Genomic DNA, 260986 nt, shown 5'->3' with positions numbered 1-260986 from the left:
AGCACCGCCAAAACCCTCCCCAGACCCCCAAAACCACCCCCAGACCCCCTAAAGACCCCCAGAGAACTTACCCCCCCAAGACTCCTTAAAACCCCCTCTCAAAATACCCCACAACCCCCAATACCCCCCAAGCCCCTCCCAGATCCCCTAAAAGAACCCCTAGACTCAAACACACACACCCCCAGACCCAAAAAACCCCCTCAGACTCCCCACGGCCTCCTGTAAACCCCTTAAAGCCGCCCCCGCAGGCCACCAAATCCCCCCCCCCGACCCAAAACCCGCCCCAGACCCCCTAAAGCCCCCATCAGACCACTCGAAACCCCCCCGAACCCCAAAAAACCCACCCCGGACCCCCTAAACCTCCCATCAGAGCACTCTAAATCCCCCCAGATGCCCAATAAAAGTCCCACAGACCCCCTAAAGCCCCCAGCAGACCACGCTAAACCCCCACAGACCCCCAAAATCAGCCCACAAACCCCCTAAAGCCCCCATCGCACAGCTCTAAATCCCCCCAGACTCCCAAAATCGCCCCCCAGACCCCCAAAAGCCCCCAGCAGACAGCTCTAAACCCCCCCACACTCCCAAAATCGTCCCCCAGGCCCTCGGAAGCCCACATCAGACCAAGCTAAACCCCACCAGACCCCCAAAATCATCCCCCAGACCCACTAAAGCCCCCAGCAGACCACTCTAAAACCCCCCAGCCCCCCCCCCCCAAAAAATCCGCAGACCCCGAAAGTCATCCCCCAGATCCCCTAAGGCTGCCATCAGACCACCCTAAACCCACCCAGACCCCTAAAAAAGCCCCCCCAGACCCCCTAAAGCCCCCATCACACCACTCTAAAGCCCCCCCGATGACCAATAAAAGTCCCCCCGACCCACTAAAGCCCGCAACAGACCACTCTAAACCCCCTCAGACCCCCAAAATCGTCCACCAGACCCCCTAAAGCTCACATCAGACCGCTCTAAACACCACCTGACGCCCAAAATTATCGCCCAGACCCCCTAAAGCCCCCATCAGACTGCCCTAAACCCCACCAGATGCCAAAAAAACCTCCCCCAGAACCATGAAAGCCCCCATCAAAACGCTCTAAACCCCCACAGACTCACAAAACCGCCCCCCGGACCCCCTAAAGCCCCCCTCAGATAGCTCTAAACCCTACAGACGCCCCAAAAAGACAGCCCCAGACCCCCTAAAACCCCCATAAGACCACTGCAAACCCGCCCAGACCCCCAAAATCATACCCCAGACCCACTAAAGCCCCCATCACACAGCTCTAAATCCCCCCAGACCCCCTAAAGCTCCCATCAGACCACTCTAAATCCCCCCAGATGCCCAATAAAAGTCCCACAGACCCCCTAAAGACCCCAGCAGACCACGCTAAACCCCCACAGACCCCCAAAATCATCCCACAGACCCCTGAAAGCCCCCATCAGACAGCTCTAAACACCCCCAGACTCCCAAAATCGTCCTCCAGACCCACTAAAGCCCCCCTCAGACAGCTCTAAACCCTACAGACACCCCAAAAAGCCCACCCCAGACCCCCTAAAACTCCCATAAGACCACTGCAAACCCCCCCAGACTCCCAAAATCGTCCCCCAGACGCCCTAAACCCCCCATCACACAGCTCTAAATCCCCCCAGACTCCCTAAAGCTCCCATCAAGCCACTCTAAATCCCCCCAGATGCCCAATAAAAGTCCCCCAGACCCACTAAAGCCCCCATCACACAGCTCTAAATCCCCCCAGACCCCCTAAAGCACCCATCAGAACACTCTAAATCCCCCCAGATGCCCAATAAAAGTCCCACACACCCCCGAAAGCCCCCATCAGACCACTCTAAACCCCCCCAGAGCCCCAAAATCATCCCCCAGACCCACTAAAGCCCCCCTCAGACAGCTCTAAACCCTCCAGACACCCCAAAAAGCCCACCCCAGACTCCCTAAAACTCCCATAAGACCACTGCAAACCCCACCAGACTCCCAAAATCGTCCCCCAGACGCCCTAAACCCCCCATCACACAGCTCTAAATCCCCCCAGACTCCCTAAAGCTCCCATCAAGCCACTCTAAATCCCCCAGATGCCCAATAAAAGTCCCCCAGACCCACTAAAGCCCCCATCACACAGCTCTAAATCCCCCCAGACCCCCTAAAGCACCCATCAGAACACTCTAAATCCCCCCAGATGCCCAATAAAAGTCCCACACACCCCCGAAAGCCCACATCAGACCACTCTAAACCCCCCCAGACCCCCAAAATCATCCCCCAGACCCACTAAAGCCCCCCTCAGACAGCTCTAAACCCTCCAGACACCCCAAAAAGCCCACTCCAGACCCCCTAAAACTCCCATAAGACCACTGCAAACTCCCCCAGACTCCCAAAATCGTCCCCCAGACGCCCTAAACCCCCCATCACACAGCTCTAAATCCCCCCAGACTCCCTAAAGCTCCCATCAAGCCACTCTAAATCCCCCCAGATGCCCAATAAAAGTCCCCCAGACCCACTAAAGCCCCCATCACACAGCTCTAAATCCCCCCAGACCCCCTAAAGCACCCATCAAGCCACTCTAAATCCCCCCAGATGCCCAATAAAAGTCCCACAGACCCCCTAAAGCCCCCATAAGACCACTGCAAACCCCCCCAGACACCCAAAATCATCCCCCGCAACTCCTAAAGCCCCCATCAGACACCTCTAAATCCCCCCAGACTCCCAAAATCTTCCCCCACACCCCCGAAAGCCCACATCAGACCACTCGAAAGCCCACCAGACCCCCAAAATCTTCCCCCAGACCCACTAAAGCCCCCCTCAGACAGCTCTAAACCCTCCAGACGCCCCAAAAAGCCCAGCCCAGACCCCCTAAAGCTCCCATAAGATCACTCCAAACCCCCCCCGATCCGTAAAAGCCCCCATCAGTCCACTCTAGATCCCCCCAGACCCCCGGAAGCCCCCAGCACACCGCTCCAAACACCAAACTCTAAACCTGGCCGCCGCTTTTCCGTGCTCTCCTACGGCCAAATCGCGGCGCGGCGCGGCTCGGCACGGCACGGCACGGCACGGCACGTGGGAGAGCGGCGATGAGGCGCCGGCAGCAGATCGGTGCTGCCACCATGTGGCGAAAAATCGGTACTGCACGTGGTACAGAGAGGGGCTGCGCATGTGGCGGATAGCCAATCAGAGCGGGGGGGGGTGGACCAGGAGTGATTGACAGGCTCCTCCGCCAATGGCAGCTGCGAAGGCTCCAGCCAATCAGAGCGGAGGGTGGGGGCGGGCCAAGAGTGATTGACAGGCGTCTCCGCCAATGGCAGCTGCAGAGGCTCCGGCCAATCAGAGCGGCGGGGGGGCCGGGCCAAGAGTGATTGACAGGCGTCTCCGCCAATGGCAGCTTCGGGGGGCTCCTGCCAATCAGAGCGGCGGGGGGAGGGCCACGAGTGATTGACAGGCGCCTCCGCCAATGGCGAGCATGATGGGCTATGCACCCACACCGCCCCCCCCCCACTTCGCACCGTGCTATTCACGTAACACTCGCTGGGACCCGGGTTCGAGTCCGGCGGGGGGCAAATTCCGGACACACTCCAACACACCCCTCCCAAATCCCCCCCCAAACGGTTCCCAAGAGTTTGGGAACCCCCCAGACCCTCCCCCCCAAATAAATAACACCAGGAGGCGGCTGCAGTGATGGGGTTTATTCCATTTGGGGTGTCACAACCCCAAAACAGCCCAAAACACCCAAAATCAGCCCTAAATACCCCAAAACACAGAAAAAAAGGAGCCCTAAATACCCCAAAACACCCCAAAAGCACCGCCAAAACCCTCCCCAGACCCCCAAAACCACCCCCAGACCCCCTAAAGACCCCCAGAGAACTTACCCCCCCCAAGACTCCTTAAAACCCCCTCTCAAAATACCCCACAACCCCCAATACCCCCCAAGCCCCTCCCAGATCCCCTAAAAGAACCCCTAGACTCAAACACACACACCCCCAGACCCAAAAAACCCCCTCAGACTCCCCACGGCCTCCTGTAAACCCCTTAAAGCCGCCCCCGCAGGCCACCAAATCCCCCCCCCCCGACCCAAAACCCGCCCCAGACCCCCTAAAGCCCCCATCAGACCACTCGAAACCCCCCCGAACCCCAAAAAACCCACCCCGGACCCCCTAAACCTCCCATCAGAGCACTCTAAATCCCCCCAGATGCCCAATAAAAGTCCCACAGACCCCCTAAAGCCCCCAGCAGACCACGCTAAACCCCCACAGACCCCCAAAATCAGCCCACAAACCCCCTAAAGCCCCCATCGCACAGCTCTAAATCCCCCCACACTCCCAAAATCGCCCCCCAGACCCCCAAAAGCCCCCAGCAGACAGCTCTAAACCCCCCCACACTCCCAAAATCGTCCCCCAGGCCCTCGGAAGCCCACATCAGACCAAGCTAAACCCCACCAGACCCCCAAAATCATCCCCCAGACCCACTAAAGCCCCCAGCAGACCACTCTAAAACCCCCCAGCCCCCCCCCCCCAAAAAATCCGCAGACCCCGAAAGTCATCCCCCAGATCCCCTAAGGCTGCCATCAGACCACCCTAAACCCACCCAGACCCCTAAAAAAGCCCCCCCAGACCCCCTAAAGCCCCCATCACACCACTCTAAAGCCCCCCCGATGACCAATAAAAGTCCCCCCGACCCACTAAAGCCCGCAACAGACCACTCTAAACCCCCTCAGACCCCCAAAATCGTCCACCAGACCCCCTAAAGCTCACATCAGACCGCTCTAAACACCACCTGACGCCCAAAATTATCGCCCAGACCCCCTAAAGCCCCCATCAGACTGCCCTAAACCCCACCAGATGCCAAAAAAACCTCCCCCAGAACCATGAAAGCCCCCATCAAAACGCTCTAAACCCCCACAGACTCACAAAACCGCCCCCCGGACCCCCTAAAGCCCCCCTCAGATAGCTCTAAACCCTACAGACGCCCCAAAAAGACAGCCCCAGACCCCCTAAAACCCCCATAAGACCACTGCAAACCCGCCCAGACCCCCAAAATCATACCCCAGACCCACTAAAGCCCCCATCACACAGCTCTAAATCCCCCCAGACCCCCTAAAGCTCCCATCAGACCACTCTAAATCCCCCCAGATGCCCAATAAAAGTCCCACAGACCCCCTAAAGACCCCAGCAGACCACGCTAAACCCCCACAGACCCCCAAAATCATCCCACAGACCCCTGAAAGCCCCCATCAGACAGCTCTAAACACCCCCAGACTCCCAAAATCGTCCTCCAGACCCACTAAAGCCCCCCTCAGACAGCTCTAAACCCTACAGACACCCCAAAAAGCCCACCCCAGACCCCCTAAAACTCCCATAAGACCACTGCAAACCCCCCCAGACTCCCAAAATCGTCCCCCAGACGCCCTAAACCCCCCATCACACAGCTCTAAATCCCCCCAGACTCCCTAAAGCTCCCATCAAGCCACTCTAAATCCCCCCAGATGCCCAATAAAAGTCCCCCAGACCCACTAAAGCCCCCATCACACAGCTCTAAATCCCCCCAGACCCCCTAAAGCACCCATCAGAACACTCTAAATCCCCCCAGATGCCCAATAAAAGTCCCACACACCCCCGAAAGCCCACATCAGACCACTCTAAACCCCCCCAGAGCCCCAAAATCATCCCCCAGACCCACTAAAGCCCCCCTCAGACAGCTCTAAACCCTACAGACATCCCAAAAAGCCCACCCCAGACTCCCTAAAACTCCCATAAGACCACTGCAAACCCCCCCAGACTCCCAAAATCGTCCCCCAGACGCCCTAAACCCCCCATCACACAGCTCTAAATCCCCCCAGACTCCCTAAAGCTCCCATCAAGCCACTCTAAATCCCCCAGATGCCCAATAAAAGTCCCACAGACCCACTAAAGCCCCCATCACACAGCTCTAAATCCCCCCAGACCCCCTAAAGCACCCATCAGAACACTCTAAATCCCCCCAGATGCCCAATAAAAGTCCCACACACCCCCGAAAGCCCACATCAGACCACTCTAAACCCCCCCAGACCCCCAAAATCATCCCCCAGACCCACTAAAGCCCCCCTCAGACAGCTCTAAACCCTACAGACACCCCAAAAAGCCCACCCCAGACCCCCTAAAACTCCCATAAGACCACTGCAAACCCCCCCAGACTCCCAAAATCGTCCCCCAGATGCCCTAAACCCCCCATCACACAGCTCTAAATCCCCCCAGACTCCCTAAAGCTCCCATCAAGCCACTCTAAATCCCCCCAGATGCCCAATAAAAGTCCCCCAGACCCACTAAAGCCCCCATCACACAGCTCTAAATCCCCCCAGACCCCCTAAAGCACCCATCAGAACACTCTAAATCCCCCCAGATGCCCAATAAAAGTCCCACAGACCCCCTAAAGCCCCCATAAGACCACTGCAAACCCCCCCAGACACCCAAAATCATCCCCCGCAACTCCTAAAGCCCCCATCAGACACCTCTAAATCCCCCCAGACTCCCAAAATCTTCCCCCAGACCCCCGAAAGCCCACATCAGACCACTCGAAAGCCCACCAGACCCCCAAAATCTTCCCCCAGACCCACTAAAGCCCCCCTCAGACAGCTCTAAATCCTCCAGACGCCCCAAAAAGCCCAGCCCAGACCCCCTAAAGCTCCCATAAGATCACTCCAAACCCCCCCAGAGCCCTAAAAGCCCCCATCAGTCCACTCTAGATCCCCCCAGACCCCCGGAAGCCCCCAGCACACCGCTCCAAACACCAAACTCTAAACCTGGCCGCCGCTTTTCCGTGCTCTCCTACGGCCAAATCGCGGCGCGGCGCGGCTCGGCACGGCACGGCACGGCACGGCACGGCACGTGGGAGAGCGGCGATGAGGCGCCGGCAGCAGATCGGTGCTGCCACCATGTGGCGAAAAATCGGTACTGCACGTGGTACAGAGAGGGGCTGCGCATGTGGCGGATAGCCAATGAGAGCGGTGGGGGGGGTGGGGGTGGGGTGGGGGCGGGCCAAGAGTGATTGACAGGCGTCTCCGCCAATGGCAGCTGCAGAGGCTCCGGCCAATCAGAGCGGCGGGGGGGCCGGGCCAAGAGTGATTGACAGGCGTCTCCGCCAATGGCAGCTTCGGGGGGCTCCTGCCAATCAGAGCGGCGGGGGGAGGGCCACGAGTGATTGACAGGCGCCTCCGCCAATGGCGAGCATGATGGGCTATGCACCCACACCGCCCCCCCCCCACTTCGCACCGTGCTATTCACGTAACACTCGCTGGGACCCGGGTTCGAGTCCGGCGGGGGGCAAATTCCGGACACACTCCAACACACCCCTCCCAAATCCCCCCCCAAACGGTTCCTGTGAGAAACTATGCACTAGGATATTGTTTATTAAGATTTATGTTAAGCTCAATGTAAAGGTTAGGCAACAAAGATGTGAAATTGCTTAGGCAGACAGAAACTCGGACACTGCTTGAGTAAGATAAGATAACCACAATCGCGAGATAACTGCCAGACTTCCAGGAACCGACAGAAACAGGACAAACAACCCCAGATAAGGACATGTGAATGAGGGGTCAGCTATGGGATAAAGGAGAAAGACTTCTTACTTCGGCCTCAACGACCACCAGGAGGTAGAAAACGACCCCCTAACAACAACTGAAGCATGCGCAGAGTACCTCCACTACTTCATGAACACGGAAGTAAAGATGTATAAAAAGGGACTGTTTGAACTGCTCAGCACGGCAGTGGCGGAGCGCAGACTCCCCTGTCGTCCAGCGCTGGTTTTGCTCATATTCTACTTGCTATAATTAATAAAATTTTAATTGGATTATGATCCGTTGTGGTCACAATTTATGACAATTTCTGGTGCCGTGACTCGGATAAGGAACGGTGGGCTTTGGTCCTCCGGGGAGGCGCCCCGCGACATTTCGCGGCCCCGCGACCAACAGCTCACTCCAACCTTACCGACGAACCTAAATTCTAGGATATTGAGCAAAAAAGGACCGGTAAAATCCCATAAAATTCTGTGCACGGAAGTCCGGACGAAGACGCAGGACGCGTAAGTATACTGCGAAGTTGTTCGCGGGTTCGCCGTTCGGGCGGGATTGGGTATCCTGGATTATAACGAACGAGAGGTTCGATATACTGAACCAAGCGAGTGTGGACCCTTTAGTACTGCGTTTCCCACCTCCCGCGAGGGACTGGGCCAGGAATAAGGGGAGCGAGTGAGTGTGTGTTTGTGGATAATCCAGAAGATGGGGGCGAAGGGCAGCAAGCCTTCGACTCCCATGGGGAGGGTACACACTGTACCTAAAAATACCCCTCTGGCATATATCTTAGACAATTGGAGATATTCCCCTGGAACCCTAGGGAAAGATAAGCAAAAAATGATAGAATATTGTACTAAGATATGGGGAGGGAAGAAGATTTCTAAAAATGTCTTTTGGCCAGTCTATGGGTCAGAAGAAGATTGGGTAAGACAGCAATTAAACCTCTGGGTTAATAATAAAAATCCCCTTAACCCGGAGGAGAGTCAATATGCGGAAGTGTGGCTAGAAAGACCGAGAGCTAGACTTTATCCGCTGAATGAAATAAAAACTAAACAAAAGAAAAAGAAGGAAGAGTTAGACGAAACCCTTCTAACCCCCCCTCCTTACATTCCTCCTCCTGCTCCCGCAGAAGTCCCCAGAGCGCCCACTCCCCCACCGGAGTCGGAACAAGGGTCTCCCCCTCTTCCTAGACGCGTAACTAGAAGTCAAAAAGGGGCAGCTCAGATGTACCCCCTAAGGGAAATACCCATGGGGGGACCTCAACCTGTGATCGGATATATTTCCGTACCCCTAAACTCGGCTGACCTACGAGATTTTAAAAGAACCGAAATGGGAAACTTAATTGAGGACCCACTGGGAGTGGCAGAAAGATTAAATCAATTTTTGGGACCAAACCTTTATACTTGGGATGAGATGCAATCTATCCTTGGTCAATTATTTACTACCGAGGAAAGAGATATGATTAGACGAGCAGGAATGAGACTGTGGGATGCTCAACATGCCCAGGGACCCCAAGCAGATATTAAATGGCCACTTCAAAGACCTAATTGGGATAATCAGGATCCGATGCATAGAACTCATATGCAGGACCTGAGAACTATAGTAATTCAGGGAATTAGAGAAGCAGTACCCCGTGGCCAGAATATCAATAAAGCATTTAATGAAATGCAAAAGAAAGATGAAAGCCCTACTGAGTGGCTGGAACGACTGAGGAAAGCCCTTCAGCTGTACTCTGGGGTAAATCCAGACGACCCTTTAGGGCAAGCGCTCCTCAAAACTCAGTTTGTGGCAAAATCATGGGAAGACATTAGAAAGAAGATTGAAAAGTTAGAAGACTGGCAGAATAGAGGGTTGGATGAATTATTGAGGGAAGCTCAGAAAGTCTACGTAAGGCGGGAAGAAGAGAGCAGCAAGCGACAAGTAAAAATGATGATAGCAGCGGTCAGAGAGGATCGCAAAGGATGAACTGGTGAACACAGATCTGCTGGAATGAAACAAGGGAACGTAATAGTAAAGAAGGAGCAGAGATGTTGTTTTTACTGTGGAAAGAAGGGACATATAAAGAAGAATTGCAGAGAAAGGATCAGGGATGAGGGAATATTGAAAACGGAATAGGAGAGTCAGGGGCTCTATATCTTAGGGGACCGGAGTCATCATGAGCCCTTGATAAAATTAAAAATAGGTCCCCATAAACAAGAGTTCACCTTTTTAGTAGACACTGGGGCTGAGAAATCAACTATTAAGCAAATACCTGAGGGATGTAAAGTTTCCCCTGAAAAGGTACAAGTAATTGGGGCAAAAGGAGAACCCTTTAAAGTAAGCAAAATCAAAAATGTGGTATTCGAAACTGAAAATAAATTTGGAATGGGTGAACTCTTGCTCGTCCCTGAAGCAGAATTTAATCTGTTAGGACGAGATTTAATTGTTGAATTGCAATTAGAAATTAAAGTGAAAAATCAGGAGCTAACAGTGTCTGCTTATCCTTTAACCGTGGATGATCAAAAACAAATTAACCCCGATGTCTGGTACTCTCCGGACACAATTAGTAGACTGAAAATCCCACCGATTAAAATCCAACTTTCCGAACCCCACATACCTGTGAGGGTAAGGCAATATCCCATATCCCTAGAAGGACGGAGGGGATTAAAACCAGAAATTGATCGATTGTTAGCACAAGGAATCTTAGAGCCTTGTATGTCACCCTTTAACACCCCCATTCTGCCTGTAAAGAAACCAAATGGGAAATATCGACTCGTACATGATTTAAGGGAAATAAACAAAAGAACTATCACCCGATTCCCTGTAGTAGCAAATCCATACACACTGCTAAGCAAGCTAGGACCCCATAACTCCTGGTATAGTGTGGCTGACTTAAAGGATGCCTTTTGGGCCTGTCCACTGGCAGAAGAATGCCGTGATTATTTTGCCTTTGAATGGGAAGACATAGAGACAGGCCGTAGACAGCAATTGAGATGGACTGTGCTTCCCCAAGGGTTCACTGAGTCCCCTAATCTGTTTGGACAGGCCCTGGAAGAGCTCTTAAAAGAATACCAGGTACAAACGGGAAACGTGCTGTTACAGTATGTAGATGATCTGCTCATAGCAGGGAATAATAAGGAGGATGTAAGGAAAGAAAGCATTCGACTCCTAAACTTTCTTGCACAAAAGGGACTACGAGTATCACAAGAAAAGTTACAATTTGTGGAGGAAAAAGTGAAATATTTGGGGCATTATTTGTTTAACGGCAAGAAGATATTGGATCCAGAGCGCATTAAAGGAATTCTGGAATTACCTATGCCTGTCACTAAGAGGCAAATTCGGCAGGCATTAGGGCTATTTGGGTATTGTAGGCAATGGATAGAAAACTACAGCTTTAAAGTTAAATTTTTATATGAACAACTGTCTAAAGACAAAATACCCAAGTGGACCCCTCAGGATCAAGAGCAGTTTGTCAGTCTCAAAAGGGAGCTAAGTCAAGCACCGGTTTTAAGCCTACCAGATTTAAAGCGGCCATTCCATTTATTTGTTAACATACATGAAGGAACGGCATTCGGAGTATTAACTCAGGAATGGGCCGGACAAAAGAAACCGGTGGCATACCTATCAAAGCTGTTGGATCCTGTGAGCAGGGGTTGGCCGAGTTGTTTACAAATCATTGTTGCTACTGCCTTATTACTTGAGGAAACGAATCGCATTACCTTTAATGGAGAAGTTGTCTTATATGCGCCTCATAACATCAGGGGAGTGTTACAACAAAAAGCAGAAAAATGGCTTACAGATAGCCGATTATTAAAGTATGAGGGAATACTTATAGAATCCCCTAAACTATCTTTGAAAACTATTGGAGCAGTTAACCCCGCTGAATTTTTGTACCCAGGAGAAGGTAATGAACTATTGCACAATTGTTTTCAAACAATTGAACAGCAGACACGCATTAGGCCGGACTTAGAAGAAGAAGAACTACAATGTGGAGAAGTATTATTTATAGATGGGTCATCACGAATAGTGGAAGGTAAACGGTTGTCCGGATATGCCATCGTTAAGTCGGAAAAAGGAGAATTTAAGACAGTAGAATCAGGCCCCCTGAGTGCCAGCTGGTCGGCTCAAGCCTGTGAGCTGTATGCATTGTGGAAAGCATTAGTGTCACTGAAGGGAAAGGATGGAACTATATATACAGACTCACGCTATGCGTTCGGAGTAGTACACACTTTTGGAAAAATATGGGAGGAAAGAGGATTTGTTAACTCACAGGGAAAAGAACTGATACACCCGGAATTAATTCGGCGAGTTCTGGGGGCATTGAAAATGCCGAATAAAATAGCAGTTGTACATATAAAGGGACACCAGCGAGGTACAAGTTATCAAATTAGGGGAAATAATGCAGCTGATATAGAAGCAAAACGAGTGGCAGGCAATTATGGTATGATTTTGACTATGCAACAAGTACCTGTTAGTAAAAATTTAAGTTTTGAGTCTGCAGAAAAGGAAAAACTAGAACAAATGGGAGCTAAGGAACAAGATGGTAAGTACATATTGCCAGATGGGAGGGAAGTCTTGCCGAAGGGCATAGCACTCGAGATATTTTCAAAAATACACAATAGAACACACTGGGGAACCCAGGCGTTAGTTGATCATTTCAATCAACAGTTTGCCAGTATAGGCGTATATAACATAGCAAAGACAGTCACGGCAGCCTGCGAGACCTGTCAAAAGGTTAATCGAAGCAACATGAGACAAAAACCTCTTGGAGGACGTTCCCCAGCATACAGACCTTTCTCACACATACAAGTGGATTTTACTGAACTACCCAGGGTAGGGCGTTACAAACATTTATTAGTAATGGTGGATCATTTAACACATTATGTTGAGGCTTTTCCTACCTCCAAGGCAACTGCTAACCAGGTTACTAAAGTGTTACTTGAACACATTATACCTCGATATGGAGTACCTGAAGTAATCGACTCGGACAGAGGAACACACTTTGTGTCAAAAATTGTTAAAGATCTAGCTGAAAGTTTGGGGATTAAGTGGGAATACCATACACCATGGCATCCACAAAGTTCGGGAAAAGTTGAAAGGATAAATGGAGAAATAAAAACTATTTTGACTAAATTAATGATAGAAACCAAATTATCATGGATTAAGTGCCTACCCATGGCACTATTAATTCTCAGAACCAGACCCCGAGCAGATGTAGGAATATCAGCGTTTGAAATGGTGTATGGAATGTCTTATAGAATTGAAAGTCCACAAACAAATGTTTTAATTCGAGACCGTGTGATTAATGAATATGTTTCACAATTAGCAGAACATCGTAACAAGCTTTGGGAACATGGACTGATTGTACAACGACCCCCGTTGGACTTAAAAATTCATAATGTTAAACCTGGGGATTGGATATTGATTAAAGTGTGGAAGGAAGAAACCCTAAAACCCAATTGGGAGGGACCTTATCTTGTTTTGCTTACAACAGAAACAGCTGTCCGAACTGCGGAGCGTGGATGGACTCATGCCAGTCGCATTAAAGGCCCAGTGACGAGACCCCACTGGAAAGTAATCAGTACTCCAGGTGACACCAAGATAACCCTGAAAAGATAACGTAATGATAAAGACTTTATTGGATTATTTTGCCGCATTACCTTTCGGTATAAAGTGTGTATTGCTGTTTATATTTGCTATAATTATTTCTCTTTTTTTCTATTATATATGGAAGCGTACAAAGTGTGTTGAAGGAAATTGCTAAACTTATGCAACCTCACAATATTAAATATAGAAGATAGGTTGATGTAAATAATATATGCACTCTAGATATACGAATTAGGTGTAATGATTTGAACTGCAATTGTTATCCATTTGCTTGTTTTAGGTGTAAGGTATGCCAGGATAAATGGTAGACACATTGTGAATGTGGATACCCTCTAATAGGAGTTTGCACACAGTGTTGGAAAATCCAAAGAACTCTCACTGAGTGGAAATTAAAACAATTAGAGTCTAAACAAAAAAAAAACAAAAAAAAAACAAAAAAAAAAAAAAATTATTCGGGAATCCCATGAGTGGTGGGAAATTTTTGCCAAAGGAATAAACCCTCGATATTATTGCTACCACTCCAACGAACCAGTCCCCTTTATAGCTGAAATTTTGGTTATAAAATGCAGAAGGGAAGTACTGACCGTGTCTTACTTTGCCCCATTAGTTAAAGCTGCAAAGTGGGAAGCCTATATAAACAGGCAGAAAGCCCGAAACAGCTGTTCTCCTGAAGAATTCCCTTGCTGCCGAGAAGATGGTACACCCCGTGGCTCGAAGCAACCGAGTCGACGGGCGAGGCAGAGGAGGAACAAACTGTGGAGAAAAGAACCAAAATGATGGGACACAAAAGCAGCAATGGCCGAACTTCCCCAGGACTGGTAAAAATATACTTAAATTGGCAAAATTAACAGACACCCTTTTTTCTGGTATACCGTTAGTTTTGTTATTGATAATAACCCAAGCAAATGGAAACCCTCATAAACCTATGAACTGGACAATAACAAACATAAAATATCCAAATAATCCAATCCAAACACGAACTACACCGGGCACAGTTAGTTTCAATGTGAGTTTGCATGATCTAATTACTGAAGAAGATCGTAAAGATGAAGCAGATATATGTCTACCAATTTATATATGTCCAACATCAAACCCTGGTAAAGGATACTGTAATTGGCCAGGTCATTATTACTGTGCATATTGGGGGTGCGAAACATGGGCTTCTGAGTGGTCCACACCTGGAGACCAATATCTAGAAATAAAGTGGTCACCAGAAGGATGCCAGAGACCTAAATTACACGGAGACCGGTGGGGTCATTGCTTAAGTAAACCGATTCCTTGTGTGGGCATCAATATAACTATAAAAAATCCTGCTCAGGACTTTTGGCTGGCAGGGAAATATTGGGGAATTAGATATTGGGAAGCAGGTGCAGACAGAGGAGGAATTTTTCAAATAATGAAAAGACCGATGCCCCACGATCCCTTACCAGTAGGACCAAACCTGGTCCTGAATCTACTCACTTTCTCTGAAGAAAAGGTTGCCCCCGCAAACGTCGCAACCACTTCTCCAAACTCCCTTGTGACTAAATTCTCCTCATCCAGGGATCGAGAGTTGTCAGGATCCAAAGACCCCTTATGGAATCTAATGCAAGCCTCTTATCGTGCCCTTAATGAAAGCAAACCAAATTTAACTAAAGAATGTTGGTTATGTTATAATGTTAGACCACCATATTTTGAGGCAATTGGAAAACCAGGTAGGATTCAATGGTCTAATGGTTCAAACCCACGAGAATGCCCATAGGATGACCAGAGGAACCATACGCAAGGAATTACTATTCAATTAGTAACAGGTCAAGGAAAATGTATAGGTACAGTGCCCGAAAAATATCAGCCTTTGTGCAATAAAACAGTCACTAACACCAATATAGAGAAACACAAGAATCAAAATGACAAATGGGCTATCCCGACACCAGGAGCTAAATGGGTTTGTTCAGACATCGGAGTAACGCCTTGCCTATCCCTAAATGTGTTTGATCAATCTCAGTTTTGCGTACAGGTGATTATTGTTCCTCGTCTAATCTATCACACCTCTGAGGAGGTGTTACGCCACTTTGAAGGAGACCTGAATAGGCAAAAACGAGAGCCAATTACAGTAGTAACCCTAGCTACCCTGCTGATAGCGAGCGGAGTTGGAGCAGGTACAGGCATAGCCTCCCTAGTGAAAGGTCAGGAGTTACAAAGTTTGCAGATGGCTGTAGATGAAGATTTAGCAAAAATAGAACAATCTATCCAAAATTTAGCCACTTCAGTAAAGTCTTTATCAGAAGTAGTACTGCAAAATAGAAGAGGATTAGATCTATTGTTTTTAAAGGAAGGAGGGTTATGTGTAGCTCTCAATGAAGAATGTTGCTCTTTTGCTGACCATACTGGAGTAGTCCAGGACACCATGTCTAAACTCCGGAAAAGGTTAGATCAACGTAAGAAAGATCGTGAGGCGGGCAAGTCATGGTACGAAAACTGGTTTAATGTTTCACCTTGGCTAACCACTTTGTTGTCCGCCTTAGCAGGACCGCTTATCATGTTGATTTTGGGACTCATATTTGGGCCTTGTATATTACGCTATATTTTACACTTTATTAAAGAACGGTTTGACATAGCTAAACTGCTTATTTTAACTACGAGGTCTGGGGCAAAATATAAGAGTGTATCTATTAATGAAGATGAAGATTGTTGTGAATGCATTATGCCACGTGAGAACTATGCCTTTTGTAATTGTGAGGTATTACCTTGTGAGTGTTATGATAAATGTTGGGATTGTGGAAAAAGGTTTGTTCGCAGTGCCGAAAATGAAAGTAACGTCTAATAAACAATAATAGGATAAAAAGAAAAAGGGGGGATTGTGAGAAACTATGGACTAGGATATTGTTTATTAAGATTTATGTTAAGCTCAATGTAAAGGTTAGGCAACAAAGATGTGAAATTGCTTATGCAGACAGAAACTCGGACACTGCTTGAGTAAGATAAGATAACCACAATCGCGAGATAACTGCCAGACTTCCAGGAACCGACAGAAACAGGACAAACAACCCCAGATAAGGACATGTGAATGAGGGGTCAGCTATGGGATAAAGGAGAAAGACTTCTTACTTCGGCCTCAACGACCACCAGGAGGTAGAAAACGACCCCCTAACAACAACTGAAGCATGCGCAGAGTACCTCCACTACTTCATGAACACGGAAGTAAAGATGTATAAAAAGGGACTGTTTGAACTGCTCAGCACGGCAGTGGCGGAGCGCAGACTCCCCTGTCGTCCAGCGCTGTTTTTGCTCATATTCTACTTGCTATAATTAATAAAATTTTAATTGGATTATGATCCGTTGTGGTCACAATTTATGACAGTTCCCAAGAGTTTGGGAACCCCCCAGACCCTCCCCCCCAAATAAATAACACCAGGAGGCGGCTGCAGTGATGGGGTTTATTCCATTTGGGGTGTCACAACCCCAAAACAGCCCAAAACACCCAAAATCAGCCCTAAATACCCCAAAACACAGAAAAAAAGGAGCCCTAAATACCCCAAAACACCCCAAAAGCACCGCCAAAACCCTCCCCAGACCCCCAAAACCACCCCCAGACCCCCTAAAGACCCCCAGAGAACTTACCCCCCCCCAAGACTCCTTAAAACCCCCTCTCAAAATACCCCACAACCCCCAATACCCCCCAAGCCCCTCCCAGATCCCCTAAAAGAACCCCTAGACTCAAACACACACACCCCCAGACCCAAAAAACCCCCTCAGACTCCCCACGGCCTCCTGTAAACCCCTTAAAGCCGCCCCCGCAGGCCACCAAATCCCCCCCCCCGACCCAAAACCCGCCCCAGACCCCCTAAAGCCCCCATCAGACCACTCGAAACCCCCCCGAACCCCAAAAAACCCACCCCGGACCCCCTAAACCTCCCATCAGAGCACTCTAAATCCCCCCAGATGCCCAATAAAAGTCCCACAGACCCCCTAAAGCCCCCAGCAGACCACGCTAAACCCCCACAGACCCCCAAAATCAGCCCACAAACCCCCTAAAGCCCCCATCGCACAGCTCTAAATCCCCCCAGACTCCCAAAATCGCCCCCCAGACCCCCAAAAGCCCCCAGCAGACAGCTCTAAACCCCCCCACACTCCCAAAATCGTCCCCCAGGCCCTCGGAAGCCCACATCAGACCAAGCTAAACCCCACCAGACCCCCAAAATCATCCCCCAGACCCACTAAAGCCCCCAGCAGACCACTCTAAAACCCCCCAGCCCCCCCCCCCAAAAAATCCGCAGACCCCGAAAGTCATCCCCCAGATCCCCTAAGGCTGCCATCAGACCACCCTAAACCCACCCAGACCCCTAAAAAAGCCCCCCCAGACCCCCTAAAGCCCCCATCACACCACTCTAAAGCCCCCCCGATGACCAATAAAAGTCCCCCCGACCCACTAAAGCCCGCAACAGACCACTCTAAACCCCCTCAGACCCCCAAAATCGTCCACCAGACCCCCTAAAGCCCACATCAGACCGCTCTAAACACCACCTGACGCCCAAAATTATCGCCCAGACCCCCTAAAGCCCCCATCAGACTGCCCTAAACCCCACCAGATGCCAAAAAAACCTCCCCCAGAACCACGAAAGCCCCCATCAAAACGCTCTAAACCCCCACAGACTCACAAAACCGCCCCCCGGACCCCCTAAAGCCCCCCTCAGATAGCTCTAAACCCTACAGACGCCCCAAAAAGACAGCCCCAGACCCCCTAAAACCCCCATAAGACCACTGCAAACCCGCCCAGACCCCCAAAATCATACCCCAGACCCACTAAAGCCCCCATCACACAGCTCTAAATCCCCCCAGACCCCCTAAAGCTCCCATCAGACCACTCTAAATCCCCCCAGATGCCCAATAAAAGTCCCACAGACCCCCTAAAGACCCCAGCAGACCACGCTAAACCCCCACAGACCCCCAAAATCATCCCACAGACCCCCGAAAGCCCCCATCAGACAGCTCTAAACACCCCCAGACTCCCAAAATCGTCCCCCAGACCCACTAAAGCCCCCCTCAGACAGCTCTAAACCCTACAGACACCCCAAAAAGCCCACCCCAGACTCCCTAAAACTCCCATAAGACCACTGCAAACCCCCCCAGACTCCCAAAATCGTCCCCCAGACGCCCTAAACCCCCCATCACACAGCTCTAAATCCCCCCAGACTCCCTAAAGCTCCCATCAAGCCACTCTAAATCCCCCAGATGCCCAATAAAAGTCCCACAGACCCACTAAAGCCCCCATCACACAGCTCTAAATCCCCCCAGACCCCCTAAAGCACCCATCAGAACACTCTAAATCCCCCAGATGCCCAATAAAAGTCCCACACACCCCCGAAAGCCCACATCAGACCACTCTAAACCCCCCCAGACCCCCAAAATCATCCCCCAGACCCACTAAAGCCCCCCTCAGACAGCTCTAAACCCTCCAGACACCCCAAAAAGCCCACTCCAGACCCCCTAAAACTCCCATAAGACCACTGCAAACTCCCCCAGACTCCCAAAATCGTCCCCCAGACGCCCTAAACCCCCCATCACACAGCTCTAAATCCCCCCAGACTCCCTAAAGCTCCCATCAAGCCACTCTAAATCCCCCCAGATGCCCAATAAAAGTCCCACAGACCCACTAAAGCCCCCATCACACAGCTCTAAATCCCCCCAGACCCCCTAAAGCACCCATCAGAACACTCTAAATCCCCCCAGATGCCCAATAAAAGTCCCACACACCCCCGAAAGCCCACATCAGACCACTCTAAACCCCCCCAGACCCCCAAAATCATTCCCCAGACCCACTAAAGCCCCCCTCAGACAGCTCTAAACCCTACAGACACCCCAAAAAGCCCACCCCAGACCCCCTAAAACTCCCATAAGACCACTGCAAACTCCCCCAGACTCCCAAAATCGTCCCCCAGACGCCCTAAACCCCCCATCACACAGCTCTAAATCCCCCCAGACTCCCTAAAGCTCCCATCAAGCCACTCTAAATCCCCCCAGATGCCCAATAAAAGTCCCACAGACCCACTAAAGCCCCCATCACACAGCTCTAAATCCCCCCAGACCCCCTAAAGCACCCATCAAGCCACTCTAAATCCCCCCAGATGCCCAATAAAAGTCCCACAGACCCCCTAAAGCCCCCATAAGACCACTGCAAACCCCCCCAGACACCCAAAATCATCCCCCGCAACTCCTAAAGCCCCCATCAGACACCTCTAAATCCCCCCAGACTCCTAAAATCTTCCCCCAGACCCCCGAAAGCCCACATCAGACCACTCGAAAGCCCACCAGACCCCCAAAATCTTCCCCCAGACCCACTAAAGCCCCCCTCAGACAGCTCTAAACCCTCCAGACGCCCCAAAAAGCCCAGCCCAGACCCCCTAAAGCTCCCATAAGATCACTCCAAACCCCCCCAGAGCCCTAAAAGCCCCCATCAGTCCACTCTAGATCCCCCCAGACCCCCGGAAGCCCCCAGCACACCGCTCCAAACACCAAACTCTAAACCTGGCCGCCGCTTTTCCGTGCTCTCCTACGGCCAAATCGCGGCGCGGCGCGGCTCGGCACGGCACGGCACGGCACGGCACGGCACGGCACGTGGGAGAGCGGCGATGAGGCGCCGGCAGCAGATCGGTGCTGCCACCATGTGGCGAAAAATCGGTACTGCACGTGGTACAGAGAGGGGCTGCGCATGTGGCGGATAGCCAATCAGAGCGGTGGGGGGGCGGACCAGGAGTGATTGACAGGCGCCTCCGCCAATGGCAGCTGCGGAGGCTCCGGCCATTCAGAGCGGCGCGGAGCCGGTCGAAGAGTGACTGACAGGTGTCTCCGCCAATGGCGAGCATGATGGGCTATACTCCCTCACCGCCCCCTACCCCCCTCCCCTTAGCACCGTGCTATTCACGTAACACTCGCTGGGACCCCGGTTCGAGTCCGGCGGGGGGCAAATTCCGGACACACCCCCCCACCCCAACGCACCCCTCCCAAATCCCTCCCCAAACGGTTCCCAAGAGTTTGGGAACCCGCCAGACCCTCCCCCCCAAATAAATAACACCAGGAGGCGGCTGCAGTGATGGGGTTTATTCCATTTGGGGTGTCACAACCCCAAAACAGCCCAAAACACCCAAAATCAGCCCTAAATACCCCAAAACACAGAAAAAAAGGAGCCCTAAATACCCCAAAACACCCCAAAAGCACCGCCAAAACCCTCCCCAGACCCCCAAAACCACCCCTAGACCCCCTAAAGACCCCCAGAGAACTTACCCCCTCAAGACCCCTTAAAACCCCCTCTCAAAATACCTCACAACCCCCAATACCCCCCAAGCCCCTCCCAGATCCCCTAAAAGAACCCCTAGACTCAAACACACCCCCCCCCGACCCAAAAAACCCCCTCAGACTCCCCACAGCCTCCTGTAAACCCCTTAAAGCCGCCCCCGCAGGCCACCAAATCCCCCCCCCACCCCAAAACCCGCCCCAGACCCCCTAAACCTCCCATCAGAGCACTCTAAATCCCCCCAGATGCCCAATAAAAGTCCCACAGACCCCCTAAAGCCCCCAGCAGACCACGCTAAACCCCCACAGACGCCCAAAATCAGCCCACAAACCCCCTAAAGCCCCCATCACACAGCTCTAAATCCCCCAGACCCCCAAAATCGTTCCCCAGACCCACTAAAGCCGTCAGCAGACCACCCTAAACGCGTCTAGACGCCCGTAAAAACCCGCCCCAGACCCCCTAAAACCCCCATAAGACCACTGCATACCCCCCATGATTGCAGCAGCGAGCGTCGCTCGGCACCACTCCTCGCCCCTCCCATCTCCCCCACCTGTAGTACCGAGTTTTGCCCACATGATGGCAGCAGCGAGCGTCGCCCGGCACCACTCCTCGCCCTTCACACCTCCACCACCTGCAGTACCGAGTTTTTCCCACATGATGGCAGCAGCGAGCGTCGAGCGACACCACTCCTCGCCCCTCCCCTCTCCGCCACCTGCAATACTGAGTTTTTCCCACATGATGGCAGCACCTGCTCACCTTTTCGGTACCGCGGAGGCAACGGGCTGAGCAACGGCCGCTCACCCGCCCGGTTTACATCCTCCGGGGACACCAACTGCTGACTGGGGACAGGGCTGACTCTTCTCTGTCCCCGGCGCCTCCGTACCAAAAACCATTCCACGCCTTTGCTGCTGACGACGGGACAAGGCTGGGGCTGTTCCTCCCACGCTCCACAACAGGGGAAAGCCGAGAGGTGCGTTCACGGACAAGACGCTGCCCAGCGGACGACCGGGGAGCTCCGGGGGTTCCGCCTGTGCTGCGCACGGCAGCGGAGCTCGGCACCCCCCGCCGGTGGGTGGGGAAGAGAACCAGAAGGTAAGAGCGGCAGAACTGGTGGCTTGAGGTAAAACGCTTTAACCACCGCCATCACCACCCAGGTCCCAAACGGGATGTTTTTCTCTCCAAAACTTGGTGTGGGTATCCCCCACCGCCCGTGCAGACCCAGAATCAGAGGAGCGGGAGTACTCTTGGACTCCACAAGCACAGCCTGTCACAGAAGGTCCCTGTTTGGAGGAATCGGATCCAAATCAAGCTGTTACCCCCTTTTTTCAGGGGATCCAACCCATCCTCACCTGCTCCTCTGCCAAATCATCGCCCCCTCGCCCAGTGACACTGGGGTGTCCCAAATAACACCATCCACCCCCCAGATTCCCCCACATCCCCCTTCTTATTTCCCCCCCTCCATAAAACACCTGCAAGAAAATGAGGAAAGCTGCCCCAAGCAGCAGCTTTTCACTTTAATAACTGCCATTTACACAGGTACACGCACCCCTAAGAAAGGCTAGAAAGACGAGGGGGACAGCACCCGCAGCCCCTGTCCTGCAGGCTGCAGAGGATGGTGCCACGGCTCTTGCTCAGGCTCTGCTCTGCGACGTTCACTCTCCATTCCCGTGCTGCGATGGGTGTCCCACGGCACCATGGTCCTGGCCCCCATTGGCCAGGGGGGACCTATCGAGCACCATGAGACATGTGCAGTTACAGCCCCTGAAGGTACTTTTCTCCCCCCCCCCCGTGGAGTTATGGACAGTGCTACCAAGACCCTCAAATTCAAGCCCATTTGCCTACTGGAGGCCTGTTTACAGGTAATGTAAAAATAAGTCTGAAAGTATCTATTCCATCTTTTTGTGTTCTGGTCCTGCTCCATGGCATACAGATGACAGTAAGAAAATACACCAAAACCAAACTCCTTACTTAAAATATGTTTCGAGAGAGCAGTGCACAGAGTATGTAAACGCAGAGTGCTGACGGGCTGGAAGCAAGCCTAAGGCTCTGCAATAAGGTGCGCAGAAGAGGGGAACAGTTCTGATGGGGTCAAACTACGCCAGGCTTCCAGGCACGCACCCCAGAACCGTTCTTCCTGGTGCTGCGCTGGCTGACCCCAACAGGGAGATGTGCACCCTGCCCGGTCAATGTCTGAAATACCTGCCACTTCCCATCTGGTTCCTCATGTTAAGAAACCTGAACACAAAATTCTTTCTGCCACGGTCCTCACCGGGCTAGACAACAAATATGGTATTTACGGACGGAGGTAATGAGTGAGAGACTTGCCAGCAAAGGCCTGAAGAGAGGTGAACTGCGGTTAATAGCTTCAATCAATCGAAAACCCTCTTCGGTAAAAAAACACAGTGTACCGACTACCGATGTTATTCTGTTGCACTGCTATGTTTACAAAGATAGATACATTAAAAGGAAATGTATATCATAAATATATATATTTGTTGTTACAAATTACATACTGCACTGTTCTGTGTTACCCGTTTAATAGATAAATGCATAAGAAATTATGTATATGCACACGCACTTAAATGAAACATACGAACTCTTGGCCAAAGTTGGTTAGAAAGAAGTAAAGAAAGACACGTTTGTTCACACTGGAATACGCGGCTGCAGCCGCTCAATGAAGTTGTACTAAAAAGAACCCAAAACCCCAAGGAGGAAGGATATTCAACTTTCTATTGATTTCCTGTTACTCGCTTTCCAAACAAAACCTGATCAACCGTGTCAATACCACAGTAATTTGCTGTTACTGTGCTGCTACAAAAAAGCTGTGACTGCCCAGTTCTGGAGAGGAAGCGCTCCTGGACTTGACGTTGGATTAAGAGTAATGACTGAGAGAGCTGGAACCCTCCTGGAATAGGCAGCAACAGGATTTACGGATGCACGTTCAACAGTGCAAGGAGAGCGTGCCTGTGCAAGACAAGTGGACCGTCTGTTTCAAAGACTGCTTTTCGTTAGGCAAGATCTTTACTATCGGATGTAAGAACCATAACAGCAGATACACCAGAATAGTAAACGTTATACAACTTCTTTGTCTCTATAAAATAATGAAGGGGATATAGCTCATTATCAGAAAGAACCACGTTCCTCATAACGAAGGAATGCTTTCACATTTTACACAGACACCCACAGCCTCCATCACACCCTCACCCGAGTCCACGCACCTTGTCCCTCATTGGCCCACCCCGAGGCCTCGCCCCCTGGTACCACCCACCCCTCAGCCTAGACCACACCCACCCCCCCGCATTAGCCCCTCCCACAGCACAGACCACGCCCCCCGGCCTTTATTAACCCCGCCTTGGCCTCACACGCAGCCCAGACCCATCAGAATGTGACCATTACGTGGTCACTGTGGGGTCTCTATTGGTCGCTGTGCATCTCTGTGGGATGTGTAGAGGGGCTGTGGGGCTCTACGAGTTTCTCTGGGTCGCTATGGGGCATCTAAAACCAATAAAAAGTTACTAAAAGAGACTAAAAAGCAAATAAATCTGAAGAAAAATATTAATAAAAAAGCAAATAAAGCTGAATAAAACTGCATAAAGACAATAAAAAGCAAAAGTGAATAATGTGATTACAAATTATTACAAAGCAAATAAAAAGGAATAAAAGGGAACAAGCCTGAATGCATCTCGAATAAAAGTGAATGCAAGTTCATAAAAATGAATGAAAGTCAATAAAAAAATCGATTGGTCCTGGGATACTTATGGGGCGCGACGGGGTAACGGGGGCCCTATGCGGCACCGTGGTGGTTGATGCTGCTGCTGCTGTCATCGCAGTCCTGGTGATGTCACGACACCGTAAGTCAATAAAAGCCGCGGGGTGTGTGTTGTGCGTCTACAGGGAACTATGGGGCAGTGTGAGGGGGGTGTCTATGGGGTGCTATGTGGCAGTGGAGGGTGTCTATGGGGCTCTATGAGTTGTCATGGGGCCATGTGTGGGTGTATAGGGTATCTAGGCATTGCTTTGGGTCTCTATCGGTGTCCATGGGTCTCTATGGGTCACTATAGGGTATCTATGGAGTATCTGTAGGCTGCAGTGGGTCATTATGGGGATCTATGTGTCTCCATGTGGTGCCCATGAGTCACTACAGCGTATCTACCAGTCACTGTGGGTCTCTGTGGGATGTCTACAGGATGTCCATGGTGTGCTGTGGATGGCTGTGGACTGTCTGTGGGTTGCTCTGGTCGCTCTGAGGTGTCTATGGGTCACTACGTGATGTTTATGGGTGTCTGTAGGTAACTATGGTGCATCCATGGGTCACTAAGAGTTGCTCTGGGGTGTCTATGGGTCGCTCTGGGACCCTATGGGATGTCTACAGGGAGGCTATGACGCTGAGCGGGTCTATAGGGGATCTACTGTGGTCTATGAGGCTCTATGAGGTGTCCATGGGTTGCTCTGGGTCGCTATGGGATACCTAAAAAAAAAAAAAATCAAGTTAATATAAGTGACTAAATCAAACCTGAAGAAAACCGGAAAAAAAAGCAAATAAAAAGCGCATTAAAGTGAATAAAGTGGTTAAACAGTGAATAAAACTGAATAAAAGTGAACAAGCCTGAATAAAACTGAAGTAAAAGTGAATCAAAGTTAATAAAAATGAATGAAAGTCAATTAAAAAAATTGATTGGTGTTGGAGTACTTATGGGGTGCGGGGGGGTAGTGGGAGCCCCATGGGGCACTTGTGGACCCCCCATGGGGCTCTTGGGGGTCCCTATAGGGCACCATGCCATTGATGATGCTGATGATGTCATCACAGTCCTGGTGATGTCACGACACCATAAGTCAATAAAAGCCGTGGGGTGTGTGTTGTGCATCTATAGGGAACTATGGCGCAGTGGAGAGGGGCTCTATGGGGTGCTATGTGGCAGTGCAAGGTGCGTATAGAGCTCTATGGGTTGTCATGGGGCCATGTGTGGGTCTATAGGGTATCTAGCTGTTGCTGTGGGTCTCTATGGGGTGTCTATGGGTGGCCGTGGCACACTACAGGGTGTCTATGGGGTACCTATAGGTCGCAATGGGTCATTATGGGGATCTATGGGTCTCTATGGGGCATGTATGAGTCACTTTGGAGTATCCATGGGTTGCTGTGGGGTGTCTATCGGTCACTGCGGGTCTCTACGGGATGTCTACAGGGTGTCCATGCGCTGCTGTCGATGGCTATGGGCTGTCTATGGGTTTCTGTAGATCACTATGGCGTGCCCATGTTTCATCAAGAGTTCCTTGTGGGGTGTCTATGGGTCGCTATGGGACCCTATGGATGTCTATAGTGAGTCTATGAGGCTGGGGGGGCCTATAGGGGACCTACTGGGCTCTACGGGGCTCTATAAGGTTTCCATGGGTTGCTCTGGGTCACTATGGGGTATCTAAAACAAAAATGTTATTAAAAGTGGCTAACTCAAATACGAACAAAACTGAATAAAAAGTGAGCAAAAAGTGAGCAAAAAGTGAGCAAGCCTGATTAAACTCAAATAAAACTGAATGAAAGTTTAAAAAAAAGACGAATGACAGTCAATAAAAAATCGACTGGTGTTGGGGTACTTAGGGGTTGCGAGGGGGGATGGGGGCCCTATGGGGCACTGTGTCATTGATGATGGTGATGATGTCATCGCGATCCTGGTGACATCATGATGCCAGGAGTCAATAAAAGCTGGGGGACACGTGCTGTGGCGATGAGGGGGGCATCTGTGGGTCGCTGTGGGGTATCTATGGGGTGTCACTGGGTCACCATGGGGCAGTGTGGGGCTGGCTGTGGGTCTCACCTTTGCAGGGGGCTCAGGTCCATCCTGGGGCGTGGGCCGGGCCCAGTGCAGTTGCTCCAGCTCCATTAAACTGGATTGCAGTTAAATAAAACAGGCATAAAGCTGAAAAGGGAAGAAACACCAATGAAAGTGAATAAACCTTAATAAAACTCAAGTGAACTAAATGTGAATGAAAAAAAAGAAAGGGGAAGAAATCTGAATAAATCTCCAAGAAAAGTGAATAAAACTGAAGATCACTCAAAGGAACTAAAAAGCAATTACATCTGAATAAAACAGCATAAAAGTGAAGTAAAAGTGAATCCAAAGCAAGTACATGGGAGTTCAAGAGTGACAAAAACGTGCATAAAGCTTGTGGAGAACAGCTGTGGCCTTGCCAGGAATACACAAATACGCTGCAGACAACAGGGACAAAGTGCAGAATCTTACAAAAGCCCTGTGGTTCTATGAAAAAGAAACAGCATCAATAATGTGAGAACTTGTTAAACCTTGCAGATCTTGCTTAGCCTTGCGAAATTCGCCCATCTCTTGGGAACTGCCGCTTATGCACAGTAAAATGGCTCAGAGGATCTGAGGCAAAGGAGAAAGGAGGAGGCACTTTGCAGGCAGGGAAAGTATCAAATAGGTGGATACTGACTGCAAATGGAGAACCCTGAACCACGTGTGTCTGGTGGAGATCTCCCTTTATTCGAATAAAGCTTTAAACCTCCCTCTGCCTCCTGAGCTCTTATTGAAACCAGGTGTTCCCAACACAGCTGAATAAAAAGTGATTAAAAGTGAATTCAGGCAAATAAAAAATCGAGTAAAAGCAAGTAAAAGCGAGTATTTATGCCTCAATAAAAAGTGAATAAATGCAAACAGAAGTCATTAGAAATTGGGGAAAAAAACCCGAAAACCTGAAAAAAGTGACTAAAAAGCGAATAGAAAGTGAATAAAAAGAGAAAAAAGTTAATAAAGTGACTAAAAGTCAGTATTAAGTGAATAAAAGTCAATAAAAAACTGCATAAGGGAATAAAACTGAACAAAAGTGATAAAATCTCGACTAAAACTCAAATAATGTTATATAGTCATAAATATACGTAAATAAAATTTAATTAAATGCGCTGATGAACCGTGAGCCGCCAGCCCCTGCCGCCCCGCGCCCCCCCGCCGCCGCTCCTGCAGCCGGCGCCGCCCCTGTCCTTGCCGCTCTCGCTCCCGCCGCTCTGGCCGCCGCCGCCGCCCCCCCTGCCGCTCCCGCCGCCGCTCCACGCTCAGGTGTCGGCGGGCGCGCGGGGCGCTCGTGGCCGCAGCCCGGTGTCCGGGCACCGGTTCTGGTCCCTCCGGCGCGCCGCCGGCGAGTGTCGCGTGCGCAGCGCGCCGGAGCAGCGCGGCGGCGCGCAGGGCCCGGGTCCCGGCACCGGCGGCAGCAGGTGAGATCCGAGCCCACCGGGGGTCCGGGGCCATCGGGGAGGCGAGCGAGCCCGCACCTCCCTCCTTCCCTCCCTCCCTTCGGCGGGCGCAGAGGCGCGTCTCCTGCCCGCTGGCCGCCCGGCGCGGGAAGCTTCACAGCGGCCGGTGCGGCAGGGTTGTGGTCTGCCGGAGACGAGCTGGGTCAGGAGCGTCCAGTGCGCTGGATTCTCCCTTAATCTCCCTTGATTAATCTTAGGCGCCTCGGATGCTTCTGCCCCGGCATCCTGCGCCCTGCCCCTGTGCTTGTCTCTCCCTTTGCCCTCGTTTCAGCTGTAACAGAGTTAATTCTCTTCCTAGGATCTGGTGCGGTGCTGTGTTTCGGCTTTACTCTGAGAATAACGCTGGTAAGGCGCCGATGTTTTAGTTGTTGCTCAGTCGCGCTTACTCCGATCAAGGACTTTCTCAGTCTCATGCTCTGCCAGTGAGGAGGGGCACAAGAAGCCGGGAGGAAGCAGAGACAGGACACCTGACCCAAACTAGCCAAAGGGGTATTCCATACATACCACAGCACGTCATGCCCAGTACAGAAACTGGGGGGAGTTACCCAGGAGGTCCTTAATTCACGCTGCATCTTCATTCATAGCCTCTTAATCTTTCATGAGACTGCATCTGGATGTGAATCTTCAGCCTCTTTTGTTATTATGTTTTTTTGTATCTGCTGAATCGTATGTGGACTGGAAATAAACTCAGTGAGTTTCAGATAATCCTTTGCTATCCAGCCTATGATTTTAGACAGTAGCTTGAAATACATAAGACCTTCTCTCATACTCTTCACTTCTCATAGCTGAGACAAGGTAAACCATTAAAGTGTAAATGAAATGACAGGAGAAAAAATTGCCAGAGATAGAAAAATAGAACTTCAGAAAGTAGGATTTGTTTCCAAGTTCACTGCCCAGCAGTTACAAAGGTGCCTCATATGGAAAAAGCACTTATTTTGTGTTACTTTTTTCCTTTTCTGGGAGGCTTCGGGTTTTTTTCTGTGTTGCTTTGTTGCTCCGTGCTGCCTTTTGCTGCTTCTGGGCTTTCTTTTTTTCAGACTATATTCAAAGAAAATACTAGTTCATTTAAGAAAATTACTTGCAGGAGCATACACTGACAGCAATAGCTGTGAAAATACTTGCATTCACTGGAAGAATCACTTTGCAAATGGCAAGTCTATTTCACTAACTTGCAAAGCATCTCAGTGCATGAAAGGCTAGGGTTCATTTTTGTCTCCCGTGTTTCCAGTGCTGAAGCATGTAGACTACCTAATTTGAACCTTTGGATAACTAATGATAGCTTTGTATCAGTAATGATTCCGTGCATGTTTAAGTGCTACTTTCTCTTTTTAAACTGTTGGCCATCTTTAGTTCATACAGATAAAGCAGAGGGCGCTTTGCAGATATTTCACTGATCCACACAGAGCTGCAGAGACGTGCCAGGTAACTTACATCCTCTACTGTTAGAGAGTTTGTATCAGGACAACATAGTAGCACATGGTAACAACTGATGCCACAGTCTTGAGTTCCAGTATCTATGAGATAGCGATTTGGGAGGCAGGATTGCTCTTCTCAGTAGTAGCAGACTTTGGGTATTACTGCTAAAAGAAATGCTTTTCCTCTGTGAATTAGACATAAACATAGATCTCACCGGGCATTGCAGGAATAGATAAACATCATTTTATCCATTTTACAAGGAGAAGGTATCACTTCAGATACTGGGATGAGTAACAGGCATAGCTTGAATAGCATCCGTGTTGTGTTCTTGCCACTGAACAATGGCTCCATCACAACAGGCTCCTGACAGCTCCTAGCAGGATGCTGCCTCATCTGGGAAGAGGAACAGATTGCAGTTCCTGCCTAGAGGATGAGACAACAAAGGCCTGGCTTTGTTTTAAATTATGCAAGTGTCCTCTTCAGAGACCATACCTCTTGCTCAGAAATGTGACATAACTATAGATATGCAGAGCAAGTGCCATTCAATTTTGAAGCAAATATGGGCTTTCAGTGGGAATAAGGTAACTCAAGAGAGATAGATGTTTGCTTGCTTATTTATAGAAGTTGAATACAAGACTCAAAACTGTTAAAAAGAATAGCTGCCCAGTGCCATTGGTTCTGAATCATTAGTAACTGCAGTACAGGGTAACAAGAGCTCATGTGAGATGAGCACCACATTGTGGGGTCAAGTCATAGGTCCCACCACATCTAAACAGACCAGGAAATAGTGATCAGATGCTTACGCTCTGATGGCAAAACTTTGAACAAGGACCTGGGGCCTTGCACATCAAACCAGTGACCCTGTGCTCTTGTGCTTTGCCTGGAGCTCACTTGCATGCTTGGCGTTTTAAGATAGGTAAGAAGGGCTGCCACTTCATGCTTCTCAGGGGCCAGAGAATATTATCATGGCAAAAACTCTGTCCCTTTGCTTTCTGGAATTTCTACTCATGAAGCACCAGTGAATGCTTTTCTCTCTCATGCTTCCTCAGTTCTGTCTCTGTGGAAGACCCTTTCCAAGAGACACAGAAGAAAGGTAGGGAAGATCCTTTGACATAGGAATGAAAAAAGATGCAGGTCTGAGCATTTACCATGAGAATTCTGCCCCTTTGCTATGCCAGAATGAGCACATTAGCTTCCATCTGTTGGGGGAAAAAAAAAAAAAAAATTATCTTAAATTAGATATTGGGGCTTTATAAGTGGACAGGCCTTAGGAGAATGCTACTTTGCAGGTTTCTCTTAGAAATGGGATTCCTTTCAAATATTTGTTATGCCAGATTATAACCTACTTCTTATCCAATTTGTTTTAGAGAGAAACAACAGAACTCACTGTTGTCCATTTTGATTAATGAAATTCTCCTTCCAGTCCATGGATGAGTTAGGGGAAAAGATGTTTCTGGGTATGACTGTGATTCTGTAAGAAATGCTGAGAGTATTGATGTGCACAGAAATCCCATAGAAAAGAGGCCAGCTGCTTTTGATGAACATGTCGCGAAATTATCAAACCTTATTATTGTAACAGCTGTAGGATTAGCAGGTCACTGCTATGTCATCACTCGTAACAGTGACTGAGTTATTAGAATGGAACAGGAGGGATATTGCCAACAGAGACAGAAAAGCAGCCACTGTACGTTGTGCTGGGGAAACCTGATTGGCAGCAGTGTGTACATAGTGGTCAGGAAAGAGGAACTAGGAGGGATTAAGAGAAGAACTGGCCTAGCCACTGCTAAATTGGAGCTAAATGAGTCTGAGGTCAGAGTCTATAAACCATTGTTGTCTCTACTAGCAGAGTACTGCTGCAAGTGTCTCAGGAGGCTCCTTTTGACCTAGTGAGAGATACAAGAGTCTGCTATGGAAAGAGTTATCTCCAGTAGTTTGGATAGGTGCACTTGAAAAAGATGCCTGAAAAGTGACTTGGCCTAACAGCAAGGCATTTGGCATGCATGCTTGTAAGGCAGGCATGTGCGTCCCACAATTCTGCCGGCATGTGCTTTTCAGTTTTCAGTTTGCTGAATTGTGGTGCTTTCCAAATCTGAACATAAGGTGATTAGCAAATATGAGTTACATCATTTCACTGTTGGTTTATTTTATTTTTTTTACTGGGTGATGTCCTAAAGAATACAAGCTGCAGAAAAGAATGAGACAGAAAACAAACAAGCAAAGATTAACCTGGAGTGTTTTGCCATAGCAAGTCGGCAGTGCTGTTCTCGGGCATCCTTAAAGGAAAGCATACAGCTGTGAAATGTTCAGGATCTGAGTGAGCCTGGACCATAGAACAGGCTTTCGAAGAAGGTGAAGGGAAAGTGAGGATAACAGCCTGTATGGATAATTCAGTAGCGGAGAGTGTAACAGTAGATTTAGTTCTGTATGAGTGATTTGTCTCAGGATTGTAAGAAGAGACCGGTGAAGCTGTAGTAAGACTGTTTTAAAAGGCATACAAGTGGAAACTCCTAAACAGAGCTTCATGGGAGCCCATAAATATGGGACGGATAGTGTTTATGAGGTTGTCAGCACAAGCTGATAAGACTTTCCTCCTCTGAGCCTTCACTGCTGATTTGCTGCCACAAGGATCGCTAGGTAGAATTCAGTTATGTAATTCAGAGACATCCTTAGCCTAGGTGGCAGCCTCTGTGAGCACCAGAATATGTGTTGTCTGCCTCTCTCAAAGTGAGAAGAAGGGTCTCTGCCAGAAAAGACATCGTAGAAGTACTGTCAGGGGCAAAAAGGTGAAGCCTAGCTAACTTAGATATAGAAAAAGACTATACTTACCTTTAGTGTTAAAATTAATTCCAGAAGTCACCAATGAATGGCATTTGCCCCAAAGGAAATTGCAACCAGTATACTTTGCCAGATTCTAGTTTCAGAAGATGCAGCAGTCTCCAAGAGTGAAATTCTGAGTCCTGCTGACTGAATTTTAGCTTTACACACTTGTTAGAAACATCTGTATATACTGCCAGCAGCAGTAAAATGCTGAAGTTTCCATTAAACAGTTTTGTTTTTCTTTTTGCTCTGTTCACAGGATTTGTTTTAAATGCTTCCCAGATTTTCAGCTCAATCTATAGGTTTGGAATTTGTCCCATATTATACCCCATCATGTTGTTATTTCTGCACTGACAGTATCCTTTTAGTTTGTGCATTTAAGGTCACCAAAAAAAGTAAATAACCGGGGCTGGGTATAAATGCATTTTTAAAAAGAGAGTGTATGTTGTGCAGAGAGTAAATGGCTGATGTGCACACCCCTTCAAGAGCCCCATCCTTGGAGATACTCAGCTCCTCCATAAACGTACTGAACACCTGCAATAGCTCAAGGGAGACTTTGAATGCTCAGCACTTGGGAAATGCTCAGCACTACTCGGCATGAGCCTTGTCCTAGTGTTTATAGGAAACACCTCTATGTTTTAGTAACTGAAGAAGGCCATAGGGCTGATGACAGGCTCCTGCTGGCAGCCTGTTGTGCTGATTTTATTTTTGGCTTCATCTGATTACTTTCCCTGTCATGTTTTGTTTTGTCATGTTCATCGGCAGGGAAGAAAATTGGTGCCATAAAGTATCTGTTAGATTATAAATTGCCTTCCAAGCCATAATTCTCAGTTACTACCTAGCTGCTACATATATCCTGTAGGGACTGACAGTGCAGATGGTCAAGGAAGTGCAATATAGTAAACAATTGCCTAAATTGGCTGTGACTTTTATCCCTTTATTATTTTTTCCCCCTAGCTCTCCCTTTTTTATTTCTTTTTGGTCCTCAAGGAGTAAACCAGGAACCTTTAAATAGAACGAAGGACACACCAATATATACCTGCCATGAGGAACATGTTTGTTGAAATGGCACAGTGCAGCACAAGCTGTAGTGCTAGAAATTGTGGATTTAAAGTGCTCACCTTTTAAATGATGATTTGCTGTCAGCACTGCATGACGAGTAGCAGGGCTGTCAGGCCTGCCCCATTGCAAAAACTTTGGTTTTAGTATATATTATTTTGCAGTATTATAGTGCAGTTGAGAAAAAATATTAACCTCATTTCACAGCTAGAGGAAATAAAACATTGGTTATGGTATCACCAAGGTCAAAGTGCAGTCTCAAAACCTGAATCCTGCTCAGTGGTGATGCTTTGGGAAAGCACATTGACCTGGTATGATGACTTCCCTTACCTCTTTCTTCTCCCTCCCTTTCATGATTGGGTTGTGACCTCAGGCCTGAGTGATAGCAGCAGTGCAAGCAGCTGGTGTTTTGTTCCACAGCTCCTCAGATAGACCCCTGGACACGCAAAAGAGAAATCTGCCAGAGCAGCGTCACCTTTGTGCTGCACAGTTTCATGAGCCAGATGCAGAGGATGACAGAAGAACTCACTGTTAAGAATTCACTGGCCACAAGCAAAGGCAGGCAGTCACTCAGTGAGGCTTGTAGTTTGTTGTAGGTCAGGATGTGCTGTGGTCAATTTGTCTCACCTTTTCATGTCTTAGCATGTGACACTTGCCTGCTAAGTTGTGACTCCAGCTGAGACATGTATAGGTTTCAGTCAGTTGCGACTAATTAAATGTGCCTTCCCCTTATCTGAGAATGTCTCATACTGCAATGAGAACTGGAGAGTTCTCCAGGCTCCGGGCAAGTTGGCTTTGCCAGGGCACTGACAACCATGGTGCCCAAAGAGAAGAAGGTTGTCCAGGGAAACACTGCAGGTATTTGCACTGTAAGTGCCTATCTTAATGGACTTCAACTAGATCTTAAAAAATAAACTTTTTTTTTTTTTTTTTTTTTTTTTTTTTTTACCAAAGGAATGTGCCTTAAATGGCTTTGGCCCAAAGTTACACAGTTCATCACGCTCAGAGCTTGTGGCTATTAGAAAGGAGACCAGCAGATGGAGGTGGGTAGCAATGCCAGTCTTTATGGGTAGTAAATATGCTTCTGCACTGGGCCTCCACCACCATCATTACAGGGCTGTGTTACCCACACAAGAAAATACTTCAGTTCTGTGGAGCTTCACTCTTATTTCTACAAGGGTTTAATTCTCATTTCTCTCAGTGTGGTGCACATGGGACCTTGGTTCCTACGTGCACTGAAAAATACATAGTCAAGTTCCTGCAGCCACAGCAGGGGAGGTGGACATGGCAGCGACAGGAACAGGGACATGCTTTTGCGGAGGAGAATGACATCAGTGAGGTCCAAGTTTGCAAATGGAGAGAATGACCGTGAGCAAAGTTCTCTTCAGCCTGCTTAGCTCCTGACACCTTTTGGGAATTTAAAGGTCACAGAATAAATGATTTGACAAGCCTTTTCCCATGGGCTAAATTCATCCTCTTAATGCTTCTAAGGGTAATCTTTAATGATTGTTCATACTGAATATTGGTTGTATTAAACACTGAAAGTTCTGGGGACACAGAAATTCTCAGAGAGAAACCACTATATAAGAGCCAATTATACTGTGTATAATGTGCATACTCAATAAAGACAGAAAATCACACAGGTTCTGAGAACAGTTATAACTTTTCTTTCCGTATTCATCCTCACATCTAAGATCATCACCCTAAGGTTACAAGGCTATTGATTTGAAATCCATTTCTCTGAAAGATAGATGCTTCCCATCACAGCAAAGGCTACAAAAAATTGGCAAGAGTACTCTTGATGCGTCAGAGGTCACCTTGGCAAGTATTAAGCTCTTCCTCAACAAGTTATCATTCTCCACGTCTTCAGCATAGTAATCTTATTTATGCCAGTCCTCAAGCAGCAGTTTTCTTAATCAGGGTGGTGTGGAGGAAGGCCAGAGCTCTGAACAGAACTATAGAAGGAAGGGGGCACTATGGATGATAGTTGATTGCCAGGTTAGATAAAATTTAACCTCCTACTTTCCAACTTCCCATGGCTCTTCCGTTCTTTGCTCTATCTGTACATTCTCTAACTTCTCTCTGCTGACCCCTCTTACTAACATCATGGCACGAGCTCTCAGAATGCGTCTCAGTACCAGACATGCAAGCATCAGTTTTCCATCCTGCCGTTCCTTCTTTCTCAGGAAGTCAAGGAAGCTGTTGGCATCTTCAGTGTAATTACTTCACAGCCCTTTGCAGGTTTTGCTGCTGGATCTCCAGGTTACTAAATAGGGTTCAGATACACTGTGCTGGGCCTTTGGAAGTAGGATGAAGGCAGCTCTTAGTGTATTAAGCAGATTGGTAGATCATGTGGAAGGGGAGACGTGGATAACCCATGCACAAGTTGAAGCACGGTCTTGAGTTTGCTTCAGTGGAAAACCACTGAGTATTTACTGCCTGTAAAATACAAACTGACTTTATTAAATGCTCCTTATGGAGGGAACTGGCAATGGAGGAGGGAATTTGTTTATCACCTGCATGTAGAAACAGGGTTTACTGAAGGCACTTAGCATAATCAGGGATAATGGGAGAAAAACAGAACCAGGAGAGCTAATGATAACATAAGGGTCATCCAAGTGCCCTGGGATGAAATGTAGCAGCTGTTCTGACACTGCAGAACAGTTTAAGACAGTAAGTGAAAAACACTGTATCCAGTAGGAATCACCTGGGAAGGGAATTAGACAAAATATAATTATGCAGATGGAAAATTAGCCTAGTGATTGTGCTTGACATGTTTTCTTTTGCAAAACATGCTGAAAGATCTGGAAGGGAACCTGATTGAGCCACTGCACTTCCAGCAATGCTGCTTTTCCAGTTCAAGGGCGCAGGGGGAAAACCACCATTTTCCAACAATTGGAATGAAAGGAACATTCATCCTTTGTGAATTCACCCATACTGTGAATGGGTGAATTTCTCCCGTCTTAACTAGGAACTGAACTGAAATCCTAGATGGAAAATCCCCTAGTCTTAGAGGAACCTACAGTACACAGCTGGATTACAAAACTGCAGCTGTGCGTGAACAACCCTACCTCTTCCTCTATTTTTAATTTGTATTGGATTTTGTTTTGCAGAACAAAGTGGAACATGAAGTAACCTCTTGAAGCTTTCATATTGCAGTGAATTTCATTACAACCTTCCTGGTTTCTTATAATGACCCTGCCTAATGCTTGACTACATTTACTGTTGCCCTTCACCACTTTCAGCAATTGCCTCAAGATATAAACACCTTCAAATATCAATGCAAAGCCATTAGGTTATGAAAACAGAAGTCGCTGCAAAGGGTACAATCAGCTACTGGTCTCAGCTCTGAAAGCTCCATTAGTGAGTGTTCAGGGAAAGTTAACTTTCTTCTCTTTAGAAGTTATCTGTGAGCCTTTTTTTTCCTTCAAGGAAAGGCCACATACAGGATATTAATGATGAAGTATGAAAGAACTGTGCCTATGTACAGGACAAGCAATCAGTGTTTGCCAGGGATACTTTCTGATGGGGTGTGGGGATGAGGGACAGGCAGTTGTTATCATCAGCCAGCCATGCTGAGCATTCCCGGCTTGATCCCCAGCACTGAAGAATTCTTCTGAACCTTGCATGTATGAAATGCAGATGCAAACCATGATCTGGTGTTTATCGAAGTCAGATTGGGGCTGAGGAACACACTGGAAGCCAAATTCTTTCCACTTCTATGCATGTCTTCACTGTGCTTGTCACAGTTTCAACTGCTCATCCTGTTAAAATTGATCCTTCGATAGCTCTTGAAAGTATAGAGCTGTGTTCAATGCTTGCTATTCTGTTATAGAACAGACATATTTGATAGTGATCAAAAAGCATGTCAGCTGCTAGGAATGTTTAGAAGAGGAAGAAACAATGAAGCAGATACCATTATTCCCGCAACAAAAGCAATGCTGTGGTAACACCTTTATTACCATGGTCCTGCCCCATGTTAGAAAAAGGCTGTAAAACTAGAAAAGGTAAAGTGAGGACACCTGGTTTGTTTAATTGTTCTTTAGACAAAGCGTTCAGCTATTCTCTGATTCTAGAACAGAAGATAGGAAATGAAGCTAGAAAATACTAGATTTAAAACAGACCAACGTGGTGTCAAGAACTGCTTTCACGCAATGCATGGTGAAGCCATAGCAAGATGAAAAGTTTAAATAGATTCAAAAATGCATTAGGCACATCCATGAAAGAAAAATCCACCAAAGGATTTTTAACACAACAATACCATTTTTGACTACAAATGAACTAGAGAATGCTGGAGAGTGAGAGCATTCTCAAAGAGTACGGTGATAAGTTCATGCATTCTCATACTCCCCGCTGTTCATCCACTTCTGGCCAACAAGATGCTGAGCCATTGGTCTGACCTAGTACAACAGCTGTTTATGTTCTTATGATGCTAAAGCTAAGAAAACCGTCTTCTATGTTACAAACTTATTCATTGCATTATCCTTACTCAGGTTGTAAGAGAGAGAGAGAGAGGAGAGACAACCTACTGTTTGATCCCACCCTCAGTCACTTCAGAGACGAATGAGGCATGAGCTGGAAACTTGAGCTCAAAGACTGAACTTCCTCTCTTTTTCTCTCCACTTTCCCTCCATTGATCCCTTTTTACCTGATCACACGCTGCTCAAGTTCTGCCCCCACCACAGTCTGTATGAAAAAAAACATGGGTCTGCAAGTTTTGCCTCATTATAGGCAAGCATTAAGTAAGCATAGGCAAGCAGGCAGCCAATTAACTCAATAGTTATTAAGATTCCAGCTGTAAAAAATACATCACTTTTCAGCTTCTCAGTTTTGTTGGGTTACCTATGTTTGCCTGAGAATCAAAAAAAATCCCTCCCCCAACATCCAAACACATTAAAAAATGCCAACTAATCACTGCAAGTGTTACAGCAGCAGGGAAAAACAAAAAACAAAACAAAACAAAACAAAAACAAAAACAAAACAAGTAGCCTGTGATTTTTATGGGCTCCATCTGTGTCTAAAATAAATCACCCAAATAAAGGTTTTAATTCCACATTAGTGCATACAGCAGTTTGTTGAGTTTATGGCTGATGGTTAAGCTTTACAAACGCTTAGTCTTTCAGTGCTACAAGGAAGAAAGTGCTGAGCACAGATGTTTTCAAAGAGTGATAATAGGATAAGAAATTACTGCAAGGTAAAGACAAACTCTCAACACCATGGACTTATTGCTCTTATTTATGCAGCAAAAATATCTTAATACATTCGGTAATAAGTTGCTAGCAATGCCTGGCTGGTGCTGCAATGGGCAGAGATATGGTGCACCTGTCAGTTGTCGATCCTCTGTTCATCTAGGCATGGTTCTGTACATTCAGTATGGACGAGCTGGGACAAGCAGGGAGTCCAAGCAGCCTCTCTGGTGCGAAGCATGCTGCTTCTCACAGTCACCTTCCTGCATACTGGCCATTTTCTAACAGGTGAGAGGAGGAGTACGAATTCTTCTGACAGCAGCTATGTTATGGTACATGCCGCCTGGGCACGTTCCTCAGCATGCCTCTGGCAGCTGCCAGCACTCCACACTGCTCAAACAGCTTTCTGCCCCATAGGGATTTTCTGATTTTTCTGATTTTCTTGTTTCTTCCCAGGAAAGCGTAAGTGAACCTGATGGAGTAGAAGGTGAGGAGAACATGTCTTCGTGGGCACTGGTTTGGAGCACAAAGTTTAACTTCAGTTTAACTACACAAGCTTTAACTTCAGCTCAACACACTTTTGCAAAGACCTATGAATACTACCAAACGACAACAGAGGCTGCAAGCGAGTGAAAGGCTTATTAAACCTCCTTTTTCATTTAGAAAACAGAAACTCTCTAGGAGACATTTAACAAGCATGGGAAAAAATACATTAGGAACGACCAACGCATCCTCCTTTTATGCCAGGTTCATTGCTTTCCTGTTGCTTCTTTACTTTTATGAAGTAGCTTCTATCACAAGAAAAAACAGGCAGAAAGGCTGAAAGTGCTGCTTCCAGGTGAAAATGTTTCCATATTGCAAGCCTGTAATGTCACCTCATCTTACCATGTTAAACAGTGGAACCCACAATGCCACTTTAATTCAAGCCTATTGATAATGTTGGTAAAGGAGGAGGAAAACAGCAACTACAAGCTGAAAATAGCACTGTGAATACCTTTGTTTCACACTTGTGATGAAAACAGATGAAAATGAAAGCATATTAAATGGCGGTGCATGTATGAAGTGACTGTATGAGTCATGCGCATGCTGTGTTTGGTCTGAGTGTTGACTGGAGAGACACTTGGTTATCCAAAACTGGCACAGTCCTCTACACAATTTATCCATATGATAACTCTATGGTCACTGATCCTGGTTATTATATCTCAGAATTTAGTCAGGACATTAGGCAACCAGCTATTGGAGACCTACCCTGGTGATTTTTGACTGAGGGACAAAGTTAGAGAGGGCTCATGCAGGAGAATAATGCATGGCTCAAACCAGTACCAGGAAAAAGCTTAGCAAGGCAAAGGGGAATCTTCTAGCTTCACAACCAGCTATAAGCCAAGCAGACAGCAGGAAATAAGAAATAGTCACTGCTGTCTATTCTAACTGATGTGGTATTTCTTATGCTCAGGAGGGAGACTGGAAGCAGGCATTGCAAAGCCACCATTGTCACATCCTTCATTTGTTAATGAAGTTCTTAAGTGTTTGTTTTGTGAAAAAGGCACAAACTAATAATTTCTACCTTTCCCCCCTCTCCCTCCTCAAAAATTTTCAGATAAACTGGCTTTTTTCAATAGAAATCCCTTTTAGCCGAAGTGTCCTGAGTAGCTGTTACTGTGAATAGAGTCCTGAGAGTTCAGGCCATAGTGACAACAAAGTGTCAACCCAAAGGCTATTAAAATCTCGAATGGAGTTTGATGTCCACCTCAGGCACCAATGTGCAGGGGCTGGAACAGTAGTGTTATCTCCCTATTTAAGTAATTCTGCTCTGGAATGGAGGTAGCCACAGAGAGGGGTTTCCTGGAATTTCTTATCAGCATCTTGTCTGATAAACATAAGCAACTAAATAAGGGTCTTACCACTCCCTTTGCAGGAATAAGATAATTCATATGTGGGTAGTTATTTTCTGTGCATCTTGCAAATATATTCGGAGGAGCCTAAATTTTCTCTTTAGTTGATATCTCTACTAAAGAGAATTGGTCTGGAAAGCAAGGTTTAAAAATGTCTCAATTCCTACAGTTCAATTTATTTTTCCCCCTTTTGCCTAAGGAACTTTAAAGCCAAATGCCTGATTATACTTCTCCCATAGGGGAAGTAATACAGCATCGGTGGACTCACTCCCAGTCACAGCTACCAACCCAGCTTCAATGTCTCATACTGGGTACTCAGAGCTAACTGTTAAGCCATAGATTTTTTTAATATTTTAAAAAATTTTGGGCAATTTGCTATCTGCCTAAAGACTCTGCTCCAATTTATCATTATGAATTGGTATGTATGACATCGATTCCTCTTGGCTCTTTGGTTTGCTACTAAACCCTGATGACAGTTCTACTTCGGCCACATACCTCATCATTTAGCTTATAAATTCATGGTTTCCACCGTAATTTTGCTGGGTCTTGGCACAGGTGTAGAAAAGGCTTGTGCTCAAGCTGAGCAGTAAATAACTGAGTTAGCAATCATGTCAGCTAATGTCAACTAATGTCAGCATTTCCATGGACATTTCATAGTGCTCTGTTGAACCAAGGCATGAGATCTCCATTCTTTTATTAGCTCTCCTGAGAGAGATGTGATTGTTAATATTCATCTTCCTCTGATATGATTTGGTTTCAGAGACTCCATGGGAACCAGCCCGAATAGAATCATGAAATAATAGTAAATTGCTTGTGGCAGAAATTGTGTATCAAGTCCCTCTAATACATTCAGTCTCTGGACAGCAACAAGAACATGATAACTAAATTAGACTTTTAACAAGATTTTGACGATTGATGAAGCAAATACAACCTTTAAAACAAAAACTTCCCCTTCCCCCCATCATGTCTGAGCTGTCATTAGAGAAATCTGGTCCACCTCCTTCAGGAATTATTAGGAGAATATTATGGAATATTCTCTATTTATGTATTGCCTTTCTCAGTGTTCCCATTTGCCACAAACCCAGCCAACCCAGCTTATTTTGTTCTGGCATTATTAAAGTTACTATTACCATTGCAAATGCTTCCAAGGGAGATAATAACAGTCTCTTACACCAGATTCTGTCATTTCCTGGGGTGATTAATATTCCTGTCTGTAAGAAGCATTGTATCATTTAGAGAGAGCATATTGCTTGGCTCGTATGCTATTCTTCAAGGTCTGTGATGAGTGCATTGTGATCTGCCATTATTGCATTACTGTTTACACAGCTTGAGACGCCTCATAAAGCAGTTAGGAATGAGTCAAAATTCATATAGATTTAGATCTGGGAAATGAGAAAACCTGACACAAAGATCTTCAGGCTGTTTGTCCCTCTTCATCCTCCGTGTCACATCTCCACAAACTGTTGCTGTTATCCCTTCCCTGCCTGGGATGCAGATGGCAGCTGCATTTCTGTATATACGGCCAGTGAACCCATCCTTGCAAGGATGATCACAGGCAGCCTGCTGGCTCCAAAGCACCATGGGCTCCTTACAGTTGTTTTCTATATAAATACCATACCGTGTCTGTGGGGAGCTGCTACTCTATTTTGAGAGAAGTCACTTCAGCTCCTTGGCAAGAACTGTCTAGGAGGAATCAAGATAAGTTTTTATTTTCATGGTAATAGCCATAGTCTGGATCTCCCCAGGAAGCCTGGTGATCCACTCTCATTTGTATAATACAGACTTGAGTAAAGCAATCTTTGTTTTCAACACAAGCTGTTCATGGAGTGTATTCCTGAACACTGAATGAAAGTTACACTTTAACTTATACAGATTATATACAGCATGTGGGTTCAACAGCAAGTTGCCATGGCAAACCCAAGGGCAAATCCTGCTTTCACAAAGTCTGGTCTGTGCCATAAATGACGGCCACAAGTATCTGATTTTCCAGTCTGGTCTAAAACTGAAAAAAAAAAGGAAGATTTATCTTCTCAACATCAAAGCCAGCTGATGGCTCCTATGCATTTAGTGCATATGTTGCAGATTATTTAGATCACCTTGTTTCTAAAGTGGTTGCCCCCAGAGATCTTTATGGAAGCAGTCAAACCTTTCTGACATGATGGGGTCAAAGCTGCACAGGAAAGGAGTCAGGGAATCTGGAAGGATGAGTGGATTGCCATTCAGTGACATGCTGGATGCAGATGTTGGAGCAACAGAAATAACATCTTATTGACTAAAGAACTCACTTAATTCCCTCTCTCGGATACATACCCCTGTAGAAAAGTATAGGAATGCAAGCGAGGTAATTTCTCCTCTAACCCTGGAGCGGGATGCAAGCTGTGACCTCTGGGTCGGTAGAATATGCAGCAGTGGAGAGGTGGCAGGAGCACATGATGTGGTGTCAGAGAGCAGTTGTGATAGAGGACAGGGCTGGTGGTGTGGGAAAATGGGGGAAATTCGAGACCACCTCCCCCAGTCCCCAAAGTTCTAACACTGAGGAAACCTTGGGGTAAAATGCAGCTGCTACTCCCACGGTGGGACATAGCCGGTGTATCTACCCAGTGATAGTTCCCCCGGCAGCCTTGGCATGTGCCAAGAGAAACTGACCGGAGGGTGGAGCGGAGCGAAGGCCCCGCAGGCAGTCTCTGTTACAGTCCCTGCAGGAGTGGGAACCTGAAGGCACCATGTCCTGATAAACTGCACAGCAGCTGCCAAACAAGGAAGCTACATTTGTATTTGTAAAAGCAAAGTGAGAGGATTTGACGCCCACCAGTAACAAAGTGTATGTGACTGGAGCCACTCCGGCTCTATAGGCCTGGAGGTAAAAATTGAAACTTGTGTTACTATGGAGAAGCCTGGACAGATCCAAGGGGCTCCTACAAGGTCAAGATGAACAACACTGACAAAGAACTGATAGTGGGAAAGGAGGCTTTGCCCTTGTGTAAGCGGATTAAGAAACAAAGCTAAGGAATCTTTAATCAGGAAAGACTATCCTTGAAGCTTGGTAGGTCCTGGGAGCACATGGACTTCATCAACATATGGCTTCACACATCAGCAAAACATGACTAGTGTGTGCTTTCAATGGAAATGATGTAACCTTATGGAAATTTACTAACCACTCCGTACATGGTAGGAAGGTTACAGGGAGTTACTAAGATGAACCAAATTGTATAAATGTGTGAAATTAGGAAAGAGAAAGCAGGGAAGACTCCATCATAACTTCTGGGATCAGTTGACAAGGGCTGAACCTGTCTTGTCCCCCATAGGGATGCCCATTGAGTAAGAACTTTATTTTCTGTGTGCTAAACGACTAACTCACAGTAGCTGTTATTAGTGGTTATAGTGTGGTTGCGTATCACTTTAAGCTTGTGTTTGCCAGAAAATGTCAGTACTAAACACTCCTTTAGACATAAACTGTTGACCAAGTCTGAGACTGGGACTGGATCCGGCCGTACCTAGCCCCTCTAATACCTGAGGATCAGCTGGAAAGCAAAAGGGATCCTTTCTGAACCTTGTGACTCAATGGGAGGGTCTTCCCAACACATCTTGTCCACTGGCCTAAGGCGACCACCCGTTCTGCGAAAGGTGGCTACGGAAATACTCTCTATGTCTAGGATAGAGTGGCTGTACAAGGTACTCTCTAAGCCACAAAAGATGGCAAACCTACTTCCAACATGGATATAGGAGAGGTATCCAAACAACAGGTACTTGTTATTAATCTCAGGTGCCATCCCCATTGCCAACAACTGGAGCTGGCTAATTATTTGATATTTTGAAAATAGTAAATTAACCAAAAAGTGAAACTTAATGTGGACTAGAATTACTCAGGTCTGACAAACTTCTTTACTTTTAAAATAAATCAAAGGGAAGACCTCTCTGAAACACATGAAAAAATACTTCAATGCCTTTAAATAAACCATTTCATCTGAAAACTACAGAAAAGTTTCTTTTAAGTGTTGCCCCAGACTAATCTTTCCAACTCCTCATTTTGAAGGAGCATTTTTATTTTAACATCTGTCTGAAGGTGGAAGAAAAATTTTGAAACACACAGATAATAACAGAAATAAAAGGAAAAATGAAATATTTCACTGAATTTAAAATATACTTTGGGTGGATTTTGAGATTTTGTTTTCTGAGCTGGATCTCTGTTCTTGCCCAAAATAGTCAGCTTTAGTTTAGCTTGGACTAAACCAGTCTTCCTCATACCATCTTCAGAGGTTTTTGGACAAGATGCTAAACTGAAAAATGAAAGTTTGCCCAACTCCACCGATGATCTCGAAAAGTAGCAAAGCTCTAAAAAACATTAATCATATGAATTTATTTAGCACCGTCAGACCAAGGTTAATATTTCGCCAGAAATGGTGTGGGAAAAAAGAGAAATCCAGTCTTGTCCAGTCATTGAAGACAGCCAGTGTGACTCTGCAGTTTACAACTTTCCACTACTGAGCTAGAAGCACATAGTCAAACTTCCCGTCTGGAACACATTTTTACAGCTTGATTGTAAACATGGAAAACCAGGTTTTGTAAGAGAAACACTAGCAAGCCCTGAAAATTCAGTGGATACAAGTCAGCACCGTCAGGAAAACCAATTAAAATTGGGAAATACATGGCCAGCAGAGATGGTCTGGTCACTGGTACAAGGCATCCACTTTGTGGCACGCAAGGACTCCAAGGGAAGCATTGCAGGAAACAGTCAACAGAGAAATTGTGTAGCTGGGCTGGGCTTGGAAGAACTCCAGAAAATAAAGGACTCCATTGGTGAGGGACACAAAAGCTGGAAGACACAGGATCCACCTTCAAGTGCCTTATAGGAGATATGGGCTACAACAGCTCCTAGGCCAAGTTGTTCAGTGTTTTATGCCTTTGTATAGTTTATTCCATAGGCTTGTGTAGACACAGGGGCAACTTCCCTGAGACTACAGCTATCCCTGGACATGGAAATGCAGAGCCAGCAAGGTTCACACCCCCTTCTATCACTTATGAGGGGTTAACTATATTCAATCCTTTCTGTTTGGACAAGTTTAGTCTTTTTAGAGAAAGGGTTGGGTAGGTTGCTTTTTGTCATGGGTAGATTTTTGACATTAATAGTTCAGATATTTCCTCAATAAATCATCTTCCTTGCATTCCTCGGGTCGGCCTGCTCATCAGGTCACAACCTGAACACCTGAGTCAAGCTGGAACCACATCCAGGCTGACAAGTCCTTTCTTCCAAACCAGTCATCCACCTGCACAAACCTGCAGGAATCACGAATACGTGTCTTGCCTTCAGTCCCACAAAGAGCCTCAGTCACAAGGATGCTCATTACCTGCTCTTTCAGGCTCTTGTAACAATGCACACAATCCCTGCCTTAAAGACATATATTCTCTAATTTAAAAAGCTGTTTCTTACATGGATACAGATGTCCTCTGAAATCATATCAACAACAGAAGTGTATGTTTGTGTACTAAAAGGTTTCCCACTCCAGCCTGTATTCAGGTAGACACAAGCATTTCTGATACCCAGCAGATGTTAAAGCCTAGAGTGCACTTCAGGCTTCAGGTCATACAGATTTCTCTCAGTAACTGTTATTTTTTAAGTTGACTTCTGCAGATGGTGAGAGGGGAAAAAAAAACCCAAAACCAAATGAACAAACAAAACCCACACCAAAACAAAACACCAAAAAAATCCCACCCCAAACCAGTTTAATTTAGCTGCTGACTTCCAGTAAACAATGGAGAATGCGACAGAAGTTCTGCAGGAGTTGGCTGCGAGTGCAACTGCTCTGCCACCCTTCCCCTTTTACCTTCCCTCAACTGATACATACAGCTCAGAAATTTACTGAAGGCTCTCACAGTCTTACGGACAGCTGTAATTTGCAAGCATTAACGTATCTTTGTGTCTGCACGGTAGATATTGCATAGCTCAGACATTTCGGGGCAGTGCGAACACAAGTTCAGATGCTGGATACAGCATGTACAGCATTTATGGTCAGCAGTGCTGAGATCAGCTGCGGTGAGTGCTTGCGCTCAACTGCAAAGAGCGAGGCTGACCAACTGCTGTTCAGTATCTCATAATTATCTTTGGTGCTGGATTTGGGGTCCTTACCTAGTTGAACTCTATGCTTTTCAACTTGCCTCATCACCTACTCCAGGCAAAACAAGGAGACACTGAATGGTTCCTATTTCATCCCCACACTGGGTTTTTCCTTCACATACATTGGCTATCAGTTAGTGTCACCTTGCATGTGAGGTGCTCCCTGAAAAGCTAAATTAGCTAAGCTACCTTAGCTTGGGAACCTAACCTGAGCCGTAAGTGAATCACACTGCTACAGGAGGAGCCCTCTCCTTAACAGGGCTGAAATGAGCTAAATCCAGTAATTGAAACTGGATTCAGGAGTTTTTCCATGCCCTGCCTGGTCTCAGGGTAAGAAGGAAGGCTGAAGTTCTCTACAGCCACTGTGCTTAAGCTCATCTTTCGAGCCATGAAGGCTGGCTATGCTCCTTCTTCAGTCTCTGCTAGCTGTACCTGTAAGGTACAGATCTTTGCATCATGCCCTATTTCCTCATCTGAGGCTAAACCAAAGCCTTCAGTTTCAACATCCACACACCTGGAAGCTTTGTGCTTTTTTTTGTGTATTGGGAGTAGCTAAAAAATGATGTAAAAACGTAGTGGTATTGACTTAATAAATCTTATCAAGTCATTAACTTAATATATCCAACCAATGTGTTTTGTTACACTTCATACGAGCCTGTCATGAGTGTAAAGGAAAATTCATGCAGCTTTGTTTATACAGAAATCTGTATCTCTGACAGCATACTCCATAGTGGTGTATTGCTTGTCATGACAGAGACATGAAAGATATATGGAATTATATCTCCCTGAAGATCACCACAAGCAAGCCATCCTTGTGCATGCAGGAGTCATGCCGTGGAAGCAACAGTATCTCAGACTGTGATATTATGTCGAGATGACTTTCAAGTTCCTATTCAGATTTTAAACCCGCTAGTTGTCACCTAGTAGCACTCCCACCTCCAGACAGTGCGAAAAAGGCATTCTGGCCCTGAAGAAAAAGCAAAATGGCAAATGCTCCCATTTTACAGTGGAAGTGATTGCTAAAGTAATTTAACAATAACTTGTCTCATCCTTTTGGGGGGGAAGCAAACCTCCCTGAGAAGTACTTGCACAGACTATCCATGCGTAGAGAACAAATGGGGTAGAAGGTAGGTCAGAAATGTGCAGTCTTTTTTGTTTTACTTGCTTATGCAGCAAGTAAATCCTGCACTTGGTCCAGCTTGTGTGTGCGGAAGAGGACCATACCATCCAGTACCCGACTGAAAAAACAGCTTTGTTAAAGGGAGGAGAGAAAAAAGGTAATAAAGTGCGAAATGAGAAAAAATAGAAAGACAATAGGAGGAAATTAAGCCAATGTGAAACCAATTCTGCATCTCTGAATTTTGTTAAAACCAAACAGACAAGGAAGGTTTCATCCTTACAGGCATATTTTGCTGTAGGAAGTGTTTTAATTGCTTTCATTCTAAATTGAGGTGAATAATCACTATCGTAGCTTCCACTAGATATTGCATTAGCCCAAAATTGTCCCAAATCAGAAATGGAGTGGTCCCTTGATACTGTACACAAACATAGCAGGGACGATCCCTACCTCAAAAGGGCCCGAGCACAATAAAGGAAACAAGAAGCCAGTGCTTCCTGTGTTATTCAGGTGCACAGTGCCCATAGGACACTCTCATGCTGACCTGAACCAACACTTGGTGGTATTTGAAGGTATATAGCATTTTCACATTCTTCTAAAGTTAAAACTGAAACTTGTCATAGAAAGCAGATACTCTCACCGGAACATATCTTTTGCTGAAAACTCAATTTTTTTCCAGCAGAAAGCTTTTTTGGTCAGTGGATTCCCAGCTGGATTCCATGTGGTGGTTTGTGAGGCCACAGAGAAGATGCTGGGCGCTCAGCTCTCTATGGACTCATTGACTTCACAACCTTTCCAATTAAAGCTTTGACGCAAAGACTACTTGCTGGAGTCATTTGTATATGGAAAACAGGATCTGAAAGTGTTGGGAAATCATGGGTCTAGGTGAAGCATTTCTAAACCGCTAAAATGTAGAGGACCAATGATCCGGCAGTTACCAAATTACTCCACAAAATAGCAATTTCACCATTTGAAAGAATTCCCTGTTCCATCTGCACTTTTTCATAAGACTGCTACACACACAAACACCAGAAGCTGTGAGAGACTTAATTACTTTTGTCTTTAGATTTAACCTAGAGGTAAGTACATGCTTTTCCCAAGTTGCTGAAGAAGGATATGCATTTGCATATTGCAACATCTCTGATAGAAACTGCTAACAGAAAAGCTCAGTTGAATAAGATGACCTTTTGGAGGTCCTTTCTCTTCCTTTCAGAGAGGAAATCCCATTTGAAACTATTAGAAGTCAGAAGGGTGCCTGCATCTTACCAAGCTTGTTCTGAAAGGTTGCAGAAGAGCTGGTAAAACAGGAAGGCTTTCTTTTATCCTATGGCTTGGCTAAATGACCCCATTATGGAAAACAAACCCTGTTCCAGCCAGCTGTTATCATTTCCTCCCCACCCCCTCCATGCTTGTCTCCTTTGAAACGAAGCAGAAAGTAGAGACTGCAGAGATCAGTGTGAGGTCCCCATACTCTCCCTTAGCTAAACAGGGTGAAGGAACAGCCTTCCTCCCCTACATAACCCTAACCACAAACCTCACAGCAACTCCACAGCAAGCCACAGAGTCAGCCAAGAAATGCTTGCAATAGAGCAGTCAGGAAGATGCTGAGAGACCCAAATGCTGCAGCTGGGAAAAACACATTTCAGTCCTTCACATCTGCATCTTGCAATTGATTTGGTCACCTCATGTGAGGCCAGAGACACTGCCAACACACCTAGGAACTTCACTGCTATCTTTCAAAGGTCATACTGCATGCAGCATGGCAGAATCAAAATAGAAAATATAACTGGAGAACAGAGCTATAGCAAATGGGGAAGAGTAATTACACCTCCTATATTTAGCTCATCTTTTCAAGGTGTTAAGTTGGAAAGACAGTTTTGAAGTTCAGCTGTAAAAATTCACATCTCGTTTGTGTGCTTTTTTTTAAAATTGTGTTCCACAAAAACATGTGAGTCATGTTCTTACATAGTTTGCCAAAAAACCCCAAACACCCAAACACAGAAATATTTGTTCCAGGAAAACAATTCTTTTCCTTTTCACTTTCAAAGTTTCTTTAAGACAGCATATGCATGTTATTTTCTTTAATTCTTCTAAAATAATTACCAGTGTGTGCAAATTTGTATACAGTAAACATATATATCAATACATATATGCACACAATAATCAGTGTATGTGTGTAAATACATATACAAGTACATATGTAATTATCTATAAACAATGAGCATATTATATGTATATTTAGATGCCTGAAAGTTCAGTTGAACCTGATGAAAAGCTCATAATCTTCAAAACTAAGCTGCAAACTAACAGGTTTCCAGTGGTTGTTCAGTGGCCAGGTCATACCAACACGGTAAGATAGAGTATGTATCAGCTACCATGATCAGTCACTTAAGCTAACTTGACCCATCAGTAGTTCAACTAAGGTCATCTACATAATACTCAAAATCATGTCATTGTGGGAGCAGAGTCCTGGGAAGTGGCTTGAAGGCAAACATAGGACCGAATTCTCTTCTGGCATAGTCCTCATGAGGCCATTGGAAACCTGCTGAGAATAAGCATGTCCTATTAGGACACAAAAGCTGCGTTCTTGCTCAGTGGCAGTTATTCATCCCTCTGGAGGGCACCAGTTTGCCCTCCTGATCTTTCCAGCAGGTTTATGGAAGGATTTCTGTGAAGCTCAGGCAGATATTATCCAATTTGCCTATTACATCTGAATCCATAGTCCTTAAGAGCAGGCACCATAACTTCATTACTGTGGTAGCAAACCTTGCAGCGCTACACAGCACCTGCTAAAGATGGAGCAGTTCACTGTTCCTGGATCCTACTGCAAAGGACAACTTTGGTAGCCAGGCTGCTAAAAAGAAAAACCTTCCAGGAAGTGTCTTTTTGCCATTTTGCCTTCTAGGCACAGAGTCCACCCTAGGATCTACAACACTTATCTTACAGCTGTTCTGCTCAGAGGGTGCTTAAAACTGAGTCAATAGCAGCAGAAGTAATAAAAATAACAATATTTATCAGCTTCTTGTACACTGTTACAGTTTTGTTTAAGATGTCAGCTCTTTGGGCAGGAAAAATGTATTTTTTCTTAGCACGCTTAACAAATAATAACAGCAAATTGATGAATAGGTCTTCAGGACACACTGTATCTGTACACATGTTCATACTTTGTTCCCCCATAGATCTTAGTTGTAGGCTTAACATAACATAAACTATCGTCTTGCTAAATAAATCCACATGTAGACCCACGCTATATAGATTCCATTTCAACTGATTATTTTACCACTTTTTGCACTATACCTACAAAAGAGATTTCATGCTAGATTAGTACAGATTGAGCAGATTAGGCAGTGTATGTGATACAAAGATGTGGATGGATAAATATGCACATATTTTTCCTTTGTATTGGATTCTTTGCAAATCACTTTCCTAAATTCTCCTTCCTGTTCATTACAGAAATTTATTAATTCACTAATCTATACCTAGTCAAGGAAAAAGGAGGGGGTAGAAAAATGTCAGGAGCTTACTCCTGGTATAAAAAAGGATGGAATGTACAAATTGCCAAGAAGACCAGCTGGGCAAGGGAGTTTTACAGGTAGACCATATAAATTAGGGGACTTCAAAGCAGGAGAAAACCATGCAGTGAAAACCTATGGAGACAGAACCAGGAGTGCGGAATTATGACATGAAGCAGAAGATGATGCATGAATATGAAGAGGATAGGAGACAAGCAAGGAAGGTGATTACCAGCTTTGTGTCATGCAGGCCGCAATGGGAGAACATTACTATTACTAAATCTGAAAATAAGGAGGCTACAGTAACCAGGAGAGAAAGTGCTAGGGTTTGGGTAACTTTTCTGTCTGAAAAAACAGTTAAAAAAATTCCTAGAGATAAAAATTATTCTGCAAAACTGAGTCACAATTCCCTTGCAGCATTCATAAATAGCCTAAAATCGTTTACAGTTGTAATTTCTATTTGATGGAGTTATTGTCAAAGAAATTAGCAACTCCCTTCAGTTCAGAGACATTTAAATTTAGTAGCAGGAAAAAGAAGTTTGTGGAGTGTGGAATCCACCCCTGCTGGTCCAAAACAATCAGAAACAGGAAAAAGTAATCAAAAGGGAGTTCTAATGAGTTATAGAGCTATTGTTTACTGGGGAGGGCTGAAAGCCTGAAGCCCAAGCCTGAAGGACCTCTGCGACCCTGCACTGCCTCTCCGTGGCAAAATATTTGCTTGAAATTACGTCAAAACAACACAATGTGTGTGTCTGAAGGCCAATGGAGGGGGGGAGGATGTTGAGAAAAATAGTGGAAATTCCCTGAGCCTCTGAATGTACCGAAGACTTTCCTTGAAAAACAAGGCAATAAACAGCAGCTGTATTTGTACATTCAAGCTAACATGGGCAGTGTCTCCCACAGCCCTGCAAAGGGGAAGGCAGCCCATGAGTCAGGGCAACGCTTTGCTCCCTGGCACCAAGGGAGTGCGGGGCTGACCTTGCTGGGGCACGAGGCTGAAGGGGGCAAGTGCCCACAGATAGAGTGGGCTGCCAGTGTGACCGCAAAGCCCAAGGCCCTCCGTGGGCAGGAGACCCAGGGTAAAGAGATGCTGCCATTGTCTCATGAGGCTGTCAAAGTGAAAGCTTCTTGAGAGGATGAGGAAGCTCTTCTGAAGAGAGTCTGAAAACAGGAAGCTAAATTTTCCAAGGAAATTATAGAGAAGTGCTGGGGTTTTGAGAAATGAGCCTTTTGTTGCTTTCCCAGAACTCTCCCTGAGGTAAAAAAGCACAACATTAACTCGATGCTCAAAAAGCAATTGGAGAATTTTACTGAGGTGCTCACCAGCAGTTATTTAATCAGTAGCATGTGTCTAAAAGTAGGCTGCTGCACCTGCCTCTTCAGGAGAAGAGAGCATTTCTTTCTGCCTGCCCCTGGTGGCTTCTTGGGTGGAAAGATCTTTGTCAAAATGCTCCTGACTAGCATTTAATGCAAGTCATGCTCTAGGGAATGGGTACAGACCCCATCAGCCTTTCCAAAAGCATCTGAGGAGGAGGAAGTCAAAAGGTATAAAAATAAGCAAAAAGATGAACGTTTCCCAGGGAAAATGGGCACATTAACATAAACAGCAGAGCTTGCCCTGGAGAAATAGCAACATGCTCTGTGAATGGCTCCAACAGCAGTGTTGGTGGTGACAGAGGTGCAACATGTAGGTTTAAGCTACATATTGTGACAGATGACCTGCTCAGCCACACACTGCGTGATCTGGAGAATTTGTTTAGCTGTTCGTCAAAGTAACATTCCCAAGACAACAATCTGACCCAGGTACCAGCCAGATCCTTGGGAAAAGTACAGTAAGTGTGATGGTCATGAGCTAGCTGGCCATCCAGGCATTCATCTCAGTCTTCACAAAGTGTCCTCACATCAGCTGGCGGCACCATGCACAGCTTTGCAGCATCCTAAGAGATTCCCCTGGCAGCTGGGAAGGGACACCTTCTGCGCACCGTGGAGCTAACAGCAAGCGATGCACAGCAGATTCCAGGTTAACAGTCCCTATGCTAAATTTGGTTCTTCCAATACCCAGCTAAAAAGCAAGCTTTTGCATATCACACCCTGGCCTGCATGATGTCACTAACAACCCTTAAATTTTGTCATTATTGCCACAAATAATCAACTGAAGAAGACAGTCTTCTGTCAGAGTCACATGCTATTTGACACAGTACTCAACACTTAACATACGTTAAAATTGCTGTTGCTTTGTGCATCTGTTTCACCAGACAAACTACCAAGCCAGACCAAGTATTTTAGTTTCACCAACACCTACTACACTAAAACCAGGTCTGTTAAGTCCATCTTTGTTAAAATTCCAAATAGCCATGTTTTATCTGCACAAGGTCATTTATTCGGGCATATGCCTTTCCAGGGAAATATAAAACAATAGCTTTGTCTAAAGTCATATAATTTTCTATTCACTCATATCACTCCACCAAGAAGCCAAAATATTTTAATTAGACAGAATGTGTAAAGTCAGGCTGCAAGTAAGAATTTAAAAGCAGAAAGCACCCATAAAGAGACTTTCAAAGTGGCCAGCAAAATACAGATTCTTCAGCTTTTTGCAAGGCCAGTTAACGATTTTTAGCCCATTAACATCCACAGCACCTACAGTTGCCACTAGAGCTCTAGACAGTCAGCATTTCTGCAGGTCAAGTTCAAATGAGCTGAAGCTGGACTCAATAAAATTAAAGCATTCAGGCTCTCTGACTGCATCTTAAAATTTCCTACATACTCAGTAATACATGCTTGTACATTTACATGCACACACCTGATTTTCTAGAATGTGCAGTCATGAGCAATACTAAGACCTACCAAGGACCTGCACTGCTATAATGAGCATCTATCTGCAAGGGTAGCTCCATTTGATATATCTGTACCATATATATTAAGAAAAAGCTCACTTTGATGTCATGCGTCTAAGTAAGATCCAAGATCATAGTTACGAATTACTCTGTTAGAAGTATAATCTACAATAAATACACTAGAAGTGAGCTAATACCAAGTTTCTTGGCTTTTACCATGCTGGTAACTTGAGGTCCATTTCTGAATTCAGAATCAGATTATGGATTTGCACAGATACGCCAATACCTGTAAGAATATTGTGCTTATATACATAAGCAGCAGCCTAACTACAACCATTCTTAACATTTTTGGTGCTTATTCTTCAAAACCACAAGCCTTCACAAGCACTCATTCAGCTGTCAATCTGGAAAATGCCAGCATGTCTCAAAATGTTATTTTCAAATGAAATACAGGTCATCAGCTTGACCTTTGAACCAGAAGAATACACACACACACATATATATATTTAAGCCACCAATAAAAAATAGCTGTAATTTCCTTTCTTGCTGAAGGAAAACATGTTTTGCCTTGTCTTGTATCTGTAAGCAAAACTGGATCTGGGAAAAAAAGATGTATAGTAAAAGGCACAACTACCCCCGCCTTCCTCACTGCTTGCTCTCTCCTGCAATTGTGTAAAGCAAGGAAATAAAAGTCTGGTAGAGACCGAAAAACATGTTTTTCTTTGAAAGTCCATCCACAGAAATATTTATCAGCTATTGGCAAAACACACACACACAAATATTCTTTTTTCAAAAGCCAGAAAAAAATACGTCCTATTTTCACTGAAAAAATGGAGAACATTTGAAGCCTTTGCTGTGAAAAACATGTTTTTTATTTGCTGTTTTTGTTTTGTTTTGTTTTGTTTTGTTTTACTGCTCACTATAAGGCACTGAGGTTTTTTGCTGCTCATATCGGCAGTACTGGAGAGTAATCCAGTGCATTTTTGTCTCCTGGTCAGTCGCAGTCTTCCTTCTCCATGAATGGCTGCCACCAAAGCTGTCCATGAAGAAAAGAATCTAAGACTCCACTCATTTATCCAGTTGCTGTAAATAATTGGCTAGTATAATGATCAGCCAAGGGTAGGTACCTAGAGACAGACTGTGTCCACATCACCCAGAGTAGCTGGAGCAATGTGACTCCTGGGAGGCACGATCTGCCAAAAGGGACTTACACTCTTCTCCTACAAACAGGTGGTGCCCAAGGAAGGGAAAAAAAAGGTGGAACAAAGTCCTTTTCTTTATTTTTCCACTTCATTTTCTCGGTGTCCATTATGCTGAAATTGCAGCACTTCGTAACACTGTGAAGAATCCTTCGTTATGGCAGGAAGAAGGATGTTTAGAAAACATGGAGATGCAAAAATGTCCCAGAACTAGCATGACTTGAATTCTAATAGCATCAGTAAAGAGGCATACAGAGCACTGCAAGAAGTTTAAAGAGGCCGCTGTATCTGTATTGCAGTGATATGAAAGCAATGGGCTGAACTCACCCCGAAACACAGCTGGTTCCACCACTGTTGCCTTAACTAAGCCATACAAAAAACCATTCTCAATCTGATCATGAAAAGGGTCTGGTTCAGCCGCAGCTAGAGGAAACCGAAGGTATCCTGGAGTGATGAAAACCCAGGTAAAATATTGTCCGGCTTTCTGGAGGGGGGAAAAAAAAAATAAAAATACAATATCCTGATTTTAGGAATGCAAAGTACTTTTAACCACACTGAGAACATTTAAGCTAGTGGGTGCTCCACAGTTCTGAAAAATGGTGCAGGGCAGGAACATTTGAGAACACATTGGAGTCTCCTGGTTACATGGACTGGGAAGGGACAGAGACAATGGCGACACTGTCTCCATTATTAGAATCAATTACATTAATGGATATATATGAGAAGTAGGGAGAGGCCAACTGCTTCATAGGCATATGAATAATGAGGTGTTAAGTGTGCCATACCTGTCCTTATAAATCAAAACACTTAAGAAAATTAAATAGCTTCCAATAATGTTATTTGATTAAATTGTGTCCCTCTTTTTTTCTGCTTGGATCAAAAGTGGACCCTGGGATCTCTGACCCAGCTTTAGAGGTATCATAAATACTATCACCCAGCACACACAATTATTGTGTGCCTTGTCACTTCAGTCCTCCATATTAAAATTCCTTCAGCTGAACTATCTCTTGATATCCTGTCACTGAAGATTTGAGTCTGGGATTGGCAGGTGGACAAGAGAGAAGAAAACAGAACATGGGAGAAGTTGCAGTATGAGTCCACTCTTTATCAGACAGTAAGGAATTCAGAAAGTTTTTTATTTAACAGCCCAGCTGGAGGGGAGATCTTTAAATTAGACTTGAAATTATGTTTGACTTGAAAGGCAAGTGCGACACAAATTTATGAGAAGTTTCATTAATTTCAAGGCTCAAGACTTCTGAAAGAAAGTACTACCAGAAAGTGAGCAGAAGATATTCTTCCTCTGCTTTCAGACACTACTTGCTCTACTTACAGAAACTTTCTTGTTTTGTGTACCCTTCTTCCGCGAGTGGTGCCTAAAAATATTCCCAGAAGCTGGAAGGCACTTGTCTACTCTAGACATGGAAGAATAGGGGAAAAATTGTCCTGGCTGCCTATGACAGAGACTGAAGAAACAAGGAGGAAGATGCCCAAGATAAGACATTTTTGGCATTTCAAAACTTCATCCCAGTTTTGGCTCCCACAGCAGAGCTGGCTCCAATGGATAGATATATCACAAGCAGTTTATCCCTCAATCCAGGCCATTGTGAAAAATGTATCCGTCCATACAGTTCAGACCAGCTCACTGCCTTGGGGACCACATTCTTAATACTGAATAAAATCTACTTCTGATATTGTTTGAAAACCTGCCTGTCCTGGTCCCGATTAGGGTCCCAGTTAGGATCAGCGGTAGGTACATGAAGATTCACTGTACTTGCCAACATGCCTGCCATTATTTGTTGCTCTACTGTGGTCCAACCCATATGAATAATGATATCCCTGTCAACACTCTCACAAACATGATGCATAATTACCAGCCACTCGTTTCCAAATATTCAAATCTATAATGGTAAAGGGAATCTTTATCATGACCAGAGCATCATTGCCCACAGCTTGTTTTAAAGACACAATCACAATTTCCCCTTGTTTTCCCCTGGTTTGCCCTGCTGTAGGGCAAAATCCTTCAGCCCCCTCTAACATCTCCCTTTCTGGTGCCTGTGCTTTGTGCTTGTGCTTGATTTTCACTGTCAGCACCTTTGGCCCCGTTATTCACAATACCCTTCTCCGGGGGGTTATCATCAAATCCAAATCCTCCTCCACATTCGCCAAATGATCATGCCACTTTTATCTTACCTCTCCTCATGCAGCGCAACATCAACTTTTAAGAGATAAGTTTAGGGGTTTTTCCCAAAAGAACAAGTCACAGAAACAGTGATGAACTGGAAACACTGCAGCAGCAGTCTTGATTCTCATAACATTCTTCAATTTATAACTGGGCTAAAACAACAAAAGGTACATCCAGTTTGTATTTAGCTTAAAACCTGCTGTTTCTTCACCGAATCTGATGAGGGGAATGAAGATGAGCTTGTCTGCTTTATGATTGGTCAATCTATTAAAATAAATTGCTTCTCTCAGCAAACTTTGCTTCTCCCTTTAAAAGTCACTTGTAGTGAAAGGACTGGCTTCTGGGTCTATGAAAATCACATGAACCTTAATGAGAAACCTTCTGCTATAAGGCCTCTCTATCTACTACTGGCAAAGGCACTCAGGTGGCCTGGGTAACAGCAGACATAAGCTACAAATACACAACAGCTTCTCCTGTGATACACTGCAGATTACTGTGGGTACAGACATATGTGAAAAAATTAGCCTAGAGTTTGAAGGCAGGCATTCTAGGATCAACAGCATAGCTTGCTGTCAAGAAATTGGGTAGTCTGAGGGGATCCTCCCCTGTAGCACTCTACTCTCAGGAAGTATTTAGTGAGAAAGGAGCTGAATGCAAAGGAAAGGGTTACTGAATGTTGCTGTGTCCTACTGCTCTATTTCCTTAAGCCTGAATACCAGGAAAAATACTCAGACATCCAAATGTCTCAGTTTTATGGGTGGAGCACACAGGGACAGCTCTGCAGCTTCATACTTGCTGTGAAAAGGTGATTGGATAGGTAGAATTTATGTCCAAAACCAAAAATAAGAACAAGGATTTTTCACTGATTACCATTTTCATCTATTGTGTTTAGGTTTTTCCTGTAGGTGCACTTTAATGCCCATCAGATACAGATGACCTGCATGCTTTTTTAAAAGAACCCTCTAAATTTAAACTTTAAAGCCGAATTTTTGACTCTTTGTGCAAATACAAAATTACAGACGTTAATACTCATTTCGACTATGCTCCGCTGGCTCTGCTAGCAATGGTCCTTCAATGATGCAAACTGCCTATTACAAGTATAGGAATAGTTTTCTGCAGGATTGCAATGGACTGCATTCAAACCACAAGTGATTTTCTGAAACCTGCACTTCAGAACTTCTCACAAAGGCCTGATCGTAAGTGGGAAACTACTCAATGACCAAAGCATGAGATGTCAATATTTTTTAGTCATACAATACTTGTAGGATTCAAGAAGTGGTCATTTGGAAGAAAAAACCCAAAACACAACGACCACAAAACAAAACAAAACAAAACAAAAAAAACCCCAAAACCCAAACCCTACATAATGCAAGATACACCATGCAAAAAACCTGAGGTTGACAGCATGGCCATGGTCAGTCACCTCTTTAATGTGAAGGTTGAGGACAATATTACAAAATGTTGTTCCTGACGTGACACAGGATCAGCATTCAGTCATGAAGATGGAAAGGGTTTGCAAGTGCTTCCAATGTATAGGATTATCATCTGCTAATTAACCTCCAGACTGTTTAAGGAGGCAGCAGTGTGGGCACAGAAGGGTGGGAGCAGCAGTGCACAGACAGGCACTTTCCAGCGTTCAGGGTACAAGTCCTCAGTTTGAATTATGACCTCCCACCGTATCCGTTATGGCACCTCAGTGGTTAACAAGAGCCTTTTTTGTCCAGGGGTTGCTGCGGAGACGGTTCCTGTACCTCAGGAAGCAGGGAGAAGAGAAGTTTCCTGTTTTGAAGTAGGTTTAAGAACTATTTTCCTCCAATCAGGCAGCACATGCCTGGGTAGGAAATGGAGAATGCAGCTGCCAGCCCCACTCCAGGTCAGTGGCTGTGCTAATCAATGCAGCCAAGGTTTACCCTAGCCAAAAAGGCCCCAGTGATAAGTGGGTTGCAGAGTTAAGGGGAGGACTTGTGGTGGAAGCTGCCTGGAGCGAGACTGACACTGGAGCGAGACCAAAACAAATCCAAATACTGAGAGGAAACGGGTGTTTGGCTTCCTCCCTATATGTACCTCTCACACAGTGCATTGCACTCAATGGGCATGTATATGGCCCTGATAAAAAAGAGGCGTGTAATGAATTGTTGCAGTTCAAGACAATGCTCAGAGGCAGCAACAGTCATCATGGCTGTAACCTTTCACTGCTGAGGGAGACTCGCATGTACTGGGGGTGTCAAATGCTCAGTCCCATCTAACACAGGAAACAAGTCAACATTTCTCCAGCTGGGTGGCGGCTTATCCCCCCCCCCCCCCCCTTTTTCACATGAAATTTATCAAGAGTGTTTGCTGACCTCCAGGAGTGAGATTCAGCTCTGGCCCCAGTGAAGCTAGAGCTGCTGTTGACTTTGTGCCAACTCTCAGCCTTTTCACCTGGTGCCCAATTTTTCTTTCACTGACATCACTTTTACATGTGTGTAACATTTGACCCTCAGTGGTATTGCTCCTCACTTGCACTTGCTCACTTTGAGTGATGTCTGAAGTACCCATCTGCCATCCTTCAGCTCCCAGCTCACGATTTGATTCCCTGTGACGTTATTTCCTCTGGTGCTTTATGAAACAGACAGCACCTGAGAGGGTGTGAAAGGCTGGAGAAAACCAAGAGTGACTGCAGTAGGCAAATCCATAGTAGTGTATTTTCAGCTACTTCTGTTTGTTGCCAGTAGAGCTCTACAGACATTTTGCAAATACAGGCACCTAGTACAGGCATGCAGGATAGTCACATCCTGTTGAGTAAAGATAAACATGTTTCTGGACACATCCTTGCCCAAGCTAAGTTACATTAAACAAAGCTTTGCCTGCGTAAGACATGGGCCAAAACTGAGCACGGACTTGAGAATTAGGTATCTGGGCAGCTGAGAAGGAAAGCAAATATCCATAGCAGTGAGGAATGAGTGGACCCAACTATGGCATTGTATAAGTTCTGAGATTTTGTCCCATTGCATACAAATTTTATGTTATTTTTATTCACAAAAATGCTAAGCAACAGAAATCTCAGGAACTTGTTGCATCACAGGAGCCTTGGTGGCACCATGAGCCTGAACCATGAACACATAAACCTCCTTCCTGAGAGGACTGGTGCTTTTGCTAGGGTCCCTTTACTGAAAATGCTGAGTGAAACAATCAGATGCTAATTTGATTAAGTAAGAATCAAAGATATATTTAGAGTATTTCACAGCTGTGTTCCTTTGTAAGGAATACAAACACAGACTGGTCTCCCAGGAACTGACTCCACTATCCTTCTAGGCTCCTTTTCCTAAAGCATTCCAGAGTCTGTACACATCAACCATCCTTCAAAATCTAGTATCTCCTGCAGTCTGTTGACTTTGGGACAAACTCCCATAAGCAGATAACAGACAGCATGTTTTCAACGTTGGTCAGGAAAAAGTGGTAACTGTAATCCCTTTTAATGAAAAAAATAGGTACTGCAAAAAATCCTTGCTGCTAGTACAGGAGAGAATATTCATCATCTTGTAGCTATAACTCTCCCATTCTTCTCTTCCTCTCCACTCCCTTTGTGTTTGTCTTCACTTGTCTCCTCTTGCCTTTGACTAGGATGCAAACTCTTCTGGGCCAAGGCTGGGACATATGTTTGACAGCTCCTTTGCTATTAGTTTTGATGTAAAGAAGAGCACAGCTGCAGAGTGAAGGCAGTGAGAAAACTATCCATCACAAAAGGTACATTGGTGTTCAAAAATAGGAAGACATGAACTTCATATGACAGAAAGTATTGTACAGCACTCCCTACTATTCTGGCTCTGAGCCTTGGTGTGAGGTGGGCTTTTGAACAGAGAGGAGAGAGAAACCAAGAAAGTGAGGGAGAGGTGGCACACCAGTCACTGCAGGATTACAGAGTTCCACAGACACACAATTTGTCATCAGGCAGCAATGGCATCAGCCTACAACTGCCCCCAGTGCTATTCCATAACAGCAAAAATAAATGCCTAAAGAGTGGTTACCTACCAGTATTTACTGTAAGTGTCTACCACTATACTCAGCTCATCACAGCTGCCCATATTTTACACTTAATTTCACCTGCCATCCCAAGGAATGCACATGGTTATTAACATGCATTCACTTTTTTCCATCCTGCTTTAGTAAACAATTTCACTTTTTGTGACATGCAGCACCAGCTTATCTGTGAATCATTAAAATGCTTATGTACAGTGCAGACATTCCCCCATATATTAAGCGTTTCAGATGTCCCAGGCAGCCTTACAGAGATAAACAGAAGGGACTAGCTGTCCTATGTCCTATGGATCTACATGCTTGGGCTTTGGGATGAGTGCTGCTGAACCTCTCCCTGTCCCGTGGTTTCCCAGGTGGCACACTACCAGCTCGACTGCACCAGGAAATATCAAAACACCATCATAGTAGATGATTTTTCAGGCAACTAAGGCCAGAGATTTATAAGGCAATGTTGGTTTCCAAAATTGTACCTACCCGGAAATAGGAAGTTTAGTTCAATGTAATTCTGGGGGGTGATAACCCCTTCCCCCTCTCACTCCCTCCCCAATGCTGTATTCTTAGTTTGATGCCAGAAAATTTCTTTTAGTAAGGCCACTGACACCAAACAGTAAAAAGAAACCACAAATCATGAAACCCAAACCTACAGACCCTAATGAAGAAGAGATAGCAGGGTAGAAGATCATGAAAAAATGCCCTGAAAGACTGCTTATGATGAAGCACACCTCATCTTGAAGAACACATCCACATAATAACATGAGGCTTAAAAATAACAATTAGGATGCATAGGTAGTATCGTATGATAGACAGAGTCTCTAGAGCTTCATTAAAACGACACAGTGCTAGTTTATGTTACAAGGATACAAAATAAGACTCCAACATGCTAGACAGCCCTGATCCACATTGGTACGTGGATTAGCCCTACTTGAAAAAGACTATGCACTTGCTTAGATTTTGGCATGGATTTAAAACTGGTTGGATGAGGCTAGATGAGGACCTTTAAGCCTAGAATGTTCACCTGACTTTTAAAATGAATCAGACTTATTAAATGGATAATTGGATTATATTTTGAAGGAAATATTTTTTTAAAAGTCAACTTATTATTAAAAATTTGCTGGATTTATTTAAAAAAATATATGCTTCATTTATCTCAGTGATTGAATAATGAAGTCTGAAAAATGGTTCCTTTGCATTACCCAGATCCTCTCCCTGCTTTTTCCTTTAACACCATCTATAGCTGCCAACCTGTAGGACCCCTGAGAGCACAGCTGGGTACATCCTCACTATGAGGGTGCTGAGGCGCTGGCACAGGGTGCCCAGAGAAGCTGTGGCTGCCCCATCCCTGGCAGTGTTCAAGGCCAGGTTGGACACAGGGGCTTGGAGCAACCTGCTCTAGTGGAAGGTGTCCCTGCCCGTGGCAGAGGGTTGGAGCTGGTGAGCTTTAAGGTCCCTTCCAACCCAAACCATTCTATGATTTCACTTCTAGACAATTAAGTCACAGATTCTCCCTGGGGAAGATGATTCCTCTGTGCTGAACTCTGCTTGCTTCAAGGAGTGTTTTACGTGGTATGGCCACTCTCCACTGCAGTTTGCTTGCAGAAGTGGAGATTCCTCTTTTGACTGCAAAAGTTTGATTTGACTCTTTGGGTCTCCTGGACATGTTCACATGCATTCACCTTCCCATTCTTCCATTTGTAATACAGATCATTCCCTATTTTTTTTGAAGAGAGTTAGAGGATAAACTGAAAAATTTCAAGTAGCTCTTTTATGGTTCTTATTTGCATTTAGCTATAAAGCTCCTAAAGCTTTTAATCATTTCACTACAGGAAATTATACCCTGGATTGTCTTTTAGACTGACAACGAAGAGAGTATAAGCCTTTTGCTTGCTAAATGTACTTTTGGATTTTTTAAGATGGGGATCACTGCACAGATGTTTGTTTCTTTTTCCCTACTGTACCCAAATTGTAGCTTAATTGCTCATGCAGCAGAGTCTTTGGGGTCCAAAATTAGACTGAACTGCTCAAGGATACCTTTCGTGGTGAACAACGCAATTACCTCGTGGCAGTGCCTGGGTTGCGTTTTTAACCAGCATCGACCAGTTCAAAGTTCAAACCAACCTGATCTGGAGCGAGAGGAGCCAGTGACCCCCGGGGGCTCCCTGGCACCCTGCCCTTCATGGCAGGAAGCAGATGGAAAAGGGGCTGACAGGAACTGTGAGAAGCACTCACCCTTTCCAGAGCCAGGTCACAAAACTAACCATGGGTAATGCGTGCCAGCAGCCAGACTCTGAGCTACTGGCACAGTGCGAGGAGCAGGGGTTGTCCCCTTGTTGCTAAGTCTGGGTTCTGCCAGAGCGTTTAGCTCCCTTCCCAGAAAACAGGTGAGAGAAAAGTCCTTCTCTGCTCCATGACATTTTTCGCAGATTGGTTGTTTGCATCAAAACCTATGAAGTATCATAGTTCTTTGCTCTGCAGCAGACCAAAAAGGATTTTGAGTGAAGTGTACATTAGAAATAGCACAGCAACTACAAGACAACCAGATCTCTTTTACAAAGGCTTTACTTTGCTAGCATCATACTTAAGCAACACTTTTCCATTATGTATCTAGGGATGAGAAAACTTTGCTATTTAAGACTATGCTTTTCAGCTTATTAGGAAAATTCTCCAAATTCTACAGTCCACATTCTCATGAAAACATGTTTCTTTCCTTCCTGCTGCCCCCTCCCCTAGTGCATTAGTATTTTGCAGCAGTTTAACCAAAACGTTACTCTCCTGGAAAACATATTTAAGGCATTTTTTTCCAAATCAACTGTACTGTGCTTGATTTTTTGCCATTGTGCCACATAAATCTTTTCCCACACTTTGCTGAATAGATTAAATACTAAATCTGTACTCCTGAAGCAGCTTCAGATGATGCTTTTATTGACATAAGTTATTTCTGTTGATTGACATGGATATCAAGGCTGCAGATCACGAGAATAAATCAGGGGCCAGTACATGAAGATGAGAGAAGGGCAGATGACTGCTGGTCATAGGTGGGCCAGGGAAACCCATTTAATTCCATGCACCAGGGCACACACCACACATTATGCTGTGATAGAATCTACAGGTCTTTCCATCTCCTCATCTATGTCAGTCAGAGTATTAATGAAAGAGCTGCTACTGTGAATTTATGCATCTCCAAAACCATATGGGATTGCAAATGCTTGCTTAGAGGTGTAGTGACATAAGCAGGGTCCCTACAGAACCAGAACCCAGCTCCACGTCTGTCCTTCACATAAGAAGGACATGGAGCTGTTGGAGCAAGCTCAGAGGAGGCCATGAAGATGATAAGGGGACTGGAGCACATCCCGTATGAAGACAGGCTGAGAAAGTTGGGGCTGTTCAGCCTGGAGAAGAGAAGCTGCGTCAGACCTCAGAGCAGCTTCCGGTGTCTGAAGGGGGCTACAAGGATGCCGGAGAGGGACTCTTCATCAGGAACTGTAGTGATAGGACAAGAGTTAATGGCTTCAAACTAAAACAGGAGAAGTTCAGGTTAGATATAAGGAAGAAGTTCTTTACTGTGAGGGTGGTGAGGCACTGGAACAGGTTGCCCAAAGACGTGGTAAATGCTCCATCCCTGGCAGTGTTCAAGGCCAGGTTGGACAGAGCCTTGGGTGACATGGTCTAGTGTGAGGTGTCCCTGCCCGTGGCAAGGGGGTTTGAACTAGGTGATCTTAAGGTCCTTTCCAACCCAAACCATTCTGTGATTCTATTCATGCATACCAGCCTCAGTGAGAGAGACTCAAGCCCACAGAAAGAAGGATTTCCTTTTTTCTTTCCCATTTCCCTCACTGCCTACTTTCTCTCTTCAGAACTCTGTGTACTAATGTGCAAGGCACTCTGCACCCCATCAGTCACAGTGAAACAGCATTGAAAGGTCAGGGAAAAAAGCTTTGGCTATACTACAGAGCATCTGCCAGTAGCATGACATTACTTATTAGGTACTTTGCAAAAGCAGAACTAACAGCATCTAAAATGAAGTTGCTCAGGATGGTGTTAGCCACAGTCCTGATTTCTGTGGGATTCAACATCAAAGCAACGTGTGAGTGCTCCACACGCACCCTGCCTGGACATGGGGAAGCAGAATTTGCTGCTTCTCGCTCTCTCCAGCCTGCTGGTGCAGGGTCCTGGGCTGGCTGCGGACCACCAGCCTGCCCTGGGGAGGAACGGCCGTTTCCTGACTAGGGAGTGACCCGCGGGGCCAGCTCAGTGCTCCCGGGGGTCCTCTGCCCGGGGAGGGAAATGTGCAAAGTTGCGATTTCTTGTGTGAGCCACAGAGCTCCGCGGGGAAAAGCAGCCGGGCTGTATCGTGCCTCCATTGAGAGGAAGGGGGCGATCCAATCTTGCCTGGGGGTTAGGGCTGCTGCTGCTGCCCGCCCGAAAACAGGGAGAAGGGCTAAGCCACAGGATGCCCGTGTTAACTTCACTGAACCAGGATCTGGCTTACGGGAGAGGGGGAAAGGCAGCAGCCTGGCGCTGCCTGAACTGCTCTGAGCAAGCGTGGTTTGCGTACGAGGGACCGTCCGCGGCTCCCCCGCTCTCGGACGCCGCTTCCACTAGCAGGCGAACGGGCGGGGGGAGTCCCGGAGCCTCGCGTCCCCGGCGTTCCCGGGGCGGGGCGGTCATGTCCCGCGGGGGAATGGAGCGGAGGGGGAGGGGGGAGTGGATGCGTGGGTGAATGAATTGGGGTGGATGGAGCGGGGGAAAGGACGGGGAGGAGGGAAGGATGGTCGGAAGGAAAAAGGTGAAGAGGAGGAAAAGGATGGAAGGAGAAAGGATGGAGGGAGGAGATACGGTGGGAGGGGAGAAGGCAGGAGGGGGAATGGAGAGAGGGGGACCAAGGAGAGTTGCAGAGACGTACCAAGCACGATGGAAAGCGAGTGGGGACAGAGGGGACGAAGGACAGGGCAGTGCGCTGCGCCCTGAAATGTTCGCGCCCTTGGGCATCCGTGCGCCTGCCCCCCAACCCCTTTCCCCCGTAGGAGCCGGAGCCACCGGACTCGCTCCGCGACAGAGGATGGCTGGATGGCTGGACGGCCCGGCCCGGCCCGGCGCGGACTCCACCTGACCTGACCTATCCCAGCCCATCCCCGCCCGGCCCGGCCCCCCGCGCCTTTGCACTGACCGCCCCCGCGCCGGCCCCGCCCGCCGCTCCGGCCCCGCCGCCCCGCCCGCGCCGCCTGTGCCGCCGTGCCCCGGAGGGGCTGCAGGGCCGGGCGCGTCCGCGAGGGGCGAGGGCGGCGGCGGCGGCGGCGGCCCCCCGGGACCATGCGCTGAGCGCCTGGGGCAGCGGCAAGCAAAGTTGCAGTAGAAGATGAACAACGCCGGTAAGTGCGCGGGCTCGCCGCGATGGTTCTCCGCCTCCGGGCACCTTTTCCTCTGGGCTGGCAAGTGGCAAGCGCCGGGCGGGTTTCCTTCCTCCAGTACCGGCAACCCTCCTTCCCTCGGGCCGGCACACGCTGTCTCCGGGGCCAGTACCATTGGGATGGCGCACCCATCCCTCCCCGTCCGGGCACCGCTCCTCCGGGGCTTGCACCCCGTCACGGCATCCCTCCTTCGGGGCCGGCAGCTCTTGGGCCGTGCCACTAGGGCTGGCACCCCTCCTCCGGGCACCCTCCGCCCGTGTTTCCCTCCTCTCCTCCGGCCCGGCAGGTGCTCGGTAGCTGCCCGCGGGGCTCCGCGCACCCCGGCGCTGTGCGGGCTCCATCGCTCGGCCCGCCGGCGCGGGGACCAGCAGCAAGCCCGGGCGAGGCGGGGTCCGGGGACTGGCGGCTCGGAAGGCCGCGCCTGCTGGGAGCCGCGGCTTTGCGGCCACCCTTCTCTCGGGCACACTCAGCCCTTCACAGGGCCCCTAGGAAATCTGCTGTTACCTTGTTTCTGAAAGTCTGGGTTTGGAGGAAGTAATGCTTTTTTTGCAGAATTTTCTCTCCATGGCAAACCCAAACCCTTCTTCCACTAACTTCCCAGAATTTTTCCTTGATGGAAACTACGAAGGTGAAAGAGACAGGGTGAGAAGGGAGCAGATATCAAAGACAAGGTGTTCAACAGTTAAAACATTAAAAGAAGTCACTGGAACATCGGGTCAAGCTTAAAATTCTTCCGCAACACTTTCTGATTTTCAGGGGTGAGGCATGTGTGTAAAACCCTAACAATCCAGAGAACAACTGTTGCTAACTCTTGAGTTATTTAGGAAAATCTAATGCTGCATCTAGAATCAAAGAAGAAGAGCGGCAGTCCCTTTGTGTTAGCCCAGAAATTATGGTGGGCACCTCACTTTTATGGGTACATCCTGAAGCCCCAACATTTCACCGCTAGATACCTTGCGCTACAACTGTCATGTGTTGGGAAAGTGTGAATCACTGCCAAAAGCACAGGAATATACAGTTGGAAAGGACCTTCTGGGTCAGACCCAACCCTCTGCTGCCGCACCACCCCTCTGCGGTTAAAGCAAAAGGTTCTCTCCCCCCCTCAGAGTGGGGAATGTGACACTCTCCTACCCAAAAAGTGGTGACATTTCCATTCTCTTTTCTGATCTTGTCTGGGCTGGACTCTGTCCCTCCCAGGAGACAAACTTAGCTGAACGTTAAGTGAGCCAGCCAAACATTGCTTTAGCTGTGATGCTCCAACCTCTTTCCTCATCTCTCCATTACTTAAATCAGACCGTCTCTAATTTGATCCTGTTGTCAGAGAAAAAGCAGTGTAAGAAATATCACATGTATCCATTTGTAAGGACTTAAATTAGCAGGTTTTGTTGTTTTTTTTCCAGGAATATGGACTGAATGGGACTACCTTCATTACCCAAAGTAGTACCCATTGTTACAGAACACAAGGTCATGTTACTCCTTTTGTTAATTCATCAAATTATATCTTAAACCAAAACTTTTTAGGTAGCTCTCCTGCTATTCCTCTCACAAAACTGAGAACCTTTTACCACTGCCAGTTCTAGTTTCCAGACCAGATTCATCACTATTTATTCTTGTGATTACATTGTCCTTTTGCTTAAAAATAGTTCTTTTCCTCCTCTGGTGTTTACCTTCAGGTTGTATTTATAGAGTGCTCATATCCCTTCTTGGCCTTTTGTTTTGTACATTCACACAATGCAAGGAATGTCTCTCCCATCAGTGCTAAACAGAACTTCCTACTGAATCTGAAGGAGAGGGGTATTTATTAACCGGCACAACTCGGGGACCAGCATTAGCCATCTTTGTATGACAGTAAATAATACATAGCCCCAGTACGCGAAGTCGTACGTGCAGGCGTATATGAAAGCCTTGATGCCACAGAAGTTAAAATAATGACAAACAGAAAACAGGAAGGGAGATGTGGATTATCCTCAGAGATGCAGAACTGATATGTAAAGAAAGATGAAGCAGTCCACCCAAGGTCACAGGAAATCTGTGGTATGAGGCAAGAGACAGACCCCCATCTCCCAGCCTCATACACAGGAGCTTCCAACCTCTGAGTACAGCTTTGCCAGGAGTTGAAATGATGCTGCCCATGGGCAGAATGTGCATATGTTAGGCTACGGATTGTTCAAAGGTGTAAGCAGACTATATATTCTCCCAGTTGCTAATGAAAGTGATACAGGAAAAGCCGCCTGTCGTGATTTAAGCCCAGCTGGTAACTCAGAACCACGCAGCCGCTCGCTCACTCCCCCCCTTTTTCCTCCCCCTGCTCCCGGAGGGATGGGGAGGAAGATGCCATATGTACCTGTTGGAGAATTTTAACCAACATCTTTGGCTCCTAGGAAGAGGAAGCAATATATGAAACAACAGGTGAATATAAGCTGCCTGCTGCAGTAGGAACTTCCTATTGTGAAATCACAGCCAAATTGGAAATACCACTAGCACTTATAGTTACATTAAAGACAAATAAATGCCAAGAGTAGAACAAGATTAGTTGGTTGTCATGTATGTGTGGGCTTTCATAGTCAGCCCCTCCCAGCCCTCCAAAGACTTGTATGTACTATGTGCTAGAGACAGTGAAAATGCTTGAGAATTTCCAGGGTCAAGATTTTTTTTTGTGTTGAAATTCATCCTTTTCTGATTGTTTTGTATTTAGACTTTTCCCCTTCCCTAGCAGTGTTTCTCTGTGGGATGTTATGCTGTTGTATTATAGTTACAGATAGTTGCAATGAAGTTACATAGTAAGAAATTTTTAAGCTATTGAGCTGATATCCTGGAGTCATAATGCATTGATCTAGTTATAGAGGATGGACTCCAATAACTGTACAGAACTGCATTTTATTTCTGCAGAGCGGGATGTGCTCTGACAGCCCAGCTGTTAATATTTCAATTAAGATTTGTAAGAAGACAACATTCTCATGGGATAGTTACTACTAACTACAGGTCTGTCCTCACACTAGTGGAGCCTTCTTGTTATATACAGAGTACTTTTGGTCACACATTTGAAGAGCATGCACTCCTAATTGAGGACAGATGTTTTTCGGAAGTATCAGACTTATGCAAAAGCTGAAATCGGAGAATCACAGAATGGTTTTCATAAATGCCTGAGGCATTTGGGAGCCAATCACCTGCCGTCTTTGAAGAGGACCTCAGATCTCAGGCGCTTAAAGCCCCAATCCTCAGAAGGTACTCGAGTATCTAATTCCCGTTCAAGTCAAATGGGACTGAGGTCCCATTTGAAAGGAAGACTTGCACTCCTATGTCATGAGAAAATCCTAGTCTAGATACCTTTTCCATTTTAGGTGATTCCCATGCAACCTGTTTTAATTTTTTTATGTAACTTTTGTCATTTCAAACTTTTGTCTGAAATAAGTGTGAAATAAGTGATGCATTTACATGCTGTAAAACAAAGAGAACTGCTTTTGCAGCAAACATTGCAAAATTAATGACATCTCAGTTATTTACAATACATCCTGGGGTCCTACCAGTGACAGCATTGGTGTTTTATGAGTTGAAACCTTTAAAGAGATTATGCTTTCCCTATAAATCATGCTATCTCAGCTATTTAATCTCCAACGTATTGAAGCAGGTTACACAGTTTATGCTGGGTACTTAATTCAGAATGACATTAAAATGGCTTATCTACATAGGCAGCTTAAACACACCCTCACTGTCTGACTTGGACAGCTGGCAGAATTGTAATTACAGGTTGGAACCTACAGCTTCCTGTACTGGAAAAGTAATAAATGAGTTTTAGGCAACTCTCTGCTTGGTTTGCCTTACATTCCTGGCAGCATTACTATAGGGGTTGGTGCCCATGTTCTGGCCAGGTCCATGCCCAGTGAAGCTCCATGTGCTATTCTGATAGGAAGCTCTGTCTACCATTCCCTCAGACCAGTTTCTCCTGTAAGGAGTAAGCACCATGGTCAAAATACAAACCCATGTATTAGACAAGCTGAAATAGATACAGGTACAGAATTTCCCCTCTCTCCTGCTTTGTGAGAACTTGGAGTTGTTTTGGGAACTGAGGTGTGGGAACTTCTTCATTTGACTGTACAGTGCAGTCACACTGTTTCCAGGAGTTTCTGGGTTTGTGCAGCATTTGGCACATGTGGCTCTTGTCAATGGTATTAGCTCTTAGACAGCATTGTCATGCTCTGATGTGAGAGGGAGTGTGAGCATGATAGCTGCTGGTACAGGATAGGTTCTCTATTGTTTCATGTTGTTGCCTAGTTCATAAAATAGAAGTGTTACCATGAAATAACTCCTATTCCTCCTGGTCCAAATAATTTTTGTGACTATAATCGTGTTTCAGCAAGTGACATGTAAATGAATTCCTATATTTACCACTATTCTTAAGGTTGCTTATTCTCATTTCCTCAATAGTGGGACTTTGTTTGCCTCAAATGGAGAATTTGGTTCCAGTCTTTGGAAGAAGTTACAGATTTGCTTGATAAATGCAAAGGCATACACTGATGTCTGTGTAGTACTTTAGCAGTGCATTCTGATTTAAAAGAAAAGCATTTATATAACAGCATGAGTTAATTAGACTGAGGACTGGCTAACTGGCAGTAGCGAATCCTTGTAGTACTTATCTCTGTAACACCATCAAATGGTGGTATGCATAGTGCTGGGACCGGGATTACGTTGTTACTGTCCAACATCTTCCTTAGTAGGAAAGCGAACAGAAAAGTATCAGATGAAAAAGTTGACTTTATGGCATAAAGATTGGTGAAAGGGTAATTAACAAAGTAGGCAGGGCAGTTATATAAACAGATCTGGATCATTAAGTTGGATCTATTCAAACAAATTACACATAATTACACAGTTTAGAGACAATGAGTGGGCAATATAGCCTTGGGAACAATTTAGAGGTCATAGTGGACAAGCAAGTCAACCTGCTACAGTAACGAGTTAATGGAGAATAGTGAGAACTGGGCCAAAGTACTGAACTGTGTAGACAGCATCATCAGTACCCACTGTGGAATTCTTCCCATAGGTCTGCCCCATGAATTTTATAGGGACTATTGGAAAATTGGAAAAAATCCAAAAGAAAAGACTTCTGCAAAGGCAAAACTGTCTAACTGCAAAGATTTAATGAGTTCATTTGTTCAGTTTACCAAAAAGAAGAATGTACCAAGACATAGCTGTAGGGAAGTATATATCTTCCCCAGGGAAATACTGAATAATATAAGGGGTTTTAACCCCATGGAAGAAACAATAACAAATGCTGGAGACAGAAGCCAGGCAGCACTAACTGGAAATAAGGGCTTTGTTTTAAAAATGAGCGATTCATTACACAAATAAGATAAAGATGTTACTAAGGTATATAGTTCACCTTTTGCTGACTTCAGACCAAAGCCTTCTAGAAGACAAGTTTTAACTTTATTCTGTTACAGCAGAGTGAAATTATACAGCTCCTCATGGGAGCTGAATGAGACTTTCTGATGCCCTTGTCAGGATATTCTCCCTCTACGTCCTGTTTCTCAGGCACTTTCCATCTGTGGATTTCAATACCTCTTCCTGGGCAGAAGCAGTAACAGACAGGACTTGTGTGCATTGGTTGCCACCGGGGTTCTAGGTTTGGTGCAGTCTCATCCGACTGTTGCAATGTAGTCCCTCCACCTGCATTATCACTTCCATCCAAAAGCTCTGCAGATCACTGAACTATGCAGGGCGTTTCTGTCCCCTGTCCTCAATGTCTCCTACTTTTAACACGTCTGAGTTGAATTAATGCCCAAGGCCTGAAGAAAATGCAGGTCCACAAAAGTTCATTGGTCAGAAAAAGTTACTTTCAGCATCTTAAAAGATGCCTGAACTGGGTTGTGGCACCAGCCAAGGCTGGGACTAGTATCTGGACTGTGGAGCTAAGTCATTTCTTGAGCTGCCGTCAAAGGCCGCAAGCCTGGGACGAGTCTACAGATATCCCTGCAAATGTGAAACCTCAGTGTTTAATTAAGTGTTCACCCCAAAATCAGCTGCTTGATGGGGGGTGGTGGGGTGGTGGTGGTGGTGGTGCATAAGGTGTCTTATAAGCCTTAATTAAATTGTAGGCTAATTCCTAAATCTGGACAACATTTAAAAGTGGGTAGTTGCAGTGTTTCAGATAATACCTCACTCCAAAATGTTTATTGTTTCAAAGAAACACTTGAACAGTGAAGGCTGTATGGGCCAATTGCCAGTCCAGGAGAGCCACTAGGCTACTGTTCACTGCTAAGAAACGTGGAGGGCAGGAGAGCAATGTAATTTCATACGGGCCATGGCAGGAATGAAACCATGCTGAAACGCAGGTTTGCCTGAAGGAAGGTGGGTAAGGAGAGGAAGCGGTCCTTGTCAGTGCAAGGAAGCATTGAACAATAAGGGGAGGAGCAGGCTAAAGAAATTCCTATTCCCCAAGAGTTTCCTTTTAAGCACAAGGTGGGTGTGTCTCCCTCCAACATAAAACACATCCTAAAATAAACATGCACAATTATTTGTGAATACACACATTCCTTATGGTGTGTGTATGGCAGAGTTGTTTTGTGTCCAGGACCTTTCAAGTGGCTCAGACAGCAAAGGAAGCAGAAATCGAAGCAGAATGAAATTGTGGTGGTAAAAGGCAAACAGCGGTGCTTTCTTTTTGGTAATTATTTGAGTTATTTTTTAAACAAACATTTGTCCTCCTTCCTCCTAGTTTAAGGAACTTTGTGAAAGGCAAGATCAACACACAGAGGAATTAGGAAAAAACTATGGAAGGAATCAGTAACGACCAGTAGCTGGCACAAGTGGGTAAGAGTAGGACATCGCAATGCCTGTTATTACCATACTATGAGCAGGGTCCATTACCTTAAACTCTCTTCCACTAGCAATGTTACGGAAGGTATCAGAAGGAAAAGGTCTTGATTGCTTTTGCTGTAGACATTTATCACCAGAGGGAAAGTGCGTAACTGCGTTTGAGTTATACTTTTTTAAGTGGATGTCTGCATAGTTATTTTACACAAAGAAAATGAGTTCAATACATCATTTCATTTCAGATTTGTTTATAAGGCAAAGTTTGGGAGATCCTGACATTCTTTACAGTCTGGTCTTTTTCTCATTACTCAGTGTTTCAGTACAGACACTCTGTCTAACAAGAACAAGGATGAGAACGCAGAGATCGTGCTCAAGCCTTGTCACATCCCAGGAATGGAGTTGGTATAACTTAGGAAAAGCCAGACAGTGCAGGAAGTGGTATAATACCTCCACAGTGATGTTTCTTCCTTGGAGTTAATCCTGAAACTGCCTCATTCTGGTAGCAAGGGGTCCATTGATTTCTGGTGGGAAAGGTGTAGGGACTCAGTTTTAGCTGATTTCATGCGTTTTACTAAAAGAAAGTTAGTTTAGGATGTTCAGTTGAAATCAGTTGCAATAACTGATGTAAAAATCCAAAAGGGAGATCTGGCTGGGGCTGGATTTACAAGATACTCAACACACTTCTATTCCCTCCCTGTTTTAACTGGCAAGTTTTCAGCACTCTGTAGCCTTTGACTGCAGCAGACTTGCTGCTGGCTGCAACAGAAGCAATGGTACTTCAGTGACGGACAAATGTTTGGCACATAATGTTTCCAAAATAACCTGGAGGGGAAGTTTAGCTACCCATTCTGTGAATTCAATAATGAGACATGCCTTGCAGCTCAAAGCAGCAGTGTATAGTGTGAAGCAACAGCACACACTGCAGTACTGGAGACTGGCAAATATGCAGTTCTCTCTCCCTCCTTTTCCACAAGTTGTTTTAAGCCTCCAACACATGAAGCTGGACTAGATAAAACCCAGATACAGAACAATTATTAATCAGTACATGTGACAAGGTGCCTCATTAGAACAGACTTTTCACTCCTTCTGCGCTAAGATCACTGACTCAGTTTTAAACTTAGACTACATCTCTCTGGTGTCTCATAATTCTAGAAAGATTGTTTTCTGACTACAACAGAATGCCAAATTGTCAGCATTTTTCTGAGTGCAGGAAGAAATTTCAGCAAGGTTAAGCAGATCAGAAGAAACAGCCTCTTACATCTCCCAGAGTCTAACCGAACAAATGTGCCAGCATTAATTTAATACAAATTACTCCAGCTGAAGTAAGATAACAATAAGAAAAGTACCATGACACCAAATATCAAACAATCAGAGAATCATTTTTAAGCAGTTTGCTGTCAATATTACTTAATTTCAGTATGGTGCACAGCTGAATTTTAATTGTATTCACTCCCAGATGTCAAAAGTCTGCATTCCAAAATACTCAAAATATAACAGCACAGTAGCTACACTTCCTGAAACTTATACCGTGATTTAGGATAGGATTTCGCATAGGAACCATGTCCCAAATGGTGTCTCTTGAGATGATGTTCCTCTATTTCCTGTGTGTAGGGCATGAAGATTTTGCACAAAGAATTGTTCCTGTCTCTCTCATGCTGAAATAGTTTGTCCTGTGCTTTTTCTTACAATGGAAAAGTAAGAAACACATCCTTTTCCACTAGAATGTGTTAATTAAAAATATAAAAAGAATTAAAGATTTCTGATGGACTGACCATGTAGTTACCTATTGATGTCTAGGAAACATTAGCAAGAGCAAAATGCTTCCCTTTACTTCTTACCATCTGTAACCATTTGGTGTGCTGGCTTCTTCACACCACATATTTCATCTCATCTAAAAATCTCATGAGGGAAAATCCCTATTGTTGCCTATTTATGTGGCTTTTCAGTATTTCATTTAGTTATTTAAAGAATATTCATTTCAGGACCAAGACAGCTAGAAGTGGCTGTGGCATGTAAACTGCACTGTAAGTAAAATGGCCATATATGACTTAATTCATCTAGCTTCAATCTAGCTTATTGTCAGTCTGCTTGAATTCCCCTACATGTGTGTCAGCACTTCCACTAGAAATAATTTAGAGACCCTGGCTGGCCTTAATTTACAAGATAATTCACTTTTTAAATGTGTATTTTCAGAGCAGATTGTACCTGCAAGGGATCCTGGGATCCTCCAAGGCTGGAGGATCTTTTCACTAAAGAAAGGATTGAAGAGGCTGTACACTGAAAGCTTAAACTAGTAATTCCATGTTTTGGGTTGAGGTATTTCATTCAGTGCATTACAGCTGCATAACCAGTGTAAAGTATTCGCCAACCTTTTAGCAAACCATCTTATACCTCAGCATTATGTTGTCTGACAAACAACATGTAACTCCATATTTTGTTACCAGGGTAAAGGCAGATGGGAAGCCTGTGTGTCTGGGTACCATGTGTTCACTTTGGTTTGGCTGGGTTGAGTTAAACCCTGATCTGTTGGTAGAACTAATATTGTTCAATGCTGAATTCTGCAAACTACATGTTGAATTTAAAATCATTGCTAACAAAGTGTTTGTACTGTGTTATAGGAACAGCTACCATGGCTGAAAGGCATTTCTTTCATTGCAGTGAAACACTTCAGCATCACTGAATCAAAACGTTCATATTAATCTTAGGGCAAAGAGATTTCTGGGGCAGAATCAAGAGAACTCTGATGTCGTTAGTACTTCTGAGTGCAGGGGTACCGTCCATCTGTGGGTAGCTGTGTATGGTACACTCTTGGCTCTGCAGCCACACATCTTTCTTTCCCCACATGTGCTAGGGCTGCATCTAGTTCAGAGCAGTTCAGTTTTGACCTTAAGCCACAATCCCTGGAATAGCTACACGTAGTGCCGCACAGCAGCACAGTGTATATGCTACACTCTATCAAATCTCTCTTAAGAGCTGAACCTTTTATTGGTTGGACACCCTTGGCTTTAGAAGTCACTGGTATAAGATAAAGTCTACTGTAGGATATATTCTGCTGGCTTTAATAAGAAACCAAGATGACTAACATGGCTTTTCTCTCTTTTCTCCAGAAATCACAAAGCCACCACTAGCACCGAAACCAAAGATTATTGGTCATCTTTCTCCAGTAGCTGTCTCCAAATTTTCTCCTTCACTGCCAAGGGCTGATATTCTTCATAACCCAAACTCTATGTCAAGGGGTCCCAAACCACCTATTGCTCCCAAGCCAAAATTCTCAGCTGACACTGAGGGCAAATCAGGTGTTTATACCAACAACAACTTAAATAAATGTTCAAATGCAAAACTGGTATGTCTTGATGGAGAGCTGTATGAAGGAAGCCAATGCAATGCTGATTGCCCAGAATCTGAGGCAGATAATGAATACATTGTAGTTCCTGAAGCCCAGCTGACCCGCAAAGACTGTAATGACTTGGAACATGAGCATGATCAGAACCTAGATTCCTCTGTGGAAAATGAAGTCTTGGGAACTCCAGAAGAGGTAGAGAAGGAAGAGGATAACATTGCTAATGATGAGGATACCAGTGATCGAGAAGTCACTGAAGATGAGCACCATAACTCTTCAAATATTGCTGCACCAATGGAACCACACCCTGAAGAGTCAACCAGAGACTGTGACCAGTCTGAAACACTTTGTGAGGAGTCCTCAAATGCCCCCGATGGGGATAGTGATGCTTCCAAAAATGTAGATGATGATGAGGATGTAGGTAATTGTATTGAAACGAAAAACAAGGAGGAAGCTTCTAACAACGTGGAACTGGTTAAGGACAACAGTGATTTTAAGACTGACACTGATAATATGTCAAATAGGGATGAGGAACTAATGAGTGATATGTGTAAAGATACCACCGTAATGCCACTACCTGCAGATGAATCAATCCCAGGCTGTGAGAAGGCAGGACAGGAGGAGGAGGAACTGCTGGAGATTTTAGGAAAGGGAGATGGGTATCTAGCACATGATGGTGACCACAGTGCGCATGCAAAGCTTGATTTGAGCACAGAAGGGGAGTTAGAAAATGATGGCTGTGCAAGCCCTGACATGCTGCCTGATGAGGCCAATGAAGAAATCGCTCCTGGCTTAGAACCATGCGAAGATGAACCCAGTGCTGAAGGTGGTTTAGGAGAGTCCATCCATCAAGCAGTAGCTGAAGAGGAAGAAGCAGACCCAAATGAGCACAATAACACAAACACAGGAAATGTCAGTGATGGCTGCCAGATCACTGAGAGGAGAGGTGAGAAGACATCAGAGGTAGCCTGTGAAGCAAGGAAAGACTCTGGGAGAGGAGAAGAGGAAACTGTGAATGCAGAGAGTATGGATGATAGATGTCAAATTGCTCCCTGCGAGAATGAATGTGATGAGGAAATACCTATGGAACATTCAGAGGAGAATCTTCAAACAGAAGGGACCTCTCTGGATGAAGATGGTGTGATCTCTGAAAGTCTACCTACTAGTCCAGGGATGAAGCCAGAGTTGGAATATGTGACTGTTGAAAAGCATGGTGAATGTATGGTGGAAACCTCTAAGTCAGATAAGCTGCAACTTGAAGACAATGAGGTGGAAGCAAACAGCCTCAGCCGAAGTGTCCCAAGTCCACCTCAACTGATCCCACTTGAGGAAGAGTTAGAAGTCTGTAAGCATGGCAAAATGAACGTAAAATGTGGGACTAGACATGTCTTGCATGAAAATCTAGCAGTCCCTGAAGTAGTGATTGTGCCTGAAGAATCAGAGGAAAAAGAAATTAGCAGTGATTCCCTAGATGACCCTTATGTGCTTCCCACAGAAAATGAAATTGCTTATGATGGGCAGACTGATTTAGGAGCTGATCACAATAAACAGGACGAATTAGGCACGGATGGTGAAAACAACTTGCTGCCCATTGATCGTAAAAGCACTGTCACTAGGACACGGTCGCTCTCTGGGAAAATGCCAGGCTATGTCCCAGAAACAGTTCCAGAAGAAACTGGACCTGAAACTGATTTGCCATCTTCCCACAATGGCCCTGGGACAGATTTAAGCAATAGTTTTTTTTCAGTGGAAGGAAAACCAGTGGAAGCCAACAGGGCATTACCAACGAAGTCAAGATGTTTCATTTTATATCCTCGATCTTACTCTGTTGAGGGGAGAGAGATACCTGTCTCTGTTTACAGAGAAAGTGATGGCTGTGTACTGGATGATGGTAGAATAAAAAGGACAGAAGACAACTTGTCGTTGCCTTGTGTCAATGGTTCCTCAGGTAGTTTTTCCCAGAGAAATCATCCTTCATCATGTGGCATATCTACTCCATCCTCAGTTGTGGATATACCACCTCCTTTTGAACTTGCCTACATCACCAAAAAGCCAATCACTAAAAGTTCCCCTTCACTTTTGATAGAGAATGATTCACCTGATAAGTATTCCAAGAAAAAGAAATCTTCCTTTAAGAGGTTCCTCACTCTAAAATTCAAGAAAAAAGCTGAAAGTAAAGTCCATGTAGATGTTAATGTTTCCTCTTCAAGGTCCTCATCAGAGTCCAGCTATCACGGGCCTCCAAGGCTGATGGAGCTGGACAGGAGAAGCCTAAGTAGCTCACCTCAACTAAAATCACATGTGGGGAAGCTCCGTGCATCTGAGTCTCCCTCAGCTGTTCTTTTCTATAAGGATAGTAAAAGAAAAGGAACACCCAAGTCCTTCAGCAGGAGTGTGTCAAGGGTGGAGTCCTTCGAGGACCGGTCCAGACCTCCTTTCATGCCGCTCCCATTAACAAAACCCAGGTCCATTTCTTTTCCCAATGCCGACACATCTGACTATGAGAACATCCCTGCTATGAGCTCCGACTATGAAAACATACAAATTCCTCCTCGAAGATCCATCAGAGCAGGAACTTTTACTGAATTTTTTGAAGATCCCAGCAGGGCAGTATCTGCTGCTAATGAGAATGATGGCTATGTGGATATGAGCAGCTTCACTGGCTTTGAGAACAAGCAGCAAATCACAGACCAGGAAACAGAAAGGTACTGTAATAAATTACTATGTAAGACCTGCTAGCCTTGGCCAAACAGGCAAGGCTTCCCCTGCTAGGTATCATAGGCAGATCCTCCACGTTGCTTGGCTTATACCCCTCTCAGGAAATGCTTATGAGAAAGATTGGAAGAATACAAGATAAGCCTTTATGAGTGGGCAAAAACAAAAAACAAAACCCAAACAAAAAAACCATATAAAAATACTTGGTTTATCCAATGGATCTAATTTTTGTGGCTTGGGTGGGTGGGGGCAGCTTGCTTTGTTCTTCAGTAGGAAAGGTTTCTGACTTCTCGACTGAAGGAAAAGAGAGCCAATTTGCTGGAAGGGGTCCTGCTTCATTTTTTCATTCCTGTCAACTTCTCAAAGCAACAATATACACGTAATTTATCTTTCAACATACATCAGTTAAGTACAGACCAGAAAATCCCAAATCACGAGCTAACCAGACCAGACAATTAAAAGTTGCTTTAAAGCCTATCATTACTGCCCTTTGACAGAGCTGCTGATTTATAGATGAGTTAAATAGCTGTCTGAAATCTTGTGCACTGCTAACATTAATAACAATCTTTCATCCCATTAGATTATTTCCAAACAAAAAATGTCCTTTTCATAGTTACATAGGAGGAGTGCACTCAAGACCTTTGAGTTTGAGTCTGTCGTCAGATTACAGCATGCAGTGGAGTGCAGAGATGTAAATAAGAGTGTTTTCCATTAAGGTCCTGGTAAACAGGTAATGAGAAAACAAGGTGCAAAGCCCATAAATGAAAAGGAATATCTTTAATGCAGTTGCATTCTGTTAAATGTGTAAAAAAGATAAACATCTTAGAAGCAAGGTGTTCATGTCCATTTTCATCTATCATTCTTCTAAAGATTTAATACTCCTGTTTCTTTGCAACATTTATTTTTTCTGATCTTCTCCCTGTCATTGTGAATGGAACAAACCATGGGCATTTCACATGTCCCTCTTTTGATATTTCAGACTTGGGGAGTAAAAGAACTTTAACACCTCTGAGTAAGTCTTGCAAAGGATTTCTAAGCAAGAATGATGTACAGTGCTTTGTCTTTCTGAGAGAGACACGAATTGGCAGGGGTGGGGGAGGCGAGTATGACATGGGGAACAAGGCTGCATCGCTGCTTAAGCTGTGGACCCAAATGTGCCCAAAGCTGAGGGGTCTGGGATGCAGGCCTGTGGTCCAGCTCTGGAGATATTGGCTGCCCACAGTGCTGGGAGTCCCAGTGCTGACACTGGGATGTGGTGGAGCACAGTGGAGCTCCACAGCGCAGACACCTCCAGGGCAGTGCTGGGCAGAAGCTGTGCTAGCAGGGCCAGACAGCCTGTTCCTCACACTGCTTTCAGCAGTTTGCACTGTGCGCGGCACGCTGACACTTGTGTGTGGAAAAGCTGGCCAGTTCTTTGTGTTCATGAAACACCTCCCATCTTAGGTAGCTCCTGAAGAACCAAGTTAAAAATACTAAAACTACGTCAATTGCTGTGACTTGGGCCCATTTATGAACTTCCTGTGGAAGCCTGTTGTTTCAAAGGGAGAGCCAATCCAAACTGGTTCAGGAAGTCTCAAGGTCAAGGCGTGAACATAATTTTTCAGTCTGCTGCTTGTTGTGCACGCAGTTTTTGCTGTTGGGGGAGAAATGAAGGCTAGGCTCCTGACCAACCCCTTTATCAAAATAACCAGGGTGGAGGGGAAGAGCACCAGGCAGACAGCAATACACATACATTACTGCTGAGATAGCTATTATTTGCTATATTTGTCAGGATGTTTTGGACAAAGACAAAGCTTTAATGAAATGTAAATGGGTAATACACATCCAATAGCATAATAAACTTGGAGAAACAGATCATGGTCTGATCATAAAGCAAAGCAAATCCTACAACTCCACATACATGAACCTATTTATGCAAGCATATGTGATGTATGGACATGAATGTTTTATTTCCTGCTAAAGCAGTTCTGCCTAAAGTATCTCTCAATGGATTTAAGCTTTGTAATATGAATACCTATCAAACACAGCTCTACCACAACCATACAGGGATTAAAATTACTTCGAACTCCTGCCTGCTCATATCCTGAGGCATACTTCAACCATCTGAGATTACAAATGCACTGGATTAAATCCTTGCAATATGTGAGACTTGAGTCCATGAACTTCTCTTTGGAGCATTCACCTGCAGAGCACTGGTATTTAGCATCTGCTGAAACCTTATGGAATTGCTACATTTTTGATGAATGGCCAAGTGCAACTCTTTCATTACATTTCAGAGAACAGAATGTGAGAGTGCTAGAAAAGATTATAATAATCCAGGAACCTCCAATACTCTGTTTGACTGGGGAAGAGCGAGGTGGGAGGGGGGCTTACAGAGATTGACAGATGAGAAGATTCACTGTTTAATTTTCTTGCTTAAAAGTAAAGACCACATGGAGTAGATTTAAACCAATAATTTCTAATTAGAAGCAATCAAGTTTATAGAAAAAGTACAATAATGAAAGTGTTCTAGAAATATATCTTAACTTAGAACTACCATTGCAAGAACAGAACTAGGAATATTGCCCCCTGAAGTGCAGTTATTGTGTATCCCCAACATTTAGCTACGTGGTATCAATAATTAAACTCTGATTCAGGTGTATGACAGTATAGATCATCATTAGCCTTCTGTACAGTGTAGAAATAATGGGACATAAATGGAATTGAACGAAATTCCCCTGATCTTTCTCCAGTCCACATACCCTGAATCAGACTCAATTTTCATTTGCTTTTCAAAAGTCACTTTCTAGTCCCTTTCCTCTGAAGGGTTGAGCTACAAAGTGCAGAGCAACACAAGCCAATTGTTCTGGCTGAAAGTAAGAGGCAGCTGTGCCCCACCTCTGGGACAGCACACTGTACCCTATGGCATTGCCTTGTCCCTTGGCAGCTGTAAGTCAGAGCAATTTCACCAAAGTTACTGGCTAAGCTTCCATCAGATGAAAGCCAGAATTGAAGTATTTTGTCATGTCTTAAAGAATAGCTTCATTAACCTTCAGAGCATCAGTCATGCACATGGCAGTGTGATAAACATCAAGGGTAGGGAAAGAGATACCTCAAACACTCATTCTGTAGTCTACCACAGTATCACTGCCAGTGCTTCTAGGAGAGATGGAGAGAGTCTTTTGTCAGAGTTTTGGTACAGTCAGGAGGATGGCACAGGCTGGGTGTTTTCAGAATTTCATTTCCTCATTTTGCTTTCTACTTAGAGTCCATAATTTGGATTTACCAGTTTTGCCAACTCTCAGTCATTCTTTCTGCCTGCCATAGGTCATAGCCTCAGTATGCTTTCCTCATTGCCAGAATATTCTGGAGTATTTTGGAATGTTGTGGTTCACATATTCAGTCTGTCATTTAAAAGAATGTAGCTATAATTGCAGTTCATAAAACAACTCTGTTCTCCTGTTAGAAAAGAAACCAGAACTATTTTAAAAGGGTGGCCTGCTTTACTCAAATTCACACACTTAAACTCATTCCAAGAGTATGAGAGAGCTGGGAAGGTTTCTGTAAAGGATATTAGAAGAGTTTAGGAAGTCTCTTCATGATTGGTTAGCGATGCCTTTCATTCAAATATTAATTACACAATCAACAGAGACTTTAAAGGATTTTACAGAAGATGGCTGAGATTAGTCTGGCCGTGCAGATCTCTATTGCTTGTAAGCAAAAAGCACTTTTTTTTATATGATAAATGTTATTACCATTCTTTTCCTTTAAAGGCTTTTACTCTTTAATAAGAGGGTAAGTAAGAAAAACCTTCTTCCCCTCTAGTGATCACTGGCCCCATGTGCTTTAGTCACAGATTGTGTGTTTGTAAAAGCCTATATAAGAAAATGGGTGAGAAAGAAAAAGTGCATAGTGTATAAGAGCAGATAGTCTGCATGCTAGAGAATTAACTGTAGAGCTCATGCCATCCACTGTCTATGCCTGAACTATGTAGCACTCAAAAGCCCTTAAAAACAAAACGCAGTCTGTTTGGAAGGTTATTGTCATTAAACTGTGAACATAGAGATGCTAATTCCCTGCTATGTTGAAGTCCTCAATAGATGTTGGCTTTATTAGCAGCTGGACTCCATTCTGACAGCTACGTTTCTGATCAAATTACAGTGCCGAAAAGGAGGAGTGTGTACATGTGGGCATCTTCATGTCCTGAGGGCTTATAAGCCCGGGTAGGTTTCTTTGTCTTCTCTGCTTACATTATATGAGCCAGTAATACATTTCAGTGGGGTTACACAAGAGGAGAGAGTCTGCTGTCTATTGCAGATTTGCCCTGAATGATGGTTACGCGATGTAGACATGATATTGGTGTGATTTAAGCATTCCTAGCACCACACAGAAAAAAACCCATGTACTGCAGACAGGGTGATGAGACTGCAGATTGGCAAGATGCAGCCTGTTTGAAATGGTCAGGTCTTTTACTGCCACTGTTCTGCGCATGCCTTTCTCCTCTCCCACCCCCATCCCGAGCCTTACTGAGAAGATTTATTGAATTAGAGATTGCACATTACAATTCTGCTGCCTTTCCAGAATCCACTGCTCAACAATATGGGGACTATCTCTAGATTAGATTTGCAACAAACCCAGCAGAACGCTATTGCATTTTAAATGCAAATCTAATCTAGTAGTTTATGGTTTGTTGTGCCACCCAGCAAAGTTATTTATAATGTACAGCACATATTTAATTATCCTACAAGAATTCTTCTTTTACAGGACCCAAGAGGGGTTAATGTAAAAACTGCCTTAAAGATTTGCTGATCAGTGGCGTACAACAATTAATTTTAGCTTGGTCAACCAATTAGAGTTAATGGATGGAAGAACATGTTTAAGAGGCAGCCTGTTTTGCCAAGACCTCTTTAAAAAGAGCTTAGAAAAGGACCCTTTCACTTGAGTAACTGGCTGGATTAATTAGATGCTGTCCTTAAAAGGCCTGGAGCAAGGAGATTTAGACCTTTCATCAGTGAACACCTTTTGGTGCTCTGTCTGGCTTATGCTACATCAGCTTTATCAGTATCACAGGGATGTCCTCAGACTTCTTCTCAAAGAAAATACCAGTAGGTACTAAAGAACTGAGACAAGTGATAGTTGCTTGGATTCAGCAGTCTCTAGCTATTCTCAGCTGTCTCAAATTAAATACCTCTTTGGTCTGGTGGAAGTTTGTCCTTGTGTCTTGAATACATTTAGTAAGCCTGGGCCAAAAACTTGCGTATTAACCCACTACATCTCCCTGATGGGCCCTCTGGATAGGTGGACCTATTCAAGGATAGCTAGTTTGGTGTTTCTGATGAAAGCTGCTCAGGAAGGCTGGTTGACCCCCTTACATTCCAGGCATCAGACTGCATTCTTAGTTCTGAGAGCTGGCTAGAAGAGCTCAGAAAAGTCTCTTCCTTAGCACACATGCCTTCAGAAGTATTGGACTGCATACAGTACAACGTATCTTTTGAAGTCAAATCTTCTGGATAAGGACAATACGTGAGCTAAAACTGAGCATCTCAAAATCTTTCCTTTAAACTTTCTGCCTTCACACTGTCAGACTTAAAAAAATCTAGACAATGGCAGTGAAGTAAAAATGCATCACAGTGAATACACTCAGGGTAGAGAGCCACAGTGAGAGCGACATATAGCAAGGTGACAAAAACGTAAAAACATATTTTAAACTGTGCTAGACAAACAATTTATCTTGCCATTTGACTGCAGTTCTAGGGAAAAACATTGCTTCAGTGCCTGCAAGAGATTAAGTGACGTATGTCTGTGTAACTGAAAAGCCCAGGAAAAGAGGGGGGGGGGGGGAAGGAATTCTGTAGTTCCCAGCATTTATTCTGATTGTTTCATTTGCAAGGGGCGGGGGGGGGGGGGGGGGGCGGAGATAGAGATACTGAAGTAAATTCAGAACTAAACCATAGTTTTGAATTGCAGAATTAAGTTGGTTTTGATTTTCCAGAATTATTGGGGGTGGCGGGAGCAGAATTCATTCATAGATCAATCCCAGCCAAATGTCACAAATCGACACAATTTTTAATCATTCCAAGCCTGATTTTTCACCTAAAGAAGCCTCAGCCAAACAAAACTGCAGCCAGCTCTAATCGTAATTTGGGAACTGAAACTGACATTTTAGGAGGCAGAGGAGAGCCACTGAGCACTTCCACTCAGCCTTATGTATTAGCAGTTCAGCTGTTTCTTTCTGGACATATTCTGCTTTAATCACTGGGTGAACCTCTAAAATGCAAGAAAATTCAGTTCACTTGATGTGTCGCCAAAACGTCAGGGGAAAAAACCCAGCTAGAAGGTCTTGGTTAGTTTAGAATTCCAGGAGCTATATTTGTTTTCCTGGTAAGGCTGCAGGGTAGTTGAGTCTCAAATCTAGTAAGTGCTTTTAAGTCCAAAGGGAGTCCATACTGGAAGGACAACCTTCCAGTAGTATTAAGATGTTTCTTAGTAGTGTCAGTTCCTTCTCTGTGTCTCCAGATCTCTCTGAAAAATGATAGGAAAGGCTGCCAAACCTCCCTGCCCTTCTGACAGGGAGGTATTTATATGCACACCCAGTTTGCAGGAGCTCAGGAACTTTAAAACGCTTTGGGCGTTTAAAAGAGACTGGGCACTGCTTTGTTCAAGACCGGGCACTGCTTTGTTCAAGACTGATCTCTGTGAGGGGGAGAGAAGCATTTTGGACACAGTTTCCCTTACACTACCTACATTCAGAGGTCACTGAATCTTGCGGCACCAGCACTAAGAACTACTATTACAGCGATGCAAGAAAAAGCATTTTTCAGTGTTCTCCTACCCCATGAACAAATGGCAGGATGAGCCTATGCTAGCCTGAGAGCAGCAGACAGCTCAGTTTTCAGCTTGTGTTTCAAAGGATCTACTGTCTAAACCTCCTCAAATTTTTCCTAGTAGCAAAATTATTTTGCGGATCTTAGCTTAAGGCTAAGACACATTTAGCATAAACTGCCACAGCTTCAGAAAGTCTCTGTGGGAGAGATTTAGGCCAGGACTGATCATCTATGAAAACAGCCCTCAATAGCGAAAGACATTTTGGTCGACAACAATAAAGGTTGTATAATCTGTACAAATTCCTTTGTGGCTCTGGCCACAAAATAGTTGCAGTAATGCTGATGGCAGTAAGAGAGCAGTTTCTTCAGTCTCACTAAGTAAAAAATACTTTCTCCTGGTTTTTGGGTTGTTTTTTGTTGTTGTTGGTTGGTTGTTTTTTTTAACGGGGAATATTACTATTGTCATCTGGACAGCTTTCCTTCTGATCCTAGCTGTACTGCATTTTACCCCTGGTTTGTTCCCAGACCTGACTGCATGGTGTTGATAAAGCAGGTGATCCTGCTAGTACAGGGAACTGACAGCTCCCCTTCCATCTTAAGAGTCTTACAGGGGAGCATGGTGTTCATTATGTTGAACTTACTGTGAGTATTTTCCATGGAAAATATGGAATAACAAACTGGCAATAAAATGAAAATAGACCATAGACCATAAAGACTCTGGTTCCAAGTTTGAGTGACTAGGTTACACTGCCAAAAATAAACCAAGAAAGAATAATCAGGAACATACCCCTGATCTCTGGTCTGTGATATGTGCCATTTCATCAGTTAGTTTCTTTTTGTGAAATGTATCATCTATTTCTAACTGGATTTGTTGTCCCGAAAACAGGATCCATTGTCCAGTGTGCAACAACCAATTCATACACAGAGCTGAAGCATTTGTTTACCTCCAGTTTGAGCAAAAAAGGGGTGCGAGGTGGTATCCCGCAGAGCTGGCACCCACCCCATGCAAAATTCACAGATTTAGACAATTCAGTTAAGGTTAGTAACTCCTCATAACCCTCTCACCACTTAAAGATCTGTCAGTTAATTTACATAAGATCACATCCTCATCCCTACTACGCATGCCCAGGGAAGGGTGTTTTAACCTGGGCAGGGGTCTTTTAACCTGTAGGCATGATTTTTTGTATTATAATGAGGATAGCTGATCTAAAGGACACCCTAATCATGTTGTGCTGACATGTCGAAGTTGTATCTTGATGGTGTCCCTGTGTTTCCAGGATGTACCAGTCTTCAAGGATAGTTTTTCCTGATTAGAGATTTGTTAGCCCTGTTTCTTAATCTGCCTATACAAGGCCAAAGCCTTCTCCACAGCTGTCAACTCTCTTCATTAGGCAGTGTTGTTCCCAGGTCATTCTCACCTCTTTGGAGGCCCCTGTATTTGTTCAGGCTTTTCCATAGTAACACAAATGCTGTTTTTTTAACTATATGTCTACATAAAGTAAGTCCCAATTTTCTAACTATACGCCTACAACAGATTCAGAGCTCACAGTCAGAAAAGTATTGGTAAACATGGCATAGTCAGAAAAGTCACTATGTAAGCGGAAACTGGATGAGAAAATGATACTGTGCCAGATGCTCATTTGGGGTACATTGGCATGCTCTGTTGATTTGTACCTTTAAGGATCTGAACAGCTGTTTATGATTTGACTGCCCTGGTAATTCAGTCTAGCACCCCAAACAGAGTGAGAGGAAACATTTTCCAAAAGGGCAAAATTCATAAAGCATTCTATGTGAACAATAATCTGTTCTGAGAAAGTTTAAGGGAAACTCCTGTATGCTGTAGCCTAAGATATAGAAAACCCAGTCTCTGCTTCTCCCAGGTCTGGTTTTCATCCCAGATAATTATTTTCATTTAAGTGATAAGTGAACAGATTGTTTAGGGCGGAGAACAGTGTACCTGCTGCAAAACATCTTGCTATACCATACCATATAGGGCCAGACAAGATCTTTTCAGAGTGGTTAGAATTACCTCGTAACCTTTTACAACCTTTTTTGCCAGTGGCTTCAACACCACAGTTTGTAAAGTAACGCCTATCTGCAAAGGGGTTTTTTGTGCGTATCAGTGATTTCCCCATGTCAGTCATGTAGCCAACCCACTGGGAGTGTGTGCATCACCCAGGTTACCACATGTCTTATTCTACCGGTGCACATTCATACCCAGAGTAGGGAGAGAAAACTAACAACCATGCTTTGACGCGGCAGGCAGAGGCAGCTGCAAGGAATCACAACACAAGATGGTAGTGGCCTACCTGCATACTTTCAAGTCTGTAGAAAGAGTAGGCAGCTTCACTGCATTTTGCATGGCTTATATGGATATTACTTCTCCTTGCACTGGTCTTTCTGATCCACTGAATGATACACTGGTCATCTTGCCCACAGTGCCTCCTGAAAAGTAAATAGCCCGAAGTACGTGCAGAATACACTGCAGAGATAAGTGGGACTGTGCACAGACCAGGGCACACTGGTACGTGTATACTTCCCATGGCTTCATGGCCTTGTGCAGCCCACATTAAAGCTCAAACTATGGTGTTAAACAATTTAAGTTGATCTATTCCACTACTGCATTGTCCTAGCCTCCTCCTTGACCATGGCCACATCCTCTTTTACATTGTTCCAAGGGCTTGTTTGACCCCATTCAGACAGCTAAATGGACAAAACCTTTTCACTTTTCTGGTGCTGAGCTAGTTTCAAGTTGAGGACCCAGGCCATGCACACTAGCTTTATTGGTCAAATGGTAATGGAAGCACATCCTGACTCCCCATACTACAGCTGTGCTGCCAGGTCTCTCTATGAGTTTTGTTCCCTGGAAAGTGAACCAACAAATGTGGAGCAAATCCTAAATTCGCCTGCACATAGAACACTTTATTACAGAGACAGAAGCAAGATTAAGCCACAGAAAATCACTTGACGAGGGCCAGCTCTAGTCTTTTGTATTCCTGTTTCAAGCTGTCATAACTTGGCCATGGCTTCTGGCCATGTCATTACACAAGGTCCCTGGGCTGACAGATCCGATGTGACTTCTGTTGCTTCTATTGCCACTTCCCCCCAGAGCAGAAGGCTGGGCTGCACGTTCCACACTGGTCTGCTTGCCAAGCTCTCTGCACATCTGCAAGTCAGTGAGGGTGCCCCCTGAAGAATGCTGGCAAGAATCTGCTAGTTTAGCCTGTCGGGGAGGTGTAAGCAGGGGATCTTTGACCTGGAGGGACAGAGGAACTCTCTCTTGAGGGATTAGGGAGGTTGTGTTTTGAAATGCTTCTGAGGCTTGTTCCTCTACCCTTATTGCATGGGGTGCTGTTTCATGACAGAGCTCATTCCTCAATTTTTCTTGTTCCTTCATGGTTTATAAGGCATATTTTACCCCTCTTACTCCTAGGTCAGGAAGTGTGCCACAAATTGTCTGTCTGTCTAGCCATTTAGACTTGTTTGTAACCTTAATGCATGCAGCAGAGGAAAGTTCTAGCCTTCAAATAAAGAGATTCCCTGATACTGCTAACATTTAAGCATTAAGGATTCAAGCTTTGGTACTTTCTCTGTTTTCAGAACTGATCAGTATTCCAGTTCTGGAGTTGAACAATAAAGATACAGGAGTGCTAAACATCTTATTTCAAGCAACAAGGTTTTTTGTACCTGTGTCATTGTTATAATCTACGTGCCATTTGAGTGCCACGAAAAATTCTCTTTCCACTTTCCATTAAAACCTGATGTCAAGGAAGAATCCAGATCAAAATAGATGGTATTTTTTTACCTTCTCACATTGCTTTAGCCACTTTGATGGACTTGGCTGTTTCTAGGCAAACGTAGAATGCAAATCTTAGAGCTTGAATTTGAAAGGAACAGGCTGATAGGTTTACAATATTTCATCTTGAAAATGTTAAATATCACTTTGGGGTCCCACCCAAATCAAAATTCTTGGGTTTAAAATTAGCACCCGAACTTCATCCTATAAATCCACCTCATTATGGCTTTTTTCCCCACAAAGTTTACTTTGGGATCCATTAATAGTTCAGAACCTTAAAATCACTCATTGAACCTCAGAAAGCCTGACAGAATCTAACCAGATTATTGTTCTAATTTATTGTCAGTTGAAACTAGTTCTGTATACATGTATGCAATCCTGCACAGGAGCTACTGGTTGGTTTGTTCTTTTTCTGCAGAGCTGGTAGGCTGGGATGTAGTTTGACACCTTATCAGCATCCACTGTTCCTATACCTCTCCCTTAACTCCCTTCTAACCTCAGTACAATTCTCAGCCTGAGGCACATGTCAAATGAAGGGTTTATTACAAGTAACTTTGAGGCTAATTGTCTGATTGCAGGACATAAATATGTAAAGCACTGTGTGAGATCTCTTTGCCAGTTGCTACTGAAAGTACTCACACTGCATACTTGGGCATGTTTATACCACTCTTCTGAAAGACTGATGTTACTACATTGAAAGGGACACCTTAAAGCCATAGAAGTGTCACTTCCACTTTGGAAATGGCTATTACAAGTCACAGGTGTCTACTGTTCTAATACCACTTTTGAAATTCCATGTTCTGCCCTTATTCCCCCATGTGCATGACCAACTGTTTGGTTGAAATTGAAATCAATAATGCTATGACAATGCTTAGAGATAATTCTCTTATTTGGACTCATTATCATGCAAGGTGTTTGTAACTTCATTTCTAAGCAAGGCATTACTTGCAAGAAATTCATAGATTGTCAGAGTATCCCAGCAGATTCAGACTTTGTCAGGTATTGGTGGTGTGTTCCTACTAATTTAAGAATTCTCCTAATTTAAGAATAAAATACGCCTCTTTAAAAGAAAGAAAAGAAAAACTGAAAACTGGCATTACCTGCTTTGGAAGTATCATTTTCTCTGTTATCTAAAAGTTGTGTCTTTCCTGACACAACTCTGAACAGCTTAGAAAAAAGTCCAAGAATGTTTCCCACCACAAAGCCAAGCCCTCTGTTTTCCACCAGTTCTGCTGTCTTTTGGAACCTGGTGCCAAGAATTCAGATTTCTATTAATACGTAGATCACTAAAAAATCTGGCTGCAGCAATGATTATTAATTCAAGTTCAGGTTTGTGTTTGTATTTCACTGACACCACTTCCAAGCTAGCATCCTTCTTTGAGTTTTCACTTCTATTACCACTCAAGAACTATGTTAAGCTGGATCTCTGAAAGGATTATAATGAGTTGGATCCATTTGCTGCTGTAAGGATCACATTTGCCTAACTGACACCTAATCACATCTCAGTCCAGGCTAGATTCCAGAATCAATAGTGTAGTCCCAGCTGTACCATGTGTGCAGAAGTACAGAGCAGCTGCTGTACTGTACAAATCTAAAGACACTAAGGAACAGGACTTGCCAAAATATTCTAGTTCTGTGATTCTTAACGTAGTCAATAACCTCCTTGTGCAGCCATGACACACATGTAGGCCCAGGTTTTTACCTATTTAAAACTTTAAAACACTTTGTTATGGTTGTAAGACAGCAGAAGCAGTCCGCCAACACTGGGCATCTCCAGGAGAGCCCACATTGCACTAGAAACATGCCTTTGTTCTGCCTAGCTCCATTTGCGAAACTCACACATATAATTTGTGCAGAGCACAGTGTCCGAACTCTTCAGTCTTGCTTGCATTTTAAACATGACATTGCTCTGGGATTAACCATTTATTTTACAGAAATGACAGCCAAAGCACAACGTTGTTAAGAAACATGCTGAAGATAATGACAAAGAATTTGCAGTAGGGCAGGGGCTTCAGGTTTGCTTCCCAGATAGTGGTCTCCCCACGGAGGTGTACTTCTCATACTGAGGGGACTAGCTGAAGATCACTTCTTTTCAGGAGAGATCTTCTCCTTATTAATGCAGTTCTAGGTGTCTGGGTTATTCTGTCACTGATTTATGAGAGGAATAAGTCTTTCAGAGGAGTCAGAGTGAAATCAGAGGGTCTTATTCTGCTCAAAGATCACAAGTATAAGTATCAAGTGACTCCACTAAAGTCAGGATGAATTCCTCCCAGTTTTTCACCACTGTATCCAAACTCAGACTGTCACTAAGATAAATACTTTATAGAGGAGAATAGGGCAAAAGTGCTGAGTGGTTTCACTGTCAGAGGCCATTTGTGCTGTGACTAGGGGTTGCTCAGCAAATCACTTGAAACCCATCCTGATAACTAGTGGATGTTTTCTTTGTTACCTTCTCTCCCTTGACAGATGTGCAATATGGCAAGTTTCGACATGATGCAGATGTGTGGCCTGCACGGTCTGGGAAGGAAGAAGAGTTTCACAGCACAAAACAGAGACTTTTGTCACTGCCAAGCACTTGGGTCTTTTTTGACCCTCTCAGTTCAGGTTTCCAAGCATTGCAAGGATTCAGCATAGCAAAAGGTTGCCAGAGATGGGGAACAGTAGGGTCCTGGAAAACAACAGGGCTGTGATTTAGCAAGGGAAAGAAGAAAAAGAGAAGCATAAGAAGAGCTGTGCTGATTCCTTAAGGAAAACCTCTGCTGGTGCTGTTGGATAGAAAAGTTCTGGGTGCCTGTGAAGCTAATGATTTAATGAAAGTAAAAGCTCTGTGGTGGCTGACATGCAGTATAAATAATGTGCTCAAAGGAGTCTATAAAGGGCAGAGCTACCTTTAATAACCTATTATGTATTATCAGCTGCCCCATTGTACCTTCTGGCATGGTGGAGTGTTGGGTGCGGTCCAGCCGAGCCTCAGCCCCTGCTAGTTCATTGCCAGGTCATCTCTGGGGAGGAAGTGTTCCCTGTTTACAGGAAATGCAGGACAAGGGCCGGAGCGCCAGGCTGAGCGCAAGCTGAGGCCACCACAGCTCATGGAGGGCAGTGCCACTCGTCCAAGGCCCAAGGACGCTGTGTTTTGTTTTCAGGCATGTCCAGCTTTTAGTGTTGCTTTGTTTTTCTAGTGGTTTTAAGCCACAGGGCTGGGGAGGGGAATCGTGCACCTGGAGTACATGTGGCTGAGCCTGAAACATGGACTGGCTGTGCAGGTTTGTGCAGGTGCCTCAAGCAAGAGCAGCCCATCCATCTCAGCACATCTGGGACATGGCTGGTAAAAACTCACTGTCAGGCTTTCCCTTATCCTTCCTCTGCTTATCCTGACCCAGGCTGGGCCAGAAGACATTCCCTGAAAGGGAGCCCAAAGCCCTGAGTGGTCCTCACTTCCTGCCCTCCCTTCCAGAACTAGAACTGCCCCAGCACTATTGCTCTGTGGGGACCTCCAGGAGCAGTGGTTGAAGGTGGGAGAGTTTTGTCTCTAAAGCTGTTGAGAACAGAGCACAAGCCTTCTGCACCTGACCAAAAATCCTCTTACCCTCTGCTATGTCCTGCACCGCACCAATGCAAGAGCGAGCAAAATTCAAACTGAAACATTTGTGGTACGAGGAAGAACCTTCTGGCCTTGGCAGGCCAACAGCTTTGCCTTGGAGTGTGAAACGTGATTATCCCTGTGTTACCTTGCCTTGTCAGGCTATGTATGTTATTGGCAGACATCATGTCTTTCGTACCTTTTTCAGACTTCAGCTGCGATATTTGTCTTGATGATCTGCCATAGCAGGGAACTGACTGGCTAAACACATGCTGCACTAATAGGCATTTCCTTTTATTGGCTTTAAATGCATCTGGACTTTAATTTACTTCAGTAATGAGCCTTCCTTTTGCAGAAAGACTAAAAAAACACCCTCATTTACAAATAGATAAAAGAAATAAATAATCAGTTTAATAAAACAGGGTCATTCAGCACCCCCCTGCCTCTCCCAGTTACTATCACTGCATTGAGTTCATGTGATTTTAATTTTTTGCAATAAAGATGTTGCTATCTGAGAAAGACAGAGCTTGAACACTCTGCTGGCCATGTGACTTGAAAGAAAGCCGGGGTGGGGATATTGCATGTAGAAAAAAGATGCATTCAATCCATTTGGTCCAATAATAGAGGGGGCTTGGGGGGGCTGTGTGTGGTTTTTTCTCCTTCCCGTCTGGATGGAGGGAATTTTATGTATGTGGGCTTTGCATAACCCAACTGTGTTCAAGTGAGATTCTGGTCTACCCCTTGCACGCAGTACCCTATATTCGCTTACGAGCTAAGATCCCTACGACACAGGAATCGGAATGGGCACAGGCTGGGGTCTGTGGATGGGAAGGTTATAGCAGCAATTTACTAGTCCTCTGTAAAATAAGCGTAACTGATTCTATGTGTCGATCTCATCATCACTCGGCTGGCTTCAGGGAGGTTATACTTGTAGAGGATGAACTCCACAGAGAGAGAAAAACTGTCAGTACCTTCCTAGGTAGTTCCTACAAACCTTCGTTGCTGGCTCAGGTCAAATAATTGCCAATACAATCACCAGTACAGATAGAAAAGTATTTAGGATTAAGACTGACATTTGTTTCAGAGCTTTGGTGGATCTAGACTTCACTGAACTCAACACCATTGCCTCTCTCTAGCAAAGAATTGAAAGAATCGTCTTTTAGCAATCTAGAACTGTGGTTTCGCTAATGAAACATCCTAAGGAAAAAGACATTATATCCCCACAAAAGGCAGTGCAGAAGTGCCAAGAAATCCGGAGAGTTCATTTGACTCCTATTGCCACTGTGTGGAAGCAGTGAATATGGTGAGCCATGTGTTGATAATTACTGGTAACACCAGCTTTTAATAGCAGTTGTTCCACTGTAGGAATGGGACCAAGGATGTGGTTTCTAGCCTCTTCTACTGCTTTCTTCATCTTGTGGTGACAGTTTGGATCAAACACTGCTTTGATCTTTACTTGCAGGCACTTTTGAAACCATAAGAAATTTCCAGGAATTAAGTCAGGGGGCTCTTTGGCCCTTCAAGTATGGTGGTGGTAGTTAAGTTGCATCATCTCATTTGCAGTTTGCATCACATGCAAAGGAAAAAAAACCAAAGCCAGGATCTCTAGGATCCTATTAAAGACAGTGTCAAATGTTTTTCTCTTTTTCTCTGTCCTGGCACTTGCCTCCCTGGTACTCCCACCAACGCGGGGGTGGCAGGGGGATAATCCAGTTGTTATTTACTGATTGCTGCCACAGTGGTTATAAAACCCGAGCACACCCTGGACTCTGTTTCTGGAAATCATTCAGCAAGGTATCCTTTGCCTGACCTCTGAGTATTATTAGCTTGGATCATCTTTTACGCTGTATATACCTTAGGAGACAAATTATGTGTTTGGTTCAAATATGAACACAGCAGAGGCTCCATAAATGCTAGTTCATACTGTTCTTTACACTGAAAGTATGTTGAAACCTACTTCCAAAAGAAACCAATGTACTCCAAGGAAGCTTACTCCGACTGGCTGGTGATGGTGTGTTACACTCTTGTGATTAATGATAAGCCACACAGTCTCTTTCTTCAGAAACTGCACTTTGTAATACTGATATTTTAGAAGTCCCCTGTCCCTGAAGGAGGTGCTCAGGAGCTGGGATGGGGGAATCTGGATGTCCACATCACACCTGGTTTGCCCTGGAGACAGGTTCAGTCACAAGAGTCTCCCACTAACCTGCTCCCTCCCATATGATTAACATGGTGGGAATCCCTGTGGCACTAAAGGTGCATATCTGAGCCCTACACAAGTGCTTGCTGCTTCAGGAAGGTGCTGAGTTGCTCTTGACTGACCAACAAATTTCTAGCACAGTTACACTGTCTGAGCAGATTCAGTTGCATGGCAGAAACACGTTGTAAGTCTGTCCCGACACACACGATCATACCTTACAGACACCGTGATGGATCTACTCCGCTGGCATGTGAAGGGACATTGCCAGCACATCTTAGCAACCTGACCAGCTGCATTTCAGGTGTATAAAGAGCCACTTGATGGAAAGGATGGGTACTCCACAGTATTGTAGAGCATAACTGAGAGTTCCAGGGATACATTAATATAAATACCTTACAGGAAAGAGCACTCGCCCTCTCCCCTCATGATCACTGCTGGAGCATAGGCCATGAAGCAGAAGGCAAGTGAGATTTATGAGCCTTTTTTTAGGATGCATCACTTGATGTTCAGATTCACTGAAACAAACTGCAGGCAATCTGATCCTTACTGGTGCAGAGGACTTGGCTCACGCAGTGGAAGTGACAGACCTTACGTCTGGATTTCCAGATTTCCAGCAACTGAGCTTTTTTTTTTTTTTCTTTTTTTCTTTTGAGGCAGTTGGTGGCTCTAAGGGAAGAGACAAGACACCACTTGTGTGTGTGGCCAATACCGCCAAGTGTCCTTATGTGAACAAAAATACATGGTCTTCCTAGATCTTTATTATAGTAATCTTGGCTGGGTATTTTTGCCACTGTTAAATCCCCCAGTTAAATTCTTACATCTCGCTAGTGCTGACTGAATAACTTCTAAAAATCCTAAAGAATTGATGTGATCACTGCCGAGGAAAGGGGTAGAATTTGCTAGGCCATTTGAAGGATAGGTGTGGAATTAAAAGAAGGGCAAATATCTCTTTGAGAATTGCACATTCAAGCTAGACAAAATACAGTATTTGCCAGTCTGTGAATCACGTTCTATGAGCCCTCACACCTGCTTTGTGTCTCCGCAGTGCTCCCTCACTTCCCATGGACATACCATCTGTGCTCAGACTTGTCCAAACCTGTGCTATGGAGGGATCACACGTAGTAGAGACTTGTATCTTGATTTTATTAACAAAAAATCAACAAAATTAACAAAAAATAGCTAGTACTATTACAGTGATCAGCTCAGCTTCTCTCTCGTTGCTGGCTTCATCCTCTGCTCAGTCAAAGATCCTTTTCCTTTGAGGTCAAATGCAAACATCACTATAGGAGCAGGATAACCAGAGAGTCTGTATACTCCAGAACACCTTTTCCAGATGTACCAATACATGTTCACAGTGAAAGTAACTATTAGAGTGCATCTATGCAGTTTCTCCCTACTCCATACCTATCAGCAGCTCTGCTAATTATAATGTAACGGGTGCTAAATAAAAGAGTTGCACTGCATTTATTCAGTCCATTTAAGGTTAGATTGCCCCAGAAGGCCCATTGCTTCCTTTGTGGTGCTAGCTAACTCTTGGAATGATTACAGACAATTGCTGGAGGAGCAGCAGATAATGTGTCTGCAATCTGCTCTCATTCAGTCATATGATTGCCACCGGGAAGAGAATTAGCTGGGGATTACCATGTCCATTCAGGTACTACCAACTCTGGGACTATTTCTCCCCTTATTCTCCACACCCACACTTTTATGAGCATCTTCCACTGCACTGAAGTTTATTGCTTGCAAAAGGTTTATTTAGCAGTGCTTTTAATAAACTAAAGAAAAAAATCAATTAGTAAAGAAACACAAGGTTTAGAATTATTTATGACTCCTATATTGCTACATATAGTTATAGATTATATATGCATATGTATATAATTTTGAATTATATTCTATATAACTACAATGGTTAATTTTATAGAAAATCTTAGCCTTATTGGTATAGTTTAAGGTAATGCATTTGTCATGGTGTCATCTTATTGGTGACTCTATTATCTTAATAAAGCAGTTTATTTTTCTGTTCTCAAATACCTAGTTGGAAGGTTTCTCCAATAGTGGCAGTTTACCAACATCAGAAGCAATTTACATAATCTCTTGGAAAGTGCCAAAACATGTCCAGGTGATTTTCACAGGCTGCACAGCAGCTTTTACTAAGATAAAAGACTTAATGTGCAGTGATGGTAATTGTTTGGGCATACCTGAAAAGTTTGCTCTGTGGGTAAGACCTTGCCCTGCATTACAATTACTCTTTCTATTGTCGTTTTATAAAATTTACCAAAACCTGTTATGCCTCAGAAGTCGTCATCTGCCACCTATCCCTGCATCCTTGTTGATTTCTTCCAGGCACCTGGCAGTGGGATTAGTGAAGACAGAGCTGCCCAGGGCACCTTCACCTGGGGAACAGTTCCTGGGAACAGTTCCAGTCTTCAGGAGCTAGGATTGCTAGGAGACCACAAGAGCAAAGACACATAAAATGGATGAAAGAATGTGAATTCATTGGAGAAAAACACATGCTGGGTATCAGGAAAGGTGTACTGCCCAGGAGCTCTATGGCAATATAGAATAGTCCCAGAAGTAAAGACCTGAGTGCTGCTGGAGTAGCTGGAGAAGGGCAGATTGGAGTGGGTGGCACAAACATGTCTGTGCCCATCCCATGTGCAAATGAGACACATAACATTTTGGGACTTCTCTTTAAACACAAGGCAGTGCCACTGGACTGCAGGCCTACTACAAACGAAGCTCATACATCAGTTCAGGAATATTGCAGGTTTTGCTACTCTATGAGCCTTTAATAATGCCATTCACAATGATTATCGCTCTTATATACGGAGGCGTTCTTCCCAAATTATAATGTGTTCTTACATTTAACATAGTGCAATCATTTACCAGAGAGAGAGAAAAGGAGAGAGTGACTTAATTTCACGTCTGATGGGGCAAAGAATTACACATTGCAGAAGGGCTGTGCGAGTAAGGAGAGAGACCGGCTAAACTATTAATAAGCCTCCTGAGCTGCTGCTGTGCCTGCCTTGCTCTTGCTTTCACTTGTGCTGAGGCCCCTTTGCTGCTGCAGCCAGGCAGACTTTTGGAAGTGCTGCCCTGCTGCCCCCACTGAAAATCTGCAGCCAGGAATAACAAACAAGAGAAGACAATGGTGAGGAGCCGTGGTGCTGCCCAGCCCTCCGCCCGGCCGCGCCAAATGCACTGGCCAGCTTGTGAGAGCTCCTCACTCTGCAGGAGGGAAGCGCTGGTGCCATAACAGAAAGGCTGCAGGTCGCACCTGCACGGGAGACACAGTGCCCTGTCTGCAGCTTGGAGTGAATGCATATACCTAGGGAGTTCCCTCCCCTCTCCCCTTCCTTTCTCCTATCTCCTTTCTCCTTTCTCCCCTCCTTTCCTTTCCTTTCCTTTCCTTTCCTTTCCTTTCCTTTCCTTTCCTTTCCTTTCCTTTCCTTTCCTTTCCTTTCCTTTCCTTTCCTTTCCTTTCCTTTCCTTTCCTTTCCTTCCCTTTCCTTTCCTTTCCTTCCCTTTCCTCTCCATTCCTCTTCTTTCCCTTTCCCTTTCTTTTTTCCTTTCCCTTTCCCTTTCCCTTTCCCTTCCAAAAGCAAATGTGAGTCTGCTTAGTGGCCTTGAGAGTCTGTGTCTTCAATGCCTTCCCACTTACCTTAACTCATCTTTGCCCAGCCTCCTGTCTCTAGCACTGACTTTGAAGCTTTATTTGTTCACATCTGGGATCCCCAAGTGGGAGATTAGATGAGGCAGAGCTGCGAAAGCAAATTAATAATATTTCAAAGGAAATGAGAACTAAAGAAATCATATTGTTTGTAACTGATTGCTACAGTATCTAATTTTCATTTTTAATGAGCACTGAGACGTTAGTTTGATTTTATTACATCCATTTTGAGGGGCTGACTAAGGAGGAACAACGCAGCTCTTTGGGCTTTTTGCTCCAAACTAAGCCAGAATATTAACCCTTTGGAGAAGCTTGAACAAGTTCAGTTAAGTTCCCACTGCCATTGCTCCTTTCAGATCCTTCTACCTGCCTAAATGGTTGCTGTTGAACCTGGTAGCAAAAAAACCAAAGCTTGAGAAATCTTGCTGTCTATGCCTAGAAGTTCTGCAGGGATTCCCTGCCCCCTGACTGGTTATCTCTGGGCAATTATGGGTTTCTTATGTCTGAGCAATAGCAAGTGCCTGGGAATAACACCAGTGAACCAGTCTGTTCTTTCTTTCTGCAGTGCCTACACTGAGCCCTACAAGGTGTGCCCAGTCTCTGTCATACCGATGGAGGTTGTCACATCAGATGAGGAACAGAAGAGTTCAGAAGATGAGGAGAGCAGCCCTGGCGATCCCAGCCTCACCAACAAGGTAAAAGAGCAGAAAATGGGGAATGCATGAAACCTGGAGAGGGAGAAACAATTTGCAGAAGAACCTGGATTCTCAGGTCTCTCTGCTCTTTGCCTGGTGCTTATTTAGAAATGTCAGAGCTATCATACCTTTACTCCCCAGTGCTCTAGCAGCAATTTACCCCTACAGCATGTGGCAAAGCCAAAGAACTGCAGTCCTGAGATGGACAGTGGAGGGAACATAGCTAGGAGGAAAGACCTGACTTGAACGTCAGGAAAACATCTCACTCGGAGTTAGCTGCAATCTTGAGAATTTTAAAACTACATTGAATGAATAATGACGAATATGTTTTTGGGACCAGTTCTGCATCGGCTGGAAAATGGAATAAATTATTTGATAGGTCTCAGCCATCTCAAAATTCTCTCATCATAGGAATATGCACTCATGTTTGGGTTTATTTTACTGTCTTCTGATGAATAAACACCTCTTAAACAAATTATGGAGAAAACCATGGAAATGTGACAACAGCCTAAGACCATACAAGGCTGTTTTAACCTCCAGTAAGCAGACTAACAATTCAGTTGTTAAAGAAATGGCATCAAGTAGTTTTAGGCACAAGTTTATCTTTGTTTTTCAGAGATTTTGTGCACGTGTTCTTGAAACCTTGTATGAGCCTAATGATCTGTGTCTCTGAGTACAAGCACCCAGTGCATAGCCCGTTTGGTATGCATGATACAGATGGGTATGTTCTTCTGAAGTCTTCCAATTTGATCCCCAGGAATGAAGGCTGCATAAGAAAACAGCAAATGCTGATTTCCTACACCTCTCTCTGGCATTCATTTTGGCCTGGTCTCTCAGTGTCAGCACAGCACAGCTGTAGCTTCCTGATTGTAGACGGCTTGTGTCTGGTCACAGGCATGTGTCAGAGCCTTCAAAAGTCTGTGCAGATGGCCCTCCAAGATCAAACAATGGCTACATAAGAGTCAACTCTGTCAAGGAGAAGTGTAAGTATATTGCTTCTAGACAGACTGGATCTCTTCAGCATTGCCAGAATGCGAAGCGTTATTTAGGGGCAGGTGTAGAGAGAGTGGAGTAGAAGTTTCCCCTCACCAGGACACCAATTCTTGAGAACACAAAAAGAAACTGCAAGTGGAATGACAGTGAAGGGCAAATGAAATTGCTGTTCTCTCATCTCTGAGGGAGAATAACTTCCTTTGATTTCCCTGTATGTCATGTCACTTTTAGGTCTACCTTGCAGGGTGCTGAGCTGCCTCTGCTACCAGTGGAAAAGACTGTGGTTTGATCTCCTTGCTGACATGAAACAAATGAAACAATTGCAAGCATTCCTTATCTTTTTTTCCACTAAGAGTCATAATTATTTTTCGTTGTTTGTTTTCACACTGTTTTTGAAAGGGAAAAGTCTTTAAATTTCTGATATTCCCTGTTAAAAATATTTTTTATTTCAGTTCTATTAGCTGACAAACCATTAGCATTTACAGAGCATACACCTGTGTGTTATCTGAGCTGGTCAGGTTCTTAGCATCTTTAGTTGTGATGCTAGTGGAAAAAGTGACAACAAAATTGCGACTTGAGTTCAGAAGGGAAATGCATGCAATCACGATGCACTTGGAAGCAAATTCAAGGCTGCTAAAACCAATTTAGTGGCCTTTTTCGTAGGGTTTTACTCACTCCACTAGGAAACGATGGTTTTCTAAATGCCTCCCTTATTGCATCTCATGCATTTTAATTGTTCTGTTGTGCTGGGGTAACCATGCAGCGTAGCTGCTGCAGAAGGCAGCAGCACTTGGAGAACAAGGATGTGTTTCACAGTCTAGCTGGAGGTATCCCTCCCACTCTTCAGGCAAACACAAGCTAAACGTCTGTACATGCCTGACAGAGATCATCAGACAGGTTTGGTTGGTCGGTTGGCTTTTGCACCCGAAGATAATTGTCAGCAAGGATCACAGTACACAGGACCAGACTTCCACAAGCTCCTGGGGAGCTGTCTTAAAACAGCTACATCTGAGTGCAGGCTGTATTTCCAGGCTGGCTGATGAATTAGTGCATGTGGCTATTTACCCTGCTGAGATGCAGGCCAGGAAAGTAGACATAATCTGATCTGCCTGTTGTAAATTCTGGCTGTAGGAAGATTAGCCATTCTGCAACCTACTGCGCTCTAGCTACAGACTCTAAAAAGATGTTGGAGGAGCAATAATTTCATCCCTGGATGACAGGCTGAGAGCTGGGCTTGTTCAGCCTGGAGAAGAGAAGGCTTCGGGAGAGGCTTACAGCAGCTCCAGTGCCTAAAGGGGCTACGAGAAATCTGGAGAGGGGCTTTGGACAAGGGTCTGTAGGGATAGGCCAAGGGGAATGGCTTTAACCTGCCAGAGGGGAGACTGAGATGAGCTCTGAGGCAGAAGCTCTTCCCTGTGAGGGTGCTGAGGCGCTGGCACAGGGTGCCCAGAGAAGCTGTGGCTGCCCCATCCCTGGCAGTGTTCAAGGCCAGGTTGGACACAGGGGCTTGGAGCAACCTGCTCTAGTGGAAGGTGTCCCTGCCCATGGCAGGGGGTTGGAGCTGGATGAGCTTTAAGGTCCCTTCCAACCCAAACCAGTCTGGGATTCTATGATTCTATGGATAAGCCATTTGCTTAGTAAGCCAAGTCAGGGGTCTGTGCTTGTATGTGGAACCAAGAAGAGATCTGGAGATGAGAAGTGGCACTGAGACACACCTTTGTGCATCTTTGTTCCTGTAGCTTCACTAGGGCAAGCATCGCTTTGGACAGACTAAGGGAGAAAACATTCAGTGCAGGGTTCTGACATGAAGGATGCAATAGATTTAACTGTTGGCTTTCACCTGTGCCAGCCACAGGACAGTGATACAGGAATCTTCCAAGGTGCCATGCAGCCCACAACGGTCTTCCTACCCTACTGCTCCTGCCTTCTTTTATTGTCTTCTCATGCAAATCTTCTGTGTCCAAGGGAACATTAGCTGCCCTGTCAAAACCTGTCTCTAAAATGACAAAGCACAAATAACTTGTCCAGCTCCTGATGAAGTGATGTATCCCTTGCAGCAAAATCCTCAGGACAACACAGGTGGCCGTAAAACATGAAAGAGTTCAGAAGCGCTGTCACTGTGGGAGAATTGAGAGACACGTTGGTCTGGATGCCAGAAATAGTACCATGGATTTTTAAATGAGCTAATCTTGTTAAAAACAACTGTTGGAGGCTGGCCTACTAAGAGCTGAATTTGGATTTTAAAAACACACAAACATGCACAAAAAACTCCAGAACCTTCTGGGGTCTGTGGGTTTTGATTTCTAGTTTTCTCCTCCTCAGGGAAAACTTAGTTTAAATAATGACATGAAACAGCCTAGATGATAGAATCTCCTCCCTGTGTTCAGATATATGGTTTTCGTTTGCATTGAGCTGGATTCTACCTGCTGCCTTTCGCTGTCATCAATGAATTCTATGCATTCCATGAACTCCAGCATGCTTTGGTTTTTCCCAGCTGCTTTCTCCTAGCCTGCTTGCCGGAGAATCACAAGGCTTGCAGTTTGCAGCAGAAATCCTCTGATATTTCTTTTTAAGGCCCATTTTAATAAGTAAATATAATTTAAAAAATAGCTCTGTACACGCATTTCCTGGTATTGTTTCAACAGCTCATCTCCTTTGAATCCCTCCCCCCTTGGGGACCAGATTCATATGAGTGTGGAGAGATTGTCAGAGCCTGCTGGAATCCCTGTTCTATGAACAATTCGAATCATGGCCAATAATATATGCTGAGGTATTTTTTACATTATAGGCTTTATTTTAAAGAGCAAACAAAGAGGGGCTTTCATCTCTACTGTGTCATGGGAATTTTTATTACTAAACACCTATTTGGAACAGGGCAGGTATAAAAACGTACAACAGGAGGTGGGTTTTGAATTTTTGCCCTTGTTGCACTGGGAGTGCCTCGGCCCCGGAGGAGCTGGGCATTTGTCATCAGAAGTCACCTGGTGCTTTTGATTCTCCTGTATAAGACTAACAGTGAAAATTCATTCTTTCTGGTTAAATAAGCACTTTATTTCCTTCTCTTCAGCCTGCTGGCATATGGTAACAACCCAGAGAACTCAGAGGCAGGGAACGCTGTAGGTTTTCTTAACCTCTGTGATTCTACTTGGTTATACTATAAAAAGCAATGCCCTTCATTCACACTATTGATGGAGACTCACTCTTTTTTTTCCTCCTGCTAAGCTAATTTAGAAGAGCTCCTGGGCCATCTCTCATTCATGTGTCTTTTACATATGGTCATTTAATTAAATCCCTCCCATTTGATCAGAAGGTGACCCATGGCTTTTCTGTACTGGGCTCTCAAGGTTATGTGATGTTATGTCTCTGAGCTGCCTGCAGAGAGCGGAGAAAAAAAAAAAAAAGAGAATTAGGGATTCCACTTAGAAAAAAAACACCCCCTTGTATCAAATAAACCAAGGACTTTATCTCCAAGCTCTCAGCCTTCACTCACTAGACAAATGCTCAAAGTCCAGGATGTAGAGCCCCAGATTTTTCCTTTCATCTTTGAGCTGAATTCAACCTGAACTTTGTGATTGTTTTTTACTGCTAAACCAGATAGATCCATCTTGGACCCACCCAGCTAATGAGCATTAAAGAATTACAGGGAAATGAGCTTAATAGTTCAGATTTGACTAGACACCAACTTCAAAATGAGTTCCCTTTGGCAGAACTTAGTTTTTGTAGCAGAATTTCCAGTTTTAAAAGAAGATCAGAAGCAGAGACAATAGAATCTTGAAAGTCTACTTTTGAGAAGCTCACCTCCATGGTTTGAAATGGACTAAAATCAACACGTTGCTGGTAGGTTTTCACCTATTGCTGGTTATGATCTGAGTTTTTTAATTGCCCCAGTAGTTTGAGGAAGCTGCTGCGTATGCTGGATCATCAGCCACCCCTCCATAGCTTGTGCTTCTCACTTCAGCAAGCAAGAGTCTTCAGGCAATTCTTTTCTTGTAGGTACTTTTTAGGACTTCTGTCCAGTTGATCCCTTTTGTCACTAACCTGCTACAATCTCCAATTGTTACAAAACTGAAGGCAGCCCCAAGACAATCCTTTTATCACACCTAACCCTCCATCTAGCTGAAGAGAAGCACCCAGCAGGGAGGAGTGAATTTTATGCTGGATCCAGAGAAGATCAAAACACATCGATCAGATTAGAGATCAAACTTGCAGCCAAGGCAGAAAGCTAGGTGCTAGCCTTTAGGTTCATTGTGGGAAAATCAAGCCTTTCAAGGGATTCACTGAGGCAATAGTATCAGCAATACATTTGCCTTCCTACCACTACATTGATAGCTCTACCTGGGGAAGGTTAGGCTTGGGGAAGGACAAACACCTGTGGGACAACCCACATCAGGGAGATGCAGCAGAGGCCCCATGGTGGTGTGAAAATTTTCTGAAGAAGTACACGGAGATGAAGCACAGGTTTTGGGGTTCTGTGGGGATGAGTAAGGGCAGGAACCCATCCACCAAGTTCAGAATTCATTTTTTCCAGCATCTTGCAGAAAGCCATGCAGACAGTCCTGTAATGACACTATACAATGCGTTGCCTTGGACTGTGCTTCAAGAGCCATTTCTATCGCACTGCTTGGTTCAGACTGTGTCACACACATGCTAAAGGTATGCTGATCAAACAAAGCAACAGTCTTAAAAATAAACCCAATAGTCAATGGGAGGCATTTAGACTGTGATCAGTTGCACAGTTTGCACCACAGTGATAAAAGGCTAAGTCTTCCTTTACAGGGTGCCTTTGGAAGGAGAAAGCAGCGGCTGGGTAAATGGGGTGCTAGTAATATTGTAGCATCAGCTATTTTATGAACTCTGTTATATTTAGCAATGGCATATAGCTAGCCCTACATTAAGCCACTGGGCAGAGGAACAATTAAAAACACTCTCTTAAATGGGTCTGTAAACACAGGATGGAGTTTCATCTGAAGAACTGAAGTGAATCTCAGAATATTAAAAAAAAAAAAAGAAAGAATGTGATTAATCTGGTGAATACCTGTAAGAATTATAGTCTATAAAGCACTCACTCAGAAAATAAATTAATACAAATCCTAGGACAAGTAATAAAGCCATAGCTGGAACATAAAGACATTTCTTTCATCCAGAATACAGTTCTGTCTGCCAGTTAACTGTATGTGAAATCTAAAAGTAGAGTTTAGTCTAAACCCAGCAATGTGTTACAAGGGACTGTATACAACCAGCATATGAGAGATGTGACCTTAGCTGGTGGCAAAATGTGAAAGCCTGTAGCGAGGCAAATAGCATGTAACCAGAGCAAGATGGCATAAAAAAAGGGGAATTCAGACCAGATGTGGCTGGGTTTATGCCAGTGCAAACCCAAAGCATTCTGGCTAGCCATTTAGGTCTTAGGTCTAATATAGCTAATCCTAGCCAGACTGGAGGGGTGCTCATTGCCATTATATATATATGTGTATATATATACTTATGATGGTATGCTGAGAGGCAGGGCATGAAGGGGAACTTCATACAGAAAGGATCTCTAATGCTGCTTTTGTGAGAAGGAGCACAGGAGGTGGGATGCTTCACCATTCTCCCAGGTATCAAACTAACAGGCAGTAGACAAAAAGAAGGGAGCAACCCAGTATGCAGATGGAGGCGACCAGTGCAGGAACAGGGAACACAAAGCCTATCCACAAAAATCTCACTACAAGCAGGGCAGCTACTGACTCACGGCAGCAGTACATCAACTGCCTTTGCTGCTCCTTATCCATTTCCACTGGGTGGGCTTGGTTTCCAGACTCCATTAATCATTCTGTTTTGCAAACCTCTAACCTTCACATATTAAAACACACACACACAAGAAATGTGCTGGAGTTGGGAATGACAGATTTATGTGCCTTGAGGAAGCACCTAATTCAGACATCTTTCAAGAGACAGCTCTTGATTTATACAATTACACGTATTCCCCAGGAGAGCTGCAATCTAGCTCTTCAAGGCAGCGGCCTGGGAGACAGGAGATGTGGACAGCTTTTCCTTCTCTCTCGGTGATTCGCAGAGCCGGCCTGAAAAAGTCACTTGTTCTTGTAATGCCTCAGTTTGCTGTTGGCACTGCTGTGACATCACTGTGAGCTGCTACATAGTTCATCATAATTACAAAAGGGGCATTATGAAGTCACTCAGCTCAGAGGCTGAAGCTTGGAAACTGCTGTAGCCCGTATGACAGTAGTGCTCTTGTGCTGGGTACCATCCAGGTACAATGCGCCTACCCTGAGGAGTCTGTGAAGTAAGACACACACATAGAAAAAAGCTTGGAGAGATGCAGTTTGCCCGTGTCAGCATGGCAAGAGAGTGGCACATACAAGAATGGAGCTGCTGCTTCTATGTCTTGATTAGTTACCCTGCTTTTGAAATGCAAAACTTGGGTTACTCCCTAAGTGCTCCAGATGAGTGGCTTGCACAGTACTAATGCTTCAGTTTTAGTGAAGTGTTCTGTGATCTACTTGTGCTGCTGTTAGGCCATACAAACCCTGTTCCAGCCCCATGGAGGCAGATTTGCCTCCAGGCCCACAGTTTTTAAAGCTGGATCAGGAGGCCAATCTGGTTCTGATCAAGGTCCTGCAAACAACTAGGGTCAGAGGGGAGTGACTGACACCATCACCATAATACCATCTAATCAAAGCACGGCCTGGTAGGGCCCACATCAGATGCCTTGGCATTGCTCAGAACAAAGCCAGAGCATATGAATGACTCAGTGTGGTGATGTCATCCCTACATTAATGGGATCACTACCGCACAGAGAAGGAATCCTGCACTAGTTCAGTGCCATATTAGCACGCTCAGCATGGGCCATTAGCCATCTTTCTCCACTGTTCACTACTTGCCCCTTCTCAGCTCTATCAGAAGGCACAAAAGGGACATGAAACCTAAAGTTTCTCAGTTTGAACTTCTTAAGACTAGTACTAAAGCTGTGCTCACATGTGCTCTGTAAAGAGCTGCAGGATTTTCGGTCTTTATTGTTCTAAACAAAATCTTTCTGGTAGTGGTGTGCTTCATTAAACATTGGGAATCATGAGCTGTTGGAGAAGGAGAAACTATGAGCAAGTCACAAGTCATCTTTAGGTCTTAGTTTTCCATCAGTAAACTTGGCATCTATTTGGAAGAGGGCTGTAGGGCTTAAGTTTTGTTAGCCAATGGAGAGATGATTGCACAGTATCACCTTGGCTTTGCAAGTTATGCTTATCAGCTGAGCTGTAGCAAGCTCCTAACCTGGTTAAAGTGCTTTGTGTTTGCAACCTTCCTGGCACCACCATGTTTTTCAGAGTGGAAAGAACGGGGAGATATTTCAGTTATATATTGCAATTTTATATTGTATATTGCAAGCATTTTATTAAGCATTTGGTTTTGGGAACGGTGGGGTGATAAGGCTATAGGATGAGGAGACTCAGTGAAGCTGAAAGCCAAGGGTCCCCACGTGGCTGCGTAGCCTCCATCTGCTAAGCAGACGCACGCAGTGAGGCCTGAAGTGCAGCTTCTGAAGTGGGAACTGGGAAGGGACTGTGCTGTGGGGCTGGGCGCAGGCTGCAGTGAGCAAGGGTTCCTAAAAAGCTTGGCAGTGCTACAGTAATCACTTGGACTTTATTTCAGAAACTTGGTGCTTGAGGGACTGGCACCCCCTCTATCCCCTATTCCCAGAAGTCTGTCTCTGGACACTGTCGTCAATTTCAGAGTTCATTTCCTGGCTAAACAAACAGCAATTAAATAATACAAGACAGGCAACGCCTAGGGACACTGTCTCAAACTCACCCTAGACAGGCCATGTAACACTGGGGTACCTGTGTTCTGGCTCTTGGCTAAGACATGTTAATCACAGGAGAAATTGCAGAGTGTGACAATGTGTGTATGCAAGGGGAAAGTGGGCTTGGCCTGCTGGGGAAATGGCTTCCTGGCACTGCTTGTCCAGAGAGGACAAGTTGGGCAGCCAGCACTGGGCCAGGTGACCCCAAAAGAAACACACCGCTTTCATTTTCATCTCATCTGCTTTGCCTGTGTAGAGGAAATGGGAGAGAATAGAAAACTTGGTGCCTCTGGTGTGTTCCTCCAGCAGCTGGGACAACCAGGAGAGGCACATCATTGTCATCTTCAAGGGGTGTGCACAAAGTGGAACCAGGGGGAAAGGGGCAATCAAGTATTTGCTCCCAGAAAGAAAATGAAACTAAGGAAAACATGTAAGATCTTTCTAGTGCATTCTATTGAACTGTAGTGCCATTCTCCAAAAGTAAGGGACTCAAAGCATGCTCTTTGGCACCCATCAGCTAAAAGACACAAAGCACTAGGGAACATACCCTCAGACTCCTGGTGCTAAAGGAGAGATGGATTAGACATCTGAGACTGACTAATAGTTCACTCTCTGTATTTTGTTTGACTCTTGCAATCTTTAGTTGCCTCCCAGTAAAAGTACACAGAAATAGACTGAAGACGAAAGCAAAGTCACTGTGACTCTGCTCATTTTCTATACATGAAGCCTCATTGATTTAGCTCATCATCATTGGGGTTCAAGGACTTCTTCACTTGTATTCACTATTGACTGGATTGGACTGTAATTCTTCTTGGGGGTCCATCACCCCCAGCATGAAAACTCACAAAGCAGCAAGGGATCTTTAGCCTCCTCACAGAAAGAGAGACCCTTCCTTTGCTCATGTGTGCAGTCATGCTGCAATGTCATGCTGTCAATACTGACTTCTATTTGCAATATGCTTTGACTGGTCCTTGGTTCCTCTGAAATAAGCAGTGATCAATCCACCTGTTGGTGCTTGAATTCCTCACTTTTGTATGAATACCTAAAGTTACTTAAAACTGGAAGAATCTTAAAATGTAACTTCTATCACATATTCCTCTTAATTTACGGGATGTTGGGCAATGAATAGCTTTGATTATGTCTCAGCTGACCTTGCTACTGGGTTTTTTACCACTCCAAGTATTCACTTGACTGTATTTCAGCTTCCAGCACTTCAGGAAATGTTTTGGTCTTTGCTACATTTTTTGCAGCTTGTTGCAGGGCAGAATGAACCATAAACTTTGAAAGGGGAAAAAAAATCCTGAAATCCAGAAGTTGATCCCTGTAGATATGAAAGGTATTCACCAGGATGATGGAACGGGACTTTTGAGCAACTCAGATACTTCTATGGTGTGCCAGAACACCTGCATCCCAGGGAATGCTAATGAGGAGAAGGGCAGGACAGAGAATAAAAAGTCTATAATGCATTTAGCTTAAACTGGCTTAGACATTTTTATTGCTCAGATCTGCTATGTAAATTTGGGTTGGGGTCCTAGCAATACTTTTTATGAGGAGTTCCAATCAAGGTTCATGTTCTCTGACCCCTCCAGCCCCCTTACGCAGAATTTGGTGGAAGAATATAGCCACAAACTTCCCACCTGACACATACTAAGGGACTGCATCATAAGATCAGCAAGTCCCAGTCTCTCCTGAGTAGGCTTTCAGAAAGCAGGATCTGTAAGCAGTAGGGCTCCAGTGTACCTGGTCTGGCAAACAATGTCATGCAGTCTTGCTGTTGAGCCCATCTCCCCTGAGTCCACTTCAGGTCACTTGAGGGCTGCTTTTCTTTACTACTACTAGACCACTATTTTAGTTCCCTACTTCACCACTGCTAAATAAGTCAAACTTTTCCCAGTAGACTCTTTTCAGCAAGTATTTCCGTGCTTTGGTCATTTCTTAACATAAGGTTGAGTCACGAAATAGGAGCAAAATACTCTAATTAGATGCTCGCACCTCAGAGCCCTACACTTTGCTTCTGTCACAGTTTTCTGTGTCTTCCGAGATGCCTAGCAGTGAAGTAGATGCCACTGAGATTTCAAACAATGTTGTCTGCTGGAGTACGGAACGCTTTGCTTTCTGGAGATATTTATGGCCATTTAGCTTAGACATTTTGTGTAGCATGTAATAAAGCCTTTTGTGCCATTTGCCTCCACAGATCTCACAGCAGTGAGAACAGTTTGGAATTTGACCAAGAACTCCCTTTTCCATGTAGCTAAGAGTACTGAACACATGGTATGAGCCTCAACAGCCATGAAGCTAACCTGTTCAAAGCTAAGCACTTTCTGCTTCTCTGACAAATTCTGGACCGGTAAAAATCATCAGAAAATTTCTCTCCTTCTTCAATAAGAACACATTTTTCAAACTCGATGTCTGCCTGAGCAGCTGGTGTATCGTACTATATTTCTAGCATTTGAATTGCGGAAACACCCTGTCATAGAAAGGACTCCAGGATGCCAGACACTGAACAACAAAGAATAAAAGCCTGGTTACTATTTTTACTGAAGGAATATGTCAGTTCAAAGTGCTCTCTAACACTGCTTTACTTCTTGGAATGAGACATCTCTAACTGTCTCTGGTTTTTGCTGTTGACAGGAAGAAGGCCAGTCCAGAGCTCACCTCATTGCCCAGGAGCTGGTGTCTTCAGAAAAAGCGTGAGTGAACTGTTGCAACCTACCTGTTGTTCTCCTAAAGCTGAAGCTATGCAATCAACCCTTCAGCAGTGGTTTGACAGTAATTAATAAAGGTTTGTCTCTTTCCCCAGGTATGTGGAGATGCTCCAGCTGTTATGTATGGTAAGGAAATAATTTTAATCACTGAAACCTAATTGCCCTTCTGGTTAGCTGCAATTTAGAAGACATAAAAGCATTGAAGGGGCTGAGGTGAGTTTGAGGAGGAATGGCTTACTGTGAACCATTGCAAAGGAATACATCTGCCACTAATCTGCTCTTGCTACAGATCCTCAAATCTGGCGTTTGTCATTTGCAGGGAAGAGTGTTGCCCTGTATTTGACACCACTGTACATTCTTTGACACCAGCAAGATGTAGTTGTAGTTATCCACTGTTCCCTGGGCAAAGTCCTTCTGGATTTCCAAAAGTACCATCGAGGAAAAAAAAGAACAAAGAGAAAACCATCTGCCAGCTTCTGAATCAAAACAGAAGAGAAATATACACACAGGAAATTACCATGCACAGAGAGTATTAGCCACTCTGCATCTTCCTTAGATGCATCTGATTAAAATATGCTTAATGTATTTAATTTTCCATTTCCAAGTGCATTTGTACTTTGGTACGTTATGGACAGCATGTAAACTCAGGGCTGAACTAGAGTGCATGTACAGTGCGCTGTATTTAGTGGAGGTGTCTAGGAGAGGCCTCTCCTTTGCATTATATCCTAGCATTTCCCATATACCTCTAGGAGATAAAACCAGCTCACTAACATGGCCTGAAAAATCCTCAATATATAGATCCAAATCTGGCTGCACACCCTCCCGGCTGCTGTAGCATGGTACTCTCAGGCTGCCTTGCCTATGCTGTTGCTGGGCCAGGAAAGGGATGCTTCAGGACTTTCCCAGTCCCTTCAGGACTTATTCTGCCCTTTTCTCCTTCCTCTGGTAAAACCCCTTGTGGTGAATTTGGCTCTAAGGCTTCATGTGTAAATGAGTAATTTATACATTTTCACAATAATCCTATTTTCTGCCTGTAGAAAACATTTGGAAGGAACAGGAAATGTTCCATTTTGGCTCTCTTTTCCAAGTTGACCAATTTTAACATGGACAGGGGTTCTGGTTTATATCTGTGCTAAATTCTTCTGGTTTAGAAACAGTTATGGATGCAAGTGTTGGACTCCAGCTGGATGGACTCCAAACTGTTGGTAATCCCTAATAAAAAAAATCTTCATAAAAATTACAGCTCATAGATTAGTCAGGGAAAACCTCTGCTTGATTGCTAATTTTATCTGCTGCAGTGCCTCAGAGTTGGCTCAAGCTACCAGGGAATGAAAACAGAGAGTTTTCCTGGCTTGACTCAAAAACGCGAATACTCCCTGCTCTCCTGCTGGGGAACTCAGACACTCCAAGCAAAAGTGTGTTTACTACAGAAAATAAGTGTCATTACCTGGAGCATGGCCTGCCAGTCCTGGAATTAAAGTGTTGAGGCATGAGGGAAATTTGGTCTGTTTTAATCATACTTAATCATTAGGTTTGGATCAGCTGATTAATTTATCAGAGAAAAGATACCAGTAATAGCAGTCCTATGACTGGGCAAGTTCTTCTGTTTCTGTCAGTCATCAATTTAAATTGGAAGCACTTGTTTGGATTTTATACATGTTTCAGAATATTCCACTGAATCCTATTTTGCTGGGATTTGTTTCCCTGCCTGCCCATCCCAGTGGAGTAGAGCAATCTTATGAATGTTTTGCATATGTTCATGATTTCATTAATTATGAAAGTCAGAGCACCAAAGAGGAGTTTAGAATTTCAAATTAAAATAAGAGATAGACCTAAAGTAAACCCTTGAGTGAATGCATTGATTTGCAAATGTAAGCCACTTCTAGGTTGTAAAATGTCAAAATCACAGTAACCATCTTCACTTTCCTGTCCCAGTTCTCATTGTCTCAAGTTAGAAAGTTCAGAAAGATCTGCATCAATTTGAGGATGAAATTTTGGGTGCATAATTTTGATTAATGATTTTCTTCTGCAGTGGAAAAGTATCCTTCTTGCCCCAGCACACACTCCTTTAGGGCTCCTGGAGGGTTTTTTTCAGCATACTCAATAAGCAATTTTCTCAAATAAGATTTAATTCTTTCTATGAGCTGGCTTTCGAAGTAGTGAGGAAGTATGAATGGCACCTGGGCTGGAGACTGAGCGGGAAGAGGAACAGCAAGTCTGTTTTCACACTATTTCTAGTTCAGACACTCCTTAGTTTAGAAGAGATCAAAAATCTTTATGGCAACAGGATCAGAGGGTTTATATCTGCGTAGAAAGCCACAGTCCCACACTGTTACCTTTTCCACCCCAACTGCTGTAGGATCTTTATATTCACCTGTTGCCCAGTGCATTACTCCAGAAATCTGGAGAAACCATTACCCATTTTACGTTGAAGTCCCTCAGACTACAGTCATATTACTACCCAGATGAGGCTTTTCAATGCTGTCATAGTGCAAAAAGTTACAACGAAACAATTGCTGCTTCTTACGCATTTGAAAAGCCTTAGGAATAGGCACATCAGTAAAAAACTGTGCTTCGCTGTGCACTTGCTGTTGACACAGGTCCCACTGGCAGATGTCACAAGCAACCACAGCGACCACAGAGTCACCAAACTGCCCTCAAGGCACAACATCCCATTCATGGCCAGTTAGGACCAAAGGCTTCCTCGACAGCGTATCTCAGCTCAAGCAAACATTCCTCTCTGTTTCTCATCACCAACTTTCTCAAGAGAACAGCTCCTAGATGCTCATATTCAAGTCTCAAGTCTCATCTTTTATAAACCTACATGTTGGTAAGAAAGGCACAGAACTACACCACTGCTTTCAGAAATGAAAATAAAAGGCTTTTCGTAAGCCTGCAGCAAAAGCGGTTTCCCATCTGATTCCCAGGCTTGGCTGGAGCTGCTATTCATTCAACATAACAGAATCTGTTTGGCCTTTCAGTGTAGACTTTAATAAATTGATTGATTGCCAGAACGATGGCATTTCCATACACCCACTCTGCTATTGAACTGAAAGAGTGGAAACATTGTGTTAGCTCACAAACTCAGTATCAGTTGGTGTGGTAGTAGTGATAATAATCTAAAGGGTTAGCTGTTATTTGCCCTACTCAGAGGTGACGCGATTCTCTGGAGCAGGGAGTTTAGAACTCATTCTGGACTGAGCAGATGGGGCTGTCAGGGCCTTGCAGTCCAAGTCCCTGATCTCTTGCTACTCACTATTTAGTTTTCCAAAATTGATTAGCCTTTGCATTTTCCTCAGGATCATTTAATCCTCAAACTTTGTCATTCTTTTCTCCTATTTTTCTTCCCTGTTAATGCAGGCTGCACTTGCCATCTCTTTCTTAGCGCCTCCTCCTGAACAAAGATGCTGCAAGTTGCTTTCTCAGCCTAATGTTTCACACCTCACCTCTGAGAACCAAAAGTCAGGTGTATTTGCTTCCCTTCAGCCAGTCTGTTTTAAATGACTTCACTAGAAGTACACAAAATCAAACTGCGTGTGAGTGACTCTCACTGCCTCAGGTTCTCAGTCTGTACAGAATCAAGCATTTGCTTGATAGTGCACCGCGTTCACATTTATTTTGTCTTTGGCTTTTGTACATAAAATCACCATTTTTGCACATATACCCCTTTGAAGTAATTTTTACTTCCCTCCAAGGCATTTAGTGAATTAAGGTACCTAAAAGGACAGCTCTGCAACGAAAAAAACACCAGCCCCAACACCTCCCTGTTCAAAGAAAGTTGATCCTGTTTCCTGGTTTGCATTTTCCTCATAACAATGGTCACAATTCTTGGAAACACCAAGACCCAGATTTATGCTTCGTCAGCATTTGAAGACACGGATACGAATATGATATGAATAGACATAACATGTGTTGGTTCTCCAGCCTTTGGAGCAGCTTGGGATCCAACCTTGTGCTAGACTGAAAAATACATCTTAGGAAATAAAACAGAACCAATCATCTTAGTGCTCAAGTCCCTAACCCAAAGGTATCTAAATGCAGATTATCATGAAGTCAGGCTCGCTGGTTAAACTCTATACTTTCACAAATCTTGTGGGCAGCACGTCCTTAAGAGCGAGAAATAAACATCTAATTTAGGAGCCACTATTACATGTTAGACAAAACAGAACTCCATCTTTCAGATTATTTACACTTGCAGGGAATGATTGCCTGAGCCTTTTTTACTACTGTGAATTTCTTGGATGATGTTCAAAGTTCTGCTGGACCAATCAAGTCATTACTTTCCTAATGAAACACTTCAGTGACTGGAGCACACTGGCTAAATAAGGGCTAGCTGGCTGTTAGACCCTCTGAAGCTCTTCTCAAAGCCTAAACACACACTGCTACAAGAGAATAGCCTGCCGTCACTTACAGTAGGCTGGCGTTTTGTCCTAATCTATTTATTCCTTGTTGTCTCTCCATCAGCAGTGGGAAAATAGCTCTGTATTGGCCAGGCAGCCTCTGCAGTGGGAACACTGAGCCAAATAGCCTTCAGATAATCTGTGTATCTCTTAAAAGAAGAGAGAAGACACACTAGCACATTTGGCATCAGGACAATTCCCTGTAACAAGCCCCACTGATACAGTATTTTCAATGCATACTCTACAGCTTACCAGTTCTGAAACTCATTTGCAGTGTTTCAGATGAATCTGTGTATTTGTCTGCCTGTGAGTGTGTGCTGAGGTCAGGGTTCCTAACCCAGATTGTACCCTGCAATGGCAGGAGAAGAGACTAATTCTGCCTGCTGCAATAGTATGTTCTGCTGTTCCTGCTGAGCTCAGCAATGAGAGATTTGGGAAGATCACTGCTCAGTATAGATCAGAGGTCGCTCACTCTGCTACATGAGATGTGCCACTTTTTAATTCAGGGGTGCCACTTTGACTTTCGTTATCAGGAGGAGAGGCTGCTGGCCCTAATGCAGCTGGACTCAAAGCATATTCAACCCTATTACTGGAGAGACTTAATACACAACCTCACTGTTTCTGTATCTGCTCACAACATCCGGGAAGCAAAACCCAGGACTAACTTTTGTCCCATTAACTACTCCTTTTGTCTTTGTATTAGAATATCAAATTTCACACAGATGTTGAATCTTTCAGAGAATTTTCTTGCTAAGTGCCCTATCAAAACCTTCTGGTTACTGGCATTGCTGACTCCTTTGAAAGAATACCTGGAGATACCTACCTGCTACAAAGGTTTCCAGGCCACTGATCCCAGGTAACTGGGCCCCTGTTCTGTAGCCCTGAGCCAGGTACCTAAATTTTCTTTTTTTTATTTTTCCCCAAACCTCTCTTGTCATTGCTGCTTCCTCCCAGCATTGGCACTGCTGGCATCTCCAAGGCATCTTGTATCGCACCACCCTCCAGTGAGCCTCATCACCTCACAGAGGGTATCACATTCTACTCCAAGGGAAAGGCATGTGACAGTTAGGCAGTGCTCTGCATAAAACATGAGATCTTGTTGAAATTAACCCTCCATTCCTCCTTGTCTTATGCCCTTATGACAGGCTCCAGGTTACAGTCCCCATTTCCAGCAGGGAACAGCAGTTCTTCAGATGCATTCTTGAGGAAAAAACGTAACTTGTGCGTGTTAGTGATGTGCAGGAATGAAAGATTAAAAAAAACAAAACCCAACCAACCTTTGTGGTTGATGGTTCTGATCCTCTTTGTTTCACTTAGTTATTTGTAGAGTTTATCTCAGGGATGTTAGGGATTTGGCCATTGGATGCCTGTAAAGGGCTTATTTATGAGTGTCCAAAATGTGATGAAAAGTTTTATGCTTCAAAAATGCATTTTTATACCACAGTTTCAAACCTTCTGTGTCACTCAGCAGCTTGAATTATGCTTTCACATGCACACACAAACTGGTGTCTGCAGACTGGTGCAGGTGTAGACATAAGACAGGAGTCAGATCATAGGCGCATACACCCCTGGATGAGACTGAGCTCTGTGGCCATCATGCCAGAGCCTTGAACTGAACAGCTTCAATTCATGCTGCTGTTCTAAGTAAGTTTTGACCCAGCAGGGAATGATACAGACTCAGCGTTTGGTACCTTCTGTGTCTGGATGTGTGGCTTGGGTGACAGACTTGGGGACCTGCAGGTACCATGACTGATTACAGTTAGTGAGATTGCAAAAGCACTTTGCATTTGATTTACGGCTTCCCAGGCGCTCAGCATTTTCAGTAGTGACACCATTTTTATTTTTTTTAATGGACATTTATAGGATTGCTGTCATACTGCAGGGTGTTGGTAATCATTAGGAAGCTAGCTATCCAGGCAACTGGAATGAAATCATTTGTCTGAGAATTAACTATAATCAAAGGCACAGGCAAGTAATGACTAATTCCATCCACTGAGATGCTGTGGGAAAGGAGTGTTAATCTTGTTGCTCAGCTGTGGTGGGAAGTGGACAGATTCAGAGCTGTTCCATGTTCATTTGGAAAAGATTACATTTCTGTAACATACTAGGTTACCTAAGCACACCAGTAGTGAACTTAGTACAGCTATTCACTTCCCCAGGCACAATAAGCTGTGAGGCCCCTTTGGATTCTTTCCCTTTCCCCAGTCTTGATTAATTGTGATAACTGAGGACTTTGAAAGGTTGCAGATTCCTTTGACTTAGGAAAAGCATCCAGAAGATGGATTGACTGGCTTACTTGGGTGGAAAGCCTCTGGAGTATACACTGGCTGAAGCAGGTAGTTGGATAGGCTCACTCACACATCAGAAAAAAATGGGAGCTGGAATAGCACAACATTGGGGTTATTTATGGTACTGCGGCAGGACACATTGAAATCAAACCCAGATGATTAAGAAACACAATATGCTTTCAGAAATGTTTATGGTCTTATTTTGTCCAGTTTATAGTTATTCAAAAAGAAAATTGTCACCAAGATCTTTTTTTTAACCTAGTTCTAGTGGCTTTCAAGAAAAAAATGCTTCCTCTCTCATTATTGCTAAAAACCCACAGGATATGTGTGACTTTCCTTTTGGCTAGTATCTATGAGATATCCCAGTCATTCCGGGTCATAGTGAGCCACTGCATACATTGCAGTTGACAGTGTTACAACAGAAAAGCCAGGAATGAATCTGAGGATACAGAAAACTGCTCTTGCCTTGAGTCAGTTCCTACTGGTGAGGTGAGAGAAATGTTGAAGATCTTTCCCCAAAGCCTCTCCTGCTCCTGATAGAACCTTTCAGCACGACCACAGTCATACCAAACAGATCCCCAGCCCTCTGAAATCAATACAGCTACCTTGACTTAATCAAACTAAAGTGGACCACATAATGTAAGATATGGATCCCCAGTGAATCATAATCTGTTGAGTTGCTCATACCTGTACCATCAGCAAGTTTCATGGAAATAATTTCCTTCAGACTCCTCTTTAATTACTCCACATATAATACTTCACTAGACAGAAGGCAAAGTCATGAGAAATGCCATGGTAAATCCCAGTATGGCCCAGAGAACTTTGTAAGATTGTCCCTAAAAGTTCAGGGAACAGAATCTGACTTTTTGGCAATAGGTTTCATGATCACTAGATCCTGATAGAGGAAGATAATCAACCTATCCCATCCTGGTTCAGGGCCAGATGGAAGCAGCTTGGCATCTTTCAATGAGCTGTGTGACCTTAGAAGTTTCTTTTTATCAAGCCCCTGCTTCCTGTCACAGCACATTTGGCCACATCACACACAGTGAGGTCGAGGCCAGGAAATGGTCCCTGAGTGGAACAATCTAGCTGTCATTTCTACTACCTCATGCAGCAGCATCACCTCAGTGACTGTTAAAGCAGCTGCATTTTTTTTCTTCTGATTAATTGGCTCCTACAGGCTCACAGAGAGTGTTTTAATGTATCTTTGAAAAAACATTGGTTTGAATAATAATGCACTGTTTGCAGAGTAGCGTGTGGAAAAATACATTCAAAGCATGGATCTGGCCAGACTGGTCAGACACTAAAGCTTTCCTTCACACTAGTTCTTGGGCTGAAGCAGAGCTCAGTGTGAACGTGCTGGAAGAAGAACTTCTGATGTGACGGCCTTGGGCTGACAGGATGCAACCAGGGCTTTAACACCAGCTCTGCTGTGACTAGGTGCTTGGGCTTTGTATGTGGTTATGAGCCACCTGATCATTCATGAGATCACCAAAAGCCCCAGTTTTAACTTGTGGTTTGTTTTTTTCTCAAGATGCAGTGTTAGCATATCCATAACATGGTAGATTCTGTATTAAATCAAAGTTGGTTGTTTTTGAGTACTGCTATATTGTAGGAAGTCGTGTGGACTGGACTGCTGATCAGCAGGAGAGGAAGGTGAGCTAACTTGTATAAGGAAGGAAGCTTTGCAGTCTCTTAGGCTGCAGCTGCTGCACCAAAATGACTCGTGAGGAGCTTTCAAACCTTACAGTTAATGTGGCCTCTCCACTGAGCTGCTGTTTTGATTATTTACTCGTTTTCGCTCTCACGTCTTTTTTCCTCATCTTGCGTAATAAAAACTCTGTACACCTCATGGCTTACTGGAATGCAGAAAAAGTTTGGAAAAGGCACTCACAGAATCTGTTTCTAAGCAATTGTATATGAATGCCCAGTTTCTGCTCTGATCACAAACTGGGATGTACTTGTTTTGCACAGAAAGTATTTGCTGGCTGTTGTTGGGATGATTTTCTAATGCCCGGGGCCTAATACAAATTATCACTGCAGTTTCAGATGGAGGCCCTATTCCTCACTTCCGAGTCAAAGCTGCAGAAACATCTGCTATGCACTCTTCAACAGGTGCCCTATTATGTACCGAGCTGGCTACATTTTAATACAGAGGAAATTACTCCTGGGCCCACATAAGCTATAAATCACTTCAGGATCAAAACCATTTCAAAGATGAGAAAAAAACATCTAAATTAGGTTTCATGGGAAAAATTATTTGTTCCATGGCTTAAATGAATAGCTTCTTCCTCTCTTTAAGTTCAGGTTTGGAGTCAAGAGTTGCAAATCTTAGACATGTTTTTCACGTCAAGCTGTTGGGCCCAATGAAGTGACAGGAGAATCTCATCCTTCTTTCTAAAAAATGTTTCTGGTTAAGAAACACTATAAAAATGAGACCAATTACACCCATAAAAGCAGGAAAAAAAGGCAAGGCAACAAAACCACACCAAGTTCATTGTACACATAAAGGTCTGATGGCTTGGTCAGCTGAAATGTTCAAGTTTGGGTTGACAGCATTGTGGAATTCAGCTGAAAATGTGAATGAACTAATGGATGGAAGAAAACATATGCTATGATCTTCTTGCTATACTGAGCACACTGTTGATGGCATATCTTTTAGTTTCTAGAAAGCATACATTAGGAGTCAAGAAATTGTAATGATAATTTCAGAAAAGAGACTTGAGGTCTGTTTGCCTAATTTCTGTATTGTTGTTCACAGGATTTCTATGAAGGTATCTTGAAAGTGCTTGAAGAAGGAGATGAAAATGAACAGGAAGAAGTTAAACTCAAGCAGGGCTTAAGTGAACTCCCTGAAATCTATGAATTACATCAAGACATTCTGGGAGAATTGGAAGAAAGAGTCCTTAAATGGTAAGTATGCAATGGCATAGTTTGATGGCCTTAACATACCCTCCACAGCATGTGGGTGAACTCACCAGTGTTCCCTTGACCCCTGTAGCAGGGAAGCTGGGACTCCAGCAGAGGTGAAAAGAGTAGAACCTGAACTAGTCTGGCAGATTTTGCATACAGGTAGGAAGGAAGTAAATGTAGATGCTGCCAGACTAAGAAACCAAATACTGAAACATTTGTGCAGCGCCCAGCCCATGGCTCTGAAATGGCCAGTGTGACGACAGCCTGCATATGCATTGTCCTCTGATGCCAGTTCATGGTCGTCGCCAAGTGGCTTCACACTTATGGCCTGAAGGTCAGAGGCTCGTGCCGTGGGAGGCAGGAACAGCAGACATGAGAACTGATCGTAAAGCAGATCATCTGCTTACAGAAATCTACGCAGCAACTGCGTAGCTCTCAGCAAAGGGCACCCCTTGCCCCCGGCACCAGGGCTCTGCACAGGCTAGGCTTTCAAGCCAAACAGACACCGACAGCCTGCTGAGGGCCTCCACCTAAGCCAAACATCCTTACAGGGCCAAGTCCTTCCATGAGAGAATAAGACCATGCCCAGGACAGACAAAGCTCCAAAACTCATTCAGTTCAGGAGATCTCTGACTTAAGCCAGGCTGCCAGGCCCCAATCTATCAAAGTGGTGCAATGTCTAAGAGAAATTACATCTGCAGACCCAAGCTGACTAAACCTACGTCAGCCAGCACAGCCCCCGGCCTGGCCTGAATGGCTGTGGCTCTGACAGCTTATGATGGACCATGCAGCCCCACACCTCCACCCTCCTGGACTCCGGGAGACAGTGGTCACTGACAATGGCTGATCCTATCCCAGCATTGCCACTGAGCAGTTAAGGAAGTCCATTAGATCAGGAGAACTTTTCAGTAACAATCCTAAATGTAGGGCACAGCTCTCCTTGTCAGCCCTGCACTTTCAAGCCAAAGCACACAAGGAAAGAAAAGGCTAAAAAGAACTGTATATTGGTTCGTGTCCACCAAGGGCCTGTTACAAATGGCAGAAAGACTTGAAAAATTTCATCAATGATTTATGAGTTATACCCTCATAACACAAACAGAAGTGGTGTTTTCCAGCTGGGATCTAAAATGACTTGTGTCCTAAAGAAGTCACAGCCCCACTACAGCAGTATGCTGCCTGTTCCCTAAGATAAAAGGGGGATAACTGGAAATGCCCTAAGATTCTGTCCAGAAGTACTCTGTGGCAGTGGGGAAAACAGAGGGCTACACTGCAAATGCTGCCAACGCAACAGCAGGACATATGGCACAGGGCTGTGCTCATACAGGTTCCCAGGTCACCACTACCCCTGAACCTTCCAGTAAGTCCTTCCCTGTGCCTGTGCTCCCCCAGGCACTCTGTTGCTCTGACATCCCCAGAAACTCGTGTTCCTCTCTAACCTATGATTTCTCTTCTGCAAACTCAGATTTTGTCCTGTTCTCTCCTTGTATATGCTTCATACATATTTCAATACTGTGCAACTCAGTGCTGAGACAGATGATAGTGGGATAGTGCTGAGAAGGGGGCAATGAAGGAGAGCCAAAGATATGATATTACAGCTGAAGATGTTATATTATCCTTTACAAGCTGTGCTCAAAGCATTGCAGCGCCTGGAAGGTCTGTTTAGAGAAGTGGAAGCTGTGTCCAGAGAGGAGACATTCTACCCACTATGTGACACACAGTGCTGCTGTGGCAAAGGCCCAGCCCAAGGCTCAGCCTCTCATGGTGCCCATTCTACAGCCTCCCATTTTGTTGCCCAGTATGTCAGCAAAGCACTCCCTCTTTCCTGCCATTTAGCCTAAGCTTTAGCAGCACAATGCCCTTAGCCATTGTGGGTCTGATACAATGAGAAAGAAGTATGGCTCTTCTTCTTTACTTTTTATTTAGTTGCTTATTTCCTGCTTCTTCTCTTTCTGTGGCCCTAGGAAGGAACACCAGAAAGTTGCTGATGTTTTTCTCTCCAGAAAATCAAGGCTGAATTGCCACACAGCATACATTATGCAGTTTGATAGGAATTTGGCTTTGCTAGATGAAACCTGCCTTAAATGTTCACAACTGGCTGCCATAATTCAGGAGTTTGAGGTAAGGCTCCCATGGTTTTTTACCTGCACTCATGCATTATTACAATTTCTTCATATCTCCTCTGCTTTCACTGCATTTTCCATCCTTTCTTTTGCAGTCTAGCCAGGCTGAAGTTAGGGTTAGCCTGTATAGGTGCTTGGCTGCTGGCAGCGATCAACCCACATCTTTACAATTGCACTTCTCTGCATTTTTAAATGCCTGCTGACTACTTCCTCTGTTTACAGAGGATGTTGTGACAGGCAATACTGAACTGGACAGGAAGACACAAACTCCACTGGCCAGTCACGTACAGGGTTCTTTTCATCTGGACTCCCTGAATGATCTGTAACCTCTAGTCCTATAACCTCTGGCCCTGTAGGAAGAAACACACATTTTTCAGTTGTGTTAACTCAGTCATCCGTGCTGAATAACTGAAAAATGCCATGAAGATACATGTTCAAAAATCCATTATTCCTGATTACATTTTAAAGTACTGGCAATGTAGCCACTTCACATAACTTCAAAAGCATAAACCCATATGTGGATTGGAAAGCTCAGCTGGGCTACACTGACACTATGGAGCTAAAATGGTTAAAAGCTATGCTGCTTTTTTGTGGGTCTATAACCCTTGTTTCTTATTATCTTTATCTGGTAAGAGAAATAACAATATTTACTTGGGTGACAGAGGGGCTGTAGGGATAAATTAGTGATCAGACATTAAAGGTTATTTAGAATGCCAGCTCTGTGGGGTATGGATTGTGTTTTTCTCTGCAGCACATGTAAAATATTAAAGATGACAATTAATTTCAAAAGACATTTGGAAGCCAGCACTTACATATACCTTACAGTCACCACAATGATTTCCGGTTACCAGCTGGGGGGAGCTCTGAGGGCTTACACTACTCTGAACAAGAACTTGGCAAATACAGGCTCTCTACTGACAGCCTGTGTCCACAGTATCCCTCCCAGCCACACGCCTAACTATTAACCTTGAGAATTAGCTTTTATTTCTAAGTAAGCAGATGAGGCTTTTCCCAGGATGAGATCAGCAGGATTTAGCTCTAGAATCAGTGGGCTCTGTAACTTCTTGCCCTCTTGCATGCATTCATGCACACACAAATGAGGGGGGGGTGTCTCAAGACTTTCCTACTGCATTTTTTTAAAGGACGACCACCATCAGCTTTCCAGTCTAACAACACAGAATTTAGGGCCTCATCCTTTTTTTTTCCTGGCACCTCTGACCTGAGTATGGGGGACTGGGAATGCTTAGCACAACTCTGAACACACATTTGTTGAGATTAGCCAGCCAGTTAAGAGGAGTAATACAGTAACATGGAACATTTCTTCTGCCTTGGAAAATGCTGTCTCTTGCTGACTGGGCCAGATATGCAGCAACAGTAAAGGTAAAGAGAAAAATGCTACTTCTTTTCCACGTGTCTGTTAAATCAGATCACAACCTCATCTTATTTCTTGTAAACACTCTCTGGATATTGAGTTCCAACTCAATCACAGGGAGATGCTTTGCTGTATTTTGCTCAATTCCATGTCTTGAAACAAGGCTGAAGAAAACTTTCAGTCCAAAAAAGGAACGATGACAAGCTTCATTAGGATCTGATACCTCTGTCTTCAAATGCCATCCTAAAATCTTTATCCAGCCTTTACCTTCTAAACGATATTTGGTTTCCTCCCATTTCCCTCTGAGTGCAAACTATTTCTGAATAATGCCATATGAAATAAAGTGTTTACAGTACTTCTTTATAGTCACAAAGCAAGTGGGGTAAATTAGGAATGGTTCAATGGAATTTGTGTATGCAACTGGTAGCAAATTTTTGCAGTACACATCAGGTGGAAATGACAGTTTGCTGCTGAGCTCAGACATCCCTGATCTTGTGTTTCCTTTTCCTTCCATTGAGGACAGCAGAGCTCTGGTGGCAGCCCTCAGAGTGTGAAACACCAGCTTTTGAAAGTGGTGCAGCGTGTCTTCCAGTATCGTGTTCTGCTCACAGGTCAGTAAATTCACTCTCAAAGGCACTCAGCGGAAACCCTCCCATGATGTTCTGTACCTCCGCTGTGCCACATGTTGATGCCAAGACATCTAAAATAGGGCTGAAGCAGTGTGGGATTTCCTGGAAACTTTGATATGCTTAGTAGAGGATTCAGGAAGTGTCAGGGAGCCTAGGAAGGAGCAGGCACTTCTTCAGCACAACCATGCTGAAAGGTCACAAAAAACTGTAAAGTCAGGTGCTTTCAGCCATTCCTTCTTGGCTTTTTCCTTCTGTGAATTAGGAGACACAGAGTTCAGCCTCACTGCCAGCAAATAGCTTTGATGTTATTTGTCAAGGGCAATTATCAGAGACAGTAGGGGACAGCAGTCCCTAGCAAGGGAACTCTGCATTGCATCCTGGATGACAGTGGCAAGCACCATCTCTTTCTACTCCATCAACAAAGCAGTTGTATCCAGTACTGCACCCTAAGTCCTATGTGCTGTACACCTAAGGCTAGTGATGAATTTAAGTCAAAATCCCAGTCCCATTTCTCCACACTGTAGTAAGCAGAGATCCAAACCTACATTAACAGTACATTTACAGACTTTACATTTACAGTAACACCTTCCCTTCACATTCAGGACCATCTCTAACATCCCACCTGGAGTCTCTCTGAGGGGGTTGTGTTCCCTCTGGTGGCTCGTTCTCTGCAAGCCACAGCAAAACTAGCAAGCCTGAGCCTGTGAGGGGAGCAAGCTTTCTGAAGCAAGATGTGGCCCCTAGAAAGAACTGTGAAGTTTAGATGTGTGACTGATGAACATGTCTTGGGGAAAGAAATGGTGAAATGTAGCAATGAGTCTCAGTGTTGTTAAGTGATTTAGTCAGGTCAGAACCCAAAAGAGCAAGGATCCGTAGACATAAAGATGAAGATATGCTTTGGGAGTACGTACATGTGTGGGTGAAGATGAGTTATGTGTGGGACAGTAAAAAGGAAGCCATAAACCCTGCCCATACTCAGCAGCCAACAAAGGGCACAGCATATTAGAAGGGACTCCTATAAAATGCAGCAGAACAAAGTGACCATATGAAATTTTTACTCACAGCAGATTAGCAGCAGTTTCATCTTGCTCCAGATGCTTTGATCACGGATGCAACTCATTATTCACAGCTGCTTTTGCTTTTTTAGTATGAGCAATACAAACAAACACTGAATGTCAAAAGCAGGACTTTTGTTCTGCCTGACTTGTTCCCTCCTTGGGCGTGTCTCTATTGAAGCCCTTCTCCAGGCAGTACCTCGCAGGCTCACACCAGCCTTACAGTGGATTTAGCGCGGGCACACAAATACTGCATCTATGAAAAAGGACTTGACGTGTCCCTGTCAGAAACAGCTCCACTATGCTCCATTGTCTCTGCCCATCTCTGTGGTCCACAAAGTAAACCTCAACAGAGGTTTGCTTGCAAACATCAAGCATGGTATTTTGTGAGAGAGCTGGAAGGGTTTCAGTGCAGCTCCAGTGACTGGATTCCATCTATGCTTGAAGCAACTTGAGCTCCTCCTTGTCCCTGGTACTGGCACTAACTGGGAAAATTAAAGCTTTTGTATGTAGTAAGGTCTGCTGGAGTAAGATATTCCAGGAAACAGGTTTACTGCTTCAATTCTTCACCTCAGGAAACTAAGCCCCTCTTTGCCTCCTAGGACAGAGTGGGTCTGAAACTGTGCAGTCCTTCAGATTCCCTAGACAACGTAAAAAATTTCAAATGTGCAAGTCTACTTATGTGGCCATAACAGTTTCTACCAGAGAAGGAAGGGTATTTTATGAGGATATTGGTTGCCAATTACTGCACTTCAGCCAAGTCGAGTTGCCTACTCAGTTAAATGTCCACAGCCAAGGACAAAGCTTACAGCTGTGAAAAGGAATGCTAAATATTGTCTGGTAACACCACACAACCCCTTCCTGCCTGAGTACAGGTAGATGCTTTCCTGAATAGCACATAAAAGCCAGGTAGATTTCATGATGCCAGGGAGGACACAGCACTAGAAAGAGAAAGATGTATGGATAGGATATTCAAGAGAATGCACCGCACCATTCTCAGCACAGAGGCCCAGTGCTTGGATGCAGAGTTTAGGAGCCTGAATTCGTCATCTGCATTCTGGCTTGTTCCTCAAGAATTCACCAGTACTTGTGCAGGTGGGAGGATGGAGGTTGGACCCCTAATCTTTCCTTGCTGAAGCAGTCGTGATCAGCCATTTGTAAAGTCAGCTCAGAAGTCAATAGATGAGAAGTAGATAGATGAGAAGACAAGGCCACACTGGATGGGACTTGGAGCAACCTGGTCTAGTGGAAGGTGTCCCTGCCTGTGGCAGGGGGTTGGAACTGGAGGAGCTTTAAGGTCCCTTCAACCCAAACCAGTCTGGGATTCTATGATTAAGATAGATTATGTTTTAGCTAATAACAATATAAATTATGTGGATCTGTATTCTGATTACTGGATGTCTCTGTGTGTTTGATTATTTTCTACAGATTACTTGAACAATCTTTGCCCTGATTCTACAGAGTATGAAGCCACACAAGGTAAAATGAAATGAGTAGAGCAAGTATTCTGTTTTGCTAACTCTGCTTCTGAAGAGGTATAGGACCTATACTGACAGTATATGGAAGAGGATATTTTTAAGATTTTGTGTTAATAGGTTAGCTATAAGATCTGTAAGAACTGATCACTAATTTAGACAAATTATTTAGGGCAAGAACCCCATCTTTTTTTCATTGAAACGTGGGCTTCCTGTGGTTTTGGCATGATGAACTTGTACAAGAAATAATCATCTATACAAGCATAGTGCAGATGTAGTTCAGTAGTAGCTCAGTCATTGGGGAAATCCTGGTCCTTTTTGGCTCCATCCATATTTGGCCTGGTCTTTGTAAAGTCAGTTGGGATGGCTCCACCTGGTTCATTGTGGTGTGCCTGCTGGGAGAAACCCCGGGAAGTTTTAATTGTGTATCTGTATTCTGACTCTGTAAGCCTAAGTAAACTTGAAAGACATTGCATAAAAATCAGTTCTGCACAATCAAGAACAAATCCAGATGTTCAGCTGCTAACACCATCCTTTCCATACGTAAGATGGATAAAATAGAAGTCTCTTACTCCCACTGAAGTCAAAGCAAGGTTTAGCTGTGGCCTCATTAGGAGTATTTTCCAGGTTGGACTAAATAGGAATAACATTGTATTAATGAAACCAGTTCACCTGTGTTACACTGAGTATAAATCCAAACCAACTCACAGTAATAAGGTCTGTGGCTGACTGAAGGTCACTCTTTTCTGCCCAAGAGTCATCTCATGCACGATTTAGTCATTGACTGTGGGACTACACCCATACCAGTAGTTTAAACAAGGCCAGGGCAGATGCTCAAGCCCTGTGGCCGCAATTGCCTATCTATTTTGTGGTTATCAAACAATGGCAAGCATGCTCCCAGATGACACCCAGAAATGGATAGGATGCCCTGTTCTACAGGGGAAGAGATTTGAGACAAAGATCTGAGCCATGTTATGCCACTACTCTTAGGGCCGTCAGTCATGCCCTGGCCCAGGTCATTTGCCAGAGGAGAAGCCAGGTGTTAATTCGTATCACCACTTCATACACACTTCCATCAGGAATGGATGACCTGTCCTCTCCTCCTCTCCCTTGGCAGTCAGGGGAAAGAGATCACCTCAGACTGCCATGCTTTTGGATGGCTAAAGGCAGGTTACATTAATGTCTCCCTACTATAAGCTCCAATTGTCAAAAATCTTGCAACTAGAAAACATCACAAGAAGATTTTGTGGCATGCTAAGTGCTTAAAAAGGGACCTCATGAGCTTTCTTGGTCAGCACAAGTATGATTGCAGAGTTTCACACAAGAGAATGGTAAAAGAGAAGTGGAACTGACAGCATTGTGCCATATCTGAAATTTGTCGGGCAATTGCATTCTAAAGGTGCCAAAGAAGTTAAAGCACCTGCTGTTGGGGATGTTGTTTCCTTTTTTTTTTAAAACGATGCCCTTGCAAACAGAAGGGATTTGTGTTATTTTCCTACTCTTTTATGTGATTTATGGTGTTTGCTTTGCTTCGTCCCCCAGCTGCCTTATTCATCGTTTCTGAAATCACAGACCGAGCCAATGACAGCATGCTCCAAGCGGTGAGTGCTGCCATGACACACGCTCTCCTCATTGATAGTGTCTTTTGTGCATATCTGCTGAAGTGAATACATATCTCTGCTAAATTCTGAAGCCTCCTCCAGGGTGATACTCAAGGGCTTATACAGATCTGGTTTACAGTATTGCAGATATGAAGTGGGTCTGTGCCCTGCAGTGCCCCTGTGCAAGATGTAAGTCACCATAGGAAGTGGCACAAAATTTTTTCCCTCTTGGGGTTGCTGGAATGGTACACGGAGCAATGAAGTGAGAGATGGGAATTTTCATGGTTCTGTTTCTAGCCTAGGACAGTTTTAGATATGAAGTGTTGAAGACATCACAACATCATTGCAGACAAAGGGAAGAAACTAAGTAGTAACCTTCTTATTAAGAACTTGTTTTCAAGTAGGATTTTAGGTTAAAAGAATGAATGCACAGGAATTGTTAGGGATGTCGCTACAACTAGGCTGGAGGTCACTACAGCACTGCTGGCTCAGCATATTCCCTTCAATGCATTTGCCCTCTGACTGCAGGGGAATGGAAGCACTGAGTGAGGCAGTGAATTCAGATTGTGACATGCTAAAAACTAGATGAAGGATGTTTTTTGCAACAGCTTGGGAGGTAAGAAAGAAAGAGTTTCAAACCTCAAGGTGCCCCTCATCTGTTAAAACTGGAGCTTTCATGCTCCCTTCAGAGAAGTGGAAGCACTCTGCTTGCATCAAATGAACCCAAGAGCCAAGAAGGTTAACTTTTGCTCACATCCGGAAATCTCTGCTGCTCAGGTTTAAAAGCCATGTCTCTGATACGCGTGCCAAGGTCAAAAATGGAGCTTGTGTGTTTATGGACTGTTTCGGAACACCACATTCAGTGATGATCTTCTCATGGCCAGTGATAGACAAAACCCGAGCTTTCTAATATTTGTATCAGAAAGGGATAATTGTAGTTAAAAAACCCCTTACTAGTTCCTGAATAGAGAAACCTGTCTTCATGGATCTGCTTCCTTCCCCAACTGATAGCTGGAAATTGAGACCAAGGCTCTGAACCTGCTGCTTCTGAAGCCAGTGGCAAAATTACCACAGAGCAGCATAAGGTCCAACCAGTGGGTTTCTGGTTTTCTGCAGAGATGATCTCAAGCCATGACGACTGATCCAAGATTTTGAGCATTCTGAAGTTCAAGGTTTTTAAGGTCAAACCTTAAAATTCAGATCTTCATTTTCACTCAGTGCAAACGTAAAAAAGCTTGAACCTGTTTATTTGCTTTAAGTCCATTTCTGCTTTTCTGCTCCAAGCTTTTCCACCCCCAACCCTATCCTGGCACATCTACCTCAGAACACATTCCCCCTTCATACAATAACATCAGCCCATTTGCTGCATTGCTGTGGCTCTGCGACAACCCAAAACCTTCAAACCTTCATTTTAAAGACAGCACTTTTTTTATTGCTCCTGATTGCTGAGGAGAAGTTCCAAACATGAATCGTGTGTAAACAAGGCAGCACACTCTGCTTCAGCAAGCAGACAGCCTGAGCACCTTTGCTGAGTATAAGCTATCAGGTGTGCTGATCTCCTCGATTCCTTACGCTCAGCTTTATTTGAAGATACTTTGGGTATCAGCACAAACTGTTTTGTCATAGCCATTGTACTAGATAGGATGGCGGCAAAAGTTGGGACGGAGGTATTTGCAGATGAAATGGTAGTTGCATTACAGCCAAATGTAATGGTGAAGCAGGAGAAGGAAAGAAAAAAGAAAAAAGCATGTCAGAAAAGCAAGTACATGGAAACGACGACGGAACTACAGACTAATTCTGAATGATGTTCAGCACTGACAGCAATAATTAGTAGTTAATTACTACATAATTGCTGTTCTGATACCAAGACAAACAAACAGATGTAGATTGCGGGAGGACGTATAGAGTTTTATCATAAAGAAAAATGTCATCTGGGCTCTCTACAGAATGACTCTGAAACTACAGACTTACCGAGGAAAGTTTTCAACAGGGTTTATTCTGACTTCCTTTGCCCTCAGGCAAAGAATTTATAATCCTACTTTTCCATTATTAAGCATTCTTTGTATGAAAATAATGCATATTTCATCATGAACCTGAGATCTCAAGAAAAGTTTCCACAATTATCTCAGAGCTTTAGGGATACCTGTATTAGAGATTGAGAACTGTAAGAGCTCAGTTCCTAACAGATCAAGGTCACACAACTTTTTTTGGCACCTCTGCTTCCTTAGATTTCACTCAGATTTATGGGAGACCTGTATGAATGCTTTTCTGAAGTTAGCAGTATACCTAAGTGGCCAAAATCACATTTGCTGTGTTGCAGTGATTTTAACCATCCACAAAAGCCACAATCAGTTCTTTTCTTTCTCTCAGATTTTTAAAAAATGCAAAGAACTTAAGAAGTTGCTCTACTTCCAGAACAGACTGAACAATGCCACTCGAGAGACAGCGTTAAGAACTTGTCATCTATCTGGTTGAAGTTCTAAGCAGTAATTTAGACTTGGCATGTACCTGGAAAGAGGAAGATTTCTGCTGCCACTTATCAACTCATCAAACTACACTCCTAGAATCTGACAGGAGCATTGAATTACACTGTACATTTTCTGCAGAATATCAGTGATTCATGATTAGCTGGTTTGATTTATGAGAGTAACACTCCTGCAGTTTTTCCCTGGCAACTATTAACTCAGGATTTTCAGACACATGATGATATTAACTATCTCCATGGCATTTTCATCAAGTAAGAAAATACTATTCACAATTTTCAGTTGCGCAGAGGAGTAAGGCATACCATCACCACATAGCATTGTCTATCTGTAACTCTAGGAGACATTCACTACTTGAACTAAGCAGGGCTTGTATTGCTTTCTGAACTTCTACAATCTGTTAGAGGCCCTGAGATGCCCAGAGCTACAAATCGTTGTTGCTATTAACAGCTGGTGAATTCCTTGGGGGAGGTGTTCCTCCTACACGGACATAATGATAACAGGATGGAGGCTGCAGTTCACTGCTAAAATGGCCAGAGGATTTCAGCCACCCACATCTGCAGTACCAGCCGGACAGAGCTTTGCTTTCGTTTTTTAATCATAGCTTAAGGATCAAATACCCTCAGAAGGATATTTGAAAGGAGAATGATGATAGTTTTAAGGAGAATGAAGAAAACTATATAAAAAAGGAATTTATGGGAACTGTAAAGACATTATACGCCCCCTCAGCTGCCCAAATTCCCAGATAAATCACTGTCCCTCACATGTGATGGCTGTTTGACTTCCTATGGGAAATTAGTTGGACAACTCTGTCCATTTCCTGGTGAACATGTGTCCACACTGCAAACGTCAGCATTACAACAGGCACCTCTGCCAGCAGTCCTAAGAAAAGCTGAGGTGTATCTGAGCTGCAGCAACTTCTCTTCTCCCTCTTGTAGAAACCCCAATGCTAGCATTGGCTGTGAGAGCAATGCTCACAGGAGGGCATTGCTTTTTCTGCGGCTGAAGGACAGGTTTCCATTGTGGAAGCTATCAATGTGACAAGTTTTGCTAGGGCTAAAATACCCTTTAGTGATGGGAAAGACCTTTGCAAATGTCTTTTGCAAATGTCAGCTGTCCTGGTCCCTGGTATTTCCTGTCCTATTAGTTTATACATTCTGTTTCCATTTTGCTGGCCTATAGTATTTTCAAAGTGACCTAAAAATTTCCATTTGTTACTTCCTGCATTGCAAAATAGACACTTGATGGCTGTAATTCTTGAAAATGTGTCAACTACCAGTTATATCGCATGGTCATAATGCAGTCCTGTGCTGTTCAAGGCGTGTAGGTGTTTCCATCTGTTTGATACATGGTTACTGGTTAAGGACTAAACTTAGCATCATGTTAAAGAAGTGTTATATTTTACCAGGGCAGTAACATGCGGAGGCATTTCAGACTTACCTGGAAAAGCGAGCTGCGATAGGTACATTAATGGTGTTACCTGAAACCCAAGGTAAATCAGCCTTGACAGACCAGCATGCTGGCAGGATATGCTCCTTCTCACATCTGTGATAGCATTAGCAATTAGCTGATTCTGCAGAAAGCACTGATTTGTATCAGGCAGATATACTGTATGATCTAATCAAGTCTAACAAAGCCCAGGGGTATCTTAATGCCAGTCAGAGGAGCATAAGAAAACAGATCATTATCTGTCATAGCAGAAAACTGTACTCAAAGGCTGCAAGGTCATGAAGCTGTATCAGATATGGTCCTCAGGCTGTACTTTATCTGGGTGTGCAACTGAGGGTTTAGGATACAATGGCTAACTTAGACAAGAGACTCTTGGGTTTTAGGCATATTCCAGTGGTGACTTATTGCTGCTGGGCAGCCCATTCTACTCTTCTGGCCAGATAAAACCACATGTATGAGCCTTGGTTTTAGCAGCCTCACCTGCTAACTAGAAGGAGATCTGAAAAAGTTCTAGCAATATTGCAAAGGTACAGATGTCCCTTTTTCCTCCTTTGTATATTTATCCAATACCATGGGGTTTTATGACAGCACAGGCTTAGCTAGATTAATCTTATTTACCAACTTCATAGACAAGTTCATCACACATGCCAGCGCCCACTGACTGTGCTTTAAGACCAGGTAGGCAGTTAATAGTATGGTAATGAACTTCCTGACTTTTGCAAAGCAAAATCATCAACAGAGAGATGCAGCTTCATTGCCTGCTTACTAGTTAACCTTCTAAATCCCCTATTGCAAAACCATTAATCCCTTATCACAGAATATAAACCTCCGGATTATCCATGTCATGCAACTAATGCACAGGCCTTTGGAGTGGATACTGTACTGTGTCCCTGCTTCCAGCTTATTAGTTCCCAGAGCAACAAAGTCAGCAAAGAGGCCAATGTGTAAATACAGCATGGAGTTAGCAAGCCTTTTTGAAGGTGAACTGAGGTATCAGAGGTAAGAGGACTGTCGAAGGCCACAGCAGATGTGAATGCAGGTGATGAGGTTTTATAAAACCTGTAAGGCTGGAAGATGACTTTCTGGGCATAAAATCCCTGGGCTCAGTTCTCTCTGAAACTGAATTCTGCAATATCACTTTCAAGGAAATAAAGTGGTAAGGAGAGGTGAGGGAAGGGTTGCCACCATGTGGTTTCCTAAGCACTCTTTCTCTCCCCCAGGAAAACCTGCAGAAGCTGGTACACATTGAGCAGAGTGTGAGAGGGCAGAGCGGTCTCCTCCAGCCAGGAAGGGTGAGTGATTTTCAGCACTCTGCTGAAAAGGGCATTGTTTCCAGCCAGCTGTATCTCTGGCATGTGGATGGCCAGATTTCAGACATCTACAGGTGGTGTTTGCTGAGCTACTGTGGTAAGAGTCAGAGCTCTGCTTTGTGTAAAAAGCCATCATGCTGGCAGTGCACAGAGGCGTGCTGAGAGCCTTAGGCTGGGAAAGATGTGTACTGGCCCTGCCTCTACACAGAGCAGCCTTTCACTTTCCTCTCCAGCTGTCCTCAGCCACCCCATGTGTAGTGTGTTTGGATGGAGCTGCTGTTTTTCTCCCTATATACTCCTGTTAAAAGGTTGCAACATTAGCAGGAATCTCTTGCAGCCTGGAAAGACTCGGAGTTTTATTTGGCTGGGTAAGAGCCTTAAATCAGGGGAAATTACTTGTTTTCAAATTTTTATTCCCACCATTCCCCAGTGCTGCTCTTAATGCAAGACATTGTTTAGAAGCCACACATGAACACAAATGGGGGAGAGCGCATAGCTGTGTCTTGCCATCCACATCAAACACACATTTCTTCTCCTGGGTTTTAAACCTGTCATCTCCTCAGCTCCAGCCTGCCTCTACACTTCAAAAGATTTCTTTCTTGAGTTCTGCAACTCTGACTTTCCCTTCAGTTGACCAGTATCTTTAGCAAAAGTCATGAAGCAATTTTCAAGGCATGCATACTCAGAGTGTAAGAACCTCCATCAGCCAAAGGTTCTGCAGTCAACCTCTATTTTTTTCTCTGACATCAGTATTCTCACCTGTCCTTGCCAGGTAATGCGTAAACAAATTCTGCAAAGCCCAGCATACAGAATTTGCAGGATTGGTCTCTCTGACTATAAACTGTTACAGAGTGGAAAACTACACCAGATTCTGTTCTCCATCCAGAAAGAGGAGATGACTGTTAATCCACTGATATAGTTCAGTTATTCTAGACCTTTTCAAATGTTACTGCAATCAAGTTATAGTATGTTGGTTTAGCTGCTTACATACATAGTCCTATCTACATACATAGTAAAAGCGTGGACCAAGAAAGTATTGTGTTTGCAAATATGTACAGATTTTGTAGGCAGGCATAGTTATGTGGATGTACAGTGCTGAAACCCAAGGTTTCAGGTTTTCTTTTTGGTCTGTCTATTTTAGTGGATTTTTAAGGAAAAGAGTTATTTTCTGAAGCCCATTACATGTCAGCTTTGCAATCTATGACAGTCACCTCCAAGCACTGTCCACAGTGCAGAAGCAATGGGCTGAGACAAGTGGATTTCCATCCAATTCAGCACTGATACACGTGCAAGCCATTAACTGCAGCAGGGCTAACCCAGGCAAAGATGAGTAAGGCTAGAAGCAAGTGTTGAGCTATCTACCTCTTCCTGTGCTGATGGAAGCAGTGAAAGTAGCTCTTTCCCCAGCAGCAATATTCTCTTTTCTCAGTAAGATTCAGAATGAGAAGTCTCAGGATTACAGTCTGCTGTTTTCTCCTTCAGATCTTTGTTAAAGAGGGAACTCTGACGAAAGTCTCCGGCAAACACAGACACCCTCGGCACTTGTTCTTGGTAAGACTGCTTTTGCATTTTTACTGTCTCGTATTTCCTCCTGCACTTGTGTGCAGCCCTGAACCCTGGCAGAAAACTTTCATGCTGCAAGACATTTAACCACCAGCAGAGATGTGCTGAGTCAGTTTTTGTTGCTAACAGGGCTGTAGGGAAAGCGGCCATGCCAGAATCTCCAGGAGCTAGTTCTAAGAAATAGTGATCTTGGCAGTAGTAACTCTGAAGCCTACCGATGAGCACTTCCTAACAGATGGTACTTGCTTCCTTGCTGATCTCTCTTCTCAAACACTCACCTCTTCTAGTATTACAAAAACATCCTGGAGCTGTGGCTAAAGCTGGGACCAAATTATGAGAAGTTATTATTTGTCTCCTGGTGTGTTTGTAACTGCCATCATAATCCACTACCTGTGGCAAATACTGAAATGTCAGAAACCTAGTTATTATAACTGATATAGAGAATTTAAAAGGAAGATCAGAAATCTGGTTGGTAAAAAACATTGAGATGAAATTAATTTAAACTTGGGATAAACTGGGATAAATTTCAAGTAGTCCAAAACAGTTCTATCAGCTTAAAGGTCACAAGAGGCTGAAAGTAATACAGGAACAAAGACAGCACAGAACTGAGTTTCTGGCACTTTCTAGATTAGAAACTGGTTTTGATTCCTGGGGAGAGATCAGCTGCTCAAACCCAGATGTTAACCGCAAAGAGAGAAGTGTCTCTTGGCAGCTGGAGACACTGCAGTAGCCAGTGCTCTGTTGTTAATAGATGCTCTCAGTATTCAGAAACAGCGTTTCCTTCTTTCTTTCTTTCAGAAAGGCAAACTGTGACAAAACATGCTGTCATGCAAAGTGGTGGAGCTAGACTAAACCCTAGTAGCCACTTTCAAGAACAAGAGGCACATAAAACTGGCTTCTTTCCTGCTTTAACACACAAAAGTTGCAACCACTTCAGGCTTCCTGTATTATGTCTCCTGTTGTGGTGGGGGTGATTTGATTTTGGAAACAGTTGCAAACTTATTGGCAAATATCTGCCCTTGGGTTCAGTGATTTTTTTACTCAGTCTCCTCTCCCCTGAAGCTCCTCAGGGGTATGGCAAAATTGCAGGAAGGCCAGTCACTGCGGAATATGGTAATTCCTGCATTAACACCTCAATGGTTTTGCATTATCTGCTTGTGACTGCTAATGCTGTGGATTCTCTGTTGTGCCACCACCACTCATGCCACTACCACTCATGCATAGCTTTATGTGGATACGTTTAGCCTGTGGATACATTAAGACAACTATTGCATAGTTATGCCAATGTATTTTCATCTTGACATGTAGTATCTTTACTGCATCAGTCTTAAGGCCTTGCCAATCACTGCCAACACCTTTTTGGAACAGCCAAGGCCTGCATGAACATATCCTTCCCTCTGGCAATGCATCTAGCCCAGCCCATGTGCTGTCTTGGTTCTGATGCCTAGGGACACTGTGTGATTAAAAAAACCCCAAACCCCAAACCCCAAAGACTAGAATACTCTCCTAAACACCGTCTCTTAAAAACCACATTTACTTAAAGCCCTTTTCTTCTAAGGACCATATGATAACCCTCTGCAGCCACTGGCAGATCCCCAGTGGGAATTTGTCCCAATGTAGTAATAAAACAACTCCTTCAGAACTGGCTTTTCTTTTTTTGATCCTTCGCACGTGAGCTGCCACTCACAGGGCTCACGAGAAGCACGTGCACAGGTGGAGGCTGGTGTAGCTTTGGATGAAACAAGTGGATTTGCCTTGGCTAGCCAAGTATCCAAACTAGATTTTTACATGAACAGCATTTCCTGAATTTCTTAGCAGTGAACTTCCTCTGACTGAAGGTAAATCAAGCTCAGGACCTGGAGAGAATTTCAGTGGAGAAGCATACACTGAAGGATAACCCTGAGAATTTATCCCTGACACATCCAGGAGAAGAGCCCACCAAACTAAAGTTGTAGTTGCAATATGCCACAAAAATTGGCTGTGTCCCGGACTCCTACTTGGTCTGTGTGTTCAGGGTGTGCTTTGGTGCTGTGCGTGCTTATACTCTAACGTATGCCCATAAGGAGCACTCTATGTCTGTGCAAAGCCCATACAGGCATGAGTGTGTAGGGGACACATTTAAGGGCTTTTGATGTGCATATGTTTCTGTGGGTGTATGTTGTGTGTATCACAAGGTTACTTGAGCTGGCTGTTTTGTGCAGGCTGATGGTATTGTTGAACCTGGTGTTTCCTGGCAGGATGTTTGCTGTGTGCCTGTTTCCTGAGTCCAGTCTCTATTTACAAGGATGCTGGGGCCTCTTTGCAGCACAATATTGGCTGCTGACATGGGCAGGCTCCCTAACTGTCCCCCAACCACAGGCCTTAGCAACTCAGACACTGTCTCTTATCTCACCCTCCCAGGAATTTCTCTACAAAGGCTGCTTGTGTTGCAAGTGGAGCACAGGAAGCTGCTATCAAATGGGAGACTGTTCAGTGCTCTAACTGGCGGGGCTGGAGTACAGGAGGCTTTGGTGTCAGAGCTTGGAAAATGCAGCCCCAGCACACATTCAGGCTGCTCCGCTGATGCTCGGGGGACGTTTTAACACAGACTTGAATAGAACACCACAGGGTTCATAATGAACTACCCTTTAAAACATTCAGAAAAGACAAACACGTGGTAGAAGCTTTTAGACAGAGAGTGCATTACGGATGGATGCCTGCAGTCTGGCAGGGCATAGATAAACTTGTTGGGATCAATAAAGTTGGACACTATAGGTTAGAAAACTTGCACTGCCCTCTATTATTGCTGGGTTTCCATCGCAACAGAGGGGATTATAAAAAGAAGGGGGGGAGGAAGTAGTATCAGAAAAAATTAAAGAGCAGATGTATTCTTCTTTCTCTGTGTTTATCAACTGTTGTTTTGGGGACTGTGTGTGTGCATGGAGCAGTGTAGAATAGGAATATTTGCTCCCCTATTGATGTCTGGAGATCCCAACTATTCCGAAGTTCTCTGGCAAACAGGAAGTGGGTCTGAAGCCTAAGGACTTACAGGAACTCTCTTGGGGGTTGTAGCAGTTGATCTCTTCTACCACAGATTCCTGAGGGGCTGCGAGATCACCATGTATCATCGCCCAGTCCTCACTGCTGCAGGGAGCAGGGTGCAGTGTGAAGCAGGAGGATGTGTGAAACCACTAGTACTGATGCTAGTTCTGTTCATACCATTCATACAGCCACACTCAGGTCTCCGGTGTAGATGTGGCAAAGGAGAGAGCAGCAACTGCAAACTCTTTCTTTCTTCATGAATATGTGTGTCTTGCTTAGCAAGCTTTTATATATTTGTCATAATTTCACTGTATCAAGCTGCGGCTGATGAGACCCGAGAGTCGCAGCCCACCACTATATACTATGGGGCAAAAAGCTAGACAGAGGAAAATCCTCCAATGGGCAATTAAAGCAAAGTAATCGTTAACGGTTAATAAAATCTTGGGATGCTAACCAGTCCTGTCGTGACAACGGTGTGCACCATGCTGTTATCCTTAATCAACAGTAATAAAAGAATGAACTGCTTTTTAAAGAAATAGATGACTTCTAAAATAAATAAAGGAAATGGAGTTTGCTGTTCAAGAAACCCAGTAGCATGTTATGCCAGAATCCTGAAAATCTTTTCTTGCGGTTAGAAACAAGCTTTAAGTACTAGCACTGACAAGTAGCAGAGGAAGTCCTGTTTTCCCATATAAACCTTTGCACACTCAGGAGAGAGCAGAATCATCAGGCAAATACGAGACTTCACAATAGTCTATTTCACAGAGTATTCTCTTAATGTTAGCAATAAAATCTGCCTGCCTTTTTACCTTTTCCCCACCTGGCTGCTGGAGTCCTAGTTGCTACTAGTAATAGCACATGGAATATAGCTTTCATCTGGTTTTCACTGAAAGGTTTGTATTTGCATAGATTTTCTACCCTTGCCTCCTAGATACTCACGTGGACAGTATGTTGTGGTGAATTTACTGGTTATGCACAGCCCTGGTTAAACTGGGAGTCATCATGTGGTCAGTGTTGCGCAGGTGTCACAGTGCTGACTGGATGAATGTTAGCATGGAGGGTAATTTATGGAACAATAAGTAAGTCACAGAAAAACTCTGTGACAAGCCATTTGTTACCTTGTCCTGAGGAAATTCTGTTGTGGTGTTGCTCCAACTTTAGGCTACAGGTAAACGAATGTGAGACTCCTATTCTGGCTTGACAGCATGCTTTTATATCCTCAGTTGAGAAATGTTACATTAAAAGAGATTTAAACTCTGCATGAGTTCCGACCTACTAGAAGGACTAGAAGGACTGAGAAATACACAGTAGCATGGCCAATGCAGGAGAGCATGGGAGTCCTTTGGTTAAAATGTTAGAATGAAATGATTCAGCATTTCCTACAAAAGTAATGGCTGATCCTACTCAGTAAACTCAATTCAGTTTTTAAAAGTAGTAAAACTTGGAGTAGGTATTTTGGAGAAAGTTACTCTTCAGCATATTTTGCCTCACGTTAATGGGAATCTGCATTTTAAGGATAGGCAGCTACTGCACAGAAGCCTGACATGCTGTGAATCACCCAACTACTTAATGAACTGGTGTCCAGGAGTGAACTCATGACCCTAATAAAGGCAACATCAGTTTTGTGGTTAAATCCAAGGTAATAAGGATTTAATCCCATAAGTATTAATTCCATGTCATTTTTCTGTAACCATTGTTCCTGCTCTGTAAGAAAGCTGAACTATGACCTTTTAAGCAAACATCCATAAGGCTCCACTTTCCTTTTTGTGGGTTTGGGTTTTTTTCAGGCAAGCAAATTAGTGAAAAATTTCCAGCAGCAGTTCTAGGTGCTCAGGCAGCACTATCCAGACCCCAACAATTCCAGTCATACAAGACACGTTATTTTGTTGACAAATCATTCTTCAGTCTTCTCCCTTCTCTGCACCTCTCTGTCACAGTTTTCCTTCCAAAATATAGTATTACCATCCAATTGGTTGCATTTAAGTGTTTGTCACAGAGGAATCCAAGTGAAGCTGGTTTTCATCTACTTCTTAATTTCTTGAGAATTTCTGCATTTAAAATGCCTTGCCTGGCATCACAGAGTATTACCTGTGCCTTGGTTTTACATTGCCTTCCACATCTTTGCTCATAGTATCCCAGTACAGTGATCAGGGGGCTGATTGAGTTTATGCATATTGGTACTGTTGTGAGAGGCCTGGGAAAGACAACAAGAGAACATGACCTGGCCATTCAAGGAAAGCAGAGAATGCATACGCACGCGCATTATTTTGGCAACGTTTACGCTCCCTGATACTGCTGTTCCTCCTAGTAGTAAGGGGAGGAGAGGCCAGCAAAGACCTACAAGGTCCAGTTCTGCTGTACCGTAGAACAGGTTGGAAGGAACCTTAAAGCTCCTCTAGTTCCAGCCCCTGCCACAGGCAGGGACACCTTCCACTAGAGCAGGTTGCTCCAAGCTCCGTCCAGCCGGGCCTCATTTATTTGTTGGCACGAAGGTGAAAGGCTGCAATAATGTCTGACTAATAAAGTTAGGCAGACAGCAGAGAAGAACTTATCCCATTTAGTATGAAGCTGTTCGAAAAACATGCATTCTGCAAGGAGCTGTGAGAACTATGGAAATATTTGGGATGTTAAGATACAGATTTTTTTTTCCCCATAAAATGAAGTTTCTCATTTTTGCCCTTCTATGGTCTCTGCTGCAGCCCACAGACTCAGCAGAGCTGTCAGATGTCTAGGCAAGTTTTGCCAGCAGTGAAGTACAGTTACTGCTCTCAAATACCCAAACCATTCCTCCTTAGATCATTCCTCCAGACTGCGGCACCTCTCCTCACCTCCACTTCCTTTTTGCCTCACCACCTCTTCACCATCAGGGGAGACCCTGAGAGACCCAGAGCTGCAGCATCCTGGGCAGTTAGTTGGTATTGCCAGGTAGTAAATGCAGAGCCTGCCTTCGCAACTTGGACATGGCATTGCCCTGAAAACAAGCAGCTGTTTCACCCAAGATGAATAAAAAAGAGCTGATTACCTACTTGCTTAGCCATTAGCAACAGCCAAAAATGGGAAGAAATCAAGTCCTCGATGCAGACTCCCCAGAGTTTTGTGGAAATGCAGGTCTTGATCTAAGCTGCATGGCTTGAGCCTATCTTTAGCAACAGTCCTAGCAGTTCATTAAGTTACTGCTTGTTCTGGGTATCCCCCCCAGGAGTAATATGCAGGTCTGCAAGCCGTATTGCAAATTATTGATTTTGTCTTTCTCTTCATATAGATGAATGATGTTCTGCTGTACACGTATCCCGAGAAGGATGGCAAATACCGACTGAAAAACACCTTCGCTGTGTCAGGCATGAAGGTAATGCCTCATCTGTATTACAGGCTGGAATTAAAGTTGTGTAGTGGGCTGTTAATGCTTTGCTGCTTTATGTCTCATATCCAGCAAAAGGAAAGAGAGGATGGACCTATTATCAGGGGATTCCCTTGCCTCTTACAGGCGATAGAAGGAAAAATAATATAAAGCAAACATATAAAAGATTAGCCATAAGGCTGTGACTTAGTACGACAGCCATATTCAGACTGCATAAATAAGACAAGCTAAAATCAGATTTACCATCTGATCATGAAACTGGAGACAGAAAAGATTTATTATCCCACTTTTTCCATTCCTATCTTCATGTCGCCAGCCAATGCATGGCTGTTCCCTACAAGATATTCACTAGGGCTTAGTCCGCCCAGTTTTAAACTCCTGCCACTCGAAATTTACATAAGCTTTCATGTGCCTGGTTTTCATGTGCCCTTCAACTGTTTTCATCAAAAGCATTAATGGGTTCAAAAAATGATTAGCTAACTGCATGAGGAAAAGGTGTAATGGGAGCTATTACATGCAATGACATAAACACAGTCTCTTCTTCAGCAAATTTCTAAATTGCAGATTACAGAAACTAGACACAATTGTGCTGGTTTTACACTCTTTCCCTAAGCATCCATTGGCTAGTATCTGTGTTTCTAGAAGCTGTGTTTCTCCTAAGTGGCTGCTGCTATTAGTAGGCAACCAATACACGACATGGCAGGGAAAAGGTTTTAGCTGAGCTGTAGCTTTTAAGTGTTTGCTTTGCTCTTGCAGAGCCTTGTGGCAGACTGGCATTCACTGCAGTGCTTCACTGTATAATGCCTGCATGTCAGGAAGAAAGTTATTTCCATTCATTCCAAGAACAGCCAAAACTTCTGCCCAAAATGCTCCGACTCTTGTCAGTCAGACTAAACCTCTCCTAAGTTTGTCACATTAAAATTGAACCCTGATTGGTACTTTACCCTTCTAGCTGGATTAAATGGTTTTTTTTCTCTTTAGCACCACCACCATACTGAAGTAGAGAGCATTCCTCATTACACCAGCAATGCAAAAGACAGAAAACCCTACCTGCCCATCTCCTTGCATTGAAATATTAAACAGATGGCTGGGACATCATAGATCCATATGCATTGAGACTTCTGTGGTGTACTGGTTATAGACAGTTTAACTCATGTACACACTCATGTTCATGGCATTTGTTTCTAGGTCAGTCGCCCAGTGACAGAAAAAGCCCAGAACGTCCTGAAGATTGAATGTGATGAATACTGCCTGACCCTGTCCGCAAGGTACTGCTCCCGAACAGCCACGGCAGAGCGCATTACATTCTAGAGCTGTCTCTCTACATTAGTCTAACCAATACCTAAGACTAAACTAGTGCCTCATTCTTTTTTAACTCAATTTCAGTCTGTGCTGTTGTGACAGACAATGGCTGAGTGCTTGATTACGCCATGAAGATATTCGTTATAAACGCAAAGAAGCTCATAAACTGTATCTAATTCAACTCACCTACTGAGTAAAGACTAGCAGTTGGGTCTTCGGAACATCTTAAAGGAAAGAGAAGAAAGTCTGTTACTAAGAAGCCTGAGTGCTTTCCATTATCTTTCACACTTTTTCCCTGTGACATTAAGAATATATCTCCTTTTTATAAAGTTCACTTGTTACCTCATATCACTAGGGTTGCAGAACTGCTGAAGAAAACAGTTATTAGGTAATACCTATATATAAAAGCATTTAAAAGCATTTAATTGTGCTTCAATGACAAAGCCAAACTTAACCTTACTGGCAACTTCACGGGTTCCTCAAAAGGAATTTCACTAATGAGTTTGTGTAGTGCTCATACTGATTGTAACTGCGAGTCAGGATCCCTGGCCTGGGATCACAAGCGAATGCCAGAAAGAAATTGTAGGTCAGCTTCTGATCAGAATATAGCAGTGTACTGTATTTTTTCATGCTTCTAGCCCAAAATTATCATGCAAATTTACTTAGAACTATACCAGAAAGGTGGCTGGCTTGACTTTCAGGTGTAGTTCACTACAAAAGACTAGCAGTGATACTAAAATTAGGTCTTCATTGTTTTTAAGTACTGACTTTTCCACCATCGGTCTCCAATTACAGCACGGTTGGAACCACAGCAGACTTCCCTGAATTACACAGTGCAATAGAAAGATAGGGAGGGCATTTCATTACTCAGAATCAGAATGTGGAGCTCTCAAGCTTCCCAGAGCACTTGCCATCTGTGGGCAGTGCTGAGATACCTGTCAAAGCCTTTGTATCCATTTCCTTTTATAACCAGCAAATGAGAAGATGTCTGAGATTTTCTTAGAGCTGCACACTCATCAAACCCCTCAGAATATACACAGTACTTCTGAATTACCTGCTGCCAGTTACAAAAGCAGGATATGTACAATCCTTCTGTACTGCTACACTCACCAAAAGGAGCAGAATGACAGTGACAGCATGGCAACAAAATCCCATCCCAGTCCAGTTTCTGTGTTCCATGGATGTCCCCTGCTGTCCGTGAGACTGCAGTGACAATTTGACCCTCTATTTGGTTAAGGAAGAATATATGAGCCAACACAGATATGACAGCTCAGCACGAAAGATGCAGCCCAAAAATCACAGAAGGATCCAATGTGGCAACGGTGAATCAAGGTCTAAGTTTCTCTGAGCATCAGAGGTTAAGTAAAAATCCCTCTGAGCCTTCATGCAAGCAGTGAAACAGGTGATTAAGAACAGGCTGGTGCCAATTGAGATCATTTATCTTGCTCACCAGCAGACAGATGTTATTCTCACATTTAGACACTAATAACCTATGATTACCGCCTAGAGATGTTTAAGGGAGTGGAGAAGAGGCTAAAGGGACCGGTTAGATATCAGACTTTTAATACCAGATTGTCCCTCTTACCTGTCTTTCCCAAAGAGGTTTTAATTCACAGCACTATATTGGCCATGATTTCCTTTGGGTTTTTTTAAATCATATCTTCATTCTCAAGTGAAGAGAATTTCCAAAAAGGAATCAGCAAGAGAAAGGTTAAAGCCAAAACTTCTTTTAGTGTTTTCCAGGCTGCAAACATGATTTGTCTGGAAGATAGAGACATCTTCAGATTTCTTAGAAAGGGTAATTTGACAGGACTTTTGGTAGTAAAGTGGACTGACTAGTAGTATGGGTCTTGCCAGAGGTGATCTCCTGTAACACAGGCCCCTGGCTTGCAGAGGTTAGCCTATATGCAGTAGTTACACTGGCTCAGAGTTTCTGCTCCAGGCTTCTTGAAATTTACAGAGGCTGGTGTTTTTCAGACAAAGGCTTATGCTCACAGTGCAGAGGGATGCTGAGTCAGAGATCCTCGATAAAATCTGGCATTTCCTCTCTTTTTATGTCACACTTCCCCATCCCCCACCCCCCCTTTTTTTTTTTAAGACCACAACAGACAAATTGTTCTCAGATGTCTGGTTTGGTGCCTTCATGAGGACAGTGTGAGGAAATCACAGCTGAGCAGCAGCTGGCAATTAAGCCACTGATCATTTTTATAACAAAGTCTAGTAGGTAGCTTTAATGTGAGTGCCTGGCATGGCTTAGGTGGGGAGACCATGCTGAGTTGCGTTCCCTCTGTGACTGATGCTGGGAACAGCTAGAGCTATGCACAGTGCCAGATGAACAGGAAGCATGCAGTCTGAAGTCACAGCAGGAAAACCAGCTAATGCAGGCAGGACAGCTTATGGCTGTAACAGAACAAAAGCATCTGGGAAGTAACAGGCACCGTAAGAGCCCTGCTGCTTTTTTGGGACAGCTGGACTGGTAGAGAAGTACAACGTGCTCACTCGTTTTGCCTTGTGCAAAGGGGGCATCTAGGGGCCAGTCTGCAGAACTACTGGCCTCCGTGCAGAACAGCAGATAGAGAGAATGCAGAACTTCCTTCCCCAATTGTTGTCCTGGTCTCCTGCCATGAGACTGGAGATTGTCTATGATGGAGCTAGAGGACAATGAAAGCATTCACATCTCCACCATGTGTGACAGATTTCTGTGTTTCCCAACATGCAGATCACCTGAGCATCCCACTGTAGAGATGAGCATAAACACGCTTACTTTGAGCAACCCATGCCAACAGTACATGCACTAGAGCGTCTAAAAGCTAGGGCAGATATGACAAAAAAAAGACACTTCATATTACCCTATGTGATCCAGGGTTGAGCAGCTTATAGTAAAGTCAGAGACTACTTGGAAAAAAAATCTGGGCATTTAGTTCTTTCTCAGTAACCATCCTAACCATGGGTCTACACTAATCATTCCACTGAATATGTCCCACAGTCAGTTTTGTTCCTGGTCAGAAAATGACCAGTTAAATGCAGTAGCGGGGAAAAACAAACATTCATAAAATGAAGCTTTTCTCCTCTGGTCAAGAAACTCCCTGTTTCAGTGCTTGCTGTGCATGGCATTGACTGGTCTGCTGTATTTCATTCCACAGCTCTTGCTCGGAAAGGGATGACTGGTACAGCTGCATCAGCAGACACATCCCAGATGACTACAAAGCTCACAACACTTCCACTTTTCACAGCAGCGTGGAGGTAAAAGGAGGCCAAGTCTTTCGATGCTGGAAAGGGGAAGAGGGATGAGAGAGAAAGAGAGGGGAAAGGAGGAGGGCTATAAAATGCAGAGCTCCTAGTGGCAAGATGTTCTTAATAATTTTATTTAAACCAGTATGCCAAACTTATACAACGCTCATGGGTCACCAGTGAAATGTTAATCACACTCTATACTCTGTGGTCTTTGCTTAAATAGGAATTCTGGAGGAAGATTATTTTGTCCTAAAGGGTAACTATTTTGGATGAACTAAAAATAGCTATAAACTTTGTAAATTTTAAGAAAACAAACCTACCCATTAGTTACACTAACATCATACACACAGTAGCCACCACCAGTGCAAAACCCACCAGCCATAGTCTAATTGCACCAGCACAATTCATATATATGATTGATATGTCATCAATTTCAGTTGTACTACTCCCAGTTAAGGATACCAAGAATGCATCTGGCAAATGGAAAAATGCTATTTTAGGTTATGCAGAACCCCAGTTTTACTAAAATGCTATTTTAGGTTATGTAGAACCTCAGTTTTACTAAATAAAACTAACTGAGGAAAAAAGAGTGCTGACGAGACCACAGCTGGAGTGCTGCATCCAGTGGCGGGCTTCTCAGTACAAGAGAGACATGGAAACCTTGAAAAGAGCCCAACGAAAGGCCAGAAAGATGATCAAGGGAATGAAGCATCTCCTCATCAGCCATCTCGAGGAAAGGCTGAGAGAGCTGGGACTGTTCAGCCTAGAGAAGGGAAAGCTCAGGGGGATCACATCAACATGTATAAATACCTGAAGGGAGGCTACAAAAAAGATGGATTCAGGCTCTTTTTAGTGGTGCCCAGTGACAGGACTAGAGGCAATGGGCACAAAGTGAAACACAGGAGGTTCCCTCAAACATCAGGAAACACTTTTTCACTCCAAAGGTGACTGAGGATTGGCACAGGTTGCCCAGGGAGATAGTGGAGTCTCCATTCTTGGAGATATTCAAAAGCTGCTAGATATGGTCCCGGCCAACTGGCTCTAGGTGGCCCTGCCTGAACAGGGGCTTGGACTAGATGACCTTCAGAGGCCCTTTTTGACGGAAAGCTATAGAGCTTTTTATGGATATTACTTCAAAAGCTGCTAATAAAAAGGTGGCTTTAACTCACGTTCTTACCTGCAATTTGTATAAACAATGAATCAGATCCTTGTCTGATGTGGAAGAGTGTCAGTGCCTGGGCAATAATGGATCTATGTGGATTTTCACCTGTTGTGACTCTGACTATACAGCACCATGTACTGACTGGCCACAGTCTTTCAGTGCTGAAGCAGCTCCATCTCACTTACAAGATGCATTAGGAATTAGAAAATTTAGGGATCTTAGCAGGTAAAGGTAGACAAAAATGAGAGAATTGTATGTGATGGAGCGGCTGACTGTGTGGACTTTGTAAGTGCAGATGCTTCACTTGTTCATGTTTGATTTTAAGCTAAGGGAAAGGCTTGGAATACCCTTGGGTGAGAGGCCTCCTACTCTGGTACCTGTGTCCCATGTCATGATGTGCATGAACTGTGGCTGTGACTTTACCCTCACTTTGAGACGACATCATTGCCATGCGTGTGGGAAGGTAAGAGCTGTACAAGCTTCTCAAGGAGGCTTTATGCACACCTCCAGGACACTGGCTGCCACTCTGGAACTGCTGCAAACTTGTAGCAACATCAAGACCAGAACTTGCCTTCTCACAGAACCTGTTAGTGCTTTGCTAAATTAGGTTTCCACTGACTTTGGTAGGAACAACAGGAACCTTTCCTTGAGGGTCAAACTAACCCCCAAAGACCAGCAGCTGAAGACTGCCGAGTCCAGCCATACCTGATACACAGCTAGCTTGAGAGACACTGAAGCAACACACTAAAAACATAGGCTCTGTTCTGGACCAGAGCAGTAGCACATCTAGTCCATGTCCTGTCCCTAATAACAGCTGGTAAAATTCTCTTCCAAGAGTAGTGAAAAAACTCAGCAGCAGGGCATGGTTTGATCAGTGACCAAAGGGAAAGTTTCCTCTGTGCTCCATTGAAGAGCTGCTGCCTTTTGCCCTAAAGCCAAGAGAATCTATAAGCTTTCTTGGTTTTGTCCCTTTATCACTGACTCTTAGAGATTTGTTCCTACACATAAACCTGCAGTCCTGTTTTAAGCCATGGCTGTATTTTTGACTCAGGGATATTTTATTTTTATTTTATCAAACAGCCAGTGATTTTTGCTAGTACAAAAAGGTATTTATTTCATCTTTTTTCTAATTCCACAGAGAAAAATCAACCTGTACCTTCACAGGGATAGCAGGAACGTGCACGCTTGCTTAAAACCACCGATGTTACTAACAAACCTATGAAAACAAAAGTAATATTAAAGTGGTCTTTCCATGATTCTCTAGTAGGGAAGGTGTAAGTTCCTGGGAAGATGTGTACAGCAGTGATGTGCAATCGAATACAGTGATCAATTCTGCTTGGTTTATAACAGCATGTATCTTCAGCCATCACATTTCAGTCAATAGACTTACCCTGACTGCCACATTTTTAGGAGAGAGTCGTATTTGGTCTCCTATCCATCCTTCTCTCCCAACCAGCTCAGAGGATTTGTTTTGTATCTCCATATATACCCATTTAAATTATATTTATGTGCATCTCTCCCTGCTGGAACAGATCGTATGTCGAAATTGTTCAAGAAACAAGTACCCTATGAAGTACCTCAAAGATCAAGCAGCGAAAGTCTGTGATAGCTGCTATGTGGAACTTAAGAAAAGAGGTAAGATTCCTTCATTTTTGGCAAAACTGACACAATTTCCTGTCTGTATAATGGGGGGGGCTTTAGGATCTGCCTACCATGTTCTGTTCAAGCACAAGGCGTGTGTATTGAGGTCCCAGGAGCGCCAGGCTGTATGACAGCTAAAACTGTTTTAGCAACGCAGGTTCTCCGAGGGCCTTTGATGAACCAGAATAATAAAAACTATGTCCTATGAGGAGCTGCTGAGGACACAGAGTTTGTCTAGTTTGGAGAAAAGGAGGCTGAAGGGTGACCTCATTGCTCTCCATAGCTTCCTGAGGAGCAGAAGTAGAGACAGAGGTGCTGATCTCTCCTCCCTGGTATCCCGTGACAGAACACACACAAATGATTCAAAGCTTTGTCAGGGGAGGTCCTGACTTGACATGAGGAAACATTTCTTTACCCAGAGGGTGGTCAAACACTGGCACAGGCTTTCTAGAGAGGTGGTCAATGCACCATGCCTCTCAACGTTTATGAAACATTTGGACAATGCCCTTAATAACACGCTTTAACTTTTGGGCAGCCCTGAAGTTCCTTCCAGCTGAACTATTCTGTGATGTAATTATAGGTAATAGCTTTTCTCCATAATTTCTAATGAATTATCCATTTAAATAAAACAATGGCTTTACAGTTGCTCGCTGTCCTCATCCATGTTGTAGCTTTTATAAAAAGAAATGCTGAGGTAAAGTGCAGAGTCACTAAGAGCTTTCCACACGGGGAGTTAATCTGTCTACACATGAAAGCATGAATTCAAAGCAGAAGAGTTACTGCCTAACTGGAACTCCTTATTATTGTCCTACTATATAAGTTCCTTCTCCAATTTAAATACACATCCAAATCAAAGACAAAGGGGGAGTATGGGTTACATATATACAAACAGGGAACAAACAGGAAATAACATTCTTGCACAGCTATTCATGTAGACAGTCTCTAAAAGTAGGCACATTATATTGGCAAGGATAAAAAGGTGGAGGAGACAGATGAACTTGTTTCTCCATGATTTAAGAAATTCACCACTAGCCAAGCAAACATACGAACAGATATTGTCACAACAGCCAAAAAAGCATCCCCAAGCCACTGTGTGTCCAAGAAATGATAAGTCAGATTTGTGCTAAAACAATGCTGTGCTTTACAAAGAGCTTCTAAATAGTGTGCATTGCCAGAAGTGAGATCATGAAGATAGGAACTCAGAGAAGTGGGGTTAATGGAGACTGACAGAATAGCTCTCTCCCATGCAGAACTCAAAGACAGTGGTTCATACAGAAAGAATGTCCCGTTAGTGAATCTATCCTGCAAGTGTTACAGAACAGAGATAGATGGAAAAGCCATTTGCTTAAAGCCGATTTTAAATTAGAAGAAAAAAAAAAAAGCTGTGTTTTATGCTTTGTCAGCTTTCTTGCAAGCTTCTTTCAAGTAGCTGCAGATTATTACCATTAACCTAGGCTGATATGAAATCTGCCCAGATAATCAGACTTAAAGGGGTGATTTGAAGGAAAAACTAAGATAAAAACTAGCTATGGAGTAAACATTGCATTTTCCTTAGTCATTTGCATTAGCGTGTGTCTCTTAGCCCTAATCTGATATGTACCAATTCATCCATTTCCCCCTTCCCTTCCTGAATTTTCCTGCAGAGCGGCCACTAAGTGTGAGCTTCCCTCCAACTTCATCCAGGTGTTCAAGCAGTGCCTTCTCCTCTGTCTTCCACAATATTCATTATTCATCTTTTAAGAAACAGAAGAAAATCCCTTCAGCTCTTATGGAGGTAGGACCAGGCAGCCTGAGAAAGGCAAAGAAGTGTAGAAAACTCTGTGCTCACAGTTCAGCAGCTCTGTCCATAATTTATTCTGTGTGCAGTGGTCTCAGCCCGTGCCCTGGTCTACTTTCATCATGCAATTACTTTTTTTCTGTTTTTCACAATAGTGTTTCCCCAGCTATTCAGGAACAAGGTGCCAATCACGTTGATGTAGTCTAGGTAGCTATCAGCAGCTATTTGTTGTTGTATTAAAGAAAAGAGGGAGCAAATATCTTGCTGAACTCATTATACAGCCCAGGCACTGGAATTTCTTGAGGTTTGTTTGTGCCAAGGTGAAACTGAGTCAAGGATGCAAGCATGTAATACAGACACACTAATGGAATACTGAAAGAACAGGCTTTAAAGGATTGCCTCTCTATTTCCAAGGAGGCAGCATGTGTTTAGCAGTAGGAACTGTCTCACAACGGCATCACCCAGTAACTTTTTCCAGCTTGCTTCACCCAGGTCCTGGAACATTTCTGTTCTGCTGCTAAACACGTTTCCTGATTTCTCTTCCCCTGTTCCAGTCTTCTCTTCCGTCAGTGCTACAATAGCTGGTTTTGACTCTCTACCCTTTGTTTCTAAATCCAATACTATTGCAGTTTACTACTGTAACTAACGACATACACTGCACTCTGTGTATGTGTATGGTCCCATCTACTCAAAATCAGGATCTTTAAGAACATTAAGTGCTTAGATCTCACTTCTGAGAGAGGGGTAACTCTTCTCAGAAATATTATTTCACAAATGAAACCAAGTCATAGTCAAGCAATTAACGTAAACTGATACAAAACCATTGCAATGTCCTAGATATGCCCACATCTTAGAAAGTATTCAACTACAAGACTGTAATCCCTTTTTGGAAGCAGGTACTTTCACTACAACAAAAAAAAAAAAAAAAAAAAAACCAAAACAACCAGAACTAAGAAAGGAGACAAGTTTGTCTCCTCAGAACACAGCTGTAAACTTGCTGACCTCAACAGAAACTCGACTGCATATTTTCCATCAGAGTTACCAAGTAGTAAGTTTAACCAGAAATCTTCAAACGGTTAAAAAGATCTGTAATACCATGCTTGCATCGTTTCTGTCTCAGTATTTTTAATGGTCTACTTATGGTTTAACTGACATAGACATAGAGTGTGAGGCAAACACTCATAATCGGGAGGGGAAAAGCTTTTGCTGTTATAAATCCTGATTTCTCCTATGCTGCTCCAGGTGGCAGCCTCAGGAGAGGGAGCTACCATCAGCGGTTACCTCAGCAGATCTAAGAGAGGCAAAAGACACTGGAAGAAACGCTGGTTTGTTATCAAAGGCAAAGTCCTCTACACCTACATAGCAAATGAGGTACTGTGCAATCTGACTTGAAATAGTCTCCCGTGTTCTCTTCTTTACTCCCTACAGGCAGCACAGATAAATGTGAAAGGTATAAATGGTAGTTGTCACAACTACGTGCCTTCTGAGCCCTGGTGCTAACGGACTGAGTCTGCAGGGAGCCATCCTCAGCTCTAGCTGGACCTCGGCAACCCTCCTCACAAACTGCTCTTCATTATTTGACTTCTTGCTACTTATGCTACTATAAACTGTGAACCTTAGTCTACATATTTACACCTAAAGACTTCAAGGTCCTTTTCTTTCTCCGGTTACTTGGTAACTCCCACATATTTTGAAAATAGATGGTGCTATGATCCATTTCTGGTGGGGAGAAGAATCTTGTAGTTCTGCAACTAAAAAGGGAATATATTTGTCCTACTAGTACCAACAGGGAAAGACAGGAGGCAGCCTGCAGGGGTGAGAAGAATGCCTTGTGTATTGATCTGTAAGCTCCTCCTCACAGCTAATGAGGCTGGATATCAACTAGATCATTTTTAAATATTTTGTCTCTTCCTAGTCCCTTTTCTTATTTTAATTTCTTCTTCTTTGTGAATAGCTGCAAAACAAATAAACTTCAAGCAAGTATGATATAAAGTTTGATGATAACTGACAGATTTCATAAACAGAAGCATAAAAAATCATTGTGCTGAACAAAGGACACAGAATGCAAGAACTGTTGTAGTAGCAATATTTGGTACTTTAAGCCTTCAAAACACTTTGCAAACATTATTTATTTAAACTTCCATCACCACTGTGACAGTTGCATGAAGCAACATTATCCCCTTTAAACAGATGAGGAGACTGAGGCACTAAAGAGTTCATGATGTGGCCAGCAATTCAGACCATTAGCATCAAATCCTGTATCTGATTCATTTCTCTTACCTCTGCTAACCTTAAGAGTGATAATTTCTGGTTCAACAATAGGGAAAAAGCAATAGATGGCTCATTACGCTTTACATTCCCAGTTTGCAATTTAGCGTCTAAAACCAGAGGCAAAGGCAACATACACATAAAGAAGACATTACCTAAATACAGTGACCAAACCTGCAGCTGCCAGTAACAGCTAGACTGCAGTTTGATTAAGTATTATTGTTTCCCTTGTACAAAGTGTCTGGCAAGCAAAATTAATGGATGTTTCTTGGGAGTAAGTTAATTGCATTACCAGCTCAGAAATTTCGAAGCAGTATTTTGGAAAGCAAGTGTGCTGAGACAGTGCAGATCTCTAAAAAAGTTGCCAGTGCTATGAAAGGAAATGACAAGGTACCAAAAAGACTATTACTTACAGTAAAAATGGTTGAAAGGAACCTAAATGCATGTGGGTTTCAGACTGTCAGAACTGCTGCTGTACTGTCCTACACTCTCAGTAACCTCTAGTTCACCTCCTGGATTCACTATCTCCCGGATAGTTCACCACCTTTGACATTATGTCAAAGCAACTAAAGTAATGGCTAATTTGGCCTTCATGGTCGTATGAATGATCACAAAGAACTGGACTTTCAGAGGTGACATCTGAGTTCAGGACCAAGACTAGATAAACACGTGCAGTACGCACGCACTGCTCCTGGTTAGGTAAGAGCCACAAGTCCAGCAGAAGATTCACACTACTGCTTTTGCAGCCCTGTCAGAGAGGGGTTGTATCCTTATTCGGTTTCCAGAAAAAGCCTTCGAACTGTTACGAGCCTTCTCTGAATTTTGGTTCACTTCCTGTTTGCTTTCAGGACAAAGTTGCCACAGAAAGTTTGCCTTTGTTGGGTTTCACCATCACCCCAGAAAAGGAGGAAGGAAGTATGGATACAGTTTTCCATCTCTACCACAAGCAGACTCTCTTTTATAGCTTCCGAGCAGAGGATAACAATTCAGCACAGAGGTACGGGGGTAGACTTCCACACTAGCCAGTGCACAGGTCCAAAAGCTTATTATGTAGGACTCTTCCCTCTCCTTCACTTCAGAATGTTTTCATAACAGAGGAAACAAACAGCTTTCAGAGTGCTGATTAAGCCCAATTACATGTGACTGGCCCGGGTGACACTAAAAACCTACCTGGTGTTTTTCAGTTCCTTCAGGATCCTTGGTGTAGGTAAAGAGGAGGCTTAGTCTCAAGAGTCATGCCTAGAAGTCTGCCAAATATGGTTACTTACATAAACTTCTCTATGTGTTCTACTTATCCATCTCTTGGTTTCCTCATCAACAAATAATGGCTTAGATTTCCCATTCTAATGCTACTGCTTCCACATAATAAAAGTTATTATGACAGTAATAAAATATTATGACAGTAATAAAAATGCTAGCACAGGGACACACAGGGAAGGAAATGAGTGTTTATGAGATGGTTTTTTGCTTTTAAACATACTTCAGTGGTTTCACCTTTCCTGTTCTAAGACAGCACTTGTACTATCTTTGTGATTTTACAATAAATTACTGGTAAATATTGTACTGGAACACAATAGTCCAAGTACCCAGTTCGCTGCTTTAATCACAAAACTATTGATCCCCATTAGAGCTGGGATAGGAGATACAGTCCTCTTCAGGCTTTACGTTCTTAAAATACTTCTTTTTCTTAAAATACGTGTTTTCTCTGTAATGCATATAATTTTATATGTACCACTTTTTCTTTCCTGCCCTTTTTAGGTGGATCGAAGCCATGGAAGAAGCATCCATATTATAGCAGCTATCACTCAATGAACTTGGAATAAATTCTCAGATTTCTACACATTTCCAGCAACCCTCTCTGTCTTACAAAACTGGACAGTGTATTTCAGGCAAACTGGCTATGTACACTGGATATGAACTGTTTCCAGACTGCTCCTTTTGCTTCCTCCTTCTTACACCCACCTAGATAATATTTATGGTGATCTTTATGTCTGTGCAAGTTCAACCTGTACTATAAGCTTCTTCTCCAATCCCATAGTAAACTAAGTCTAACATCGAGACAAGAAAATACATGGAAATACTGACTACAGTAACAGACTTAGTTTTACTCACTTTAGACCACCGTCATATTTCACTGGGTTGGTTTTGATGTCTACCATGAAATGAGAGACAATGTAGTAAACAACAAATGCTCATTTAAAGCACTTTATTTTTATTGAACTACAACTTCACTTTTTCATATTTCTAAGGAGTTCATCCAGTAACAAGTGCCAGTGTGAAATTATGCCCAGTGTACGCTAAACTGCTTCCACAGAAAATGACCACTACATTCAATTGACTTCGTTTATCAACACTTCACTGGCTATGACCCAGGATAATCGCTTACCGTCAATTTATGATTTTACAAAGATCGCTGTTAATTTATGTTGAAGGGTTTAATTTCATACCACTGCAGTACTTTGAAATGCACTCTAGTAGCTCTACAAATCCAAACATTGAATTATATCACTTCTCCCTAGATAACTGCATCAGACTCAAACCCAAGGGTTATTTTTAATTTATTATGAACCTACAGACAGTTTTTATTTAACACTAGTCTACGTAGGAGTGTTAAGATTTTTATCATCTGTTTAAATAGTCTATCTTTGTTTTCAAAGCTCCTGTTGTTTCCGCTGTTCTTGTTACGAAAAATGTCATCAAAAGTTTAATCCATATAACCAGCACACCATTTGCAATGTGCTTGTGGGCTGAAATGCACTTGTCTGAACCTGCTCTGCTGGAGTGCTTAGAACTCCTGTGGCTAAATGCATCCTCCATCAGACTGCTGTTGTGCACTACATCTCCAGGGCTGGATTCTCAGCAGCCAAGTGTCCGTGACTTCAAAGACGCTGTGCTGCTTTATACCAGCTGAGGATATAGATCTCTGGAGTTTGGGGGGGGGTTTGAACTTTTGTTTGTTTTGGGTTTGTTTTTTTCTTTTTAATTTTATTTTATTTTGGGGTTTGAGGGGTTGTGTTTCATTGTTGGGGTTTTTTTTATAAAGAAGGTTGAGAAGTTGTGTTCTAACCATTGCAATAAAATGAGTTTATGTTCTATATTTGTCATAATATTTGACTGAGGAATAGAATGCATTTATGATTAAAATATATCTTTGTATAAAAATACCATGTTCAAGAATTTACTTACATTAAAATATACTGGGGGTGGATTTTTATTACTTTAATTTTTTCTTTTCTTCAGGAAGCTTAATGGATATCTGAATTTTCAACCCTAACGAACTGTTTAGAATTGTCTGAATTTTTAAAGGTCTATAATATGTATCAAAATGATAAAGGTAGTTCAATTTATCACCTCGAAAAATAAGCTTAAAAAACCCAAATGCACACCTATCACTAAATAAAAATATAGTTGTTTTGGGGTTGATAGATCTGAGTCTGTTAGTTTCATAAAGCAAACAGAAATCAATTATGAGAAAAGTAAAACTTTTGTATTTAGTTAACAGACGAACACCAATGTTCATCAATGAACACTCTTTGTTTCATGTTATCATGGCCTTGCTACCAATACACTGTAAATGTTTATCCTCCCTCATGTTACAACCATGGCCTTGCTACCAATACACTGTAAATGTTTATCTTCCCTTAAAAATATTTGGCGCTGGCAAAAAAAAAGAAAAAAAAAAAAAGAAAACCAGAGAAAGTTGACTACAGCGTGAAATCTCTAATCATGGTCCCAAACAAAAGAAAGCTGCACTACAGAACAACAGTATTATGAAGATTTAGGTGCTGACATTTAGTGACTGTTGTATGAAGTTTTCAGTTATATTTCAGCAGGAAATTAATACATGAAATTATTTTGTTGTAAAAAATAAGATACAGTGCTATTAAACATTGTTTCGAGTAACGTGTAAAAATAAAAGACAAAAACATAAATGCAGTTCTACAGGCTTTTCCTTTACATTATTTCTACCTTCTTTAATTCCAGCTTTGGAGTTCTTGTTGCTGTTAACAGATACTTACCTATTAACCAATTCTCTGACAAACTAAGAGCGAGCATCAAATCATAAGATGGTAGTGAAGGCCTTCTGGCAGAAATAGGATTTAGACCTAACTACTATGATGGCATATTTCAGTCCAGGCTGCATTTACCTCCTGTAAAGCTCGCCTACCAGTCAACTCTACTTCAGTTACAGGTATAAATGGTTTCAATACAGCACAAAGAAAGAGAAAAAAAATTTAAATATCCTCACAATTTCAGTCCAACTGTTAATCTAATTTGAGCAAAGCCAAGTACCAGAGACAGAAATTATCTTCATTTCAGACTTCATCATTTTTTAGAAAAATTTAACATCTTAGAGATATACTCAGTTTACCAGATGTCATTTACTTACAAACAGCTCTTTCTTCCTAAGCTGTAGCTAGTATTACTCTTTCAAAACAAAGATTTAGTTCCACACCTTCATAAATGTTACGAAAAGCAGATCTGTAGTAAGTCACAATGCACCAGCTACTCAGCCAATAGCTCACATGCAAGCTGATCTCATTTGTGATTTTCTGCTTACTTTGCCACTCACTGAAAAGCATTTATTAGCCATTATCTGCCATTAATATTTAGATCTATCTTACAATATATGCCTACTTAAAATCTGTTTTTTCAACAGCTAAATTATTTCTCCGAAGTTCAAGTCAGAGTTGGAGAACACAAGGCACAACGACTCATACTTCAAAAATCATCTAACAACGCGTAAAAGAAAGATTTAAATTAAATGTGGCATTAACAAGGCTGTACAGTTTATACTATTAAAACCTTCTCAGTCACTTGTAACTGCTGAATTCTTCCATGCTTAACCAGCTTTGCTCTTTAAATTTTACCTCAAAAGTTTCAGGAAAATTATATGAAGATTTTAAGCACCTGAAATGACAACTTAAAACCAACCAACCAAAAGTAACCAACAAACCAAACCAAACCAACAAACAAAAAAAAACCCAAAACAAAACAAAAAAACCCCACGCAAAAAACCCCAAAATACCACCAAAAAACAAAACACACAACCCCTCCCACAAAAAACTAACAATAAAACCCAACAGAGCTGTACCATACTGTCAATCCCAAACATTTAAAACACATGAATAACATTAAATCCTGCTTTTATTTTGTACTTCTTTGACTGCCCTGACTTTTGACCCTCTCTTAGAACATTATGTACTTGTACTGCCAACACCACCACCACCACAACCAAAGGATTTTTGCCCTGAGCCATACTGTTACACAGCCCACCTGTGCATCAAAATGGCGCTCTCCCTCCACATCTAAAACATCCTTCCGTCCCTGTAAGTGTGCACATCTCCCATCTCACCTCTGGTCTATGACGAATTCAATCTGTTCTCCTGGGTGGGGAGCAACTTCCACGGGGTCTCTTCCTCATGTGGCAGCTTTGCACAGCATTTTTTTCTTCTGAGGCAGCTATCACAGACGCAGCCAAAGGGTCCTTGTGACCAGCAGAAGAGTTTGAAAAAGACCATCACTAAACTCTCTGAACCACGGCTGGGAGCAGTAAATACTGCCTGAGAGGAACAGCGGCCTGCGGAGAGGAGCTCACACCGCAACACCGCGTGAGGAAGCGCTGACTGGAACCCCCCTCGCCCGTGCACCGCCGTGAGGCTGGGAGCGGAGGGGCAAGGTGGAGGGGCCCGGGGGAAGGAGTGAAACAGAGCCCGGCAGAAAGGGACAGCAGGGGAAGGCGGTGGTTAATTTTTGGCTTTTTCCCCATCCGAATCTGTTTTAACTGGCAATTAGTTAAATTCACTTTCCTAAACTCAAGTCTGTTTGGCCCATGACAGTAACTGGCAAGTGATCTGTCTTTATCTCGATCTGCAAGTTTTTTCATCCCATTTTCTTCCCCTGTCCTGTTAGGGAAGGGGAAGTGAGCAGCTGGGTCTGCATCTGGCTGCAATCCAAGGTCAGCTCACCACAGTATGGTAGACAGATTTCATTATTTTCTTTGCTGCCAGTCGAGTTATTAACCTTTACTTCTAGAACGTCTCAGTTCTCCCTGATCTTTTTAACCTCCAGCATCTTGTATTGATTATATTTCTCTCCAGTCACAGCTAAAGCCAAAAAGGGGCTATACAAGCACTTTTTACTAATGCTCTTTTAGAAGTTTGTTATATAGATTTGGCAAATTTCAGAGTTATCTAATACTATATTCCTTATTAAATAAATTAAGGGCCTACACATTTTATATTTCACTGAAGTTATTGCAAGAGCTACAGCAAAATTTGTCAGAATCCTGAAGCAGCTGTCTTCACTGCACTTCTTGTTGCCAACCTCAGTGCACACGGTGGAGCTGCACAGCAAGCAGGACTGCACTCTGCACCAGAACTCAAAGCAAAACTGCTGCAAGGCCTTCTCTTGGGTGGCAGACACAAGGAAGAACAAGGAGACAACTCCTGTTCCCCAGACCCTTCCTCAGCTTGCCAAGCAGGAAGCAGAGGGGGCGAAAGCAGCAACTCATCTCTGGTTCTAGCATTTTCCATTCTTCCTTTCAGTCAGAGACTTGTCAGCAAGTGGAACGAGGAATTTATTAAAAGGGAATGAAAGGACAGCAACTGGAAGACATGCTAAAGAATCCACAACCATTTGTTACATTTAATTTGGCATATTACATAGAATTTTGGAGTTATGTTATTTTTTACCTATTAACTAACTTTAAATAAGCCCACAGACAAGACACTTGTCTCACTGGGGCACAGGTAGTGTGTTCATGTTACCTACTTCTAGAGGCATCCCAAAAAATAACAGCAATAATAGAAATAAGAGCCTGTCACTATTACAACTAACTACTCGTGAGCTGCAAATTTAACATTTCCAAAATTTCAAGCAGTTAGGGAGATTAGTACAACACTACACGGCAGAACTCGGAATTTGCTCACTATTTTTAATCACAAGAAACAAACTAAATCACACACTCAGAAGTTACGACATACCAATATTTTTATTTCGATAAAATCATTAATACTATGAAAGTTTGTCATTTTAACTTATGATCACCTCCCCCAATCCTCACAACTATCCATGTAATATACCTTGGAATATTTTTGCAAGGTAACACTAAGCAATCTTACTCGGTTTTTCAAACACAAATGTGCAAAACATTCAGTAGGGTATCTGCAGACTTTGCCTAATACGATATGCAATTCTCATCACTGTATTTTCATTTCCAGTACCACTGAGAGGAAAAATACACCTTTAAAGCATTTCCGTTTGTCTTCCAGCAATGTCAGTAGCCAATTCATTCATCTGCAATATTCAAAACAAAACAGAATTACTGCAACATTCAAGCTACAGAATTTTACTTTAACAGACTAGACCACTGGTCTAAGCACAATACCCTACTTCTCAAAGTACCTCAGACCTTGGGCTTTAACAAAGAAATAAAACATGTACGCTCAAAAGCATGGTGACGTAAACAGATAAACCCACCTCTTCTCTAGACTGCTAGATCTGTTAGGCTCTAAAGTGAGCAATCTTCAGTGTAATGTCCTCCCATAGCGAAATTCTCACAATGCACAAGCCTCTAGAAGAGGAAGCCCTGCTGAAATAGGCTGTACACTCAGGTACACATCCAGCAGGGTGATGATATAACATACTCGGAAATTATCATCAGCACACACCTGCTTTATAGGCTTAGCATCCCAGTGATTGATGGTCTTTTCTGTTCTCCTACTTCATTATGCCACAGCAATCCTTTCACAAGTACACATACATTTGGTTGCCAATATATACTGTATTATCAAGAAAATCCTTCAGAAACTAACACCAGTTTATAGAAACAAGTGTTTCCATTTTTCCCTTGAGCTACCAAAGATTATTAATACATATTGAAAGGATACTGCAGATCTTTAATTGTGCAGGTTTATGTAAGAATCCTTGATAGCACTTGTAGGGCCTCCAGATGTGCATGCTCGTACTTCGGAAAAAAAAAAGGGGGGGGGGAGAGAAAAAACAAAAAGTAGTGACAAGTCAGAGGTACGTTCTTAAACACAACACTGAGGCAGAACACTGGAAACGGCTAAGAAACAACAGCAGCAGTTACACAGGCAAGAGAAGCAGCCTTCCCAGCCAGGCTACCTGATGGACTGCCATACAGCAGAAGGGCACAGGGTACACAAGGCTATTGCTGCAGTGCCCGAGTGCAGAATCACATCAGTTTTCAATACATAAAGCCAGAAGAAAAACAACCTACGTCAAAAGAGGTTGCAACACGACTGTAAGACAGAAGGTGAGCAAACCAATAAATAAGCTGCGCTATAGAGTTCATCTAATTTATCAGAGCTAATCCAATTGGTAAATTCTCTCATGCACCAAGACCACTGGCAAAGCTCTGTCATGACAGATAACACACCTTTGCCCAAGCCAGTTAAAAAAAGGACACCCCCTCCCCGCCCCCAAGCATACTCTTGCACACTTCTGGACATGGAGTAGCGGAAAGGATTGGGAAGACCTGTTGCGGGAAAATGACTTATCTGGTAAGCAATTATAGAACAACTACTGCAGAAAAGTGAACGAATGCCAAAACACACTCAGGAAGTCATTGAAAAGTCCTGGCTCTCTCTATGCATCAGCTGAAAAGCTCAAAATTTCAACCTACACTGCAGAGGTGAGAAAAGTAGAAACGAACAGGTTAGCAGTCAGAAGCTACAGAAATGCTGGCCCTCCCTTTTAAGGGGTGTAGGGAAGAGAATTTGCTAGCCAGCAGAACAAAATTAAATATATTTTATTATCAAGGAAAAAATAACACGTTATTTCCCTGAAGAGCTCAAAATGAGATCTCTATATAAAGCAGAAATTTAACTGAAAGCATCCTAGTCCACTTCCTCTGCATCCTATATATTCTGATATTCCTGCTCATAAAGATAACTCTCAAAATCAAAAGCATCTTTATTCACAGTGGGACTCTCCTCTGGTTTATTCAGCAAGTGACAACCACTCACTGAAGAGTGCACAACTGAAGAAATACTATGTCTTGTTAGAGAATTCTCTGACCACAAGATTGAAATACTTTTCTACCTAACCATGAACACACAACTGGTGTGAAAAAAATAATTAAAAGATTAAAAAAGAAAGAAAGAAAAAAAAAAGATTAAAATTCTGATAAAAACATTTTAGGATAGCAAATAAAGAACAAAACTAAAGATTCAGTTTAAATTTGCTTACAACTATGATCCAACAGATGCACATCACACAGTTTAAAGCCACACTAACATTTTATTCCCTTATTTCACTTTAAAAAGGTGGGCTTTTTTCCAAATCCTCCATTTAAAAAACATGCCGTACTCATACAAACTACTCCACAAGTCATTGTCCTTGATTTATAACACGAAAACACATTCTTACCCTAACATCTAACCTACTTCTACAGTAAGGCTGTTATGAGAATTCTGAAAATCCCTAAACTTATCTGTGTTACAGAAACATACTTACACTTTAATACTGTTTTATGAAAAAAAGAAAAAAAAAATCTGCTTGTGAAGGGATGTGCATGTCTGTGTTTTAAGAATTTGAAGATTCTTCATATATTTAACATGACAGAAGTGAACAAACACCCAAGACATTTTCTGTTTATCTTTTCCTTTATTCATGTATTGCAAACACACGTGCTTGAATGTTAACTCCAGTTTTGTAACAGCAAGGCTGCAATTCATACGCGATTCTTCATTTCTCATCTCCTTGCCCCAAAGAGCCAGTTCTAACATACCAACCAACCAAAAATAAAACCAAAAACGCCAAACAAATCAGGCTGCTGACTGTGTAACTACTTGGACAACAGCAGCTCCTGTTTCAGTGATTGCTGCATTCAGCTGCTTTCTCCTGCACGTATTTCCTTTCAGGAGTTACTATCACTTCCGATCTTCGAGTTTTTGTTCGTCTGATGACTCCTTAAGTTGGCTTCTGCCAAAATAAGTAGACTTAAGAGAAACTCAGTAGAAGGACCAAGATCATTCTGGTAAGTGCAGGTTAAGAAATAGCTACACACAGTTACAACAGCGAACTGGGGTCACGGGTCAACATCCAACAGCCTCAGGAAGAGACGACAAGCACCAGGAAGTCGTAGATAAGGTCCTGAGCCGCATCTACTCATGCCTACACAGTTGCCCACTCGGAAGCACACCACGTTTCCCACCCAAGCCACCTCCACTGCGAGAGCCCCCATCAACGACACCGACCTTACGGAAGGGAAGAAAACCTCCGGACAACCTGGCGCCGGCCTCTGTGCTAGCATCAACCGCAAGAGCACCTTCGGCTGAGCAACTCTCGGGAGAGCAAACACAGCACCCATCCCGCACCCAACCACCGCCTCCGCCGGTCACCTCCAGCCGCGAGCCGGGCTGCGAAGGGCTGCTCTGAGCAGGGAAGCGCCGTCCCCTGCGTTCCATAGTGGGGCGCGGACCTGGATCGTTCACGCTCAGGTGCCCCCCCTGCATCCTCTTCCGCCAGGGCGCCACCGCGGCCCAGCACCGGCGTCCGGGGCCCGCAGCACTCCTCTCCCGCCCCGCACTCCAGCGCCGCTGCCAGCCCGGCGGAGCAGGCTCCCGCTGCCCGGCGGAGCGTTCGCGGCGAGGCTCGGAGCGGCCCAGGTAGCCCCTCCCCGCCGCCGTCCCCAGCCCCGCCCCGCGAGGGGGATGAAGGGGCCGCGGCCGGCCTAGCGCGGGGACGAGGAAGCGGGGACACGCTCTCAGGCGGCGGCAGCGGCGGGCGGGGTCACGAACTCTGACCTTTCACAGGGCACGGCACACAAACCAAAACATCCCCCCCGCGCAGCCCCGCAGCACAGCCCCGGCCCCCCCGCACCCCGATAGCCCCTCACCACCGCTGCCGCCCTGCGGGGGTAGGGCCACCGCCGGGTACCGCTGCCCAACACCGGCCCGCCGGGGCCCAGGTCAGGGTCACCGCCAGGGCACGTTTGGCGCCAGTTCCTGAGGTAAAAAAAAAAAACCGGTTTTTAAAATTGAGGCGGTCCGGCGGGGTTTGTCCCTTTGGGGCCAGGAGGAGGGACGGGGTGCGGGGGGGGGTAGCACCAGGACCTTGCTCGGGGCACCCCCCCGAGCGGCAAAGCGGATGGGTGGCGCTCGGTTTAAGGGGAGGGGGGATGCGAAGGCTCCGGTATTTCGCTGGTAAGCGAGAGCCAGCTGTGCCGTTCGCTGGCCTGCAGCTCCTGGCGGGAGAGGGAGGACCATTGTGAGGTGCTGGGCCGATCCGGTGCGGGAGTCTCGTTGCGGAGCCGCCGGGCTGGAATGCGGGCCGCCTGAGGTCGGAGCCGGTCCGGTCCTGGTGAGAGCAGCCTGCTGTCCGGGGGGTCGCAGGGGTGATGGTCGCGGCGGTGACGAGCTCGGGACACGGACACAGAGAAGATGGAGTCTGAGCGGGCGGAGGCGGCGGCTTGAACCCGACCCTTTTACCTTTGCCACCGGGAGGGCGGAGGGGAGGGGGCGGCGGGTACTTTGCATACGGGGCTGAGACCGCCGCCATCTTACCAGCCGCTCCCCTGCTGCCGTGCCCGGGCCTCTTACACCCTGACATGAGGATGTACCCGCGGGGAGGGGGAGGGGGCCTAATGGCGGCCACAGCAGCCCCGCCTGAGCCTTGGCGATCAGCCAACGCCGCCATCTTGTGCTTAGTCGCGTCCCTCGGGTGTTTTCCCTCTTGCTCGAGAGGTGGGGCCGCGGCTCTTACGGGCGGTTGCGTCGGCCAATCGGCGGCGTGTGTGGGAGCGCTGCGTCTTCAGTGAGGTCATTGGCTGGAGCGGGAGGGGTGTGGTTTCAGGGCGCGCGGGGGTCCGGCGTGTCGGCGGCCACAGCCAATGGGGGCAGGCGCGGGAGCGGCGGTAGGAACGCGGCCGTTGGGTGCGGCGGGAGGAGCGGCCGTGCGAGGCGCTGGGGTTCCCGCCTGGTCGTCCGCGCCGTGTGCGTTGCCGGACGGAGTCCTGGCGGGCTCCTGCCACAGGGACGATGAGCGGGGGTGCCCGGCGGAGCCGAGCCTGCGAGACCCGCGCTTCCTGCCTGCTTCTCCAGACCGCAGCTGATGCAGCCAGGCAGGCAGTGTGAGCACGTTGCTCCCTTAAGACACTGAGCCTGAGTTCGGCCTTTCGCCGTGTCATCCTGCCAGGGTCACACCCACAGAATGTCTCAAACGGACGGTATAACTTTCTGCTGAGGTTCACTGCAGTTTGGGCAGAGATTAATGGGTGTTTGCCGCATGGGACAGCAGCGCGTCTACACGTATTGAGGCGGCTGCTGCTCGCTTACACTGAAAATACTGTCCATCTGCCTTCTTGCTGTTTTAGGCTACACCGTTGTGGGTTTTTTTTTGGCTTGCTTTGGGTTTTGTGGGTTGTTTGGTTTTGTTTTCCCTTTATGACCTCTGCTGCTCAGGGGTTTGCTAGGAAGCTGATTTTGCATTGTGTCACATTCTAGGAATGAGCATCACTAACAAGCTTACTTGGCGTGACTGTGTATAGTCTCTGGGCTTCCAGAGTACAAAAATCCTTGGTGGATAACAACACCGACAGCAAATCTGTCAGAGCCTTACCGCAGCAAAGACTTCATTGTGTCCTAGAAGGGTATTCTTATTAACAAAATATCTCATCTTCAGAGCTTCCTGCATCTTAAAACACTGGGAAAACCACATGTTATGAGCATATGGTTATCTTCCTTGCTGAACATAAAAAATGAATTTAAAATAGGAGAAAACGCTGAAAGGAATTACTGAACCACTGAGAAACCATCCACAAGCTGCAATATTTGATGGGTTTGGTGGAAATGGTTCATAAGTTTATGGCGCAAACTGAAAACATTTGAAGAAAAATGAGAAGCTGCATGAGAAACTAGCATAAATATGATTTCCATAGGCAATATCTCATGTTTGATTATGCATTGTTAAGAATAGTTTTCCATTGACATATACAAAATCATTTGCACATTTAGTTTACCACAATGTGATTTAATCTTTTTAACAGAATTAATTTTGACATTTCAACAACATTAGTGTCATAGAAGTTGCATTTGAATTGGGGGTGGGGTGGGTGCTAGAGACATGGACGCATTTTTCTGTTACATATTTTGCTGCTGTTCACCATATTTTTTAATTTTATGTTAAATGATTGCTTTGCAAGTACCACCGGAAGGTTTTCAATAAAACATCAAATGGCCCATCATTCCGGCTGCCTTTTCATTTCCTACCCCTGCGTCAGAATCTGAACTGTGGCTCTATAATGAGCAAGTCACAATTAAAAACTGGATGCATGAATTTGTAATCTGAATTAAATTTACCCTTGGAGAAACACAGCCCTAATAATGATCATTAAAAATATATTGGGAATGGTTTTTTCTTGTTTTTGCTTTTTTCTATTCACTTCAGTTTTTATAACCCTGAAGAATGTGAAGTTGAAGGTACGGGCACTCAAAATAGGATGAAATGATTCTGCGGTATTTTCTCCTGAGAGTGATAATACTATCACATTATAATAAAAATAGTTTAGATAATAGAAAATGCGTTTTAGATGTGAAAGTTTATTTCCCCCATTGTGCAAGAATATGGGTGAAGATGGCAGTTTTATGGAATGACTCAATAAAAATTTGCTCAAAACAGCGTTCTTAGATTGCTGTTTCCTTGTTCTGCACGTAGCGTAGAAGCAGTTTAAGGTTTCTCTTCCCTCGAGTTGAGGAAAGCACCTCAGAGATCTCTGAATTCCACAAACCGCATCAGTAGTTGACACTCAAATTAGTCCTTTCTAATTTATGAAACTAATGTCTCTTTTTTGCAGCTGAAATAGTCGAGTAAAAATAGTATATTAGAGCCTTTATAAAGTGAAATGATAATGAATGTGCCTCAGCTTTTTGAACAGTATGGTTCCAGTATGCATGTACTGTACATACATGTGTGTATATGTGTGTGCACGTGCACGCATCCATGGCATATTTTCTAATATGTCAAACAGTATTGTAAATGATCAAAAAGTCATATCAGAGCTTTCTTTAATAGTAATAAGAAACCTAATTTTGTGCCTGATGGAAGTTGCTGGCATCTTTTCAAACAGGTTCTCTAATGATCTTGTTTCACCATGGCAACCAATGTGGAGGTGCTGGCTCAGCAGGTAGTGGAGACTCAGCGGGTGGCTGAGGTGAGTGACAGATGATATCACGACAGTTGGTATATGAGCTTTTGAAATGAAGATCAAATTGGGCAGTCCTTGCTGTTTACAATTAAGCATAAATGGAACAGGAAATCTTTATAGAATAGTATTGCTTTACACTTGGGGACAAACAAGAAAGCAGCACAACCCATATGTGGTCTGTTTACCTTACTTTATTCTGGTGGCCTCCATATTAGGAATGCAGGTAGGAAATTCAACATGCATTATCGAGAAACTTGGCTTTACTATGGATTGTTTAAAAACTAATACAACAAAATTTCTGGTCATTTGATCATTAGCTTGACCATTTTGGAAAATGAATGGTTTCTGCTCATCTCTTGAGTTGTCATCTAAATCCAGAACAGTGTTTGAAGTTCACTTGGATTGAATTTACAGTAGGGTGATTCATTTAAATCAGGCTTTATATTTTCTGCCTACAAATATGAGAAAAAAGAGCACAAAATCTACTTGTTATTAAGTAACGTCTTGTCTTGATGTATATTCACTGAAGTGTGGATGCTCAACAACTAAAATGCATCAACTTATAAACGCTGAAACTGCATGTGATCATGGTGATAGAAAATAACCTATTTATCTCCTTCAGTTTGCAAACTTCAGTCAAAAAATAAAACATAATTTTTGTCTATTTAAAACTACTTGGTTTAATGTCCTTCAAATTTACTCTCATTTATCACATGATTACACAATTAAGGGATTTCATGAAGAATGAAGGGCAAGTAGGCTAAGATACCTGTAGTCAAGGCCACTTTTTAGACATTAGTTTTGGGTTTTTGCTGACCCACTGAGCTAACCTTACTTGTGGATATTAAAAAATATTTTTAGTTCAAGAAGAAGCCCTGTTTATGAAGGAAATGTGTGTCATTGTGCTTCCAGAGATGGATTTGAGACTCCTTACAGCATTTTTTCCTAAAAAAAAAAAAAAAAAAATAAAAAAAATAAAAAAAAAAGGTTCTTTTTATATAGTGTGAAAAATGGCTTCCTGAGGAGCCTGGAAGTAACGTCTAAGGAGTCAGTTCAAAAAGCTCTAAAATATCACTGAAACCCAACAAGTGCATTTTCACTCAAGTTTGCTGAGCAAGGTATCAATTTGGCAAGCCACATTTTTTAAAAACACTTCCAGACAAACTTGGAAATAAAACTCTGTGGAAATACTGGCAAACCTTAGACTGTTTTGGTAGAACTTGAGTGCTGTAATCACATCTGAGGCACATAAAATATGTGACATTTGTAATTCCTCGTGCAGGAAATGCACCGTTGTAACATAGTGTGATGGGTGTATCTTGCCACTGGAGAGATCGCTCCATCTCAAGAGTGTATGAAGCTCTGTGATTTCTTCCTGGCCGGTGGGTAAATAGAGGGCTTCATCTTTCTGTAGTATTCACCTCCTCCTTAAATCCACTGCATAGCACCATGAAAACTTTGTTCATGGAAAAGCAGTTATAAGCAGCATTATCTCATTAAGAATTAATTAATGCTATGATTGTATTAACATTGAACCATTTCTTTATGAATGGCTGGCTGCCTGCTGTTTGTGTTTTCAGTCAGATACAGTTCTTAATACAGTCAAATACCTTTCTAAGTTTTTTGAGGTATGCTGAAATTCTATGTTTGTACTCACTTTTTCAGAGAAAATGTAGCCTGAAACTTGGCACTGGCCTTAAAAAATTAGGCTTTTTCAGAGTATTGTATTTTTCATCAAGGAAGATTAAATGCAAGGAGAGAAAGAATCATGCACGGAATTTTACGTGATGAATGATGGGAGACAAGTTGCAAACAGGTTAACTTAAGGCAAATATTGGCAGGTTTAGCTATATCTGCGTAATTTTTTCAAGATAATTGCTATATCTGTAGTGCATAGGTTTATTGATAACTATGATTAGTTATCAATAATTCTATATATATATACATTCAATATACTCAATAACTATGAATAGTTATCAATATCAAATTAGTTATGTCAAGCACCAAATCAGACTGTCATGCAAGTAGGCCATATGTTGTTTTTCTTTCTTGAGCAAGGTTCATCAGGTTTGTTTTCTATGAAACTGTGAACGTATCAGAGAAGTTACTGAGCGTGTTCTAGTATTGCGTGTCCTTTTGTCCTTAGTATATTGTTAAGACTTTGTAAAATTGTCGTTGTAATGGTTTCAAATGGTTTCATTGCTGTTACGTGCTTCTGCTTTGTAGCAATGTTCCTTGTTCCATTTCTGAACACGTTGGGTGAGAGAGTTCCATTTGTAGTGTCTGCAGTTGCCTTTGCTTGCTGTTTGTGCGATTGGAGAACAGAGAGCAGCTAGGGGATTCAGAGGGAATTTTAGCAATTCGTCCTTACCCTGAGTAACTTTTGAAAAGCACAAAAAATACTTTAGCCTTAATGCAAAAATAAGTAATGCTGCTTGTTTCAAGTATTCGTACAGTGTGTCAGTGGTCCAGGTTCAGCTCCAGCACCAATTTAGATTTTATTTACATATTGTTTAAGAAAAATGTATTTGGTTATGAAGTGGACAGGTATTCCCTGTGCAATGCCTTAGTTTTTAATGCAAAGTTTTTAAGCAGAACTGTCACTGTGGGGAGGAATATATTACAAATTTCACTTTCTGAGAATTTAAAAATATTTTCTGTTTCCCGTTTATCAGCCTTCACTACAGCCTCATAGGGAAGTTTTGTTACAGAGTTTAAACTAATTAATCAGACTTGCGTCATGAACTCACTGTTTCAAGTCTTAAGTGTGTTGAGACTGATAATGCTACTTCATATTTGAGGGCCCTGGGCTAGTTTAGAACGGCCTGTGTTCCTCTGAATGCATTAGCTTAGTGAACTTGAAGGCTAGAGATGCTCCACAGGGAATGTGATGGATTTTCCTTTCAATTTTGCTGATTTGAAATTAATTCAAGATACAGGCCAACTCTCTTCTCAGATTCCATTTTGCTCTTTTACAGTTCACAGAGAATAAGCAGGTTGAGGGGCTTAAGAACAGAGAATAGGAGGAGGGGAAAGTTTTGTAACCCAGGACGGTCTTCCCCAGATGAAATTAATCTTACTATTAGACAAACTCCTTCAGCAGCTGGCAAAACAGCAGGAACACGTCGATTCTGCTCCCTTGGTTACAGGGAACAATAGTGCACTTGACCTTCAGAGGAACAGGATCACAGAGAGGGCATTTTAAAACATTACTGGCTGCTTTCTGTGATTGTTATACTCAGTAGTGGAGACTGGATGAAAATATCTGTGGTCTGACTAAAAGTGACCTCAGCATTTGTCTCAGATTGTTGTGCCCTCAGAGGTTTGCTGAGGAAAAATGTAAGTAAGACTGCAGGAAGAATTTGACCCTGTAAGTACTAGAGTCAGTACAGTGTGCAGCTAGGGAGCTCCAGGAAGAAAATAGTACTACGTGTATTAAAGCAGATTATTTTTCCCATCTCTTACAATGTATTTGATGTGGTTTGTGTAGGGAAATTAGTGGGGTTTGAGCTCTCTTAGAGCTCTCTTACATCATATGTATTATTTTCTGACTGTTGTCTAAGTCACAGTGTTAGTGGTTACTTTTAAAAGATTGTTGATTAAGCCTCTGAAAAATGTGATGCGCTGAAGTTTTCTGTGGTATATGGCCTACTTTGTTTCTTTCCTCATCTTGAAGATGAAGTCTTACTCGAGACTCTTCCAGTCTTAAAGAAATGGAACTGTATTTAATTTTTAAAAATATATTTTAGAATTATAGAAACATCCCATCATTGATATTGGGGGACAAGGTCTTTGCAGGTACAGCTCCCAGAGCAGCTGCTTTAAACATAATACAGGTTTCGTGGTATCATGTTTCTTCTGAACAACATTTAATCCTGAAAGTGAACCTAATAGAATGCTAAAGTGTATTATCTTCCTGATATGAGTACTTACAAGCCATTTGCTTTCAGAATACTTTTGATTCAATTTATCTGGGAGTCTAATTAATGATAGCTTAATTTTTCCCTTAGTGTTTAAGCTGTGTGAAGTTAACCTTATAAATGTCTCATAGGGATTTTTTAGAGCGTTGCATATTCTTGAACTACTATTCCTCCTTTTTTTCTTTAATTACCTTTTTTTTAATATGTATGTTTTTATTGAAGACGTCAGATTTGGTGCAATTGACTGGGTAGGACCATAGTAAAGCATTGCATATTTATCCATTCCGATCTTTTGTACTGTGACAATGCTCCAGGTAGAATTTCAGCTGTCGAACAGAATGACAGAAGACTTTTTTTTTTCCTCACTCTTGTAAATCATGTATTTCAAAAAAGATGTTCCCTTTTTGGATTTGATTTGGTTTATTTTAGCATGGTGGTCGTTCTGCTGTCAACCAATGGCATGTGTATTCAGTCTGGAAAATAAACCTGAGATTTTTAGTAGCTGTCTGAAAGTGAAAGTTGTTCTTATTCCTGAGTATTAAGTAGGCAAGCCTGCAAAGAAGGTAAAATTTTGCATTTCAGAGTCCTACACCATAAGTATGTATTCATGTTATTAAGAGTATAAAAATGAAGTGTACTTGCACACTAAAGCATTTATTGGTATTAGACAAGTTATTCTCCATTGATGCACCATATCTTCTCAACCAAGAGAAGACTAAAATATTGTTTTCAGTTTAATAAATATATGTTCTGGAATATTTAAACATCACAAACTGACTTTTCTGTATGTTGGACAGGAAAGCTTGCATAATCAAGATTTTTCCATGCAGTGCCTAAATTGACACTACCCTGTTGTCCAGCTATAGAGATTTTGATAAATCATTCCAAGATGGCTTAAAAGAGGATTTAATAAAAACAGCTTGTGGTATTCCTGGTTTTGGCCACATGTCACTGCAGATCATAGAATCATGGAAAGGGTTGGAAGGGACCTTAAAGCTCCTCCTTCCAACCCACTGCCACGGGCAGGGACACCTTCCACTAGAGCAGGTTGCTCCAAGCCCCTGTGTCCAACCTGGCCTTGAACACTGCCAGGGATGGGGCAGCCACAGCTTCTCTGGGCACCCTGTGCCAGCGCCTCAGCACCCTCATATCAAGAACTTCTTCCTTACATACAATCTAAATCTAGCCTTTAGCTGGTCACGCTGCTGGGGATGCAACCCAGGACATGGTTGTTTTCTGGGCCGTGAGTGCACACTGATGGGTCATGGGGAGCTTTCTTCTCAAAATGAAGTCACTGTTTTCTCCAAGTGAGCTGTACAGACACCCCACTTTCAGAAGATTTCATAGATGAAATGAGGTCAGAGACATTAAAACTAAAATCCAGTTTGGTCAGATAGGAGTTCTGTGCATTTTTCCAGCAGCTTCTGTATACCTCTTATAACATATATGTTCCTGGGGTTGAGGACATTTTGTATTTAGGGGCATAGAGAAAGATTTTCTAAAAGTGGCCTACTTGAAAATTTAAAAAGTTTTTCATAAAATACTGTAAAATCATTAAAAGGTGAAATATTTAGCATTATACTTTATTGTATATACAGTGCATTTTGATTTTACAGAAGCAAAAAATGAGGCAAATATATAATCAAAAGTTGATAAAAGTATTTCTGCATTTCAGTAAGCTGAAAGATGACATAGTGATTATCCAGTGATTTATTGGGGGGAGGGGGGGGGATAGGGACTGGTGGTGGTTGTTTTTGTGGTTTTCATCATCTATCAGATTCATTCTGTTGCCAAAAAAACCCCAATATATGATAATTCATTAAAAACAAATCCAAGTTGGTTTAATGACTGTAACCTTTCCGATAAATTTAGATTCCATGCTATAGAGCCATCTGATCTTTATTAAATATATGTATTTTTAAGTGTTCAGTACTATAACAGTAAGTTGCAATTCTGTGCATTATTTACAGGTGCAGACTGTTCAGACTCCACTATCTGAATCTCCAGTGATGACCAGTCCTTCCCAGCGTATCCAGATAATTTCCACAGACTCCTCTGTAACTTCACCACAACGCATTCAGGTAAAACCCCACTGATTAAGCAACTATTACATCTTCTGGGTTTTAATCCTTCTCCCACTTAGGTTTATACAAAAGCATGTTAAAGTCTATGGAAGACTTCTTTAAATTTTGTGAGAACAGATAATTTTTAGTGCGAACTAAAATTATTTTTCTCCCTCAGCACATACTTGGTGATGACTAGTTAGCTGTATTAGTTGTATTGATGATGTAGTCAGTGAGGAATATTTACAGAGGTTAAACTTAGCCTACATATACAAGTCTCCTGATCTTCAGCCATAGTGAATGGGTAGATATTGTCAACACAACACCTAAGATCATCTCCAAGGGCATTCCTCTCTCCCTTTCTCGGCCATATTTAGGAGTTTGTTTAGGATAAAGTTACCCTTTGGGAATGCACCACAGTGAGTCTTTGTTACTGATAGATAATAGGATACCATTAATGTATCAGAATGTACACAGTGACAAATGATGTAAGAATTGTTAAGCATTAATGTTACCAGAGCGTTGCAGTACTGCAGTACTGAGCTTTTGCCTTCCTTGACCTTGTTCTGTGCCGGTACAATAGTCCCATGTGCTTCTGCCAGAGGTGGTGCTGGGGGAGAGGGTCTTGTACTCAGGGCATTTGGATCAGTCCTGGCAATGCAGCCTCCGTCACCCTCACAGTAAAGAACTTCTTCCTGATATCTAACCTGAACTTCTCCTGTTTTAGTTTGAAGCCATCACCCCTTGTCCTATCGCTACAGTCCCTGATGAAGAGTCCCTCTCTGGGATGGAGATTTTTCTTGGGATGTGTCTTGGTCAGGGTGGGTGGGTGCTGCCCATTTTTTAATGATTTAGACATTGTCATTATACTTGGTAGACATGATACGATTTTTTTCTGTAATGTTATTTTCAAAGATCCAAATTGCAGCATGCATAATGACATACATCATTAGTTTTTCTTATGAACCTAAATATACTGATATCTAAATATCATAAATATATCTAAACCTCAATATCATTCAGTTCTTATCCAGCCAGTTTTTTTCTCTTAATTATTTATCATCATCAGTACTTATATCTGATCCATGTAAAACTGCAAGGGTCTTTATGATTTTTCCTTATAGACAGCACCCAGAGAGATGTTCTTCAGTTATCAACAACATTTAGCTATGTGTTTTATCTAAGATGTTATTCCTTAAACTTATCACCAAAAGGTGGAATCAGGCAGCCTTATTGTTTCACATGCTGATTCTCAAGGTTCTGTTATGATGGAAGGTTTCTAATTTTGATAGTTGTCTGGTAGAGTAACCATATCAATGTGTATCAATATCTCATTGCAAGGTAAATGTTCTCCCAACATATAGAACTGAAGCATCGTGAATATTCAGCATTTGTAAGGCAGGCATTCACATCGCAACTTTTGTTGAATTCTGCAAAATAATCTACCTGCTTACATCACTAATAGTTCTGAAAAGAGCTTACAACGCCATGATGAAGCAGAGTACTAGGATGAATGAGAAACTCATCGATGAGAAACTGAACATGACCCGGCTTCAGTGTGCGCTCGCCGCCCAGAAACCAACCGTGTGCTGGGCTGCATCAAAAGCAGTGTGAGCAGCACACTCTGCTCTCATGAGACCCCACTTGCAGCACTGTGTGCAGTTCTGGTGTCCTCAGCATAAGAAGGACATGGAGCTGTTGGAGCAAGTCCAGAGGAGGATATGAAGATGATAAGTCCATGAAGATGATAAGGGGACTGGAGCACCTCCCGTATGAAGACAGGCTGAGAACATTGGGGTTGTTCAGCCTGGAGAAGCTGTGTGGAGACCTCAGAGCAGCTTCCGGTGTCTGAAGGGGGCTACAAGGATCCCGGAGAGGGACTCTGCATCAGGGACTGTAGCGATAGGACAAGGGGTGATGGCTTCAAACTAAAACAGGAGAAGTTCAGGTTAGATATAAGGAAGAAGTTCTTTACTGTGAGGGTGGTGAGGCACTGGAACAGGTTGTCCAAAGACGTGGTAAATGCTCCAACCCTGGCAGTGTTCAAGGCCAGGTTGGACAGAGCCTTGGGCAATGTGGTCTAGTGTGAGGCGTCCCTGCCCATGGCAGGGGGTTTGGAACTAGATGATCTTAAGGTCCTTTCCAACCCAAACCATTCTGTGATTCTATGATTCTATGAAAAAAAGAGTATTCCTGCTTCCTCAAAACAAATCCAGGCAGTATGATAGTGCTGTCAGTCATAGCCCAAGATTAGATTTCACTGTGAATTGTCCCTTTGGTTAAGATCTGTATGAAAATAATGGAGGCTGAAGAAGTCTTGGCAGGGAGAACTCTGGGGAGCTTAACAATTTGAGTTTTAAAACAATGAGACCAAGGAGTAATGGTTGTATTTTAACCTTTGAGCTTCTTTGGAGCTTTATGTTTGTAGACTCTGTATACGTACACACTGAACCATTTCTGCATATGAGCCCTAAAATGGCTTGTTCTATTCTGTAAATACAAGAATCTAAAGAGTCTTAAGCTCTGTCTAGTCCAAAATTCAATAGTAGGCTAGCTTCATTCCCAGCTTTGAGTACTATTTCCTTTGTCCCGGTTTCTTTGGGTTTGTAATCACAAAATGAGATGAATTTTTCCCAAAGAGTTTCTGTAATCTAGAAAAATCATCAGCTCTGTAATTCAACTCCTGTTTAGGGTAGTTCTAATGCATTGTTAAGGCATTCTAGCTTCATAAAACCATAGCATTGTCTTACTATTAATATATTAGCATACATCTTACTTTCTGTAATTCTGCAACTTCCTCAAGCGGGGCAGAGGAGTGTGGGGGGGTGCTGATCTCTGGTGACCAGCAGTAGGGCACAAGGAAATGGAATGAAGCTGCGTCAGGGGAAATTCAGGTTAGACATTAGGAGAAGGTTCTTCACAGAGAGGGTGGCTGGTCCCTGGAACAGGCTCCCCACAAAGCAGTCACAGCACCAAGCCTGTTGGAGTTCAGGGAGTGTCTGGACGATGTTCTCAGTCACATGATTTACTGTTGGGTAGTCATGTGAGAAGCAGGGAGTTGGACTTAATGGTCCTTATTGGGTCCCTTACAACTCGAGATATTCTATGATTCTCTGAAATGCCTCTGCTGCTGTCTCACTAGGCAGAGCGTACCCTGCATGTATACCTGCCATTCATCAGCTCCAGTCCTTCACATTACATTTTGTTTATTCTGTCTGGGATCCACTATACCTAACTCCATTCGAACAGTTAAATGTGATTACAAGATCTCCCCATACCTCTTCATTATTAACAATATCAGACTCACGCTTTTCACAACTCTCTGAAAACACCCCTCTATGCAGTAGGTGTATAGATACACGTACATATGTACGTACATATGTATTTGGTTTGATTTTACTGTTTTGTACTTACGTAGGTAGCTGCAATAACTTTGCACCAGTGTAATAAATGTAGAAGTAGCAAAATAATAAATAACAAGGACAACTGTCAGAGAGTATCATATAATTCTAAGACAGAATGAAAGGTTTTAAACCATAAAGTTTACTGTGGCTCATAGATTTCTTCAATATCTTTTACAGATTGTGACAGATCAGCAAACAGGTCAAAAAATCCAAATAGTGACAGCAGTGGACTCGGCTGTGTCTCCAAAGCAGCAGTTTATTTTAGCCAGTCCAGATGGAACTGGTGCAGGAAAGGTGATACTGGCAACACCTGAGACATCTAATGCCAAACAGCTTATCTTTACCACCACAGACAACATCGTGCCAGGCAGAATTCAGGTAAATATAGTAATTGAGATAGACCACAGATTTTTTTTTTCAGTTACTGGTTTTTAGATTATTTGAGTCTAATTGCTTTAAGACAAATTGCAGTAGTTCCATGAAGATCTAATGACATGGATTAGACCATACTAATCATAGGCCTTATTATTCTGTAAATCCTCCTGTCTTCACATTCCTCATGGATTCCATTGCACTCATCACCCCATGTGGGGTGTTCTTATTAAAATTCCAGAGAGATAAGCGAGTACTTAAGATGGTGCTTGTGAGGAGTGCCAGGATTTCAAATGGTCTGTTCAAGATTCACAGATACACAGAGATACAACTCGCCTGATCAAACTAATTGTGTTCACAATGCATCAGTGTATCAAGACACTGCGATAAAAGCTTTTTGGAGCAGAAGCTGTCCTCTGCTATAGTTGTTCGTGGGTCTTGAGCGTAATAGACCAATGGGAGCTTTGCAGAAAAAATTCTATAAACAATAATATCTCTCTAGCAAAATTTGAGATTTCTTCCTAGCAGTTTTTAAAAAGAAATAAAAAGCACTTTGTTCCTATCGCTACTCTTGCAGTAGAGAATATTTTACAGGAAGAAGTATCATCCTTACATAATTATATGAAAAATTGTATCAACAGTCTTTTAAAATGGTTCTCACTATGCTAAATGGGTTACCTGATGTTGCAGAGGGGTGGTTTGTTGCTTGTGGATTTTAGGGGTTTGGGGTTTTTTTAATTTTTCTGTGGTATGTTCTGAACAGATGCTTTGGAATCCAAGGCCTTTGGAAGCTGAACTGTTTTTATAATGGATCTCAGCTTCAGGCTATCCCCTGTGAACTGTACACCCCTAAAAGCTAGAGAAGAGATAGATGGGAACCACATCTGAAATACAACCATCTTTGGCTAAAATATAGCAGCTTGAGAGAAATTACAAGAACGGAAGAATATTGTTGACTGCACAAGTGAGGAAACTTGTACTGAACAAAGCTAGGAGTTTTATTTGGAATTTGCTTTGCTCTGACTGTTCCAATAATCTCACTATTGACAGTAAAAACTCTCATTAACTTGCATTTTATAGTACTTAATTTCATTCCATATGTCACTCTCAAATCCAGCCAGCTCTTCTCAGTTGATACACCAATCTTGTTCTGTAGGCGAAGCTCCTTACTTTCATGTCAGAAGAAAATATTGGCTAATTGCCTGTTTTTGTTTGGAATTTTTGTTTTAGATAGTGACAGACTCTGCTTCAGTGGAACGTTTGCTGGGAAAAGCTGATGTTCAGCGGCCCCAGGTAGTAGAATATTGTGTAGTTTGTGGCGATAAAGCATCAGGTAAGGATGTATAGGAAGTAGTATTCAAGAAGCTTGGTTGACTGGGATGAAGGGAGGAGGTTTCATGTATTTTAACTGATTCTAGCCATGCTGATGGCAGAAGCAATTGAATCTAAAATGGAAAAAGCTAACAGTATACTTTGCATCTGTACACACAAAGTATTTAAACTCTGCTTGGAAGAATATTAGTTTGTACTTCAACTGGACTATGATAAATTGGCATGTTCTGAAAGACAGTGATGATTTAATAGATCTTGGTAACTGAAAGAGACTACTTGAAGTAGTCACGTTCCCCACAGCTATGAACAACCATGCAATAAGCATGGTGCCTAGAAAAGTCTACCTGCTCCAGGAAAACACAGTGCTCCCTAACAAACTTAAGACTTCCTGGTAGATTTTGGTCTTTTACTATCAGAGAAAAAGGCAAGTAAGAGATCAAGGGAATCCTCAATGTTTCAGATCCATGTTGTAACAAGGAGTCTATGAGGTAAAATTTCTACACTAGCCAAGGAAGCAGACTGTGCTTTCATGCTATGGAGAAGACACCTTTTTGTCTCTCTCTCACTTCTGTAAGTGTTTATGTAATTAAAACAATGCCAGAATTTATATGTATAGGAATTTTCAATAAAGATTGCTTTTGAAATTTTATTGTAGAATTGCTTATATTCTAAAATTACTTAGACTCTTAGCCTGTAGGTTCTTTTAATGTATTGTATTATATGATCTGTAACAGCAGATAGAATTGCATCTGTACTTGTCCAGAACGAGAACTACCACTTCACAGGCCTCTCATTCAGAAATAGGCTTAGCCTTCCTCTCGACTGTCCACTTCCCACTAGAAAGCCCTGACAATAGGTAAATAAGAAGCATTCTATAAGACTGTAACAGTGCTTTCATGGTCCAACTGATGGTGAGAATATAAAATAAATTTAAAGGATGACTTTTACAATGTTTTACTTGCTTAAGGTAAATATTTCTGTGCTAAAATATAAGTAATTTCCACCTGATAACAATATATATGTTTCCTAGGTCGTCACTATGGTGCTGTCAGTTGTGAGGGATGCAAAGGTTTCTTTAAAAGGAGTGTGAGGAAGAATTTGACCTACAGTTGTCGTAGCAACCAGGACTGTATCATCAATAAACACCATCGGAATCGCTGCCAGTTTTGTAGGCTTAGGAAGTGTCTAGAGATGGGCATGAAAATGGAATGTGAGTGTTAAGTACCCAATGCGACACTGTGCCTACCAAATAATAAATATGTGGATTACTACTTTTTAGTGTGTTCTCTCCATTTCAGTGTATGTTGCTTGAAGGAAACAGAACTTTCGGCAGCCAGAGCATCTACCATACCTTTCTTTTATCACTACCTTATGTCTGAGGTGCAGTAGTGATTTGTTTTGAACCATGTCTCATACTACTGCAGTCTTTGAGGAGCCCAGTTAAAGCCTCGCTTAGAATATAGAATATATAGAATATAGAATTTTTATATGAGTCGTTTGTGAGCATTGTATTATAAGGCCTTGTAGAAAGTGCCATATGTAAACCAATATGCTTTCCTGTTTGTATGTAGTGCTTTGTACAGTTCAAGTGCTAGCATCCAAACACCTCTTTCAATGTATTTTGGTTCCAATTTATAGCACCTCTGCTTCTTCAGTCCAACACAAGCTTTTTATCTGGTTGTTTTGTGATAAATTTTTGGAGAATTTAAGGTGAAGCAACAAATACTTTTTCTATTCTAACCTAGGCAGGATAAGTTCCAGCCACTGAGTTCACGGGAGGCAGAGCTTTAAGCTGTAAATAGGGAGATCATTGTTGTATTTGCACTCTGGAACTCCAGACCTGCCGTGATGCTTGTTGTGCTTTGCATGCACTGTGCTTAGTACAGGGGGAGACATTTGTACAAGAGAAACTGCTGCATTTCCAGAAGCTAAACCTTTCTTATCCCAGTATGATTAGAATATACGCTGACTGACTTCACTGGGGTTTGGGTCAGATTTCTGATTAATATTTATGTATCTACCAAGCCAACGAATGAATGTACCTCTGTTTAAGCCCCTATATTTTGCTGACAGTAACAGGATTAGCAAAAATAAAATCTGGAACTAAATAATGCTTGCTGGTTATGCAGACAGAGAGAGACGTATCCATGTATTTTACTGTTATATTCAAAAGGGCTATGGAGGAGGGTTGAGGTTTTTTGTTTGCTTGTTACTAATGTTAAATCTTCTAGAACAATAACTGCTGTATGATAAATTGGTACAATGAATAGTGCAGAAATATTGTCTCCATTTATGTTATGCCTTACATTGGCAAAGTGTTGTGAGAATTATGATTAGTAGAACACATTTAAAAATTCTTTATATTATCCTCATAGTCTTTTATTCATTTTATTATCCTCATTTTCCAGTGAAAAATTGATGCAGTTGAATGTTATGCCAAGCTATAGAGGAGTTTGTAAAGTTCAGCTACTTAGATTCCAGATAACTTTCTGTAATCTGTTTAATAACAATACCTTAATATTATAAAGATGCATTTTTCACTTCCTTTAAAATTACAAAGTTACAGTTTCTTCCTATATTCATGACAAGATTTGACACACTCACTTGGCATAGTGGAGACTGAGCTTATTTCTTTCCAGTTGTCAAGTAGAAATATTTTAAATTCTGCAGAGGTTGGTTTTGGAACAGTTTCCCCTGGAATGAACGGATGGGAGTGAACTGCCTATCATGGAGAGGCTCATTTCCCAGGGAATTAACTTGCATCTCTCATGTAACTTGCCTGTCTTGTCTTTTTCTGGGGGGGTTAATTCTGGGTTTACATTGGTTTAAGTCATTCAGAGTATGACTGCATCTAACATGTAGGTACAGGTTTACCTGTAAAGAAAAATAAACAATTTGAAAACACACTTTTAGGTATGTTCTATCTTATAAAATGCCAGTGAAATAGCATGCTTTGACTCCAGTTCAGCAAAACTTAAAGCAAATGATCGATCTGGGACTTTCTTAGTTAAAAATGTACATAATCATAGGTATAGTAAAATTGGAGCCTGTGTTTCTTCAATCTTCGTATTAAATTTCCAGTTTGGCACTGAGCTGATACACAGTCATAACTGTGCAAGCTGAAATTCTACGGTGAGAGTTTTACTTTCTTGTTGTATTTTGCAGTTTAATTATTTCCTTTCAAATCAGCATGTTTCTGTCTTTATGTAGCGGTTCAAAGTGAAAGAAAGCCTTTTGATGTGCAGCGTGAAAAACCAACCAACTGCGCAGCGTCCACTGAGAAAATCTATATCAGGAAAGATCTTCGAAGCCCTCTAATAGCAACTCCAACATTTGTGGCAGATAAAGATGGGACACGGTGAGTACCTCAGCGTCATGGATCTAGTTTAAGGTTTGTCCACATATGACTTTGCAGGCACACCTATACTCGTCCCTGCCCTACTCTAAGAATTGGACAGAAATGAGCTCCAATTCACAAATCTCTGTTCCCATTACCAACTCCAACCTAGACTATTGTGCTTCTCATGAAGGTTTTTATGTCTGAGTACAGGGTGGTTTTTAGTTCAGAGCTGGCTCTTAGCCAGCCAGGTCGAAGCACAGGCACGGCAGATATGTGATACTCAAGCAAAAAGCATGTAGGTTTACTCTGTGATGCATTCAGGTTAGCACTGCTCTGAAATCAGTTCTGCAAATGGCAGACTTGGTCTGCCTTCTCCTAAAGATCTAAAATACAGGCTGCAGTGGCTGACTCTTGAGATTCAGGTCCCAAGAGACCAATTTCAGTAACAGCCGCTTCATTTTACTATATAGAAGATATTCCAAGACAGTTCCTCTGCTCCATAGGCAGTGGTTGTGGAAATACAGATCATAATAAACAGAGGTAAGATTTGTCTTTTTCTGACTAGAATAAAAAAGAATTTGAGGTTAAATACCATGGTTTAGAAACTGTAGTTTATGAGTGGATAATAGCCACCTGAAGATACGAGATCTCAATATTCAGTTTTTATATATATATATTTAGTTTGGTTTATATATATATCTTTTGTTGAACAAATGACACTGCCGTTAGAAAGATTGGGCTGCAAATTTCTCGGAGAACTGTTTTTCAGTGTTCTTGTTTGCAAGTCAGATTGTTCAAAAGTACTGCTCACAGACACATTTGCTTCCTTGAGGTTCCCTTGTGCTACAGATCCCTTGCAGTCCTATGAACAATATTAGAGACATTAAGTGTGACTCTGTTATTTGTGTAGGATTCATATTCACATAACACATGATAATTTACTGCCCACGGTAGTTCACAATGTTAGTTGTTAGTGTCACACCCCTTAAACTATAAACTCCCTGCAGCCTGAACCTGCCGTGCCTGCATTTGTATTGAGTTCTGCAGACTTGGAGAATTATATGAGTAACAAATAAACTTATCCTTGGTGATTGCAAAGACTTCCCTCTCTATCCCTAAATTAAATAGAGCAATGGGAAAGGATATTTGGTCAAAAAGCAGCAGAAGTAATGACAGCAGAGATTTTATGCAGACCTTGATTACATGACTGTTTATGACTATATCTTGGAATATAAAATACATTTTCTTAACATAACTTTTTATGTCAGCATAACTTCTTTCTTAACAAGCAAATGAGAGGATATCTATTTGGGAAGTTGTCATTGCTTTTGCACAGGAAAGGGAAACATATTCTAGTCTTTGTCTTTCAAGCTTCTTTTTGGAAACTGTTTCAGAAAGACTTAAGTCCGGATGAATAAACTCTGAGTTTCATTAAATTGTTAAATTAAAAAAACTTGGTAATCCCTTTTATTCTGACATAGGTTGTTACATATTCTTGTTATTAATGTAAAATGCTATTGACTGTCAGATGCCTTACGCTTTTGAACAGGTCATCAGGTCTTCTTGATCCAGGAATGCTTGTGAATATTCAGCAGCCTTTGATCAGGGATGATGGTACAGTCCTCCTAGCTGCTGACTCCAAGGTATTATTCTTTCAGTTAAGTTCCAAACATATATATTAATTTGTTCAGATGATGGATTATTTTAGCTGTGTACATAGAGACAAATAATTCTTGCTCTTGAGAAGATAAAGTTGAGATAAGTGTGAAGATCTGTACAAAGGGAGGAATCAGCTGATTAACAGGAACAGGTTTTCTTTTCATGGGAGTATTTCTGCAGAAGGTCAGCCGCAGGTAGTTCCCCACATGATATGTCAGCTGAGGCTAGGATTGATGATTATAAAAGGATTTAAAGATCATTGTGAGCAATTGTTCTTCCTTTAGGTGTTCAGGGGGAAAGAAAAGGTACATAAAGGAAAAAGAACAGAAAGATTAAAAATGGGCAAAATTTATGTATGATACATTACCTATAACTTTGATGTACTAATATGGTTCTTCCTTTTTAGGGTGAAACAAGCCAGGGTGCTTTAGGAACATTAGCAAATGTTGTAACATCTCTTGCTAATCTCAGTGAGTCACTAAATAATGGAGATACTTCTGAAGTTCAACAAGAAGAGCAATCTGCAAGTGAGATTACACGGTATGCATTTACATTTGCATCTTATTTAGCAATTTGTATTTTGTATGGTGCATACTTACGTTCATTGAAGTAAATGAGCACTGTGACACTAACCACAGTAGAGATTGCCCCCTACTTTGAAACATAAAACCAGTTCTTTAGAAACCCAGGTTTGGCTGTTGTCCTCTTTTGAAAAACTGTCCCCTGCATTATCAAGGTCATGTTCTGGCGCTAAAGCAGATCTCATACTCGGAAAAATAAGAAATGACTAATTTGTGACCTTGAGAGACTCTGGGAATAGCAACACTTCAGTACTGTTTTATTTGATAGGCTTGTGACATGGAAGCTTCTCCCACACAATACTTATGCCCTTAGCCCTGCTCTTTAGGGGTCTGTATTACTGCAGATTTCTTTTTGAGATTGTGCTGCCGTAATACCTGCTGGTAATGTAGGGAGAATGTAGTTAAACCAAGATGAATAAAGTTTTTTGGGTGTTTTGTTTTTTTTTTTTTTATTTAGAAAAAGCTTGAAGTCATCTTTATTAATGAGTAAAATGGGAAAAAGGAACATGGAATCTTAATATTTTCAGCAGAGATTGAGATTTTTACAGTAGGGTTTTTTTTTTTCCTGAGGGCGTTTGAAGGACAACATAGATCTGCAGTATAGTGAAACAAGAAAAATACTTGGCCTCAAAACTGTCCATTGTTTCTCAAGTAGAAGGTTTTTTAAGAGGAGCCTAACTTCAGGCTCTTAAGTCTTTTGTTTAAACTCTTCAAGTAAGTGAACGGGTATTTACAAATCCCTGACACTGCAGCTTGGAGTTACAGCCACTTGGAACTCTTTCTTTAAAGCAGAAAAAAAAAATTCCAAAAACCTCTCCCCAAAACATCTTTACAAAAATATTGGCAAAACAGCACTATGCCATAATACTGTCCACTGGTATGAAACTGGAGCACAAAATTCTTCTTTAAATCTAACCTCTTGTTACCGTAAGAAGGGAATGTACACTGCTTTATTTCAGCAATGGCCCAGCTATGGTTTGAGTATAAAGTTGTCCAGGGACCAGTCTCTCCTATGTTACTGTCATAAGGTTTCTAAGGCTCTGTGTGTACTGTGAGATCAGGAGTGTCTGGCCACACCTCATCTTAAGGGAAAGGAAATTCAGGCATGTTACATAGAAGAGAACCACTCTACTCTCCACTCTTCCAAGAAATTGGACATCAAGGACAGGGATTGCAGGGTGTTCTCCTGCGTGCATCTGGTCTAGAATCCTCATTTAATCAGTTAAACATTCCAAGTGAGAAGGAGGGGATAGTGAATGGCAAGTGCAAGAGACTGCTTTACTAATACAAATATAAGCATAAAACATTCAGAGCAGGATTTACGGTAGTAAAAAGTTCCCCCCTTACAGGGGACATTTCTTACCAGCTATATGTGGGCAGATCTATTCATTTTTTTCATGTCCACACAGTACAGAGGGGCCAGGCTGTAATGAAAAGTCTGACCTTGTCTTAGCATAAACAGTTCCTGTATAGGTTACCTCTTGGTGGGAATGCTTTATAGCGCTTATTTTGACCACTGCTCTCAGTTAGTTTCGGGTACTACAAAGGTAAAAGGAAGCACTCTTTCATTGTTTATTACTTTTTTTTTCTTCAGGGCATTTGACACTTTGGCTAAAGCACTTAATACCACAGATGGTACAGCAGCTCATAACTTGGCAGATGGGATGGATCCTACAGGAGGAGGGAATATTCATGTAATCAGTAGAGATCAGTCAACACCAATTATTGAAGTAGAAGGACCTCTACTTACAGATACACATGTCACGTTTAAGGTACATGCTTTAAATGTCTTACTAAACAAACTAACACTTAAGACATAACCCAAAATTAATTCACTGTTTTCTTATTTCTTACATTTAATTTTGGCAATATAATCTAAGGTAACATCTGTTGCTACAAAGCTTTTAATACAATTTTCACTCTTGCATGCTGTATCTAAAGAGGATAGGTGTTATTTCATAAGACCTTTTCATAGACAGGAGGATGCTTTAAAAGTCATTTCACTTTCCAGAGCTGTTGATAATCACTTTCCATTTCATCCCTGATGTCTTGCTTAATTCATTTGTAATTCTAGGTAGTGTAAAACTTTCATCTAAAAGGCTCCTCATATAAACAGAGGTTACAGTGCCTTCTTAGATCTAGCTCTGGTTAGACCACTGAAAAAGGTCTTGCATTTTAGCAATGCTTCAGCTTCAGCTGAATACAAACACACACATGTTGATAAACAATGTGTGAGAAAAAACACAGGTGCTCATCTCACTGTAATAAAATTGCACTGTTTCAAGAGATAAGATCATTACTGAAATACATAATACTGAATGTAGGCAAACTTTTGTCATAATCTGCTTATTGCCATTAATGGTGTTTTGTGATTGTAGATTCCTATTACATGACTTTCCCATTTGAGATACTTAGATTTTAGATTTTATTTTGCTTCTTTTTAAAAAGTTGTAAAGGATGTTTTACAGCACTGTGAAATGGGCCAACGCTTCACAGAGCAATGAGATGTACACATTTGTTATTAAAATAATATGAAAACATTTTAAAAGTAAACCTTTGAGCACTCTCCCACATAATTTCTTGTCTTCTATTCCCATTTTGTATTCCTTGCCAGTAGTAGTGAGTTAGTTATACAGTTTTCCTGTGACAGTTTCTTGTCACACAGTTGCTTATCTGACAGACTGTGAGAGTAGTTTGAATGTTTTCACTTCTTACTTCTCGATAATCAAAATGGGTTTATGTCTGAACAGTATATATTGTGCTGTACTGTCATTTTTTGCAGCTGACAATGCCCAGTCCAATGCCGGAGTACCTTAATGTACACTACATCTGTGAGTCAGCATCACGACTACTTTTCCTCTCTATGCACTGGGCTAGGTCCATACCTGCATTTCAAGCTCTTGGGTAAATGTACATATTCCATTGAGTGGTTTGCTTTCTAATGAATTTTAAGCACTGATCTGAACACTTTTCAGCTATTTTGATTTTTTAAATTATTATAAGGTTTAATTCTAATGAATTCTTTAAAATGTGTGAAGACTGTGCAATATTCTTCTTTTTGAAGACTAAAATGGAAGATAGCAGAGGAGAGGATAACTACAGTATTTGATGTTACTGCAATTACAGAACCTAAAGCTGAATCAAAAGCAAGCATTTAATTTGTAGAAATATATCTTGGTAAAGAACTGGTGAGCCCCATTTTACAGATAACCTGAAATGGTTTCCTGTAGTTGGACTATCTCTGCTTTTTGCATTTTGAAATACTTGTGATATGCTAATATATGCCTTTCAGTAAAGTGGTTTGCAATACATTAATCCTTATTATTAATTGTTGTTATTAACATAATTACACATGGGGTAGCACCAACCTGATATGAAAACTACCTACAGTTGTTTGATGTTGTTTGTAGGCAGGACTGCAATACAAGTCTCGTACGCGCCTGCTGGAATGAGCTGTTTACCTTAGGCCTGGCACAGTGTGCACAGGTGATGAGTCTGTCTACCATCCTGGCAGCTATTGTCAACCATCTCCAGAACAGCATACAGGAAGGTATGTTTTCAGTGTGTGATTCTTACACATGTTCAGTCCTGTCAACACGAGAGGGACATTTGTATAACATGTCTCATGATGTGTTTCCTAATTGGTGGCAGAATTGTTCCCCAGGATCCAGGGGAAGGAGAAGCCTTCTCTTGCGTCATTACATTTCCTCTGATGATCTACAACTTCTGTTGAGCTGTTCCATCACCTTTCCAGGGATGGAGGTGAGGCTGACTTGTCTCCTTCCTGGGTTTCCTGAGGCTTCCTGGGTTTTCATTCTTGCCTTTTTTGAAGACTGGAGTGACATGTGCTTTCCTCCAGTCCCCAGACACCTCTCCTGTTCTCCATGACCTTTCAAAGATGATGGAGAGTGGCTTTGCAATAACATCTGCTAGCTTCCCCAGCAGTCATGGGTGCATTCCATCAGGGCCCATGGATTTGTGGGTCTCAAGTTTGCCTAAATGATCTCCAATCCTCTGTGACCAAGAGAAGGTCTTCCTTTCTACAGACTTTCTGTCTTGCCTCCAGGGTCTGTGATTCCTGAGGGCTGGCCTTGGCAGTAAAGACTAAAGCAAAGACAGCATTCAGTAACTCCGCCTTCTCTGTATCCTCTATCACCAGGGCACTCACCTCATTCAGCAGCGGTCCCACATTTTCCCTGGTCTTCCTTTTGCTACTGAGGTACTTGAAGAAGCCTTTCTTGTTGTCCTTGACATCCCTTCCCAGATTTAATTCCAGATGGATGTTAGTCTTCCTTGTCACATCCATGAATACTCTGACAACATTCCTGTATTCCTCCCAAGTGGCCTGTCCCTTTTTCCACATTCCATAGATTTCCTTCTGAAGGATTTCTGCCAGAAGTTCCTTGCTCATCCATGCAGGTCTCCTGCCCCCTTTGCTTGATTTGTTACTCACAGGATGCACCTATCTTGAGCTTGGAGGAAGTGATGCTTAAATATTAACTAGCTCTCTGGAACTCCCCTACTTTCTATAGCCCTAACCCATAGTATTCCTCCAAGTTGGTCCTTGAAGAGGCCACAGTTAGCTTTCCTGAAGTCCAGGGTTGTAATCCTACTTATTGCCCTGCTTCCTCCACACAGGGTCCTGAACTTCACCATCTCATGGTCACTGCAGCCAAGGCTGCCCCCAACCTTCATATCCCCAACCAGTCCTTCTTTCTTTCTTAGTACAAGGTCCAGCAGCACACCTCTCCTGGTTGACTTCTCCATCACCTGTGTTATAACATTATCATCAGTGGTTTGCAGGAACCTCGTGGACTATGTGTACTTAGCTGTGTTGTCTTTCCAGCAGATACCAGGGAGATTGAAGTCCCCCATGAGAACCAGAGCCTGTGACTGTGAGGCTCATTCCACCTGTCTGCACAAGGCCTCATCAACTTCCTAAGTAGGTGGCCTGTAGTAGGCACCTACAGTAGCGTCACCCATTTTAGCCTGCCCCTTAATTCTTACCCCTAAGCTCTCAACTTGCTCTTCATCCACCCCGAGGCAGAGCTCAGTAACGCCAGTTGCTTTCTTACATAGAGAGCAACTCCACCACCTTGCCTTGCTGGCCTGTCTTTCCTAAGTACTATGTAGCCATCTATGACAGCATTCCAGTCATGCGAGCTATTCCACCATGTCTCTGCAATTCCCATGAGATCATGGCCCTGTGACCGTACACATCTCTAATTCTTCCTGTTTATTCCCCATTCTGCGTGCGTTGGTGTACAGGCAATTCAGAGAGGTTATTGAGCACACAGGTTTCCCAGGAGGGGTGCAAGAGGATCCACTGTGGTCATACACACCCTTGAGGTGGTTGGCCTTCTGGTTCTCATTTTGGGAGGCAGCTAATGAACATCTGTCACTGCTCTGGTGGACCTGGCTTGTTCCCCAGTTGGATGCGATGGTGTGAGCAACAAGAATATTCTTGCAGGTATAATAGTTTTGGATACTGCTGTAGTGCAGTAATGACTAATGTATTCTGAAGTACCCTCTGAAGCATTAAACAACCTATTTTCTTGACACTCTTTTAAGACTTATGTGATTTTATTTTTTAATTCAGTGTTGGCCTGTTGATAATGATGACTATATCTGGAATGCATGACAACCTCTTATAGTTGGTTTTTTCATTCTTTTCTCTTCAAAGATGCTCCCAAGCAATATGACTGATTACATGAAAATAACATTCCATTTTTAATAGGAGGGAAAAAACAACACTAGCAGCTTTAAACTCTGCAAACACAGCATATTACAGGAAAGCTAGCTTAAATTTAAATGCGAGTTAAAAATAGTTACAGAATACTATTGGGTACTGATTTGTTTGATGATTTTGGTGGTGCCATTATTGTGCACACAGCAAAAATTGGAAGATAAGCTTTTACTGAGGAGAGTAAGACTTGATTGTAGAACTATAAAATGTGCAAAAGTAGATAATAGAAAAAAATACCCTTCAGTCCCAGTAAAGGACATTGGGTTTAATCTACTTTATTGACTTCACTATGATAAAGCAAATTAGAAAATTGATTCTTAAATTGATAATATGCTTTCATAATGAATATGGGGGGCTTGGTTTGGGAGTTTGTGTGTGTTTGGGGTTTTTTTTTAATATATGAGAGCCTGTACAGCCCTCAAAATAAAACAAACTGATGCTCCTCTCCTGCATGGAGAGAGAGGCAAGAGTTTAAAAGAGCAATAGGGAAACATGCACATTGTATGTTCTGCGCAAAATTAGGCTTTTAATCATCTCAGAGTCGTCTATTCCACCTACACCCCAGGTGGAGGGTTTGTGGAGGAGGAAGTGATGAGGCTATTCCAGCCTTAAGCTGGCTCCACTTTGGTTCCCATGTCTCAAGAACGAAAAAATGACATTTGTTCTTCAAGCCATACTTGCAGTCATAGTGTGCTCCCGAGCCCGGCCGCGAGGAGAGGAGGATCTGTTTTATCATGAGTTCTTGATGACTTGTTTTATTTATCTATTTTGCAAAATTATCATAGTGTGTATTATAACTTTAAATTTCAAAACAAAGTGAAGAAATTTCAGAACTTTATCTAGGAAGTGTATTAGTAGTGATGAAGCTATTTGGAAACTCTGGAATTCAAGTTGACTTTTCCAGAGTATTTCTGCACTATTATTTCTCACTTACTACAGAAATAAAAACATTACATGACATGTATCTTGATCCATCTTGAGTAACTAAACACTTGTATCACAGTTAATGAATTTTAGGCATGTAGATTATGCTTTTATTCTTCATGTTTGAATTTCAAATTAGGATTGCATGATAGCATTTGTTTTGTGCTTCTGTTTCCCAGAATCACTCTAGCCATTTGTAGAATCATTCACCGTAATTTGAGTCTCTGCTCAGAACAGTGCATCTCTGCAATTAGACTCGTGTTGCAGATTATGCTGTACCGCCAAAATCATGCAAAGGAGTTACCATTATTTTCACCAGCCCTATGCCTGACTCAGCTTTGTAAATCTTTTAATTCCATAATCATTCAGGTCATCCTTACATGTTGAGTGGTTTTAAGATAGCAAATGACACAAAATGCTGTAAAATGTCACTTGTTTTATAAAAGGATATTGGTTGATATATCAGATGTACTTGAGCTCACATGACATAGAAAGCAATATCTTTTTTGTAGATAAACTTTCTGGAGACAGAATAAAACAAGTCATGGAACACATCTGGAAACTTCAGGAGTTCTGTAACAGCATGGCCAAGCTTGATATTGATGGATATGAATATGCATACCTTAAAGCTATAGTCCTCTTTAGCCCTGGTAAGGTATTTAGTAACATCAACATTCATATGTTAATGTTTTAGCAATATTTCTAATGAGACTAATGTCTTGCTGTGAGTCTGATCTGTCAAACTGCAAGTAAAATGGTTGTTCCATAACGATTTATCACAAACAGTGTGTGTTTTAAAAATAACTTTGGAGCAACACATCCATGTTATTTACAGTTCCAATATATCGGGTGTTTCCTGTACACCCACTTTAGAAGACGAGACTCTCAACTACCTTCAGCTGAGAATCTACAAGTAGTAAGTTATCTGGGATGTGTACTAGCAATATTAGCAAAGTAAATGGCAGGAAGGATTAGAGGAAATACATTCTCACAGTGATGAAAAGAAATTAGCTTCAATTTCAATATTTTTTAATACACTTCTAAGAGGGATGGCTGAAATAGGAGCAGAAATACAACTGTATTTTATATGGAACTTCCACAACATCTCCAAAACTAAATGTAAACAGGTTGTCCTCCATTTGTTACCCAAACAAATGACAGCAGAATACTAAAGCATGATCTATATGTTTATGAGATAAGAGGATTTACTCAAAGACAACACTTGGGATTTTCTGGAATGATAAGGCAGGGACATTAAAGAAATGGGAAGTGACAGTATGTTTAGCAAAGGGGGCGAAATTTTCCTAGGACATACAAAGGTTAATTTAGAACTGAGTGAAAGGGAAATTCTTGCTCAGAAATGTAAATTATTTACTTTCATTCAAAGGTGTGTACCACTTTGAATTTAACAAAATACAAAGGAAAGGAGTGTCTTCTTGTCAGGGGTTAGAGGTTTTTTGGGTTGGTGGGGTTTCTTTAGTCGATATTCTTTTTCTCTTTGCAATAAAGCTTACAGCTTGCTTTAATAAGAAGGTATTGCTGTCCTGAAATTTGCTTTTGAAACTTTTTTGCAGATTGTACCATTAGGGTTGGGTTTATTAGGGTTTTTATTTAAGGCGGAGGAGCAAGAAGCTCTCCAAACTCAAGCTAGCTCTGCCCCATTCAAGGGAAGAGCAGTTTGAACACAACACTGAAGATACTTGGGCATAGTCAGGTATGTGGTGTTTTCTGGGATCTTCTGATCATGTGGCTGTCTTTGAGGAGCTAAGCCAGAAAGAATTAAAACATAAGACAGACTCAGGAAGGTTAGCAAATTGATCTGTCAACAAAACAACCCAAGATACTGCTCAGTCAGCGTAGATAGTCAAAATCCGAGGCAACGTATTTAAAACAGCAAGGTTAGAAACATAAACGAGGAGTGTCACTGCCTGGTACATACCTACAGGCTTAATCTCTTTCCACTTTCTTGTGTATATGCACAGCTATAGAGAGAAAAATGAGCAAGCTGATTCTGAAGCCAGGAAGCAAATGTTCAACTGAGTGGTTTCCTTTATAGAGCTAACACGTTAAACATCACAATACAAGGAAAATACTTAAATAAAATTCAATGCAAGAATCTTATAACTACATATATTTCATAATGTATAGGGAAACAATCGACATACAGAAATGTTTTGTTTCTTTAGATCACCCTGGTCTGACCAGTTCAACCCAAATAGAAAAATTCCAGGAGAAGGCACAGATGGAATTACAGGACTATGTACAAAAAACCTATCCAGAAGATACTTATAGGTATTTATTGTCTATAGTACCCAAAGTAATGTTGTGGGCCGTAGCTGACAAAAGTACCAAATAACATCATTGATGTAAAAATTGTCTTTTTGACATCTGTTCTTCGACTGCTAATGAGAAAGAGCTAGAACCTTGTTCACAAAAGCATGCAGGCTTGTGTACAACTAACTAGAAGCAAGAATAGCTGCCTCGCTTCTTCCATGGAAATGAAACTTGACTACTTTGCTGGGTTGTTTTTTTTTTGCGATAGAGTCTCATTGCTGTGTTTAGAAAAGTAAAGAGAAGTCTCAAGAATAACTGCCTCAAACTTCTTCAGTTCAAGCTGCCCCCTTTTTCAAGTTAGTTGTCAAAGAGGCTTTGATATAATTAAAGGTTATTATTGCCCTTTGGCAAGTTACATATGCAGAAAAGTATTAGAACTGTCAGTTTTTAAACCTTGGAAAAATAAAGATTACATGTGGGGAACAATAACCAAGTCTTAAGCTTCTGTTTATAAGACATTCCCACATCCTACTTATTTTCTCCTTTGATTTTTTTGAAATTTCCAAGGACTTCTATTTAAAAGTATCTTGGTTTTTTTCATGTCTTAACTGTTCCCTTTTCTTACTTGCTAGAAATGATTATCCTATTTCTAATAGTCTCCATCAAAGCTATTTTAAATTTCACCAACATAATGATTCTCTGCACTACAAAGGAAATTCTAACTTCTGTCTAGCAGTGTATCCTAGAACGTATTCTCTTTTACTGTGAAAAGTATCCCCACGTAAAGAAGCACAATCCCATACGTTTAAGAAAGGTCTGAGGTGAGTGTAACCTTAAAAAAAGACAGACAAAAAAAGCTCTCATCTCGGAGACTGGTTTCTGCACTCGATTTACAGAGTTAACATTCTCTGGGCAACAGAAAGGGCATCAAGATTCCCAGTTAGGTGTAGTGAAGATGGGATTCTTTACTTCAGAAATATCCTCAAATCCCACATTCTTCTTCTGTGTACAATTAATTATTCTGGTTTGATGTGTGAGAGCTGGATACCTGCCATAAAAAGAAATACAGAATTTGCTCCATATACTTCTGTTAATAGTGGCTCAAGGAAGAGAATCAGAGTTTTCCAATACAGGACATTTCACAAATGATGTCCTGTATTTTAATTGATACTGTCTGTAACTCCATGCTCACCCGTAAATAAGTTTATAGTACAAATGTGATTATTTCTGAGCAACTGAATGCTGGCACAAATTGAGAGAGAAGCACAAGTGTTAAATTTTCACAAAACCAGCAGCATAGCTTGAATCTTTTTGCAATTTTGCAATGAAGTTTATAATATATGGTGTATTAGCAGAATGGACCCTATATTTCCTCCACAGATATTCAAGCATTTTCCAGAGGCCTGTGTTCAGTGCTGCCTAAGGTTTGCTATTACATGGCTGTGGTTCAGGAAAAGTATTTATTTTGGCATTTGTGATAAACATCTGCCATATAAACACAGCAGATACACTTTCATTACTGTCCTAAATTGCAAATGCATTGACAGTCCAGCAAATCGATACAATCACTTCATTATACTGGATCTCTGTTAACATCCTGGTACATAAGACCCCACAGCATTTGGCAATATGTATGAGTAACAACACATCCCTGCAAATTCCTTTTCTCATCAGAAGCAGATTCTCTTGTTTTCTTTTATGCATATCCAGTCCCATGCTTGCTATCTGCTTTGGCATTAATTTGCTGAGCAACTGAGGACTCCTCTGCTTATGGTTTAATTCTAATTAGATTTTACTTCTAAAATTTTGTGCAAATGTTCTCACCCAGTCAGTATGAATATTATTAGTCTCAGCATTGTCCTGAACTATGAAGTGCTTCCAGAGCTGGGAGTTTCAAAAGCAGACCAGGACTGTGTGTCTGTACATACACACTGTATCTGCAAAGGCCATTAATGTCCTTTTCATTGGAAAACCACAGAGAAAGATGGCGGCTTTCATTTCACTTGCAGGATAGAAAAGTAACCGTTCTTTTTATGATAGCCCGATTAGCTTTAATTGCCTCTTTACTCCCATTCATGAGTTATGGTAATAATAAAAGCAGATCCAGCTCTTCAGCCACAAAGTATTTGAAACTAGTATTACATGTATTTATAATCCACTGAACTTCTTTTTCAGGCTAGCCCGGATTCTAGTTCGCCTGCCAGCACTTCGCCTGATGAACTCTAGCATTACTGAGGAACTGTTTTTTACTGGTCTCATTGGAAATGTTCCCATTGACAGCATAATCCCCTACATTCTTAAAATGGAAACAGCAGAATATAATGGTCAAATAACTGGCACGTCTGCGTAGTGGGAACAACGCAATGAGATGGATCAAAGTAGTTTTCATAAAAACATAGAATTACGAAGTTAAAGAATAGCATTTTGGTATGTACAACTATTTCCAACTTGTTACCAGTTTCCTGTCAGGTTTCTCCTTGTCTGTTTGCTGACATTGACAACATTTAAGCAGCTATTTAAAGACCTGCTATAGGACCTTTTCTGCCACAAGGAATATTTTTGATGCCTTTCATTTAAAAGGCTATAGATTACTGAACATACTTTTCACGTGCTTTGTATTTAGAAATTATTGGTGGTTAAAGAGAGTTTTATAATATCAGAGATTAGTAGTAAAATTACTTTAAAAGTAAAAAGAACAGTATGTATATATTTAAAAGTATCCTTGGAATTAATATCTAATAAATGCCAGGGTATAATATTAGCACTTTGTAATCACTTCTTGTCAAAGCGACATCATCAACATCCTGCTTATGAGTATGGAAAAAACCTGCGTATGTCTTTAGTCAGAATGCCAGTGATTTCAGTGAAAATGTAGAATGCTACAGGAGACAATCATTTATTCTACAAAAAAAATCACTTGCTCTTATGTTATGCAGGAGATAGTGACAAGGATTCTGAACTCAGATATCCACATTATATGAAACTGTTAGCACAGCTGTAATGCACAGTATGATGCAGTCATAGTGACTATTACGTGCTACAGGAGTTACCCGAACTAGGAGAAAAAAGTGTGTTTCTTGCCACAGTAACGATGAAATATTCAAGTTCTTTAAAGTTTCTATTCAGACCAACACAGTTATGTCAAATGGTATTCTGCGGGGGGAATCGGTCATTAACTGGGAGAACAGCCATTTTCAAGTAGAGCTGTGTGATGTCTTTGAGTATGCTCTTTGTATTTCCAAATTTACTCCTCTGTACTCCTAAACACCCTCATCATCCATCCAGTTTAAAATCTGAAATGTGTAGAACCTCTGGCTACCATTACATTACAAAGCTCTCTTATTTCTGGCCCCCCTCCCCTGACTGAGCACTCCCAGTTTTGCAGTGCTCTCAGCTTTCCTGTGGCTGTCCTGGGTTCAGCTGTAGCAGAAATTTTTTCTCTTTTCTTGGTAGCTGGTGCAGTGCTGTGTTTCTGACTTTCAGCCTGGGAACAAGGCTGATAACACAAGGATGTTTTTAGTTGTTGATAAGTAATGTTTACTCCGATCAAGGACTTTCTCATGCTCTGCCAGGGAGGAGGGGCACAAGAAGCCGGGAGGAAGCAGAGACAGGACACCTGACCCAAACTGGCCAAAGGGGTATTCCATACCACAGCACGTCATGCCCAGTATATAAACCGGGGGGAGTTACCCGGCAGGCCCAGATCGCTGCTCGGGTCGGGCTGGGTATCGGTTGGTGGGTGCTGAGCAATTGTATCCTCTCCCTTTGTTATTTCCCTTATAATTATTATCACTGGTGGTAGCAGTAGTGGTTTTGTGTTATACCTTAGTTACTGGACTGCTCTTATCTCAACCTGTGGGAGTTACATTCTTTGCATTCTCCTCCCCATCCCTCCAGGAACCGGGGGGAGGAAGAAGGGGGGTAAGTGAGCGAGCGGCTGCGTGGTTCTGAGTTACCGGCTGGGCTTAAACCATGACAGTGGCTTAGTTTGAAACTGAAATAGTGTTTACGTTCAGTCATGCACCACTGCAGTTAATGACTGATATTCCACGGAGTTATAAAATTAACTATTAACTATTTTTTGTCTAGAGGGATGAGCCATCCACACATTTTCCATATTGGCTATTAGCTGCTAGCACTGCTTTCAGTTTAGTATTATTTATTATGATTATTTGCATTAAATATTTTAAACAAAGTTTGGTTTTGTCATGGCAGTTAATACCTGTATCTGCTCCTGGCTCATCAGCTGCACTCATCAGCTGAATTATTTGCATGAAAGAGGCATTTTCTACTTGTGCACTTTTATGTGACAAAAATCTAGTTCAGCACTTTTTTTTTGTTCTGAGGTTTGTTTCGTCCCCCCTGCCCGTAACTGGCAGATGTAACAAGCTCATCTTCCGAGCTTTACTTTAAGATGAGTTTCATTTTGTTTCTTCTTTGCAAGTGCAAATTTTTGCTTATGAATATGGGACAGGAGAGGGTGTTTATTATTGTAACAATTATTGAAAACTATTTCTTCATTTTTAAGTATGGAAATAGCTTGTTTTCATAAAGGCCAGATTTCAATGCCAAACTTGTGTTTACAGAGCTCGGAAGCAAAGGTTCACAGTCTGAAAGTGATTCTAAGAAAAGTGACATCTCACTGAAGCTCTATTTAGTGCCTAAAATTCACTCTCCAGAATTTTCGAGGTCCTGTTCCTGCTGCTCTTGAAATGAAAATACTTTAACTCAGTAGAAATATAAACTATCTGATTAGATCTATCTGAAGTTCAGTACATGTGTGTACTGGTAATAATTGGTTCACACAAATGTTAGAATTCTGTGCTGACTGAAACTGGGGCATGCAGGGAGCAATAAGGAGACAGTAACGGCCATTCTCCATGTGCTTCAATTTTTTTCCTACTCTCTTTTGAGAAGGAACTGGATTTGAATCTTGTAGGTAAAAAGAACACTGATCAAGAACTGTGTAGGAGCATTCTGGGTTAGCTTTATAATAATAATGATTTTTATTGCATTTGTGACAAGGGCAAGAAGCTTTACTACTTTTCTTCCTTTAATTTACTTACAGTGGACTAAAGAAACACAGAACTAAGGCCATGTGCAACAGTCATCTTTCTCTGCCTGTTAACACTGCTTTAAATCGGATACAATGCTCCTGTGCCAGTGGAGTTCTCTGGCATGAAACTGGTAGAAAAAGAAAAAAAAAAAATCTCCAAGAGAGATTCTTCAAAGAGCTCATACAAATCATACAGGCCTTTGTTTCAGCTGCCTTAAAATGTCCGATTATTAAGGAGGCTGAATCGGAGCACCCTGGGGCAAGAAACTGTTGTTGGTCACCACCGAGTAGTTGGTACCATTTACCGCGCCCCTTTCTGCCATCAGTCTGAAGCCCTTGGCACGCAGGGCAGCCATAATGCCTCCCGGGAATAGCACTGACTGGAGGTTGCTGTGCTCAATACAGGTGGCTCCCCTTACCACTGCAGTACCCTTTGGCAAAGGGCATATTCTGAGGTGCGATAGGGAAAAGCAAGTCAGGGATGAAGTTTCCAGGTGAAAACCAGTATCCTGACTGTTCCTTCTTTGGCAGAGACTGTAAAAAAACTTGAGTGTTTTCATTGTGTGTAGCACACAGGACTTTCACAGATTTCCTGAATGAGTCATCCAAGATGCTGAAGATACCAGAACATTTCCCTGCTCACTAACATTAAGAGGATAGTTAGGATTCTCCTTGATTACCTACAATTTAGTTAGTAAGGATAATTTTAAAAAGCACCAAATAGCATGAGTAGCACGGTTATCAGGAATACAGTTTAGCCAGGAAAAGGAAACTGGAAATTATCAGGCTGCAGATACTGCCAAAGCAGCAGGGATCAAAGCAGCTTTCTGCATTAACAGCACCAGGCAAGCTCTCTTTGACTTGGGTTGTGTGAGCAGTAGGACTGGCAGGTCAGTCAGCCACACACAAGTGCACCAGCAAATACGTACCTGATCCTGAAAAGAAAAACACTTTGAATGTTGATTTCTATTTGAAATCCCTCCCTTTGGTTACAAGTAGGGTAGCTTGGTTCTTTTGCCTCTACTCTTGCCCATAATAGAAAAAAGGAGAAATACCAGGCAAACAAGAAGGTTGTGGCAAACCTACCTGTCCCAGTGGTCTACCACGCTTGCCATATCCACAACAGAAGAGCTGCTGCAGTGGTTTGCTCTGATGGTAAGCATAGGCCTGCTGTGAGACCAGTACACAACATCTGCAGTCCTAATGCCTCCAGATGTCCATGGAGAATCAACAAAATGAAGGCCATGTTCACCCTACAGAGGAGAGTAAGGGGCAGAGAGAGGAAGGACAAACTGCCAGCGTCTACTGCATACTGAGTGACACAAATTAGTTTGAAAACAGCCTTATATGAAAGATTCCCAAGAGGGTATGGGAAAGGGCAGAAAATGAAAACATTTACTTTTTGCACCTTCTGATCCTAAAGTTGCTGAGGCATTTTAACAGTAAATTCTCCCGAACTAAGTTCAAGCTTATTGTTTGATGAAAAATGCCATAACCCCTCTTGTTAGATAATGCTACAGCTCTGCTTCTGCTGCAGTCAATGTTATCAGCACTTATATGGGAAAATATATGTGGAAAAAAAAAGAACATTATTTATCCTGATGGTTGCAGGTTAAAGTGAAATTCTTCCTAAAGTTTAAATGCTTCTAAGTCTAAATACATACTGGACTTGGAAAACACCAAACCCCTGAATTACCTTATTCATAGAATCATAAGATGGTTACTGAGCTTTATGTTGTGAAGTCATATAAGTAAGTTCATCACAGATAATGCCATTGTAATATCTCAACAACCTGTTTTATCCTCCAAGTTACATGAATGCTTTGGAAATGGCTTATCATTGTTAAATTCATGCCTGTCTTCCTTCTTTTTAAAGGATTTGATGAGTTTTACAGCTCTTTATTTGTGCCTCCCACCACTGTGCATTTCTGCATGTTGAATTCTAAACCTCACTTGAGCAGCTAATGCATATGTACATAGTTGTATGTATGTGTGTATGAATGTATATGTTTATACCTGTCTAAATATTATGTACAGTGTATAGATTGTGTGTAGTGTATGTATATATGTACAGATATGTAGCCATTTATTCATACCATTCTGTTAAAGCTTTTAATTCATTTGCTAATCCAGAGCTTCCTAGTTTTTATTTCTTAGCCTAAACTGAGCCTCGCTTAAGCAGGTGAATCCTCCTGCATTTCAGAGATTTGCACGTTTTTCTAAACTCAGACTGATTTTAGGATTTTCTGTTCACGAAGTGGCAAATATATTCCATGAATTTCTGGCTTTTCTGTTACTCCTTTTACCTTTTTTATTTGAGGTGTAGAAGTCTGCCAGTAAATAGTTAATAGAACATATAATATAAATATATAACTACAGTGATAAAAAAAGCCCTCCCTGTTTCCGATCCATACTCATTGCATTGCAGCCTTCTGAGAGACTTTTTGTAGAAGTTTTATTTTGCAGTGACACTTGGAAGAGATTGATTATTTTTAAGTCTTCAGAAGTGGCTAATTGGAAGAAAACCAAGCTGCACCTTATCACTGAGCTGTAGCACACAGAACAGGATGCAATGGATGCTGTTTAAAAAATACTCATGAGGCCATAATGATAATGTGAAACCAAACCGTTAAAACACAGATTCTGTCCTCTGTTCAGTGAAACAATGACAGTTCTGTTGCAGCGGTAATTAAATTGCAGTTAGTTTCTGTCTTAGCAAGCATCAAGATTTTCACGATGCATTTCAATTGTATATTCACTTTCCAGAGTTATTCTCTTTATTGTCTAGCTTAAACTGAACAAGGCTGGTTAGTTCATTTAGTTATCGGACTTATGTCCGTGTTCATGTTCTGTCCTTTCCTGACACTCTCATCTCTGTAGATCTTGCAGTGTATGTATGAGATTTCCATTCTTTGCATGGGAGGTGGGCACATGCAGCATTTGTGAAATCAGACTTGCAATAATTACTCATAGGGAGTATTCAAACATTTCAATTATCAAAATACAAGTAGCTCTTGTTCCTTTGACCTTCTGATGACTTAAGTTACAAAGGAAACCTTCTGTAAAGCAATTCTATTAACTTTGTTTCTTTAAAAAAGCATTTCACAGACCACGTAGGGGAGTAATTCACCAAGTCTTGTTTCTGTTGTATTAAAAAGGTGAAGAGGAATTTTCTGGGCATTTATTGCCATGTTCAATGTGTCAAAGACTCGGGCAGATGAGCAGACACCCAATTAAAACAATGTGAGCTTCTTGCGTGCTTAAGGTAAAACACAAACCTCTTTGAGAGTCAGGCCCTCTGCCTGTAAAGCCTTTGCTCTGGAAAGTGCTAAGAATGTTTCCTGTTTCTTGCTTATCTTTTAGTATGTGTTTGTAAACTTTTGTTCCAAATATAGAAAAAATGGTAAAATATCCATTCTAACATTTCAAACCTTATTATTGAGATTTTCAGCAGGAAAATTATTTAAATTAATGGCAGGAATTCCTGTGACAGATGGTCCTTCATTGGTGTCTTGACAATCAGTGCTGTTCGAATGTTGCTTTCTTCTTTAATGGCTGAATGGAACCTGAATGTCCTATTAACATCACTGAACTGCAGAAAACATTTTTTAAAGATTAGGAAGCCAGTTGGATTTTTGATCAGGATTTAATCTGCTTTAAAAGATCAATTGAGAACTTAGAAAGGAGCATATTTTAAAAATTGTGAACTTTTTTATACACACTTTTGAATTGTTTGTATTCTGAAGGACAAAATGCACTCACCTGTAAGTGGCAACAGAGGCTCTGTTGTAATGCTCTGTGGAAACTGTGGAATTTGAAATTAGCTTTCTGTGTTTGATCACAGAGAGCAAAACGTTGAGAAGCACATCTCCTGCTGGGTCTCTAACACCCTGGAATAACCGGCTTCTCGTGCGTTTTTGTGATCATCCTAGAAAAGTGATAGCAAGGCACAGGTCCATTTTAAAAACCTTTCAATGATTGTGGGTTGAAAGCAGGTCTGAAGACATTTCAAATTAAAAGGATGTTTTTTGAGAAGGAAACATGTCACTTGCAGAGCATTCATGTTACCTTCTCACACATGGAGTCAACAATGAATGTGGGAATCTTTTTAATAATTACTCTGTACTTCAAAATACATCGCAAGCCCGTGTTCAGCTTCCTAACTGACAACCTGCACATTGTGTATGTGTTGTGTCTACTTGGCATACCGGGGAGTTCTGAGCTCCTACAAGAATAGCAGTTTTTGTAAAAGGAATCATCTAATTCCTTGGGATATTTTCTGGAAGTCTCTCTTCATTATAATCTAGAAAACTATTGTTTATGTTACTGTATTTGAAGTTGAAAATCTTTCAGGAGTTGTTAATTTCTCACAGCTTCTTTTGTGAAATCAGCATTATGTGCGACAGCATTCAAAAATAACAGCATGTTCTTTTTTAATCTGAATTTTGTATCTATCTTATCAATGTCTTCAGTCATGAAGAGGGATTTGCATTGTTGTGTTTGTATATAGAGTATTGCGGTGCATGATTTAGCTTATGCATTTTATTAAATGCTGTTTAAATGTGGCATTACATTGTTGTGGCTTAATACTACTACCTAATTGAGGTTTACCATTAAAGTGAATTACAAATATAAATGCGTCCTTGAGTTTTAAGTTAATTTCTTTTTAAACATTAGGTGTCTAAGCCAAATACATCGTTTATTATCTTTTAGGGGGAAACTGTACTTTCTCTTTGTTATAAATGACAGAGGCCAATTTTTGCCATATAATCAATTTATTCGATTTGAGCAAGCGATAGCAGATAAAACACAGCGCTGGGCAGCTGGGGAGTCTCTGCTCTTCCGCGGCGCGCGCCCCTTCCCTGCAGATCCAGTCTTTTATACTTCTTTCCTTCCGGTGTACGTGTTCTTTCCGTTCTTCATCTGCCGCATGTGGGGCTTGTTGCTGGGGGCGAATTCTGCCTCTTAGTGGTCCGTGGGGATGAAGGTGAGTGGTCTTCCTCGTCGACCTTTACCTACTTCTTGACCTTGCCGTGCTAAAAGTTTCACAACTTCGCCCCCGCACGTCCTGTTACACCTTCCCGGATATTTGTGGTTATCTTACCCCTGCCAATTTCCTGTAGCAGTTCGTTATGCACAGTTTCAGGCTATGTGACAATTGCACAAGGTTACATGGCAGTTCACACGTTCATATATTATACCCAGCTTCTTGATGAACAAACTTTATCGATTGTAATCACATATCACAATTCCCCCTTTTTCTTTTTCATGGATTTTGTTCATCAAACTGTTGCAAAGCCTTTTGACTTAATATTAGCGCATTCTCTTGTTCAAGAGGTTCATACTTAGCCCTGATTATCATCAAGTGTGCTGCTTCTAACTGATTATGTACAATTTCTAATATTTTATTAAAAATAGATGGCCCAAAGGTTAATCCTAATACAATTAATATGAGAGGACCTGCTATTGTTGATAACAGGGTGGTGAGCCAAGGGGACTGATTAAACCATGATTCATACCAACTGCGTTGTGCTTCTCGTTCCCTTCGTCGCTTTTCTAATCCTTCGTGTAATTTCGTCATTGTGTCCCGTACTACCCCTGTATGATCTGCATACACGCAACATTCTTCCTTTAGTGCCGCGCACAGACCACCCTGTGGTAACAACAACAGGTCCAATCCTCTTCGATTCTGTAGTACAACTTCAGATAAAGATCTTACTGATTTTTCAAGTGCAGAAATAGATTTTTCAATTCTTACTAAGTCCTCATCGACTGCTATCCTTAGTGCAGTAAAATCCTGACTTTGTTTTATAAGGGAGGTTATCCCTGTACCTACCCCTGCACCTCCTAAAATCATTATCGCTGCTAAGGTCAAGGCTGTCACTGGTTCTCTTTTGCTCAAGTGATGCTCCTGATTGATTTGGTTTTCATACATAAAGGATTCAGGATGATACAAAATTTTTGGCACAATAAGAACTTGTATACAAAAATGGGTATCATCTCTAAAGATATCCAAAGATACGCACGGTGTTACACCTGTATCCTTGCATATCCATCTGGCATTTACGGCTGTATAGCCATTTGGCGGGTTGTTTACTTTTATTAGCTGTTAATGTATAGTTGCAGAGATAGGTTAGTTCTTCCGGCACTTTCCTATACATCTACCGCTTCCGGATACTTGTGTTAGAGTAACCCCCATCGTTTCTTGTCCCCAATTACATTCAGCAGGGATAGTCGTATTCGATCTCTTAGGTTTCCTAGTATCCCCGATCGCTTCATAGAATGGAGGTTCTATTCCATAACATAGCCAGCAACTTTCTGTTAAATTAGGGTTGCTTATATTCAATACTCGATAACTTGTCTGCATTAGTTTTCAAAGTGAATCATCCTTGATAGAGGTCGTTGGTACGTTCTCCAGTTTAGAACTTTCGTTCTTAATTGTTATGTTTAATTGGTTGGTTAAAACCACATTAGGTCCTATTGCTGCTGGCCTCTCTTACAACATCTTTTCTTATCCCAAATTAGTCCCCCTCTATCCTTTCCGGGTTCCCAGTACCGCACTCCCCATGTTCTTCCTGTTATCCACCCAAAATCGTCCGGTTGCAATATTGTAAGAATTATATGAGCACAATTTCCTGGACTTATGATACCTCCCAAGGAATCATATCGAGGAGGTGTGCATCCCTCAGGACCCCATTGAGTCTTGAGGAAAGGGTCTGACCTACCCGGGTGCCATGCTGCAGCGAGGGTTACCACAGTCCCAGACGCACAATAATACTCGTTTGGATAGTTGCAATACCCTTTGCCTGGGTTGGAAGCAGGACACAAATAATATCCTTTCAGATTTAAGCATGGTTCTATAGGTGCTAGTTGGCACAGCGCTGCTCGGAATGTGGGGGCTCCGGCAGTGACATTAATGCCAATTACTGTTTGGTCCTCCCATCGACCAATCGTCCAGTTGAAAGGCTGGTGAGGACTTCCCAAGACAGGAGTGATCAATAAAATTATGAGGATGCCAGCTTCCATTCTTCCACCTATGTGCACCTCTCTGCCTTTCCTCATCTACTCCTTAGCAGGGAGCAACAGGATATCAGAGTCTGATATCAGATATCAGGCAGCAGTAGGTATTCTTCAGGAAGACACTGGTTCCTCATCTAATTTTAGTCTCAGTTTTTGTCTCCTCTTCCAACTATATTTTTTAATGCTACGTCTAATCGTTTTGTTCCAGTCTTTTTCCAATATTTCCCACCTTTCGGGCAGGTAGAATGGTCTTCCACAGAATATCTTTACAATATCTATTTCCCCTTCCAAATTTATATGGAACCTCTTTGGGTAAGGGTGACAATTACTGCACAATTGTTGTCTATATTTGGATGAACAATACCAATGACCTTTACAGTTAGTACACCTGATCAGGACCCACGCTGCATGTATTCCCTGTTCAGTTCCTAATACCCCCACTTTCCCGCAAACGCAAGGAATGTATCAAGGCACCTCCTTTAAAATTAACTGCTCAATGGGTGGTTGCTCCCAATCTAAGGCAACCAAGTTTCCCGCCGAGGTCCGATAAATCCCCTCGAACACAGTTCGGCCCACCAGTTCAGATGGGTATCTGTCAGGCGGAAGTGTCCTTAATGTGTAGAACCTACAGGGTTAATAAATCCCAATGCTCAAGGCTGAACCAACTTGGCTCCGGGTAATCTTAGTCTGTTCTCCACCTTGGATTCTTAGGAGTTCGCTTCAGGGTCACCTTCAGATCTCCTGGTTGACTGGTTACCTGCCAATTCGAGTCCTTGATGGGCTCCTTTTACCCGAGATGCATGAGTCCATCCACGTTCGGCCGTCCGTACTGCAGTTTCTGTAGTAAGTAAAACAAGAAAAGGTCCTTCCCAGCGGGGCGTTAAAGTTCCTTCCATGTTTTAATTAAGACTTTATCTCCTGGCTTCAAGGAGTGAATATGCATATTTAAAGGGGGTCTCTGTGTTTATCATACCCCGTTTGTGTAGTTCCTCCCTTCGTCTGGCTAGATGTGTCAGGTAAGGTTTCAACATCTCATCTGCAATTACTGGATGTTCAATTGGTATTTCCATATTGTATGGCATACCATACAGCATTTCAAAAGAAGAGATCCCTAAATCGGATCTTGGTTGGTTCTAATGTTTAACAGGGCCAAGGGTAGGCATTTAATCCATGACATTTTGGTTTCTATCATGATCTTAGTCAGTTGTTTTTTAATTTCTCCATTCATTCTCTCAACTCGTCCTGAGCTCTGGGGATGCCAGGGAGTGTGGTAGTCCCACCTTATGCCCAGTCGTTCCATAGTCTCCTTAACAATTTTAGATGTAAAATTGGACCCTTTGTCCGAATCTATCACGTCGGTGATCCCATACCTGGGAATTATCTGTTCTAAAAGGACTTTTACCACGGCCCGTGCTGTAGCCCTAGAGGTTGGAAGGCCTCTACAAAATGGGTTAAATGATCCACAATTACTAAGAGTATTTATAGCTGCCTACCTTGGGCATTTCTGTAAAGTCTATTTGCACCTTCGAGAAGGGCCTCACAGCCAGTTCTCGACCCCCAGGTATCTGTTTCCGCAACTGTTGCTTGTTGGACCTTCTGACATATGGACAGGACTGCACTATTTCTTTAGCTATATCATAAATCCCTAATGCACATGTATTGTGTGGCAAAACTGGTCCACCAGGGCCTGTGTTCCCCAATGTGTCTTCTCATGTATTCTTACCATAATTTGTCGAGCCAAAGTTTTTGGGACCACTCGTCTCCCATCTTCAAGTTCCCATTTCCCTTGCCGCTCTGTTATCCCCATTTTAGTTAACCTCTCTTGTTCTAATTGGGTAAACTCATGCCCGTTCTCCGCCTCATCCTTCCCAACTGGGGGAGAGTCTAATACTTTGACAACTTCTAAAGCAGCTCTTTTCGCCTCTGAGTCTGCCAAGTTATTTCCCCTTACTTGAAATGAAGTTCCCTTTTGATGCCCTCTTACATGTACTACTGCAATATTTTTTGGTTTTCTCAGGGCTTGTAAAACCTGGACTATTAACTCTTCGTGGATTAAACCCTTTCCTTGCGAATTGATTAATCCTCTTTCTTCCCATATTTTCCCAAAGGTGTGTATTACCCCATATGCGTACTTGGAATCCGTATAAATTGTGCCACTTCGTCCTTCTAGGAGTTTCAACGCCTGTAATACTGCATATAATTCACATGCTTGTGCGGACCAACTAGGGCTTAAGGGTCCTGATTGTATTACTCTGAAATCTTTCCGATCTATAACCGCATACCCTGATTTCCATTTTCCCTCTATTATTCGTGAGGAACCATCCACAAAATACCTTTCCCCTTCTTCCAATTCCTCCTCTTCCAAATCAGGGCGAATTTTCGCCTGATCCTCTATGCTGTGTATGCAGTCGTGGAGTATACCCTGAGCTGGTTCTCCATATAAAAATTGGGCTGGATTCTGTAAACTAGTCGTTTCCAGCTCCAGTTTCGGGGAGGAGATCAAGACAGCCTCATATTTTAACAGTCTAGCATCAGTGATCCATTTATCTGCCTTCTGTTGTAAAATTCCCCGGATATTATGAGGAGACAGAACTTTCAGTTCTCCCCCAAATGTAACTCTATGTGCTTCCTCCACTAGGAGGGCAGTGGCTACAATAGCTTGCAAGCAAGTTGGCCACCCTCTACTCACAGGGTCTACTAGTTTTGACATGTAGCCCACAGGCTTCTTGCGCCCGGCCCAGTCCTGTGCTAAGACCCCATATCCTGTCCCTTCATCCACATTTACAAACAGATAAAAGATTCTTTTTAAATCTGGTAGGCTTAGGACAGGAGCATTCACCAGATTCTCTTTTAATTCTTGTAGCTGGACCTCATCCGACTCCGTCCATTTTACTAGTCCATCTTTAGTTAGTTTAGTATACAAAAATTTAACCTTTTTACTATAATTCTCTATCCATTGTCTACAATAGCCTAATAGGCCAAGTAGTTGTCGCACTTGCCTCTTGGTGGCTGGAGCTTTCAGGGACAGTATACCATTGACTCTCTCTGGGTCTAATTTCTTAGTTCCCTTACTGAGCCAATGTCCCACATACTTTACCTCCTCCTCTACAAATTGTAGCTTTGATTCGGATACTTTTAATCCGTGTATACTTAGAAAGTTTAACAATTTAATACTCTCCTGTCTCACATCCTCCTCTTGTTTTCCAGCTATTAGGAGGTCGTCGACATATTGGACCAGTGTCACATCTTTCCCTATTTCATACTTCTGTAATATCTGTTCTAAGGTTTGTGCAATCAAATTAGGTGATTCCGTGAACCCCTGGGGAAGAACCGTCCACCTTAATTGTTTCGGTGTGTCTCAGGGGTCTTCCCATTCGAAAGCAAAATAATCTCTACAATCCTTTCGGAGTGGGCAAGCCCAAAATGCGTCTTTCAAGTCTATTACGCTATACCAACAATCTTTAGGATCTACCTGGCTTAAAATCGTGTAAGGATTTGCTACTACGGGGAACCTAGAAATAGTTCTCTTATTGATTTCCCTTAGATCATGGACCAATCTGTATTTCCCATCAGCCTTTTTTACAGGCAATATCGGGGTATTAAAAGGAGACATACATGGCTCCAGCAAACCTTTTCTAAGTAAACGGTCTATCTCAGGTTTTAGTCCCCATCGCCCTTCTTCCGAGAGGGGATATTGTTTGATTCTGACGGGTTTATCCGGGTCTCTGATTGTTACTGAGAAGGGTTCGATATCTAATTTTCCTATCGTATCAGGATTATACCATACTTCTGGATTTATTCTCTCTCGATCTGCTAATCGAAGGGGGCATAGCTTCACTCTCAATTCTTCATTCTGGACCTCTAAATTGACTCCCAGTTCTACCATCAGATCTCTTCCCAAAAGATTATAGTCTGCTTCCGGCACTAGTAATAGTGATCCTACCCCAAATTTAGAATTCGTTTTAAACGTTACATTCTTGATTACAGGTACCCCGAAGGGTTCCCCTTTAGCCCCTATAACTTGTACCATTTCCGAAGATTTTTCACAGCCTAAGGGGAGTCTTTGAACGGTTGATCGTTCTGCTCCCGAGTCCACAAGGAACTCAATTTCCTGTTGCCGGGGACCCACTTTAAGTTTTATCAAGGGCTCTTTAGTTTCTTGAGTCCCCAGCAAATAGAGCCCCTGACCCCTTCAGTCCTCTTTCCATATCTTTTCATCGGCCATGCGTTTTCTGCATTCTCGTTTCATGTGGCCTTTTCCCCCACAATAAAAACATACCGGTTGCTCCTTTTCCCTTCCTCTGGGGGGTGCCTCTGGGCCCCTGATCCTGTCTGTGTTCTGACCTTTTGTCAGACACTCTTTTCCCAAACTCCTTCTGTCCCTCCCTGACAGCTGCTAGCAACATCCGTGCTTGCCTTCTATGTGTTTCCTCTAATACCCTAGCTTGTCTTCTATTTGCTTCTTCTTCCCTCCTTACATATACCTTCTGAGCTTCCCTCAACAATTCATCCAGTCCTCTGGTCTGCCAATCATCAAGTTTTTCTAGCTTCTTCCTAATATCTGTCCATGAGTTGGCTACAAATTGAGCCTTAATTAAAGCTTGCCCAACGGGCGTGTTGGGATCTGCCCCTGAATATAGTTGGAAACTTCTCCGCAGCCTCTCTAACCATTCTGCAGGGGTTTCTTCTTTTTTCTGGTGTTCACTAAAGGCTTTGTTAATGTTTTGGCCTCTGGGGACTGATTCTCTTATGCCTTGTATTATTATGGTCCTCAGATCCTGCATGTGACCCCTATGTACTTCGTCTTGATTATTCCAATCAGGTCTTTGGAGAGGCCATTTTACGTCAGCTGCTGGACCTTGCTGATGTTGTTGGTCCCATATCCTCATTCCGGCTCTCCTAATCATATCTCTTTCTTCAGCCGTGAATAGAATTCCCAATATGGCTTGTAATTCCTCCCATGTATAAATATTTGGCCCCAAAAACTGATCTACTCTCTCTGCAACCCCTAAGGGATCCTCTAGCAACGTCCCCATTTCTTTTTTAAAGTCTCTAACGTCTCCTGAGTTTAGGGGCACCGAGACATACCCCATTTCCGGCCGCGCCCCTCCCATTGAGATTTCTCTCAGGGGGTACATCACGGCCTCATTTTGTCTTTTACTCCTACTTCGCGTTACCGGTCCCTCCACTTCAGAGGGATCATAAGGTATCTCTGCGCTCCCTGGGGCACTCGGAACGCTGGGGGGGTTTTCAGGTGGGGGCAAAGGCTGAGGTGGGGGAGGGGGTGGTATATATGGTGGAGGTGACGTAGGAACCTCCTCCTCTGCTCTATTTTTCCTCCGTCCCCCTTTTTCTTTTAGGGGATATAAATTGATTCTTGTCTCGGATCCTATCCATAGATGCGCATACTCGCTCTCTTCTAGCTCGAAAGGCTCCTTTGAATTTACATATATGTTCAACGCTTGGCATATCCAATCTTCAAAAGACCCATATATTGGCCAGTATAGGTGGTCTCCTCGAATTTGTTTGCCTCCCCATACTTCCATGCAATAATGTATCATCTTTGCCTTATCCTTCCCTTTTCTAGAAGGGTAATCATTCCAATACTTAATCATTAAACCTAAAGGACTATCTGGAGGTATCTGAGGTAATTTCATCTGTCCCTCGAAACCTCCCACGGGATCAGAAACCTTGCTCTTTTTCTGTCCCATCTTCTGGTGTGCCTTCTTTCACTCACACTCTCTGTTGCCCTCTCCTCGTGGCCCAGTCCCTCGCGGGATATGGGAACCGCACTACTAAGAGGTCCGCACTCGCTTCGTCCGCACTTGGACGTCTCACTCAGACACACACCAGGATCCCCACCCCTACCCGAACAGATCCCCGGGACTTAATGTCCCACTATACTCACGTCTGCGTCCTCTTTGCTCGGGCTTCGTGCACAAACTTTAAGGGGTTGCCGGCGTTTCCTTTTATCTGCTATCGAATTTGGGTTCGTTGGTGAAGGTTTCAGAAGACCAGACCACAGCCAGGGGGCCACTTATATGAGTGGGGCGCCTCCCCCTCGAATGTGACTCCCGTCAGAAGTCCCTCATCCGAGTCATGGCACCAATTTTGTTATAAATGACAAATATGGCCAATTTTTGCCATATAATCAATTTATTCGATTTGAGCAAGCGATAGCAGATAAAACACAGCGCTGGGCAGCTGGGGAGTCTCTGCTCTTCCGCGGCGCGCGCCCCTTCCCTGCAGATCCAGTCTTTTATACTTCTTTCCTTCCGGTGTACGTGTTCTTTCCGTTCTTCATCTGCGCATGTGGGGCTTGTTGCTGGGGGCGAATTCTGCCTCTTAGTGGTCGTGGGGATGAAGGTGAGTGGTCTTCCTCGTCGACCTTTTACCTACTTTCTTGACCTTGCCGTGCTAAAAGTTTCACAACTTCGCCCCCGGCACGTCCTGTACACCTTCCCGGATATTTGTGGTTATCTTACCCCTGCCAATTTCCTGTAGCAGTTCGTTATGCACAGTTTCAGGCTACGTGACAATTGCACAAGGTTACATGGCAGTTCACACGTTCATATATTATACCCAGCTTCTTGATGAACAAACTTTATCGATTGTAATCACATATCACATCTTCACTACTGTGATTATCTTATGAGTGATGTAACTGGATGTAAGAGGGTTCAAAAGTCCCATGAACCCTCCTGACACGAGGGAACCACCTGAGGGAGAAGGACCTTTCCCTGAGGGTTTTAATTCATCCTCTTCAGCCTCCTGTTTTTCTCCGGGTTTTGGAGGAGACAGTTGGCTGTCAAAAGACAGCGCTTCACGTTCTCTTGTACCTGGCAGCTCCTTCCTGTTCTCCAGTTCTCAAGAGAAAGTGACGCGTTGGGTCTCGGTTCAGCTCCTTCACACACACTTTGTAATGGACGTAACGGACTCGGGCTCCATTCCCAACCGCGGATGAACTCCTGCGTCCAGCCAGGCACGTTTTCCTTGGGCACAAACCGCGGGTGCGCATGCGCCAGAGCGGCCGGGCACGTTACAGACAAAAACGTGCGTCCGTTCGTGCCAAACGCCCCCCCGGGCTGAGCCGCTCCCGCGTCCCTCCCGCCGCTCCCGTCAACCTCGCAACGGACGGAACGAACGCGGCGCCGCCTGAGGAGATGCGCGGCTGCTGCGGCGGCGGCGGCGCCCCCGCCCTTTCCGGCCACCGCCCCCGCCCTTTCCGGCCGCCGCCCCCGCCCTTTCCGGCCGCCGCCTCCGCCCTTTCCGGCCGCCGCCATGCCGATGAAGGGCCGGTTTCCCATCCGGCGCACGCTGCAGTACCTCAGCCAGGGCGACGTCGTCTTCAGAAGCTCGGTGAAGGTGATGACCGTGAACTACAACACGGCGGGCGAGCTCAGCGAGGGGGCGAGGTGAGCGCGGGCGCGGTGGGGCGCGGGGCTCAGCGCCCTCCTCTGCGGCGCCTCGGCTTGCGGGGGCCGCGCGTTCCCCGGAGACAGCCCGGCGGGCGCCTCTGTTCTTCTTCCTTCCAGAAAGTTTGTGTTTTTCAACATCCCCCAGATCCAGTACAGGAACCCCTGGGTGCAGATCATGCTCTTCAGGAACATGACCCCCTCGCCCTTCCTCCGGTTCTACCTGGGTACGTGCCGCCGGCCCCGCCCCGAGCCCCGTTTCGGCGGCGGCTTCCGCGCTAGAAGCGGGGCTTGACCCGGCCCCGGCCCCGGCCCCGGCCTGCGCAGAGGGAGGAGGGAGCGGGTGTAGGAAAGCAGCTTCAGGGGTTAGTAAAGAGCCTGTGACCCTCTGCCGCCGCCTCGAGTCGTCCGCTTTGCTTTTCCCGTTCAAACGTTACGCTGTACCCAGCAGCGGCAGAGGAGCTGATCTCTTAGGTTTGGGTGTTTAAAACACTTTTTGCAGCTATTGTGAAAGCGTGTTGTAGGGAAAGGAACCCTTTGATACGTTATTACAAATCTGTCTTGACAGACAATGGAGAACAAGTTTTGGTTGACGTGGAAGATAAAACCAACAAAGAGATTACTGAGCACATTAAGAAAATCCTGGGGAAAAGCAAGTAAGTAACACTTCATAACCTCATGTACAGTCTTGCCTACGTCCTAATACAATCCCTGCAAAGTTCTGTTGAGTATATAGAGGGAAATGCAACTTTTCCCAGATACATTTAGCATGAGCTAGCAACTGTAAATCCGTCCTTCTGGTAAACTGGGGCCAGGGGAGGGAGAGGAAATGTCACCATTCAGGCTTCTGATAATAACAAATAGATCTTGTTTCTAGAGAAACACTTGAAAAAGAGGAGAGGGAAAGGAAAAAACTGTCACATCCAGCAACGTTTGGGCCCAAGAAGTACCATCTGCGAGAATGTATGTGTGAAATTGAAGGCCAGGTTCCCTGCCCTGCTTTTGTGCCACTGCCCAAAGAGATGAGGGGAAAACACAAAGCTGCAATGAAAAATGAAGCATCAGCCTGAAAGCTCAAGCCATGCAGTTGCTTTTCCTCAATGGGAAAATGAGCTAAAAGCTCCTGGAAACAGGAACAAACAAGTTCATATAATACAGGTAACTTTGTCTCCCAAGTCTTCTCGGAGCTACAATTAGAATAATTAAAGTGAAAAATAAATAGAAGTTGAAACCCAGCTTTTTTTGGTACCAATTTTACACCACCGTACAGTCAACACTGCATATAAGGAAAACAGAACAAGGGAAACAATGACTATTTCCTACTCGTGCCTGCATGTATAAGGTTATATATAACCAGACCATGTTTGCTTTTGAATAGAGACTAGACTAAAAGTCTCTTCTGAACCATCATAGCTTCTGCCTCACCAAACAGTCACACAATACCTCTAACAGCAGATAAACCTGTGTACCGTATTGCTTGGAATTTGGTAATTGCACATACCTTCCAGTCAGGCGCTCGGAGCCGCTGACTGTGGAGCCAGTGGTCGAGTACAAAACTTTACACCAATTCACGGGTCCTGTAAGAACTGTCCAGGCTGAACACAGCACAAAATAAACATGTTGGTTTATTTCATCTCTTTACAAAGTTCCCACACAGAGCAGTGCATGCAGCTTTAACCAAAGTCAATGCTAGTCATTTACTGAGCTTTATGGATAAGATGTCTTCATTCCCTTGTGCCTTGTGAGCCTCACAACAGCCCAAATACCAGCGTAAAGTCTTCACTTTGGAGATGACTTTAGGTATGAGGTGTCTAGTCTATCACATTTAACACTGACAAAGATGAGGTATGCTAGTCTGTTATCTGCTTGTAAAAATACATGTACAATAAGGATACTTTAATTATTAGTGTATTAGACTGAAATACAAACAAGGCAGGATAAATGCAACAAGGAAAACCCACTTCTAAAATGTGGAAGCTGAATCCACTGAAACTTTGTTTTTCATGTTGGTTCCAAAACAGCTCTGGGTTACAGTGCAGGGCACAGTCCTCCTGACCAGCAGACGGCCTTAAATATCTACCTTACACTGCTTCTGTTAAAACAATTCCAGGGGTTATGTTTCGCTGTCTTTAACATCTGTTTTCTGCTACCTTGGTAAATCTGGTGCCACAGTGCACATTTTATTAGTTTATGACCTTTGAGAATCCTGTGCTCCTTTCACCTGGTGCAAAGTAACACTCAGGGACTCAAAATCAATTCTAATAAAAAATCTTGGTATAAAAACTTCATGGTCTTGTTCTGCACACCTTTCAGCTTCAGATTTAGGCTACAGTAAGAACATCAACTGCCTTTAACTGGCCGCTCATAAGTTATTTTGATCAGTTACTAGTGCTATTAAGTGAGGAGGTGGTTTGGGTCTTTTAAACAAGAGTTCCGCACGTCCCTTCCTCCACTGATTTATAGCAAACTAAAACCAGAGTTTCTGCTCTTCAGGTAAGTACAATTATTTGTGTCTCTAAAATGTTATGCAGTGCTTGGGTTACAGCTGTGCTAATTAATATGTATTATCAGAGACTTAGTTAACACCTAACCCATTCCATGAAAGTTTACGCTTCAGAGTAAGCCCACTATTAATAGTGCTATGCAGTGTGATCTGTATGATTGCCTCTATTTCAACTTTAAATATATACACCTTTTAGATTAACTCCTCCCTTCCGCCCTTTCACACACCGATGCCTGATGATGGACCTCTGCCATTCAAAGATAAAAATCCAGGCAGCTCAGACTCCCATCTCTTGCAAAGACACAGCCTGACCTAACCCTGAAGGGATCCCACATTTCTGATACCAACCTTCAGAGCCCAGCTCTAAGCCCTCCTGCGTCAGCAGTGCTGGCCATCACCCAGGCGACCCCTGGACCACAGCATCCCAAGATCACTCCAATTTGGAGCTTCTTACTTAAAACAGACATGCCTGGTTCTCAGAACAACTTCCAAAGGGAATTGAATATGAAACAGAATTGCTATTTGGCCCTATCGCAGCCACAGACTGTCTCCCAGATTTCAGAGAATTCCAGTTCAGTGGCACTTCAGCTCTCCATTGTAAACAAGATTTCTGTTCCTTGAATGCTACAAAAAGAGGGTTTCAGTCTCACAAATATGACGCTCCTGATCATTCTGTCACCCAGAGAATTTAAAGGAATGTGCAGATTCTGTAAGACAATTAGGAATTGGAGGGTCACTCTTACTGTAGTCTGAAATGGTGCCAGCCTGATGCTCTTCTCACTGGAAACGAGTAGGTACTTGCTCCCTCAAGCACGGCTCTGAAGCCAACCCAGCATGCTCTAGTAATTGTAGTTTGTGCTCAGGGCAAAAAGGAAACTAAAGATGATGAAAAGACAGCATCCAAATTTTTATAAACACATTAAAAAGTTACTCATGTTAAGATCAGTTAGAAAGTTCTCAGTCTTAAAATCCCTTTTACATAATAGCATTGCACAGAATTGATCTGTATATTCTGCACCTCAAAGAACCACAGTAGCCTTTTAACAGTGCTTTCTGCTAACACCATCAGGCACTGTAGCACTGCACTGTGACATCACTGGGATGCAGAACTTGAAGTTTTTGTCTCTCTTCAGTCAAAGCCCCATGTGAAAGGCCAATACTGTTGTAACAGAAAAGGAGAAAGAGAACAACCAACATTGCAACCATTTCCAAATCATTGTTCCCTATTAGCACTTAGCCACTTTGACCAAAATAAACACACCAAAAGACCAGGCAGCACTGAGTGTTGTAACAAGTCATTCCAAAATTCCTTAGCACAAGTGTCTGGGACCAGCAGCATACTTCAGTGATTCCTTCTTCAAGACTGAGTAGTAGTGGAGATGCCTAACTGAAAGTGCATGAAAGTCAAGATTCTCCCAATTCCCTCTTGTGATCTGTACTCCTCTTCGTAAGTATCTGCTCTACCTTCCCATATTTAACAGCAGATTTAAAATAACAGTTACCCAGCCCTATTGCTTCAGCAGTTGGATTTCTCCTTCTGCTTTGCTAGTGTGCGCTTTAATTCCTTTAAGTTCTCTGTCAGTACCTCCACCTCATCCATTCGTCCACTATGTTTGGCATCAAATATATAAGCTTTGATATTATCTATCTGTTGAAGAAGCAGTTCTTCCTCTATAGCCTCCTCTCCAGAGATCTCACTGCCATCCTCCACTTCAAAGGGATTGGTAGAGCATCCCTCTTCAAATGGATTCCCAGAATTCCAGCTGCTCCCAGGCTTTGGAAATGGATTTTCATCCTCTTCAAAAGGGTTTGAAGTAGTGCCAGGTGCTCCATTAGTTTGTTCCTCCTCCTCATTTTCAAACGGATTATATTCCTTTTTATCACTTTGCAGAGCTGTGTTAGAGAAAGAAGCCATTGGAGAAGTGTCTTTGGCAAATGGGTTAGCAGCATCTTCCTCTAACTGAGGGGTATCTGCTTCATATTCAAAGGGGTTTAGGCCAGCTGTCTGATCTTGGGCTTTGTCACACTGTGGGACATTCTGGGGTGTGAGTGTGAAGATCAAGTGCTCTTTAGCTGGCAGCCGCTCAACAGCAGGAGTTTCAAAACCTGGGTCCCCTTTGATCTGAGTAATATCCAAATCCAATGCACGTGCTGTCACGTTACGGTTCTCGTTTGCAACTCCCTGCTGATGCTGCTTGACTTCTTTGAAGTCTAAGGAGCGTGTCCTTGAATGCTGAGACATGAGTTTGTTGTGTTCTCTTTCCCACTCTTTTTCACAAAGCACCTGAAGTTCCTCCCTCTGCATCTCTTCCTCTTCTGCCTGTTTTTTAGAAAGCTCAATAGCTTTCAGAGTTTGTTGTTGATCATACTCATCCTGAAGCTGCCTCAGGTTCTCTTGCAACATATGGACCTCATCTATCCTATTAGCAGCCTTTGCTTGCTTAATAAAGGATGTGATATTGTCGATCTGCTGAAGAAGAGGGTCTGCTATCTCACTCTCATGTGATCTGCTAGACGTAGGTAACCAGCCTTCAGATTTCCTGACTGTTTCTTTTTTCAGGTGAGTTGCATCACCGTTAACTGCAGCTGCAGATCTGGAGATGAAGTCTTTCTGCTTTTCTTCTTGTTTTCCATGTGTTTCGAGAGCCACCTAAAGCGAAAAACACATACTAAGAGAACACCATGACCATGAAAAGTTCTGTTCTAAACATCTGTAGGTACAAGCAGCTCACTGATCTTAGACATTGCTGGCTGTCACTGAAAGGGAGCAGCTGCATTTTTTGTTACTTTGCAGAAAAAGCTTATTTTCATAATACTACCTAAATGCTTCCCTTCGGTTTGTTTGTGATGCTATTAAGCAAAATCCCACGACTTCTGCTTCTACAAACTTAAGGGCAAGCAGGAGCAGTGACAGTGCTTTATAGAGAGCAAAAAATGCCGAATGCAACTGTGCAAAGAGCGCTCTAACACTGATTTGGACAGCAACCATATCACACCCGACTACAGCAGACATCTGTAATAGAGCATCTGTGTTAAAGGTCACCCATATCATTAGCTTTTTGGAGTGCAACAATTCTTATTTCTCAACTTCTACCTCAAGATAAAGCTGCTTTAGTTTACAATTAGTGATGTCCTCCCTCCTAACTGAAAAAACTCTCTCTCTCTCAAGAAGCATCCTTATTCCTATACAACCTTTCTCACCACCGAAAGCAGCCTCTAAATTCTACTTGTGCAAATGAACTCCAGAACACAATTTGAAAACCCATGTAAACTAACACCCTTAGTTTAGGGCTGCAGAAACAGCACATTGCACCAAGTCACTGCTGCTTTCTGGAGGTGTTCACTACACACCTGCTTATGTTCTGGACTGAATACAGTGACTGTGTTACACGAGGGTATGGAAAAATCACCATTAAAAAAATGAAAACACTGAAATCCAACTACTCATGCACACACAGCTACAAGGCTTAAGCCTTTGAAGGAGGCCCTGACGCATGATGTAGCGGATCTTAACCTGTCTTACCATATGCACTCTTCTCTTCTTCAGTTCTTCATACTGATCTTTGGTTGGCAGGGACATCAGGCCAAGCAGTTTTTCCTGGAAAAAATTGAAACATTTACATTGTTGCTTGCAGGCATTCAGCCAGTTTTCATGTATGAGATGCCACCAACAGAACACCCCACAAACAAATAAAAAGTACTTCTACACTGCAGTCACTGCTGCAAACCTGAGCAGGCCTTTGCTGCCAGAACTATCCTGCTAGCTGGACACCTCAGCAAGAGACAAAGCCAAGATTCACATGTTCTCTTAGGTCACTAAACTCAATGCTGCTCTGACTGTACTCTCTGTATTCAAGCTAGCTCATTTTTGGTTGCCGTAAGTCATTAGGGGAAGCAATGACTACACAGAAGTACATACAGACTATATGGGGAACTAATGACTATACAGAAAATGTCTAGAACTAAACCTCCTGTCAAAATCATTTCAAACCACAGGGAAGCCTGGCAAAGAAGAGAACACTACATAAAATCTACATTCAGCTCATAACATATGCTCCATTACCTGAACAAAAAGTGTAGCTGAATATCTTATCATTCTCTGCAGCTGTAGTGTTTTAGGATGAGGTTGGGAATCTTCATGCAAGCCTAGACTCAAAATCTTCTTACTGCATCAAAGCAAACAAAGCCTCATCAGTTCAAAAAACAAGGGCCAGCGAAAGTGCAACAGAAGGGGAACGAGACAACACTGGATGAAAACTTTCTCATGTTTTTAGGTAAAGCATTTTGGAAGTTACAAGTTGTAAGACTTCCCACTCATCTTTTTAAAACAAACAAAAACCAAAAACCCAAACAAGAAACAACTGTGCCTCTATTTGTTTCCTCTGTGCTTAGTTATTTGCACTGCAGAGAAATGCATGATTTTTAAGGCTGGAAAAGGAAGTAGAAATTGATGGCGCACAGGGACGCATCAACCTTTTCACATGCATCTACCTTTTCACTTGCTCTTTACAACTGAACAAACTGATTGTCCCTATGAATAAGCAGGTATGTGCTACACAAATATAGACACCAACAGTTGAGAAAAACTGTAGAGAAGTCATAAACAGAGAGACAGACACATGCTGGGGGAGGGGGGAAGGGAGAGATCTTTTACCTTAAGGCATCTATAAGTTCATATACTTTTTGAATCTCCACCCTCAAGTCATTAGCATGGTCAAGACTGTAGGTTGTCTCCCCAGCACTAAGAAATAAATACAGCTTTATTGTAAGTCATGCTTCCAGCTAACAATACACACAGCTCTAGAAGTTATCCCAAGATGACTAAGATTCAACAAGTGGCAAGAATAGGCAACACTAAAGGGGTTGCAAGGATGACATGTCAAAGTATGACAGTGGCACCCCACTGGGAAGTGGCAATGTTACCATCCATAGTTAATTCAGTGCTACTCTGAAGAGCATCCAAAAGACAACAGATAATCTAAGAGTGCTTTTTTAATAATTTACACACTCTTGCAGCCTTGGCACAGTTCCTCACTCCTTCCTACACTCCTGGGGAGGAAAAGCACATAAATACATTCATAAACAAACTCAGCAAATAGGGCTTACTTTAGTGATTCTGCCATCCTTATGTACTCTGGTGCCTTCTGGTCAACCTTCTCCATGCAGAGCCGGAGTTTCTTGTTTAAAACAAAATGTACGAAAAAAGAACTTCCATTAAAGCACCAATGCAAGTACATGCTGACATAAACCTTGCACACTGCATGTGCACATTCAAAGTTAACCATGAGAAAAGCTATTTAACTACTCAGGATGACAAGACCCTCCAGTTACCTTTCCAACACAGATGGCATAGTCAGGGACAAGAGAAAGACTCCCTGTACTTCTGCAAGGTGAATTTTGCATTCAGAAGCTGTTTTAATGGATGACTTGGACAACTTCTAGCCTTAAATCTCTTCGCAAAGAGCACCAACTCCCTCTAATATTAGCCTGGGAGGGGGTTGTGGACTCAAAAGATACCTGATGATTCTCAGTACCTGCTTTCAACACAATGTTGCAGAGTTGAACACAATGTTCCAACCATACGTTCTTGATTGATCTCACTGGTTTAAAAAAACCATTTTCCATGAGTGAGGACAAACAGTGCTGACATCACTGAGTCCTATAGAGCCCGTGCAGCCCAAAGCACGCAGCATATCATTGGTTTAAACAAGAACTGTTCTGAGGAATCCCAGCTGACATAGTTCACAATTCTGAGAGGTGCATCTCAGAACTATCAGTTCTAGAGTATGAGAATGAAGATGCATCTTAAAATGGTGTTTGCAGTTATCATGAGATATAACTACCACATGGCAACTAGCTCCATCATTTCAGACATATCTTTGTTACATGGCATAAACACAAAGTAGAATCTATTCTAACACAAGTGAGTATTAAGTCATCAAGTAAGCACTTGGACATGAGATAACAAGCCTAAAGTCAAGTAGTGACAACCGCACTTTGACAACCGCAGGTAAATACGCTGAGGATGGAAGCAGCAAAGACTCTGATTTACCTCATAGAGTTTCACAACCTCTGGAGTGTGCTCTTTCTCATCAATCTGTTGTTCTCTTTTCAACAGGGTATCTTTGCAGTGCCGACAACATCGGATTCGGTCATCATCCTTCTCATCCAGAACTGAGCTCACACTGCTTATGCTGCTAATGCTGCCACGGCGGGAGCCATGGACACTGTTAGGTGAGGAGTTTGGGCTTGTATGAGAACCCAACGCCTCTCTGCTGGCACTAGTGAGTTTGCCTAAAAATTACACACAGGTAGTTTTACAGCGACTGGAGAAGCCAACAGATTTTACCAACACAAAAGAATTGCGCTTTAACAGAAACTTCACATTCAGGTAATATTAGAAAACCAAGTTGAAACAGTCTGCTGAAAAAGACACACCAGGAACCTATGACAACCAAGGCTGCAAGTAAGAATTTGGGTCTTCGCTGTAAACCTGCTCCATCCTAGAAGGAGCTAGAGAGCAGACAGCTGAGAAGCACTACTTGGCTTGTGCCTAGAAGCAGTCTCACATTAGAGCTTGCACAGTTATAGAACAGCATGTGCAACAATAGGTACGTTAATGCTGCCCATGTTTTGTGCTTAACTGAGCTGTTTGGAGAGTTCAGCGTTATTTATTTATTTCCACAGAAAACATGGTCTCCTCTCCAATGCACTAGATGAGGATATTAAAGTTTGAAAGGTTTCTTAAAGCCCTGTGGCTGAATTTCCTTAATGTCAGCATGTGGACAACCATGGCGAAGACTGGAAACATGTGCAAAAGTTTCAAATGTCAAGAACTTTGGCAGTTTTAATTCCTAGAGCTTTTACCTTCATAATTATGGTACTTGGTAGACTCAAATACTAAATATTAATTATATTTACTAGTAGTATATACTTCTACTACTTCAATGTAACTTTTTTAGGGTTATGTAACACTCCCAAATCTGAAGGAGCGGAGACAAAGAATGGAGAAATCATTTTTACTCTGTTTCACAGACAAGTGGCTGCATGATGCTGAATGACACATTAAGGACCAAGTTTTCCACACAGACAGAATGTCACCAGCAGCTTTATTTCTAATGGCAGAAAGCCAGGACGCAGTTAGCACCCTGAGTGAGCTAAGGGGAGGAGGAATTAACACCACACGCTGTACTTACTCGCCAAAGGAAGACCAACAAGTTCCATGCACTTCTTGCACATAATAGACCCACAGAGGCGGCAGTGGTGACGCCGGTTTCGAATACTGAACTTACTGCCACAGTCTGGGCAGAAGGGAACATCCTGGTCACTGACCCAAGGCACAACAGACTTCTCTATAGCTGCGATTGGGCAAGAGCAGGCAGGAATACACACAATGTAAAATATTCATTCAATTAATTCCTCAGCTGGTTAAACTACAAGGACAAATAGTATGAGGTAAGCTCATACCAACCTCTTATTTTGGCTGACTCCGTGTTTGCTCTGTCAAACGATGTCAGCTAGCAGAAGATAAACAACACATGCAAGAAAATGGTACTTTTGCAAGAAAAAAACCCAATACAGTCCAGCCCAATGAGAAAAAGAAACCGGAAGGTTTGAAGAGACAGAAGTCTCAGCCTGTTCTGCACCCGATTCCTGCAACTTCCCTATTTATTTCTAATGCAATATTCATAAAGTAGTTCCAAACAATGATGCCAAACCTGTACAAATCAGAGCATTTTGGACATAATCCTTACAGCATCTGACATTATCTGAGCCAAAATGCAAGTATATCATAGGTAGATTTTGAAGAATGAGAAGCTGGAAGAATCATGACAAACAAATTAGTGAGAAATTTAGTAAAAGATGAAGAAAATATACAGGGAAGGAAACAGCTCCTAAAGCATGTGGATGTAGTATCTTCATCTTGAAACTAGTGCACAGAAACAGAAATCAGATCCCCAGTACGGGGTCAGACCAAGCACAGTACTCTAGGATAAAAAAAGGAAAACGGTAATGTGTGAACAGAGTATTAGTTTAGTATTCTTTATAAAGGTCACTGGTAGATAAATGGGCACACTTCATACTAAAGATATATTAAATATTAAAAGTATTAAAAATCAGCAAATTTACCTTTTCTAACCTGATTATTAACTTATTGACTTCTACTACATAGTGATCAATCCTGGCTGCTCGGTGTTTCTTGAAATCAGAAAGATGGCTTCTCATAGCACCTGGAGAGACAGCAAAAAATTGTCCACCCAGGTGTTCTGAATGGATTTAAATGCCCCTTGAAAGACAGCTCTCTCTTCACTACTCATTTCTCATCTTCAAACTGAATTTTAAATACACATTAGAACCCTACCTTTTCATGGTGCTGCCTTAAATAAAACATGCAGGTTAAAGCCCAACCTCCAGGCTAGCAATAAAACAGCATTTTCTTTCTACTACAGAAAACAACAGCCACTATGTTGAAAAGAACATCTGCAAGAAAGATTTTTCCCCTCTTCAACCCTCAGTTACATCTGGCAAGCTATTATCAGCTAGGAGTATTCTCAATACCGACTCCACACAATTCCATGCAGCGTCAGCAATACTGTAGCACTTTCCCAATTAAAGAAAAATCCCCACTGCATATCGCTTTCTAGCTCTCCTACCGACTTCCTGGGGCTCCCACATGTATGGATCTACTCCACCATAGCTGAACGACTCGTATCGTTCCTGAGATCCAGAATCAGTTCTGTCATCTCCTTCTCGTTTCAGCAATTTCTTCTTTGCTCTTTTGGCCTTCTGGACTAGATCTGAAAAAGAGAAATCCAAGTTACCAAACGTGGCAGGTAGTCACCAAATATTTGTCCCGTGAAATTTCTCATCTTTTAGCAAAGATCTTTTTCCTTGATGACAGTTTTATCCTCAACATATTCTGTTTAGAACCAGAATGTGGTTCAGGGAATCACAGATGACTTGAAATACTCTTTGTTATCTGTCACAAAGTAGCACTATGGTCCTAATGACAAACCAGAAGTTTTAGACACTCCATTCAGGGACTTCACTGCAAAGCAGTAAGCTGTCTTTAACTATGGGATCCATTTCACAGCATTCTGGGACATCATACAGATAATATCTTCATTCTCTTAATTCCTGATGATTTGCTTAGGTTTCAAGGACATTCAACACTGTCTTGTTGCACAACCTAAGAATTTCAGTGTGCTTGTACACATAAATACTTTCAGAAGCACTAAACAGCCCACTGTTTATTATCTCCTGTCAATGCTGGCGAGAGGAGGGTAGTCTCCTAAGCCTTGAAACTCCAGAGCTGCTGCAGCTACACTCCTCTCTGGATGCTAGGAGAAGCTGAGGGCTCTACTCTTCTTGCCAAACACATTCAGCATCTTCTTGAACTAGACGTTGTATACATCAAGCTTTCCAACAAGCTGCTGGGAACCATTAGTTAGCATGTTCTTTCATATTTCTAATTTTCTTATTTAATGTCCAAACCACTCAAACTTCCACTTTGACCTTCCCAGAGTCTGTCCCCACTCCAAGCTTCAGCCACTGGGGCTGTGCCTGCAGGCCCCTCATGCAGACATCACACTTCCTAGCGGTTTTTCAGCTGTGGAAGTTATGCTACCTCCCAAAATGACACGCAGTGATATAAAACCCACTTCTCAACAAACCTATCAGGGATTTCTCCTCCATCCGCCTACTCTCAAGCCAGCACAGCAAACGCCAGCTAGACACTGCAGTTCAAGTTTACACTACCTAAATAGAAAACACATTTGCACTTGAGACTTCGAAAGTCTGATATACTCAAAAAGAAGTAGGGATGCCTCATGGCTTTGCCACACACACTAAAAATTTCAAGCAACCCTCATAATCTTGTTTGCCATGAAGTCCAACTTAACCACCTCAATATGACCCAACTGAATCAATACAGCGATTTGTAAGCATCTCTAGAACTCCAGTTAGAGTAGATGGAGTTCTCAGCACAGTCCCCAAAACAAGTAATTTAAACCGGCGGTTCTGCTGGCCTTCCTTCTTCTAGAAGGGACCTCACTGGACAGACCTTGACATGAAAACCTAGGATGGAAAGTAAGCAGACAAGACCAACATTCTTTATGCAAGAACACGTATGAAAGATGGCCTGAGAATTCACAGTACACTAGTCTAGATTAAAAGAACACTGAGAGAACAAAATCAAAACATAGATGTTTTGTATTAAATAAAAGCGTTTTGGAGATCTTGCCAGCCTAAGTTGTTGCTTTCTTTCTTCTTACCACAGTGAAAAACATATTGTTGTTCTGGTTTAAATGCTCCATGGAAGCGCCTGTGATTCAGCTCTTTGCAGCATTGTAGCCATGTGAGAACATGGCTGCAGTACTGAGCACTCTGCCTTCACTGCCCAAGAGCAGCACAGTGCCAAGAGCCAGGAAGGAGCCAGACTGATGAAAAGCAACTTAAAGATTTGTGAAATATTCTTCTGCGCTGTCCTTAAGGTAGGCTTGTTAAAAACCACAACATTTTCACTGAGAAAAGAGGCTTTTGAAATAACAGTCATCAATCTCAGGGATAGAGAAAGGGGAGACAAGAGTAAAGATTCAAGGCTGCCAGGCCACCCTCTCTAGTATAATAAACAAACACAAAAAGACTTTTACAGGGAACACACAGAATTATCCCCAGGTTTGGCACATTTTTCTCTCAATGTAAGATGACACCAACTACACAACGGGGATAAAAGGGTAAATATTTTACTTAAACCAAATTCGAAGGGGCTTACAGAAAGCAGCAGGAGTTGGCAATCCACAGCACAACCCCGGGATGCCCCCAGCATCTACGGCCAGCTCCACCCACATTCTTCCCCCCCAACCCTTCTTAACTTCACACACTTTAACTGCAACTACAGTTTTACCTATTGTCAGAACAAGGGATTAATAAATCGGTACCTGGCAAGTACCAAAGATTCCCCTTACTTGGTAAGGTCTTCAAGTAATGCTTGGGAATTCATCCGGGTTGCAGTATAAATCAAGAGTTTTCAGATAAAAACAAACAAAAAACCCCAAAGGGCCAATAAGAAGAGTCATGCACAGGATCAGACACTTGAAGAGCGATGTCTTTCAGCGGCTGTTTCAGAATTTTCTTATCGAAAGCATCGGAAATAATGCAAAGCTTCTGCCTGGGCCTGCGGTGACGCCGGCAGGGCGCCGCGCCGCTCAGCACCTCGGTGTCGCTGAGCATCCCGAGAGCGCGCGCGGCACGAGCGGCTTGTGCCGGACGGAAGTCACGCGGCAGAACCGAACGCGTTAAAACGCCGGTGGCGACTCTTACTTTTGAGCTGCGCTCTGACATCCCTGTCCTCGCGGGAGTGCTCCTCCTCGTAGTGCGACTGGAGCTGGTAGAATGACTGCAGGTCCTTCAGGCAGAGCGGGCACAGGAACCCTTCCCGCATCTCCGCCGGGTCCCCGAAGGGCGGCGGGCAGCCGGACGCCATGGTGCCGGCCGCTGCTGGGCCGCGATCGCTCCCCGGGCTCAGCAGCAGCGGCGCAGAGCGGGGCGCGGCCGCCCGGCAGGGCCGAAGCGCGGGGCCGGCATCGTCCTTCGCGGGTTTCTGGAAGAGACGCGGGCAGCGGCGTCAGGCGGGCGGGCGGCTTCCCCCCCCTGCCCCACCGCGGCGTCGGGGGAGCTCAGGCCTGCTGGGCCGCGGCGGGGGGAGGGCGGGACGGGCCGCGTTGCGGGCGCCGAGGCCCGGCTCGGCCCGGCCCGGCCCGACCCGACGCTGGCGGCGCACTGCGCAGGCGTAGGGACCCTGCACGCGCGGGCGCGCTGCCCCCCGCCCGGCCGCGCGGGGGGCGCGCAGGGAAAGGGGCGGGGCCTAGCGCTCGCGTCGAGCGGCAGAGGGGCGGCCGTCACGGGCCCGGGCTCCCGCCCCGCCCGAGGGGCCGGAGCTCGGAGGCGCGGCCGGGGCTCACCGCGGGCCTGGCGGGAGACGCGTGTCGGCACCGGCACCGCGCTCCCACCGCTCGATCCCCCAGCTACCCGAGCGCTGTACGGCGCGGCGGAGGGCGGGGCGAGCGCCGAAATATCGATGGGCGGAAAGGGTGGGGACAAGGAGGGCTCATCCGGGGCCGGCGGAAGACGCGAGGCCTGGCTAAGGCGTGTGCTGCCGAGCGCAGAGCTATGGATGCGGGGCGGTGGCGGGAGGCGGTGGCCTGGGCTCTGGCTCGGGCGTTCCCCTGACGGGGATGTGATGGCCGCTCCGCTGTTTTCAGCCACCCTGGAACGGGCCCTGGTCCCGGGGCCTGCTGCAGCATCCCGAGGCTCGCAGGTGTGTATGAGAGAGGCTGCGTGCGATCGTAGCGACAGAATCCTGTCAGGAGTGGCGGTCCCGGGGCCTCCCGCTGCTTCGAGACATCCCACACGCAGTCGCCTCTTGTGCCGGCTGCCGGTGGATTTGTGCCGCGAGTCCTTGCTCCTGAGCGGGCTCGGGACTGGCGTGGCTAACGGGGACGAGCCCGGTGTCCGCTTCCTTAGCCTGACAAGTCATCCAAAAGAAAGCGTTCCAAAGTTGTGGCGTGGGCGCCGTGCTGCTCGCGGGGCCGCAGGGAACCGGGAACCAACCACTGCTTGCGCCTGGCGAACCGTGGTGTCAATCAGTGGCAGAAGCTTTTCGATAGCTCCTTTGTGATGCCACTTTCTGTTTAGTCTCAGCTGGCAGAAAACTGCTGTCTCGCCTTCGCTTGTGCGTGGGGGAAATAACCGCAGTGTGGAGCCTACTCCTGCTTCACCTGTTAGAATTACAGGCTTTTGGAGGCAGAGATTATCTTCTGTGACAATGCTGTTTACATTTGAGTCCTAGCCATTAAAGGTGGTTTTTCACTGCACTTTTATGCTTGGAGTTAAGTCCTTTAAAACATTTAAAGCTTTAAAGGGTGGGAGTGTTTTCCAAGGCATGAATTATAACTAGATGTCCAACTTCTCGGGTCTTCAAATCCCAGCTAAAGGATATAGGGTGTTACCAGACAGGTTGAGGGATTTTTAGTAGTCATTCCAAATTTCGGTCTCACTCCTGCAATCTGGCCCTTGTGTGCTGACTGTTACATGCACCTTGTCACATCACCAATGAATTTCACCGCATTTGTGTTTATAGTTCCATCATCCAACAAAAGTATAATGGGAAACCAAAGTTCCTAAACCTGAACTGGAGATTTAACTGTAGCAGTAAATGAATGTTAGAAACAATCAAACTCTGTTTTTTACATGTACAGTTTCCTGTTAAGAACCATTATGCTCTGGATTTCAAAACACTGCAGTCTTGATTCAGTTATGAGTAGAGAAACAGACGCTGTGGAAATAGTGTGGCACCCAGTTACAGTCCCTTTCCTGCTCAGCGTGCAAAACAGAACCAGTTTTGCTGATTGAAAACCAGTAAGAGATCTTGTCATGCTGTAAAAGCTGCCCTTGCCAGGTACTGTCCCCGCAGTGCACTCAGGTACCTTATAAGCCGTTAAGCTTTTTTTTTTTTTAGAAGGTATGATTCATTGCTGATTTGAATTTATTTATTTAACAAGTTAAGGGGCTGTTTTAACCCCAAGCATTTGTTGTTCGGTGGGTGTAGGGAAGAGACAAGGAAAGTGGGTGAGGAAAGCCGTGCCTTTCACTAGGTGTCACACCGAGCACGGCTGAGCCCACCGCAGACCTGCGGGGCCCTGCGGTGGATCCCGCGCCTAGGGGCTGCTTGGCCGGTTGCTTGAACGACTTTTCTCCTGCAGCAGGATGGTCCTGGCCGTTGGCAGCCCGGTCCTCTCCTGCCATTCAGAAGCCGAGAGGATCGGGTGTAAGGAAAAGCGAGGCTGTACTGAGCAGCAAGCTCTTTCATTAAACCTGTCTTTCTCTACAGCTTCCGTGACTGCTCATTTTCAAAAGGAAAGGCGTTTTTTCAACGAAAAAGAAAAACAGCACAGTGAGAAGGGCAGCCTACAGCAGGTTGTGACAAGGATGATGATGTGCTGGGATGTGCACTAGAAATCAACAATTTCATTGAATCTTTAGTTAGTTAATTGTGCTCTTTCGCGTTATCTACGTTTGACCACAGACTGGGAGAACACCTCTCACCAAGTGAATCTTTCTGAATTGCTGATAAAACACCATGTTGTGTCAGTCATTCTTGAAAAGAGAAATTTAATTTGACATTTTGAAAGAAAAATGCTGTTTGCATGTTTCTGAATATAAACAATCTTCAGCACTTTCTGAAGAACTCATTCCCCATTAAGTTACTGCACTGTTTAGGATGATCTGAATCTTTATGAGAGTATTAGACTCTGGTTGAGAGACTCCCAGAGAGAATTGTAGAAGTGATAACACAAAGCATGCCAGATGTAGTGACGTTGAATGGTGTCTGCGCTCCCAAAGGGAAATCTGGGCTCCTGTGTCCCTGACGTCCCCATGTCTTTTTACAGAGGAGCACAATCCAGGTTTGTGCTGGTGTAAATGAGGATAGGTTTTGTCTGCTGGTCACTTAGTCAGGATCATCACACTTTCCCACACCGACAGTGTTCATAAAATGAAAAACTCCAGGTCAGTCTAAAGCAATCCAGTTTACACTTCTTCAAACATGAATTTTTCTTCATCCAACTAGTTGCAATAGGAAGAGAGGTATTTAGGGACAAATTAAACCTTACTGAAATGCTACAGTGGGAATACAACTGAGAAGAGGGACAGGCAGCCCTGTAGCCATGGTACAGTCCTGACAGAAATGTTTTCCAGTTATGTTCACGTGTATTCTCTGACTTGTAATATCTTCAGTGCCATTTGAAATGTTAAATAATGGAATCTGATCCCAGCACGGGAGAGGTAAATGTAGGCTAGAAGTAATTCTTGGTGGTGCCCATCTACTTCTCAAGGAATGCAGTGGAATATTTTTGCACAAGTACGGTTTACTCGCTGTAAAAAACGTGTTAAATATCTGAAAGTTGTGTTGAGTTCAATATAGACTTTGGGGTAGAAGCAGAGTGGAAAATCAGAATGTTCTTTGGAAAATCAGAGTGTTCTTCCTGAACTAAGCAGCCAGTTAATTTTGAGTGGCGCTGTGTTTAAAATTGGCCTAAATTCAGTTTTGTAATTTAATCATAGATTTTTAAAAATTAATTTTAAATCTCCTAACATTGAAAGGGATTAGCATGAAATTCTACCTACAGCATAAAATGATCTTTGATTTTAATTTACCTGCAAAAAATTTTTTGTTCCTTTTGGTGGGTCTAAACCAACATTTTCTGTGTCTTTCATTTTGGTCATAGAACTGAATTGGTATATCGCTGTTCCTTTTAACAAAGCTCATCATTCAATATACTCCAGTTGCTTGGAGTAAACATTTTGATACAAACCAAATCCGTTTAAGTAGTCTGTGCAGAGAGGACAGAAGCTCCATTTCCATGCCAAACCATGGTTTTTCCTGTGTTTGCAGACTCCTCAATCAAAACTGGCAGGTGGTGATTTGTAAGAGCTGCAGCTGACAGCTTGTTGAGTCCCATTTGTCTGATTTGCCTATTAACTGCTTCAGCACTGGCAGGCCAGTCATCTACGTAAGTTTATCTGGTCCCTTAATGCTGCTGAAGAATCTGGGCTATTGGGCCTGAGTGCCATGGAGTGGCACCACTTGTACATAGAGTAGGTGAATTATAAAGGGCAGCCAGGAAGATTCAGAATTCGTTTGTGTTTGCATTTTATTTAATGTTTTGACTGTAGGGTCCATATGCCACAATGTCTAGATTATGTTCAGGGCTCGTTTCAGATTTCAAGCACACCTATATTTGGGTGCTGTCTCCTGTAGCCTCTCTCATCTTCTATTTCCCCTATAAATTGGTACAGCAACCAGTTCCCTTCTTGAAAGCAGCATCTTTAAAATCAGTAAGTAGGATACCCTCAACAGTGGGTGTTCAATAGTGAATGATGTGTGACTTTTTGCAGGGCTGTGTTGCTGTCTTCTTCAACAGCACCTGCTTGTTTAAGGAGCTTGCTTTTTGTCTTGACTGCTTTGGCTCAGAGAACCTTCCATAAAGTTTTACTATATTTTTCATTTGTCTTCGCTTTTCTCTCTCCTTGTCCTCTTCTCTTTTTTCAATAGCTTCTTCAGACACCCCACGCAGTAGCAGCTTCAGAATCAGGAGGGAACTTAGGCTGGAAATATATGCTTGTCTGTGAAAATTAGTTTAAAACAGCAATAATATCTTAGGCAACCTCTTCAAAGCACGTCACTTTCCATAGTTTTCTCAGTCATAATCTCACTTTTTTTCCTATTCCAATCAGCTACTGAAGTCTCTAGCTGCATCATACTCAATTGCATTCAGGTAGGATATCCATTATAGAGAGAAGATTGCAATGAAATCACTTCCTTTGATATGGAAAGTTTAATCCTGATTTACCTCCATCCCATTTTACAGGAGTATTTGCTTGATTTATTAAGTCCAGATTTCACCGCTTTCCAATTCATGTGAACTTGAGGAAGGTGCAGTGTATGTTAGCTGTGAGTGAATGAGGCTGAAAATAATCTCAAGAGCTGTCTTTGCCTTTTGGCTAGGATTGTTCCATTACATTAGTATCCAACACGCCCTGTCTGTGTCAGGAATCAGTATCATGCTCCAGCATACCAATGCAGTTTGTGATCCAATCAGCTTTTGGTTCTTAGAGGAGGCTTTACCCTCCTTCATCTCATGTAAGCAGACAGAATGAATTGGCAGATAACCGATAAATGTCCTTTTCTCGGTTTCCTTCTTAGGACTTTAAAGCTGCAGTGTTTTCATCAAGCAAAACAAAGGACAAATGTCTTCACAGAGGTATAAAAATAATCTCAAGGCAGGTAGGTAATTCAGTTTTCTCAAGGAACTTTCCCATCTGTTTTTATCAGAGGTCTCTGTGTTCAACTTGAATCCTTCCTCATTACCCTTGTAAATCCTACAACTCCCTTGTAGGACTGTGGAGTTCATGCTTTTCTTACTGGAGGAGAAATGGGGTTTCATCCACATATCCATTTCCTAAAACCAGAAGGACTCCTCTGCATCTTTTGCGCCATGTCTCTGTACAGTCTGAAGTTGAGTCCTGATGAGTCTGGGATGAGCCCTGACGAGTCTGGGGTGAGCCCAGACTCATCCCTTCTGCAGTGCTTCTCCACATGCCTGATTTTTATCATAGATGTTATTCATAGAAATGTCATCACCAATGCTTTAAAAGTGCAGATGGCTGTTTAATGCTAGCTGAGAGAGTTACCAGGCAAGCAGTGACTCTACTTCAGCCATGGTGGTGATGATGTCAAACTTTCTCCAACTAATGAGTCATTAAAAGTAGTAATAAAGGGGTTTGTTGGGGCCACAGTCCCTTGGAAACACTCAGCCCATGCTAATTACAGTGGGTTAGCAAAGAGGTCAAGGCTGGTAAGTGTGTGGGAGGGGGCACAGAACAGGAGTTGCAAACAGTTGCAGGAAACGTTAATTGCAGCTTGTTCACGTCACCTTTTCCCTTCCATTGGGGGGGGGGGAAGGCTCATTTTGAAGATACTTGTAAAAATTCCCGTGTCACAATGACTGGTAACATGCCAGAAATGTAAACCTGCAGTAAATAAAGAACTCATCTGTGCATGGTTGGTTTAGTCTTGCTGAAAGCTGGAAATAAGATTTTGCATGACTGGTGCCGTGTTAGGGCAAGTGCACAACTTTGGGTTTTCATGCTTCTCTCCTTTTCACACCTTGGCTTGTAGCAGCCACAGCAGCATCCTTGTCTTGCAGGAACTGTGATGCATTTTTGCTATTGCCCATGTTTACCCACTTGATAATTTTTTCTTTCCTGTTTTTCACTTACTTGGGACATTTTATAGCAGTGGTGATGGTCTTGTGTAGTAGTGTTCCCTGAGGTGTGAGAAGCATTCCTTCATTGCTGGAAATGGTATGTGAAGTGGTATTCTTTAGAGACATCTTTTTTTCGTTATAAAATGAAAAATGAACATTTTAAAAGGCATCATATACAGAAAGTGTGCTGAAGGAATTTGAAGTGCATGGAACCTTCCCAGCTGCCTTCTCCTAGGATTTCTTCAGCACTTGTGAATTAGAAAGCCCCTGTCAATAGAAGAGCTCTGTATGTCCCATACGTAGACTGTGTTAAGCCTGGGAGCGTTAACGTCAGGGAAGCTCACTGGGATGATCAGGGTAACTAAACTGTATGGCAAAACTAACTTCTATACCTGAGGAAGTGCTCTGAGGCACTGGGTGAGGAAGCAAACAATCATATCTAAAAGGAACACTCAGAGCACTAATGTGTCTTGGTGGTATTGAGAAGGATGAATGTCAGTGGTAAACATACTAATCTGTTTATAAAAACGTAGCATTTTAGCGAAATACAGACAAGAAGTGTTGCTATGAATAATTCAGTGTGCTCAGTAACTGTGTATTAATTGCAAAAACCTGTAAATCTTTTTTTTAGACTTGTGAACAGAAATCAGACTTCTGATAAAGTTCCCTGTGAACAAGGTGAGAAGGTTGCTGTGGGTTTAGCCCAGATGCATAACTTTGTGTGTCATACAGGTAGCAGATTTAAAAAGGGAATCTATCTATAGGCAAATCATCCTTCCACTTCAGTAGCAAAACAGTTTTATGTATAAACCTGTGCTGACCACCAGCACACAGGAAGATTGTGCCTAGAAAAATACTCTTTGATGTTTATATTTATTTAGCTTGGGTTGGGTTTATGTTTTTCACTCTATTACAGTGTGTTTGCACAACAGTAAGGACACCCAGAGTTGATTATTGATGTTTATTGAATCATTCATTTCAAATAAACACTTTTGGAAATCTGACCACAAAAGTAAAAGCATTCCTTTGAGAGGAGAGACATCAGAAATCCTTCTTGGAAGAAAAGGATGTCTGCTTGTTTAATTTTTAAATGTCTGAGGAGAAGGCATGATTTCAGGTGGTGTGACTGAAGTGTGGACACACCAGGGAGGGAGTTCTGCTATGGGGTGTACACAGGTTCACAGCTTGCGGCTGAGATGCTCTAGGATGCCTTTAACACATTGCACTGTGCAGCCTCTTAGGTGAAAATGGGTTTTATGTGCCAGTTCCAAGTCAAACTATAAAGTCAGTCATCTAATCTGTTCAAGTTGGAACAGTTCCTACCTCTGTGCTTACTGTCTAGACAGATTGTAGCACACAAGGGTTCAGGTCTCGTTAATGTATCATTTTGAATTGAAAACCTATTCAATTTAATTTTGAAATAATTGGTGTATGTTGTTCTTTTTTTCTCTCTCTCCATTAATTTACTGATTTCACTGATGTGAGAAGAAACCATATAATTATTCCATTTTAGGAGCATCAGAACAGATATTTAATACCCTGTCTTAGTAATTTGGGAACAGAAAATTTGACACACGTAGTGGGATTTTTCTGGGGTCTGGGCCCATTAGGAAATGAGCACATTCATCTTCCTGGATGGGGCGAGTTGGAGGCTCTCAGTACTTGCCTGGCACGTGCAACTGGGCCCCTCAGTCCCTTTACTGTAAGTATGTGATAAAGCCATTAATGCACTGAAAGATGGGCGCAGAAGTCAGCAGCAGGAAGCAAAAAGGGAGTGAACAGAATTTTTTAGTGATATGGCAATTTACTTCACCAATGTGAATGATACACAATTATTTTCTCATTCTTCTGTTTCACTCTCCCATGCTGATCTCTTTCCTGGGTGCTGACGTTTTTCTTTGCCAACATTTTCTACTAGATCAAGCAACAAGCTGCCTTTGTTACAGGTGAAGGACTCCTGAAAGTTGCAGGGGCCTGCATCATCTGGACTGTCAAAATTCCAGTGCTTTTTTCCAGGGTGCTGGTGTTTCTCACCATATCGGTCAGTTAAGTCTACCTCATCATTCCAGCCTCTTTTGCTAGGATTCTGGTGCTTGTAGATCAGATACCTTCTGCCTGGATGCTGTCTTTTGGATAACTCATTCAAGTAGGTTAGCTGTGCACGAGGGATATCAGCATCCTGTTCCAACAATGACCTTCTCCCAGGATGCTGTCGCTTTTTCAGCTCCACAGAGCTGTCAAGGTCATCTTCTATCTCTCTTTTCCCTGGATGCTGCCTCTTCCGGATGTCTCCATAAGATGTGTCTTCCTCAGCATCTCTTTTCCCGGGATGCTGTCTCTTCTCCAGCTCACTCAAGTACTTTTTCCCAAGGTGCTGCCTTTTGGAAAGCCATTCTGGCAGAGGGGCATTTGATTCTGTCCATGGAAAAGAATAATGTTAATGAGCCCCCATAGTCCTCACTAAGGTAGTTGAAATGGGAATTTGTGGAGTTCTATGGTGCAGGACCGTTATCTGTTGCTCATTATGCCCATTTAATTGCACAGGTAACTGCAATTATGGTCTTGAATTTGATCACTCGAGATGGCAGCTGTTAAAACAGTTCTGGTACGTTTTTAGCAAGGATGATTGACACGCTAGGAGCTATCTGCAGCCAAATGGAAAGACATGCAATGACCAAGCCTAATGTGTTGATACAGGTAAATGAGGCAGGGAAAAGATAGGTCTGAGACACAAGTAGAAGCAGGGATGTGAACATCTGAAAGCTCAGTATTTCCAGCTACCAGTCATAACTTCATTAGTATCTCACACTCATTCTTAAGCTCTTTTTAATATTTCAGGTCTTGGACCAACATAATCAATTTTCAGCATTCATGTGAAGAGGGAAGAAGGTTTTTCTGTGGGCATATGAGCCAGCTCGTTTTTCCACTCTGAAGGGGCTTTGTGCTCCTTGTTGGTGGCAGGCACCTCTGTGCTGCTTCTTGCAGTCCCCGAGTCTGATTTGTTTCTGCTGCAGTAACTAGTGAGAGCAGAGCATTTGCAGGCTAGGAGGAGCAGCCTCTGCTTTCCCGGCCATGGAAAAGCCCGCCTCTGCTGGGGTGTAGAATCCAGTGGGTTGAGGTTGTTGGGGAATGGTAGCACTCCCTCCTCCAAATAACATTAGCTATGGGGTCCACAACTGGGCAATGTCCTCCGTGTGTCCTCTTAGAGCTTCCTTAGGGAAGTACTTACCAGACAGGCAAGTTTTCTGTGATGGGCTTCTACCTTCTTATTATGCAGCAGTTGCTTAGTGATGGTTCAGCATTGCCTAAACAGGGAGATCTTAGAGAAGAGTGCCTTTTGGGAACTCTGTGTCAGCGTATTGCAGCAGATCTCCTATCCTTCCCTTTCCCTTAGAGTAAGAAATATATACATCAGAACCTGGGAACTATACATTGGATCTAATGATCTCAGCCAAGTACTATGCCAGCAAAAACAGATGGGTGTCCCCAGTGTAATACATACCTTTATTAATCTCTCCTTCCTTTTCAGCTTTCTTGAGGACAGACTGGAGAACGAGGCTGTCAGATCTCTGCAGGATGTCATCCAGGGGACTTCTTCCCATGTTCTCACTTCCCTCTGGAAAGGGCTGCCTCTCGCTGAGGCAACCACCACACAAGGTCAGGCAAAGGAGCAGCAGTGGCAGCTGGATAGATGGCATTGTGGGGTGAGGGTTCCTGCAACTTTCGTGGGAGAGAGAGCAACAGGGGAAGATGATGGAGCAAACAAACCTAGCAATAACAGCAGTATTTCCAAACACTGAAAAAGAAATATGCACTGCTGCAGGGATTCACGGCTTATGAGGGTCCTTCCTCATTTTTGTTACTAACTTCTCAGTTTGTTTTATATTCTTCAAAGAATCTGTAAATTCATCACAATTAAAACCAGGCACGTGTTCGTTTTTCTGGCAGAATAAATATGGACATTTTAAACACGGAGCTTCCTGATGCACACACAGCTCTGAAAGCCAGTGATTTTGCTTTGACTTCTGCCACAAGGCAAAATAATTTCCTTCTTGAACTCTGTGTTACCTGTTGCCCTGCATGAGTGAGGTACACACACATATATCTGCACTAACAATCTCCACCAGGCAATTCCCTTTGTTAAGGGTTCAGTTTAAACAATACTGGGATTTACAGCACTTTTCGTTCCACTTCTAGTTAAAGCCCAGCTTTAATAGTCCATTAGTTTTTAATATCTATTTCTGTGTATTTGTCAGTATCGTAAGAGCTACACTCTGTTGATCAGGGAGATTTCTTGCTTTGGGGAAGCACCTCATTTTTTTCAGAGACATAATCATACCTTCCATTACCCCTTGCCCACATAACAAGTGTTTTTCTGTTTCTTCTAGCTAGCACTGGAATTCCTAATGCACTTATGGATTTATCTCCCAGTAAGCAGAGTTCCTTCAGTAGAATGGAATATGTCTTTAATACTAGTATACCAATCATTGAGCTTAATTGTATCTTCAGAACGTAAAAGAAATGCACAATCTTATGAAGTTCTAGAAATTTTTAGAATAGAGAATGAATTTATTACCTCTCTTGGTGGCAGGTTTCTATCACTTCTGATGAAGTCCTTTGATAAAAGCCCTAAGAATATCACACAGGCTATTTGGCTCAGAGCAATCTTTAGACAAAAAGTTAGAATCAGCTAAAAAGGAAATGATTTGGTAAATTACCTGGTTTGTAGTTTCAGATTTTTGCTTGATGCATCTGCCAAGAAGAGGTTGCTTAGTTCTTTAAAGCTGTTTGCACATCTGAGCTCCAAACTTGCCCTTTTTCTGCTACAGAAACACAGACACGCAGTATCCAATAGAACTGTTGCTAAGTTCTCTTTGGATAGCTTGTGTCTCTGTTCTTATACTGTACTGCCTCTGGACCCTTTATGCAAATAGCTGTGAGGTAATTTAGGTGATGTGCTGTTTTCAGGGGTTTTTGCTGATGTCAGAGATCTGCATTTTGAATGCATTTTAAAACTCCGATAGTTATTTGCTGACCTCTATATACCCAGGCTCGAATCCCAGAAATGCTATTTTTCCATTCTCTAAAGAGATTATGTTGAATTTTCTGTAAGACAGCATAGAGAAAAGGAGTTTTTTCTCTTAACTAAAAGAAGCTGGTGTATCCTCTGTTAAGGAAGCACTGTAGAGTAAATGCAGAGAGGCAGGCAATTTATTAAGGAAGAAAAACAATGAAAAAATTTAATGGATTATATTTACATAAGTTTATACCACTGGTTCTTATTCTGAATGACAGGTTTTGGCTCACAATTCTGTATTTTCTTGGCATAAGCTTCCGTAAACAGTACATTAGACTATGGGGTGCAAAGCATTAGATATTAAAATACAGTTATGTTACTGCTATGTGTTTCAAAAAGCATTATACTATTGTAACTAGAAATAAGACTCCTTCTCTTTAACCTGTCTGCCTATTTAAGATATTCTTCCAACAGTACTACTAAAAACAGACCATGCAAGGGGCACAGATAAAGAGCTAGTGGTTCTTTGATAATCTTAGTGGTCCTAATGACAAGATGAAGGACTAAAACTGGAGTACAGATTGCTCTCGGTATTGCAGCAATTCGGGACTTTTTTATTGTTGCTCCATGGAAGGTTTCAACCAAGTGGAGTCAGTGGTTTCCTGCTTTCCCGTTTACCACCATTGTCGTGAACACAAAACCACCTTTGTATGTCCCTGTCATCACTCCCATCAAAGTGTTTAAGTTAAAATTTGTAGTCAACAGTAACTAGTGACAAAAACCAACAACCTGTCACCATGGCTTGAGCAGACCTTTCTTGGCAGGACACTGGTATACTCGCAGCTCTCTAGAATGCTGTGCCGCAGTCTGAGACAGAAGGCATTTTGGGGATACTCTTAAAAGCTCTGCACTTTTTTTTTTTTTTTTTTGCTTGGGCAGACTTCTGAATGTCTGCCCCCTGGTCAGAACAGCAGTAGTAGCTCCAAATTGGCTTCTAGACATGGTAGATGAGTTCCTGGTTACCAGTACAGGTGTTCTACATGGCATAAAAATGCATGCAGATCCCTCATTCCAACAGGTAGGGGCTAGGGATTTCCCTTCTCTTAGGAATACCCACTATGCCAGAATTAATAGGAGTGAATAGGAATGAATCCAATGCTAGGACTGGATTCAGAAATCCTAGAGTTTCCTACACTGTTCAGGAATTCCTTTCCCCTAGGAGACAACTCAAAGGGAATGTTTTCTGAGCGTTCTGGATCCAAAAGTCAGGCTCAGTAGAGTACTGCAGGGTATAATTTGGCTTGTATACTCATTCATTTTACAACCATAATTTCATAAAAGAAGTTCCCTTATCTGTTGACAGAAACGGAGTGCCAAAGATTACTTATGGAAGCACATGAAGAGAGGTCAGTCTCTTTCCATTCTTATTAAAATCTGCTTCTTGACACCTTTGGGCTGAGGACTCCCTTTAGAGAACACGGATGAAATCCTGTGTTACAACTACATCCCTATGGAACGCTTCTTAGTAGGTGCAAAGTTATATGCACAGTGCCAGGACTGTGGATATGGCAGGAATGGCCGGGACTTCCAGCCAAGCATCTGGCACTTTGTTCAGGCTTATTCCTGTTCTATTTTGGACTGATTTAGTAGAGCTTTAATGCTTTGTTTAAAGGCAGAAAATTAAATTTAAGCACCTCAGAGGGTCTTTTGTCTTATGAACAATGTCCTTTTCCTATTTCACAGCTGGAAAACTGTCTCTTTTTAATACGCTATCTTTCTTTTTAGAATTCCCTTTGGCTTTTTTGGCCACAGTTTTCCTGTTTCATTTTCCCCGCAGGCGATTTTTCTATGTAAAAGATTTCTGGAGGTTTATTTTAGAAGTGTTAATGTCCTTTCTTCCCACTCACTACACAATTACTCATGACACAGAGTTGAATTCATGGTTGGGAGGGAGAGTTTCTTTTCTCAAATTCCAGAACCATCTTCCAAGCTGTACTTTTCTGTGTGTCACAAACCCACTGACACCCCAGCCTTGCCCAGAGCTTGTCTCAGCACAGGTTTTGGCTCCCAGCACACGTGTATGTCTGTTGCTGATTCTAGTATTGCAGAGCTGTCCACCTATCATACTTCACCCCTAAATACCTAGATATATTTCAGCGCCACTATGATCCACAACCCCTTTGTCCAACCACTGTTTTTTATCACAGGTGCTTCAAGTCCCTTGAGCTTCTGTATCAATTCTGTTGATGAAGTTCCTTATTTTTCTTTTCAACATTCTCAAGGGCACCCCAGCTGCTGATAGGGCTTCTAAGTGGAGAAACTGAGAGACACAGAACTCCTCCAAACCCAGAGCCAGAGCCTTTTGTGGGAGCTCTGAGGGCTGAGGTTTGTGTTTCTCCTCTTCCAGCCTGCATGTTGCTTGGATTGCTGGCTCAGCTCACTCCCCAGATGTGCAGGAGCTCTGCTTGTCCTGAGTGCTTGTCCAGCTCAGTGTCAGTGCTCCTAGCACTTGGGCCTGAGGTCTGTCACTGGGCACGCATTTGTTAGTCCCTAAAATCTTGAAGGTGAATAATGAGGAAATCTGCTGCTAACCCAAGCTTGATATCTGTTTTAAAGAATACAAACACTCGTGTTTTGTGCAGTCAGTCAACTATGACAGCCTAGAGTTAGGCAGAAAGTTCTCCTTGGCAGATTTCTGCATTTTTACATCTTCCTTGGGGCACCTTGCTGTGGTCACTGTCAGAGATGGGAAACTGAAGTACATTGGTCTTCCTCAGTATAGTCATCCCTCTAGGAATCCTGGAATGTAGAAGTTGTTGTGGGAACTCTTCTTCTTTTCTTGAGCTATAGGATGAAAAATATTGTTGTGTGAAGTGCATGTGCCTCCTGCCATCATATTTGTTACCATTTTCACTGAGAGGTGCTGAATGTTTAAGTGCTTTGCTCTGGGTCACAGAGCTATAGTGGCAGGGTCAGGAGGAGATGCCAGAATCCATTCGCTTCTTCCATTCACTTAGCTTTCCCTTATTAAAAGAGCTTTTTTTTTTGGTAATACATCACAAGACACACATCTTTCTCATTTAGAAGGTTGCCTCCATGACATTATTTCTGTCTGCAAGGCTGAGAGAAATATCTCCACCAGCTACTTAAAGCATCCTGTTAATTCTTATTATGTGTCCGCTGTCCCTGGGACTGTTGTTTCCAGCATCTCCTCTCCTTAACCAATTTTATCCTCTTGATTATTTACTGAATTCTGGTTTTTGCAATGACTGCAGATCTCAGCTGTTCTGTCTGACCTTCCTCTTGTTAACAGTGTTGTTGCAAATAAGGAAGGACTTGTTTGCTAACAGAAATGAGAGGCAAATCAGCTCTTTTGTTTTCTTGGGAAAATCTAACATCGCAGCTTATTTATGTCACTCCTCCCACTTTGTTCCTTGAATTGAACTAATCAGGAAGAAAATAAGGGAGATGGGTATCAGTAATAGGTGGACAACTTTCTTTCTGTGTGATCCTTTCTAAAATGCAGCTTCTCATGCATCAGAATATGTAAATAGTTTCCCCTGCAGGAGGACATACTGTATTTTAGTGAGAGGTAAAATTCCTGCTTCTCCTCATATTGATTTTAATAACATCAGAATACCAGTGTAGGCACAGCCACTATGATCTTTATATAGTCCCTATTATTAGACCAATAGTACAGTTTTACAAGGCAGGCAAGCTTTCAGGAATACAAACCTTTCTTAGAGCTGAGGAGAGGCATTTGTGTCTGAAAGTTTATTTCTCAGGACTAAAAAAGAACTTACAACCCCCCAGAATTGTCAGCTTTTTGCAGCGATAGAAGCGACTATAATAAAAGGCGTATTTTATTAAACATTAATCATTGCTGGAGGCAGGGTTCCAAACAACTTGTATCTACCTAGCCCTCAAAATTTGTTTGCAAAGTAAATGGGCCTAGATAGTGTTTAGTGGGTTTAATGACACATGAACTCGGTTTTAGAAGTGCAGCCACTGTAGTCACAGCCGGCACTAGCATACCCGAGCCCCTCGGTGGCTGACATGCCCAGCAAGGGGAGCTTCACATAGCCAGCAGCACAGCATGTCACAGCCCAGGTGCTTGTTGTGATTCATCAAAAACCAAAACCACTGAGGACTAATAGCACTTTTTTCCATTCATTTTCAGTCATTGGTTATATACCATGTAGGAGGGGCTATGAAGGCAACTCCTGTCCTGTGTTCTCTGTTTCTTCCAGCACTGAGCCCCAGCCGTGGTGCTTCTGCTGTTGCCTACCGCAAGCACCTGTGGTGGGAAGTACATGTTTCTGATGTGAGCTCTGAAGCCTTTTGGAGGTAGCTGCTAGTTAAAGCCAGGTGAATGAGCTGGCCTAGAGAATGGGCTGAAATCATGAGGAGCCCTGCTGGCTAATGCTGAACGCCACTTGAAATGTGACCTGAAAATGGCGAGAAACAGCAGTTAAGGGACTCTTCTGAAGGCTCTGTAAGTTTCAGTTCACACCTTCCTTCTCAAAAATTCCAGAAAAGGCAAAACCTTCTTCTCTAACTGTAAGCCCCAGAGTTCTGTAGTTTTGCAAACACAGACTTGTTGAAGCTTAATCTTTTGAATTTGTTAAACTAATAGAAGATCCCTTGAGGAAACTTAATACAGGGAGAGATTAGGTCTTCTGTTTTAAATAATGAATAGGATGAGTATTGAATGAGATGAGAACATTAGTTGCTGTGCGGGGAAGCTCTTAATAGAATTACTGAGTAAATTCCATGTGGAATGCACACAGCTGCCCTCACCAGTTTAAATCCATAAAGGCTAGGAAAGGCTATTAAGTTAAAGGGAAGGGGAAGTATCCCACATAGAATTAAAACTGTTGCCAAAAGTATAACATGTTGCTTATAACAGCTAAATTGTTTTATAGTTTCATGAGGAAGCAAAGCCAAAGCATTATGACAATAATCCCACATACTGGTTTACTGACAGACTTTTCAATATTAAACAGCATATTATGGAGCCAGAAGTTGACAGACTTAATTGTATACTTAAGAGTCAGCCTAACTCACAGTTTGTTCCTTCTGGGATGGTGGCAGTTTGAAATTAAAGATCTCAATGGATTCACTGTAATGTTTCTTTATTTTGTCATTACGTCTGCAGTGTTTATGCAGGTTCATTTCTAGAGCTTTCTAGTCAGGAGAGCCCTGCGATTTGGGAATAAAGTGGCCATCTTCAGAGAGATTATCACTGTGCCCTGTCTCTTGTTTCAGGCACAGTCCAGGGTTTTTCAAACCAAATAATGTTGCTTAATGAAACAAGCAAGACCCTGTGCCTCCAGGCACCAAAACACCCCAGCTGCTCAGCCTGTTATTTCCCAGCTAATGACAGCACTCAGGAGATTCTTGTTCACTTCCAACAGGGAATTAGTCATTGGACAAAGCAAATTTACAGCTTGATGTACCTTGCAAAAATACTGGTTTTAAGCTGGGGCAAGTTTCATGATGTAGCAAGAAGATATTCAGGGAAATTTGATTTGGTACGATAGAAATGGTGGTCATCCAGCTTCCTTTTAAGAAGTAAGTCTAGTTCACACTGTCATGTACCTTGCAAAGTCAGTTGGAAGTTTGTAAATAGGAGGTCACAACTTCCCATAGCAATTAAAGGAATAACATGATAATTTGTTTCCTCTGTGCTGTTTCTTTGCACTTGCTGCTACACATCCTCATCATGATAGACAAGGCATAACTGGGTGTGAAAGGGAACAAACTTGTGAGTGAGAGAAGAGCTGATAAGAGGTTTAGTGTTTGGCACATTTGAAAATGCTGCTTTGGATTTTGAAGTGACAAGTCCTCAGCTTGCAGCTAGTTCTCCTATCAGGTTCACAGGGAGCAACCAGCACAGAGCACATTTGAAACCCCCACCTGCCAGTCCCTGCTTGTTCAGATGTCAAAGGTACAAGGCTCGGAAGCTTCTGAAAGCTTGACATACATAGTGCATGCCCAACGGTCAGAGACCACTGTGGGAGCACAAATAAAGATGGAGTAAAAGCAGCATGAGAAGTTCCAGAACCGGCCCTCGTGGCTGGCTGTGGAATATCTTCTTGAAATTCAGACATTTCTATAGCAGCTTTTAAAATGTAAGAATTTTATTTCTTACTGTTGCTTTCAGTTGCTGTAAAAGACAACTGTTCATCTGTATAAATTATTCAGTAAAGTGACCTCAAGCCTTGCTTTAAGGATGCAGTGCAAATATGATTTGCTTTCAAGTTGTCCATCTTGGTTTGAAAAGAAAGGGAACTGTGGCCAGTGGCAGGACTGTGCCAACGAGGCAGCTGCATCAGTGCCTACCTATACACAGCAGCCAAGAGCAGCTGTTCTTGATGGGGCTGCCACCTGGAATCAGATGTAGAGAGGAATTCTGAACAGGGATCTGATGTTACTAACAAAGTTAATCTCAGGTGCCAGTCATATCAGCTTCTCTGGTTGAAACAGGTAACATTTACTTCAAGTATTCCCCTCTGTTATTTCTCTGTACCTATGACTATGCATATGCACTTTGTATGTGCTTTTTACTAATGAACTGTTCCTGACATTTTCTCATGGCTTTATTGTTCTTAGTAGTTACTAAGTTATTTGGTCTGCTCATTTTATGAGGACTTAAATTTGCTTACCCTGTGTTATTCTTCCTGCAGTAAGATTAGTCATTTTATCTTTTAGGCTACCAGCTTTTAAGAGTCCTGCAGGACAGCAACAGTCAAGGTCAGAATCCCATTATGGTAAGTACTATAAAGAAGTAAAACTAAAACTGTCCATCCCAAGAGAGTTAGAATGAAGTCCAGCTGTGTACATACATCTACGCATGTGTATATACATACACCTACATAGACCTACACCTACCAAACATATGTATATGCACATGTAGGTGTATGAAATGATTGTGCAAGTGAGAGGATGGGGTGATCATGTCAGTTGTGATGGGCATAAATATGTTATTTCAAGAGATTTGGTAGCTGTAGATCATCATCAAGCTAATCAGGGCTAGATTACAGTTGATTTGTAAGCTTTGATGCAGTCTTTCAAAGGGACTTGGAAGAAAGAAGACAGTCATTTTATCCTGGCAAGTATTTCTTCCCCTGTGTAAGGACAAGCTTGTAAGAAAGCTGGTCACTTGGCATTACCAGCAGGATGAAGACAACTGGAGTTTTTGCTCTCCTGATTCCAGCATGGACCATTTATGGGAAGGTTTTAGCAAACAGTAGTGATACAGTCTACAGTTTCTGGTACTATCTGTTAGTCCCACTGTCTCTGCAAAGCATGTGGCAAAGCGAATAGTTAGGGCCTTTTTATTTCCCTCACTTGTGCTCATCACTAATGGCACCAACGAGTGTGGAATCTGTTACTTAAAATCCAAGCCTTCACTGTATCAGAGGTATGGATTAGTGGCTAGAAATCAACTAGGAAATGTTACAGTTTGTACTTGGTTAATCACAGGAGCCACCAGAGATCTAATGCAGTGCTGAGATGTGCACATTATGTAGAGCACAGTAGATCAGCAAGTCCCTTCTTTGGAAGGTTGAGTGAATTACCTGGTAAATGAGGGAAGTTCACAGAGTCCTCAGTTTAGAACTGTGCCCCTGCCCATCATGCATAGTCATTTACATGAAGCTGGATACACAATAGAGACTTTGGGGGGAGGAAGACGACCACCACAACCACTTGTTCAAATAAGATGATTTGCCTGTTATACTAGTAGCTACATAATGACAAAGACCTTTATGTAATTTGCATCTTTATAACTTTCATAGTCATTGTAATAACAATAGGCTTCTCCACTGGTGCTTAATGGGTTCGTTTAAAAGGAAACAACATAGAGAATCAGTGGGTATTCAGCTGCCATTTGGGGGCAGAGATTATAGTGAAAGCTGTTTGATAGGCCAGATATTGGATGTCATGCTTTATGGGGCAATAAGGACACATACATGTCTGGTGAGGTATACGCTGAGACCAGGAGTAGCACTGGCTTTTAGAAGTGGCTTCTGTGATCTTCTCATGGCTTCTTCTTCACATCTGCCCAGCTGGCACACTGTGCATCCCAAGGGAAGCTGAGTGAATGAGCATGTAGCACTGGAGTAAAAGTTTCTTGAGTCATTTGATACCTGCTTCTGCTGAGAAGACTGAGGCACAAAGTCTCTGTGCTTCTCAACTCTTCTGTCACCCCATTCCCTGTGGGCCTTTTCAGCAGAGCCTGAATATGAACGAAGATACATTTTAAAGCAGTTAGAGAATGGTTTGCAGATGCAAACTACAGCAGCTGGTGTATTTTTATAAGCACCAAGCTGAGAGGCCACATAGTCATCTGGTTATAATGGAGTCTGAGAACTGGGACAACTGTATTCTATTTCTGTCTCTCCCAGTGAATTGCCCTCTGTCTCTTAATGGTGCATTAAGGCAGAATTCCAACTGTAGCTGAAGTGAGACTTTTCATAGATGGTATCTGAAATTAGGTAGACCCTTGAATACTTGAGGTTTGTGTTCCCTGTCCACAAATAAGTGATAGTGATACAATACAGTGACTTTATACGCTTGTGACGTGCTTTGAAAGTCTCAGATCATGACAAAAGAAGTCAGAAGTGTTGTTAATAGTTGGGTTGGGGTTTTTTTAGGAAGCAGGTGGAATTCACCAAACCCAGTAGGCCTGGCGTGCAAATTTAAGTCAAGAAAATGGTAAATAAAAAAGTTGTGTTTAATTGGACGCCAGTGAAGCTTTGGTGTGATTGATTGTAGTATGAACACTTTTCTTGGCCCACAAATGATGATGTTAACATCCTGTTAAATGAACAATTTCACATGATTCTTTCTACAAACCAATAATAAGCAGTTTTCTCCTCCAGATTTCTTTATTTCCTTGTCTATAGCTGTTACCAGATTTGAAATGTTCTATGTTGGCACCTATATGGTATGATGGAATTTTTGAATGCATTCCTGGGATGGCTAGTGATGGTCATCATATCCTTGAATGTAGAGATAGCTGAAATGCATTGGTGATTTTCAACTAGTAGTACGAGACAATGCAGGGTTTAGAACAACTTCAAAGGGAAAAGTCATTAATAAAAGCAATCCCTTTGTTAAATTTGCTCTGTGATGATCTGTAGGTCACCTAGAAAATGCTTGTAGATCTAGAAACTATAACAAAAGAAGTAAAGCAACTAGAAAAAGTAAAAAAATATTCTTAGAAGTTTTTTAGACCTTCCTTTCCATGGCTGATTCAGAGGCATCATGGAAGATGTGGAGTTAAAAGTTTCATAATACTACATCTTTGTAGCTATTATTAAAAAATGTGAGCAACCATTTTGGCATTTGAAATGCCTTATCAAGAACAAGACGCTGAAAGACTGTTTTTAAAATACTTTCTGGAAGATCTCAGCAATAACGTGTAATTCTTTCTGAGCTTCCACAGCTCATGTTGAGTGAGTGAAGCTCAAGTCTTATTGCACGGAGAAATGATGGAAATGCCAAGGATTGCCTCATAAGCAGGTAGAGCCATTGATCACCAGCTGTACTTTATAAACACAGTACCTTTGTCATTTGAATAACAAATAATCTCTAAGCCAACACCACAGTAAATCTTATTGACTTTTTACAACTACTTGTGCTTTTATTGAAAAACAGTAACTCCATCCTCGTTAGAATCATTTTCAATTCTGTATGGCGCCAGGTACTGAGCAAAGTAGTTGTATAAACACATACTTGCATAGGAAGAACTTTACTTGAAGGTACATAGATAGCACTGGTCAATACAGCCTGTAAGGGGGAACTGAAAAACACTGCTAAACTGATAGCAAGTTAACGATACCCACATCCATGAGTGTGTTGCATAGTTCAGCTTGAACTGGGTTATATTAAGCATTTCACATCTCCAGCAGAAGTTTGCTTCTATCAGTGATGGGAACCTCTGAGATAAACCAGTATCTGGTCACACAATAAATCATAGCAGGCTTAAATTGCAAAGTTATTAAGTCCTTTTACTTTCTCGTAGGTGCAGACCACTTAATGACAAGGTCAGTGATGGACAGTAGTAAAGAGTTTGGGGACCTTATGAGGTAAACCAGCATCTGATCACACAATAAATCATGGCTTATTTGGACTTCTGCTTCAGAATTGTGACTACATGGTGTTATTGTTTGGAGCTTCCTAGTGTAATACTTTAGCAGTGTGCAGGACTACAGCAGCTTTGTTACCACTAAATTCTGGCATTCATAGTTTTCAACTGCCTGGCAAATTGACAACGTAAAATATTAACAACAGATTAATGACCACGAATTGACAGTTATGTCCTGAAATTTTCAAAGGTTTATCTTTTCCATCTAGACATAGATGAAGTAGCCAGGTTTGCTGAAATACTCGTTGTCTTGGCACTTTTGTCTTTTGAAGAGCTGACAATGTATGTAACAGTGGCAGCCTCTAGGTGCCAGGTATGTCTGACAATGGTCCCCTCTTTCTGGGTGTGAGAGTGGAAGCAGAGTCCTATTATAGCATGTGAATCAGCTTCAGCCCTTGAGGAAGTACAGAACTAGAGTAAGTCTGTGATTTTAGCAGAGTTTAGGTGCTATCTCCATGAAACCCAACTGAAAAGATCAAGTTAAATGAGCGATGTTGTATTATCTTATTTGATATTGCTAGAGTTTGCTAAAGGTCTTTGGTTATTTAATGTTTTTCTGCTTCAGAAAACATGTTAATGTCCGTGATCACATCCATGCTTCAAAGGCACTGAGATAAACAAATGACTCATGAAGAGACTGCCTATTATTTTTTCTGCAGTACAGGAGCTAAAAAATGAAGTTGACATCTAGTCTGAACAGAAAGTTTCGTTATAGTGATGCTGAAAAATAAACAGTTTTGTGAAGTTTTGAAGATTCTGGAAGAAGTTTCCTCACAAGGAAATCTCATTGAAGCATGTTCAGTGGATGCCACAGCAGTTGGTAAATCTTCTATTTTAAATTAGCACCAGCAATGTTAAATAGCCCAGCAGAACCAAATTTCACCCTGTCAAAATTCCCTTGATTCAAGGGAATTTTTCAGGTTCAAGACTGAATCAGAGTTGGAGTTGAGGCAATAATTTCAGTGGAGTTATAGCATGGATGAATTTACTTAATTTTTTTAAAAATGAAGATATAAGATTAAATAGGGTGATCCTCAAAGTTTAGGGGGGTTGGTTTGGGTGTTTTGTTTTGTTTTTTGCTTATGACTAGGAAATAGTCTATTAATACTTTCTGGGCCAGTCTGGAGTAAATTTTCTATCTGGTTGACAACAGCAACTCCTCTGTTCAGTGGCATTTCTTTCCAGAATTTGGCCACCAGGGCACAGTCATTAGGCAAGACCATTAAGCAGGTGTTAAAACCTGATTAATAGGTTCATCCAAATAGTAATAATTAAATTTGAATAAAACCATGAGAAATTAATAAAATGCAAAATAAAATGGCAGTCAAATGTGAATTTAACCAACCTTACCACTTAAAACATGTTTTACAGATTACTGCTAAAAGGACATGAGTGTGTGCAGTGTCACACAGATCTTGTCACCAAGCAAACGGATTTGGCAATCCTGGACGTGTTTCTGTAATGCAGCTCCTGCCTGGCAGGGCAGTCAAATTGCGTCTCCATTCACGTAGGCTCAACCTGAGACTTGTGAATGTGTATTTAATATTTAATCACTGAGCACTTAGCACAGCTACCACTTAAAAAGAACTACCAAAATATATGTACTTAGCATGGTTTTGGGAATACTAAGACACTTTGCTATAATTTACAGTTTATAATTTCAAATTATCAAAATACTTGCCAAACATGTCACCATACATGGAAGCTAAGGATTAACATTTGGTTCATTGACTCAAGAGTAAATGTCCCTATTACCTTTATTGCTGTAGACCAGCCTTGTAGTTTCTGCTCTGCAGTGGCAGACAAACGCCCAGGAGTAGCAGTCTGCATGGACACCCCAACTATATGCTGTACACCAGCCTCTGGTCAGGGGGATCAGCACAGCTGCATGAAAGCATCAGCCTTATTCCTGTGCTGCCTGTCTCAAGGAACAGGGGATGTGAGCAGCATAGAAGTGTGTTTATACAAATGCTTGCTGTGAGTGGAAAACAGCTCTTAACACTTCTGTCCTGTTCTAATGGGTAGCACACTATGACCATCTTAATGTTCACTCCTTTCAGGACCTAATTACTTGTGTGTAATATATTCATTTGAGGACTTAATTTGCTTTTAGATTCCAGTGATGGGAGCAACATTTCTGAAGTCACCTTCCAGAGACACTTAGGTTTCAACCTTCTCAAATGTTGGCATAAGTTATGGTTTTCTGCCCATAAAAATGGAAAGGGCTTTTACAGGTCTCTGCAGCTAATCTATGGAGCTATTGCATGAAATGTCCATATATGAGGATATTTTCTGAGGTGATTATTCTCCAGGGTCTTCGCAGATGCTTCTAGCTAAGCAAAGTGAGCGGGCCTGCACTTCTACATCTCAATTCAGTGGCAATCCTCCTGGTTCTCAGGAGCAATTTTAGGTTTAACTTCTTCCAACTCTTATTTTTTATCCCAGCAATGTTGACACAAGCCCTGCAGCCTGTCTAGCAGCAGGGACAGAGCAAAAATAACAGTTTCTGCTTTTAAATCAAGAGACTCACACATCCAACTAAGGAAGAACAATCAATGACTATTTAGATGTTTCTGCCTGAACAAGATGTCTTTAAATTAAGTCTTGCTACTTCTCATCCGAGACTTGAAAATAAGAACACTCTGACTTCCTAATTTAGCCACTAAACAGCAAAGAAGGAAGTTTTATTGGGTTGTTTGGCCAGGTGACAAGCCTTATATTTCCACCAGGGTTCTTTGTCAGGGAAGTGTTTTTTGTTAGGGTGTCTGTCACAGTGAACAAACTACCTTTAGGGAGCATAAGGACTGAGGAGAAAACTAAAATACTCGATTTATGAGCTTGTAATTAAGCAGCAGTTAATGATAATTCTCAGATTATTATCTTAGTTCAAGGAACTCATTAGTTTTAAAACTAATCGCTGGTGCAAGGGACAAGAGCAGAGTCACACAGCTGGAGGCATAGGGAGGGTAGAATTGGGGCAGCCTGGTTTTAGACTGACATCAACTGGGTCACTATTAAGCATAGTCAGATCTAATTGCAAGTAATCACAGAAAAATATAGCCTCATTCCTCCTTTTTCCTACCCATGCTGTATTCTTGTTTCATAAATTGTAGGGACTGCTCAGCCCCAGTGGATCTAACTCAGCATACTGATCAGATAGATCAAGAAGTGTCAGAACTTCTTGGCCCAGGGCTAGACATTCCTAGGACAAAAACTGAAATATTTACTCTGCCTTCATCCTGATGTGGTGAGACCTGCTTCTTAGTGCCAGTAATTCTTGGATTGCAACAAATTGTGCTGTTGATCTTTGCTTATTTTGTCAAGGACAGGGGCTACTGTAACTTGCTTATTTAGAAAAGAAAGATCCCAAACATTTATTTAATTACCACTTGCCAGAGAGAATTCCAGGGCCTCTGGGACCGCCCTGTGACATTGCTCTTCACAGGATGCTTCCAGGTAGAACCGGAACACAACTCTATTAGGTTTAACTATGATGAGGTAGTGGAGTGTGTAGTAAATATTACTGTTTCATTAGCAGCTCTGCATTTAATTTAGATAGGAATTTCTGCACAAATGAGAAACTGTTGCACTTGTTAATGATAGCACCACCCCATGGAATAACTGTACCCCATGCCAGACACCGACTGTGTGGGCCCACCCTGCAGAGTGCTCAGCCCCTGAGGCAGGGAGGGGAAGGCAGAATGAAACGGATGCACTGGGAGCGCATCTCAGCCAGCCTTTAGGTGTTTGTTGGCAGCAGCAAATATCTTTTCTGATTCTCTCTTTGGCATGGGCCACAGCACCTGCAGGCAGTTTGTAGCCAGACTTCTGCCTGCTCTCTCTTCCTCCTCATCCACAGGCTAAGTGATGGCTAAGCAAGGCCAGTGACTGTGGAGCCAGAACTCCTTATTGGAAGGAGACAGTTACCTTTCAAACTGCAGTGCCTTTGCTTTTTCAGTACTTACTTCAGTCTGGGAGCTGCCTCTTCCGAGCTGATAAACTCCCTCTCGAAGCCATTGTATCAGGCATCTGAAAACATCACACCAGTTGCCAAGTGCTGTTTTATTTAGCAATCTTTGTTTTATGAAAAGAAACTCCAGATTCTCTTCATGCACTGCTCTTTCTGCTTTGGTAACAACATCCCTTTTGCAATTGTAGGGTGGTTCAACCAAAGAATTTCAGAGAACAGAAAGATTGTCACAAATCTTACAGAATGTAGACAAAATAAGCAGCCTAAACACCTAAACAGGGTAGATCACAATAAGGAGGAATTATTTGTGATAAGTCACTGCTGCATCCCAACCACTTCTACAGTGACAACTCCAAAGAACTATTCACATGGCTTTCAGGGATGTTCCTGGGATCTTAGAGCCTGGCACAACATGAGGAGTGATCTTCATGGTGGTTTTTGGGTGATCTGGTTGACTTTTAGCCTTGCCTAATATTGGTATAGCTCCCTGGAAGTCACCAGACAGCCACAGGAAGACATATGGTGTGGCTTGGAAATGATGACCAAGACTGACTGACTACCTTGTCACATTATGTGCAGTAGCCATGCTCCTGTGCATGATGCTGTACCCACAAGTAAAACAGTATCGCTCAGAAAATGCTAGCTGTAACACTTTACACAAGCTTAACTTCTCTTCCAGATGCACCTATGATCTTTGTGTCTAATTTATGTCCTAGTTCATCAGCTTCTTCATCTCTCAGCCATGGCTCTTGGACACAGAAAGGAAAATGTCAGCTTTGCAGTAACTTTGTTATGTGAAATCCACCCCTAAGGAATAAACCAGTACTTTCCACTTTCTTCTCTGGTGGGTAAAATGCCTGTTTCTTTTTGGTTTTAATTAAAAGTTCCTTTATTAATCAAGCTGTTATTGTGTTGTGTTGTTGATAATTGTTGAGCAGAGGATGGCAGGCATAGGTTCACTTGTGCGTAGGGAGATTACAAAACAATTTGTAGGGATGCCACTGGCAATCTCAGCAGCTCACAGCTCACAGTTTGCCATACAGTACTGTCTTAGACCAGTGGTCCATCAAATCCAATCCCTTGCCTCTAGCATTGCACAAGATGTGCGGTGTACTTTACTCTGCTCAAAACCATTAATGCTCTTCAACAAAAATGTCTTATAAGAGAGAAATTAAAACAGCCATAGTGGCAATACATGAGAATGTGTATTTCCCTCCCACTCAAATGGAATTCTCTAGTCAACAGACTTAGTAAAAACTCCTCTTCATCGCGATGCCTATCCCCCTACCCTTTGGCTTCCTTTGAACATCTGTTGAAACAGATGTCTCTTGGACCGTAACCAGCCAGATACGCAGACTGTGCTCCCAAAGACTGAGCGTAATTAAGAGGTGAACATGTGAATATCCTGGCAGTCGGCTTCTTTCTTCCAGTTTTATCCTAATAGTGATGGTAGTTGTAGTGAAATAACATAGGGAGAGAAGTGACTTCTTAACAGGAATGGAAGATATGAGTTGGGCTTTATATACCAAAGTCTTACTGTTGTAATACTTGTATACTTACGCAGTGAGAGAGGAAATGGTGAAACTATACATTATACACTTAGATTGTGTGGCTCACATTTTCAGCAGGGCTTCAACCAATCTTTTTTTGCTTGGGTGTCTCATTACAGCTACTGGTTCTGACCTGAAATAAACCATATGCACTAGTAGTAGTAATTAAAAGCCTAAAAAAAAATCTCTTGGACCTCTTACTCATTTGAGCCACAAAAAAGTTTCTTCTAAGTTGCTCTCATAAATATCGAAAACTTAAATCTGGTATGGAAATAAGAGCCCGAGTGATTAAGAATTGATTTGCAAAGCAAGGATTACAAACTTGTTTGTTTTCTCACATCTGCTCTCCACTTCAGTAGCACAATGAAGCAAGGCGTATGCACCTTTTCCTAATTGGATAATGCACTCAAGGGAATATGATCAACTGAGGCTTTTAGGATCACACCACCATTTGCCCAATTATACCTAATGACAACACATTGTTCCTGCAAAATGCGTCTTTATTCCTTGGTAGGTTACATTTCCTTTCAGCCTTTTACCTATTGATGCAGCAGTACCTCATGCAGAACAAACTTATCTGTTGGCAAGTCTTGCTTAATGAGATCAGAAAAATCTTTTGTGTCATCTTCTTAATGTCTGACCAAGTCAGTGAGGGAAAAAGCTTGCTGTATGAGGCATGACAAATTTTAGCTATCTTTGTAAAACAAAGCAATAAACAGAATGGCTTGGGCTATACAGATAATTTGTGTTCTGTGTTAACTATTTCTTTGTGTACTTGCTGCTTTGATTTCATAAAGCATCTTCAACTATGTGAAGAAGGTGCCTGCACTACATAGCACTTGGAGTAAATGATAGTTTTAATCTGGGACTCCAAGTAGGTGTATATATGTATGTACTCACTTCATTACAGAAAATGAGATGTTTGCTGAGCAAAGCTGCAGCATCATGAAGCTTGAGGCATAATTACTGCACTCTTTTTTTTGTGGGGGTGGGAGGGCTTGAAGAAACCTGGTGAAATGATGTATCCCCAAATAAAACATTTTTGGGTCTGTCTTCTCTGAGCATTCATGACTAGAAGTGCAGGCTGATGAGTATGGGCAAGGTTGGATTCTGATCGCTCTCACAAATTGTCTCCTAGTTATTTTTACTAGTTGTAAACAGCAACAGAAGAAATACTTTTTTACACATGCAGAACCATTGTGTAACGTCATAGTTGCTAACACGAGCTCACTCCCATCATTCAGCACTTTCTAGTGGGGTGAACCTCAACCCACTGCTCTGGTCTCCAGACCCTTGTCTAAGTGAAAAAAAATGCATCCTTATCCTTTCCAAAAGTAACCCTGGTCTTTGGACAACCCTAACTGCGGTGTAGTTCTACTGCCAAGGGAATAGTTTCAGTATTGGCCAATACACTACTTCTGTTTTCAGCAGTTCCCTCCAGAGCCTGCCATGGAACATGAGCCTATGTCACCCATGTGTTGCCCTTCTGTCCCTTTTCCCACGTCTCCCCATGGGATAACTGGAGCTGGTTCTATTGACTTGAGGGATTTTATTAGGTCTCTCCAATTAGATGGACTTGAAGACTGAACAACACATCCAGCTACTAGGTCTTGCAGTCAGTTATTTCTCAGAGCCTGTATTGGTGTAGCCGAGATTAGCATCTGGCTGCCCAGAATGAGCTTTGGTAGGAGCTGGTTTCGGAGGAGTGACAAGCAGTTCTGGCTGTGCCATGCATATGTTAGTTCCTGACTGCTTCGCCTCAAACAGCCCAGCATGCATGCCACTTTATCAGGCTTTGAATGTACTCTGCAGTGTAGGCTGGCATGTGCAAATGTCTCGCAAGCCTTGCTCAAGATCCTGTAGGAGCTCATTGACAGAGTGGATTAATGTCAAACAGCAATCCCCTTCAATGAGAACCCCTCTTTGCTACTTATATACTGAGCTGATAGAAGGAAACAATTAAATGGAAGAAGAGTTATTTTATTTAAGACACTTCACACACACCCCCAGCACAAGTAGAAATTACAGATTTTATTGCTGCTTTTGGCTTGTGTCTGTGTTCGCATTTTCTCGTTTCTTATTACATACACGGATCTAGAGCAAAAGGTCTGATGAACCTAAATTTCTCAGTATGTCTCATGAAATAGGTAATCTTACACTACTTAGTTTAGTCTTTAAATTTTACAACCTTGTCATTATTGTTGTCCTTCCTTCCAGCATTTTGCCTGAAGTGCTTCATGTACAGTGGGCTCCTTCTTGTAAGAACATTCAAAATGATGTCACAAAGGTTCTTAGCAGTAAGTAGAGCTGGGGAAGTATACATGGGCTTTGTGCTTCCCTTGTGAAGCCTGAAAGTACTGTATCTTTGAGAAACACAATGGAGTTCACGGTGCTCACCTGCTTGAAACCATTTTGTCTCCTCCACAGACTTGATTTTCTGCATGCATCCTCAGAAAGATGGCAAACCCTGCAAGTTTTACTTACATTGAAAAATGGAAACATGTTTTTTCTCTCCCAGTGTATGAGAACTGGGAGTTTAGCACTCATTGGCACAAAGAGGGAAACTCATTATGCCACTGAATCATTCCTCCCAAGCTGGCTGGCTGACTATTATTGATCCCTTGTTCCTGAGTAAGTAAACCCTGTGGTTGATCATAATTATTCTGGGACATCTTATTCCAGTGACTGGATCAATAATGTCGTCCATGGCCTCCTGCCATGTGTTTCTGTCATGCCTTGGCACCTCTGCATTACCTGCTGTTCATCAGGAGTCCAACGGAATAATTTGCTGTGATGGCGAGAATGCCGTCAGCCACTTCACACTCATTTAGGTCTCAGCCAGGCCACAGTGTGAAGCTTTGGATGTACAGCATCTGTAATTAGAATTTGGGTGTCAACTGATACCCAAACAGCTGTCCTTCTAAATATATTTCTCCTCCATACATACGTGTTTCTGATGGCATTCATTAGTTTTCTTATTAAGGTGTCTGGGCTGTGGCAGACAGGGTGTCAGCAGCACCTCATTATAGGCTCTTTCCTGCCTGCTCTCCTGTCTGCCTGGGTACTCAAGAGTGGACTTCAGGGAACAGGTCTCTTGCATGATAATCCTGCCTGCAAAGAGCTAGCACTTGAATTGCAGCACACTCCTTAAGCTCTGACCCATTTCTGTGAACTAAAACAGCAAGGGCAGAAGCCTGTGTTTCTCTGCCTCCAAAATGAACTATTATGGCAATCTCCTGTTGCTCTGTGATCATCCTGCTAGAAATCATGTCCATTTGGTGCATGCAACTCTTCCCAGGAACAGGGACAAGACTAGGTAGGAGCCAGCCAACTATGGAAGACTGTACTTCAGTCTGTTCCCTGAACCAGCTCATGTGGCCCGAATAACTCAAGGGCCTGCAGTTCTCACATTTCAGCTGTATCCCTGTGGCAGCTGCATTTTAGCTGCATGAATAAAAAGTTCATAACTATTTCAGCTGAAGTTTGCAAAGAACTTGGGGGGGGGGGGGGGAGATGCCGACGTGTATCTGCGAGTTAGTAAGTCAGGTGTATTGATTTCTGAGGAGGTGTGCTGCCCTGTGCAGGCTGCTCACAGCAGAAGGAACTTGTCACCCACCCGTGATTTGTTAGATTTGTGCCTGCTGCAGGAGGATTTCCAGCACAGCCAGTGTGCGAGCTGCCAGCGGTTCAAAATCACCGCTGTGATCTCTGGCCACGAGAAACGCGGCGGTTTTCTCTCTGATGCTTTCTCTCGGTTTCTTTCTGTGGAGGTTTGCGCGGGCGGATCCCGCTGTTCCCTCCCGCGGCTCCCTCCCGCGGGGCTCCGCGCGGAGCGGGGCGAACGCGCGTGCCGGGCGCGCCGCGCGGTGCGCTGGCGGGTTCCGGCTCCGTTGGAACGGGAACGGGCGCGCCCCCGCGCGCGTGCACAGCTGCTTCGGTCGCTGTGGCGCGGCGCAAGAGCGCCCCCTATGGGTGTGGGGACCCACCCACCGGCTCCACCGGTGTCACCGGTCGTATCAATGTGAGTCGCTGCGGTTGAAATACCCAAGTGTCCCTCGGGTTTGAGACCTCAGAGCAGCTCCAGTGCCTGAAGGGGTGACAAGAAACCTGGAGAGGGGCTTTGGACAAGGGCCTGTAGGGACAGGCCAAGGGGAATGGCTTTAACCTGCCAGAGGGGAGATTGAGATGAGCTCTTGGGCAGAAGCTCTTCCCTGTGAGGGTGCTGAGGCGCTGGCACAGGGTGCCCAGAGAAGCTGTGGCTGCCCCATCCCTGGCAGTGTTCAAGGCCAGGTTGGACACAGGGGCTTGGAGCAACCTGCTCTAGTGGAAGGTGTCCCTGCCTGTGGCAGGGGGTTGGGACTGGAGGAGCTTTAAGGTCCCTTCAACACAAACCAGGCTGGCGTTCTGTGAATTTGTTCTGCCTGAACGCCAGCAGCGCGCAGGCCGGGCACAGCATGGCCTCTGCCTGCGGCTCCAGGGCTTGGCTTTCCCCGGGCACACGCTCGCTAGTGCCGCGGCCTCAGCACTGGCAGGGAGGGCTCCTCGGCCCGCGGCTGCGGCGTGGGGATGGCCGCGGTCCCGGCGGTGGACTCCCGCAGCCTCCTGCACAGGGCAGCGGGTAAGAGGCCTGCAGGGCCCGGCGGGCCGCGGGGAGCTGGCCCCGGGCCCCCCCGCCCCAGGCACTCGGCAGCCCTGGGCCCTGGAGCAGCGCGGGGCTGGGCCTGACAGCCCGGACGGCGGCAGGAGGTGGCACTGCTGGGTAAAGAAAGGAGGCGGCACGCGGTCACTGCGGTGTTCGCACTCCCCTTGCAGCAGCAGCTCCGCCTCACCAAGGGGAGATTTTCATTCCAGCCCCTCGAAGGCCGCCGGTTCTCACCGGCAGAGTACTCCCGCGGCGCGCAGGCCGGCACCGCCGGCTGCCCGACAAACGAGCTGCGGGACCCTGACGGGATCCGCGCTGGCAGCGGGGTGCTGAGCGTTGCGCCGAACTGGGCCCGTCCTCTGGGCCTCACACTCCCTACACGGGAAATCCGGGAAACGCTCTGCTCTATCTAGGCGGGCGTAATGCGGCTCAGGTACCAGTGGATGCATCAGCGTGGGAAGCGCTGATCATTCCAAGTACTCTGCACTGATTTTACCGAGTTTGGACTTGACTGGATGGGAAAATGAGGTCATCCTGAAACACAGTGAGAAATGCGTGAGTTTTGCTGCGTGTTGTAGGCAGAAACCTGGCTGGTCAGCAGGGTCCGGCTGCCCAGGGAGGCAAACAGCAAGTTTGCAGGTGACACAAAACTGTGAGGAATGCTCGGTATGCCAGAGGGTCGTGCTGCCATCCAGAGGGGTGAGATGTGGGGCCAAGAGTGACTTGAGCCTAATAGTCCATTGGTTTGTTGCTGTAATTCTGTTGAAGCCAGAGAAACACACCAGCAGAGAAAGTAGCCCTCTAACTCATTGCTCTGTCAACATCCTCTAATGGAAAGGGCACAGTAACTTTCTTGGAAAATTCTTCAAGTTTTCTCAAGTACTCACCTGGTTGGTTTCTATCCTCTCTGCTTCTTTAGAGAATGGCATGTGGATGATACCTGGCATAGCCACAAGCCACAGGCATCGGTGTTTGTGAGAGGCTCAAACTTTCCTTCAGCTCAACACCACGTGTGTTAATAGAGAATCTCCATCTGCAGAGGGGGTTGATCATATTTATCTAGCTCAAGAGCCATGATATGAGCCTTACTTGCTTGGAAATGCCACATGGAAAAAGCTACATTTTTGTTACTCTTTGCATTAATTATTTTTATTAGCTTCCTTGGCTGGATTGGAGCCCTTACAAGAGACTGAGCACTTTGCAAATGAAAGTACAGTATTTTTCATCATATTATTGCATTACACCAATCTCTAGACAGTAAAGTGCACCCTTCAAGTTATAACAAGCTGTAATTTCATTGAAGGCTCCCTAGGATTTCTGGACCACAAGAGCAAAGATGCAGCAATTTAGTCACAGAAGGCAGAAAATCAAATTACAAACCCTTCAATACCCAACTGGGGATATGCTATTGCTCTGATATACCCCAGGTTAGATCACATGTTTCTGATACACTGAAACTGGATGGATTGTACCTTTTAGGGACATTTCAAGCCATAGTAACCATTCAGAGCCAACCTTGGCATCACTGTCCTCTCTTGCTCCTTTGACATAGAGGTGGGAGCCAAGAGCCTGTTTGGCAATGAAAGGTGTGGTTTTTCCTGCTCCTTGGGAGGCTTTGCTCTACTTGCGAGCCATGAGAAACAAAAGTGAAGAAGAAAAAATGTTTTCTACCACTGAAGGTAGCTGCTGACTTCAGGGCCTAAGGAAGCCACTTGCTGGCAGAGTTTATGGGAAATCTGTTTGCTTACAACACAGTGAAGGGGTCTTATTGCCGTACAGTGAACACTCCACAGCTTGCAGCACTCCTCTTTGCTTTAGTGCTAGTGTTGTAGCTGCGCACATCTCACTCCATGGTGTGTGGATGACGTGTGTGCACTAATGGGTATGGGAAGCAATGCTCAGCTCAGTTGGAAACCCAGCAGAGTTATACTTGGAGCTCGGTTTTAACTCATTGCTGAAAAAAGCCAGTTGCATTACTGAGTTGGTCCTGCATTTTCAAAGTGATGTAGTAGTTTTGGTTACTTAACCCATAGTGCCATAACAAGCCTTTGAGTTAGAAAATTCTGTAAACCAAGTTCCTGAAGGCTGTTTTTATACTGCAAACCCCCAAATAGAGCCATC

General features: G+C 43.3%; 6 protein-coding genes and 2 long non-coding RNA genes across 25 annotated transcripts; 4 read left to right on the top strand and 4 right to left on the bottom strand.

The window, feature by feature from the left end:
• Window positions 1-24008: 24008 nt before the first annotated feature.
• Window positions 24009-160356, bottom strand: LOC115614112. 3 transcript variants are annotated; one of them, XR_003993630.1, is made up of 4 exons: window positions 160248-160356; window positions 159277-159408; window positions 26202-26303; window positions 24009-24859 (listed from the first exon to the last, which is right to left on the bottom strand). It is a non-coding gene; the product is annotated as an uncharacterized LOC115614112 (long non-coding RNA). The 3 variants fall into 3 exon arrangements; XR_003993629.1 differs by having other exon boundaries at window positions 159277-160356; XR_003993631.1 differs by lacking the exons at window positions 159277-159408; window positions 160248-160356 and adding an exon at window positions 27979-28046.
• On the top strand, window positions 66193-157632 carry FGD5 (FYVE, RhoGEF and PH domain containing 5). Of its 3 annotated transcripts, none has more exons than XM_030500426.1 (21): window positions 66193-66358; window positions 76315-79252; window positions 99877-100006; window positions 111426-111484; window positions 111595-111625; window positions 120949-121100; window positions 123062-123218; window positions 125119-125203; window positions 127705-127755; window positions 129294-129352; window positions 134505-134576; window positions 136077-136145; window positions 142441-142524; window positions 143725-143804; window positions 146982-147081; window positions 148560-148697; window positions 149767-149869; window positions 151519-151649; window positions 152895-153023; window positions 154769-154917; window positions 155679-157632. In XM_030500426.1, the coding sequence occupies exons 1-21, from the start codon at window positions 66346-66348 to the stop codon at window positions 155713-155715; spliced, it is 4767 nt and encodes a 1588-aa protein (XP_030356286.1). In that variant the 5' UTR covers window positions 66193-66345; the 3' UTR covers window positions 155716-157632. The 3 variants fall into 3 exon arrangements, with proteins under 3 accessions (XP_030356286.1, XP_030356285.1, XP_030356287.1); XM_030500425.1 differs by having other exon boundaries at window positions 125116-125203; XM_030500427.1 differs by lacking the exons at window positions 142441-142524; window positions 143725-143804; window positions 146982-147081; ... (4 more) ...; window positions 154769-154917; window positions 155679-157632 and adding an exon at window positions 138558-138977 and having other exon boundaries at window positions 125116-125203.
• A 535-nt stretch (window positions 160357-160891) lies between the features above and the next one.
• Window positions 160892-171800, bottom strand: LOC115614392 (formin-like protein 5). 9 transcript variants are annotated; one of them, XR_003993703.1, is made up of 4 exons: window positions 164788-165667; window positions 161594-161889; window positions 161403-161496; window positions 160892-161219 (listed from the first exon to the last, which is right to left on the bottom strand). XR_003993703.1 is itself a non-coding variant. In XM_030501262.1 (3 exons), exons 1-3 carry the CDS (start codon window positions 165585-165587, stop codon window positions 161670-161672), a joined length of 912 nt encoding a protein of 303 aa, XP_030357122.1. In that variant the 5' UTR covers window positions 165588-165667; the 3' UTR covers window positions 160892-161669. The 9 variants fall into 9 exon arrangements, 2 of the variants coding, with proteins under 2 accessions (XP_030357122.1, XP_030357123.1); XR_003993704.1 differs by having other exon boundaries at window positions 160892-161496; window positions 161594-161704; window positions 161813-161889; XR_003993702.1 differs by having other exon boundaries at window positions 161403-161889.
• On the top strand, window positions 164814-203361 carry NR2C2 (nuclear receptor subfamily 2 group C member 2). 5 transcript variants are annotated; one of them, XM_030501245.1, is made up of 16 exons: window positions 164814-164901; window positions 168016-168099; window positions 173984-174094; window positions 177658-177858; window positions 179083-179185; window positions 179344-179442; window positions 180215-180394; window positions 182395-182542; window positions 184074-184167; window positions 184590-184723; window positions 186359-186536; window positions 187547-187668; window positions 188175-188314; window positions 191947-192084; window positions 193621-193726; window positions 195884-203361. In XM_030501245.1, the coding sequence occupies exons 2-16, from the start codon at window positions 168040-168042 to the stop codon at window positions 196056-196058; spliced, it is 1989 nt and encodes a 662-aa protein (XP_030357105.1). In that variant the 5' UTR covers window positions 164814-164901; window positions 168016-168039; the 3' UTR covers window positions 196059-203361. The 5 variants fall into 5 exon arrangements, with proteins under 5 accessions (XP_030357105.1, XP_030357106.1, XP_030357108.1 ...); XM_030501246.1 differs by lacking the exon at window positions 179344-179442; XM_030501248.1 differs by lacking the exon at window positions 193621-193726 and having other exon boundaries at window positions 195884-195968.
• An 8565-nt stretch (window positions 203362-211926) lies between these two features.
• MRPS25 (mitochondrial ribosomal protein S25) lies at window positions 211927-214434 on the top strand. 2 transcript variants are annotated; one of them, XM_030501265.1, is made up of 4 exons: window positions 211927-213149; window positions 213348-213426; window positions 213768-213855; window positions 214077-214434. In XM_030501265.1, exons 1-4 carry the CDS (start codon window positions 213066-213068, stop codon window positions 214267-214269), a joined length of 444 nt encoding a protein of 147 aa, XP_030357125.1. In that variant the 5' UTR covers window positions 211927-213065; the 3' UTR covers window positions 214270-214434. The 2 variants fall into 2 exon arrangements, with proteins under 2 accessions (XP_030357125.1, XP_030357124.1); XM_030501264.1 differs by having other exon boundaries at window positions 213028-213199; window positions 213320-213426.
• Window positions 214435-214806: 372 nt separating this feature from the next.
• On the bottom strand, window positions 214807-227561 carry RBSN (rabenosyn, RAB effector). Its single transcript, XM_030501243.1, has 11 exons — window positions 227025-227561; window positions 224357-224500; window positions 223833-223933; window positions 223174-223219; window positions 222899-223060; window positions 221755-221996; window positions 220809-220879; window positions 220357-220443; window positions 219766-219868; window positions 219226-219300; window positions 214807-218352 (listed from the first exon to the last, which is right to left on the bottom strand). The coding sequence occupies exons 1-11, from the start codon at window positions 227185-227187 to the stop codon at window positions 217219-217221; spliced, it is 2328 nt and encodes a 775-aa protein (XP_030357103.1). The 5' UTR covers window positions 227188-227561; the 3' UTR covers window positions 214807-217218.
• Window positions 227562-232576: 5015 nt separating this feature from the next.
• Window positions 232577-233055, top strand: LOC115614398. The gene is made up of 2 exons (XR_003993710.1): window positions 232577-232784; window positions 232828-233055. It is a non-coding gene; the product is annotated as an uncharacterized LOC115614398 (long non-coding RNA).
• A 2315-nt stretch (window positions 233056-235370) lies between these two features.
• On the bottom strand, window positions 235371-237228 carry TRH (thyrotropin releasing hormone). Its single transcript, XM_030501267.1, has 2 exons — window positions 237033-237228; window positions 235371-235945 (listed from the first exon to the last, which is right to left on the bottom strand). Exons 1-2 carry the CDS (start codon window positions 237226-237228, stop codon window positions 235371-235373), a joined length of 771 nt encoding a protein of 256 aa, XP_030357127.1.
• Window positions 237229-260986: the final 23758 nt, after the last annotated feature.

The sequence above is a fragment of the Strigops habroptila genome, chromosome 11 (genome assembly GCF_004027225.2).
Source record: "Strigops habroptila isolate Jane chromosome 11, bStrHab1.2.pri, whole genome shotgun sequence".
NCBI lineage: Eukaryota > Metazoa > Chordata > Aves > Psittaciformes > Psittacidae > Strigops > Strigops habroptila.
The sequence above is the reverse complement of the archived record's forward strand: the minus strand, read 5'-3'. Positions and strand labels throughout refer to the sequence as shown.

Excerpts from the sequence above, each read along its gene's own strand:
- FGD5 (XM_030500425.1), top strand. Across the intron at positions 151,650-152,894 it reads TCCCTTCAGCTCTTATGGAG|GTGGCAGCCTCAGGAGAGGG; the intron begins GTAGGACCAGGC and ends ATGCTGCTCCAG. Across the intron at positions 153,024-154,768 it reads ACACCTACATAGCAAATGAG|GACAAAGTTGCCACAGAAAG; the intron begins GTACTGTGCAAT and ends GTTTGCTTTCAG.
- RBSN (XM_030501243.1), bottom strand. The coding sequence starts at position 227,187 with ATGGCGTCCGGCTGCCCGCCGCCCTTCGGGGACCCGGCGGAGATGCGG. Across the intron at positions 224,501-227,024 it reads TGTCAGAGCGCAGCTCAAAA|ATCTAGTCCAGAAGGCCAAA; the intron begins GTAAGAGTCGCC and ends TCTCTTTTTCAG. Across the intron at positions 223,934-224,356 it reads GTGGGAGCCCCAGGAAGTCG|GTGCTATGAGAAGCCATCTT; the intron begins GTAGGAGAGCTA and ends CTGTCTCTCCAG.
- NR2C2 (XM_030501245.1), top strand. The coding sequence starts at position 168,040 with ATGGCAACCAATGTGGAGGTGCTGGCTCAGCAGGTAGTGGAGACTCAG. Across the intron at positions 187,669-188,174 it reads CCTGCATTTCAAGCTCTTGG|GCAGGACTGCAATACAAGTC; the intron begins GTAAATGTACAT and ends TGTTGTTTGTAG. Across the intron at positions 192,085-193,620 it reads TATAGTCCTCTTTAGCCCTG|ATCACCCTGGTCTGACCAGT; the intron begins GTAAGGTATTTA and ends TTGTTTCTTTAG.
- LOC115614392 (XM_030501262.1), bottom strand. The coding sequence starts at position 165,587 with ATGGCGGCGTTGGCTGATCGCCAAGGCTCAGGCGGGGCTGCTGTGGCC. Across the intron at positions 161,890-164,787 it reads CCCGCAGGGCGGCAGCGGTG|TACGAGCATGCACATCTGGA; the intron begins GTGAGGGGCTAT and ends TTTTTTCCGAAG. Across the intron at positions 161,705-161,812 it reads TGCACAATTAAAGATCTGCA|TATATATTGGCAACCAAATG; the intron begins GTATCCTTTCAA and ends TTGATAATACAG.
- TRH (XM_030501267.1), bottom strand. The coding sequence starts at position 237,228 with ATGCCATCTATCCAGCTGCCACTGCTGCTCCTTTGCCTGACCTTGTGT. Across the intron at positions 235,946-237,032 it reads GGAAGGAGAGATTAATAAAG|AATCAAATGCCCCTCTGCCA; the intron begins GTATGTATTACA and ends TTCCATGGACAG.
- MRPS25 (XM_030501264.1), top strand. The coding sequence starts at position 213,066 with ATGCCGATGAAGGGCCGGTTTCCCATCCGGCGCACGCTGCAGTACCTC. Across the intron at positions 213,200-213,319 it reads GAGCTCAGCGAGGGGGCGAG|AAAGTTTGTGTTTTTCAACA; the intron begins GTGAGCGCGGGC and ends TCTTCCTTCCAG. Across the intron at positions 213,856-214,076 it reads AAAATCCTGGGGAAAAGCAA|AGAAACACTTGAAAAAGAGG; the intron begins GTAAGTAACACT and ends TCTTGTTTCTAG.